The 285595-nt window shown below is 47.1% G+C and overlaps 5 protein-coding genes, 1 long non-coding RNA gene and 1 pseudogene across 11 annotated transcripts; 4 read left to right on the plus strand and 3 right to left on the minus strand.

The window, feature by feature from the left end:
• Nucleotides 1–13232: 13232 nt before the first annotated feature.
• Nucleotides 13233–68811, plus strand: TAF1B (TATA-box binding protein associated factor, RNA polymerase I subunit B). Its single transcript, XM_005908428.3, is given in 16 exon segments — nt 13233–13383; nt 15075–15173; nt 18385–18472; nt 20552–20649; nt 22354–22449; nt 24577–24730; nt 30699–30855; nt 36086–36185; nt 54399–54546; nt 58091–58268; nt 58817–58863; nt 59633–59723; nt 63969–64015; nt 64018–64038; nt 64558–64780; nt 68032–68811. Coding segments are annotated over 16 exon segments (1770 nt in total). The 5' UTR covers nt 13233–13365; the 3' UTR covers nt 68237–68811.
• On the minus strand, nt 49150–50321 carry LOC138989961 (eukaryotic translation initiation factor 1 pseudogene; annotated as a pseudogene).
• A 16766-nt stretch (nt 68812–85577) lies between the features above and the next one.
• Nucleotides 85578–135627, plus strand: GRHL1 (grainyhead like transcription factor 1). Of its 2 annotated transcripts, none has more exons than XM_070379087.1 (16): nt 85578–85751; nt 88858–89044; nt 91648–91718; nt 94417–94804; nt 95862–95938; nt 97343–97499; nt 98220–98331; nt 99298–99392; nt 117704–117862; nt 121750–121837; nt 123106–123245; nt 124311–124348; nt 127275–127366; nt 127703–127788; nt 132202–132266; nt 134039–135627. In XM_070379087.1, the coding sequence occupies exons 1-16, from the start codon at nt 85732–85734 to the stop codon at nt 134151–134153; spliced, it is 1890 nt and encodes a 629-aa protein (XP_070235188.1). In that variant the 5' UTR covers nt 85578–85731; the 3' UTR covers nt 134154–135627. The 2 variants fall into 2 exon arrangements, with proteins under 2 accessions (XP_070235188.1, XP_070235189.1); XM_070379088.1 differs by having other exon boundaries at nt 121750–121801.
• Nucleotides 135628–164204: 28577 nt separating this feature from the next.
• On the plus strand, nt 164205–175912 carry KLF11 (KLF transcription factor 11). 3 transcript variants are annotated; one of them, XM_070379090.1, is made up of 5 exons: nt 164205–164430; nt 165232–165374; nt 166509–166778; nt 168321–169290; nt 173250–175912. In XM_070379090.1, the coding sequence occupies exons 3-5, from the start codon at nt 166518–166520 to the stop codon at nt 173534–173536; spliced, it is 1518 nt and encodes a 505-aa protein (XP_070235191.1). In that variant the 5' UTR covers nt 164205–164430; nt 165232–165374; nt 166509–166517; the 3' UTR covers nt 173537–175912. The 3 variants fall into 3 exon arrangements, with proteins under 3 accessions (XP_070235191.1, XP_070235190.1, XP_070235192.1); XM_070379089.1 differs by lacking the exon at nt 165232–165374 and having other exon boundaries at nt 164206–164430; XM_070379091.1 differs by lacking the exons at nt 164205–164430; nt 165232–165374 and adding an exon at nt 165524–165784.
• CYS1 (cystin 1) lies at nt 171814–197526 on the minus strand. Of its 2 annotated transcripts, none has more exons than XM_070379093.1 (3): nt 197099–197526; nt 184409–184461; nt 171814–172687 (listed from the first exon to the last, which is right to left on the minus strand). In XM_070379093.1, the coding sequence occupies exons 1-3, from the start codon at nt 197414–197416 to the stop codon at nt 172675–172677; spliced, it is 384 nt and encodes a 127-aa protein (XP_070235194.1). In that variant the 5' UTR covers nt 197417–197526; the 3' UTR covers nt 171814–172674. The 2 variants fall into 2 exon arrangements, with proteins under 2 accessions (XP_070235194.1, XP_070235193.1); XM_070379092.1 differs by lacking the exon at nt 171814–172687 and adding an exon at nt 179228–181308 and having other exon boundaries at nt 197099–197468.
• A 3702-nt stretch (nt 197527–201228) lies between these two features.
• Nucleotides 201229–224668, minus strand: LOC138989962 (uncharacterized). Its single transcript, XR_011466150.1, has 4 exons — nt 224553–224668; nt 223716–223806; nt 218021–218215; nt 201229–201372 (listed from the first exon to the last, which is right to left on the minus strand). It is a non-coding gene; the product is annotated as an uncharacterized lncRNA (long non-coding RNA).
• A 2320-nt stretch (nt 224669–226988) lies between these two features.
• RRM2 (ribonucleotide reductase regulatory subunit M2) lies at nt 226989–234392 on the plus strand. Of its 2 annotated transcripts, XM_070379094.1 has the most exons (10): nt 227001–227253; nt 227350–227424; nt 227780–227923; nt 228209–228325; nt 228821–228954; nt 230347–230441; nt 230551–230684; nt 231991–232095; nt 232180–232293; nt 232374–234392. In XM_070379094.1, the coding sequence occupies exons 1-10, from the start codon at nt 227035–227037 to the stop codon at nt 232524–232526; spliced, it is 1290 nt and encodes a 429-aa protein (XP_070235195.1). In that variant the 5' UTR covers nt 227001–227034; the 3' UTR covers nt 232527–234392. The 2 variants fall into 2 exon arrangements, with proteins under 2 accessions (XP_070235196.1, XP_070235195.1); XM_070379095.1 differs by lacking the exon at nt 227780–227923 and having other exon boundaries at nt 226989–227253.
• Nucleotides 234393–285595: the final 51203 nt, after the last annotated feature.

Below are 285595 nucleotides of genomic sequence, written 5' to 3' on the forward strand. Positions count from 1 at the left end.
AACCGTTAAGCCAGACCACCAGGAAAGTCCCCAGCATCCTGTTTTCACCTCACAGTCTCAGTAGGTGTCTTGGTAGAGTCATCGTCTCCACATGCAGACGAGAGACCTGAGACTCAGAGAAGTGACTCGTGTAGGTCACACAGCTGGCAGGTAAGTTTCAGGGCCAAGATTCAGATCTGCACTCCTGATTGCAGAGTCTCTCTGCTCTGTTGCCTCCTAGAAACAGTACTTAGCTATTCCCACACTCAGCAGATCCTCTTAACTAAAATCTAGCTGAGCTGTCCTGGGCTCTAAGCCCTGGGATATTGAGCTCATCCGGGGGCAGGGGGGAGGTGTCAGGAGGAGGTGGTGGAACCAGCTCGGATGCTCAGCTGTGGCCACACCCAGCAGATTGGGGGCCCCAGCCTGGCTGAGTGGTGGTCACATTCCAGAGATTTCCATGGCCAGGTCAGGTGGGAATAATGCAGCCCCTCAGGGTGGCCTCGTGGGGGACCAGTCTGCCCCTCTCATCCACTCTTGGAATTCTCTGCAGCCCACTCTCCTCCTAGTCAATACTTCATTTCCATTCACATGAAAACATGCTGCCATAGTTTACATTTTTACCCCTCTGCACCTTCCTACTCTTCCTTATAGGTCTTTACTGACTGTCAATCCTATTCCTCCGGCTCAACCTTGACCCCACTCCAACTCCACTGTCATCCTTAATGCATTACTAAAGTCTTGTCAACGCTGTTTTGCATCTGGTGAAGCCCTATGCTAAGCTCAGCTCTACACTGAACTCAATGTTGTTCAGTCACTCTTTTGTCCAACTCTTTGACCCCATGGACTGGAGCATGCCAGGCCTCCCTGTCCCTCACCAGCTCCCGGAGCTTTCCTCAAACTCATGTCCATCCAGTCGGTAATGCCATCCAACCATCTCATCCTCAGTCATCCCCTTCTCCTCCTACCTTCAATCTTTCCCAGCATCAGGGTTTTTTCTTTGCATCAGGTGGCCAGAGCGTTGGAGCTTCAGCTTCAGCATCAGTCCTTCCTATGAATATTCAGGGTTGATTTCCTTTAGGATGCACTGGCTTGATCTTCTTGCTGTCCAGGGGACCCTCAAGAGTCTCTTAATAGCATTTGGCATTTCCTCTTTCTTGAAACTCTTCACATGGCCCTGGTCACCACACTTCGCCCGTTTTCCTCCTTCACATCAGCTGCTCCTCCTCTACCCCTTTACTAGGCTGTTCTGCTCTTCCAACCTCCAAATGTCACAGGGCGCACGTCTCAGCCAGGGCTCTCACCTCTCACTCACTCGCTGATCTCACTCCCCAGGAGCTCTCATATAGACCCAGGGTTTTAAATCTCATTTCTACACAATGATGCCCAAATCCAGGTCTCCAGTCAGAACATCTCTGAATTCCAGATTCATCTAGCTGTCATATTTCCTCCTGTATTTCTAATAGACATATTGAACTTAGCATGTCCCCATCTTGGTTTTCACCCCAAAGCTGCTCATAGCCATCTCCGCTTCACCATTCACCTCACGGTGTCATCCTTGATTCCTCCCTTTCTCACAACTGCATCCGATCCATTGTCGCTCCACTTTCAAAGTGTATCTACATCCCACTGTCCACTGTGGCACTCTTAACCAAGTACAGCCCTCTCTGGCCTGGATTCCTGAAACAGCCTCCTGTGGACAGAGACTGTTGCCTGCCATACCAGTAAACAGAGGACGTTGTGGCCACAAAGTCATCAGTACCCCCTCTCCCCATGGTGCACCCTGAGGAGGTTCAGAATGGAGAGAACAGGATACTGGTGCTAGGTAGCTAAGGTACACATCAAAGGAAAGAGGTCAGTGAGCCCAGACTCTTGCATCTTTCCATACATCATAAAAAAATAAAGTGCTAAATTCATTAACTTCAGTTCAGTTCAGCCACTCAGTCATGTCTGACTCTTTGCAACCCCATGGACTACAGCATGCCAGGCCTCCCTGTCCATCACCAACTGCTGGAGCTTACTCAAACTCACGTCCATCGAGTCAGTGATGACATCCAACCATCTCCTTCCCTGTCGTCCCCTTCTCCTCCCACTTTCAATCTTTCCCAGCATCAGGATCTTTTCCAATGAGTCAGTTCTTCACATCAGGCGGCCAAAGTATTGGCATTTCAGCTTCAGTATCAGTCCTTCCAGTGAATATTCAGGACTGATTTTCTTTAGGATGGACTGGTTGGATCTCTTTGCAGTCCAAGGGACTCTCAAGAGTCTTCTCCAACACCACAGTTCAAAAGCATCAATTCTTCAGCGTTCATTAACTTCAGATTCTGGTTTTTCTTTAGTGGAAGTGTTGGTTGCTCAATCATGCCCAATTCTGTATGACACCATGGATCACAGCACGCCAGCCTCCTCTGTCCATGGGATTCTCCAGGCAAGAATACTGGAGTGGGGAACCAGCTTTGATGTCCTGACTACCTGGGATTTTTGTTTGTTTGTTTGTTTTTTTTGCAAAAACTCCTGTATATCCTAGCTCCTCCCTTACCTCTTTGGAGAAGTCCCTCAGAGCTATGTGAGAGGCCATCTCCCAAGCTTATGTCTTCAGTATGTCTGCTGAATCAAGCATAGTTCTCAACTTGTAGGTTGTGCATTTTTTCAGTTGACACTCCCCAGTAGCCATCTTCATAACACGCTTATGCTCTGTGGCAGTTCCCTATACAGAGACTTGAATAACAGCTTATAGCACAAATTAGACCATGTCACTCTTCTGTTCAAAATCCTTCAATGACTTCTCGGCACATTTAGAATTAAATTGAAATACCTTCCATGGCCTCAGAAGAAATATTCAAAATACCCATATTTAACAACTGGTAGGGAAATAAATAGTCATATATATGTTTCTATGCAAATCACAATTTTAAAATACATTCTCTTCTATTTTCTAAATAAACCAAACCATATCTGTTTATATAATCAAACTGCCTACAGATGAGGTAAGTTGAAACACAGAGCATTTGTCAAATCAGTCTGACAATTTCCAAGTCATTTCTGGTTTTCATGTGATCTTTGGTTTAACATGTTCTCACTAATTAGATAATGCCCCTGTCGGAGCTATGATTTGACAGAGTGAGATGCCTCAAACTCTTCCGATAACTTCTCCATTAAATCAGTAGACAAGACACTATGTAACTTGTGGTCTCAAAATAGAGAATTTCTCTTAATAAGACGATATTGTTTGTGCTACTGAATTGTCCCTCAGCTTCTGTTGAACGCAGAGTAATTATATTCAGACATCTTCTGAGCTTTACAATATCATCTGAGGTTCTTACATAGTCAACATCTTATTCCTGGCTAAACCACTGGAATCTACTCTACAGTATTTTATTGTATTTCATGAGGCTGACCTTTTAGAGAGGGTATGTCATGGCGGCCAAAACTGGGTTCTCCACCAGGCTGATGGGTTTTGACTCCTGGCTTGGCTGCTTACAAAAATTTTTATTTTTAAAGATATTTATTTATCTGAACAGAACATTTTACACTTCATTGCATTTTAATTTACAGAGCCATATGTGGCTGCTACCACACTGGCAACCCAGCACCAAACTCTGAGCCTCTGTTTGCCAATCTATAAAATGAGACCTTCAATCCTTACCTCTCAGGAAGTTTGAGGGCTGAAATGAAGTAGATGGAGAGGAAGGAACCGAATGAACTAAAAAACTGATGAAGAGAAGCAAACGATCCCAGTCAGAAAATTTGGTTCATTTCTTTCTCCCTCACTGATAAGTCCTGGTGATGAACTTACTGGGCTGAACTTTCAGTGTAGCGCTGTGTACAGAAATTTTACATCTCTTTGTTTTAGTTTTCTTGTCTGTAAAATGGGGCTGATGGTGATGATAATGTTCAAATGAGTTAAAGTGTTTAGATTGGTTCCTGGCCAAGAAAATGCTAGCTATGCCCTGGCTGTCACTCTCTAAGGAAACCAGGGCTGTCGGTGCCCTTGACCAGAAGGCTCCTGGAAGGTTTTAACAAATGCTTGCCCCCAAATGAAAGTCAAGTTCAGTAAGGATGGTGAGAAGAGGGGCTGCACCCTGGTGTCCTCAAGCCCCTCCTTCCTCCACAGCCCACCCACCCTCCTGTGCAGCCCCAATGTCTGGTTGGTGCCTGTGTGGGGCCCCATTTTTCTGCTCCCCCCAGCTCTCCCTGCTCTCTTTAAGCCAAAGTCTCATGAAGACTGTAAACCCCCCAGACAGGCCCAGGTTCAGTGGGCACTCAGGACCAGGGGTCATAGCTGGCCGGCCAGCCTAAAGCTGATCCACCCAGAGTCAAGATGTTGGAACCACCAGGGATGCCTGGTATAACATGTGGAAGGGGCTGCACGGGTACCCTGGCTGTATGTTAGCCCTGTGAGTCCACAAGAGCTTTAGCAATTGGCAGTCTAGCCTTCCCAGCTCCTGACCCCGATGCAAATAACTCGACCTTTCACCTATTAACCTCCAGCCACACAGGCTTCCTTTTGTTCCTCAAACACACCAAGTTCGGTGGCTTCAGGCCTTGTCACTCTCCCTGGGACACACATTCCTGCAGGGGTGCTCACTGTGTTCCCATCTTGACTCGCCTGGCCCTTCTGAGAGGTTTCCCTCGTGACCCCCAGCTGGGTCACCATAGACCCCTACCTGGCTATATTTTCTAAAGCAGCCGTCCTCTCCCTAAAGTTATATTTTGTATTTGTCAGCTTTCTATCACTCTGCTGTAATACATATGGCTGAAACAATAGGCAACAAATAATCTTGGAAGATAGAGAGAATGCTGAAAATTTAGAAGAAACAAGAATGAGAACAAATCATACAGGCTTGCAATTTAGGCAGTTGAATAAAATATAGATGTTTCTACCAAGTCCCTGATTATGGCAGTCCCTAGACTGTTTCAAAAATGAAATGTGGGTGCTTCGCTGGTGGCTCAGTGGTAAAGAATTCACCTGCCAGAGCAGGAGACATGGGTTCAATCCCTGATCTGGGAAGATCGCACATGGGGTGGAGCAGCTGAGCTCACACTTAACTACTGAGTCTGTAACTCACGAGCCTCAACTACTGAAGCCCAAGCACCTAGAGCCATGCTCTTCAATAAGAGAAGCCACCACAATGAGAAGCCCTCACACGGCACCTAGAGAGCAGCTCCTGCTCAAGGCAGCTAGAGAAAAGCCCGCACGACAATGAAGATTCAGCACAGTCAAAAATAAACAAATATATAAAATTATTTTTAAAAATAAAAGTCCCTTGGACAGCAGGGAGAACAAACCAGTCCATCCTAAAGGAAATCAACCCTGAATATTCATTGGAAGGATTCATGCTGAAGCTGAAGCTCCAATACTTTGACCACTTGATGCAAAGAGATGACTCATTGAAAAAGACCCTGATGCTGGGAAAGATTGTGGGCAGGAGAAGAAGAGGGCGGCAGAGGATGAGATGGCTAGATAGCATCACTGACTCAATGCATGTAAATTTGAACAAAGGAGATAGTGAAGAACAGGGAAACCTGGTGTGCTCCAGTCCATGGGATCACAAAGAGTTGGACACGAGTTAGTGACTGAACAACAAAATTTTTTAAAAATGAAGTGTGAAAAGAATTATTGAACTTCTGACGAGCTGAAAATAGGAAAAGGAGTACATCAAGACTGTATATTGTCACCCTGCTTATTTAACTTCTATGCAGAGTACATCATGAGAAACGCTGGGCTGGAAGAAGCACAAGCTGGAATCAAGATTGCCGAGAAAAATATCAATAACTTCAAATATGCAGATGACACCACCCTTATGGCAGAAAGTGAAGAGGAACTAAAAAGCCTCTTGATGAAAGTGAAAGTGGAGAGTGAAAATGTTGGCTTAAAGCTCAACATTCAGAAAACGAAGTTCATGGCATCTGGTCCCATCACTTCATGGGAAATAGATGGGGAAACAGTGGAAACAGTGTCAGACTTTATTTTTCTGGGCTCCAAAATCACTGCAGATGGTGACTGCAGCCATGAAATTAGAAGACGCTTACTCCTTGGAAGGAAAGTTATGACCAACCTAGATAGCATATTCAAAAGCAGAGACATTACTTTGCCAACAAAGGTCCGTCGAGTCAAGGCTATGGTTTTTCCAGTGGTCATGTATGCATGTGAGAGTTGGACTGTGAAGAAAGCTGAGCACCGAAGAATTGACGCTTTTGAACTGTGGTGTTGGAGAAGACTCTTGAGAGTCCCTTGGACTGCAAGGAGATCCAACCAGTCCATTCTGAAAGAGATCAGCCCTGGGATTTCTTTGGAAGGAATGATGCCAAAGCTGAAACTCCAGTACTTTGGCCACCTCATGCGAAGAGTTGACTCATTGGAAAAGACTCTGATGCTGGGGGGGATTGAGGGCAGGGGAAGGGGACGACAGAGGATGAGATGGCTGGATGGCATCACTGACTCGATGGACGTGAGTCTGAGTGAACTCCGGGAGTTGGTGATGGACAGGGAGGCCTGGCGTGCTGTGATTCATGGGGTCTAGAAGAGTCGGACACGACTGAGCGACTGAACTGAACTGAGGAGCTGCTAACAAGAAGATGCACCAGGGAGCATATATTCTCAACAGTAAATAATTTTTGTTATGAAAGCAATATTTTTGGTAAAATTGTATCCATACAACAAGTGAAGGAGTGGCTGCTGTGACTAGAATGATAAAAAGACTGAGATTAGATTGCCTTCAGTGCTGTGGGCATAACCCATCCATGGCCTCATCCACCAGCAGGAAGTGGCAGCAAATGCTGAAGGCAGGAGTGTGCCCGTCACTGCAGGATGCCATGTGTGTGTTAAGTCACTCAGACGTGTGCAACTCTTTGTGACCACCATGGACTATAGCCCTCCAGGCTCCTCTATCCATGGGATTCTCCAGGCAAGAATACTGGAGTGGGTTGTCATCTCCTTCTCTAGAGGGGATCTTCCTGACCCATGGATTGAACCCACTTCTCTTTTTTGTTCTGCACTGGGAGGTGGGTTCTTTACCTCTAGTGCCACCTGAGAAGCCCAAGGTAGGTTAATGGATCTAGTTAATTTTTTAAACACAAAACTGTTCAGCCGTCACAGGATCACTACTGTAACCTGTAATGGGCTGAATCTCCGTGGAAGTCCTTCATTCCACAGTGATGGTTGTGGATATCTTGTGGCAAAATGCTTAAAAAACCTATCAGACTTACAGATAAGTTATCTTTTTTCCTTTTCACACCAAAATACAAGTGTCAGATTTGGACACGGGATGAAAATGGCTGTCAGTGGTATATTGCCCAGGAGACATTTCTGAAATTGTCAATACACCTAATGGAGTAAATGGGATGTTTTAACCAAATAAGTAGCTGAGTGACTGGGTGTGTTGAGTGGCCTTGTCTTTATATTTAAGATCACAGACATCCAGGGGCCCCTAATGCTGCCTGATAATTTATTAGATTTCTGGTTTAATTCTCCCATTTCCAAGAGATAGTACCTCTGATTCCTCCTCAGACCTTCCATACCCCCGCTCCCTAACCCCACACTCAGCTGATGATGTCCCCTCTCACCAGAAATGATCAGAAAAGCCTTTCTGGGTATTCCCATAGTGAGTGTCTGAGTTGGCTCACACACTCTCAGTTCACAGAAGAATTGTCAATGAGGCCAATCCTTCTGCTTGGCCATCTCTCAGCTCAGGGAGAGCCCCCTGAAATTGTGCCCTCTCTCTTCTGCATCAGCACTTTTCTCTCCCTGAGAGTTCATTTCCATGAGCTTATAAATGTCTTAAAAAAGTGGGCTCTTTGCAGTCCCATGGACTGCAGCACGCCAGGCTCCTCTGTCTTCCACTGTCTCCTGGAGTTCAAACTCATGTCCATTAAGTTGGTGATGCTATCTAACCATCTCATCCTCTACCACCCCCTTCTCCTTTTGCTTTCCAGCTTTTCCAGCATCAGGGTCTTTTCCAGTGAGTTGGCTCTTCCCATCAGGTGGTATCGGAGTTTCAGCTTCAGCATCAGTCCTGGTTTGATCTCCTTGCAGTCCAAGGGGCTCTCAAGAGTCTTCTCCAGCACAGTTCAAAAGCATCAATTCTTCAGCACTCAGCTTTCTTATGGTCCAACTCTCACATCCATACATGACTACTGGAAAAACCATATGTTTGACTATCCAGACCTTCGATGGCAAAGTGGTGTCCCTGCTTTTTGATATGCTGTCTAGGTTTGTCATGGGGCTTCCCAGGTGGTGCTAGTGGTACAGAACCCATCTACCTAATGCAGGAGACACAGATTCAATCCCTGGGTCAGAAAGATCCTCTAGAAGAGGGCACTACAACCTACTCTAGTATTCTTGCCTGGAGAATCCCGTGGACAGAGGATCTGGGCAGGCTTCAATTTATAGGGTCACAAAGAGTCAGATACAACTGAAGCCATTTAGCAGGCACACACTAGGTTTGTCATAGCTTTCCTTCCAAGGAACAAGTGTCTTTTAATTTCATGACTACAGTCACCATCTGCACTGATTCTGGAACCCAAGAAAATAAAATCTGTCACTGTTTTCACTTTTTCCACTTCTTTTGTCATAAAGTGATGAGACTGGATGCCATGATCTTAGTTTTTTTAAATGTTGAGTTTCAAGCCAGGCTGGGTCTTTAGCCATAAACAAAAAGACAAAAAATCCCCAATGCCATGGTGCTCATAGTCTAGTTCAATTACTTAAGAGTCGCTCAGTCGTGTCTGACTCTATGTGGACCCCACGAACCCTACCAGGCTCCTCCATTCATGGGATTTTCCAGGCAAGAGTACTGGAGGGGGTTGCCATTTCCTCCTCCAGGGGATCTTCCTGACCCAGGGATTGAACCCAGGTCTCCTGCATTGCGGGCAGATGCTTTACCATCTGAGCCACCAGGGAAGCCCCTGGTGAACTTTTAGTTCAATAAACAACTGCTATTTAGTTGGATATTCGATTCTGTCCCCTCCCCATTATAATATTTCAACATTTGATATCAGGGCCATAATTAGAGGCTTATAATCAAGCTGTTCATATGACAAGTCTTGGTGCTTTGAACATAGGTAAGAGTCTGAAGTTTCAGAGCCAAGACTGGTAAATGACAGCTGGAGAAGAGCATTTAACTAGCACCATGATAAAATAATAAGACTGAATACTCCACTGCACTGGGTGCCTCTTGAAGGCAGGAACTTGGTCCTGTTTATCTGTCCTTTCCCAATTCCTGGCACAATGCCCTGACACAGTGGTGTTTAATGACTTTGGGAAAGAAATGAATTGACAAGTGAAGAAGGAGTGAGCGAATACAGAGCTACTCCCTTGGTGATCTTAACTACTCTCATGACTTTAAATACCATCTAGGCAGAAAGCACACCCAAGAATATATCTTCAGACCAGAACTTGCCTCTGAATGCTAGACTCCTACATCCAATTGCCTTCTTATCCGACTTGCACGTCTTATAAGCATCTCTAACTTCATATGCCAAAGATCAAATTCCCGATTCCTCCTCTACCTCCTCCCAAACTCTTCCAACCATAGCCTGCCCCTACCCTGTCAAATATATCTTCACTCTTCCAGGTGCTCAGGACAAAAATCTTGAAGTCATACTTGACTCCCTTCTTCCTCTATAGCTGCTTGATGGACTTTTTGTCCATCAAGTTATCCTTATGGTTCCACCTTCAAAATACACATTTCCATGTCTACTTCTCATTGTCTCCCCTGCTTTCACCTGGTTCAAGCAACTAGGATTATTTTAATAGTCTCCTGACTTGCCTCCCAGCTTCTGCCTTTACCCCGCAGTCCATTCTCCTCACAATAGCCAGTGTCGGTTACTTAGTTGTGTCCGACTCTTTGTGACCCCGTGGACTGGAGCCTGGCAGGCTCCTCTGTTCATGGAATTTTCCAGGCAAGAATACTGGAGTGGGTTTCCACTTCCTCCTCCAGGGGATCTTCCTGACCCAGGGATTGAATCTGTGTCTCCTGCATTGCAGGAAGATTCTTTACTGTCTGAGCCACTAGGGAAGCCCCACAATAGACAGACTGATCTTTTAAACACGTCAGATTGTGTAAATCCTCCACCTGCTTATACAGTTTCTCTAAGCCCTTATAACTCGATTTTGCCCCTACCTCATTTTCTACTCTCCCTTTAGTTCACCATTCCAGCCTCTGGCTGACCTCCTTGCTGATCCTGAAATGATACCCGGGACTAGGGCCCTGGTCCTCACTGTTCCCTCTGCTGGGAATGATATTCCCAGCATGGTTCTTACTCCCTTGCCTCATAGGTCACCTTCTCAGTGAGACCTTTCTTGACCACTTCACTTATTTTTTTTAAATTAACTTTTACTGGTATGGTTGCTTTACAGTGTTGTGTTACTTTCTATTGCACAGTGAAGTGAATTAGCTATAGGTATACCACATACGTGTATCCCATCCCTCTTTTTTTTGGATTTCCTTCCCAATTTTGGATTCAGGTCACCACAGAGCACTGAGTAAGGTTCCCTGATCTATACAGTAGGTTCTCATTAGTTATCTATTTACACTTAGACTTAGTATCAATAGTGTATCAATACGTCAACCCCAATCTCCCAATTTGTCCCATCCCTCTTTGTCCCACCCCTTGGTGTTCATACTGTTGACTACTCCACTCATACTGTTGACCACTCCATTTAAAATTGAAACCACATTATGGCTCCCATTCTCCTTTATCTGTTTTATTTTTCCCTCCTTGGCAATCATGCCCATTTAATATACCATATATTTTCCTTATTTATTTTTTCTCTCCCCACTAGATTATAATCTCCATAAAAGAAGGAATTTTTCTTTACTGGGCTCACTACTGAATCCCAAGACTTAAAACAGCACCTGTTTAATGAAATGAATGTGTTCAATGAAGGGAAAACAATGAAACTAAATTTAATAAGTATTTACCATGCGAGGATCCCTTGCAAGGGACTCATGGGTAGTAGCTAATTTTTACAGAGGAGGCACAGAAAAGCTGTGATAAGAAACCCAGGTCTAATTCAACAATGTGTTCTTTCCTCCAGAACCTGGCAACTCTCCTGTGCTGTGAAGTAGGTGGAGAGTCCAGAGGGGTCGGGGTCCAAGCCATGGCACCCGTCCCAGCCCACATACTTAAGAGTGGCCAGGAGAGATCAGCTGTTAGTTCAGTTCAGTTCAGTCACTCAGTCGTGTCTGACTCCTTGCGAACCCATGGACTGCAGCACACCAGGCTTCCCTGTCCATCAACAGTTCCCAGAGCTTACTCAAACTCATGTCCATCGAGTCGGTGATACCATCCAACCATCTCATCCTCTGTCGTCCCCTTCTCCTCCTGCCTTCTATCTTTCCCAGCATCAGGATCTTTTCCAGTGAGTCAGCTCTTCACATCAGGTGGCCAAAGTATTGGAGTTTCAGCTTCAACATCAGTCTTTCCAATGAATATTCGGACTGATTTCCTTTAAGATTGATTGGTTGGATCTCCTTGCAGTCCAGGGGACTCTCAAGAGTCTTCTCTAACACCACAGTTTAAAAGCATCAATTCTTTAGTGCTTAGCTTTCTTTATAGTCTAACTCTCACATCCATACATGACTACTGGAAAAACCATAACCTTGACTAGATGGACCTTTGTTGGCAAAGTAATGTCTCTGCTTTTTAATATGCTGTCTAGAGTGGTCAAAACTTTTCTTCCAAGGAGCAAGTATCTTTTAATTTTAAGGTTGCAGTCACCATCTGCAGTGATTTTAGAGACCCCCAAAATAAAGTCTCCCACTGTTTCCATTGTTTCCCCATCTATTTGCCATGAAGTGATTGAATTGCATGTCATGATCCTAGTTTTCTGAATGCTAAGTTTTAAGTCAACTTTTTCACTCTCCTCTTCCACTTTCATCAAGAGGCACTTTAGTTCTTCTTCACTTTCTGCCATAAAGGTGGTGTCATCTGCATATCTGAGTTTATTGATATTTCTCCCGGCAATCTTGATTCCAGCTTGTGCTTCTTCCAGCCTGGTATTTTGCATGATGTACTCTGAACATCAGTTACATAAGTAGGGTGACAATATACAGCCTTGATGTACTCCTTTCCCAATTTGGAACCAGTTTGTTGTTCCATGTCCAGTTCTAACTGTTGCTTCCTGACCTGCATACAGATTTCTCAAGAGCCAGGTCAGGTGGTCTGGTATTCCCATCTCTTTCAGAATTTTCCACAGTTTGTTGTGATCCACACAGTTAAAGGCCTTGGCATAGTCAATAAAGCAGAAGCAGATGTTTTTCTGGAACTCTCTTGCTTTTTCGATGATCCAGATGATGTTGGCAATTTGATCTCTGGTTCCTTTGCCTTTTCTAAAATCAGTTTCAACATCTGGAAATTGACGGTTCATGTATTGCTGAAGCCTGGCCTGGAGAATTTTGAGCATTACTTTGCTAGCGTGTGAGATGAGTGCAATTATGCGGTAGTTTGAACATTCTTTGGCATTGCCTTTCTTTGGGATTGGAATGAAAACTGACCTTTTCCAGTCCTGTGGCCACTGCTTAGTTTTCCAAACTTGCTGGCATATTGAATGCAGCACTTTCACAGTGTCATCATTTAGGATTTGAAATAGCTCAACTGGAATTCCATCACCTCCACTAGCTTTGTTTGTAGTTATGCTTCCTAGGGCCCACTTGACTTCACATTCCAGGATGTCTGGCTCTAGGTGAGTGATCATACCATCGTGATTATCTGGGTCATGAAGATCTTTTTTGTATAGTTCTTCTGTGTATTCTTGTCACCTCTTCTTAATATCTTCTGCTTCTGTTAGCTCCATACTATTTCTGTCCTTTATTGTGTCCATCTTTGCATGAAATTTTCCCTTGGTATCTCTAATTTTCTTGAAGAGATCGCTATCTTTCCCATTCTATTGTTTTCCTGTATTTGCACTGACCACTGAGGAAGGCTTTCTTACGTCTCCTTGCTATTCTTTGGAACTCTGCATTCAGATGGGTACAGCTTTCCTTTTCTCCTTTGCCTTTAGTTTCTCTTCTTTTCTCAGCTATTTGTAAGGAAGGCCTCCTCAGACAACTGTTTCGCCTTTTCTCATTTCTTTTCATTTTTCGCATTTCCCACCGGCTGTCGGAAGAGACTGAATCCGCTCAGCAGTAGGCGCCGCCCACCTTTTTTTTTTTACTGATTGGCTTCGGTTCCTAGAGTGGGAACGGGATGCTTTCTGGGAGGGGTGCCGGATTAGCGGAGCTTCCTTCCACCGCTCGCAGAGGCTTCCCTGCGGCTGTAGGAGACGGAAATCTAGAGTCAAGAGTCTGGGTTTCCGCCCGGAGGGCTCTTCCCGCCGCTCCCGGAAGCTGCGCTCGCTGCCGGGGTAACGGGTCCCGGGGCTGAAGCGGCTGAGGCGCCGTTATGGACCTGGAGGAGGCGGTAAGAAGTCCGGCTGCTGCGCGACCAGGCGACGGGGCGGGAGGGCCATGAGGCTGAGGAGAAGGCGCCGGAGGACGCCAGCTGGCTGTGGAGGCGCTCTGGTCTCGAAGTGGGGCGGGTCAGAAAGGGATGGAGCTGGCGGGCCGTGGGTACCGGCGTGATGGGGGAGACAGGCTGGAGCTGCTGGCTGGGTGAGGTTGTGAGTGGAGACGGGGTGAGGTGTTGATCGAGGGGGGTGTGTTTTAGGGGTAGGATGAACTTGCGGGTTTTGTGAGGTGGCCGCCCTCGTGGCTCACCTGCTCTAGACTGGACAACCCGCAAGTTCCCTTTGATGCTGGAGGTAGGGCGAGGGAGGCCGGGGGCTGGAACCCGAATGCCCCCCAAGTAACCCCTGTAACCCCAAGTAAGGTCACATCTTCCAGCACCTAGTCTTTGGGAATCCTCGTCTCGGCCTTGCGTAGGGAGGGCCAAATTCGGGTGTGAGGGCACGGCCAAGATTTTACTAGTTACTAGTATAGGGTCCCTGAAAACTTGACCTGCTTTTGAAATCAATTGGCCGTGCGTTTTGTCAGTCTTTGATGAGAGTCCCTTGGACTGCGCGGAGATCCAACCAGTCTATCCTAAACGAAATCAGTCCTGAATATTCATTGGAAGGACTGATGCTAAAGCTGAAACTCCAATACTTTGGCCACCTGATGCAAAGAACTGACTCATTGGAAAAGACCCTGATGCTGGGAAAGATCCAAGGCGGGAGGAGAAGTGGAGGACAGAAGATAAGATGGTTGGATGGCATCACGGACTCAATGGACATGAATTTGAGTAAACTACAAGAGTTGGTGATGGACAGGAAGGCCTGGCTGCTGCAGTCCTTGGGGTTGCAAAGTCAGACACGACTGAGCGACTGAACTGAACTGAACTGAACTGATGGTGTTAGAGGAATATTGGGTAATTAGATCAATAATAATAAGATTTCACACACCAAAGAGCTGAGAATTGATTATTTAGTGCCAGTCTATGTATGTACAGAAGCATCATGGTGATAGAAGGCTTTTCTCATTGTAGGTGCTGATAAATGCCTCTTGAATGATGGTTAGCGGTGTGTAGATGCTGGGTTAATGAAATGAACAACTAGAACTCACCGTGAGCCTGTAGAGTTATGAGTAGGGATCTTGTCTGTTTTGCTCAACGTCACATCTCCAGCACCTAGTTAAGTGTCTAGAGCATACATAGTAGGTACTCCTTGGATTGCTGAATGACCAAATGGAAACTTGAAATAACCCTAATAAAACTCTGGTTCCTTTGTGGTGGGTTATGTGTTCTTAGTGTCCTGGAGGAAGTTCCACACGGTATGCTGTTTAAGTCTTCTCTGTACTTAAATCTCATCATCTTTTTTCCTCACAGCATTTTCAAGTTTTATTTACTCATCTTCCCCCACCCCCCACTTTACCCCTACCACCTTTTTTCTTCCCCTTCCCACACTGCGTGTTTTAGAAACATTTAATAGTTTAATTCCATTTCAAACTGCTCAGACGGAACTGCTCTTCTCCTTGTTTGTAGATAATAGTCTCTTTGGTATGTTTTCTATTTTCAGCGATTCTTTACTGATAGAGTAAAGTTGCAGGGAGGCCTGTAGGTGGAACTGCAGGGTTTAGGCGCCGTGTGTTAAATGTGATGTTCCTTTTCTCCCACAGAGAGAGTTCAGAGAGCGCTGCTCTCAGTGTGCCGCTGTTTCTTGGGGTCTTACTGATGAAGGCAAATATTATTGCACTTCTTGCCACAATGTTACAGAAGTAAGTAACAGGTCTCATTTATGAATTTGCTTGTGCTTTAAAAATTGCAATTTCAGCCTAATATATGGCATAGTACCCCCCCCTCGGCCCCGCCGCACCGCCAAATTGATCTATTTTTTATTACTAAGCAGTGCCCAAATACCAAGAATATAAGTCGTCCTCAAATGGTGACACAAGGGTTAAAGACTTTGTGAATTAGATTTAGGATGAGCTTCTGAAACTATCTTGGGCTATAAATATAATTGTTTTCCTGATTCAGACTGTATGGTATATTTATAAGGGGAAGTAATTAAACTTGCACTTGGAAGATGATAAATTTCTTTTCATTAGTTAGTACTTATTTAAGAGTTTTTAATGTGCCATGATAGCATGGAGGTTTGGAATATACAATGTTAGAGGACTATCCTGAGTACTGGAAATATACATTGTTATCATTATGTCTTTGCACAATGCCTTACACATCATGAGTGTTTTCTTATCCATTCATTCATTTCCTCCTCTTGACAATGTGTGAGACACACTATTATGCCTGTCTACAGGTGGGGCAAGTGGGCCTCATCAGGTGAGTGAGTTTGCCAAAGTCTCATGGCTAGAAAGTGTTAAGGCAGGATTTGAACCTGAGGCTTTTAATTCAAGCCAGCGTTCATTTAATTCCACCACACCTGCCTCTTAGGACAGAGGCTGACATCCTGTCCTGTGGGTCCGTGGTAAATGAGACTGCATTCACACAGGGAGTGCTAGGTCCTCTTCTCGTCACCACAACCCTCAGGACAGAACAACATAACCAAAATAATCCAGAGTGTGGACAGCCTGCTGTTGGGTGGGCTAAACACACCAGGAGTTTTCTCTCCGGAAGAGGGTTTGCTCAAAGTTTACAGAGCCAGGAAGAGCAGATATATTTATTACCTTTGCCCTGTAGTCCTCCGGGATTTTTGAGAAAAGTGGTTAATGTAGCTTGCAACTATCATTGAGACAGTCATTGTTCTTCATTCTGCTTCCCATTTGGTCACCCACAGTATTCATAAAATATGAACTCACTCGATGAAATTGTTGGGGTGATAATATGTTCATTACTTCATTTGTGGTGATGGTTTCATGGATATACATACACACACATCAGATCATACACTTTAAATATACGCAGTTGGGTCCTTTGCTTTGATGTTTGTTGAGGCATTAACAGTTTTTGGTTTTGTACCAGCAGTGCAAATGTAAACACGGTGAAGCAAGATGTGTATAATGGACTGTCATTAGCAGATGAAGACAGCATATACTTTTTTTGGAGAAATTAAACTATTAATACATTAACTAATTGCTTTCTTTTATTTGTCTTTGATAGTGTTTCTATTTATTTCTGTCTGATAAAATCTGCTGCAGTCAGTTTTTAACTTGAAAGATCCTAATACCAGTATTTCCACACTTGAAAGGTACCAGCTTTGTATGGAATAACCTGTCAAGAGTGGAGCATTCTGGACGGTGGGCACCATCTTCCTACAGGCCCAGAACCTATCTCAGTGCCTCCCGTGTGATAGACAGAGCTGTGTGTTGCACAACCTCAGTGGTTCTCTTGGCTTTATGGCACGTTCTTCAGATAGAAAAGGACGTGACTGGTGTGGGCTTGGTGTGCCAATGTTTAAATCCACCTGGTGGGAAATGGCTGGTGAGCTGTGGTTAGACCTACAGAGAGTGAAGGTTGTGGTACAGCTTTCTGTGTTTTTCTGCTCCTTTCATTGCCCCTCAACTTACTCTTGTATGTAATTTTCATTTTCTAGATACCCATCATCTGAAGGAAGGCCTTCTGAATTCATAAAGGAATTAGAATGTTATCTTGATTGATTTTATACAGGAAAAATATTTTCAGATCTTAAATCTGGTCTATGTATAGACATTCTTGCAAGTATTTTATGGGTATTTAATAAAGGTATAAGCTAAGATCGTGTGAGTTTAACAGATTTATATGATCGTAAGAGCAGATTTACTGTAGAAAATGTAGAAATGATGAAGATGAAAGCTACAATCACCAGTGAGCTCAACACACATTTCAGTAGCTTCCATTTAGTCTTTTATATGAGAGACTGTCTGTATATGAGAGGGGCAAGGGGATACGGGTGAGTACCCCCAATCTTGTGTGAATGTGTTAATTAACTGTATAAATAGTCCACAGTATAACCATTCTGTAATTAGTTACAGCTTCAGTCTGGGTATTTAGGTTTTTTTAACTTTTAGATATTTTGCATTTTGTCTGATTCTTATTTTAAGCCTTCCCCCGCCATCCTCCCCACCCCCCACCCCCACCACTCTTTATAAGTTTTACCTTTTTTTGTTGGATAATTGCTCTGGTGTGTGTTCTGAAATGTCTTACGTTCTCAGTGTGGCCAACCCCATCCACCAGAACGGCTTTGAATGTGGTTTCTGTGGAATACAGAGAGAATGTATTCCAAAAATCCTGTTGTTAGAGGCATTTCTTTTATTCTTAATGAAAGTTGAAGATAAATTCCATTCCAAATCTCTAGATTTAGACAAATACATAGGTAGTGTTCGCTCTTGGTTAAAAATCTTCACCTTTCCCCCATCACGTAGGGCTGATGCTTTTATTAATATATTTTGGTTGTGAGAGAACTGGAATCTTAGGTCCCAGCCCTTGAGAGCACTTGGAATTGAAGACTTTGGGGTGAACCGTACTCAGCAATAAGTCATTCTAAAATCTTACAGGTCTGATTAAGAATGAAAGTAGTACTTTTATAATTTTATAAAGCTGTTTTAGAGTATGATTCCAACACATAGAAAAGTAGGATGAAAGTAATCTGTGTGTAGCTCAGGCATTGCTGACTACAATAAATACAGAAATTATTTTAGTTTCAAAGTGGTTTGGGGTGGAGAAAAGGGTGAATAAATTTGACTTTAGGATTGATGTCAAACAATTAAAAACTGATTGAAAATAAAAGGTTATTCGTTTGACAGTAATTTATTTAGTATGTTTAAGACTGTTCTCCACACAGTTTTAGGTACTAAGAAGTTCTGAATCAGAAAATAACATAAAGGCTAACCAGAGTGTCCACTTTATCTAATTATCCCAAAGTGCTATGGTCATTGGTCCTGGCATCCACCGTCTGGTTCATTACACACCCCAGAGCATGCTTGGAAACACAGTCAAGGAGAAGTGAAGTTACCTGTGTGGTCTATTTTAACGGTCTGCCTCTGTTTCCTGCAGAGATCTAGGGAAGTTATAGACACTGGGGCTATTCCTAATACTAAAATACAAGCCATCAACCGGGGACTTAAAAGAAAACGAAAACTTGGTAAGCTCTTTCTTCATATGTGCTTGTATTTTTCAATCGTGTTTTCATTTTCATAATTTGGGTGTGTGCAATTGGAATTCTAAATAGATTCTAATGAAGTTGCCTGAATTTTAAGCCAAAATAGAATTAAAGTCGATAATTATTTTTGGTAAAATTGGAAGCAACTTCTTAAAGCATACCCATTTTTTATTCTGTTTATTATAGATGATTTGATTTTTCAGTGGTGCAACTACTATGCAAAAAATAATATTAGTCAAGGGAGCATATTTCTTTGTATCTGTTGGCATATGTTTCTCTATTCTGTATCTGTAATCTCTCATGATTTTCTGTGTTTTTAAAAAAAATTGCTTCTCTTCTGACATGTTTCAGCTATGGAGTTGTCAGGTTAGGCAAGTTAAATATGATACTCAGCTTTCAGAAATCCATTTCTCACAGTGATTTTGAACACACCCTTTTATAATAGGGAAAATTAATTTCCTTTAAAATAACCTCAGCATGGGTGTGCTTTGAAAGGCAATCTATTTCATTAATCCAGGGAGTACATATAATTAACAGTTATTGAGAAGAATCTGAGGTGAAGTTTAGTTGATGCTTTTTATTTCTGTGACTGATTGCCTAGAGCCAGATGCTCAGGTTTGAAATTAGGCTAAAGATAATGGCGGACTCTTCTACCTAAGGTAGCTTTAAGGATACACACGTGAAATATATAATATATATAAATGTTGGTGAAATAACTGCATGAAATACATTGCTGTTCTTAGATGAATAACAGAGAATGCCTAGATGCCAACTCATGTTCCTGTTTAAACTTTAGTAGTGACTGTTTTTATTAGGCTAAAACCTGGTTAATCTTAATTAAATTTAATTAGAATAAAACCTGATTAATTTGGGCTTGCCATCTAGGTAGTAAAAATTGTATAGTTTAAGCTTAAAGTGCTGAAAGAACATCAGGTGTTTCAAATTAAATGTTGAGAGTCTTATATTCAACCTCTTTGTCCTTACTTTCTTCATGTGTAAAGTAAGAGGGTAATACCATTTATTATAGAGAGTAGGAACCCAGACTCCGAATTTAAGATACAACTGTATTAGTTCGTCAGAACAGGGTGCATGAAGGAGAGAGCACACGTGGCTGGCTATTGCTTGGGGAGTTTAAACTCCCTCACCTTTGCAGGCTTCTTATTTTACTCCTATGCAAACTAAGACCCTTTCCAGAAAGTGAGTTAGTCAGCAGAGGTGGGGAGGCCTTGTGACACTGAGGTTAGGGAGGGGCACAGGAGCCCTGTGACTTTCTGCAGCGGGGAGGGCATCTTGGAGTCATAGCAGCAGACTTCAGAAGCATATTTTTTCAAAGAGTTGCAGTATTTGTCGACCTGGGAGGGGTAAAACTTAAGAGTCTTAACAGATTTGAGCATTTTCTTTTAACTGGTAGTTTTATTTAAGCATGTAGCTTTGTCCATTCCTTCAGAATCTCTTAAGACTGTTTTGAGGTTGCAAGAAAATAACCTATTAATACTTAAAATACATGGTGACTGGACCGAGTTCAATAAATCTTAGTTTCCTTGCTTTCAGTTTCACACTCGTACCTAGAACCGTCTTGATGAAAGGAGAAAGCTGTTGAGCAGTTCGTTTGCTTTGTGTGTTCTTGTTGTACGCCCTTTCCTGCGATCTTGGAGCTTCCCCTCTTTGCTTTAGTTCATTCATTCTCCAAATACTTATTGTTCCCTTTCTATGTGAGGTGGAACAGAGGAGTCGGAGGAGAAACAGTGGCTGAGTGTTGAGTATCCTTTCATTTAGGCTTCTGCTGGGCATTGTTCAGTACATTTATAAAACTTGTTTTCTTTTTTTAATGTGGTGACTAACCATTTTGCTGCCCTTATATTGATATTTCAGAAAAATTAAATTTACTTTAGCATTTGTGTATAGATTTGCCAGATTGGAAGCAAGAGTATAAGAATGGAAACTCTACTCAGGGATATGAAAAAATTCCAGCTGAAGTGTGTGAAACACAATTGTAACTGTGCAGTAGCATTGCATTTAGTAAGAAACTCAGATGTCTGAAGTCTGTCATTTGTCATTTAGAGAAAGGCTGGGATTGGTATGTGTGTGAAGGTTTTCAGCACATACTTTATCAACAAGCAGAAGCCTTACAGAGCCTTGGAGTAGGCCCAGAGTTAAAGGTAAGTCCATTTGAGTTCACATGTTAACCTTTCATTTTGTTGTTTGAAGAACAGTAGGCTTAGAGTGGAATTAATAGTAGGGTTATCAGTAATAGCACTTGGCCTATTAGAAACAATAATTTTTCTGATAATTTTTCTTTAATCCTTTTGCAAGACCAGTAATCCCCAAAATGTGTTCTCTAGGGTGTAAATAAGCAGTACATCCAAAAGAAAGTAAGAAAGGTTTTAGTCTTCAGATAATTAGGAAACGTTAGGTTAAAATAAAACAAACAACTTTGTGCACTTTTTGGTGCCTTTTATGTGTTAATGTGCTGTTTCATTTCCTAGGGGATGCAATGTGCAGTATTCACAATTTGAGAGTAAAATCCTCTGGTGTGTTAGGGGGTGAGATGGGGAGAGTAGCATTCATCAGGACTTCCAGAAAATGCACTTTGTGCAGTGATACATTAAATCAGTGGTTTTCAAACTTGAGTGTGTATCAGAATCAACTTGGAAGGCTTGTTAAAACAGATTGCTTGACCCCATTCCAGAGTTTCTGATAAGCAGGTCTGGAGTAGGGCCCAAGAATCTGCATTTCTAACAAGTTTCCAGGTGACGCTGATGCCGCTGGAGTCAGCTTAGTTGGAGAGAAGTTTCCATGTGTATGTGGAATGAGTGAAAGGACATTGTATAGCACTATGCTCATAAATGAAAACAAGAGCAAAAAGCGAAGGAAGAAAGATCAACTACTGAAGTCACCAAGAGAAGATCGGTAAAGCAGCCTTTGCTATTCAAAGCAATGAGTGTCTGCAGCAGGCAGGCAGAGTGACCCATAGGCCAGTGCATAGCCCAAGTGTGAGCCTTAACCTTGACAGCCATTGCTTAGGTAAGATTGCTGGTAGCCTGCAGGTTTGTGAATCTGGTTTCTCCTGGCATAGGTATCCGATGTATGAGTGTTTTTTAATAAATGGTTTCAGGTAGTTCCACCAAATAGCTTCAGTAGGGTTTACACCTATATAGCTTTCTATTGATACCTACTTCATCAAGATTAATCCTAAAAACAGTTTCTCTGAAATTAACCAATAAGTATGAGTGTTTAGACCTGACCAGCTAAATGGTACAGGAATGGTGTTATGATAACCCAGGCTCCAGAGTCAGAACTGACTCTATATCCTATTCATGGGTCATTTTGGTCATGTTACTCAGTGTGTTCAGTGGTAAAACATGAGCTAATAACTGTTTTGCAGGATTGTGTTAAAGCTTATGGATGCCTTGTGCCTAGTAGGTGATGAATAAATGGAAAAGCTGCTTTGTTTTGTTTTACTTTTGCTTGGACAGAGGGTAGGAGGAGGAAGGGGGTGTCAGTAGGTCACTAAATGCAATAGCAACTTTGCTCCTATCTAGAAGTGTAGTCACACATAAGTGACTTTCTTTCTCTGGATCTTAATTTACTTAACTTGTAAAAAGAAGGGATTTAACTAGGTGATTTTAAGGAACTAGTTCCTTCCTTTCCTAAAATCTAAGATTAGGAAGACTATATTCAGTGCTTCTCATACACCTGATACAGAAATGATAATTCTTTCAAGGAAATTTAAGTAAGAAAGGTAAGAATACATTTAGATGGAAGCAGTATGTAAAGTACAAGAGAATAGAGGTTCTGTGGTCTGGATGTGCCAGTATATTTTCATCAGAACCTGAAGCATTCTTGTTTCTCTTCCACATTAGAATGAAGTTTTGCATAATTTTTGGAAGCGCTACCTTCAGAAGAGCAAGCAGGCATACTGTAAAAACCCAGTTTATACCAGCAGAAGGAAAACTACGGTAAGTCACATGTCTGACAAGTGGGACCAAAAGACATATCTGGTGAGAGATAGAAATGAAGATGAGGTTCAGCCTTACCTGAATTATGGTTTTCAGAGGAGTTTCAGTGAAGAGGTTTCATTTATAGTCCAGAAGGACAGGGTCAGTGATGTAGGCATTGGATTTTTGACTTCTTATTTGACCAGTTGAAACATAAATTTGTGGTTAAGTTTCTAAATAGAAGTTTAAAGGAGTTTCTACCATTGTACTATTAAAAACTGTTTTGCAAATGTTATTCTTTTTGCTTGGAACACCTGCTTGCTTTACCTGGCATTTCAAGATTCAGCTCAGTTGTCATCTGGATCCTTCACCACCCCACCCCTGTCCATCAAAGCAGTTATGTTTTTAGCAGTTTGCTTTTCACTGCTTATTAAATGTGCCATGGATCATTTTGTTTGGAATAGGGGAGGATTCCACTGCTGGGAAATGCAGGTTTGATAAGCTTTGATGTGTTTTATGTGTGGTTCTTACTCTCTAGGACTGTCAAGGGATTCTGACTCTGTTTGACACACATTTGTTAAGAGCTTGGAAACTTGGCCCAGTGTTTACTTGTTTGGTTAGGGTCTCATAGGTTCCACACGCAGAGTTTAGTGAAAGAAATGAGACGTTTAGAAATTGCAGGAATGAAAAGTTTAGAAATAGCAGATGGAGCAGGAATAACGATAGTTCAGTTTTAAGCAGTAAGTTTGAGACAGCTATTGGACATCCAGGAGGAAATGTGGAGTCCTCAGATACACTTCAGTTCCGGGGGAGAGATCTGGACTGGAGATACAAATTTGGAAGTTGTCAGCTCACACTATAATCAAATCTAAAATACCACTGTTTGTAAGATGCACCATTATTTTTAAGTACCCCCAAGAAAAAAGAAAATGCTGCAAATTAAATTGTGCCATGACGCTGACTGTAAGATATTCCTGATTTCAGGGATGTTAAAATATGGAGATGGGGGAGTGCACATTAGAATTGAAAACAGTATACGTAGTAGATGGTATTTAAACTACAAGACCAGATAACATCCCTGAGGAGTAAAGACAGAGAAGAGGACCAAGACTGAGCTCTGAATATTCATTGAAAGGACCCAGATGCTGGGAAAGATTGAGGGCAAAAGGAGAAGGGGCCAACAGAGGATGAGGTGGTTGGATGGCATCAGTGACTCAATGGACATGAGTCTGAGCAAACTCCAGGAAGGACCAGGAAGCTTGGCATGCTGCAGTCCATGGGGTTGCAAAGAGGCGGACACAACTTAGCGACTGAACAACAGTGAGAGGTGGAATCAAGTGCACAGAGGGAGACGTTGCTGTAGATGGGAGCAGGGAAGGGCGCAGAGGCTGACAGAGGGCCGAGCATGTGGTGTGGGAGTTTCCTTAGGATTGCTTCAGTTTTCTCAGTCATCTCCATGTATCAGCCAGCTTTATGGTTCCCTGGCCCCTTGTGGGCTCACCTACCAGAGGGGATGTTCTTGACAGAAGAAACAAGCATTATCCTGTCCCTGGGTTCTTTTTTCTGTCTCATTCTCTGTGAGTTCCTTTAATATGAGCTTTATCTCCTCACAGTGAGATCAAGTTTCTGGCCTACATGACTGAGAGCATGGCTTTTTGACTGTGATCAGCTCCCCAAGTCATGTCAGTTAATGAGGCCTTTAGGTAGCTGGCCAGCTAACCTTTCTAAGAGACATTCTGACTGCTATTTCGGCGATACACTTGTGAAAAATTAAATCATGGTAAGAGATAATGTATGATTGTCAAGCCTTAGTGTGTCTAGAGTCATTATTGACACTTGATGTTTTTATTGGTGTTGATGCTAGAGCTATAGGAGAGGTGTTTACAGAGAGAACTAGGCCTGTTGTGTCTGCCTGTTTCTCTGCTCATGCTTGTTTGGCGTCCTTATCTGAGAAACATGGCTGGGAGCTGCTGAGGAGCACGTGCAGAAGTCTGGCTCTCTTGGTCTCAGGGACCAGGCAGATGACTGCAGGTCTCTAGAGTGGTTCCTTCTCTGGTGTTTCTGATGCTCAAGTATTGTTTACAGTTTGTGGAAATGAATTATGTTGTAATTCGATATAATCATAATTTATATTCTTTTACAAAACAGGTATTAGAAGATAATTTGAGCCATTCAGATTGGGAGAGTGAGCCTGAGCTGCTGAGTGACATGAGCTGTCTATCTTTTGCTGAGAGTGGAGCAGAGTCTCAGCCTGATGTCCGCACTCCAAAGCCTTTCCCCATCATCAAAGCATCACATTCAGGTAAAGATGACAAACTAACACTCTGGCTGTGCATCTTAGAAATAATGTAATGTAGTCCTGTCTCTTCATATTCCAAGGAAGGGAACTTGGCCTAGCAAGGAAGAATGATTTGTTGAATCATATGGCAAGGAGAAAGGTGAACTGAGTGAAATGTTAGGGCAGTTTTTAAAAAGGTACATTGTTTCCACATGAGCTTTTAGGTGTGATTTTTAAAGGGAACTAAACAGTAAGGCTTCCCAGGTGGCTTAGGTGGGAAAGAATCTACCTGTAGAAGACCAGGGTTTGATCTCTGCTGGGTCGGGAAGATCCCTTGGAGAAGGGAATTTCTCCCCACTCCAGGAGCTGTTCTTGAGAATCCCATGGGCGGAGGAGCCTGGCGGGCTACAGTCCATGAGGTGTAAAGAGTCAGACATGACTGAATGACTAACACTTTGACTTTTCAAGCAATAAGTAGATCCAAAAAGGAGGCTAACTCAAGTAAGATAGCTGTGGGCTCAGAGAAAAGTTGTAGCAGAGAACTAATAGAACTTAGCCATGTGGTAAGATAGACAGGAGTCAAAGATAAGCTGCCAGTTTCTCTGTGTACACTAACGCAGGCTGAATCAGATCACCATATTGTGTGTGTGTGTGTGTGTGCACGCATGTATGTCTTACTTTCTGGTTTAATTCCATAATTTAAAATAGATAAGGAGTGTCTTTAAGGTTACAGATACAGACCTTCTCCTCAGAGCATTTATTCATGATTTTAGTTGTTTCTACATTACTTTTAGAAACAAAAACAAAGAAACGTGGTGGAAAACAGAGAAAGATTTTATTATAGATTGTGAAGGTCTTGATGTGTGCTACTAGAGTTGTTTGGGAGACAGCCTGCAAACTTCATGGTGTTAGGAATTGTTGAAGTCTGCATTACGTGTGGTTATGTAAAATTTTCAACAAAACATTTCTAGTATGGACTGCTTCTTTGCAAGCCCCTCACCCTCCAGAGATTAAAAATTCCTTTTATCAGCATATCCATGTTTCTTTTTATTTTTTGTCATTTCCTTTTTTTTCCTTCAGCATATCTGCATTTCTTGATGGACTGCACAATGACATAGTTATCAAATAAGTTACATGTTGTGTCCAAAGAAGTTAGGTCGTAGGATAATTGGGCAGTGTGGCATGTGGGGTTTCCTTTTCCATGCCTCAGGCCACCTGACTCAAAAAATCTCAGAGAACTAGGACTCTGAAACCATCCAAGCCTTTTTAGTAAGACATCATGATTGTTTACCTATGTTAGGGATTTGCATGTTTGTTTCTTAGTAAATGATGATCCTTAGAGCTTTATTTTCATTTTTCTATTAAATGTAACTATTAAAACAACTCATTATTAATGCAAAACTATAAAATTCAGATATTCATGGGAATTCCCTGGCAGTCCAGTGGGTAGAACTTGGCCCTTCCACTGCTGGGGCCCAGGTTTAATCCCTCTTTAGGGAATTAAGATCCTGTAAGCTGTGTGGCCTGGCCAAAAAAAAAAAAAACAGATGTTCATAAAGAAAATAAACTCACGAGTTATTGTACCACCCCAAAATAACCACTATTACTGTATTCTTCTACATTTTAGATTTTTTATTCATATATATATAGAGAGAGAAAGCACGAGTTTTGTTTTCCAAAAATGTGAACTACTTCTTGATTCTTTAAATTTTTTTGATCAAAATTCTACATGCATGTTGATTCAAATAGATTTATAGGACTTGTTATACAAATAAAAATAAATTGCAGTCTACTATCTCCCTCAAATGTCCCGTTTCCCAGAGGCATTCATTTTCAACTTTTTTTAAATGCTGTATCGCTGTATCACATGCTTCTGTTATTACATCTTGATTTCTCGTTTTGCACATGAGTGATTAAATTCCCACTGTGGATGATGAAGCCTTAGCTCTTTCACTCATCCCTCACTGTCCCTCCCAACCCCCTGCCACATAATTACCAGTACACAATTATGAATTTCTCCTTCTCTAGCTTTCCAATATAATTTTTTGCTTGGTCAATTTTTTGGTGCTTAAATTGTAAATGTATATGAATATTCATCAGAGCTGAGTCATATAGCTTACTATGATTACTTTTTCTGTATATGCATTGGTTTTTCCAGAGTTGATAATTTGTTTGCTGCTGCTGCTGCTAAGTTGCTTCATTTGTGTCCGACTCTGTGTGACCTCATAGACGGCAGCCCACCAGGCTGCCCCATCACTGGGATTCTCCAGGCAAGAACACTGGAGTGGGTTGCCATTTCCTTTTCCAATGCATGAAAGTAAAAAGTGAAAGTGAAGTCCCTCAGTCATGTCCGATTGGATTGCCATTTCCTTCTCGAGGGGATCTTCCCGACCCAGGGATCAAATCCATGTCTTCTGCACTGGTGGGCAGATTCTTACCACTGAGCCACCTCGGAAGCCCAGATTACAGATTAGTAATAAATAAATAGAAAGCTTGCCTGGAGAATCCATGGACGGAGGAGCCTGGTGGGCTACAGTCCATGGGGTCACAAAAGAGTCAAATACAACTTAGTGAAACTATGAATCTATAATCTGTTACTAATGTATCTCCACACTTCCCCTCAATTCTGACAATCTCTCAATTCCTTATTCTGTCAATTTCATCTTCCATAATAGATCCTGGAACTTCTGAGCTGCTTTGATCGAGAATGATGTATCTCCAGACCTCTGTCTTGGGGATCTCTTTACCACCATCCCGAGAAGTCTGTCACCTGTCTGTGGTTAAATTTCTCATTTCTTTATCTCACTTCATCTTCTTTCTTGGTACACACCCTCAATTTGTGGAGCATCTTTTCTTATTTTGCTGAGAATATTAATGTTATTTCCCACTGATTTGAAGATTTGACGGTAAAGCGTCTTCCTACAATGCGGGAGACCTGGGTTCAATCCCTGGGTCAGGAAGATCTCCTGGAGAAGGAAATGGCAACCCATTCCAGTATTCTTTCCTGGAAAATCCCATGGATGGAGGAGCCTAGTAGGCTACAGTCCATGGGGTCACAAAGAATCGGACACAACTGAGCGACTTCACTTTCTTTCTTTGCCTTTTTATACTAGAGGGTTTCTTCAAGTGCTTAGCAAGCCTAAGAAGGCTAGTCCTGTTTAAGAATGGAGATTGAAAAGTTGATCGAAAGCTTTCTACCCACAGTAAGTCTTGTCACTTCTGCTCTGGTTTATTTTCTTGATGAACCTCCAGCATTGTCATCTTTAACTCTTTTACCCCTCAGCTGACCAGATTTTCCAGAAACATCTCTGAGGTTTTTTTTTTTTTGGAGGGTATAACCTCAACTGTCCTGGGAAATGGGTGGGAAGAAGGCCTCAGGGGAGGAGAGGGTCTCTGGAGGAGAAACTTCCTATTTTCGGGCAAGATTGGGGAGGAGCAGTCATTTGGCTGCATGGAGCTTGGGAAGGAGTCTGGGTGTATAACTTCTTAGTCAGGCTTCCAAGCAGTCCTCCTGGTGTTGGTCCTATTTCACACACTTTCCAGGGCTACCTGGTTTAACCAACTCCTGAGCCTTCCTTAGAGGTCCCCAGGGAAAATTACATTGATTTCTGCCTTCCCTACTGCTGGCTGTGAATTCAACTTTCTCAGCACTGCTAAGGCAATATTCACCTGTCCATTTGCTTTTCAGCTTTTAACATTTTATTGCTGTTATCTCTTTTTCCATGTTATTTGTTCTTGTATATATATATTTTTAAAATTAAAGTGGGACAAAACAGAAGCTAATGTGTTGTTTTCAATCTGCCATCTTAACTGGAAGTTCCTACATGTTTTTATATATGTAATATATAAAGAAGTTTTTAAAATAATATTTTATAGAAATCTGTGTCCCTGTATATTCTTTTAAAACCGTAGTCATCAGCCTTTAGCATCCACCGGAGGATGGTAGGGATGGAGGGCCGGTGAGCTCAATAATTTGCATCTCTACCGTGTTCTCAGGTGATGCTAATATACCTGGTCCAACAGCTGTACCTGGAGAACAGTCCAGTGCGTTTACACAAAGCATTGTGTACATTGTTATGCACTGTTTTCATTGCATGGAGTTAATTAAATTTCTATTCTAGTCACTTATGTTGTTTTAAATTGTTTTCTTATTATAAACAGTGTTGTCATAACACACCTTGACCCTGAACCTTTGCATGTTTTAAAAATCATTTCACTAAGATGAAATCTTGAAGTAGGGCTGCTAGACCATTGGTCACCAAATATTTATTGGGTTCCTTCTCCACCTGGAGCCTGTTCTGAGCTCTGTGGATGCCATGGTGAGCAATACTGTCTGTCTTCAAGCTCCATAGAGTGTCCTGGGAGGAGCTGGACAATAAATGCACATGTGAAAAAGAATAGGGCAGTTCCTGATAAATGCTATGAAGAAAGGATCTTCAGGATTTAGAAAAGGGGATTTTGAGGGATAAATAGGAGAGTTTTTGCTTAAGAAAACTTGGGAGTCTCTCAGGGTTATTCCTAGTCCCGCTTTTCCATCTACCCTCACTCCTGGCTTTAAACACCAGCTATATCCAACAGCTCTAAAATTCCTATCCTCTCAACTCTAGAATTTTATATTCAGCTGCCTACTCAGCATTTCCATTTGCATGTTTAATAAAGTCTTACACTTAACATGTGCAGGTCTGATATCTTGATTTCTCTGGTCAAGCCTGATCTTCTGCCTCCTTCCTTGTCTTAGTAAGTGACATCTCCATTCTTCTTCTTGCTCAGGCCCCAAAACCTTAGACTTCTACTTGTCTCCCCTTGTTGTCTCATACTTCACATCCAGTCCATCAGCAAGTCTTTCTGACTCTGCCTTCAGAATATGTCCAGGGTCCAGCTGCCCCTCACCATCTACAGGATCTCCACTCCAGCACGAGGACCCATTGCTGCAGACCTGGCATCATGGTCTCCTGTGTGCCGTCCCCTAATTCTATTCTTCATAGCAGCCAGAGTAACCTTTTAAAAATCATAAATGGGATTATATTGCTCTTCTGTTTAAAAGTTTCCCAAAAACTCTTATTATACTTAGTTGAAAATCTGAAAGACAGATCATGGCCAACAAAGCCCTTTAACAGTTTGGTTTCTTATCGTCTACAATTCTCTGTGGTCGTCTCCTGCCGCTCCCCCTCACCCATGGTGCTCTACCACACTGGCTTCCGTGCTGTTCCTTCAGGTTGACTCTGCTGATAGACTCTGTGTTCCTTCCCAGATCCTTGAGCCTTATTCTCTGATTTCAGCCAGGTCTCTGCTCAGGTGTCACCCTCCCCACAGGGCTTCTGGGACTACCCATGTGAAAAAGCACAGGTCTCTTCCCTTCCCATTACTCTGTATGCCCCTACATTGCTGTTTTTCCATGTTGCACTTAACCACTGTCTCTCAGGTTTTTTTTTTTTTTTGGTCATTTACTGTCCCTCACTACTAGTATGTGAGTTTAAGGAGAGATGAGATACTGTACAGTCATTTCCCCAGACCTGGAAGAGAGGCACAGAGTAAGATGGACAAGTATTTGTGGAATGAATGCACCGAGGATGAAATGATGCCGCGGGGGAGGACGCCCGGAGCATGGGAGTGGGAGAGGTGCTGCCTTAGCTATTTGGAGAGCCTGTCGGAGAAGGGGACAAAGGAATGACACGTTTTTGCTTCGCTTAGTAATTGTTTGTCCTTTTATTTATTTGAAAACTTGCTCCTGTTCACTACAAAAAATCCAGAAAAAACAGATCGCTCCTTAGACTCTCCACATACCCCACTCCCACAGAGAACTAGCACGTAACGTTTTGGCCAGTTTTCTTCCAAATCATTACTACCCTTTATTGCCAAGTTGCTCTGTGTAAAGATTCTATCAATAATTTTAAGATATTTAAAATACCTCTTTGGATTTTGCTGTTTTTCTTCTTTTCTTGTCCAAAATAGTTGCTTACGCTTAAAAAAAAATCTCCATTTGTCCCTTAAGAAACGACCTCTGTCTGTTCTGGGTCTCTTGATGGAGTGGAATATTCGTTGCGGAAGGAGAAGGGGGTCATGAAGATGAGTGTACCACGGACGCTAGCCTTCTGCTATCTGTCATTACTTTGGCAGAGAGAGACAATTACTCTTTCAGATCTTTTGAGGTAAGCTGGGCCTCTTACGATGATGCTTTTGCTGATTATCTGTGTGACAGCCTGTGGATATTTTGGATTTTACCAGGAGGCTTCAATTAAGGAAGGGAAAGATTAGGTAGTCTGAATTCTGACTCTGAAATGTAATTCTCCCTGGGCTAAGAATTCATCTCCTGGGTTTCCTTATTTATATAGTGGAAATAATACTATTTATTTTACTTGGGGTATTAGAGAATTTATCATTCAATGTGAATAAAATGCTTTGAAGGTGAAAAGTGACATTTAAGTACCTGCACAGTATTATTAAGTATTTTTCATTTTTAAGAGAGAAGATGAATAGATGACCTTCACATGGCAAATAGTAGTAGTAGTTATACAAAAGCATACCTTGGTGTTGTTAAGAGCTAAAAGGTTGTCTGTGTTTATAAGCTAAAATGGAAAACAAAGCTATTAGAAGAACCTGTTATGTGGATAGTTAGCATGTACAGTTTTCAAGATTATCTGCAGGGTTTTATAGGTAATGAATAAATTATGGTATGGTATGTAAGAATTTCTCATTAAGTAGAAGATGTACCACAGTCATTAATGTGTTCATTTTTCCTTGCTCATTATGTGTTCTAAATAATAACATTTGAGTTTCTCAGTGTGTGGAGTGATTTTCAGAGAATAGATTTGGAACCAGAACCCTGGGTTCGAATCCTGGTTCTATCACTTACCTACTATAGGACCTTGAGTAAGTTATTTAATTTCTTTCTGCCTCTGTTTCCTCATTGGTAAAATGAGGTTACTAATAATATCTGCCTCAGAGAGTTGAAACTACTTTCAGTGCTTAGTACCACATGAAAAGCACATCGTACCTGGTGCATAACAAGAACTCAGTTCTAGTGATTGTTGTTTATGTTTTCTTTATCGTCATCATCATCACTGGCACTAGGCCCTTTGATTAAATAAAGTGCCTCCAGTAAATGAGAATAGTGCCTTTGAATTTGGCCACATCAACCAAATAACAAGGCTTTTCTCAGATGTGATTAACTTGACATGCAGATAGTCCATGATTCAGTGAATTTTACTGTTACGTTAAAACCTCATCTTGTTCTGTCCGCCCTCCTTGGTGATCTCACCCTTCCCCAAGGCTCTAATTACCATCTGTACGATGACGACTCCCAGATCTGGATTTCCAGCCCAGACTTGTCTAGTGAGGGCCAGACCCATATATTCACATAATCGGCTGCCTGCTGGATACTCCTTCATCATCTTTCTCCTCAGTTCATCTCTTCCTCCACTGATTGCCTTCTTCACGAATACCCTGTTTCATCTCATACAGGCACCTGAGACCCATCCTTGGATCTTTCCTCTCTCTGCATGTAGTTTAATCAATATGTCCTCTCGATTGTACTTCCAGAATAACTCTGAGAACCATGTTTCCCCCATTCCCTCTGTCTCTGTCTTCACCTGGATTACTTAGCCACCTCCCAGGTGAATCTTGTGCCTCTCCTGTCCATTTCCTCCTGGTAACCTGAAGGATCTTACAGGAAGGATCGCGTCACTGGGGCTGGATGAAAGCGTAGCTATTCTATACAAGGCAATCTGTAAGTGGGTAACAAAACTCCCCGAGAAATCTAACCAGGAAGAAATAATAGTTACCCAGAAATAATAGAGAAAATTATTTGCCCAAAAATTCTTCTCAGGGAGAATATTTTATGTGGTTGGAGGGATGGGATAAGATCCTACACGTTTGTCTGTCTCTCTTCCCCTCTTCTTCTGCCTCTCTCCTCACCCCTCTGTCTCCCTCCTTTTTCCCTTGCTTTTCCTTGCTTCCCCCTCCAAGGGGAATTGTAAACTGCCTTCAAGAAGATTAGATCTAGTTAGCTGGAGGGCTTTTATTTTGTTCTGTGGGACATGTAAGTTTGAGACCTGGTTTAATTGCTTGAAGGAGTAGAAGAAAGACTTTACCACTCTCTCCTGCTTTTCTTGGAAAAGAGCTCTAAGTCACAGGTTCTCAAAGTGTGGTCCTGACCAGCAGCATCAGCAGCTTCTGGGAATTTGTTAGAAAGGCAAATTCTTGGACCCATTCTAACCTTCTGAGTCAGAAACTCTGGGAACAGGGCCTGGTAATCAATCTCTGTTTTAATAAGCCGTCTGGGGATTCTAAGGGATGCCAAAGTTTGAGAACTATTATTGCTACACCCTGAATAAACTATTTAAAGAACATTGATTTGAAGGGCCTACATTATTAGCCTTTCCACAATACCCATGTATCTTATACTGATCCTGTATATCACTTCTCTGTTAAATCCTTTAGCAGCATCCTCCTTAGATTAATTCATAACCCTTGAGGAGCCTTTAAAGGACCCTGTACTTAATAATTATAATTAAGTAAAAACAGCCAACATATATACATTCCACAAATATTCGTTGAATATCTACTATTGGCAGGTGTTGTTCTAGAGTCCAGACCCTTGAAATACATTTGTGAACCATATAGATAAAGTCCCTGCTCTCCTGAAGTTTAAGACTAGAGGAGAGGACAGATAAGCAAATACATAAATAAGTGAATCAGACAAGGGAATGCTGTTCAGAAGATTTAAATAGGGTGATGTGATAGAGAATGACCAGATGGCTACTTTATTTATTTTTTTAATTTTATTTTTGAACTTTACAATATTGTATTGGTTCTGCCATATATCGAAATGAATCCGCCACAGGCATACACGTGTTCCCCATCCTGAACCCTCCTCCCTCCTCCCTCCCCATACCATCCCTCTGGGTCGTCCCAGTGCACCAGCCCCAAGCATCCAGTATCGTGCATCGAACCTGGACTGGCGACTCGTTTCATATATGATATTATACATATTTCAATGCCATTCTCCCAAATCATCTCACCCTCTCCCTCTCCCACAGAGTCCAAAAGACTGTTCTATACATCAGTGTCTCTTTTGCTGTCTTGTATACAGGGTTATTGTTGCCATCTTTCTAAATTCCATATATATGCGTTAGTATACTGTATTGATGTTTTGCCTTCTGGCTTACTTCACTCTGTATAATAGGCTCCAGTTTCATCCACCTCATTAGAACTGATTCAAATGTATTCTTTTTAATGGCTGAGTAATACTCCATTGTGTATATGTACCACAGCCTTCTTATCCATTCATCTGCTAATGGACATCTAGGTTGCTTCCATGTCCTGGCTATTGTAAACAGTGCTGCGATGAACATTGGGGTACATGTGTCTCTTTCAATTCTGGTTTCCTCAGTGTGTATGCCCAGCAGTGGGATTGCTGGATCATAAGGCAGTTCTATTTCCAGTTTTTTAAGGAATCTCCATACTGTTCTCCATAGTGGCTGTACTAGTTTGCATTCCCACCAACAGTGTAAGAGGTTTCCCTTTTCTCCACATCCTCTCCAGCATTTATTACTTGTAGACTTTTGGATTGCAGCCATTCTGACTGGGGTGAAATGGTACCTCATAGTGGTTTTGATTTGCATTTCTCTGATAATGAGTGATGTTGAGCATCTTTTCATGTGTTTGTTAGCAGATGGCTACTTTAGATGGGTTATTAGGGAAGGCCTCAGTGAGAAGGTGGAATTTAAATTGCACTCTGAATGAAAATAAAACCAGCTGTTGAGTATCAGAAGTACTAGCATTCCAGGTAAAGAGAGTTTGCTAGTGCCAGGCCCTAAAGCGGTTGCAAGCTCTGTATTATCCAGGAGCAGAGGAGGCTGATGTGATGGGATTGCGAATTTGAAGGAGTAGGAGGAAGATGAGGGCAAGGAGATAATAAACAGGACCAGACATAGGTCTTTGTAAACCAAGTTAGGAGTTTGGATTTTTTTTTTTTTAAGTATAATTTATATACAATTCACCCTTTTAAAGTATACAAGTCAGTGGTTTTCAGTATATTCGCAGGGTGTGCAGCCATCACCTCTATTTCCTGGATATATTCATCACTCCAAGAGGAAACCCCATACCCATCAGAAGTTTGCCTTTAAGTGTGATAGTAAGCCACCAAAGAGTTTAACAGGAAAGACATGATCTGATCTGGTTTATGTTTTCAAGATTGTTCAGGCAACTATGAGGAAAGTGGATTCTAGGTAGACACGAGTGGAAGCAGAGAGACTGGGTGGTCTTTTCTATACTTAGAACAAGAAGAGGTAGTGGCTTGGACTAGGGTGGCGGTGATAGAACTAGAATGAAGTGAAGGGGTTCCGGATATGTTTTCTGAGTGGACACAACTTAACTCTAATGCAGTGCTGCTTAAACTGCCTGTAATGAATAACTAGTTTGTTAAATGTCAGTCTGTCACAGATTGAAGCTTTTGGAAAGTAAGATAGTATTATAAGTAGAGATAGTATCTCCAGGGGTCATGACTGGAGTATTGGTTTCTTGGTTAGGAGGGGCGAATGAGACACTGTCAGTCTACCCCACTGCTCTTTTTTTATCCCTGTTTTTCTTTTTACCATTTCCTCCTACCTAACATACTGTATATTTCACTTATTTGTTTTGTCATCTTTATCTTCTCAGTGCAATGTAAACTCCATGGGAACAAGAATATGTTTTTGTTTTGTTCGCTGCTGTGTCTCAAATAGTGTTGGGTATATATTATTGGACTTGAGAAATTTCTGTCCAATGAATGAATGACTTGTAGATAAGTATGTATGAATACTTATTTATATTTATGTGCTAACTTCTTCAAACTCAGTAATTTACTCAAAATAGTTGACCAGTTACTATGTACCAGACATTGAGACAGTGGTAAACAAGTGTTTCTTTAATTGTTCTTCCAGTGACAGGTACTTACCGTGTACTGTCATAGGTACTGGGGACCAAATGGTGGGCAAGGAGGTATTCTAACAAGGAAAACAGAGATCAAAAGGTCTCCCTGAAGAAGTGATTTAAAAGATGAGTAGAAACTAATCACGTCAGAGAAACTAGGGATAGACAGAAGGAATGCCATATCTACAAGCCTGGTAAATTGGCAAATAAGATAAACACACCTTTTAGAAATATTTTATCTATTTGGGCAGAAACAGAAGGGATTATTAGATAATCAACTAAATCTTGTCTCTGCACAAGGGAATAGAAATACAGATATTTTCAGGTTAATTATTCTTAAATCTATTTGAGATATACAGTATACTCAACTGCTTCTTACCTTGTCTTGGAAATATAACATTTTCCCCTCTTTTGTTTACTTTGCCAAATCAGTACATATCTTATATTGAAACTTTTTCAAAAATACAGATTTGTTGAAGAAGAACATATTCCTTACATACATGCTTTTCAGCATTTTCCAGAAGAGATGAAATTATATGGACGTGACAAAGGAATCTTTGCCATAGAGGTAAATTATTTTCTTTTTTACTTTGTAGTCACTTATGAGACATTAGAGTAATTGGTGATTTATATTCGTCTCCTGATTTACTATTTCATGTTGAAGTTTAAAAAAGTCATCCACTTTTTGTTCTATTCAAATATGGAACAGTGATCATATCTTAATAAAGAGTAGAACTATTATTTGTATTTTCTTTTTGTGGTTTCTTCATTGTTTAGGCTGTTCTCAGAATACAGCTTTAGTGTGAGACGTGTGCACTGCCAATAAGTGTACTGTTGAGACGAAATTTCAGAAATATAGAGAACTTGAACTAATTTCAAATTTAAAAAAACAATGTATGTTGTTATTATTTGCTCACTTTGTTGCTGTGGAGGAAAGAACTGAAAGTGACTATGTTAGGGCTTCCCTGGTGGCTCTGATGGTAAAGAATCTCCCTGCAGTGTGGAAGACCCGAGTTCAATCCCTGGGTCAGGAAGATCTCCTGGAGAAGAGAATGACAAACCACTCGAGTATTCTTGCCTGGAGAATCCCATGGACAGAGGAGCCTGGCGGGCTGTAATCCATGTGATTGCAGAGTCAAATACGACTGAGCGCCGGCACTTTTGTTTTGAGAGGCACTATTTTAAGTCCTTTGTTTACATTCGTCCTCCTCTAGCTCTCTTTTCATGTTTCCAGTGGAAGATCTTCTGTTCTTTTAATTATGAGTCTTTATCACTATTTATAGTACTCAAAGGTTATATTCCCTTTGTTCTTCATCAGGTTTTCAGGGTACTAAATATTAATATTAAATATTATCCTGCATTTGCCCACTTAAGGAATTCTTTTCATAGGCTTTCTTAACCTTCACAGGCTTCACGTTGTTTTCAGTTTATTTAAGAGACATTTATGATCCTTACTAAACCTCTGCATGAGTATGGTTCACCATCTTCCCAAATTATACATGTGAGTAAACACCTCAGAGTGAAGTGTTAGTCGCTCAGTCGTGTCCAATTCTTTATGATCCCATGCACTGGAATTCGCCAGACTCTTCTGTCCATGGGATTCTCCAGGCAAGAATATCGGAGTGGGTTGTCATTTCCTTCTCCAGGGGATCTTCCTGACCCAGGGATTGAACCCGGGTCTCCTGCATTGCAGGCAGACTCTTTACTGACTGAGCCACCAGGGAAGCTCAAACCCTTCAGAAGGTAGAATTGTTTGCCAAGATCATTGTACATAGTAGTCTCAAACTCGAAGTACAGCCTTCTGTTCTTTTCCCACCCCCCTCATTATGTTTTGTATTGTATAGTTTCTATGGTGATGTCTTCAAATTCACTGATCTTTACTTCTTGAATTTGTAATCTGCTGTTTTTTTCATTTCAGATTCCATGATTTTCATTTCTAGAAATTCCATTTTAGCCTTATTTTTAATTTTCTCGCTATGTTTATGTTTTCTTTTTCATCCTCCAGTTTATTGACAGTATTTGCAGTAGATGTTTGAAGGTTCTCATCTATGGATTCTGTTACCTCTGAGGCTGTTGACTGGTTTCTCTCCTGATTGTGTGGCATGTTTTCCTGCTTTCCATGCCTGGTGGTTTTGATTGGATGCAGACAGTTTGAATTTTGTGTTGATGGATACTGGATTTTTGTTCTGGTGTATGATTAGGTAGCTTGGATATCAGTTTGATCATTTAAAAGCTTGTTTTCAAGCTTTTTTATGGCTGTTCCAGAGCCTTTATTCTTGGACTAACTTAGCTCCTCCTACTAAGTGATGTCCCTCTGAAAGACTTTACCTAGTGCCCCCACTATTATGAAGCCTCTCCACTCCAGCTGGTGCCTTTTCTGAGCTCTGAGAATTGTCTGGATTCATTGGGGGAAAAGATCCAGTGATTTTTTTTTCTCCCCTGGCCTCAGGTTTTGGTTTTTTTTTTTTAAGCATGCACAGTTTGGTACTCAGCCAAAGACTTGAGAGGACCGCTTTGCAGACCTCCAGAGTTCTCTGTGCATCTGCATCCTCACTCTTACTCTGTCTGCAAATTACAGCCACCCCAGCTTCCAGGAACTCTAATCCCTCTCTAACTCAGCGAGAACACGGGGCTCTGTTTCATTCCCTGCTCCCTGCACTGCTGGTTGCAGACTGCCTCTAGGCAACATCCTGCAGCCATTTGTTTCTCTTTCAGGGCATATCATCCTGTGCTTCCTGTTTTCTAATGCCTGAAATTGTTTCATATATTTTTTCTTAAAAAATTTATTTATTTATTTACTGTATCGGGTCTTAGTTGCAGTAGGCAGGATCTTCGTTGCATCTTGTGGGGTCTTTTGTTGCAGTACATGGACTCTGGTTGGGGCATATGGGCTCAGTAGTGCGTGCAGGCTCTCTAGTTCTGGGCCGAGGCCCCAGAGCGCACGGTCTCAGTTGTTGCGGCACCTGGGCCTTTCAGTGGTGCTGGCTTCGGTAGTTGCAGCGCTCAGGGCATGTGAGATCTTAGTTCCCCAAATAGGAATCAAACCTGCATCCGTACATTGCAAGGCAGATTCTTAACCACTGGGCTACCAGGGGGAAGTCCCCTTATATATTTTTTCCAATTCTCTGTTTATCATGGGAAGTCAATTCCGAAAGTAGTTAGTGCTTTAAGGGCAGAAATAGAAGTGTTCCAAATACTACTTTTTAGACATTTAGAAATAAAGTCAATATTCAGATGCTTTTTAGCTGATTGTTACCTAAACAGTTCTTTCTTGAATGCCTGAAAGTATCCAATTGCTCATTTATTCCTGGATTTTTTTGAAAATTATCATCTCTATTCACAAATATTGTCTAATCTTTGCTTCTGAATTTTCTACCAGCTGGACCATGTTATTGGAGGATCATGTTTATAAACTTTTGTTTATACAAAATTCTCACCCTAATAACAATCTCTTTTGTTGACTAGTTTTAAATTAATCTTGAGTGAGGAGGCAGGAGTAAAAGAGGGTAATGATGTCTTATAGAGATTTTGATAGAAAGTATAAGCTTAAAATAAAATGAGACTATATCTGGATAACAATAACTATTGCACTTTGCCTTTTTCACTTGTATCTTAGAGAGCTTTTTCTTTGGAGGAATTAGCCTCTCTCTCTCTATATATATATATATTTTTTTTTTTTAATTGGAGGATAATTGCTTTACAATGTTGTGTTGCTTTCTGCCATTCAACAGTGTGAATCAGCCGTAAGTACACGTGTCCCTTCTCTCCTGAACCTCCTTCCCACCCCCATCCCACTCCTCTAGGTTGTTGCAGAGCACTGGGTTGAGCTCCCTGTGTTACACCGCAACTTCCCACTAGCTATCTGTTTTACATACAGCAACATATATGTTTCAGTGTTACTGTCTCAATTTGTCCCTCCCTTTCCTTCCCCCACTGTGTCCACAAGTCTGTTCTCTGCCTCTGTGTCTCTCTTCCTGCCCTGCAAAGAGGTTCATCAGCACCATTTTTCTAGATTCCATATATATGCATTAATATACGATATTTTTTTTCTCTTTCTGACTTACTTCACTCTGTTAAAAGGCTCTAGGTTCATTCACCTCACTAGAACTGACTCAAATGTGTTCGTTTTTCTGACTGAGTAATATTCCATTGTATATATGTACCACAACTTCTTTATCCATTCATCTTTTGATGGACATCTAGGTTGCTTCTGTGTCCTAGCTATTGTAAATAGTGCTGCAGTGAACATTGTGGTACATGTTATCTTTTTCAATTACGGTTTTCTCAAAGTATATACTCAGTAGTGGAATTGCTGGGGCATATGGTAGTTTTATTCCTAGTTTTTGAAAGAATCTCCATACTGTTCTCCATAGTGACTGTATCAATTTACATTCCTACCAACAGTGCAGGAGGGTTCCCTTTACTGCACATCCTCTCCAGCATTCATTGTTTGTAGATTTTTTGATTATGGCCATGACCAGTGTGAGGTGATACCTTATTGTAGTTTTGATTTGCATTTCTCTAATAATGAGAGATGTCGAGCACCTTTTCATGCATTTATTGGTCATCTAAATGTCTTCTTTGGAGAAATGTCTGTTTAGGTCTTCTGTCCATTTTCTGATTGGGTTGTTTGTTCTGGTATTGAGCTGCTTGTATATTTTGGAGATTAATCCTTTGTCCATTGATTCATTTGCAGTTATTTTTCCCATTCTGAGGGTTGTCTTTTCATTTTGTTTATGGTTTCTTTTGCTGTGTGAAAGCTTTAGAGTTTAATTAAGTCCCATTTGTTTTTATTTCCATTACTCTAGGAGGTGGGTCATAGAAGATCTTTCTGGGATTTATATCAAAGAGTGTTCTGCCTATATTTTCCTCTAAGAGTTTTATAGTCTCTGATGATTACATTTAGGTCTTTAATCCATTTTTAGTTTATTTTTGTGTATTTAGTTTTATTTTGTGTATAGTTTATTTTCCTAACAAGGAAGTATTCTAATCGGTTGATTCCTTCAGCTCCATTTTACTTTCTCAAGATTGCTTTGGTTGTTCAGACTCTTGTGTTTCCATACAAATTATCAGATTTTTTTGTTCTAGTTTTGTGAAAAACGACATTGGTAATTTGATAGGGACTGCATTGAATCTGTAGATTGCTTTAGGTAGTAAAGTAATTTTAACAATATTGATTCTTCCAATCCAAGAACATGGTATATCTTTAGAGAGCTTTTTTTTTAAAATAAACTTTTATTTGGGAATAGTTTTAGATTTATAAAAAAGCTGCAAAAATAAAAATATATCCTTTACCCAGATTCAAGTGTTATTACTATTTTATCCTACAGTTTTATTCTTTGTGCTGTTCTATCACTGTATCTATCTCTGCAATTCTATTTCTGAATCATTGAGGGTAAGTTACATTTATATGGCACATCATCCCTAAATATTTTAGTGTATATTTTCTAAGAATAGGGATAATCTCTTCAGTTCAGTTGAGTTCAGTCACTCAGTCATGTCCGACTCTTTGTGACCCCGTGGACTGCATCACGCCAGGCCTCCCTGTCTATCACCAGCTCCTGGAATTTACTCAAACTTATGTCCGTTGAGTTGGTGATGCCATTCAACCATCTCATCCTCTGTTGTTCCCTTCTCCTCCTGCTCTCAATCTTTCCCAGCATCAGGGTTTTTTCAAATGAGTCAGTTCTTCACATCAGGTGGCCAGAGTATTGGAGCTTCAGCTTCTGCATCAGTCCTTCCAATGAATATTCAGGACTGATTTCCTTTAGGATGGACTGGTTGGATCTCCTTGCAGTCCAAGGGACTCTCAAGAGTCTTCTCCAACACCACAGTTCAGAAGCATCAGTTCTTCGGTGCTCAGCTTTCTTCACAGTCCAACTCTCACATCCATACATGACCACTGGAAAAACCATAGTTTTGACTAGACGGACCTTTCTTGGCAAAGTAATGTCTCTGCTTTTTAATATGCTGTCCAGGTTGATCATAACTTTCCTTCCAAGGAGCAAGTATCTTTTAGTTTCATGACTGCAGTCACCATCTGCAGTGATTTTGGAGCCCCCAAAAATAAAGTCTGACACTGTTTCCCCATCTATTTGCCATGAAGTGGTGGGACCAGATGCCATGATCTTAGTTTTCTTTTAATCTTTGTATAACTGCAGTTAACTACTAACTTTAACTTTTTATTTTTCTGGAAGCTGCACAGAATAGATATGCCACAATTACCTCACTAGTTGTCTATTGATGGAGATTAGTGTTTAAGGATACAAGGCTAACAGGCTAAAGAAGGCAGCTAGGTGATGAATAAAAAACAAACAAATAGAACTGGAAACAATCTAAATGTCTGTCACCAGAAAAAGGGATAAAATGTGACATAGTCAGACATGGTGTATTAAATAACCTTAGATACAAGCAGCAGGAATGAACCTAACATTCTGTCGAGTGTGAGAGGCAAGTCTTAGGAAACTATGTACAGTATGATGCTATTTTTGTTAAGCTCAAAAAAGAAGTTAAACTAAATATGTAGGTATATTTATATGTTTCCTGTGGTCACGTATGGATGTGAGAGTTGGACTGTGAAGAAGGCTGAGCACTGAAGAATTGATGCTTTTGAACTGTGGTGTTGGAGAAGACTCTTGAGAGTCCCTTGAACTGTAAGGAGATCCAACCAGTCCATTCTGAAGGAGATCAGCCCTGGGATTTCTTTGGAAGGAATGATGCTGAAGCTGAAACTCCAGTACTTTGGCCACCTCATGCGAAGAGTTGATTCATTGGAAAAGACTCTGATGCTGGGAGGTATTGGGGGCAAGAGGAGAAGGGGACGACAGAGGATGAGATGGCTGGATGGCATCACCGACTCGATGGACGTGAGTCTCAGTGAACTCCGGGAGTTCGTGATGGGCAGGGAGGCCTGGCATGCTGCGATTCATGGGGTCGCAGAGTCAGACACAACTGAGCGACTGATCTGCTCTGATATGTATGATAGAACTATTTTTTTAAAAAGTTCATGGTAAGCAAAATTCAGGATAAATAGTTGCCTCTGGAGGGAGAACCACAGAGGGAGTACTAAAGGAGGAGTCCATGGGCAGATGTAGCAGTTGATTTGTTTGTATATTCTTTGCATCCCTAGCTACTCTTTGACAGTAGGAATCATGTAGTACTTCTATTTGTCATCCTTAAGACTTCATGGGCTTCCATGATGGCTCAGTGGTAAAGAATCCACCTGGTAATGCAGGAGATGCAAGAGATGCAAGTTTGGTCCCTGAGTCGGGAAGATCCCCTGGAGTAGGAAATGGCTATCCACTCCAGTATTCTTGCCTGGAGAATTCCATGGACAGAGGAGCCTGGCGAGCTTTAGTTCCCGGGGTCGCAAAGTCAGACATGACTGAGCAGGCGTGTGCGCACACACACACACATAAGACCTCATATATAATACAGTTCTGTATACATGGAAAAGGACTCTGTGTTTGTGGATTAAATGATTTGAAATAGCTGAAAAACAGAATTAAATACTTTAGAGAAGAGTTCAAATAGATTTGTTGGGGATTTTTTTCTACCTGAATAGTAAGCTTTCAGTCTGCTTCTTTTATATTTATTATGTATCAGGAGGCTATTAGTGGCATTTGGCTGAAAAAATAAAAGAGCATTCCACTGATATTTTAGTGGTAAATGCATAAGGGATGTAATTTCTGCTTATAAGTAAGGACATTTACAAACTCAATTTATGGGTGTGTCAGTATCACTCATGAAAACCAGCTTGTGAGATTAATAATCTTATCAGTTCTTCGTACTGCTTACCCATATACCGAAACCAATAGTAAATTACCCTAGTCAGAAAATGTATGTTTGAGGCTACATGGATGACTTTTTTTTAGAAAAATAATACCTGATGTTTGCAGAGTGAAGCCAGTGATTTCATGTGAAGTGTCTGTGACTTAGTTTGATCCTGTGTCAGTACCCAGTGTGCTCAGCCCAGGCCTCCCCCAAACTCTGCTTCCCAGGAGAAGGAATGAGAACCAAGTTTTGTACTTGCCTAAGGAAAACTGAGTAATGACAAAGGTTGTGCTGTGCTTAGTCGCTCAGTCGTGCCTGACTCTTTGCGACCCTGTGGACTGTAGCCCACCAGGCTCCTCTGTCCATGGAATTCTCCAGGCAAGAATACTAGAGTGGGTTGCCATGCCCTTCTCCAGGAGATCTTCCCAACCCAGGGATCGAACCCAGCTCTCTTGCATTGCAGGTGGATTCTTTACCGACTGAGCCACCAGGGAAGCCCAGTGACAAAGGTTAGCCTGCTGCAAAAATAATCATGTAACCCTGCCAAGATCAAATGGAAATTATTTGGGGATTGTCTGCTCTTCTGGATACCAGCTTTTAATATGCTTCAGTACAGATAGGTGAATTTAAATGTAGGTATTCCACAATAAGCAGAATGTTTGGAGGACAGATGCATTTTAAGAAGGAGAACTTCGGTAGGTTTTTCCCAACTCTGATCCTGAGGCCAAACCAAGTGACCCTCTCCTGTTCAGTTGGTCATCGGTTCATAAATTTGTTTTTGTTCATAAGGTTTATCTTGGTCTGGGCAAGTCGACAGCATGTTTCTAAAATGGTCTTATCCCCACGACCAAGACTATATTTCACGTAAAGTAATGTATTCACCATAGGCTTTCAGAAGACTAGATTTTAAATATAAAAAAGTATATTTCTTGTTACTTCTAATAGATTTACAACAATTAAGTTAATTCTAGCAGACCAGAAATGCGAATTGAACTGTTTTCTGAATCATAATGCGTGTGGAATTCATTTTATCCTTCCTCCATAAGTAATATATTACAGTGCTTTGTCATCTCTTCTGACATAGTTTTATTCTTTATTAATTTCCCTTTGCCATAGAAAGCCTTATTTTAGGTTTGGGTTAACAGGTGCATGTAGCATTAGCTTTTTCTCAGCTGAATTTTTGCTTCGAAACAACAATAAGTAAGGGTGTGGCACTGTGCTTTTTTTTTTAATAGCAAAGCAGGAAGTTCACCTCTGACAGGGTATTGTAATCAGGTTTATCACAAGAGCCTGCTGTTGTGTAACAGAAACTCTAGCTTGTCCTTACCTGTCTTCAGGCATTGCTTCATGAAGGAAAATAAACTCAGCGGAATATTTGTGAAATTCAATAAAATGCTTTCCCAAGCACGCCATTTTTAATACATGCTAGAGCAATTGATTATACCCTTGTGGTCTTTTAAAAAACATATTCACCTTGGGATTTCTTAATATTGTAATTAAATGGATCTATAGCCCTCTAGAAGCCCTATGTGTCATATTTACTATACGTTTTAGACACATCCTCCACTGTGGCTACTAATAGTACATACTCCCTCCCCCATCTCCCCTACATTTTTCAAGAAAAGTGGAGAAGGTTTGGGATGCCTTCAGATGACTGTTTATTTAGTTGACAGGCAGCTTTTCTTCATTGTACGCTTTGCGTTTGCTCACAAAAGTGCATTCACTATTCCATAGTATGTTGAAACTTTTAAATGGAAACAGCTTTTCGTTAACAAAGGAAGCATTTTCTTCCCTCCCTTCATGTCTTAGCTTTCTCTAATAAGTCTTGGCTTCTTCAGCAGCTGTACCTCCACCAGAAATGACAAAAGGTGCGATTGTTCTAGGAGATGGTGATGAAGATAATGCCAGGGGAGTTTTGTGTGTGTGGGCTGCTTGGGACTGTTTTTCTTCTGTGTTTGGTTTTGTTTTGTTTTTGTTATTCCAGAAAGTTGAGCACACCTTAAAAAAAAGAAACCAAAGGGAGGAGGGAAAAAAAGGCTTTAAAGACCCTTGAACCTTCATCCTGTGTGAACTATTTCTTTCCATTAAATTGTTCTGTTAATATTCAGGTGGGCCCAACAACAACAAATCTGACAAAACTCACTTTACAACATAGGGGAGTGGAATCCAGAGTAGAGAGTATTGATGTGGTTTGTTTCTTCTTCCAAGCGGGCCATGGGTTTGTCTTTCTGCCATTACTCTGACTTGAGTCGAGTTCAGAAGAGGAAAACAGGTGTGAAAATTAAGTTTTAGAATTTCCAACCATCTCCTTTTTCTGAGTTGTGATTCCCAACTCCTGGGAGGTAAACTGTTCCATTATCTTTATTTTTTAATTTGAAGATAACCTCCTCCTCTTTCTTTTTGCCTCTGTCTCTTCTGCTGCTTTATTTTTGAGTCAAATTTCTGAAGTGTGGTGCTGATATGAAGCTTCATTTATTTCTAGCAAAAATCTTTCAGTTCATCTGGTAGAATAAACTAAAAATGTATTCTTTTTCAGAGACATCATCTTTGTATAGAGTACCAGATAAGCAAATTGCTGCTTAAGCCAAATTTGGGCCTAAACAGACTTTTCTCTTACAGGTGGAATTTATTCTGCCAATAACTTTGTGGAGCTACTTGTGTATTTTCAGCCTTGTTTTTTTTTTTTAAATCTTTATGTGTTTTAAACCCACAGACCAATTTCTAAACAGTTAGTATGTAACATACTTATTATTCTACCATGGTCCTCGACAGTGATTCTAAGGCCTCTCAAGAATTAGTCATTTCGTCATCCCTCACTAGACTCAGCAAGAAGCAATAAAGAGGAACCTGGAAATCCATTCTGAAGTACATCTCCAGCTTTGTGAATGTTGATGAACAACATTCTGATCTCCTCTCTGAATGAGTGAAAAGAAAAGATGCAATGCTGGTTCAGCCAAACCCACTGAGTGGCACTTTGCCATGATGATTCATTTTGCCTCAGAGCAATCTTACGCCCTTTGTGAAACTAGGTCCCTGATGGTTTAAGGAAGAAAAAGACTCCTTCAGAGCTATCAGTCACTCTCTGAGCCCCTCTAGATGACTGTCTCGATGGATCAAGCTTTAATACACTCTGAGTCTTGAAACTTTACTCCATATTTTTTCACCATCTTCCTCTGTAGGCCGCATGTCGCTCTTGGGATTGTTTGTGCAACCTCTGTTAGAGTAATCATCTAGCAGGTTTGAAATCTACCTGAGGGAAACTGAGACGAGTGTAATGATAACAGGTGTTCTCAGGTTCCCTCACTCCCACTCCCTTCCAGGATTACTACTGCTAGGCAGCGTGAATAGAAACCAGCTGACATGCTCTTTTGTTCCTGGCTTTCTGCAGCATCTTAGCCATCGCTGGAATGTGTGGGTGCAGTTCTCTCATCAGGCTTGTGAACTAAAACCATCTGAGGGTCTCTTCCAGGCTCCAGGAAGAAGGAGAGGAGAGCCACTTCATTTTATTTTATTATTATTTTGCACAAGAATATTGTGGAGAGTTTGTTTAAACTACAGGTTCTTTTAGACCTAGTATTAGGGCTGGATTTATGAAGTCTGGTGTGGGATTGAGGACTTTTAAATCAGCGTCTTGCAAGTGGTTCTGATAGAAATGTGCTCTGAGCAATACGGACTAGTCTTTTCATCTCTGCCTCTGTCTATTTTATGTTATTGTATCATGTTCCACACAAAAAAAATTAGAGGTAAAAGTAGACTAATTAGGGGATAACCAAAGACCAATATAAAACAAAGTACTGTTATACCTAAACTCCTTTGTTTTTCTGGGCTCCAAAATCAATGCAGATGGTGATTGCAGCCATGAAATTAAAAGACGCTTACTCCTTGGAAGGAGGGTTATGACCAACCTAGACAGCACATTCAAAAGCAGAGATATTACTTTGCCAACAAAGGTCTGTCTAGTCACGGCTGTGGTTTTTCCAGTGGTCATGTATGGATGTGAGAGCTGGACTATAAGGAAAGCTGAACACAGAAGAATTGATGTGTTTGAACTGTGGTGTTGGAGAAGACTCTTGAGAGTCCCATGGACTGCAAGGAAATCAGACCAGTCCATCCTAAAGGAAATCAGTCCTGAGTATTCATTGGAAGGACTGATGTTGATGCTGAAGCTCCAGTACTTTGGCCACCTGATGCAAAAAGCTGACTCATTGGAAAAGACCCTGATGTTGGGAAAGACTGAAGGCAAAAGGAGAAGAGGGCAGCAGAGGATGAGATGGCTGGATGGCATCACCAACTCAATGCACATGAGTTTGGGTGAATTCCGGAGTTGGTGATGGACAGGGAGGCCTGGCGTGCTGCAATTCATGGGGTCGCAAAGAGTTGGACACGACTGAGCGACTGATAAACTGAACTGAAACATGCAAAGTTTTAGACAGTATTCTAGTAGTCCCCTTATTCTCCTTAACACATTACAGATTCCAAATGAAATATAGCACAAATGCCCAGCAACTTTTATGACATCTTTCCTTTAGGTGTGTTCTATACATGCATACATTTTTCTGAAAGTCAAAATAAGACTATTCTAATACAGTCATTAAATGTTTACTGTAATTATTTTATATCCATGTTTTGGAATCTTGTCAAAATTCCAGCCTGCTTCCGCTCTCCGGGCTAAGGACAATGGCACGAAAACAAAAATGTGATCCTGTGATGACGTTCTCTACAACGGTGCCGTGTCATAGTCCTGCCAGTCTCCTGCCCCAGGTCGGATGCTTTGCTGAGCTGGTGGTGCAGGCCCCTAGAGTGGCCTGGCTTGGTTGGAATAGGGCCAGATGTGTGGGGAGTCCATAGCCAAGCCCTGTAGAGCCAGTTGGGCCACCATTTCACGTGATGTTGGAGGCAGAAGGTAGTGGATGTCAGCGTGGATATTTTGTGTTTGTGTTCAGTCGCTAAGTCGTGTCTGACTCTTTGCAACCCCATGGACTGCAGCACACCAGGCTCCTCTGTCCTTCACTATTTCCCGGAGTTCACTCAAATTCATTTCCATTGAGTCAGTGATGCCATCTAACCATCTCATCCTCTGCTGCCCTCTTCTCCTTTTGCCTTCAGTCTTTCCCAACATCAGGGTCTTTTCCAATGAGTCAGCTTTTTGCATCAGGTGGCCAAAGTATTGGAGCTTCAGCATCAACATCGGTCCTTCCAATGAACACTCAGGACTGATTTCCTTTAGGATGGACTGGTTTGATCTCCTTGCAGTCCAAGGGACTCTCAAGAGTCTTCTCCAACACCACAGTTTGAAAGCATCAATTCTTTTTTGCTTACTAGATTCCTTTTCATTAATGATCTTAAAATTACTTGTCACGAATTTATTATCCATTAAGTTGGTTTTCTGAGATGATTATTTTTCAAAGAGGAACATTCACTGCTCTAGTGTTTGTTTGTTTGCAGGTAAAAGTACTTAATTTCATCTCCTACCTGCATTATTTAAAAGGATTGTCGCTTTAGTCATGTCTGACTCTTCGCAGCTCCATGACTAGAATTCCTGTGTCCATGGAATTGTCCAGGCAAGAATACTGGAGTGGGTTGCCATTTCCTTCTCCAGGGGATCTTCCTGATGCAAGGATTGAACCCCAGTCTCCTGCATTGTAGGCAGAGTCTTTACCTCTTAAGCTACCAGGGAAGCAGGATTAGGGTTACCATAAATCTTGTTAGTAATGTTAATTGTTAACTTGAGAAGATACTTCAAATTCTGGGCAAAATGAAGCAGATATCTAAATGAGTTGATTTTATAAAGATAAAAAGACAGCTTTTCCAAAAGGTCACTGAGAGTATATGTTTTCATTTTTAACTTTTTTTTTTTTTGGATGGGGGGGCTCTTTTCAGTTTATTGCATGTAGGAGTTACGCTAGTCCCAAGTTAAAAGCAAACCCCAAATTATGGTTACATTATACAGGCTGTGAGGTTTTTAAACTCGTGACTAGGGACAGAAGGGAAATTCTACTCATTGCAATGAAATCCTCACTTAAGCTTCAGTAAGCCGAAAGCACTTAAAACCCGTGAACCTTCAGGTGGTCGTCCTTAGCCAGTCCAGTCTCCACCAGGAACTGGCATATGTTCTTGTGCTGGTCACCCTGTAGCTTAATTTCTTCTCCGTATTCTGGATGCTCAATTACAGTACCATTGCACGCAAATTTCTTCTTAAACGTCTTCACTAGTTTCTTTTTATCGTAATCATCAGTGATCTCTTGGACAGTAGTAAGGGTCTTCCTGCCGTTTCTCTGTTGAATTCTTATATGGATATAATCCTCAGTGCCAGCAGGAAGCAGATCATCACCCTCACTTGCATCAGCAAAGGGTCGAAAGAGTGGATGTTCTGGATAGGGGACATAAAGTATGATTCCTTTTCCTCGGTGGAAATGGCCTGCGGAAGGTGGTGGCGGGAGAAAGCGGACGGCGGGACAGAGCCTCCATCGGGAGGCAAGGGGAGGCCGCTGAGTCCCTGGCGGCAGCTCAGTGACTGGGTCATTTTTTCCTTTTTAAATTTACAGATTAAAATAGAGTTGTTAATAGTATTTTCATATACAAATAGAATTACTCTACCTGAGCATTTAGAAACAGACTTAAAAGGCCACATTGCTATTTGGTTAGAAATTTACTTTGTATTCTTCAGCTACAGGTTGATCATATGTTAATAATATAGCATAAACTGAAAGCCTTTTTTCCCTAATAAAACTCAAATTTTTCAGTAGAGTTCAGTTGCTCAGTCGTGTCCGACCCTTTGCGACCCCATGAATTGCAGCACACCAGGCCTCCCTGTCCATCACCAACTCCTGGAGTTTACCCAGACTCATGTCCATCTAGTCAGTGATGCCATCCAGCCATCTCATCCTCCGTTGTCCCCTTCTCCTGCCCCCAAACCCTCCCAGCATCAGGGTCTTTTCCAATGAGTCAACTCTTCGCATGAGGTGGCCAAAGTATTGGAGTTGCAGCTTTAGCATCAGTCCTTCCAAAGAACACCCAGGACTGATCTCCTTTAGGATGGACTGGTTGGATCTCCTTGCAGTCCAAGGGACTCTCAAGAGTCTTCTCCAACACCACAGTTCAAAAGCATCAATTCTTTGGCACTCAGCTTTCTTCACAGTCCAACTTTCACATCCATACATGACCACTGGAAAAACCATAGCCTTGACCAGACAGACCTTTGTTGGCAAAGTAACGTCTCTGCTTTTGAATATGCTATCTAGGTTGGTCATAACCCCCCTTCCAAGGAGCAAGCATCTTTTGATTTCAAGGCTGCAGTCACCATCTGCAGTGATTTTGGAGCCCAGAAAAATAAAGTCTGACACAGTTTCCACTGTTTCCCCATCTATTTCCCATGAAGTGATGAGACCAGATGCCATGATCTTCGTTTTCTGAATGTTGAGCTTTAAGCCAACTTTTTTACTCTCCTCTTTCACTTTCATCAAGAGGCTTTTTAGTTCCTCTTCACTTTCTGCCACAAGGGTGGTATCATCTGCATATCTGAGGTTATTGATATTTCTCCTGGCAATCTTGATTCCAGCCTGTGCTTCTTCCAGCCCAGCGTTTCTCATGATGTACTCTGCTTGGAAGTTAAATAAGCAGGGTGACAATATACAGCCTTGACATACTCCTTTTCCTATTTGGAACCAGTCTATTGTTCCAAGTCCAGTTCTAACTGTTGCTTCCTGACCTGCATATAGGTTTCGCAAGAGGCATGTCAGGTGGTCTGGTATTCCCATCTCTTTCAGAATTTTCCACAGTTGATTGTGATCCCCACAGTCAAAGGCTTTGGCATAGTCAATAAAGCAGAAATAGATGTTTTTCTGGAATTCTCTTGCTTTTTCTATGATCCAGCGGATGTTGGCAATTTGATCTCTGGTTCCTCTGCCTTTTCTAAAACCAGCTTGAACATCTGGAAGTTCATGGTTCACGTATTGCTGAAGCCTGGCTTGGAGAATTTTGAGCATTACTTTACTAGCGTGTGAGATGAGTGCAATTTTGCGGTAGTTTGAGCATTCTTTGTCATTGCCTTTCTTTGGGATTGGAATGAAAACTGACCTTTTCCAGTCCTGTGTCCACTGCTGAGTTTTCCAAACTTGCTGGCATATTGAGTGCAGCACTTTCACAGCATCATCTTCCAGGATTTGAAATAGCTCAACTGGAATTCCATCACTTCCACTAGCTTTGTTCATAGTGATGCTTTCTAAGGCCCACTTGACTTCACATTCCAGGATGTCTGGCTCTAGGTCAGTGATCACACCATCGTGATTATCTTGGTTGTGAAGATCTTTTTTGTACAGTTCTTCTGTGTATTCTTGTCACCTCTTAATATCTTCTGCTTCTGTTAGGTCCATACCATTTCTGTCCTTTACTGAGCCCAGCTTTGCATGAAATGTTCCCTTGGTATCTTTAATTTTCTTGAAGAGATCTCTAGTCTTTCCCATTCTGTTGTTTTCCTCTATGTCTTTGCATTGATCGCTGAGGAAGGCTTTCTTATCTCTCCTTGCTATTCTTTGGAACTCTGCATTCAGATGGGTATATCTTTCCTTTTCTCCTTTGCTTTTCGCTTCTCTTCTTTTCACAGCTATTTGTAAGGCCTCCCCAGACAACCATTTTGCTTTTTTGCATTTCTTTTCCATGGGGATGGTCTTGATCCCTGTCTCCTGTACAGTGTCATGGACCTCTGTCCATAGTTCATCAGGCACTCTATCAGATCTAGTCCCTTAAATCTATTTCTCACTTCCACTGTATAGTCATAAGGAATTAAAAGTTTAGATACTGAAATACTGGTATCAAAATAAATACAATACAAAGAAGGTTGTAACCTCAGGCAAAGTAAAATTGGACATAGTTATAAATTCTGGAAATTTACAGTTTGTTTTCTGTAAGTAAGTCAAGTCGCTCAGTCATGTCTGACTCTGCGACCCCATGGACTATGGCCTGCCAGGCTCTTCTGTTCATGGGATTTTCCAGGTAAGAGTACTGGAGTGGGTTGCCATTTCCTTCTCCAGGGGATCTTCCCAACCCAGGGTTCGAACCCAGGTCTCCAGCATTGCAGGCAGATGCTGTACCATCTGAGCCAGTACCATTATAATGTATTCCCTTGTGCTTTATAATTGCATGTAAGCTGAACATACCAAAGTAACATTGAACAGAGAAGTATTCGTCCCTTCACTTGGTTCCCAAACACCTTCACACGTTTAGAAAATGGGCAAGACATGACAGAGCAATATTATTGGTACAAATTGTTGGGAAACAGATTTTCACTTAGAATAAGGAAGAACTTTGTAATGATTAAATGCATTACAAATTGAATAGACTACCTTCAGGAAAGGTATTGAGTTCCCATCACTGGAGATTTAAAAGAAGAGCTAGACATACAGCTGCTAGGGGGTGTTGTAAATTTAGACCAGATACCTTTAAAGGTCTTGCCAACTCTGAATTTGCTGGTTGGATGATTTCTCGTATAGAGTGATGTATGAAGTGATTGTTACACAAAATAGTTTACTGAAGTTTCTCTCTTACCATGTTTTTTTAAGCTAGACATACATATAGAAAAGTGAACATATCACAAATGTACCCAACCTGATGAACTTTCATTACCTGAACCAGCCCCCTAGATCAAGAAACAACGATCTCTGCACCCCAGAAGCTCCATCCAATCCCCACTTCCAGTCTTGATCACCTGCACCCTGAGAGTAATCTCACTCTTGACTTCCAGTCAACTTTAATAAATATTGCCAAACAGGTTTCCAGAATGTTTGTATTCTGGCCTAATTTTAACGAGGTCCAACCATGTCAGAAGGAGAAGGCAATGGCACCCCACTCCAATATTCTTGCCTGGCAAATCCCATGGATGGAGGAGCCTGGTAGCTGCAATCCATGAGGTCGCTAAGAGTCGGACACGACTGAGCGACTTCACTTTCACTTTTCACTTTCATGCATTGGAGAAGGAAATGGCAACCCACTCCAGTGTTCTTGCCTGGAGAATCCCAGGGACAGGAGAGCCAGTTGGGCTGCCGTCTATGGGGTCGCACAGAGTCGGCCACGACTGAAGCGACTTAGCAGCAGCAACCATGTCAGAAATGTTAGTTTTTCTGAAATCCCATAGATCTTTAAAAAAAAAATCTTAGTTGTAGCACTCAACAGCTATCTTATCCTATAGTTATTTTTGAACACTGACCTCCTTTTCTAGAGTATATATTCCTTGAAGAGATCACTTTATTCATCTTTATATTTCCCGAAGTATCTTACATAGAATAGACTCTAAATTTAATATTTTTATGTGAATGGATAAGTAAATGAGGAAAAATTATATGTAGTATCAATGAGAAGAATGTTTAGAAATTGCAGAAATATAAATAGCATACCAAATTAACTACAAGGCTGCTCTTAAAATGAACAGAATTAATTTATTAATATTGGCTCATACATTTTCCCAAATTCTGTAAGATACTCTTTCTTATAGGCTAACATGTGAGAAAATAGAAAGCTGAATCACACGTTTCTAACTAATAGACTTAAGCCCTGGTGTCATCTCCAACATAGAAGCATGTGAATGTTATGTGACACTGAACTGAATCTGTTAGCTGTGAATTTGAAGGTTGGCGAGAGGGTGCTGGTTAGGGAAGGTGAGAGGGAAGTCCTGCTTTGCTGGGATTATGACAACATCATAATTCCAGTAGGATTGCAGCTTTATCCCAGATTCTTCCATGATTGGCAAGAAGTAATGGTTTCACTATATCATGGGTAAGGCCAGTAAGAATTGTTTGAGCCAGATAGAATTTTAGTGGCTTTTTAATTTATCACTATTACTGTTTAAAACAGCTCAGTGAGGATATTTGGGGTTTATGGGTGTTTCTACTTAATGTTTTTAATCTATACTCCAAGTTTTATTAAGTGAATACATGTTATTTTTAAAATCAGAAAGTAGTTTTAAAAATAATTTATGTTGCAAAAATTGCTACTTTGACTATCTCTTTCATTCCAGTCTTGGCCTAACTATGAAGTTATCTTTAAAAAAATAATTGAAGTTGCCACATTTTTAGATTTGCCACGTTTTCCAGACATAACTGAAAACTGCTATCTTCATCCAAACATCTTGTGTATGAAATACTTGATGGAGGTCAATCTCCCTGGTAAGTGTGAGGTATATATGGTGAGTAAGCCTTGACTTATTGAATTATTATGAAAAATGTATTGAATCCCCTCAATCAGAGACTATTAGAGTCACCTGACAGGGTCCACAGTAACATGAAGGTTAATTTCAAAATTCTTTCTTAAAATGTTTTGGACCATTTAAAATGGTTAAAAGGACACTCTTCAGAAGTAATGAGTTCTATTTTGGATGAAAGGGATAAGCTTGAGAGATAATGTTTGGTTTTTGCTGAATACAAGTAACACATGATTCAGTATGTATTATTAATTACTTAGGAACCTCCGCCAAAAAAGGGCAGCACTCCTCCATTTGCATGAAGCATAATTATTAAAGAATTCTAATTTTTAAAATCCCAGAAGTTAATCTACAGTGATATTTTTATTGTTTAGTAACATATTGCTGTTTCCAGTCCCTAAAGCAAATGGAGATGAAGGTCTGGTAGGATGCAAAGGCAGCCTCACTAGCCCTTCTTCACAATACACCAAGACACAGGTCACCCCAGCGGAATTCGCCGATGGAATCTATTCCTGAATTTCTTGCTAAACTAGAAATGTGAGAAATGCAGGGTTTCTATTCTTAACAGAAAATACAAACATGGCGTGACTATATTATTGCTTATGCAATATAAAAAAATGTGATTGAATATATTTTTAATAGGAAAGGAAAAGACATGTTGTATGAAAAAAACAATATACAAAGCTGCACATATAATTTTAGCTATAAAAATAAACATAAATTGGAGTAACATATATACACAAATGTAAATATTAAGTCTTATAAAATATTTTTTAAAGAGGAAAAAATACACTTCTCAAAATGTATCATTTATTAAGCTAAGGAATGTATGTCTCTTACTGTAACTTCAGAAGTCACTGGTTCTTTGATTAAGATTCCAGAATTTGGGAAGTCTGATTGCTGCACTTTAGCAAGTTACATATATTGGTTTATTGTTTTGGATTTTGGTTTTTTGATTTACTTTTGGAGTGGTTTTTTTCAAAATATGGCAAGTTCCTGTGTTCTGTTTATATACTCCAAAATCCTAAGCTCATAATGGGGAACACTAAGATATGGAAAGAATGCAAGGAATTTCCAAAATATAACTGGCTCAGGCTGGGTTATGGCAAGTGTTTAGCTCACGTAGTTGCTATTGGACAGAAATGATGGTGGCAGTGTTTTCTGACCAGTGTGTGTAACTTAGTAGTATTTCTCACCCAACTCTTCCTGAAAGTAACAAGTAGAATTAAAACCACTATAATATACAGAGAGAGACTGCTATCATCTGATGTTTTAAAGTGCTGTTTTAGAGACCATTTTAAAAAGAGCCAGGTTAGAGAAATTTTACTTCTCACAAAGTGTTCAATAGAAATAATTTGGAATATAGATAAAAAACTATACACAAGTGTTATTGACCTTATTTTTAATACTGAGAAATCAGAAATAAATATCCAACGGAAAGGTAATGTTTAAGTAAATATTTTGTATATTAAGTGGAACCGTGTGCATCTTTTAAAATCATGTTTGTGAAGAGTATATAAAAGCATGGGAAATGTTTATGTCATAATAGAAAAGGAAATAGGCCAAATTATAAATTATATATAATATAATCATAGCTATATAGTTAAAATATTCGTGAAAATATTGGAAATAAATTTACCCAAATATTGAAGTGCTATGTCTAAGTTATAGTAATGCATTTTTTTCTTCTTTGCACTTTATGTATCTTATAAATGTCCTATACTGAGTTTGTATTACGTAATAGTGGGAGGAAACAGTAAACAAAATAGATCTACAAACTAAGATGTGGTGGTCCCTTCACCTTAGAAATTACATTCTAAAATGTGACATTGATTGGCCTCCTACCCATGAGATTATAAGAAGACTTCTAGAATATTGCCATTTTCAAAGCTGAAAGTTTACACTCTACAGTTCTCTTGTGCTGTTGATCAAAAAGAAGAGATCTGTGTACTTGGCCCTTTTTCAAAGAGAGGTTTTCGGGTTCCCAGAAAACTAAAGGTGGTTTTAAGCATGCTGGGGCAACGAATGCCCCTCCTCAGTGCCTTTATGTATGACAATGTCGTCTCTGGAACTGAGTAGAAAGCAGCTTCCAGCAAGCATGTCACACACACACACCCTTGCTGAGTAAGCACTGCCTCTTTTGTGGCTCTGACTGAACTCCAAATACATCCCTTAGTTTTGTCCCTCATCCTGGGACTGAGAAGCCGGCCAGAGAGAATTCCTGGCAGCTTTCATAATCATGTCTGTTTAATTTGTGGGGAACCCTGTAAAGTTTCCAAAGTGCCTTCATCTGTATTACCTCATCTGTGAAGGTGGAAAGGGAGGACGGGTAGGTGTGCTCATCTCAGATGAAACGTAGGCAAGCTGAGTGACGCCTGGCTGCTTGACGGCCGAGGCATCACATAGTACTCCAGGTCCCATAATACTCCAGGTCAGAATCTTCGTTTTTCTCTCCTGTCCTGGCTCCCTTCCTCATAATTTCTTCCATTTGCTTTTTATTACTATGTACTTTTAGTATAAGAGAAGCAATTCAAGATATTAATTTTAAATAAATAGGGGAGACATTTTTCAAGAAATACCATTTTTATAGTAATACATTCTATATATAATACTATATAGAGAGACATGTATGTACTGTATGTAATATTATTTGTACTGTTATAAAAGTATTGTATATTACATTAAGAGAATAGAATCAATAGAACATAATGACTGACAGTATATAGGAAATGCAATACAACTTATTATGCTCTTGTAAAGAACAACTGTTCTACTTGAATTTAATCAAAACATAGGTACTTCAGTTAGTAAGTAAAGAAATTTGCTTAGTAATTCAGAGTTTTCAAAGTATAATTCACTTGTCCTGTCTTTTATGTCCTATGTTTATCCTCACCATAACCCACTTTTACAAATGAAGAAACTGAGGTTGAGTGGCTCTAGTCCGGAGTCACAAAGCTCATGATCAGAAGGCCTAAATATATAGGCTGTAGGTGTTCTGGCTCCAAGTCCCAAGTTACTCAGCCTTGAATAACAGATGAGTCTGTGCTGAGCGTGTAATTTCTTTGGGAAAGCAGTGCAGCGGGCGGGATGCACACTGGAAGGCCAGGCGCCCTAGCTTCCCAAGTGAGTACATATTAGAGAAGCCCTTGGTCTTACAGGAAAGTTAGTTTCAGGTAAATGCAAATTGCTGTAGAAACACAGACAAGGAGCGTGGATGAAGCAATAGAAGATGGATGTGTGCCTGTATATTTGGTGCCAAGATATGTGCCATAGATAGCAGGCATTTTGGGAAGTCAGAACAGGAGAAGATAAACCTTGCCAGGATTCGACCATTTGTTTTTCTATACACATTTCATTTTTTGGTTTATTTATACACAAAATGGTATACCTCAGAGTTCTGGCATAGTATCATATTTTAAGATAAAGCTTATCTCATGGATGTATACATTAGTATGGTCTCATTAATCAAAGAATTTAATTTCACATTTTTCTGTTTTGTTCTTCAACAGATGAAATGCATAATGTAACCTGCCTAGTGGTAAAATCAACTGGAATAGGAGAAGTGGATTTTCTAAGATTTGATCCTATAGCTAAAAAGGCAAAAACTGTTAAATATGATGTGCAAGCTGTAGCTGTCATTGTAGTGGCATTGAAACTGCTCTTTTTATTGGATGACAATTTAGAATGGTAAGTGTGTGTACTCTTAGGAGGAAAAAATTGTATGATTTTCCCCTACTAATTCAGAGTAAAGGATTCTATATCCTTTACTCAGTAGAAAGTAGAGACTCTCAGTTGTTACAGAACACTGACTCGTAGCAGCAGTTACTCCTTACCTGATGTTTTGGCTCAGGTATTTGTCAGAGATTTCATTCTCCTTTAGAAAGTTGTTTGGATCGTGTTTTCTTCCATTTTTAGGAAGATACACATGTGTCTCTTTCTCCTGAGTTTTAAATCATCATACACAAATTCTAAAGAGTCACTTAGCACTTCATCTGTGTACCTTTTGGTTTCTGGCACTATGTATCCTCAAAGATTATTTTGGAAAGTGAAAGAATCTTAAAATGCCAACAAAGAGTGGCAGTGTCTTTTTTCCTATTTAAGTGCTTGCTTCTGCATTAAAAGTTGGCATCAGTTTCAAGTACTGTTCTATACTTTTCTTTCGGAAGAATTCAAAATTTAACTGTCTTCAAATGAATGATTTCCAAATAAATTGATTTGTTTATTTGTATCTCCAGGTCTTTGTCTAATATTGCCAAGAAATATAATGAAAAGAACAAAGAAGGTACTTTTTTTGTTTTTAGTCAATCAAGTGATTGTAAAAGGTGAATTAAAAGATACAATAAATATAGAGAAGAAGAAACTTGTACCTTGTATCAGACTGTTTATATGTATAATTATCTAATATATCTTCTATTCTCAAGGAGGTAATAGTCAAATCTAGGATAAACAGACATGTAAAAAGATGGTTTCAATATGTGGAATCTAGAAAAATAGTAAAGATCTTATTTGCAAAGCAAAAATAGAAACACAGCTGTAGAGAAGAAACGTATGATTACCAAAGGGGAAAAGGCAGGGGGATGGGGTGGATTGGGAGATTGGTATTGACATATATCTACACTACTATGTATAAAATAGATCACTAATGAGAACCTACTGTAGAGCTGCGGGAGCTCTGCTCAGTGCTCTGTGGTGACTTTAATTGGAAGAAAGTCCAAAAAAGGGGGATATATGTGTATGTATGGCTGATTCAGTTTGCTGTACAACAGAAACTGACACCACAGTGTAAAGCAGCTATATTCCAATTTTTTTTTTTTAAGGTAGTTTTGGTGTAATAAAGGGCCACAGTATAGGTGAGAGCTCAGAACGGAAGGGAGTGACAGCAGATTGCTCAGGAGTCATACTAGAGCGTGGACATAGTCAGTCCCTCCATAATTTCCAAGGGCTGGCATATAAATGTTTAGTCAGATCAGTAAGTAGAGACTCAAATGAGCAACATGTGTTATAATAATGTGACATATTTGGTTAATAATCATGGATTTCATTTCTTTCAGATAAACCATGGTTTGATTTCAGAAAATGGTACCAAGTTATGAAGAAAGCTATTGATGAGAAAAAACAAAAGTGGGAGGAAGCCAGGGCAAAGTATGTTACCTCTTCTAGCTTTAGATTCACCGACTTTATTTTTCAAGTCTATTGCTTTACATATGAAAACTCGAGTTTCATCAGTTCAGACTCACCAGCATTATGACCCTTTTTTCTAGAATTAACCCCTCTGTCTAAACTTTTTAAAATATTTCTATTAACTATTAGTGAGTGAGTGAAAGTCGCTCAGTTATGTCCAACTTTTTGCAACCCCATGGGCCGTATAGTCCCTGGAATTCTCCAGGCCAGAATACTGGAGTGGGTAACCTTTTCCTTCTCCAGGGGATCTTCCCAAACCAGGAATCAAACCGGGGTCTCCTGCTTTGCAGGCAGATTCTTTACCAACTGAGCTATCAGGGAAGCCCTATAATGTCCTTTTAGGGGCGTCCCTGGTGATCCAGTGGTTAAGATTCCACACTGCCAACGTGAGGGACGCAGGGTCCATCTGTGGTCAGGGAACTAAGATACCACATGCCACACGGTGTGGCCAGAAGATTTAAAAAATAGTAATATTAGTGTCCTCCTCCTGATCCAGAATCCAGTCCAGGGAGCTGTATTGTACCCAGTACTCGTCTTTTCGTAATCTGCATGACTCTTCTCTGCGTTTCTGGTATTCCTGCCTCTTTCGTTTCCCACAGTGGCTCAGTTCCCATCTGCGCTTCCCACTATTACAGAAGACTGCAGACGTCAGCCTGTGTCGTGTATAACTGGACTGTTCCTCCAAAATAAAGTTTCCTATAAAAATCCAAACAAAGCAAAGCAGAAAGAGAGTAGCATGTTTCAGTCAGTCTCACTGTTTGACCTGGAGCTCTCCTCCTCACGTAGGTCCATTGTTGTTGTTTAGTCGCTAAGTTGTGTCCAACTCTTCGTGACCCCCATGGACTGCAGCACGCCAGATTCCTCTGTCCATGGGGTTTCCCAGGCAAGAATACTGGAGTGGGTTGCTGTTTCCTTCTCTAGGGGATCTTCCCGACCCAGGGATCAAATCCGCATCTCCTGAATTGGCAGGCGGTTCTTCACCACTGAGCAACAGGGAAGCCCACCCAGGTCCACCGTGGCAGAGTGGAAAGAGCATAGCATTAGAGACAGTGCAGGGGTGAATCCTGATTGTTTAAAACCAGCTGTTTAACTGCGGCCTCAGTGCACTGAAATGTAGTTAGCTCATAAATTTTCAGAGATACTGTGTTATGTAGTAGAGGGTACATTGCTATAGGTTTCTGATTTGAATGGGTTTTATATCTGTTCTTGGAACTTTGAGTCTCTGTGAAACTTTGAAGAAAAGGTTAACATTTCTGTAGTTTATGTCATTTTGCAACAGTACTCATTTGCTCAAGTCATTTTATATCCCCTGAGAAAAATCAAGATTCCTCAAATTAGTTAAAATGATAACTCCAGTTTCTTCATCAGTAAAGTAAGGCTAATAATGCCTCCTTGATATTCTTAATCAAGAACTAAATTTCAGTGTTTGCAGATAGAATTAGATTATTTCTCCCCTGAATTTAAGAGAGCTTTTAAATCGAGAAACAGACTTCTGGGGATGAATAAAGCGCTGTGGGAGAGAGGATCCTTGCTGAAGAGGGGAGGAGATGGGCAGTTTCTTCCTGTTCAGGTTGGACAGATAGTGAGGGTGAGCTTCTGGCAGCTGTGGGCACCCGGGGAACGGAGGCCTTCCTCTTTTCTGTTGGAGAAGGAATGTCTTTAGTCATTGGCTCTCAGCAGGCACAAGAGTAGCAGCGAGAACACAGGCTGTCCTGAGTTCTTAAGTAATCTTGGAGAACCAGCCATCGGACCTTTCTTTTCTGGTGCCGCTGGGGTGGTCCCGGCCAGTACTGAAAGGCTAGGTATTCAGAGGCCATGCCACTTGGGCATCTCAGGGTTGAACAGGTGCCCATTCGTGAACCCAAACCAGGCACCAACTTACACTTCAGACATACCTGTTAGAGCCCAGATTCTTCCTGCAGTGCCTCAGTCAGCTGTGCATCAAAAGGCTCACTGACTTGTAGCTACTTTAAGGGAGAATTTAGTGACCAAAGAACGTATGTCTAGTTTCAAAGTGGCATTTTCCAGATGGACACCAGGCCTCTGGGAAGAGTTTGTCCAGGGGATCTGTTACCAAGATCCTTCGTAGAGTCTGTGCTTTGGGATGACTGAGATGACTTCTAAGTCACTGCTGACTGCTCTGTGGGCACAGGGCTCCCATGTATGCCCGTCACCTGTTCTGCCCTTCCCCATCTCTGTTGTTGACATAAATTTCTAATTTTTCTCTCTATTCTTCTAGACATCATCTTCCATATTGTCAGGTAAAAGTTGTTAAAGTATTTTCTACAGCACAGCATAGGTCTCTCTATGCATGGGATTGTGAGCAACACTAGTAAACTGTAGTTGAAAACCTAAAAATAGCTTTAGAGAGTGCTTTGACTGCCAGTTTTCATGGAGGAAAATTTAAAAGCATGTGCAGATCTTTGCAGCCTTTTAAGTTAGGCAAAAATTTTCTCAGATATGATACCAAAGCCATGATCCACAAAGGAAAAAAAAAAGACAAGTTAGACTTCATCAAAAGAAAGAACTTCTCTTCTAAAAATACTGTTAAGAAAAGCTACAGGCTAGGAGAAAATATGTTCAAATCACATATCTGATAGAAGGTTTATATCCAGAATATATGATTTGTATCCAATATATGGTTTGTATCCAGAATTATTTTCGTATAATAAGAAAACAACTCAGTTTTTTAAATGGGCCAAAAGTAAGTTCACACAGAAACCTATATATGAATATATAGAGATCTGTATACTTCATTCACAAGAAAACGAATGAAACCTTGTGGCCCAAAACTGGCAACAACCCAGATGCCCTTCAGGTGGTAATGGGTAAACTGTAGCATATCTGTAAAATGAAACACTCTTCAGTACTAGAAAGGAACAGACTTCTGATACATCCAGAAATATGAATGAATCATAAATACATTATGCTAATGAAAGACTCAAAAGGTTACATACGGTCTAATTTCATTTATATGATTTTCTGGAAAAGGCTAAGCTGTAAGAATAGAGAAACAGATTGGTGATTGAGACCAAGTTTAACTGAGGATCAGGGGAGGAGTTGACCTTCAAGAGGCATGGGAGATCTGAGAGTATGGAACTGTTCATGGTGGTGATTATACAACTGTATGTGTTTGTCTAAACTAGTGCAGCTATACACTGAACAGGGTTGGTTTTACTACATGTGAATTATACCTTAATATACAGCAGTGGGGAACCAAATCTCGAGGGAAGACTGGACAGACAGAGCATATAGGACCTTGTGGCTTCCTGGAGAAAAGCCACCTTGTGGCTTCCTGGCTTCGTGCTGGGCCTCTATTGTTTGTAGTTTTGAAAAGAGGTAAACAAAGTAAAGTAAATGCTTAAAGAAGGACTGTCTGACGAGTGTTAATCATTTTTGATGGCCCACCTTTCCCACCTTCTGGGCATATAACCTCAAGGAAGTAATAACACCTCCTTGACTGCAGCGTAATTGCAGCCTGTATGGGCATTTACTATAAATGGATAAGAAAATCTATCTAGATGAGGTAGTCACAAGACGTTTTTAATAGTGGGTTTATCTAGGGAGTGGGATTAAACTGTTTAGGGAACTTCTTTATTATTAAGAGATTTTTTACCTTGAATATATTGTCACTTTTATTATTTGATAAATAACAAAAAGATGTTTGAAAGAATCACAAATGGCAAGCTCTCTGAATATTTAAATGTGGTATGATTTAGTTCACATATAATTTTCAGGAAGACCATAACCTATTCACCGTGATTACACCTCTGCATTAGAAGGCAGGCACTTACTGTTCACTTTGCACAAGTTATCAGAGTCAGAAGTACCACTACCTTATCTGCAGCAGAAGGGTGTTTGGCCAAAGACAAGGAGGAACAGTTTCTTAGGTGGCCTCACTGTATGAGAACAGGCGACATGGGAATTTTATGATGATGGTATAATCAATCATTTCTTCGTGATCTTATGGCATCTGGGAGGTTTTGTGTGGAACTTATCCTTCCATTGACTTCCTGCCTCCTGCAGTGCCACCCTCTTACGTCTAAGTCATGAGTGCTGTAGAGACGCGTGTCAGCAGGTCATTCTAAGTCAGAACTATTATATGAGTATCAGGAATTTCAGATACTGCCATTGAGAAACTTCTCTGAAGTGTGTTGAGGCCCATTTCATCTCCATCCTGGTCTAAATGCGTCTTTATCTTGGCAGGTTTCTGTGGAAAGGTGAAAAGCCACTCTACTACTCAGCCATTGACAGGCGGTAGTGTATAAAAGAAGAGGTGAGTGGGGTTTCGTCTCGTTAACACCAAGTAACAGCCCAGCTGTAGAAAGCTAAGTGTTTTAAATTGAAAAGTGAATGCATAAGTCCTTTTCTCAGTTGTTTAACAAGTGTCCCATTGCACATCCAGAGAAACGTCCTTCTCTGTAGGAAATGTCCATAGAAATCTATTTCAGGAACATTGCAATATTCAAACAGAACTTAAGTTCTTGCCAAAATCTTAAATGCTATATACATCTGTACTCTCAGAACTCTTTATTTGGAGAACTGCGTTTTTTGGTTTTTGGTGTTTTTTTGTGTGTGGTAAAATACACATAACATAAAACTTACCTTTTAGCCTTTTCAAGTAGTTCCTCGCCATCCCTCTTCCAGTGTCAGTTTCCCCTAGTTATGCTCTTATATCACCATGGAGCGTTTATCAAAACTACTAAACCAGCGTTGGTGCGTTACTATCAAGTAAACTACAGACCTCGTCATTTAACATGAGTTTTTATTTCATTTCTTTTCCCTTCATTTCCAGAAATGGTGGTGAGTCTTCAGAAACAGTTCAGCACACTGGTGGATTCAGCACCAAACGTTGAAAAAAAAAAGCCTTCAAGTTTTCAGTTCAACTGGACTGAAGAGGACAGCGAGAGGCCTTGTTTCCATGGGCATAGCCTCCAGGGAGTCCTGCAGCAGAAAGGCCAGTCCCTGACAACCAAGAATTCCCTCTACTGGCTGAGTACACAGAAGTTCTGTAAAAGGTATGCAATGCTCTTAGAAATAATGGGATAAAAACCACCCTGAAACCTCTGGTCTGGCCTGAAGCAGTAGTCTTTTCTCATTAAAAAAAAAAAAGGCCACCTATGATTTAAAGGAGTTGGTCATAATGAGAGGCAGATGGGTTATTGGTTGGACTTTAGAAGATGGTGAGCCACCCAGACCCACACATGGGACAGGAAGTTAGGACCTGATGCGTTAGTACCATCTGCTTTATCTGCCTGCAGTCAGTCCTCGGGGGTTAGTGGGGAACCTACACCTTTGTGCTCTTCACATGGCATGATCAGTGCATTTTTGGATGTTTTTAATGGGTATAATCCTGTAACATAAGACAGTTAGTTACAAATAGACCTTGTTATAATCAGAGATGAAACAACCAAGACTTTTTTCTCTACATGAGTTATAAGGCTAAGCAATACACTCTATGCATCAAGCATGGTTATCACCATGGTTTTGTGTACCAAAATCGTCTGTCAAATTACCTTGCCTATTTAGTCCATAGCCTAAAACCACATAGTAAGCAAAAAAGGGTCCAGCTAACCAATAAAATGGCTACTGAGTCCGTAACTAACGTATATACACTCTTCTCAGGAGGCCCTTTAGTCCCTCACTCTGCTGGGAGGTGTGTGTCCATCAGGCTGAGTTGTCTGATTTCCAGATTCCTCGCCATCAGAAGATGCAGAGTAGGTGGGAGACTGAGAGGTATCTGCTGCTGAATGTCTTGACAGCAAATATAAGTGGTACCCGTTTGACAAACAATAGAGGAACCAGCCGCAGAAGCAGACAAAAGAACTCAAATTACAGTGGTCTGAAGTTCATTCATGACACACAATAGCTCCACAGGACTAAATAAACTTGACCCTGTATCTGCTTTAGCATGTCCCCAAATTATGTGCATTCTCTTTGGGTTTGTTTTTCTTACCTGTATTTTCTAGTATTTCCACAATAAAAGTGGACAACTTGTCACCATATAATTGTAAAGGCTTTTGAAAATAGGCTGAATGTTCTCTGATTAATAATAACCAAATAATATATAACTCAGTTTTAAAAGATGTCTATCCAAAATGGTTAAAATGAAATCTTTTGATCCTTAACAGAGCAGATCTTCAGCTATATGGAGAATTTTGTTATGCAGGAGGACTCAGTTTTGAGGGTTCAGAAGAGACAAGCATTGTACTGGGAAATAATTTTGAGAACACTCAGGCCTTGAGAACTAAGCAGAGAAAGGCTGTGAGAGCCCTTCAGATCATGAGGGTATTTATCCTTCTTGTCTGAGGCGGAGCTAACAATCTGGATGAATTTAAATGATTGTATGTTAAATTTGGTTTTATCACTTAAAACTTTAGGAAAATTTAAATTTTCCGAGTTTATGATAAGGGAAGTGAGTGAAGTGAAGTAGCTCAGTCATGTCCGACTCTTTGCGACCCCATGGACTGTAGCCTACCAGGCTCTTCCCCCCATGGGATTCTCCAGGCAAGAGTACTGGAGTGGGTTGCCATTTCCTCCTTAAAAGATACTGTTGTTGATTCAACTTAGAAATAAAAAGTCCTACTGTACACCTTTTCTTATCTTTTTGTTGTAAAAATAAAACTTTCTTTATGGTCCCTAGGCAAGGGAAACAATATTTTTACCCTTTTTGTGATAATATTTTGTCTGAAAGAATCTTTCTTCATAGAGCTAAAATTAAAAATTAGAAAAGAAGAAAAGAGGGCACCTTATTTGTGAGAATTCATATAAATGGCTTATACTCTGTTTCCATTAAACTAATCAATGCACAAACATTTGAGGCTTTTAAATTTCCTACTAGTGAACATAGTTGGGTATTGGCTTTTTTGTATATTATTAAAATAGATTTTAAGTGAAAATTTAAAAATCAGTTTTAAAGGAGTATAGGGAAAGTGAACATTTTTGAGCCCTTACTTTGTGCCAGCTATTGGATAAGTGCTTAATATATATTCTCATTCAATCCTCTTTTCCATCTTATGAGGTAGTTATTTTTTTCTGTTTTGCAGATGAAAGAACCAAGAGTAGTTATCCATAGTCACATCTGATGGGTGTCTGAGCTCTATGGTGCAAATGCAAGCATTCTTTCAGGAATTTAGGGCCATATTTGTTAACATAAATCATTGTCTAAATGCTTATACCATCTATATATTGTTCACTTGTTTAAAACTATTTATTATGGAAAACTTCAAGTATATTCAAAGGTAGAGAGCACAGTATAATTAACGCCCCCTACCCATAGTCACCCTCACATTAACAACTTTCCACGTGGCTAGACTTGTTTTCCCCATACCCTAGCCAGCTCACTGCTTTACCCCTCTACTCCCAGATTATTTGGAAGCAAGTCCCAAACTTCATAATTTTCTTAAAGCCAGAATACTATTAATCTGACATTAAAAACTAGTAGTAATTCCTTAATCTCATCAAACATGCAGTCAATGTCTAGATTTTCCTGATTGTCAACAGTAAGTTTTTAAATAACTCAGAATCCACATAAAGTCTTTACATTGCCGCTGGTAGAGATAGCCCTTAAATGCTTTAGTTCATAAATTCCCCCTTTATCTCTTTTATTTCCCCCTTGCAGTTTACTTATTGAGTAATCCAGGTCATGTGTCCTGTACAATTTCCTGTAGTCTAGATTTTGCTGATTACGGCCCATGACACCTTTTAACGTGTTCCCCTTTCCCCCTGCTTCCACGTTGGTGTAGGCAGAGATTGGCAGAGTTACTTAGCAGTTTTCATTAGTGTTTTAGAGATTGGATCAGATTCAGGTTCTACTTATTACTTTAAAATAAGCAAAATTGCTTCATTAACTCTTCCTTCTATAATACAGAATTGCAACATACATTATTAAGCCTGGTATCCTATTTTGGTTGGGAGCTGGGGATTATTTTGCTGGTATGTTTTCAGTATGTCCAGAATCTCTCCCTGTGTGCTTTTGTTTGCCTTGACAGTGGTAAGAGGGGGGGCCCACCTGGAGTGGAGGAGGAGCTGTGAGAACTGGCTATGGACTACCTGTGTCCCACGCCTGATGGCCACAGACAGTGCTAACATTTTTTTCCTTTATAAAATGTAGGATTCCTTCCAGGTTGTTCGTTTCCTTCTAGCTCAGAGTACTATCTTAAGTCTAACCATATACAGTTTTTAGGTTATTTGGGGGATATTCAAGGGACCAGTGCATACCTTTCTAAATGGCTCTTTAAACATGGTGTCTTTTTTCTTCCCCTTCTAGCCATTGTAAGCATGTGACAACCTACGAAGAATCCAATTTTTCTCTGAGTTACCAGTTTATACTAAATCTCTTCTCCTTCTTGCTGAGAATAAAGACTTCCTTTCTCCATGAAGAAGTGAGCTTAATAGAAAAGAGACTTTTTAAAGCAAAATATAATAAAACAAACAAGAAATCTTCAAGATCCAGGAAAACAAGAAAATATTGAAAGAAATGAAGTGGAAACTTGCCAGGGAAAATATTTTAATAATGAAAGTAATGTCATTGTAATATAAAATTCTAGAGAATGGTGAAAAATAGAGTTTTATTACGTACACGTATATACATACAAATACCTATATCAAACAAAAATGTATGTTGGAAAACAGGTGAAATTTATTTGAATTTATTTTTAAATTATGAATGTTCTCGTTAAAATGTTAAGTAAATGGTATCCAGGAATTTGTATTCTTTGTATTTTAAAAAAACACTTATTTATTTATTTGGCTGCACCGGGTCTCAGTTGCAGCATGTGGGATCTTTAGTCGTGGCATGCAAACTCTTAGTTGTGGCATGTGGGATCTAGTTCCCCAGCCAGGGATGGAACCTGGGTCCCTGAATTGGAAGCTCAGAGTCTTAACCATTGGACCAGCAGGGAAGTTGCTTCATTGTATTTTAAAGCTAAATTTTCTTTTTAAACTAGGTCACGTCCTTACTCTTTACACCCCAAAGTAAATCCCAGGTGGATCAAAGATCTAAACGTTATAATCTTTTGTATATACATGTATAAAGTCTTAGAAGAAAACAACTGTGAATGCTGTGATGATCTTGGAATGGGGAAGGACTTTCTAAGATGTCTCAAAACCAGAAAGCAAAAGGAAAAGATTAATAATATGACTACAAAGTCAAAGGCAACTGAAAAGCTGGGAAAATACCATTATAGTGTACAGTGAACAAAGGGATAAGTCCTTTAATATATCAATAGTGCTTGCAAAGTAATAGGAAAAAGATGGCTGAACAAAGGATATGAAAAGCTAGCTTTCTGAAAAAACAAAAGACAAAGGCCAAGCTAAAAACAGGGTAGTCAGTGTCACTCATATTAAATGCAAGTTACAGAGATGTTTCCCGCATATTAGGTAGGCAAAGATTATACAGGTGTCTAATACCTGGTGTGGATATTGGAAAAAGGCATTCTGATTTCATCATTCGTTTATTTGTGCAATCAATACTTACTGAGCAACTTCTGTGTTCCAGACACACGCTAGACCCTGGAGGTACAGTACTGAACAAGGCAGGGACAGATAGTATACAAATAAATAATATTGGGCGCAATGAAGTGCAGTGAGGAAAAGGTAGGGTAAGGGATGTGTGATCAGGTGGTCCCTTTAGTTCAAAGTAGATGAGAAGGACGGTCTGGAAGTGACATTTGAGCTGAAACCAGCCTGTGTGAAATGCAGTCGAGGGGGCAGGCCGTGTGGCCATCCAGGGGGAGATCATTTCAGGCACAGGACACGGTACTCGGCGTCTACCCGGGAAAAATCAAAGCATCTTTCCACACAAAGACTTATACACAAATATTCACAGCAACTTTATCTGAGATTGCTAACAGATAAACAGCCCAAATGGCCATCAACAGGTGAATGGATGTGGTATATCCATACAAGGGAATACCACTTAGCTGTAAAAAGAAACAAACTATTGAAATAAGTCACAACACCAGCTAGAGAGAGGGGCAAGAGATTGAGGGGGCTATAGAAGAAACATGTCTTTATAAGACTTAAAAAATTGCCTTCCAAAGACCTGAACCGGAAAATTATTTGTATATGAGCTTTATGGAATCAACACCATGATCTGAAGTGCTGTAGTACTTGAGCGGAGTAAAGAGCTCAATTTGCTAACAAGCCCTCCAGGGTGATTCTGATACACAGTAGAGCAACAACCACTGCCCTCAGGGCCATCCACACAGCGCCCAGCTCCACCTGCGCCCTCCATATCTTCGCCGGGAGCAGGGGGGTACTTCTGGAGCCCTTCAACCCTCGGGGACCCTCAGGGCTGAGCAGCCATTTCTTCTGTGCTGGTATCACCTCACTCGTGTTGACACAGGGCACCCTGTAGGTGGTCTCTTCAGGCCTTCTCTGCCTAAACACTTGGCTCAGCTATTTCTAAACGACAAAGGAATATGATTAGGAAATAAGCAGAAGCGGGCACAGTGCCACAATGGTTGTACGAACAGCACCCAATAGGAGCATAGAAGGGGAAGAGACACCGCTGGGTGGAGGACGACCTTTGTTCCCCAGCAGGCTGCCCCTCAGGAATCAAATTTTTTCAAACTGATTGCCCATTCAGGGGAAGTGATAAATTATTTTGCCACTAGAGTGACTTATAGTTGTTGATTTGGATGGACTCTCTATTATGAACAAATCTTACTTAGTTTTTAAATTAAATCAGCACTGCAGTGAAACAATTTTATAATTTAGGTCACCATGGTAGCTCAGTTGTAGCTCATGGTAGCTCACTCGTGGCTCAGTTGGTAAAGAGTCTGCTTGCAATGCAGGAGACCTGGGTTTGTTTCTTGATTTGGGAAGATCCCCTGGAGAAGTGGCAACCCACTCCAGTATTCTTGCCTGCAGAATCTCACAGACAGAGGAGCCTGCCAGACTCCTGAGCAACTGAGCACATATACCTCAAAGGAAGTATGGGAGAATCAAGTGGGATTTCACATGGTCTCAGATCTGGAAAACATTGTAATAGTGTGAAATCAGAGACTTCTAGGAGATGAAAATAGAATACACCAGATATTTCTGGGAAAAAAAGAGTCCTGAAATCATTTTCTGTCTTTGAATGATCAGTCTAAGCTGATGGTCATGTAAATAGAGCACACATGTGCTGAAAATGCTAAAAATTTCACGTTTTTAGTTGCAGATCATCAAAACGTGAAAAGCACAGCTATGTAACATATTAAATGTGCATCTGCCTATCTACTTATTGAACACTTTAATATTTCTCATTTAATATATCTAGATAAGTATCTGCTATAACTATAGCAACAAAGTTTTGCTCATTGTAGACTAAAGTAAGAAATCTGTATGCAGGTCAGGAAGCAACAGTTAGAACTGGACAAGGAACTACAGACTGGTTCCAAATCGGGAAAAGGAATATGTCGAGGCTGTATATTGTCACCTGCTTATTTAACTTATATGCAGAGTACATCATGAGAAACGCTGAGCTGGATGAAGCACAAGCTGGAATCAAGATTTCCAGGAGAAATATCAATAACCTCAGATATGCAGATGACACCCTTATGGCAGAAAGCAAAGAAGAACTAAAGGGCCTCTTGATGAAAGTGAAAGAGGAGAGTGAAAAAGTTGGCTTAAAACTCAACATTCAGAAAACAGATCATGTCATCTGGTGGAAACAGTGACAGACTTTATTTTGGGGGGCTCCAAAATCACTGCAGATGGTGATTGCAGCCATGATATTAAAAGACACTTGCTCCTTGGAAGGAAAGTTATGACCAACCTAGACAGCATATTCAAAAGCAGAGACATTACTTTGCCAACAAAGGTCCGTCTGCTGCTGCTGCTAAGTCACTTCAGTCGTTTCCGACTCTGTGCAACCCCATAGATAGCCTCCCACCAGGCTCCCCCGGCCCTGGGATTCTCCAGGCAAGAACACTGGAGTGGGTTGCCATTTCCTTCTCCAATGCATGAAAGTGAAAAGTGAAAGTGAAGTCGCTCAGTCGTGTCTGACTCTTCGAAACCCCATGGACTGCAGCCTACCAGGCTCCTCCATCCATGGGATTTTTCAGGCAAGAGTACTGTCTAGTCAAGGCTATGGTTTTTCCAGTGGTCATGTTTGGATGTGAGATTTGGTCTATAAAGAAAACTGCTTTGATGCTTTTGAACTGTTGTGTTGGAGAAGACTCTTGAGAGTCCCTTGAACTGCAAGGAGATCCAACCAGTCCATCCTAAAGGAAATCAGTCCTGAATATTCATTGAAGGGACTGATGCTGAAGCTGAAACTCCAATACTTCGGCCACCTGATGCAAGCATCACCAACTCAACAGACAGGAGTTTGAGTAAATTCTGGGAGTTGGTGATGGACAGGGAGGCCTGGCGTGCTGCAGTCCTAGGGGTCGCAAAGAGTTGGACATGAATGAGCAACTGAACTGACTAAAGTAAAAACTTTAACCTTGTTAAACATGTATCTTAAAAAATTTAAATCTGGTGAAAATACAACGAGCGTGTGTTCCTACTAGAATACAGAACATCGGCCCAAACTGTTCATTAGTCTACAGGGAGAGCTCATACATTTTGAACATAGTTTTGTTAGTTCAGGTTCTTGTTTTTTTTTTTTTTTTTTTTTTCAATCTTTCCCCTGCCAAAAAAAAAAAAAAAATGCAGGTTTCTTTAGTCAGTTTGAGATTCTGTTAGACTTAAAAGCAACAGGAATGTCTCCTTCCTGCCAGCCCTGCCTGCCGTGGCTCCTCTTGCAACAGATCAATCATCATTGTCATGGGGAAATAATGATGGCTCAGCGGGGAGCCATGCAGTGGGGAGCCATGGGTTCCTTATCCCACTGAAGCATGGCTCTTCCCTCCGGCCTAAAAGCAGCAGACCTGTCACTGACACTCCGAAGTGGCACTTCTACAGCCCAAAGGAGGGAGGCCTAGCACTGACGGACAGAGTATCTGTAGTTCTTTGTTATCTCTTTGGGTGCCCCCCTCCCCATATTGGCACAAAGCCACCTAAGGAAATTAAAAAAAAAAAAAAAAAAAACTAATTCAGTCCTGGATTGACAAAGGAAGCTATACTGCTCAGAAGGAAAGAAGGACCATTATTTCTGAGTCTCAAAGAAAACCTCGAGCAGAATCTCCAGTGTGGCAGCTATAAAAAGTTCTGCGAGTTATTATGTGTTATTGTGTTAGTCACTCAGTCGTGTCCGACTATTATGTATTATTGTGTTAGTCACTCAGTCGTGTTCGACTCTTCGACCCCATGGACTGCGTAGCCTGCCAGGCTTGTCTGTCCATGGCATTCTCCAGGCAAGACTACTGGAGCAGGTAGCCCTGAGAGTTCTTCCCAACCCAGGGATCGAACCCAGGTCTCCTGCCTTGCAGGCAGATTCTGTACCATCTGAGCCTCCAGGGAAGCCCCTATTATATACTGCAGGTAGTTTAAAATGTTTTAAAATGTATGTTTTTATCTTGAGTAGGTAGCTGGCAACTTTTTTTTGCTGGCAACTTTGTAAAATTTAAAATGCCTCTGCAATCTTGAAAGCTCAGTGAATTCACAGTATCAAGTCTCACAGAATGTTTCACGGAGCTCCCTTGTTTGGGGCCCTTGTGAAGTATTTAAGCATGAAGTGACTTTAGTGCCAGACTTGCCTGATAATATGCTATGACTTGAGAAGAACTTACAAAAGAGGCCTTTTATTGACTATAAATTAAGAACCTGCTATTTCAGCTCACTTGGCCTTTTGCCCTCTGCAACAATGATTTCCTTCTGGAACAATTAGTACACGTTTTATGGATATTTGAGTTGAACAGGGTGACTCACAAATATTCCCAAAGAAATTTTAAGTTAGAATACCACTTAAATGTAATTATCTCTGTGTCACCATTGTTGTCCATGTTAATTCAGATGAAGCGATTAAGTTAAACATTACCTAAAATGAAGATGGTGGTCTCTGAATTTTAAAACGTCCAAGGTTAAAGTAGGAAAAATGTGTTCTTTACCATGTGAAAGGATCAGAAAAATATTATAAAATATGTTTACTTATTTTCACCTTTCCCTCCTTAAAAACTCACACTTGAATTAACAGCCTCCCTGGAAAGGTCTCTGCTTGGGGTCCCAGCTGCCCTAAGCAGTCACCCTACTGGGGCCCGAAGGCAGGGACCTCCTCTCCCACCCCCCATCCAGCCACCCCAAACACAGTGTGTTCCTGCCAAGCCCTCTCCACGCCCATCTAGACACACTTTCTTTCTCAAAGCACAGCCCAGGGATCCGAATCTGCTCAGGCCAGGGCTCCTGCAGACCAGACCGGGGGCTCCCCTGCCTGCCCCCTCCTCACCACTGCCTGCCAATCAGAATTGGGGGGTTGGCCTCAGAGTCTGCATTTCATCACCCGCCACTCCACTGCCCATCCCCAGGCACAGAGGGTAGGGACTACCCCCCACCACCCGCCTCCCACCTCCCTGACCTCAACCATCTTCACCCTCCCTCTGTCTGAAAAGGCGTCAACAGGAGCGCCTTTCCTATGATGCCTCTGCACCCACAGCACCTCCTATATTTGGCATTTATTGCCGCCTGATTCTGCGTGTGTGCTGCTGTCCTGACTAGGCTTTATTGTCCTTTGAGGCTGGGGCCATTTCTCACGGCTCCATACAGAACCCTACTTCCAATATTTGTTTAATAAATGTCTTCGATGAAAGTAATGATGCTGTTTTTTAAAAAGGGAAATTACAAAAAGCATCCTGCGTTCTTAGCAGTTTACCACAGTGCAATGATCACCACCTAATGAATGAACTTAGTTGTCTGCCTTCCAGACGCTGGTTGTGAATCAAACTCAAGGACTTTTAAGACAGAAGGGGGAAAAATGGACATAGCTTTTGCCCAAGTGTACTTGTGGCCTCACCCAGTAACTCTATGATGCTCAAACGTGCTAGGCACCATCCTCAGCACTTGACACAAATCACCTCTTTCAATCCTTTCATCTCATCTCAGATGACGTGGTGCTATGATTGATCTTACAAATAAGGATGTTGAGACATTCTGATCCCAGGCAGCCTAGCTCCAGAATCTGTAGGCTTTGCCAGCTTGCAGCACTGTGTCTCCGAGAGCTGGTGATGTCAGTGTGGAATCTAAGGAACCCCACTGCTGCCCAGAAGGAGACAACATTAGCCTGAGTGAGTGGAGTGCACCCTCACGGACACTCACTCCAAACCTCCACCCCAACCCTACCTGTACTCTCCGCTCCTCATCTCTCAATTGCTAGCTCCATTCAACTAACCAGTAAGCTATAAGTCGTCCCCCCTGACTGTCACCCCCAACATCTCATCCATCACTCATCTCTGGCAGTTCCACCACCAAGTACCTCTCTGGCCTGTTTCCCGTCTTCCATGACACAGTGACTGCCCAGGTCAGGCCCTCATCGCCTCCCTTTTGTGCGTGTGTTAGTTACTCGGTTCTGTCCGACTCTTTGCCACCCCACGAACATAGTAGCCTGCCGGGCTTCTATGTCCATGGGATTCTCCAGGCAGGAATACTGGAGTGGATTGTCATTCCCTTCTCCAGAGGGTCTTCCCGACCCAGTGATCAAACCCTGGTCTCCTGCATCGTAGGCAGATTCTTCACCATTTGAGCTACAGGAAAGTCTCAAAACCTCTCAACTTTACAATTACTCATTCCTCTGCCAACCGTTATTTTCCAAAAGTAGACCAAGTAACACTTTGAGGCTCAAAACCCTTTGATGGCTTCCTGCTGCCTGCAAGCCGACGGCTTGGCCTGGGGTCCATTAGACTGCGGCTCCTACACAACCAGCCCTGCCGCGTGCCCTGCCCCTGCTCCCTGCATCGAGGACAAGGGGCTCCTGGGTGAGCCGTGACCCTCGCACTCAGTACCTTTGCCCCTGCTGTATGCTGTCTCAGGAGCTTCCTCCCTCGTCTCAGGAGGATGTTTATTTGTCTGTGATGACCCTGCTCAATTGCCACCTCCTCCACTTTCCCCGCCTCAGCTCCTGGCAGGATCCATCCTTCCCAACTCAGAGAGATTTGTTTCTTGTTAGGGTATTTATACCATTTGTGCTAAGGTGCCCGGGTCTCTAGATTGAGCTATTTGACCACGAGACTGTGAGTAAGGGCTGGGGGAAGACATTTGAGAACTTGTGTGAAGAACAGAGTTGACAAAGATAAAAGCAACATGCGAAAGAAAAAGCATATTTAGGAGATTTCACACACCTAATTGGTGACAATGAGGTTTAAACAGTTAATTTCCACTTCCCACCAGAGCTCGTCAGAAACTTTGCAGGACTTTTCCTCTACGCATTTTCGAGGAGATGCCTGCACATCGGTTTTGCTTTACTAAGGACTGTATGTCAACTAAGAAGCGTTTTTTGGTGCTTTGCCTGGTCCTCCCTCTACTTGTCAGCAGCCCTCTGGTTTCATATATCTGAATTAGCATCCCCATCCTCTGATTCCCACTATGGCCTCAGAGTAGAGTCTTATGGATTCTTTGTGATGCTTTGAGGAACCTTTATTAAAAGCATTAAAGGATACCTAAGCAAGTAATCCTCAGCTATTTCCCAGTCTCCAAGTAATACAGTCATAGTGATGCCCATGATGATTTCAGACCAAACGCACGTCAGTTATGAAACTCCAGGACCTGCTTCTACTTCTTCTTCTCTCTTGATGCTTGTCACAAAGTTCTCCTGGCTTTCTTTCCCTTCTCTTTTCAACCTCTACATCTTCCGTTCTCTAATTATCACCAAAGATGTAACTCAAAATTCCAGAGACTGGAATGGATAGGGTCATGGCTTAGAGAAGATACACAGAAGTGAGTGTATCTACACATAAAAACAGAGTTCATGAACTGTCAACTTTGGGCAAGCGACTTAATCACATTCCCAGTTTCCTACCTGTATGTGAGATAATTCTCTTACAATAAAATTGGAGGACCCTAGAGCCTATTATTCAGAGTGAAGTAAGTCAGAAAGAGAAAGATAAATATCGTACACTAATGCAAATATATGCAATCTACAAAGATGGTACTGATGAAATTGCATGCAGGGCAGCAAAGGAGAAACAGACATAGAGAACAGACCTCTATGGACACCGGGCGATGGGAGGAGAGGGTGAGATGTATGGAGAGAGTAACATGGAAACTTACATCACCATATGTAAAATAGATAGCCAATGGGAATTTGCTGTATGTCTCAGGGAACTCAAACAGGGGCTCTGTGACAATCTAAAGGGTTGGATGGAGAGGGAGATAGGGGAGAGGTTCGGGAGGGAGGGGACATGGTGTACCTATGGCTGATTCTTGTCGATGTTTGACAGAAAACAAAATTTTGTAAGGCAATTAAACTTCAATTAAAAAATAAATTAAAAAAAATTTGATGAGATGCGATAACACCTTTAAATGGATCTTAGCTGAGGGTGTTTTACCACTCGAACCCTTTTCTTCAAAGAGGAGAATATGCAGATGTGAGCCAGCAGGCAGAGTCAGGGCCTCCCAGTTCCCCTGATCAGGGCGTTTTCATGAAATGACAGGAAGCATCGTGGCTCCACCTTGCACAGCGTTAGTCACAGGCCAGAGGTTTCCTGGGGGTGAAGGCCAGTGTTCCTAAGCTGAGAGCTCTCTGACAGCTCTGTTGCAACTATTGAGCCTTCACTGGAATGATTGATCTACAGTGAAGCCATGAGAAAAGAATGTGAGCTATCTGGGTTCAAGTTGCCAGAAAGAGGGTGACACCCAGCTTGACATGGCTCTTTGGCCTCTATTAGAAACGCGTCTGCATCAAGTACCAGGTGCCTTACGAGACTCACCTGAGACTGCAGCTGTCCTGGCCCGACAGGTGGGGAGGCAGGGAAGGGGCAGAGACTCCAGGAGCAAGTGATGCCACTGAGAACATTTAAGAAGAGAGGGCACGAAGACCAAACCACGGAGAGAGTCCTCAGGGTCGGCATGTTCTCTAAGCTTGCGAATTAACTATGCTTGTTTAGTCACTAAGTCATGTCTGACTCTTTGCCACCCCATAGACTGTAGCCCACCAGGCTTCTCTGTCCATGGGCTTCTCCAGGCAAGAATACTGGCGTGGGCTGCCATTTCCTTCTTCTTCCTTAGAGAACGAGCAAACACCATCTCCCAAGACAGATGTCATCACAAGAAACCCCAGCCATGACTCTACCACATTTGTTCAAGTGTCCAGGCTGCTCAACCGTGGGGGCACAGGAGAAACACCAAGCGTCATGCAGAGATACGTGTCAGCAGCACCAAAGCCTGGGGAGAAAGTGTGGGATTTGGAAACAAGATGCCTGACTTCATACCCCAAATTCACTGGCTGTGAGACTTTGAAAATGTTGTTTGATTTCTCTGGACCTTGTTTCTCCATCTATAAGATGGGCGTAGTCCTGTCTCACAGGGTTGCTTTAAGAATCAAATGACTCAGGTACTCTTTGAATACCAAACGCCTCCAGAAGGTTACTGTCATTACCATCCTGAATAACAACAATCGTTCATCCTCTGTGTGTGTGTATGCTTAGTTCCTCAGTCATGTCCAACTCTTGTGACGCAATAGACTGTAGCCTGCCAGGCTTCTCTGTCCAGGGCATTCTCCAGTCAAGAATACTTGAGTGGGTTGCCATTTCCTTCTCCAGGGGATCCCGACCCAAGAAACGAACCCGGGTCTCCTCCATTGCAGGCAGACTCTTTACTGACTGAGCTACAAGGGAAGTACCTCTATAATACACTTATCCCCACACTAGATGATGAGGGATTTTTAAAAATATTATATATAGTTTCTGTTCCTTAAGCAGTTTATAATACAGTTGGGAAAATGGGGAGATGGAAGATTTAATATTTATTGAGTTCTAAAAGATCTGTTGGGGCTTCCTAGGTGGTAAAGAGTCCTCCTGCCAATGTAGGAAGCGTGAGTTTGATCCCTGGGTTGGGATGATCCCCTGGAGAAGGAGATCGTGAAACATAACAAACCAATCAGCCCTGGGCGATAGGGGTCATTAGCCCGTATTCTCCAGGGGTTCCATAATTTCCCAAGTCACAGAGCTGGGAGACAAGGGTGGAGATGTCACACTCTCCTTTCCACGCCCCGTTTGTCCAGAGTGGATGACTTTCATCTCACAGGAGGCACTGGCAAACAGGGCAAGACACAATGGCTCTGGTGAACTGGCTGGTACAGATTCCTGGAGTCAGGCATGGAGGCTGTGCCCTTGTCTTGCAGCTACTTCAGCTGCCCCTTCAATAGGGGCTGCCTCACCAGGGTATGTGACGAGCCTGCCTGTGATGAGCCCTGTGAATGCTTGGTCAGGCTACTGCTAGATTGAACAGCCAACAAACAAGCACTTGGAGGGCCTGGACAGGGCTCAGGCCCTGCTGGTCTCTAGAGAAGATGGAAGCTGACAGTCCAGGGTCTTTGAGCCAGGCATCGCGTGAGATTCTTTAATTGCATTGAGTTTTTTTAACTCCTCAAAACTTGATATTGTTTTCCTGATTTTGCAGATTAGAAAATTGGGGACTGGCAGTGAGGTAGACTGCTTAAGGTAAGAACAGGAGGCAGATCTGAACTTGGAATCCAGATCTGATGGACTCGAAATCATCCCCTCAAACTCTTGCAAAGCTGAATTACTTAAAAGGTGGGGATGTTTCTGATGAGTGTTTAATGAAGGGTAGCTGAGGAGCTGGGGGAGAAATTTGTATGGGAGGGAAAGGGGTCCTGGAGGAGATGACATTGGAGGTTGGCCTTGAAAGAAGAACAGGGACAGGAAGAGATGAGGTGGAGAGAAGGAAGAGCACAGGCAACCAGGGGCCTGAAACTGCCGGACGCTTTCAGGGGACTCTGTGATGGGGTCCAGGGTGCAGGGCGCTCTTAACTGGGACACACATTTGTGACTGTGTGTTGGGGAACTTGAATGCCAGGCTTAGGAGCTTGGACTGCCATCTGTAAACTGTGCACAGCTAAGATCAGAACTATTCTTAGCAACTGCTGTTAGAATCAGGAGACACTGAAGCTAGAAGGGACCAGATGCCCCATCCAATCTCGTTCTTTCCCAGAGGCCCAGAGAGAAGTGACTCCACTGAACTCACCCAGCAGGTCAGTAGGACCTGGGCTAGTACCTAGACCTGTGACATTCCCAATCCACCTTCCAGTCTGTCTCTCCACTTCTACGGGGCTATTAGAACCCAGGGGTCTCCTACGGGAGCACGGCCCCAAATTCATTTCCTATTCTGAAGCTCAAGACTTGGGAAGCTACCTCAAAGATCTTAAAAAAAATGACCCTATCCTTGACCTTAAAATGTCATTGCCAAACAGTTGAAAGGACACTAAACCTCACTTGTGATTTTTTAAAATGCAAATTAAAAAAAAAAAAGTGAGATACTAGTTTTCATCTAAAGGCTAGCAAAGTCTGAGCATGCTCCCGTCTGGGGAGGTGGCACTTTAGGTAGTCCCAGTCCTGTTGGTAGCAGTCCAACAGGGTCGGCCTTTTGGAAAACAGTTGGGTAAGATCTATACAGGTTGGAACTGTGCACGCCTTTTTCACAGCACCTCCAATTCTGGGGATTTATTCTATGTCTGTACTTGACCAAGTGTGCAGAGTGTGTAGATAGAGGGATGTATATTACAGAATGTAATTGTGGAAGACTGGAGATAAAAACACTAATTGCTTGCAGGTAGGGTCTAGTTATCATATATCAATACAAAGAAATAATCTGCAGCCATTTTTTTTTTCAGAGAGAGGGAGCTTTATTGAAACATTTAATACTGTGCTATTTCAAGTAAAGAACTTCACATTTTGCATAGAATTTAATTACACCTTAATTCATAGGCAAGTTGTGTCTGACTCTTGCTACTGCATGGACTGTAGGCCCACCAGGCTCCTCTGCCCATGGCATTTCCCAGGCAAGAATACTGGAGTGGGTTGCCATTTCCTTCTTCAGGGGATCTTCCCAAACTAGAGATCGAACTCTGATCTTCTGCACTCAGGTGGGTCTCCTGCATTGCAGGTGGATTCTTTAATGACTGAGCCACCAGGGAAGCTGATACACAGTCTCAATAGTACATATATATATATGTGTGTCAATCGCCATCTCCCAATTCAACCGACCCCACAACAGTCATTTTTAAAAATACAGGTGATGTATAGGTGCTGACATGGAAAACGTGTGAGACTCTATAGTAAGTGACAGTGAGTAAACTGAAGAGGGCCGTACACAGTATGGACTCCATTGTATAAGAAAATATACCATATGTAGATTACTTGCGGATACACAGGAAATATCTGGAAAGTTATAGGAAAACTGGAAGCAGTGGTTATCTCTTGTGGGGAGGGACAGGATGGAAGAGGGAGCAGCTCTGTGCTCTAAACCCTCTGTATTGCTTACATCTCCTTCTTTTTAAACTATAAATACATATTATTTTTATAATTCAAGAATAGTAGAAAAAATTTAAATAAAAAAGATATTTTCAACAGCTTACAAATACAGGGTTTTTTTTACATTTAAAACAATTATTTATTTTTAATTGAAGGATAATCACTTGACAATATCGCATTGGTTTCTGCCATGCATCAACAGGAATCAGTCATAGGTACACATATGTCCCCTCCCTCTTGAACCTCCCTGCCCCTCCCCCACCCATTCCTACCCCACTAGATTGTTACAGAGCCCCGGTTTGAGCTCCCTGAGTCACACAGCAAATTCCAAATAGCTATACAGATGTGGATTTTAACTTCCATTTTAGAGAGCACTTAAAGACAAATGAAATAAGCTGGTATTCAGATTTACAAAATAGACCCAATGTTTTTTATTAATACATTGATTTTCTAATAACCTCTGGCCTTTACTGTTCTTTTTTCTGGTTTTTGTGGTTTGGTGTTTATTCATTCATCCCATATTGATCTTGTGCCTATTACATATCAGACTGTGGTGTTGGAGGAGACTCTTGAGAGTTCCTTGGACTGCAAGGAGATACAACCAGTCCATCCTAAAGGAAGTCAGTCCTGAATATTCATTGGAAGGACTGATGCTGAAGCTGAAACTCCACTACTTTGGCCACCTGATGTGAAGAATTGACTCATTTGAAAAGACCCTGATGATGGGAAAGATTGAAGGCGGGAGGAGAAGGGGATGACAGAGGATGAGATGGTTGAATGGCATCATCGACTCAATGGACATGAGTTTGAGTAAACTCTGGGAGTTGGTGATGGACAAGGAGGCCTGGCATGCTGCAGTCCATGGGGTTGCAAAGAGTCGGACACTACTGAGCGACTGAACTGAACTGATGTATCAGACAGGGGAATGGGAGCATGAGACTGTGCATCTCCTGCAATAGGAGGGTCATTTAAACCAGTCGCAGATGTGGTACTGATGGGAGGAGGCTGAGGAGCAGAATGGATGCCTGCAGAGGAACATTGTCTCTTCGGGGATCACTTCATGGACATCTTCTGTGTGGATAGCAGGAGGCTGGGGACAGGAAAATGGAAGCAGTACAGTCCCCACTCTCTCTTGAAAAGCTCCCACTATGGTGGAGACAGATATAAGCAAAGAGTCAAGTGTTACAGACAGAAAGTAGTAAGTGTGGTAACGGGGTGATGCTTAAGTACTGTGTGTGCATGTGGGACACAACCCAGCCCAGAAGGCCATGGAGGCCACCGGAAGGGAGGGCAGGGAGTCCAAGCCCGGCTTGGAGGGTGGAGTGGACTCTCCCAAGCAGCAAGATGAGGAGTAGGGGCTGGGGGGTGGGGGTGGGGTGGGGGAGGTTCCCAGAGGAGAGGACCACAACGGAGCAGAGTTGCAGAAGGGCAGGCAAGCTGATCAGACACACTCCATGCAAAGGCATTGGGACTTATATTCTGAGTGTAATAAGGTGATGTGATCTAAAATCTGTGCTTTGTATGGGTCCCTCTGGCCATATCTGGAGATGGATCAGAGGAAGAAGGGGGAAAGACTACACACAGAGACACTGTTTCTCCAGTTGAGTCTCGTCTGCAGCACAAGTCTGTGGAGCTGCACCATACCTGGGAACCACCTGTACTATTACTTAATTTGTTTTTAAAGTTAGCCCACTTTAAAAAAAATAAAATTTCTTTAAACAAGTTAGTGAGTAAGAAAAAAGAAGAGACTCTCTGGCTTTAGCATGGTACTCAGGGCTAGAGGACAGAAGCTGGCAATGGCAGAAAAGTGAAAGGGTGAAGATGAAGTCGCTTCAGTCACGTCTGACTCTTTGCAACCCCATGAACCCTACGTAGCCTGCCAGGCTGCTCTGTCCATGGGATTTTCCAGGCAAGGATACTGGAGTGGGTTGTCATTTCCTTCTCCAGGGGATCTTCCCGATCCACGGACTGAGCCCAGGGCTCTGGCACTGCAGGCAGACTCTTTACTGTCTGAGCCACCAGGAAGGAGACAGTGAGAAGTGTCTGTGGCTGCTGTTTAGGCCCCAAGAGACCTAGAGACCGGGGAGCAGGAAGATGGTGGGAGTAGATGAGGGGCTAGGGCTAAGCAGAGGTCCTGATGGCCTCCATGTTGCTAAATCCTCATCTTCCTTGACATCCTGGCAGCATGTGACCTGTTCTTTTCTCTCCACGGCCATGGTGATTCACCCCATCTCCAGGCTCTCAACACCATCTTTGTACTGATGGTTCCCAGATGTCTTTTCAACACAGACATCTCCCTGCGACTCCAGACTCATATCCAATCATCTCCTGATACATCTACTTAGTTGTCCAATAAAAGCCTTGAAATGAACATGTTCAAAATGAAACTCCTGACCTCTCCTAGACCTCCTCTGCCTGCAGTCTTCCCCATCTCAGCGATGGCTGAGCATTCTTCTCAGTTTTTGGCTGCCAACCTTGTAGTCCTTGACTCTCTTTTTTTTTCCTCACACTTCATATCTGGTTTTTAGGAAATCTTGTTGGTTTTATCTCCAGCATTTGACCGTTTCTCACCACTCTACCCCACCACCCTAAGCCAAGCAACTATTTTCTTTGGCCTGGTCTCCCTGCTCCCAGATCTGTCCCCTACCACCCAACAGCCAGCTTCATCACTTTAAAACAACAAAGGCAAAACAACACGTGCCTTTGTTATTATTATTCAGTCGCTCAGTCCTGTCTGACTCTTTGCAACCCCACAGACAACAGCACACCAGGCTTCGCTGTCCTTCAACATCCCCCAGAGCTTGGTCAGACTCATGTCCCTTGAGTCACGTGCCTGCCATACTCCAACCCTTTCAATGCTTCCCCACCTCACTCAGTAAAACCCAAGTCTGCAAAAAGGCCCACAAGGCCCGCAGTGTTCCCTGTCCTCATCTCCCCTGTCCTTCAGCACTCCAGCCCTTCAGTGTGGGGTTACTGAACACACCAGGTGTTCCCAACTTCTGCGATGCCATGCCTCCACCTGGACCACCCCTCCCCACTTCCTGAAGGCTTCACCTCCTTCAAGTCTTCAAATGGATCCCACCCTCTGCTCCCAGCTGCTGCCTCTACTTTCCCTCCCACATAGCTTCCTAACCTATCAGTACAATTAATTAATTTTGCTATGGCCTAGTACCCCCAAGTCGGATGCTGGAAGAAGGCAGGGAATATTGTCCCCTGTGTTCACTGCAGGTATCCCCAGCAGCTAGAGCAGTGCCTGGCATAGAGGCCCGTCTCTCAATAAATACTTGTGGAAGGAAGGGCAGACCCTGGAGAAGGGAGCTTCCACTTGGAAAGGCCAGCTGGGGCCAGGAGTAGGCAGGGGTGGAAATGCACAGAAGCTGGCCGGGGAGAGGAGTGACAGAGGAGTGATGAGACTTGGGGGTGCTGGGAGGCGCGGCAGTGGTGGGGGATAAGAACGCAGGGTGGCCGGGGACGTCCAGATGCAGTTCCCAGAGGGCTAAAGAGGTGGGCAGGGATGGAAGTTCGAGTCTGGTGGGGGCGTCCGGAGTTGGGGGTGGGCGCCCACAGAAGAGGGGGAGGAAAAGGCACTTAGGAGGGGGGCGGCTGGAGTGATGCTGGGGCTGCCACTCGGCGGACACTCATCCCACCCTGGCCGCGCGGGGGCGGGAGAGAAGCGCCGTCTTAGGAGGTCGTGGCAGTTTTGTGGCGACTGTCATATAGCGAACAATCTAAAGTGGATGAACGGGGCGGAGGGGGGTGGGGGTGTGGCGGTTCTAAAGCCGGACAGCTTCGGGCGGCGGCGGAGGGTAAGGTGAGGAGGGACACGTTTGCGCTTCCTCGGGTAAAAGGCAGAGGAGCCTCGTAAGGAAGGAGGACGCGCTCGGAGAGGTGAGAGGGGCGAGAGGGTGCAGGGCCCCGGTTCCACCGGCCCCAGGCCGGGAGATGCCCGAGGCGGCCGAGCAGCGGACCGCGGGGGGCCGTGAGGATGCAGCCGCTGGGTGGGGAGGGGAGGCTCCATCACTGGAGCGGCGGTGGGCTTGGAAGAGCGCCCAGGGCCCCGGGAAGGCGGCGCCGGGACCCGGCCAGTCCGGCGGTTGCTGCGGCCGAGCACGGTGGCCGCGGGGCACAGCGGGGACGCAGCTCCCGGCTTCCTCAGCCGCGGGCGCGCCAGGGACCGTCGATCGGCAGCAAGTGCGCGCCCGCGGGCCTCGCGGCTTGGCTGGAGTCTGGGACGGAGCTGGGCCCTGGAGCGCCGGGCGCGCAGCACGGACGCGGCCACGCGGAGCGGCCGGGCCCCGCCCCGCCCCCCCCCCGGGGCCCATCGGCCCCGCCCCGCGGCCCGGCCCGCTGGCCAATCAGACCGCGGCACCCGCCCCCCGCGGCTCCGAGGCCCCTCCCCGTGCCGGCGCCGCCAGCCAATGGGAGGCCGAGGCGGGGCGCCCTGTGCGCGCTGCCGGTGCCCGGCCGGCTCCGAGCGAGAAAAGCCGACCCAACCCGTCCGGGCCGCTGCTCCGGACCCGCCGCCGCCGCAGCCGCCGCCGCCTCCTCCCCCCCGGATCGGGTGTACTGTCCCAACCCGAAAGTCCAGTTCTGCGGCCCGGCAGCGGCGAGCGAGCGCGATGACACAGGAGTACGACAAGTGAGTGAGGGCGCCGGCGTACGCGAGGCCGGCCGTGCCGCCGGGGCCGCTGCTGCCTGCCTGCCCGTCCGGCCGGTCGGCCGCACCTGCCGCGAGGCCGGGCGGGGGGCGCGGGGCCGGGCGGCGGGAGGGGGCGCGCAGCTAGCTGTCCGCGGCCTGGGCTTCTCCGCACCCCCGCCCTGCCTTTGTTCCTCCAAAGCCCCCCCGCCCAGGGGGAGACCCCTGCCTTGGGGGGTGCGGCCCTGCGCTACGGAGTGGAACCCCCCACCCCGCCCGCAGCTTCGGGGTCCTGGTCTGGGGTGGGTAGGGGGCCAACCCCCCGGGCGCGCCCCGATTCTGCTCTCCGGGGGAGGGGGGCGCGGAGGCCTCGCCTCCCACCCCCCACCCCCACCCCCCCTAAGCCGGGCGGCTTTGCTCTTTGGGACGCACTCCGCGGCTGCAAAAGGGGAGCCTTCTCAGGTAATCAAGTCTCTCGTCGCTCAACCGTGTCGTTCGGCCGCCTGCTAGAACCTCGGAACCGAGAGATCTAGGGAAAAGTTGAAGTGCTCGGGTGTCCTGGCATTTTCTTTTTTTTTTTTCCCCTGGCTGACTGTGTGAGTGAGAAAATTGCTGTAGGAGTTCTTTTGCCGCTTGCATCATTGGTGGTAATTACAGATTGCTGTAATTAAAAATGCTCAGAAATATCAAGAAGGATGAGACTTTGAAGTCAGAGTGGTAAACTAGGAAGCTTTGTACTTAACTAATAATGCTTTCTAGAGCTCGTGATTGAAGAAATGTTTTCATAAACTATAAGGCGGTAACGTAAGCCGTTAACATTAGGAGACACCGGGCCAGGGACGCTTCTGTAGCTCCTTTGCAGCTTTTCTGTAAATATAAAATTGTTCAGAAAAAAATGCAAGTAAGTCGCACCCAACCAATCAGGTATATTTGAGATCAGTGAATCCAGGGCACAGCAGTACTTCTCCCAGTTTTGTAATTATTTACTGAGAATCATTTTGTGTAAGGGTGCTCTTTTTCTGGAGGAGAGGTTTAGATAGTATTATATATGGAACAGCTTAAGTGGAATAACTTAAATTAACCTTGTGTTGTACAGTATGCAGATAAATTGTTGCTTGAAAATATATAATTCAAGGAGAGGGCAGTGATGAGCCTTTAGGGACTGTCATGAGGAAGTAGACTAAAAAAGGCTGCTGGTTTCGTGTTTATTTCTTGACTTATAGTTTAGATAAGGCATATTTCCAGAGCTAAAATTTTGGCCTGAGGCACAGTTTGGAAATAGTTTAAGACACCTTCAGGGTGATCACACACAAAATCATTTGCAAAGAAATATTTATTTTCTGTTACTTGTGCAGATTTGGGATGAGGTTAGGAGAAGAAGAGAAGCTTAAGAACTAGCATTAGGGGAACTGAGTGAGCCAAGTGCTGTTATAATCTTCTGGAAGTAGCTATTATACTATTAATATTACAGCTTAGCAAGATCCCAGAGACTCACCCTGGGGTACCACTGGCTCGGCAGCTCTTATTCTCTCCTCCTGGTGGCACAAGGAATGCTCTTTTGTATATTCTTAATTTTTTTTTAAATTTGAGATTTGTAGGAAGTCTTCATTTTTAAACCAACCATGCACTTTGAACAACCCATTGTGTTTGTTTTGAGTTAAAATAGTATACCACCTTCAAGATTTCTTTTCCTACCAAATGTGCACTCCTTGAAATAAGATTTAATTTTGACTGAGGATGAATTAAGTTGTTGGATTCCCTCCCCCGCTCCTTTTTCAGAATCTCTGTTTTTAAAGGGCCTAGGTGACTGCCAAACCCTAACCTTGTTGATTACTTGAGAAGATAATCAGTCTTTCTACATTCACTTTTAGAGTAGGTAGGTCACCTTTCGGCAATTTACATATTTCATTTGTGTGTTGCAATGAGAATAGCTCCTTTAATTTGCTTGTTAGAATGGTGATGATTCGGAGTAGGTCTGAATATTTAAACTTTTTTTTCCCAAAGAAAAAAAGTGCTTGATTTTGCTGGAGGTAGTTTTCCACTTTTTTCTTTTTATTGACTTACTAAACAGAGCCAACTGAACAGTTGTTGAGGCTGTTTACATTTCAGGTTTTTGGAATCAGTCATGTTTGCTTTACTCTTTTAAGTTAAATCTTCTATAAGACTCTACTAAAGTTCTCCGTTGATGTTCTGGATTTTTCCCACCAAACTACAGCATTAATGTGAAGCAGTTCTTGCCCTGTGTGAAAAACCAGGAAAGATTTTTGAGGACAGATTCCCCAACCTCTTTCCTTAAAAAAAAAAATCTCTTTTTGTCCAGCAGCTTCATTTATTATTGTAGCTTCTTAAGTGTTTATCTCTAAGATAAACAGTGAACTCCCATGCCAGAAAATTGTGTCTCCTTATTGGTTTACAGTCCCCTTCGGCCACATTCCATGCTCAATCTGCCGGTAATCAGTAGAATATTCTAACTTTCTCATATACCCCCGAGGATTAAACCAAGTTATCCCTTCTTCCTTCCATCCCCACCTTCTCTCCCCCTTGTTGGTAGTTTGAGGCATGGCATCACCGGGAGAGAGAGGGAAATAGCAGTACAGCAGCCTGAGGATGGAACCGGATGTACTGTTGAAGAGGGGACAGTCCTGAGTTGCCTGTGTTTGAGGAGAGTGCGTGTTCTCCTTGGCCTTGCTTTGTCCTTGGGTTTGTTTATGTAAAGCGTTTGAATAGCTTCACATTTTCTTGGAGTGAGTTTTTGACTTTTGGTTTTAGTGGGTTTTCTGTGTGTGTCACTTAGTGTGTCCAGGGTTCCACGTGAAGGTTAACTGCAGGTTCCCTGGCTGCCTAAATATTGTACATCTTCCTGGGTGATCCATTGGGCTACATTTAAGTGGGTTGTCTTCTCACTGTGTCTTAACTTACTTTACTAATGACGAAATGATGAAACAGTGGACTCTTTTATTGCAAAATCATGAATTGGCTGTTTGCTTTTTCAAAAATTAGCTTATGATGATTTGCAATAGAAGATGTGATTTTACACACACACACACACACATACACATATATATATATATTGTTTTTTTCTTTTCTTTTAAAAAAAATCTCTCCCAAGCAAACGGCCAGTCTTGGTTCTTCAGAATGAAGCACTTTATTCACAGCGGCGTTCCTATACTAGTGAGGATGAAGCCTGGAAGTCTTTCCTGGAAAACCCGCTCACTGCAGCAACCAAAGCGATGATGAGTATCAATGGCGATGAGGACAGTGCCGCCGCACTGGGCTTGCTCTATGACTACTACAAGGTGGGTTTGCGTGCTCTTCAGAACCCCGTAACTACTGTGCAAGGTGCACTTGATCCAGCAGGGTAAAAAACAGTAATTTGCTGGTAGACTGTAATGCAAGTTGCTTCTGTAGTGACTATAAATAGTTTAATGAGTGCTTTGACGTGCTGTGGTTCAAAGCTGAAAATCTACAATCACAGAATCAAAAGGTTGTTTCTAAAATGTATGCAGTAGCCAACTGTTCTGGCTCTATCTGAAAGGTGGAGCTACCACGAAAGAAGAAATTTACTGTGTCTTAATGAGGTTGATCATTTCTTCAGAGGTAGCTCTTAGCTCCATCAAGAGTGGACAGGGGTTCCCTTTGCCTGTGCACTAACCCTTTCTTCCTAGGTAGTCAGCGTGGTTTCCTTTCCCCTGAATGGTATTGAAGGGCATCTGATTGATTTGATTGTGAGATTTCATGGGAAAAAAAAAAAAAACCCTCATATTTTCTAGTTTAAGGTTCAGGATGTGTTTTATTGTCTGTTCCTTGAGGTTTGGATTAGTTTTAATTCAGTGCAGTCTGTCCTCTGCCTGAAGCTTTACCTGGTGTTTGTGTCTGGATTGACACCCCTGGTCTGTGTCGACATCATTATCCCAGTGATACCAGGTACCACCTACTGATTACCTGTACTGTGCTAGACCTGTTACCAGAATGCATGTTGTTTCTGATCCCTCCAGGAACCCTGCAAGTCCTGTGCCATTATCCCCATTCTGCGGGTGATAAAAAATAAGGTTCTCAGGTCACATGACTAGTATGTGCAGCCAGGACTTGGGTTGTGCCAGGCCCCCTCTTCCGTATGCCATTCTGCTTCCTGGGGGCGAGGCTTTGCTTGCTGTGTTCACTCTGGCATTCTTTTTAACCGATAACCCACATGCAGGGATGGCTATATATTACAGTTTATTTTCACCATCTTTTTGTCTTTAAAACGTCCACACGTATAGAAAACTTAAAATAACAAGATAGCTAACTCTCAGATTCACCAGTTTCCAGCTCTTTGTTACGTTCTCACAGTGTATTCTTTTCGGAATACAAGAAATGCAGAGGGTAAAAAGCAAGGAAGATAGCTTGATTATCAAAACTGGGTGGGGAGGGGGAACCTAAACCAAAGCTCTATTTTCTGATGTAAGGCCATGTATCCAGCTTGTGTTTGAAGGAATGAGGTAAGGTGTTTTTTTTTCCCCCTTAGATATGAATGGAAACTTGCATAGTAACCAAGGATGCTAGAAGAAACTTTGCCTGGGAAGTATAGCCACAAAGGGTTCCTTTGAAGTAGAACTTACATATCTGTTCTTCTTGTGGCTTGTTTTATTGACTCAGTATAGAAACTGTAAGTTCCTAAGTATTAATTATGAAGTTTGAAGTTAGATATTTTAAACTGAAACTTTCTAGAATGGGAGGAAACCAAGTCTAGTGCCAGAAAAACCTGTGTAGTAACACTAGTTGCAGTGATTGTATGTGCGTGTGTTTTAAATAAAGGGTCCTGAAAGTATTATACATCTTCAGTTCAGTTCAGTTCAGTCAGTCACTCAGTCGTGTCTGACTCTTTGCGACCCCATGAATCACAGCACACCAGGCCTCCCTGTCCATCACCAACTCCCGGAGTTCACTCAGACTCATGTCCATAGAGTCAGTGATGCCATCCAGGAGAAGATAAATCCTCATGTCTGCCCATCAAGGGTGGCAGTCTTAGTAGTACTATATGTCAGCCTTCTTGCAACAGATGTGGGGTTATTTATTTTCCTTTTTTAAATCAACTGACTTGTTTCAATTGTTTGAATGTACCCCTCAGTCATTTTTCCATAATAACCTTGGTAAAGCTTAAAAACCACGTTGTTACTACCAGAAACAATAATTCATTCTGTCTTTAAGGGTAAAATAAGAATGGAGGAATAGAATTTCTACTTTCACGTGGTTTCAAACGTCTTATTGTTTTTGGAGTGTGTATTGCAGATAAGTTTCAGTTGGGTTGATGTCTACAGGACACCCACTAAAGTTGGCCTGCTCTCATCTGTGCAGAGAAGCAGGCTTGAAAAAGGAATAGACCCAACAGAGTCCGCTTTGTCCTTTGAGTGACAGACATTGTGAATCCCAGCATCTCTGACGAAATGTATCATTTGGAGCCACCGTTTGGATCTTGGAGTGAACTGTTAATGGGGCTGATGCCTTTGATTTTGCATTTGATCTGAAGGGAAGGGTAGCAGAGAAGAGCAGGGAGAACCCTGAAAGAGCCTGGTTGTATTTTCAGTAGCTTCTTCTCTGTCATGTTACATAGATAAATGGGTAAAACCCAACCAGAGGTATTTCTCTTAAGAGATGAAACCCACGCTCCATGACAAAGTAAATTTGTGATGTTCTGAGTTTCTTTGCCAACTGAATAGAAGCTGGTTTTTGCATATCAACCCAGTGACCAGATTGTAGACTCCTTGAGAGCAGACACTGTCTTATTCATTGTGTGTCCTGGAGCCGGGGCTCGGTAGGCAGTCCATAGTCACCTGAAGGGTTGCACTTACTGAAAAGCAGGGACTGTGTCTCTGCTTCGGGAGTGAGAACGAAACTGTGGTGTTGTGTGTTGATGTCTCAGGTTCCGCGTGAGAGAAGGTCATCAGCAGCAAAGGCAGATGTTGAGCACACCGAGCCAGACCATAGCAAAAGGTAAGGTTTAAGACAGAGCGTGAGACAGTACACTGCAAAGTCCCGGTTTCTGTGAAAGTTAAAGCAAGAGCTTGTTTAGGTGAACAGGAACTAGAGGAAGACACAGGTAAGTTGGACTCTTTATGTCTGAACACAGATTTCATTACTGATCTGCCCCTTACTCTGATTCTGTTACTGAGAAGTCACCAGTTTCTGTAGAAGTTCCCTTTTCTTGAAAACAAAAACGACAACTTTCTCCTCATCCAAAGGGATTTTTTTTTTTTTTTTTACTAACAACATGACTGCACTGTTTGCTTATTTGTCTTTTAGGTTCTCTTAAGAACAGTGTGGCTTAAGGCAATGGCAGGGGTCCATTTAAAAAAGTCATCACCAATGACCTGAAATAACTATCCATGTGAAACTTAATAGAGTATGTTCAGCTGTATTCCAAATGCCTATTGAGGTTATTTTTGAAATATTTTAAGTTAAAACTTTCAGAAAATTAAGGCTTGACTTTATAGACCTGGGAAAGAAGCTAAATATATCTTTTAAATTGTCCTGAGCTCTATTAGTAATACAAGAATGAAACATTTTTGAAGAAAAAATGATCACTTGGAATCCCACTCTGCTGACAGTTTATTTGTTTACTGTTTGGGCAGGGAGGTGCATTTTATGTGGTTGTGGTTGTATTCACAGGTAGGATTTTCTTCTACTTAATATGTTCCATAAGTTTTTTCTACATTACTGTTTTAGTCTTCATAATTTGGAAAAGGGCTTATAGCTTTTATTTTTTACTTTTTGTTACAGGCACTTTCAAACATAACAAAAGTAGAGAAGTAGCATAAGCCAATAGGTACTCAGCTTCAACTGTTTCAGCTTAATTCCTGCCGCTTGATCCTTGTTGCTGCTGTTGTTGTTCAGCCCCTAAGTCATGTCCGACTCTTATGACCCCACGGACTGCAACGCACCAGACTCCCCTGTCCTTCATTGTCTCCGGGAGTTTGCTCAAATTAAGGTCCATTGAGTCAGTGACGCTATTTAACCATTTCATCCTCTTTTGCCCCCTTCTCCTCCTGCCCTCAATCTTTCCCAGCATCAGTGTCTTTTCCAGTGAGTTAGCACTTTCCACCAGGTAGTCAAAGTATTGGAGCTTCAGCTTCAGCATCAGTTCTTCCAATGAATATTTAGAGTTGATCTCCTTTAGGATTGACTGGTATCTGTTTGATCTACTCTTCCCTTTCTCCAACTTTCTAATTAGTTAATATTTAAATTTTATTTATTTTGCTGGAGTATTTTAAATCAAACCCTAGCTATCCTCAGTATCAGGGCTGTATCTGATTTTTGCTGTTACAAAGCCTTAATGAACAACTTTCTAGATAGCTTTTTCTTTTTTCTCCTTTTTCTCTAAAGAAATTTCTTTAAAATAGTCATGGAAGTGAATTTATGGTTTTAAGTTTGAATATTTTATTGATCTTGAAATCTGCCAAATTACCAAATTTTTTCCTTGTATCAGTCTGTATGATTTGAGGGAACTTTGAAAATTTATGAATTTTACCCTAAACTAAATATCATCTTATATTGCCCAGGATATTTGTTGAGCCAAAAGTAACTCTATGTTGATGTGTATGACGGTTCAATACAATCACGGGGTGAGGGATGGTGTTGGTGAAAGTGAAAGTGTTAGTTGCTCAGTCCATGTTCGACTCTTTGTGAACCCATGGACTGTAGCCCACCAGACTCCTCTGTCCGTGGAATTCTCCAGGCCAGAATGCTGGAGTGGGTAGTCATTCCTTTCTCCAGTGGATCTTCCCCACCCAGAGATTGAACCCAGGTCTCCCGCATTGCAGGCAGATTCTTTACAAGCGCTGAGCCATCCTGGAAGCCCCCCAGGAAAAGTGCCGGCGGTGGGCCCCCGTGTGCCAGGCATCACTGTGCCCTCTTCAGTGTTCTCCTTTCATCCTCATCACAACCTTGTGAGGATAGGTGCCATCATTACCCTCATTTATAGATGAGCATGTGGTTACTAAGAGATCTCGAATCTACCTTATCTGACTCTGGCATCTATACTTTAACCACCAGCCTATACTGCTCCAGTTAATCACGAGTATAGCTTCAGACTGCTAGTAAAATGTGCCAATTTTATGGGGGTTATTGGAAATAAAATATAGTAGAGGAAAGCTCCGGAGAAGGCAAAGGCACCCCACTCCAGTACTCTTGCCTGGAAAATCCCATGGACGGAGGAGCCTGGTGGGCTGCAGTCCATGGGGTCCCTAAGAGTCGGACACGACTGAGAGATTTCACTTTCACTTTTCACTTTCATGCATTGGAGGAGGAAATGGCAACCCACTCCAGTGTTCTTGCCTGGAGAATCCCAGGGACCAGGGAGCCTGGTAGGCTGCCCTCTATGGAGTCGCACAGAGTCGGACATGACTGAAGCGACTGAGCAGCAGCAGCAGCAGCAGCAGCAGCAGAGGAAAGCTCTGAGTTCTCAGCATTCCAAATGAAGTTTTACTCAGTGCTTTGACTTGTAACTGTAGAGGGCTTTTTCCTTTCTCTTGTGATGAGTTATCATGCCATTGCCTATTCATTTGGTTTCTACCAAGTGTGTTATTATTATTATTGCCCAGGACCCAACAGCCCAGTGCCTTTCGGAAAGTTAAAATTGTCCCAGGAATTGTCTCAGCTCTGAGTTTGAAAACACGCTTCTCTCTCCTTAAAGAAATGTACCAAACGTGACGGAGCAGCCCCTCATCTCTGCTGGCGAGAACAGGGTGCAGGTGCTGAAGAACGTGCCGTTCAACATCGTCCTTCCCCACGGCAACCAGCTGGGCATCGACAAGAGAGGACACCCGACGGCCCCCGACACCACGGTCACCGTCTCCATCTCGGCAATGCCCACCCACGCCATCAAGACAGAGAGCCAGCCCCACGGCTTCACTGTGGGCATCCCCCCAGCAGTGTATCACCCCGAGCCCACGGAGCGCGTGGTGGTTTTCGACCGGAACCTGAATGCTGACCAGTTCGGCTCCGGCGCTCAACCTCCAAATGCGCAAAGGCGCACACCAGACTCTACCTTCTCAGAGACCTTCAAGGAAGGCGTTCAGGAGGTACAGGAAACGCAGGCATCTTTCTAAGACGCTGTGTGTTTGTTTAAGTATTGGGTTCCACCTCTTCCTTGTTATATAAGCTTGAAACTCAGCCTGAAGTGAGTGGATTGGGAACAAAAGAGGTTTCTCTCTCTCTCTTTTTTTTTTTTTTAAGAGAAAAGGTCCACGGGTATAATTTGTAAACTAAACCTATAAAACCAGAAATTATTATCAAGGGCACATGGCTAATCTTACCAGCAGCTGAGTTAACAATTATGATTTCAACCAAGCGCTTTGCTGGAGAGTAAGAAGGAAAGCCACATACATATTCTTCCACAGACAACAGTCACAGCCTCACAGTCTGTTTTCAGCTTTGGTCCTCAACCAAAACAAGCTCCCCACAACCGGTCTTAGTATAAAAGGAGTTATCATATATTTGCCTTGTATTTCTTGGTTGGCAGTATTGTCCGGGAGCAGGTAGATCTCAATGACAAATGCACTGTGTGACATTTACCCATCACTTCCAATACTTCTGAGGGTTTCGGGGTGATGCACATGTCACTCAGGTCAAAGTGAGGGACTGAGGACGTTTGGAACTGTGTTTAATGACTCATGGGGTGGCGGAGAGTCCCTCCCCGCTTACGGAGTGAATAGAACAGAAGCCTTTCCTGAGAAAGCACCTCACTCCAGCCAGCCACGGTGCCAACCTGATACTGTTGTCTGAACTTGGTTCAGTGGCGGAGTTGACTCCTAAGGGTCATGAGATCTGGGGTACAGACCCCAGAGTTTGGGCAGAAGTAGGATGTGTGGGAAAGGTGGGAGAAGAGAGAAGGAAGCGCTTTGTGAGACCACCTACATAGATTATCTTAGTTTGATCAAGTGGTGTATAAAATGGACATTTTTTTCTTTCTAATTTTCTCTTTAAATTTTTTGTAGAGTTAAAATTTTTGTCTTAGACGAGTTCTAAAAGAGTGGTGGGTTGCCTTAAGCCACAGACTCTGATGCTGTACCTGACGTCGGTCTTCAGTGAGCCTGATCACCAGTTACATCCTTGTGGCTTATCACATTGGTATTTCAGGTTTTCTTCCCCTCGGATCTCAGTCTGCGGATGCCTGGCATGAATTCAGAGGACTATGTTTTTGACAGTGTTTCTGGGTAATAGTTGTCTTTCAATTTGACTTTTAACTTGCAACTTGTGCAACTTAACTCTTTTTATTAATTTGATCTTGAAAAATCAGAGGTGGCTTTTGGCGGCTTTCATCTCTACCTTCCTGCAGTTAGTGTGGTGACATCTTTGCTGGAGGACCTTTGCTTTGTTTTAGTGCATTCAGTTTTGATCTCTGAACTGTGTTTCTCGTTTCCCTGATTCTTGGTGTTGGTGCTTTTCCTTCCTTTAGTTTCTTTATGTGATGTAGTGGAGTGGAATCTCAGAGAAGACATGAAAGGATTAAATCAGATCTGAGGTCCGTTCTGTTTCCAAAAGTATATGATCCTGTGATAATTTAGGAATAGCATCAAGTGGATAAAGGCTTTTGTATTTTTATTAGTCTTACTAATTATAAGCCAACTGTTTACTGGACTGACAACCTCTTTTATGCATCACAGAATTACATCGCACTCTGCAAATATGAATATTTTCAACATTATATATAAACATCTTCAGGTTTCTTAGGAGTCTAGGAGTTCATTTTGTAATTTCATTTTATGCATTTTTATATGTGCTGTATTTTAAAATAAAAGTTTTATTTAAAAGTCTAGGATTTTACGGGAATCTGTAAGGCACAACTGCATCAAGGTCCAGAAGTCACAAACTCCGGTCCCTTCAGGACCTGAGATGCAGGGGTCAGTAAGCTTTTTCTTTGAAGGATCAGATAACAAGTATTTCAGGCAATGTTGGCCATACGGCCTCTGTTGAAACTGCCCAGCTCTGCCCAGCTCTGGGCTGTCGCACAGAAGCAGTCATAATGCAGAATCAAAGGGCATGGCCACGTTCCAGTAAAACTTTATTTATAAAGATAGGGGTAATGTGCCAACCCCTGGCCTGACAAGGTTATTAAACAACTTTAGGGGGATGTATAGGTGGGGCTAGAAGATAATAGAAATGTAGAGGACCATGGAGGACATTTAAATTATAGGTAAAACAACAAAAAAGTGCTATGCGGCCAAGTCAGTTTTCGTCAGAGGCCTGCCAGCCTCCCGTTCGCAGCCCTTGCTGGGTAGGCACTGGGCTGGCAGTGTGTCCTGCGAGATCTCCTTCCAGAGTGCTTGGCACTCATTCGTAGCTTTAGTATCCTTAGCCTCCAGACCTCTAGTTTGTTAACATGGCTTCGTAGGTTTTCTAGAGGTGGTCTGTAGTCCCACATCTGGGAGGCTCTCTGGGCCGCTTGAGGTGATTTGGGGAAGAGCAGCGAATGCTGGGGGTGACTTGACACTGTCCGTTGGGATGTTTCACCTGCGGTGTGCATGCGTCCACCCCGCAGCGTCTCACATCTGAGCTCAAGCATAGGGGAAGCTTCCAGGGGGGTGGATTAGAGGTCTGTGACTTTTATTGTATTCTAGGAACAACTTTGAATACACCCTGGAAGCCTCCAAATCGCTCCGACAGAAGCCAGGAGACAGCACCATGACATACCTGAACAAAGGCCAGTTCTACCCCGTCACACTCAAGGAAGTGAGCGGCAGCGAGGCCGTCCACCATCCCATCGGCAAAGTCCGAGTGAGTCCTGCTCTGGGCCGGTTGGAGCTCTTTATTGCCAGGTCCGAGGTGGATCTCAATTAAGATCCCCATGGTGGAGACTCCGTGCTCCCACTATGGGGAGATTGGGATCCATCCCTGCTCGGGGAACGGGGATCCTGCATGCTGCACGGGGTGGCCAAAAAATTAAATACATTTAAAAAATAATGAAATTGCATTTTCATTTCAAAATAATGAAATTTCTTTTCAAAAAGTTTCAATTTCAAAATAATGAAAATTGTTTAATTAAAAAAATATTTATTATTTTAAATGTTTTATTTTGTATTAGGGTATAGCCAAATAAAAATGTTGTGGTGAAAACAAAACAGTGTTGTATAAGTTTCAGGTGAACAGTGCAGGAACTCAGCCATATATATATGCATGTATCCATTCTTCCCAAAAACCCCGTCCCATCCAGGCTGACACATAACACTGAGCAGAATTCCAGTAGGTCTTCGTTGGTTTTCCATTTTAAATAGAGCAGTGTGTACATGACCTTCCCAAACTCCGCCACTATCTGTCCCCTCTTCCACCCTGGCACCCAGGAGTTCGTTTTCTAAGTCTACGAGTCTCTTTCTGTTTTGTAAATTCATTTGTATCATAAAATTGCCATCTCAATTCACTGCAAAATCAAAAAACTAGGTTTTCTGAAAGATACTCAGCCCGTAGTGTCTGTATCTGATAATGTTTCCTCTCTCCCAGAGTGTGATCATGGTGGTTTTTGCTGAGGACAAGAGCAGAGAAGACCAGCTGAGGCACTGGAAGTACTGGCACTCGCGGCAGCACACGGCGAAACAAAGGTGTATTGACATAGGTAAGGAGCCCCGGAGCCGCTTCCATTCCCAGAGGCGCTCGCATCCAGATTTTTCTAAATCCAGTTATTTTTGGCAGTGATCAGCTTCCTGCCGAACACATTTGAATTTTTCTGCCAGCCACTGCTCCGTTCCAAACTCTGTCCTTGGCCTCCTGGAATCGGTGCTCTTAACGTTACTTCCTTCATGAGGACAGGTGCCCTGTGCAGAGGCTTCCATGTGACACTGGGGCCCAGAGCTGCGGAGCCCGGCTCACGGAAGAGCGTCTTGCTTTCCAGCCTACAGATGTGTTTTGAGGGATGATGTCTTCTTTAAGTCATTCTGAATTTTTTGGAGATAATTGTAAGGTGGAGGAAAAGAATCAACAAGTAAAAGAAAATACTGCTGTTGTGCAGTAACACAACTAGTCTTCCTGTTGCATGCTGAACTGCATTGCAAGTCTCTTCTGTCTGTAAATACACCCAAGGGTTCATCATCACTCGCATGCAGCAGCAGACCCATGCACGCCGTATTTTGTCAAGTAGCTTAGTGAAAACCCTGTTCTTGACGTGAGTGTGACCTTCATGTGAAAGCACTGTCTAGGTCACAGAACAGCTCTTAATCTTTGAGTTACTTCTTTTCTTTGCCTTTGGTAGTATTCATGTTCTCTTTCAGAAGTATAAAAAGAATCGAGTTCCAGTCTTGATTCTCTGGACTAGTTCTGTGGCCTTGGGACAGATATTTAAACTTTTTAGACCTAAATGTCCTAATTTTGACATAACAGGATAAAATTAAATACATCTAAGTTTACCTCTGTGAAAAAGATTCTGTTATTCTTTTTCTACCTTCTTTGAACTTCTTTCAACCCAAAAAATATTAATTTAAATTATCCAGCAATGATTATATGAAAAGCTGAACCTTACAGTGAACTCTATAATCTCACGTTGGAAACTGGAAATCATAACTTCTGTCTCTCATCCCTCACCCAGCTGACTACAAAGAAAGCTTCAACACCATCAGCAACATTGAGGAGATCGCTTATAATGCCATTTCTTTCACTTGGGACATTAACGATGAAGCAAAGGTAGGTGACCAGCTCTTGGAGGAGCGGGAGGGGCTTAGTGATTTGACAGCTGTTTGTTTTTTTTTTGGCGCAGTTTTTGTTGTTTTCACTCTTTCACTTCGGAGGAGGGAGAACAGGCAGGGCTAGGAAGGCAGGTCACAGCTGTGGTCCTGAGGGGCTCGGAGCAGGACAGCCCCCCTCCTTGGCCTGTCCCTGCGTCCTGTTCCTTAGCCAGCTGGGTCTCACTTTCTCCCTTTTCATTCGTGCACATTTTCTGGAAGCACAGCATCTTCCCAGATGTCCCTCTCCCCTTTTCTGTTCTTTCTTCCTCCCCAAAATACAGTCTTGGTGGACACTCTGTGTCCCGGGTAGCAGGGCCCTGATGGGGCCGGCAGCCACCATCCAGCCTCAGTTTGGACTCCTCAGTCTGGGCATTGCTTTCTCCTTTGTGAAGTGGAGTTAATCCATTTCTGCTCCCTCCTCCAGGCATGTTCTAAGGGTTGTCGGAACAGGACCTTGAAGCTGGGGGACCTACAGGTTGTCATCAGAAGGTTCTGTCTCATGTTGATACCTTGCGAAGGCAACTGTTACTTACAGTTCTTCTTTCTTGGGCTTTGACAAGTGAAGAACTGCCTCTAATTCAGATGGTCATTTGGAAGTTTTAGTACCTTTTAAGAAAAACTAAGTATATTTTAAAGTCATTCCTGCCCTTCCCACAGCCTTCTTTTCTTTTAGTATAAAATACTAGTACTCATTGGAAAAGACCCTGACATTGGGAAAGATTGAAGGCAGGAGGAGAAGGGGACGACAGAGGATGAGATGGTTGGATGGCATCACAAACTCGATGGACGTGAGTTTGAGCAAGCTTTGGGAGATGGTGATGGACAGGGAACCCTAATGTGCTGCAGTCCATGGGGTTGCAAAGTGTTGGATGCAACTGAGCAACTGAACTGAACAGCGTTCCACTATTTCTCTTCGTTGCATTAAAGTTTGGGAGCTCAGGTAACACAGTAGAAACATATGAATATGGGGCAGTTGTTAAAGTAAGATTGATCTTAATATTTGTGGCAGTAGTAGGAATACTTTTCTCTATCAAGGTCCATGTTTGAAGTTATCCTCACCTTCCTGTCCTTTCTCAACTTCTCTTTTATTTATTCAACAAGAATTTTAGCAGTTGCGGAGTAAGACACTATATTAAGTGCTAAATATCGTAGAGTTTAATTTTTCCCGCCTGATTGCTTGTAAAAAATTCTCTGACTGGATTCTTGAGAACAGTTTTAAGTTTGTACTATAATTGCTTTCCTTTCTTATTGTCTAAAGCAAAAGTGCATCTTTAAGAGTGCAAGGTATAGTCAGTGGAGTCCCCCAGTCTGTTAGGAAGCTTAAGTTCTTGTAGTTGCCCCAAGGTTTTCCTGCTGACCACCTCCAGCCTATGCAAAAGTCTGCAGGCTGCTTATCCCAGAGTTTGGAACAAACACCGCAGAGAAGCTAGTAGAAGGAAAAGTGAACTTTCCACTTTGTATAGTTGTTGTTGCAGTTATTCTGAAGTGAAATGCCTTAAATAGGGCTCGCTGTGCAAGCAGCCTGTAAGAAGAGTGGGCCCTGTGTCCCTGCCCACCTGCCCCTGGGCGCTTCTGTCCTTGAACCAGGCAAGTCTGTCCTGATCACCATGAGGGGCTGTGGGGAAATTGTGGAGGAGCTGATCAAGCACCCCTAAGTCCTGAACTCACTTTTCTGACTTATCTGTGATCTCGGGTTGGTCCCTTGATTCACCGGCTCAGTTTCCCCCCTGTTCCCCTTGGAGAATGAAAACCTCACGGTGGCCAGCTCTGTTGGGGTGTCATCAGGACTCAACAGGCGCTTGTCGGGTGCGTGGAGACCGTGATGGAAAGGCCCTGCGTGTGGGCAGGGCGGCTTGTTTGTTCCATGTGTCACTCTTCAGGGTGGGAGTAATGAAAGCCCAGCTGACGGGCGGGGATCATGGCTGGTTTCATTCTGAAGGCCTTCAGCATGTTTGCATTAAAGAGAAATAGTGTCGGAGGCGTGTCCCTAAGTAGTCTTAATAGCGTTGTTAATTGATGTAGGTAAATTCAGTTTCATTTCCCCTTCCAGACCCCCACGCGGACTTGATTTTTTTTCAGCCTTTGCCAGCTCCTGGATGGTGCTGGTGTCGTTTCTTAATGAGGCTGCTGCCTTTTGAAGCGGTATCGGGCATCAGTTTCAAGCGTTTGTTGGAATGGAGTCCGTAGATGTTTTGCTTCCCCTGGCCAAGTTGATGTTTTCTGTCTTTACACTTACAGTAATGGATGCCCCAGGGTAACTAGTGTGAACAGATGGACACGCAGAATCCTGTACAGGTGGCTTTTTTTGAATTTCAGTTTCTGAAATCATCCCACTTTCTTGTCTGATTTAGAATGTGTTTGTTGATTCTTAATTCCAGTTCATTCTCCGCCACAAACATAGGGTTTCTTAGAGACATGTGGCATTCCTTTCTTCCCCCACTTAAAAAAAATAAAAGATACCTAACATATATCCTTTTTGCCACACCAGGAGAAGTAAGACCAGAGTTCTAGCCCAGGGTCAACACGAGCGTCTTCTCTGTAGATTGCACTGCTCTTCAGGGGTGATTGTTTTTCGGACTCATCCGGTTTAATCTTGAGCACCTTGACTTAGGTTCTAGTTTGGGGAAAGCCCTGTCTAAGTTAGACTCATCTTCTCCAGTTCCTGTCTATACTCCATTTACCAGCATAAGCATGTACTTGCTATTACCATGGAAATGCAAAGAAATTATGAAACTTACATTTAAAAAAAAGTTTATTAGACTTCAAAGCATCAGGGGAAAAGGAAGTTGCTTGGAAAAGCAGAAATGTCTTAGAAACAAGCCCCCGTGGCAGCCCTGGGCTCTCCCATGTCTAGACCCAGTTCGTTCATTTTTCTGTACTCCACACAAAATTAGGTCTGTTTGGGTAGCCATGCATCTTCTCAAGAGTCAGGAGTACCCAGACAAATTAAAGTTCGTCTGGCATTCACACTTCATTGGGAAATGACTTCATCAGATTTCTTCCTTCCTGATTTATGACTGAGATCATATGCTTGAGGTGATTCTGGTAGGGAGAAGCGGTTGCCTGCAAAACATTAAAACAGGGTGCTCTGGTGGAGTTTAGAATTTGTCAGGTAGGAGGACTCTGGTCCCTGGAGGATTAGGAGATTGTTGCGGGGGTCAGGGGGAGATGTAAAGGAAGGTGGGAGGAAGATAAACACAGACTTGGGCTCTGTAAAGATTTCATCCAAAGCCAGCTGTGCCCCTTGCCCCCAGTTGCAAGAATTCGTAACTTTATCCTCCAAATATCCAGCTACCTGCTGTGCCCATGGCCCAGTGCTCTGTCCTGGCTGAAAACACTGGTGTTGTAGTTCAGGTGTATTGTGGGTTAAATAGGCTTTTGTGGCCTGAGATCCTAAATATAGCATCATGTTTCTAAGGAAATGAAACTTCACCAATGAACTTTGGAGACACAGATAACTTACTGGCTGGGGTTGTCTGTTCTGCACCAGTTTCCGTGTTTCCAGTCAAGTGAGTCGTTCTGGATAGCCTTCACGTCCTGGAACAAGGTTCAGTTTTTTGCTTGGACTATAGATCTAAGAGTTTACAAGAGCATTGAGATTTGGATAGTGATATGAAGTAAGGGCCTCTCAAAGCCTGAAGATCTAAAATAAATAGAGGAAAAAAGAAGTTAGGGGGAGAGAATTAACTTGTCTGAACGTCAGTTTTAGGCCTGGCACCATGCTGAGGGGCTTTCCCTGTGTTGGCACCTAGCGGGCAGTACCACCTGCCCAGTACTCAGGAAAAGGCGCTCAGTCCTCCAGGTGGGAAGACGTTTGCTGCTTGTCATCCAGGTGAGATCACCCAAGGAGGCAGGCATCTCCACCTTGAAATGGACAGAAAGTGATCCTGCCAGGGGGAGACATCTAGAAGTGTCAGCCCTAATTACTAATAGCAAGGCATTGTGGGTTCACTAATGCAGATTGCCTTGGCAAGAAGAGCACTTTTGCTACAAGGGAACAGTTTATACTGATTGTTGGATGAGTGGTGTCTGCCTCCAGAGGAGTGGAAATTATAAACCGAAAATCCCCCGTATGGAATCAAGTGACACTGGACAGCCAGTTCTGAGGGAGCCTGGCATCCAGCGGAGCCCCGCTCGCAGGAAGGGGTTGTGCTAGTGGGACAGGACATACTTGGTTATAGTTAACTGGACAGTGTAGGAGGTGGGAAGGAAAGCAGGGGCCGCTGCAAACAGAGCTCAGGGTCGCTTTGATCGTCTGTACATGCTCTGAGCTCCTGAGTATGGAGCATACCTTTTAAAGATGTGATGAAACTCCAGGGAGGTGGAATATGTCACATGTTTTTTTCTAGAGGTGACTTCTAAATCCTTACTGCCAGGTGGGTTGAGTGCTGCTGCCAATCACACAATTTCGTCTTCTAAACACTAACAGTGAAGAGTTTGCCGTCAGACATGCGCTCAGCTCCTAATGGAGTGAGCACCGTCAGAGGAGGAGTAGGTGTGGAGTCTGGATTCTGCCTTCGTGGCTTAAAACCACCTGAAGACTCGGAAGAGTCCATCCTGTGGGCCGTGCTTCCTGATGTCTTCATTGGACCCGCAGGAGGAGGCACTCGGGGTCAGGTGGGAGGAAGGCTCTTGCGGTGGATGGAGCTGCGCTTCCTCTCCTCGTGGCAGGATCTCATCTCTGGGAGGGGGTGGTCAGAGCCCGTTTCAACACGCCATTTGTCTCTTCCTGGTTCAGTTCCCTTGCCTGGTTCACCTTCAGGGCAGGGCCAGGGCCCACAGAGAAGAGACAGGACCAGATCAGAGCATCCTCTCCCTCGTGGGAGAGAGAGCGCTGTGTGCTTTGAATTCTAACGTGCCAGCTCTCAGGAGAAACGCCAAGGCCTTCTGCCGGGTTGTCCTTCTGAGCCAAATGTGTTCTGTGTCACTGAGAGGCTCATGTTACAAAGTAAAGAGGATTGGAGTAGAACACAGAGCCCACCAGGAGCACTGAGAGCCTGGGTTGGGCTGGAGCATGGCGGTCTTTCCCTTTGTTCCCTGTCTCAGCAGAGGGCTACATCATTCCTGCCGCAGGATGACAGAGGGGTGGACCCGTGCTGGTGACTTGAACTTAAGGCTTTCTGTGTGTGCTTGTGAGATGCAGGTTTATGAGTATAATAACAGTTTGTTGTTTCATCTAAGCATAATATTTGGAATTCATCATGAGAATAGTCTTTAGTTTGTTTGGACTGAGCCTTCTGCTTGCATTTAGAGGGATTCCATCCTGGTGAAGCACCCAGCAAGCGCTCCAGTAAAAGAAGGTGTTGCCACCCTGGTTGCATTAAGCATGGGGCAGGTTTGGTTTGTTTCTCAACTTTAAATTTCCAGTGTGAATGGGAGGGAGGCGGGAGAGGTGAGTCAGACATCTTACTTGCGATTGCAATTAAGTGTAGGCGTGAAATTTCAAACAAAAGTGTATCTTCCCTGGCCTAAATACTGGAGGAAGCCAGGAAGCATTGTTACTTTTAAAATGAACGTACGAGACTTTCAGAGTCCAGCCAAACGCGGGCTGGACTCTCCAAGCGTCCTGTCCTTAGACCCTAGAGAACTCAAGGGAACCCGGGAGCTTCTGAGCTGACCCTCTTTCCACTCCATGCAGTTGGAAAGTATGTGTTTATTAAAGTGAAAGGTAAAAAATGTTGGTGCCAGAAAGTCACTCTCCTCTACAGGGAATGAATAGTCTTTGAGCTGTGGTTTGATCAGAACTGAAAGTGATGAGAAATTTTTCTGGAATGGAAATGTGTGGGGACTTTGCAGTTGGAAAGCTGACTCTGAAGAAACCGCCCTGGATCTGACTACGAGGGAGGTTTCTGTTTTTAGAGCGAGGGTTGTTGTGCTTGGGCTGGAAACATTTCACGTGTTACCCTAGTGTCTGGGCAGGAGGTTGGCCCCGTGGTGAGACTGAATGCGCCAATTCCCGGTGGGCCTCCCGAACCTGCAGGTCGCAAAAGCGCACGTTCATCGCTGCACACGCCTGCGGGCGAGGCCAGGCCGTGATGGTTTTGGTTGGACGAGGGAGACACTTGGCAGCTGAAGAAAGCCTCGGTTTGGTAGTGAAGCCTGCATCTTGTGAAACGGGTTTGAGGCACTATGTCAGCCACTATGAAAAGTGCTGTCACTTGAACTTGTTTTTCAGTCTCTCTGGAGCAGGGCGGGTCAGAGTTTCCCCCTCCCTCCGCCCTGCCACGGTCTAGTGAGCTCGTCTCTCAAGCTTTATTCTCTGACGCTTTGTCACCTTAACCCGCCTGCTCCTGGGTCCTTCCTGGAAATTCCATCTTGAGTGGTTTTCTGAGTCTGTCATTTCAGCCAGAGAGGGTTGACTCTGCCCGGACGTTATTAGTCATAACTGAATTTACCTGGAATAGAGATCTGGGGACAGTGTAGGACTTGGGAGTTAAGATTTTCTTTCTTTTTTTTTTTTTTTTAACAAGGCAGGTCTTCTTCATGTGAGACTCCAAATCTGGTAGTAAAAATAAGTGGACTCTATATTAATTACCCAGTTAGGCACTTTTTCTTTCGCTTTTTTTAAAAAAAAGTTCCAGTGTCTAATTTGAAATTTTGACTGGAAGTCAGTTTGCTGGCCAAGCCTGCCCTTGTGACCATCTGCTCCCGGTCCTATACTCTGTACTAGAGATGCTGGTGTGTCCGTGTTTGCCTTGCTTCACACCTGCATCCAGATCTTCGAATTTCAAACAACCATTCTGTTTATTTGGGACAACAGGAGCCAAGCCTCTGTATCTGCCAAGTGTCCTTAGGTTCACCAGGCCCTGCTTGTAGGACGTGACAGAGGGAAGACGGTGCCTCCAGGAAGTTTTTCTCTCTCCTTCTCTTTCTTTGTCTTTGGGACTTCTCCCGGCTCTCTGCAATCTATTGCAGAGACCAAAGCTGACGTGTGGGCGGCGTGGGAAGGCAGCGCTGTGGCCGCAGTTGGGGCGATGACTAGACCCTTATGTTGTCTTTGGGGAGACGCCCCACGTTGCTGGCAGAAGATTGCAAGTCAGTGCTTTGCTCTCTCCACACCCCTCCCCTTGCCACCCAGCCTTCCTGTTCTTTCTCTCCTCTCCTGATGGCCGTCTGATCGTCTAAGAAAGAACACACTCACACACTGGTCGCATGTTTGAAGGCTCTTGTTTCATGCCGATGTTAATTCTGTAGTGGGACTTTTTACTCCCCGCATGTCATCAGAAGAGTGGGGAGGTGTGACTTTCCTGGGATTAGCCGATGAATCAGTGGTGGAGCTGGACTCTGCGTCTCTGCCTCTGACTCAGCCTCTGACACCTTCTGGGGTGTAATTAATTAATTAGGCCTGTGCATCGGGAGTAAGCAGGGGAGAAGCTAGGCTCCTGCAGAACTAAGATAATCAGAGTTTGTTTGGTTTGGGTCTCCCCCCACCACAGTTGTGGGAGAGGGAATGTTGAAGATTAAGTGTCTGCTGTAGAATACTCAATAGATGTTCCTGTCTGATTAGACTTGGACCTTGATTCCTTCCTTTAAACTGTTTCTTACTCCATTGGTTTCAGCTGGCGTAACTTCCCTATACACATATTGGAAAAATGGGGAATTTGTTATCTTGAAGTAGTGGTATTAGATTTGGGGTAAGAATAAACCTGTGCTGTTGATCTCACATTGTAATTTAATTTGTCAGGAGGTTTCTAACTAAGAAAAGCGACTTAGAGATATTTTCAAGTGATTTTTTTTTGGACTGATATGGAAATGAGTTAAATGAAAGCTTGTTCTAGGATTCCTACTTTCAACTTAACAGACCAGTTACATCCCAGGAATGAGATTATGAATATGATCTCTTTGACTAAGTTGAATTTAATACTAGAATGAGTTGAATTTAATACTAGAATGAGTTAAAGCAGTAATGACTCCCAGAGGCAGCTGGGACAATACCCACGAGGGCTGCCACTGCCTAACGGGGCCGAGGCATAACTAAGTCTCTGAGTACAGGAAATCACCTAGAAATTGGGCGTAGAAGCCCTGTTTGATTTGGAATATAGGAACCCTTGATTTCATGCCTCCTGATCAAAGAAGAACCTTCTGCTCGCAGCCCCTTGAGGGTCACTCTTTCCCCTGTTTCCTGCTGCAATACACAGTTTTTCCGTTGGGAACTTCTTCGGGCTTTCTGTGTTCATTGTGTTGCTGTGATTTCAAGAGCACAGATGTGTGCAGAAGGCGTGGGTCCTGGCTCTGGCTTTGTCATCTGTGTCCCGTGTGCCTGACTCTTCAGAGCCTGAGCCACAACTGGACTCTGTGTCTCTCTTGCGTTAAGGTGCTGAGTAGCCAGCTTCTGAGCCAGGTGATGCTCACGTTCAAGGTAGACGTTTCTGGGGAGTGCAACAAGGAGAAGTGCATTCTTGGAATATAAAACATTTTATGGTTATCAGCTTTCTGAAGCATCTTCCATAGTTAAATCAGCCCATTTTTCTTTTTTTCTTTTCCTTCTTCTATTAGATCGCTTTTCTTTTCTTGTGTTTATTTACCAGGCAGTTAGAACTCCATCGAACTGTCTGAATGTGCACTTAATTCACAGTGACCCACATGGAATTCTGATCAGGCATGCTCTCAGCCGTGCAGGCTGATGCTTTTCCAAAATTCTTGTCGTGTACAGTCTTATTTCAAAGATGAAAGCACCATTCTCCCTTGACAAATTGTTTCTGTCATTATCGATCCCTTTAACTCATTTCTAATAGCCTTCCAGGAAATTCTATGCAAGACAGTTAATCTGTTGCTACTGTGTGGACGGTATGTTCCATTCAGCACATTATTCATTGTGCTTTTCTTTCTAGGATCACTCTGAGGGAGTGAAAAGCAGTACAAGCAGAAAGCCTGTCCTCAAAAGAGGGGACACTTTCTATGTGATGTACAGGTCATAAGTGAGGTTTAAAGAGTGCTCCCAGGGTTTCCAGGTTAAGGGGGTCCCTTCAGCTAAGGGAGGCGAAGGCTTTATAGAAGAGACGGCACCGGCTCTGTGCTTTGAGAGATGGTGGCTGCGGAGTGTTTTTGCAAAGGCCGTCTGATGGGACCTTTCTTCTCCCTTATTCCTGCCCCCAGAGTAGCTCCTGTGAATCTCAGAGGCACCTGCAGCAGCTCAGTCTGCAGAGGTACTCTGGTGTATTGTAGCATGGGAAACAGCACCAGGACTTAGCTGCTACGATGCTCGAATCTTGTAAGAAAGTCGTAGACATTACCACACTGTCAGTATGACATGAAGCTACATGTGAAGGGATAACATGCCTAATTATCACATCCCACTGTTAGGTACCTGCAGTTGCTGTGAAGGAAAGATGTCACTGTACATAATACTTTAAAGTGTAAAAGTAAATCAGTACAGTAGACAGTCACCTCATGGCTTACTCTGTGGGTTTACCTCTGCCCTAGAACTTTCCATATCTGTCCCTTTCTCTGTGTCAGTGAGCCTCGAAACTCCATAATCTTTTTCCAGATTGAGGGGTATATGTAGTCAGTTGTTCATTTTACAGTTATCTATATCTGGTGTGTATGGTAAACTGCTTGATGTCCTGGATTCTAAAGATGACCTCAGTGTTCACATGTGCTTGGAAAAAAGATGTGAAGTGAATAACCTGTGAACTTGGGCAGCAAGTTACCTAACCTCGAAAAAGTCTCATCTGTGCACTGGGGGCAGAAGAGAGCCAGTTTCAGATATTGTTTTGAGGGCCAAAGAGTCAGGTACATTGTCAGAGTACAGCAAATGTAACTCACATATCATAGCAGCATGTAGTTTTGTTTGGCTGGACTTTAGGAATCTGGGGGTCATCCATTCAGTGAATGTTTTTTTTTCTTATTGGCCAGGCACTGCCAGGGTGCTTTGGGAGTGTAAAGCTGAGTGGAACATGGCCCAGTTCTCTGGAAATTCAGAATTTAGTGAAGGTTTCTACTCTAGTATGTGCAGTCATAGAAGTAAACACAAAAGAGTAGAAGTTACCTTAGAATAGGAAGATGAGAGAAGGTTCCCTTAGGCGATGCTTGTGATAGCATATTCAAAAGCAGAGACAATACTTTACCAACAAAGGTCCGTCTGGTCAAGGCTATGGTTTTTCCTGTGGTCATGTATGGATGTGAGAGTTGGACTGTGAAGAAGGCTGAGCGCCGAAGAATTGATGCTTTTGAACTGTGGTGTTGGAGAAGACTCTTGAGAGTCCCTTGGACTGCAAGGAGATCCAACCAGTCCATTCTGAAGGAGATGAGCCCTGGGCTTTCTTTGGAAGGAATGATGCCAAAGCTGAAACTCCAGTACTCTGGCCACCTCATGCGAAGAGTTGACTCATTGGAAAAGACTCTGATGCTGGGAGGGATTGGGGGCAGGAGGAGAAGGGGACGACAGAGGATGAGATGGCTGGATGGCATCACTGACTCGATGAACATGAGTCTGAGTGAACTCCGGGAGTTGGTGATGGACAGGGAGGCCTGGTGTGCTGTGATTCATGGGGTCGCAAAGAGTCGGACACGACTGAGCGACTGAACTGAACTGAACTGAACTGAGTGAGTCCTAAAGAACAGTTAAGAATGAGCCAAGTGTTCAGAGCCCAGAATGAGCCTGTGATATGAGTGAGTACAGAGCTCAAATCTGACACCCAAGACGAGTGAGGGGTGGGGTGAGGAGGTGAGTCCAGACTCTGAAGGCCCCGTCCTGCCCGAGTGAAGACCTTGGACGTCACCCTGTAAGCAAGCTGTCTCAAACCCTTGGGGGTCTATGGACCAAGGAGATCAGGGTTGGAGTTTCTTTGCGTTTTCAATTCAGTGATAAGACTTTTTAAATTCACAGATATACTCGGGTGGCCAGCTGCTGCCAGGAGGTTTCATCGCTAGTGTTTGTGCTTAGGTATTAAGTTAGAGCCAGACACAGGCCAGGTGAGTTCCTGGGGGTGCTATGTGGTCAAACATTATGCATTCAGCAGTTTGAATAGAGCAGTAATTTCTCAGACTAGGATTGGATATGTTCTTAGGGGGCAAGGAACTTTTTTTTCCTCTTTCAAAAAGGATGCATGTGTTATTCACATTTGAGAAACATGCTGTAGGTGGTAAGAAACACAGCTGGACAGGTGGGTTGCATCACAGGCAGCTTTTGACTGCCGAGGAATTTAGTCTATCACATAGGCAGAGGTGAGTGATTGAACGCCGTTGAGTAAGAATAAATGATTAAGGTTCTGTAGTGATCCCGGTGTTTGGTGGTTGCCTAATGTCAAGGAAGCAGGCTCTCTCTTTTCATTTCCTGATTTGTGGCCATTTTATTGTTTAGACAGTCCTCTCCTAGGGGTTGGAAGAAAGGTGGGTTAATTTATGTAAATTTATATTAGTGTTTTTTTTTTTTTTTTGTGTGCTTTTGTCTGTTCTGGGGGCAGGATACTGTTATGTGTATTTAAAGTTTTGTTAGGATTTGAAACTTGTTAAATTAAGATTTGGAGCTAATAGGTGGATTTTTTATCTACCTATGGTTTTTCTGTCTCTCATTAACAGTTTTTAATTCAGCACCAGTTAGGAGAAATGCAAAAAATATACTAAACACCGGGAAAAAAATTGTTTTTAATGGATCACACATAATCCCTGCATCAAGGGGCTTAGAGCAGCGGTCCCCGGCCTCTTTGGCACCAGGGGCCGGTTCTGCGGAAGACAGGTTTTCCACGGACAGGGTGGGGAGGACGGTTTTGGGATGATTCAGGCACATGAGACTTACTGTGCACATTCTCTCTATTGAGATTATATCAGCTCCATCTCAGATCGTCGAGCAGTAGGGGACCCTTGGCTTGCAGCACTCACAGGGTGACGCAGTGACCAGGGATTCGGTAGAGGTGGCGTGTTCGGTGCTCTTGTTCTTTCCTTTCCCTGACCTCAGTGATGGGTGCAGAGGCCCTTGGCCTGAAATAGGCCACAGGAGTCTGGGGAGGCTACTCAACTACCACGTGATAGATACTAAAATGGAGCTGCGATTGTCTGGGGGTGGCTAGGGAAACGCATCTCAGAGAAGTCCTTTCAGTTGTTACTAGGTCTTTAGTCATAAGAGAGATGCCAGTAGAGAATGAAATAAAGGTTATCATAAATTGGGTGAGTGAAAGTCGCTCAATCGTGTCCGACTCTTTTCGACCCCATGGACTATACAGTCCGTGGAATTCTCCAGGCCAGAATACTAGAGTGGGTAGCTTTTCCCTTCTCCAGGGTATCTTCCCAACCCAGGGATTGAACCCAGGTCTCCTGTATTGCAGGCAGCTTCTTTACCAGCTGAGCCACAAAAATAAGGACCCCCACAAAGTGTGTATAAAAAGTCTTGTGAAGGAGGTACGGTACTCGAATAGTGTTTTGTTTTTTAGAGCTGGCATAGGAGGGCTTGGGAACTCAGGTCGGTTCCTTCAGGCTCTTTCTCTAAGCTCTTCAGTTGTCCCCGTCACCGAGGTGATGTCACGTGGCTCCTCAACTCTCACCTCTCACTTATGAGCGTTGCTTTGATACTTTATCATAATGTAAAAATTGGAGCCCTTAAAATGAAAAGTTTATTCCTTAAAAAAAAAGTTTAATTAAGAAAACTTGATCCAAACTGTCATAAGGGTGGTTCAGAATGTTCTCAGTGAATCTAAAGGTTCACATTTTGAAATTTTTCTTTCCTTTCATTGAGAAAACCATACTATGAAAGTCAGAGGACATGATTTTCACCAGTGTAGCAGCAAGGTCATTGTCATACAATAATGTGTAAAATTTCACCTAAATCAGTGGGGAAAAAAATTAAAACTGTATTATCTGGCTCTCAGTTTCTTTCCTTGTATGTGAAGAATAGGGAGTGAGTATGACTGTTGTGGTAGATTTTTGATAAGAAACAGCCTTTTTGTTAATGAAAATTAACCTAATATAATATATTTAAGTTAATTGGTCTCATCACTCAGCTTTTGACTAAACTGCTTATAATTTTTGTAACTTTCACGTTATGAATTCTAATTACTTTGTTAGTGCTTTCTTTCTGTGAATTAGGTAGATGAACAATATTTCTAGAACTTCTCCCTGCAAATGAAATTCACTTGTTTAAGCTCACACATCTGACTACTCCCTTTAGACTAGAGAGTAAGTTTTCTGGAATTATGTCTTGGTTGGTGGTATAGATGACGAAGCCCCTGAAGAGCAGGCAAGTTGGGAATTTATAGAATCTGTTCTTAGCCACGTTCTCTCCACCTGCTGGAACGTGAGCTGCTTCTGAGCACACTGGTTCCCTCTGTCTTCCTCCTCTCTTTCTTTCCATGAGGGGTGGCCATGGGCATGGCAGCTGGCTGGAGACCTGTCTTGTGTGGCTGCCGTAATGCTTCCTGGGAAAGTCATCATAAACTAGCTCAGGGTCTGGTTGCTTATTGGTTCTGTGCTTGTCAACATTTGGAGTGAAAAAAAACCTATACAAGTTACTTCTTCGATAATGCAATTCTTTATTCTCTTGTTTTCATTTTCAAACTGAGTTTTGAGGACAAGATTAAATCTTTTGAAAAATTCTAAGTACATGAAAACAAAATTAGATTTTTTGAAAAGTTCTAAGTTCGTGAATTCTCAGCCAGTAATGAGGAACTGTCTTAGAAAAATGGGCTGGACATTGAAAGAGGAATCTTGCCGAGCATCTTCCACCTGTTTAGCAGGGTTGTGTGTGTGTGTGTGTGTGTGTGTGTGTGTGTGATGGAGGGGAGGGTTAAGGTTTTTTTTTTTCTCTAGTGATTTTGGATGGGGACATTGATTCCTCATCTTTTGAGATTTATGTTCCAATTATTTGAATAAAATTTAACTTTTCCTCCAAATCAGTGGTAAAGAAATACGAAAACAGAGAAAGCGTCATTATTTGAGTTCTTAAAGATCTTTATGTCATTCTGAAGAAGGAAGATTGTGCATTATTCAGCCTACTCTCAGATTCCAGATATAAGACTTTTTAAAGTGTGTGTGTATCTGTGTGTGTCTGTGTGCATGCACACATACTTGTGTTTTATAGAGGAGGGATTGGATGTGTAATAGTTCATCTTTCTATCTCTTTCCCACCTTCTTTAGCGGATATTGGAGTTTTTCTGTAATCTCATTATAGAAAGTATTTCTGTACACAGTGAGAATGGTCTGAACGTTCTCTTATCCAGACGTGGGTGACTTGGCCTGTTGTCCAAGGGCAAGTCAAGGCCAAGCCGCCAGGTAGAACCAGCCCCTGGGTTGACGCGGGTGAGGAACAGAACACCCCCGTCTTGTTGCCGCCCTGGGACCCGGGGCAGAGCTGGGTCTTGTGTTGTACATTTGCCATCTCCCTGTCATGGGTGCCACTGATAAAAGTCTGTCACCTTCCTAAATAAAGATTCCGGGACACCGCGCTTCTCCTTCAGGACTTGGTGGAGTCCCCTCTGCGAGCCTGGGCTGCGTTGATAGAGGTGGGGGTCCACGGGAGAGGTCACACTGGTGAGACGTCCCCAGCGCCTGCCTTCTCAGGGGGCCACTTGTGTGGAAAGTGGAAACGCTGAGTCACAAAAAGGGCCTGACACTTCCTCACTGTTCCCACATCGTGGCGATGTGAAGGTCAGTTACGTCCCAGCGGCTTGGAGACTGCCCCTCAGGCTCTGGCCATCCAGCGGGCTGTTCATGTGAGTAGTTTTTTCAAGATACCACCACCCTTCTCTGCTCACGTGTTGTTTGTGGTGGCGGCTTTAGCACCATCACTGCAGAGCTGGGTGGTTGCATTTGGCCCATGAAGGCGAAACTCTTATTAGACCCTCTGCAGAAAAAGTTATCCCACTCCTGGTTTAGAAGAATACTTGAGAACTCCTTCATGCATCTCGGTTGTGTTTATTCACTCCTCTCTCTACATTTTCTTTCTCTTGTTAAAAACCTGCGTGCCGAGCATGTGCTGTGTCCCAGCCCCAGGAGCAGAAAGGCTGGTCTCTGTCCTCCTTGGGGACGACCAGCAGTCAGCCTGACACCCCCATCCAGACACACAGCTCATCCCCACGCCATCAGCCCCTGTGAAAACCAAACGTCACGCGAGGAATAAACTTAAGAAGTACAGTCTGACAGACACTCTTCTCTGGTCTGTTTGTCTTCTAAACTAGGAATTCTTGAGGATTTGCATGACCTTCTTGAATAGTAAGGTTGAGCAGATGCTTTAATCATTATCTTTCCATTGATTAAATGAATATTATTATTTGATAGGACTGTATCTCTGTAAAAAATTTTTTTAATATAAAAATGCCTGATGGGATGCATATAAACACATGTAAGCACATCTGAACTTCTTAAAGAAAGGAAATCATACATTGCAACTTGTTTTACTAACCTCAGAGTTTTGGATCCAAAGGAGCTCTTTTATGGCTCAAAGTGTGTAAGTTTGTAAACAGTAATTACTTGACAGCAGTGGTTTTGACTTGGCCAAATCACAAGAATGACCAGAGAGGACCTGAAACTGTCCTCAAGCCCAGAACCCACCCCGGGCCGGTAGGAGCAGGAGCAGCAGGGGCAGCCGCACGGTCTCCGGTACAGGCTGACGGCCCGGACTTCCAGGCGAGTCAGGGTGATCAGCGCTCACACTTCCAGGCAGGCTGATATTCTGGCCACACTTTGAGAACCACTGTTGCACAAGATTCTGAATTTTATACAAGTAGTTAGTATGATTGCTTTAAGTGGCAGCCTTACATGGTGCTCTTTTAAGAGTATGATACGTAAAAGTTGATTGATCAACATACTACACAAAACTGTTGTTACTAGACCTGCAGAGTAGGAATGTAGGGTTCATCGTCTTTCAATGTAAATACCAACCTGGCACTGCAGTTACAAGTCACCTGGGGTGGTCTCAACAACCCTGCGCTTGACCAGTGGACCCTGGCCCACGTCACAGCACAGTTAGTGACGGAGCTGGGACCGAAACTGGATGCTTTGATTTTCAGACCAAAGCCTTTCCTGTTGACCACATTACTGCTTGCTAGGACGCACATACGGCCTCTTGCCCCCTTGTCAGCCTTTGGTTGAGGCTTAGACACGGCATGCATGTCCCCCTCAGGGCTGGTGTGTCCCCCTCAGGGCCAGTGTGTCCCCCTCAGTGCTGGCTGTCCCTGTGACTGTCCGGCGTGTTCCCGAGCCGCCCTTGTCTTTCTCCTGCGGGCCTTTAGCCCACTGACTCTGAACTTTGTGTTCCTGGACCAGACACTGCACATGCGGTTCACCTTTTACTGGTATGTCTGCGTGTCTGTCGAGACAAGGTGGCATTTTTTAATGCTGAGTTAGGGATGCTGTCCACTGTCTCTGATCCCATGTAGAAAACTATCAGGTTTGGAAAGAGTTGGTGTTAGAAGAGCGTATGCAAGAAAGTTATCGCAAGTGGTCGTGAACGGCAGGGAGAGTGGTGTCTCTCTGAAGGCTCCGTGTTTATAGTGACCCTGGGATTTGGCGCCTGCTTACTTCTGCTCTGAATAGAAACTTGATGCTGGGAAGCCAGGGGAGGTTAGGTTTTAGGTTGGATTACCGTGAAATCCTCTTGTAAAGGGAATATCACTTTGGAGCAAAGACTTCCTGGAATTGTGGAGGGTAAAGTGCAGTTTTCCCAGGCAGCTGTTTTTGAGTTAGGAATTGAGCCTTGCGGCCTAGAGTGATAAGAGAAAAGCTTAGATTTTCTACCAAGTTGTAAAATAAAAAATGTGACCGTTCGGTTACTGTATGTGCTCTGTTGTTTGCATGAACTGTTGTCTTTCTGTCTGCAATTCTGTTTGTCCTTCTTTCATCTATTCCATAGACTAACTTTTTAAGTTGGACTTACAGAATGTATATGAAATGTTTTTTAAAAAAAAAAACATATGAAAAGGTATAAAGTCAAAGCCTTGAGTTTGTGTAGATCTGAAATTCACATGTGCTACTTTTGCCTGTGTATCTAGATGTATGTATTTAAAAACTTAGAGCCATTTGCTCATATGCTGAAGATTAGGTAAACGGAAAGAAAAAAGATAGGCAAGGTAAGGCAGTACTAGATCAGAAACTGTGCCAAGTATTAAGAAAAGTGCCAACAGCTCTTGGAACTCTGCTTGATGTTCTGTGGCAGACCGGATGGGAAGGGGCTTGAGGGAGAGTGGACACATGCATACGTGTGGCTCAGTCCCTTCACTGTCCACCTGCAACTCACAACATTGTTAATCAGCTAGACCCAGCATAAAATAAAAGGTTTCTATTTTAAAAGGTGCCAAATGGAGAAAATGGACCTAGCCTACTGAGTATTTACTATCTAGTTTGGGGCTTCCCTGATAGCTCAGTTGGTCAAGAATCTGCCTCCAATGTGGGATACCCCCGTTCGATTCCTAGGTTGGGAAGATCCCCTGGAGAAGGGAAAGGCTACCCACTCCAGTATTCTGGCCTGGAGAATTCCAGGGACTATATGGCCCATCGGGTTGCAAAGAGTCGGACACGACTGAGCGACTTTGGCTCACTCACTAATAGTGCACCACTGTGGTAGGTCTGTGTTTAGTTGTTAGGGCTGCTGGGTTGTCACCTCATGGACTGGCCAGAATCTAGAATAAGGGTCTGGGGCCTTCGAAATGTGCCAGGCTGTTTAACAAACTGTAGTTCCAGTAATACCCACCATGTGGTGCTTATGCATCAGAAATAAATTCTAAAATAAAAGCATTGACTGGGAGCTCAAACACCAGTGGACCGGGTATGGGGAGGTTAGAATCCAGACTCACAGGTACGGGGGCCGGGGGCGGGCGGTGCGCCCTGAGCATGTTCATGCTTGTGTACAGGATTAACCTGAGTCTCTCTAAGTGACAGCCTTCAGTGCCACTTCAACCATGTGACTCACTGAGTTCATAAACTCCAGGATGGTGGAACATAGGTTTTACAGGTTATCCTAGGAGACGGTATAGACACAAATGCAGGCAGAATCCCCAAAGAGTTTGCAGCAGGCTCTCAAAAAGCTGCAAAGAGCACCTGTGCCCCTTGGAACTTTTAAAGATGACATCAAGAAAGACAACCAGCCTCATCCACCTTCCGATTATTAAATAAGTGTTCTGGGAGGAGAATTGACAGGGGACAGAGCTGTCATTCCTATGGCCAAAAGTGATTTTAAATTAACCCCTTATTACCTCTTAAAAAAAATCTTCTTTTAAATGAGAAGACAAGCTCTCGTTTCAAACATAATCTGAATCATTTCCATGGTGTTAGTATTTTTACCAGCTGTGCAATGGGTTACTGTCGGTGCCTGTTGCTTACAGGATCTTTTTCTTCCGTTTGCAGGTTTTCATCTCTGTGAACTGCTTGAGCACAGACTTCTCTTCTCAGAAGGGTGTGAAGGGGTTGCCTCTGAACATCCAGATTGACACCTATAGCTATAACAACCGCAGCAACAAGCCTGTGCATCGGGCATACTGCCAGATAAAGGTCTTCTGTGACAAGGTAAGGCCATCGACTGGATGTGGACACTTAGAATCCACCCTTCCTCATAGGAAAAGACCAGGGCCTTTCTTATACTTAAGTCCAGTAAGGATGTACTTTGAACTGTGGTGTTAGAGAAGTGGTGATGTTTTTGAACTGTGGTGTTGGAGAAGACTCTTGAGAGTCCCTGGATTGCAAGGAGATCCAATCAGTCCATCCTAAAGGAAATCAGTGCTGAATATTCATTGGAAGGGCTGATGCTGATGCTGAAACTCCAGTACTTTGGCCACCTGATGGGAAGAACTGACTCATTGGAAAAGACCCTGAAGCTGGGAAAGATTGAAGGCAGGAGGAGAAGGAGACAACAGAAGATGAGATGGTTGGATATCATCACCGACTCAATGGACATGAGTTTGAGCAAGCTCCGGGAGTTAGTGATGGATAGGGAAGCCTGGCGTGCTGCAATCCATGGGGTTGCAAAGAGTCAGACACTACTGAGCAACTAACAGAACTGAAGCAGATATTGCTGATCACATAATATAGCTGATCTTAAATTAGCAGTTCATGTTTTAGCCATGCAAAACCACATTACACAGGGGAGAAAACTACTATCCTTTTGACTGAAAAACCAGAAGGGTCGATAAGCACGTTCTTTCGGGCGTGCCTGATAGGGTGGGACGCAGGGACAGTGCGCCCAGTCCTGGGTGTGCCCTCAGCTCGCAGGGACCTGTGGGCAGTGGCCTGGAGTTGGAGCTCTTTCTGAGCTCTGTGTCCGCGGACTCCCAGTCTGCGCCGTCATTGGCACACCTCCCTCCAGGCTGTTCAGCAGGTTGTTCAGCAGCTCACTAAGGAAGGGGAAGATGAGCTTCAGATTCTTGCTGACAGCAGCAGGTCAGCAGGTGGGTGGGAAGCGAGAGCACGGGCCCTCATGATGTCAGTGTCATTCCTTTTCTCTGCTGTGATGCCTTGTTTTCTGGAGAAGAAATGGGCACTTTTGCCGGGTGCAGCGCTCAGCTGGATTAAATTCAGAAAGAAGCTGGCAGGCCCTGGTGCCCTGGGGATTGGAGACAGTGGTGTCCTCCAGAACGGGGCAGAACTGTCCACTGAACTAAGAGTGAAGATGACTCTGACTTTTCCCACTCAGAAATACCAGGTTGCATTTTTTTTTCTTGAAAATCTCCTCTTTTCATCGTGTTTGAACCTCTGTGTTATGAAGATTTTTTTAGAAAGTGCTAAGAACCCGGAAGTGAATTTGCCATCAGAGGCCTGGTGTCCTGACTTGTGCTTTGGGTGCACGGAGCACTGTGTCGGCTCCAGGGGGTGAGCCTGAGACCTTCTAGGTCCAGAGGGCAGGTCCAGTGATGTTGAGTACCTGCCATTTGCCTCGTCATGCTGTTATCAGTTGTATTAGTCTTCTGTTGTTGCTGTTGACAAATGACCACAAAACTTAGTGGCTTGAAACGACACGTGTCTGTCTTCTTCCAGTTCTGTAGGTCAGGGAGTCTGACCCAAGTCTTACTGGGCAAAAGTGAAGGTGCCAGAAGCCTGATTCCATCTTCAGTCTCTCGTGGAGAACCCGTTCCCCTGCCTTTCCGCTGTCTAGGGCTGCCTGCAGTCCTTGGCTCATGGCCCCGCCACCTTGCGAGCCATCCTGCCCCCTCCTCCTCTGGCTCCTCCGTGTGGACACTTGTGACTCTCCCGGTCTTGCAGTCAGCCCAGCCTCCTCCTCTTGCTGTGGAAGCGATGGAGGCCCAGGCTCTGGGCATCAGATGTGGGTGTCTCTTAGGGGGCTCATTCCTCCTCCGTTTCCCCCCGCCTGCCCCCCGCTTTCTCACATGCTGCATCTTAACCGGGGGTAAGTCACATCTGCTCTGGAGCAGAGGTCTCTGACCCTGACTCAGATTTTCTTCCTTCATGCCACATTCTTCTTAGAGCCAAAAGAAAAATGATCATTATGTCCATGTCCTTTTTCTAAAAATTCTAGGGAGAGGTTAAAGTTTTATCCATTTAATTAAAAATTTTTTTTCACATGTGCTCACATCTTTCCCTGTGCCTTGGCCACACTGCTACAGTCCCGCCTATGTAGTTTTAGTCTCTGGAAGATCAGTTTGGATCTATTTTATGTCTTCCAAGACTCTGCTTACCACGTTCAGTTTTTCCCACAGGCTCTTTGAGCACATGGACTGTGGCTTCAGTAGCCTAGCCATGGATTCCCGTGTCAGTTCTGGGTTGTTGCGGTGGTTTCATCCTCCTCCTCACTCGGGGTTTCCTGGCTCCTGGGATCTTACAGGACACCAAAGGCTGTGACCTTGACGTTGCTGGCTGTCGGGTGTGCCTGTCAGCCATGAGTCTTCCTGAGCCTTGTCCTGAGATCTGGCAAACCTCCTTGGAAACAGTTGCAAATTCCAGGTCTTCTGTTGGATCTTCCAGGTCTGCTAGGCGGGTCTGGGGGCTTCCCTGGTGGCCCAGTGGTAAAGAACCCTCCTGCTAATGCAGGAGACGCAGGTTCAACCTCTGGGTCGGGAAGATCCCCCTGGAGAAGGAAATGGCAACCCACTCCAGTATTCTTGCCTGGGAAATCCCACAGACAGGGGAGCCTGGCAGGCTACTGTCCGTGGGGTTGCAAAGACTTTGATATGGAGTTATTTTTAGACTCTCAGAGGGAACTGAGCAAGACACAGACCAACCCCAGATGGTAACAGCAAGGAGCCTGGTGACCTTCGCCTCTTCTTCTCCAGCAGGGACGTAGTGTTTGCATCAGCTAGCAGTGGTGGTGGGAAAGTTTGTGTGTGTTGATACATTAGTGATGTATCGATAAATGTAGAAGGTGGTTTTTCATTCCATATTTTAAAATGTTTTATTGTATAATCGTGCCGAATCAACTGGATGATTTTTATTGCCACTGTTTGCTATCAGGGAATGTATTTACTGAAGAATAAATAACCAGTTCTTTAACCAAAAAAAACGTGCTATTCACTCAGTTGTGTCTGACTCTGCAACCCCATAGATTGTTGCTTGCTTGGCTCCTCTGTCCGTGGGATTCTCCAGGCAAAAATCACTAGAGTGGATTGCCACTACCTTCTCCAGGGGATCTTCCCAACCCAGCAATCGAACCCAGATCTCCTGCATTGCAGGCAGATTCTTTACCGTGGAGCTACCAGGGAATGTGAATAATTTTGTAAACAAATCTGTACCATCTAGAAATAAATGCAAGTAGGTCAAGCAAAATAGCTAACGAATAATTTTGTTTCCATTTTGCTTGCTTGCTCAATTTCAGGTTGCGTTGGTTCCTGATGTACTTGTGGGTCCAGTCGTGCAGCCCTGCTGTTCTTTGTGTAGTTCTGTGTGTATATCCTCTTTGTAGGCCTGGGAGTAAAGTTTTTCTTTTAAGTGACTGCAGATTTCTAGCTAAATATTTGCTCTTATGAGTCATAGTTGGTTGGATCTATCACTTAGTCAATGCCAAGACTTTGGACAGAATCACAGTTTTCAGTAACCACATTGGCCGTACAGGACGGTATACTCAAAGTGGGACCAGCTTGTATTTTTTTCTCTCATTTTCTTGTTATTAGACGGCAAGAAAAGTCACTTGTGTCTTTGAAGCCAGTGTGCAGTACATTAGCTGATTTTCTTGGCTTCCATTTGACCTGGCCTCATCCATTGTTGAAGGGAATTCTGCGCTCTCAGTTTTTTAAACAAGGGTTTTCCTGTGATTTTTTTTCTAGTTTAAAAATAGTTTTAAGAAAGGGCTTTTTTAGAGGAAACTACCGTAATAAGCTCCAGAAGTATAATAAGCAGTGCAGTTCATCTCCAAAGAGGAGGTATTTTCCCACTGAAGGTCAGGATAAGAGCTAAACATTTTAAGAGGGTCAGTAAACAGAGCCACGTCTTGTCTTCTCTCCACCCAGGGAGCCGAACGGAAGATCAGAGATGAAGAACGAAAACAAAGCAAAAGAAAAGGCAAGTGCACTGACCCCAGCTCCCAGTTGAACGCCTGTAAGTAGAAGTGTTTCTGCCAAGTGTTTTAGACCTTTTCGTTCCAACAGTAACTCAAGTTTGTAAACAGAAGCTAGCGTAGTGGGTATTTTCTTCTTACTGCTGTGAAGTGATAGCTTTGCTTCCTTTAACTAGGAAGCAAAGACCGACGAGGGTCTAAACTAAGTCATGCTCAGGAAGCTCCAGGAAGGAGTCCTGAGTTTTTCCAGAGTTCAGACGATTTGGCCCTCAGTTCTGGTTCAGGTTGCTGGCTCCCGTTCCTGACAAATAACACACGTTCCACCTGAATAGCTGATGATGAGATTGGAACTGGCCTAGATTTTTAAGAGTAATAGTAACACCCTTTGGAATTCAGGTTGTCTTAATTTGAAATAGCATGGTGTTCTTCTGTCAGATATTCTTAACATTTGCAGAATCTATAGGGCTTCTGTTTGGACGTTGTACTGGGAAAGCTTTTTTTTTTTTTTTTTTTAATATGGCCAGCATTCATATTCACAGAATCCCGTAGCTCTCAGCTAAAAAGAAGGAAAAGAGCACGCACTCTGCACACCTGGAGCTGGGGCATATGCTCTGTGCAGCTGGAGCTCAGACGGCCGCACCTGCTGTCTGCATGGTTGCCGCCCAGCAGATGTGGCCTGAGCATTCCCATCCGGGCTCTGCTGCTGGTCTCACAGTGCTGCTCAGGAGATGTCCCTTCAGAGAGCCGCTCAGCGGCTCGGAAAGCTCATCACTAAGCACCTCAGGGCCGGGGGCTGGGGGACGGTGGAGTCTGTAATTCAGTAAATAAAGAATTAGACAGTCACGTTGTCTCTCCGCCTCCCTGGGGTTCGGTTCTGAAGATGAAGGTCTGGAGTTGAGGTGCCTGTTCTGAGGTCAAGAGTACACTGCTGTCAGAACAGATTACCTAATGAGGAGAGCCAGGGTGAAACTACCTGTAAATTATGTTTATACAATCGTTAAGTTTTAGCCTTTCAGGCAGAAACAATCACATACTTTGTCTCTGTTCTGGATCTTTCTCTGTGTGTGTGTGTCTTTGTGTTTAAACGTGGCTTTTTCTCTCCCGCCTTTGGTAAGATGTGCGATTGATTTTAGTGCAAATACAAACACATTAAGTGTAATTTCTCGCACTTCAGGCAGCGTGACCTGTATCTGCTGTTCTGCTATAATTTAAGTCTCTTAAGGAAGATGCTCTGTAGCCTGCCTGCAGTCTGGGAATGGAAGCTGTTGACTGTGGTGTCCTCGTGTTATTTTGTTTTTTTTTTTTTCAGTTTCCGACGTCAAAGTGCCGCTTCTTCCCTCTCACAAGCGCATGGACATCACGGTTTTCAAGCCCTTCATTGATCTCGACACGCAGCCTGTCCTCTTCATCCCCGATGTGCACTTTGCCAGCCTTCAGCGGGGTGCTCACGTAGGTAACCCAGATCCCAGGGTGGCTGCTAGGAGGCGACAGGCCCCAGAAGGAGAGTCTTTGGCAAACAGAAGCCAGAGCTTGGTGAGGTCTGCTCAGGATTAGGGATCAGCTCTTTGGAGTGTCTGGTTTGGGCGACGTGACGTTCTCACGGTTAGGTGTGTGTAAGCATCATTGCTGTGGATCCGCAGCCCCAGACCTGCCGACTTAATTCTGTATGGATGTTATCTGTTGGTGTCTTCGCTCTTTAAAAGACACTGGAATGATAACATGTGGAGTTGAGTCTGTGATCTTGTGAATTTCACTTCCATGGGTCTGGACAGGAGGGAAAAGCCAGAGGAACACCAGGAGTGGGAGCCTTAATAGGATGAAGGATGTCTGAGCACTCTCCTCGCAGTTTCAGTTAGGGGACCGTCACTGGCACATGGTTGGTCGTGTCTCGGCCACTAATCTGAAATTTATCAAAGCTGCAGGCACACTCTACTTGGAGCAGAAGCTCAGTGGAGGTTGGACTCGGGCGGAGTGGAGCATGCCCTCCACCTGAGTTCAGGTAGATGCCCCAGAGACGTATGCCAGGAGCTTTGTACACAGATTCCGACAGACAGATGTTTTTGCAGAGTTCTTCAGGAAGGGCACTGCCAGGGTATTCAGTTTCTCATGAGTCTCGGGTGAGCGGGGTTCAGTAATCTTGTGCTGTAAAGGGCCCAAGAATAAACATTTTAGGCTTTTTGGGGTTGAAGGCTCTCTGTTGTGACTTGTGTCTGCTGTTGCGGGGCCAAAATCACCTTAAGCACTGCGCCAGGAATGGGCGTGGCCGTGCACCAGTAAATACTGTATTTACATAAATGGGCGTCAGGCCAGACTCAGTTCATGGGCTGCAGTTTGCCAGCTCCTGAACTGGAGGAGTTCAAGACATCTTTAAGAATCTGGTCATTGAATAAGGCTAACGGATTTTGTGTGAGATTTACATTCCAAATTACTTTCGTTTTAGGAATAATTTGTTTAAGGTCTGAAATATTTTAGCATATGCTTGAAAAACAATCTTTTTTTTTCCCTTGGTCTTAGGTCCTTCCCATTGCCTCAGAAGAATTGGAGGGTGAAGGGTAAGGTTTATGTTTTGTTTTACTAAACTTTTTATTTTGAAACATTCTCAAACCTCTAGAATAATTACAGTACAAAGAACTCACTTTTTCCTGAGCCACTGGCGAGTAAGTTGCTGGCAGTGACCCAGCGCCCCTGAGTCCTTGGTGGTGGTGGTTGTTAGTTGCTCAGTCGTGTCCGACTCTTTGTGACCCCATGGACTGCAGCTCGCCAGGCCTCCCTGTCCATCACCAACTCCCGGAGCTTGCTCAAACTCATGTCCATTGAGTCAGTGATGCCATCCAACCATCTCATCCTCTGTCGTCCCCTTCTCCTCCTGCCTTCAATCTTTTCCCAGCATCAGGGTCTTTTCCGGTGAGTCAGTTCTTTGAATCCGGTGGCCAAAGTGTTGGAGCTTCAGCTTCAGCATCAGTCCTTTCAATGAACATTCAGGACTGATTTCCTTTAGGATAGACTGGTTTGATCTCCTTGCAGTCCAAGGGACTCTCAAGAGTCTTCTCCAACACCACAGTTCAAAAAGCATCAATTCTTTGGTGCTCAGCTTTCCTTATAGTCCAACTCTCATATCCATACATGACTGGAAAATCCATAGCTTTGACTAGGCAGACCTTTGTAGGCAAAAATGATGTCTCTGCTTTTCAATACTCTGTCTAGGTTTGTATGTTTCCACAAATGAGGATGTTCCCCTGCATAACACAGTCAGAATGTTGACATCAAGGCCTTAGCATGGTACCAGCCAGTCCAGGCTTTGCTAATTGTTCCAAAAACATACTTTATGGCAGAAAAGGGTCCCTTTCAGTCTCACACAGGGTCTTTTGCTGTCCTGGCTCCTGAATCTCCTTCCACTGGGAACAGCCTCCGCCTTTCCTTGGCTTTCCTGAGCTAATGCTTCTGCAGGTCACACTCCCGCCATTTTGTAGGCTATCCCTCTGTCTGGACCTGTCCGTGGTTTCCTCTTGGGGTGGATGATGCATCTGGGCGGGACTGGCACAGACGAGGCCCTGCTCTCAGCGTGTCTTGTCGGGGACACGTGTTTTCAGGGCACCCCTGCTGGTGATGTTCGCTCTGGTCACTTGATTCAGGCAGGCTCTGCCAGGCTTCTCTGCTGTGTAGTGAAACTCTTTCTCCTCTTGTAGGTGTTTTGAGGGGAGGTGCTTTGTAAACATCTCACTCCTTGTCAAGCTTTTAATTTCTCATTTGCATTATATCAGCATGGGCTTGTGGTTTCCCATTGTATTTAATACGCTGTGATTCGTCATCGTCATTTACTCTGCTCACGTGGTCCCAGAGCCAGCGGGGTCCCTCTCACTTGCTCCTGGATCTCTCCGGCTCAACCCTTCTGCCCTCACTGCTCCAGCACTTCCTCACCTTCAGGCATGGCATCTACCAGGCACTTGTTTTTCCGCCCTACTCCGGCCCCGAAATCAGCCTCTGCTCTAAGAAACCCAGATTCCTTGTGGAGATCGAGCTTCGGAAAGCCGGAGGAGGCCCCTGGGTGTGCTGGTTGCTGTGATGGTGTCAATGCCCCCTGCTCCCAGGGGTACCCTTCTCAGCCTCGCCGGCAGCCCTCCCGCCCAGCACTCCACCAGGCGAGGGTCTGGTCACCTTCTGTGAGCCATCCTGGCTCCCCACACCCACCCAAATGGGCCACGGGCCTCGCGGAAGGCAGGCTTTCCGCAGCCTCTCTAACTCGTGTTCTCAGACCTGAGTCCTGCAAGTGCTTTCATTGGAGACCTGTTCTGTGCTGGAAGCTGAGACAGCATGTTAAGGTCCAGCTGCTATTCTTAAAGTGATGGTTCGGCTCAGAAGCTCGCACTTACTTCATTTTCAGTTTTTTGGGTTTGTTTTTTTTTTTTCATTATTTTCTTGCTCACTCACTGAACCTCACAACAGTGAGCTCACTGTGACTTGTGCCTTTGATAGCCAGTCCCACCGGTCTCTCACTTCTTTCTTCATGAAAGTCACTCATTGTGTCCGACTCTTTGTGACCCCATGGACTGTAGTTCATGCAATTCTCCAAACCAGAATACTGGAGTGGGTAGCCTTTCCCTTCCCCAGGGGATCTTCCCAACCCAGGGATTGAACCCAGGTCTCCCGCACTGAGGGTGGATTCTTTACCAGCTGAGCCACCAGGGAAGCCCAAGAATACTGGAGTGGGTAGCCTATCCCTGCTCCAGGGGATCTTCCCAACCCAGGAATTGAACCAGGGTCTCCTGCATTGCAGGCGGATTCTTTACCAACTGAGCTATCAGGGAAGCCCTTCTTTCTTCATATGCAACTGGAAATATTTCCCCTCCCTTTGTATTTCCGCTGACACTGCTGTATTTTTTCTGATCCTCTGGGGTTTGGTGCTGTGGTTGTCTCCAGAGTCTTCCCATTTGTCTTCTGCTCGTGGATCCTGGTGTCCGCTCCAGTCTCTGCCACACCCTGATCACTGCAACATAAAAGTCTTAAGCCTCCCGAGAGCTGAGTGATTGAGGTTTTCTGGATTCAATTCATCTTCCTCGGGACTCTCTGTCTCAGCCAGTGTGGCTGAGCGTTTTCCCGCTCACACACCCTCCCTCTTTTGACGTGCTCTCTCCTCTGTTAACCACCTTCACACGCATCTCACATCCCACCTCCTTCATAAGTTTTTTTTTCCTGAAGAGAAACCCCCTTCCCGAGAGGGCAGCTGGAGCCATGTGAGAGCAGCAGGGTGTCCTGCAGGCTTCTGAGTGTGTGGCCCCCTCTGCCATTCAGTCACACGAGCCCGGCTCAGTCAGCTTCTTCCCTTGAGCCCCAGATTTTCATCCACAAAATAGGCCTGGCCCATTTTAAAACGAAGGGCGTTTTAAATGTAAAATCCAGTGGTAACACCTGGAAACTCCTTTTGTTTCTGCAAGTGATTGAAAGTGAAGTCACTAATTGCCCACCTTGGATCACCTGCAGGTCCAGCTTGAAGAGGGGGCCGTACAGCGCGGAAGACGACTTTGTGATCCCGCCTCCTGCTAAGCTGACCCGGGTAGAAGAACCAAAGAGAGGTGCGTTGGTTTACGTTTCGTAGTGGGAGTTTTCAGTGGGAAGTGAGCTCTGAATCCAGCCAAAGCATGAATTCCTCAAACAGACCTCATCAGTGTTGACTTCCCTTGAGTGTTCCTCCATCAGAGCAGCTCCTCCTGGCTTGAGCTGGGACTTCCAGCAGAGTTAAAAAGAAGCTGAAAGCTGTGTTCCTTGAGACAGAGTTTATATTGGTTCATGTTTGCCGTCCTTAATGTGGACCTCTCTTTTTATTTTTCCCAATACCCACAATCCGTTTCCTTGTTTTGCTCCTATCAATGAATTACACTTTTCCCTCCTTCTTCCCCACTGGGGATCAGTGCTGCTCTACGTGCGGAAGGAGTCAGAAGAAGTCTTCGATGCCCTGATGCTCAAGACTCCATCCTTGAAAGGCCTGATGGAAGCTGTAAGTAGTAGGAACTTCGTAATCCTCTTACTTGCACAGAATTCGATCAGAACAAATTTTACCAGCCCGTCCGGGTTCCTTGGTGGTGCTGAAGCCTGTCCTGAGTCCCAGCACCTTGTCTGTGGCCGAGGCACGTGCCACGTTTCACCCTGACCCACCCTCGCCTCCCCCCGCCCCAGAACTTAGTCTTCGGCAGTTGCAGGGCTGTGCCTACCTCACACCACTGTGCCCAGCGCACCCATTGGTAGGTAGTAATCACCCACCAGCGTCTAGTCCACTGAACTGAGTGGATTTGTAACGACCCTTGGAATGGTTTAACTTTCCTGTGCTTGGTTAAAAAGAGATTGCCACTTAACAGACTACTTAGAAGCCAACAAAAAATTATTTCTATCAAAATCTTAAAAACTTGACACACGAAACAGTGGCTCCTTCATCGGCCTTTGGAACTCCTTTTTTTTTTTTTTTGAACTCCTGATCTTGGGGAATGACTGAATTCGTGTCAAGATCTTACCTGAAGCCAAATTGTGAAAAGGCAGAATTGTGACCAGAGGTGACCACAGCCAGGTGATTTAAAGTGAAGTCACTAGCTGCACACTTCTGATCACCTGCATGTCTAGCTTGAGAAGGGGCCCATACAACTTCAATGGCTCGGAGATCCTTTTGCCGCAGCATCTCAGCAAATGGCCCAAGAGCACACTGACCCCAGCCTGCCCTTGGGGACATCATAGAGACACGAGAAGGGTGCCAGGCTGATCCCTGTTTTGGCTTTGCCCCAGAGTGAAATTTGAGGGATCAGCACTGTGTCTTGATATGTATCCACCTCGGGCCCCTATAAATCATTGTAATCTTTGAGCTCAAAGTGAGTCCATAACTCAGCTGGAAGCAGGTTTCCCCTGACTACTGCTGAATGTAGAATTCATTTGACAAACGTTTGTGAAGGGTCTACTTTGTGCCAGGCACTGTTCTTGGCACTGGAGATACAGGAGTACGTGACCCAGTGCTGAATGGAGTTTACGTTCTGGTTAGGAAGATGGCTACAGTGAAATCGGCAGAGGCCACCGTGTAATTTGCCAGGTAGCACTGATGGATGCGGGGAGAAATATCAGTCACCTCAGGTATGCAAATGACACCACCCTCGTGGCGGAAAGCGAAGAAGAACTAAAGAGACTCTTGATGAAAGTGAAAGACGAGAGTGAAAAAGTTGGCTTAAAGCTCAACATTCAGAAAACTACGATCATGGCATCTGGTCCCATCATTTCATGGCAAATAGATAGGGAAACAGTGGAAACAGTGAGAGACTTTATTTTTTGAGGCTCCAAAATCACTGTGGTGACGGCAGCCATGAAATTAAAAGATGCTTGCTCCTTGGAAGAAAAGTTATGACTAACCTAGACAGCATATTGAAAAGCAGAGACATTACTTTGCCAACAAAGCTCCATCTAGTCAAGGCTATGGTTTTTCCAGCGATCATGTATGGATGTGAGAGTTGGACTATAAAGAAAGGTGAGTGTCAAAGAATTGATGCTTTTGAACTGTGATGTTGGAGAAGACTCTTGAGAGTCCCTTGGACTGCAAGGAGATCCAACCAGTCCATCCTGCAGGAAATCAGTCCTGAATATTCTTTGGAAGGGCTGGTGCAGAAGCTGAAATTCCAATACTTTGGCTACCTTATGCAAAGAACGGACTCATTTGAAAAGACCCTGAAGCTGGGAAAGATTGAAGGCAGGAGGAGAAGGGGACGACAGAGGATGAGATGATTGGATGGCATCACCAACTCGACGGGCATGAGTTTGAGTAAGTTTCGGGAGTTGGTGATGGATAGGGAAGCCTGGTGTGCCGCAATCCATGGGAATCACAAAGAGTCAGACACGACTGAGCGACTGAACTGAATTGAACTGTTGGATGCTACGGGGAGAACTAAGGCAGTGCAGGGGATGGCAGCCAGGGGGTGCTGTCGCTCAGTCTCTGGGAACCGGGTGTCACCGCGGCTCCTCCCCTGCACCTCAGCCAGCGGCGCCCAGTACCACCTGTCGCCCTCTGCTCTGGGTCATTCAGCTTCCTGTGACTTCTCCCTGTTCCTCCGGCTTCCTTGTCTCCTGACAGCCCTTCCTCACTTCTTGACGATGGAGAGAGAGGAGAGTGTGGAAAAGACTGGGACTCGCTATGCCAAATATAATTCATTCACAGCGCTTAAAGAGTTCATCCCAGCCTCCCATCTCCTGGGCTGGGGGTTTCATAAACACAGTGAGCATCCAGTGGTACAGAAAAGAGGTGAACGTGTATGCTGGCAGCTGGGATGTGGTTCGATGTGTACAGTATATCTTTGTTAGATTGAAAGTGATCTGCAGGCCGGTCTTCTGAGGCCCCGATTTCAGGGCCGCGCAGAGCCGTGCTCTTCAGATCGAGGGTGGGCAGGGCAGTGACCCCTGGGTGGGAGCGGTCTGGATAGTTCCTCAGGTAACAGTGTCTGACCTAGATTGAATCAGCCCCTGGTCCTTGGAGTAGCTGTCCCCTCCCTGTGCAGACCGCTCCGTGCCTGAGAGGAAACCTCCAGAGCTCACTGCACCGTGTGGACCCCACGCCCCTGGTCAGGAGGTGGGGGGGCCGGGAGTGGGGCCCGCGGCCACGCCTCAGCCAGAGACCACTGCCCTCCGGAGAGGCTCTGCCCCCGGCGAGGATGTGCCTTCTGAGCTGGGGAATCAAACAGTTCCTTCCTTCCGGTGAGTCTGTATCTGAAATGAACTCCTGCTTTGTGCTGGACATGCCTTAATCCCACGACAGTCGTGGGGTATGTGAGGTGAGGGTCTCTCTTTCCTGTTGAGAGGAGGCCGAGGGTTAGAACAGTCACCTGCCAGTGGAAACTGAGTCAGAACTGACGCCGTTTAGGCGTGTCTCACTCCAGAGTGAGGCCTTTGTGCGTTGAGTAAAGTGCCTAGACAGGATGCTTGTCAACACTCATGGAGCCTGCAGCTCGGAGAGGGGCCCATGTGGACGTCAGCATGCTTGGAGCTCACAGCTCAGAGGGACCCACGTGGATGTCAACATGCATGGAGCCTACAGCTCGGAGAGGGGCCCACGTGGACATCAACATGCATGGAGCACACAGCTCAGAGACGGGCCCACATGGATGTCAACACGCATGGGGCTCCCAGCTCAGAGAGGGGCCCACGTGGACATCAGCACTTGGAGCACACAGCTCAGAGAGGGGCCAACGTGAATGTCAACATGCATGGAGCTTCCAGTTCAGAGAGGGGCCCATGTGGACGTCAGCACGCTTGAAGCACACAGCTCAGAGAGGAACACACATGGATATCAACATGCGTGGAGCTCCCAGCTCAGAGAGGGGCCCACGTGGACGTCAACACGCATGGAGCCTGCAGTTCGGAGGGGGCCCACATGGATGTCAACATGCATGGAGCCTGCAGTTCGGAGAGGGGCCCACATGGATGTCAACACGCATGGAGCTCCCAGCTCAGAGAGGGGCCCACATGGATGTCAACATGCATGGAGCTCCCAGCTCAGAGAGGGGCCCACGTGGATGTCAACACGCATGGAGCTCCCAGCTCAGAGAGGGGCCCACGTGGATGTCAACACGCATGGAGCTCCCAGCTCAGAGAGGGGCCCACATGGATGTCAACACGCATGGGGCTCCCAGCTCAGAGAGGGGCCCACGTGGACATCAGCACTTGGAGCACACAGCTCAGAGAGGGGCCAACGTGAATGTCAACATGCATGGAGCTTTCAGTTCAGAGAGGGGCCCATGTGGACGTCAGCACGCTTGAAGCACACAGCTCAGAGAGGAACACACATGGATGTCAACATGCGTGGAGCTCCCAGCTCAGAGAGGGGCCCACGTGGACGTCAACACGCATGGAGCCTGCAGTTCGGAGAGGGGTCCACATGGATGTCAACATGCATGGAGCTCCCAGCTCAGAGAGGGGCCCATGTGGACGTCAACACGCATGGAGCCTGCAGTTCGGAGAGGGGCCCACATGGATGTCAACATGCATGGAGCGCTCAGCTCAGAGAGGTGGATGGAGGACTTTAGTTTTCTTGCTGCAGCAGCGTTCGCTCCTCAGACAGGACAAGTGCAGCACTTGGATTTTGGGTGGAGAGAGCAGCTCTGTACTTTCTCTGTAAACCTAACACTGCTCTGTAAGGTATTAATTTCAAAACACCATGGCCATATAATAGAGTTGTGACACCTGTGACTTTGGGAAGCAACAGACCCCTGATTCCAGCTCTCTCCAAAGGTGGGTAGCCCCCGCTCCCCAGGACAGATAGGCCCTCGTCTTTGTGTGTGCAGATGTGAGAAACAGAAAGCTAAGTGTCTATACCACTGTATGAATGTATTTGTTTTGTCAAGTCATGAACACACAACTTTGTAATATTATTTTTGTTTTGTTCTTTTAGATCTCTGACAAATATGATGTTCCCCAAGAAAAGATTGGGAAAATCTTCAAGAAGTGTAAAAAAGGGTGAGTGCTGACTGGCAGCCTTAGAGCCTCTGAGTGATGTCAGTGTCATAGAGCAGCCCCTCTGAGTGATGTCAGTGTCATAGAACAACCCCTCTGAGTGATGTCAGTGTTATAGCACAGCCCCTCTGAGTGATGTCAGTGTCATAGAACAACCCCTCTGAGTGATGTCAGTGTTATAGCACAGCCCCTCTGAGTGATGTCAGTGTCATAGAGCAGCCCCTCTGAGTGATGTCAGTGTTATAGCACAGCCCCTCTGAGTGATGTCAGTGTCATAGAACAACCCCTCTGAGTGATGTCAGTGTTATAGCACAGCCCCTCTCAGTGATGTCAGTGTTATAGCACAGCCCCTCTGAGTGATGTCAGTGTCATAGAACAACCCCTCTGAGTGATGTCAGTGTTATAGCACAGCCCCTCTGAGTGATGTCACTGTCATAGAGCAGGCCATCTGAGTGATGTCAGTGTTTTAGAACAACCTCTCTGAGTGATGTCAGTGTCATAGAACAAACCCTCTGAGTGATGTCAGTGTTATAGAACAACCCCTCTGAGTGGTGTCAGTGTCATAGAACAACCCTTCTGAGTGATGTCAGTGTTACAGCACAGCCCCTCTCAGTGATGTCAGTTTCATAGAACAGCCTCTCTGAGTAATGTCAGTGTCATAGAAAATTACTTTCATCCACCTGAATTTGTGCCCAGTCAAGAACCAGTTATAGAAATATCAATCAAAAATACAGTTTTTCATACTAGATTATCCACATAAAGTTGATTTATTTTTCTAGGGCATCTTTGTGGATTTTTTCCGAGTAGAACCTTTGCTTCTCCCATGCTTGGCAGCAGTGCAGTGGCTCCAAATTCCAGAGCGCATGATAAAATTTTCCAAGGCTGACAACAGTCGCTGCCCCATTTATTGAGCCCCCATCATGAGTCGGGTGCTGGACCAGGCACACGTGTGTTACTTAATTCTCATGTTACCATTACTCTAAGACAGGGGTTACTACTCAGTTTCTGGATGAGGCAGCCGAGCCCCAGAGAGCCTAGGAAGCTTTTCCAGGATCGAGGTCAGCTTAGTGCCAAGGCCAAGCTTCAGGTTCTGTTTTGACCAACATCAAAGCCTTTGCTCCATCTCCCTCCACCCTCCTGCCCTGAGTCATGTTTTCAATCATGGAATGTTGCTTCTTTGTTCAGAAGTTAATATTTTTAGAACTGTACTTAAGTGTCAGTACTGTTTGGCATGGGTAAGCAGGGTACAGAGTAAGCATTTTTTGGCTTAATTCTAAAGCACGTGGAATGTCCCTGATGGGCCTAGTGGGAAGGGTTGGCCTTGATAGTAGATTGGCTAAACTTTGAGGGTAACTTACTGGGGAAAATAGTCGTCAGGGAGCTGTGGCTTCCATCGCGTAGGTTGACTTGACTGATGTGCCTTCTGTAGCTGGACCATGTGCTGCTTCTGTAGACGTACTTTGTTCACTGTAATAAGTACTGTTTATTGAATGATTACTGCACACTGAAATAATAACTCAGCTACCGTGTTTTCTTTATCGTACACCCTGCATGTGAAGTGCTTTACCCAAGCTCCTCATTTCATCCCTACAACAACCGTGTAAGATTGACCCTACTATTATACCCATTTCACAGATGAGGAAAGTGAGGCATAGGGAGTGTAACTAGTTCGCCTCACGTGGCACAGCTAGCAACTGGCAGCGCTAGCTGTGGAGTTTGGGTGTGACTGCAGAGTGGGCAGGAGTGAGCAGGCCTGTCTCGTCTCCCTTTTCCAGGATCCTGGTGAACATGGATGACAATATCGTGAAGCATTACTCCAACGAAGACACCTTCCAGCTGCAGATGGAAGAGTCCGGGGGATCGTTCAAGCTCACCCTCACTGAGATCTGAGGACGCCCCGCCCACGACTCCCAGCAAGCTCAGCGAAGCTGTCACCTGGGCCTTTGGGGTTGGCAGGCCACAGGTTTGCCAGTCGGCCACTTTCCAAATGTGGGTGGATGTCAGTGGAAGTTGGAGGTGGTGCTGCTTTTGGCTTGGAGATAGCATTGAATGTATTGCATTGACGTTTTTCAGATGACCCCAGAAAGCATATTTGAATTTTCTGCTATAAATACTTAGGATTAAAAGTGGAAACTTTGTTCCAAGATTTGCTAGGTTACCTGGGAACCTTTAGGATATCTGCTACATTATTTATGGAACTGTCTCTTCAGCACGGTGCAGGTCAGACTCGGTGTGACTCTGACCGCCTCAGGTCATGGGCACGGTGCCCCCACCAGACAGGGGCGCCCTCTCTCCTCGGCCTCTCATTCCCCAGTACGTGTTTACTCCAACAGGGCAGGTTACCGAAATCTTCCTTTGCGACTGTCTTGAACATATCAACTGCCTCTATTATGAAGAACGCGAACGGTGACAGTGCGCCTCCGTCAGGCTAAAGCTGCGTGTGTGTAAGTGCAATACGTCTTGAAGGCCTGTGTCTGTAAATGTGTACATACCTGTCTTATATAAATAGATAATATATATGTGTGGTGTCTGTACATACAGTGAAGAGACGCGATGAGGTCTACCCTAAGGACTTTCTTGAGAGGATAAGTTATTTCAGACCACGTACACCCAGCAGGTAGCATGCTGTGCTTAGTGAATCCCACTCACAAGCTTTCTCTGGGTTTTCCCAAACACAGCCACCATTCTGTAGCATAGCAAAACCTCAGATGACAGAGATGCTGCACGCTCTTGAGAAGGTTGTTATTTGGAAATCTGCACTGTTTAACAAATGAAGTAAAGGAAAAAGCACTACCGCAGCTCACGTCTGCTGTGTCTGCTAGCATCAGTCAGGCGTCCCCGGCCACGGGCGTAAACACGGTGATCATGGCACATACTGTCGTCACCGTGAACCAGGAGATGCAACTCGGGACGGAGTACTTCCAGATCTCTGCGCTACAGGAAGTGACTTCTGTTTTATCACGTTTCAGAACCTCCAGGCTTTGATTGTCTTGTATGCTAACAGTTCTAAAAAGCATTCATGAGTTTATGAGACTGTATTACTATGGGGAACATTTTTATACGTGTTTAAATATATAAAAATACTAAAGAGTGTAATTTTGTAACGGAAATAAAAATCGCAGGTATCTTTAGGTTCAGGGAAGTAGAATAGGCTATTTGTATACATAGGATTGATAGTTACATTCTTCCATTAAAATATTCTAATGAAGTATGTGAACTTAATTGCTGGCTTTCTAAGATAAGATGTTATGGGACACGGGTCATATAACAATATTTTGTATTTTGTTTTATGAAATTGATTTTGTCTTAATTGTATAATTGAAGATGTATTTTAAACCAAAGGGATTAAATTTTATATGTCTATTTCGTAATACGTCCTTTCCTGTTATTCAGCTTGGCTTTTCCTTTCATTAGTCAGTAAAAGCAGAATCTCAGATCTTAAAAAGTAGAGCTAAAAAGAATCACTTTCATGTTTTCTCCTTGTTTCCCAGCATGTAACTTGGGAAAACTCTCTTCCTTCCTCTTAGTCTCACCTTAGAGGGTCTAAAATGATCTGAGTAATTGTTAACCGAGGGGGCCCCAACTGAGTTTTTAACTACTACCAAAACTTAACCACCAAAGCTTAAGGTAAATGCTTTCAGACCTGAAATCCCAGAGTTCTTAGTTTAAAGCTTAACAGAAAATGTTTGGTTTAAAAATCTACCAGGGACTTCCCTGGTGGTCCAGTGGTTGGGACTCTGCGCTCTCACTGCAGAGGGCCCAGGTTCCATTCCTGATCAGGGAAGTAAGAACCTGTAAGCTGTGTAGCTTGGCCAAAAAAAAGGAACAAAAATCTACCAGTAATGTTTCAGATCATCAGAATTTCTAAATCAAACGGCTGTTGTTAAGTACCCGCCGGTAATCCAGGGCCAAAATGTGATAGACACTGAAGTATATTTCTAGTGAACACATGATCGCAGAAATGAAGTAACTCCCAGGGAGGTTTCCTGCAATGGCTGTGGACCTCTCGCTCTAATCCTGGGGCCGCAGGTCAGAACACCTGAGGGGGAGACCCCGTGCATGGTCCCCTGAGGCCCCAGAGCCTGTGGGGTGGGGCCTTTGTGGCCTGGCCCAGGGGACCCTTCTGGACTCTGCTGCCCTGTCCCCTCACACTTCCTGCCTTCCCTCCGTCTTTGTTTCTTTCTACCTTGGTCACTTACCTTTTGCCTTTTGTCTCAGAGCTTGGCTTTGCCCTGGAGGCGAGGGGCTTCTCCTGTCTCCCCAGTGGAGAGCCCAGGTCCCCTGACCCTGCACACACACACACACACACCGCACCTTGTGACCCTAACCTGCCTGCCGCCCTCCCCAGCCTCTTGTCTCCCTGGATCGCTGGCAGCCTGCCCGGTGCTCAGGTGCTCAGTCAATGATCCTGCAATGATGGGGTGACAAGCTGGTGCCCTTGACAAGCCCCGCCCCTTGCAGGACATCAGCAGTGAGACGGGTTAGAAGTCAGAAGCTCAGAAGTGAGCGTGGCTGGACCTGGCCCCATGGCGCACAGTGGGGATCATCTGCCTAACCTGGCGGCAGCCAGGAAAACAGTTCCTGAGCCGGGGCCCTGGAGCAGGGGTGTCAAGGAGCCAACTGGACGTCATGGGGGCAGAGTCGCAGGGGGTGCATGCAGCCCGCAGGTGCAGAGGGCGGGGTCACCACGCCTGCTTCCGCCGACCAGGTGTGCACTCGTTCAAGGTCAGTGTCCTCTGTCCACCCTGTGGAGCTGGTGTATCACTGTCATCCGGTGTCAGCAACATCTGTGTCTCACCTGCAGACACTGCCACCAGCGTACAAGCACGGGCTGGTGGGCGGTGTGGTCAGGCCTTGAGCCCACACCTTGGCTGCCCCAAGGGCGTCACAGCAGGTGTGCACCAACAGGCCACAGTCCCTTCTCTGCTCCGCTCATTTCTGTCTCATACACACACCCTCGATCCTGAACTCCTTTAGCCATCATCCCCCTTCAAATCTTTTAGCCAAATTTTAGAAAATTTTACAAATGTAACACATGCCAAGAAAAAAATCACATGCCATGAGAAGGAACAAGGAGAGCTCCACGAGAGTGTCTCTCTGAGAGGTGAGTTTTCTGACACCCAGTCCGATGCCCCAGAGAGAACCAGCCATCTGTTTCTCCAAGGCCACACCAGAATCCTCCAGGCAAACTCAGGTGCACTGTGCATATTGTCTTGCAGGTAGGGTCATACTATTCTTTGCAGATGTTTTCATTTATCACTATTCTTTAGACATGAGTTCTTTTTAGTGACTGCACTGTATTCCATTGTAGAAATGACCACCGTCTAATCAGTACCCAGGGCTTCCCTGGTGGCTCAAATGGTAAAGAATCTGCCTTCAGTGCAGGAGATGTGGGTTCGATCCCTGGGTCGGGAAGATTCTCTAGAGGAGATTCCAGTATTCTTGCCTGGAGAATCCCATGGACAGAGGAGCCTAGTGGGCTACAGTCCATGGGGTCACATAGACGACTGAGTAACTGAACAACACATCAGTACCTACTGGTAGACATTTAGACCAAGATTTTGCTATTACAAACATTGCTGCAAAAAATGTGGACAGGTCTGTCCTTCCATACCTGTGAAGTGGAACTGCACAGTGAGTTCTTAGCAGAGGAGTACCGAGTCAGAGATAGTGGTCAGTAAACTTTATGTAGAGACTGTGAAACTGCTATCCAGAGAGAACCAGTTTCATTCCTGCCCACTGAGTGTGAGTCTGTCTCTCGACGTCTCAGTGCTTTGATTCTTGTGTCTGTTGGAGGGCAGTTGAGCGTAACTTCTTGTTTGGGGGCTGTTTGTTCTCTGTTTACCTCCTTGAAAGACTAGTCTGTTTATTGTCCCGTTTCCTCATTTCTTACACTCTCAGCCCGGGGCAGCCTGACTTCTGTCCCTGCCACACCGTGCAGTGAGCTCTGCCAGATGCTGGGTGGTCTCCTTTAATCCTCCCAGGGCCAGTGAGTGGGGTGTAGCCCCATTTCACAGCTGAGGCCCAGGAGAGCACACTGCTGGGGAAAGAAGCAGTGTGTCCACCTCCAGACCTCTAGTTCTCTCCACTTTCATGTGCTGTGTCCACTGCAAACGCTCCAGCCAAGGTCGTGGATGACCTAGCTGCTCGTCTTCTCTCTCTCTCTCTCTCGGACATTTGACCGTAAAGAAAACCTTCTCAATTTCTTTGGCTTTTGTGATGGGTATATCAGCTAGAAAGTTTTGGTTGCAAAATCAGAAACGACAAGCTGGTTCAACAATAAAGGAAATGTGTTGCTCTCCTAACGCTGAAGCTGAAGGTGGCCCAGGACCTTGATGTTACCAGCAGCCTAATTTCTTGCCTCCTTTGGGGGCTCCATCCTAAGTTTTACTCTCCCTGTGTGGTCTCGAGATGACTGCCAGCAATTCCTAAATCCGTGTGTCTCCTGGTTCAAGTCCAGAGGCATAGGACTCCCAGCAAATGTCCTAAAATTCATTTGGATCAGAATATCTCAGTTTACCCATCCACTGGTGAACCGTCATCAGATCCCCCCAAAAAAGTCTCCTCCCCTCAACCACACAGCTTGGAAAATTGAAATCAGGGCTTTGGGGAGACTGGAGAGGGGACACGGGTCAGAGAAAGAATAAGACACACTTACCAGGCAGCATCCTCTGATTCTCCTATGTCTGGCTGACCCTCTCTGACCCTACACCTGCCCAGGAAGTGCTGCTATTCTCATCTCTCCAACCTCAGATTCTAATGTCTTGAGCATAGACTATTCCCAGATTTCTTTCTCCAATCCAAACTGTCCCTTTAGCTCCAAATCCAAACCATATTGGACATTCTCTGCCTGGCTCATACCCCAAACTGAGCTCCTCTCCTCGTCATGGTTCCTGTTGTGCGTGGCACCCAAGCTGGAAACCAGGGTCACCTTTGACTCTGCCACCTCTCTCATCCCAGCGTCCACTCCAGACCTTTGGGCCTGGCTTGTCTTCTTCCACTTCTCCACTGTTGAAATAGCTTCCTGCCCACCTGTATGTAGCCCGCCCACCCCTCAGCCACTCTTCAACCCACAGGCTCTCTCCACAGTGCAGAGTTGTCACGATAAACCACAGATGGCTTGTCCAGACTGGCTCGTGAGTCCACGCTATCTGCATATCTCCAAGCACATGAGTCCTTACCTGTCCTGTTTCCTGGAGACCTCCTCTCTGCTTTGGCTGAGCATGTTCACCCATTCTCTGAGACTCAGCTCACCCGTCACCAACTCAGAGCTTTCCTTGGCATTCCACTTTCCCTGGTGAAGTATGGACACCCTCCTTTGGCCTCTCCAGCATCCTATGTAGTTACCTGTTGAGATATCTGTCCGTCCTCCTCTCTAGCCCTATTCCAGAGTGCAGGAGGGCAGGGGGCAAGGGACAGGGAGCAGGATAGGGGCACACACCATGCTTTTTTACCCCGCTCTGAAGTCTAGCACTGTGCTTGGCATAAAGAAGTTCACTAGCAAACAGTGATGCTAATTCATGCTTTTAGTTGCCCTGAACAAAAACCTTGAAGTCATCATCAGTTTCCCTTTCTTTCACATCCTGTATCCAGTCTCTTCCCCAAACCCTGTTGTTATATCCTTCAAAGTACATCCAGAATCCAGCCATCTCGCACCACCTCAGCTCTCACCTGTATCTTTGCAGTAGCCCAACTAGACTCATCAGAGCTTCCCAGGTGGTGCTAGTAGTAAAGAACCAGCCTGCCAATGGAGAAGATGTAAGAGATGCAGGTTCGATCCCTAGCTCAGGAAAACCCCTGGAGGAGGGCATGGCAACCCACTCCAGTATCCTTGCCCAGAGAATCCCATGGACAGAGGAGCCTGGTGGGCTACAGTCCATAGGGTCACAGAGTCGGACACGACTGAAACGACTTAGCACAGCACAACACAACTAGACTCATTGTTTCCACCTTCATTTTATTTTCAATCTAGAAGGAAACCAGCCTTCTAAAATATGAATCTAGATTAAGCTTCTCTGGCTTAAAACCCTACAATGGCTCCCTGTCTCACTCAGAGGAAAAGCCAAGGTCCCTAAATGTGGATGGGGTCCATGGCCCTTACCCTCTGACCTCACCTGTCACTGCCCCCCATTCCTCTTCAGCCATCCTGGCCCTCTTGCCAAAGATACTACTCAGCGATGTCTCACAAGGTTACATGTTGTCAGCAGCACACAGATAATAAACCACCAGTTTTCCACTGCTGAAATTCCACCCATCTCCACTGGAGATACCTGACCAATCTCAGTCTCAGGAAGAAAGACCCATTTATGAGCCCGATGGGATGTCATGGCATTAATAAAATGAGTGCAGGCTGAGTGTCACGCTTACCCTTCTCGGCAAATAATTTTTCTCCATAACTGTTAGAAAAGACCATCAGAAGCGCTTTACTTCCAGCTGCCAGGACCAATGTCACACCTTTGCTGCAGAGCTCAGCGGTATCCTGAGTCTCCAGCCCTCAGACAGGTCTAGTTTGAGGGGACCTCGGTCACCTTGCCATTCCACTGATGAAACAGGAATGGCAGGTAATAGCTTCTCCAGTAAACTGGTGAGTACCTGTGTGCAAAGGGGAGAAAACCACAGGAACTCAGCGGGCTGTCTCTAAAATTCCTGGGGGTCCAGTGATCTCGGGCATGTCAAGATACCCCTCCAGGGTGAAGGTCCTCCCCTTTCATACTCCCCGCCCCTCACCGACCCTGCCCCCCAGGCTCCTTCTCTGTTTTTTTTTTAGCACTTGTTGCTTTCTAACCTACCATGGGCTGTGCTCATTTGCTTCAGTAGTGTTCGACCCTGTAGCCTTATTGATCACAGCCTGAGTTGCCTGTGCCCCCCTGTAGCCTCATTGATCACAGCCCCATGGATCATAGCCCACGAGACTCCTCTGTCCATGGGAATTCTCCAGAATACTGGAGTGGGTTACCACACCCTCCTCCAAGGAAGGGATCTTCCTGACCCAGGGATGGAACCTGAGTTGCCTGTGCCTCTTCACTGCAGGCAGATTCTTAAGCACTGAGCCACCGGGGAAGCCCAACATATGGTTAGGTTAGGTAACCTAACCTACCATATATTTCACTTGATTATTATGCTTATTGTTTGTCGTTCACCTCCTTCGCTAGGATATTCCCTCCATCAGAACAAGGGTTTTTTCTGACTTGGTCCCTAATGCGTTCCAAGAGTCTCCAGGAATGCTGGTGCCTTATGGACCCTTGAGCGGGTGTCTTGTATCAGCCACCCTAGATTCATCCTTCACCCCCGCCCAGCTCTCCTCCCCGGGACACACCTGTGGGACCACGCAGCCTATATGGCCAGGGAGGAGAGCCTCAGGCAGGAACCTCAGGGTCGGGGACCGATTTCTGACTCCCCACAGCCACCTCAAGCAGGCTGACCCCCAAGCACGTGGTCTCCTCCACATGCTCTCTCCCTCAGGGATGGGATCGCTTCCTTGTTCCTTCAGGGGTGAGCTGCTACTCACTGCGGGTCACAAACTGTCCCCCTAGGACCCCTTACATTCCATCTTGATAAACAATCCTTTTTTTTTAACTTTTTATTTTACATTGAAGTATAGCCAATTAACAATGTAGTGACAGTTTCAGGTGATTAGCGCAGGGACTCAGTCATACATCTACATGTATCCATTCTCCTCCAAACTCCCCACCCCTCCAGGCTGCCACTGTCTGTCTTTGAATAGCACTATTTTGAATGTGTCACCTGATTCCTCTTGAGACCCCGACTGATACAATGATCAATACACTTCCACTGAATGACTGAATGGCTCCACTGCCGTAAGATAACTGGATCGCAGGCCACGGGACTTTGCGATCCTGACTGTTCTTTCCTTTTTTCCATTTAAAAAATTTTTATTTCATTTATTTGGCTGTGACAGGCCGTACTTACATCATGTAGGCTCCTGTAGATGTAGCAGTTCAGTTCAGTTCAGTTGCTCAGTTGACTCTTTGAGACCCCATGGACTGCAGCAGGCCAGGCCTCCCTATTCATCACCAACTCCCGGAATTTACTCAAACTCATGTCCATTGAGTCGGTGATGCCATCCAAACATCTCATCCTCTGTTGTCCCCTTCTCCTCCTGCCCTCAATCTTTCCGAGCATCAGGGTCTTTTCCAATGAGTCAGCTCTTCACATCAGGTGGCCAAAGTACTGGAGCTTCAGCTTCAGCATCAGTCCTGCCAATGAATATTCAGAACTGATTTCCTTTAGGATGGACTGGTTGGATCTCCTTGCAGTCCAAGGGATTCTCAAGAGTCTTTTCTAACACCACAGTTCAAAAGCATCAATTCTTTGACGCTCAGCTTTCTTTATAGTCCAACTCTCACATCCATACATGACCACTGGAAAAACCGTAGCCTTGACTAGATGGACCTTTGTTGGCAAAGTAATGTCTCTGCTTTTTAATATGCTATCTAGGTTGGTCATAACTTTTCTTCCAAGGAGTAAGCATCTTTTAATTTCATGGCTGCAGTCACCATCTGTAGTGATTTTGGAGCCCCCAAAAATAAAGTCTGCCACTGTTTCCACTGTTTCTCCATCTATTTGCCATGAAGTGATGGGACTGGATGCCATGATCTTTGTTTTCTGAATGTTGAGCTATAAGCCAACTTTTTCACTCTCCTCTTTCATCAAGAGGCTTTTTAGTTCTTCTTCACTTTCTGCCACAAGGGTGGTGTCATCTGCATATCTGAGGCTATTGGTATTTCTCCAAGCAATCTTGATTCCAGCAGTAGTTGTGGCGCTCGGGCTTAATTGCTCCAAGGCATGTGGGAATCTTAGTTCCTCAACCAGAGATCGAACGCGTATCCCCTGCATTGACAGGCAGATTCTTAACCTTGGACGGCCAGGGAAGTCTTCCGACTGTTCCTCCTTTGCATGTTCTCCTGTATGATACTACTGAAGAGGTGCTCCCTCGCGATCTCTAGGATGAAATGCTGAGGAAGGCTAGGCAGGTTTTTTGGAGAGTCATGCATCTGGGGTTGGGGCCTGGGGTGGGGTGTGATTCTTGCAGGGATTAGGAAAGAAAGTTTGACTATCTTTCCCAGAAATGTTCCCAACCAGCATGCCCGTGTTCAGGTTTCATTATGTACTTGAAGGAAGATCATTTCAAGGGTCTGAGTGGATTTTTACTTCTGGCCTCTACTCCTTTCTGTGCGTGGTTCTCCTGTCGCTTTTTATGGGAAATTAAGTCCAGGGCCCCAGGGAGCTGCCTCACACTCACGGGCACACCAGCCCCTGCGATTAGGAGCCTCTGAGGCCAGATAGCAAGTGACACAGACGCTCCTGGTCACGTCTCTCCACTGAAAACACACATACACACCCCACACACACTTACTTAGGGCTTCCCTGGTGGCTCAGATGGTAAAGAATCCGCCTGCAATGCGGGAGACCCAGTGGGTTCTATCCCTGGGTTGGGAAGATCCCCTGGAGAAGAGAAAGGCTACCCACTCCAGTATTCTGGCCTGGAGAACTCCATGGACTACAGTCCATGGGGTTGCAGAGTCCGACATGACTGAGTGACTTTTGCTTCACTTTCACTTATTTTTCAGGAAAAGCATAGAAGATAAAAACTAAAGTAGTACAATTTTTTTTTTTCTTGATTTCTTTTGAGGATTTTCTTCCTTCCTCTCTCTCTCCCCCCTCCCCACTTCCTCCATTCTTTCCTTCCTTCCTTCTTTCTTTCCTTCCTTCCATCCCATATGTTAAGAACGCAACTGCTTGATCAGGGGGTTATAACGTTATAGGAAGAGAAAACTCTTGAGAGTCCAGCTGACCTGCCACCTAAGCAGGAGGAGAGGTCTCTCTCTGGAAATAACCCTCTGCAAGGGCAAGGCATGAACCCTTCTGATCCCAGAAACTCAAAGTTCACCAGGCTGTTTAGCACAGAGACTGCTCTGCCTTGGCCACCTTAAAGGAGGGCAGGAAAGTGGATTTTGCCCCCTGGAATGGATACAGAATCTTTTCCCCAAGATAAATCTATACACAGACCGTAAGTCTTTCACAAAATTTAGCTAAAACTGATCACAGGCCTAAATATAAAATACAAAAAACACTAACATTCCTAGAAGACAACACAGGAGAAAATCTAGATGACTTTGGATATGGTGATGAATTTTTAGGTATGAACCACGAGAAAAATAATTGATCAGCTAGATTTCACTGAATTTTAAAACATTGGCTCTGCAAAAGATAATGTCATGAGAATGAGAAGACAAGTTATTGGCTGGGGAAAAAACAGTTGTGAAAAACATGTCTGATAAAGGACTGTTATCTAAAATACACAGAGAACTTTAAAAACTTAATAATAAGAAAACAAACTTACCAAACTAAGAAACAGGCCAAAGACCTTAACAGACACCTCACCAAAAAAGGACATGTCAACAGCAAATACACATATGAAAAGATGCTTCACATCATCTGACATTAGTCAGTCAGTCAGTTCAGTCGCTCAGTCGTGTCCAACTCTTTGCGACCCCATTAATCACAGCACCCCAGGCCTCCCTGTCCATCACCAACTCCCAGAGTTCACTCAAACTCATGTCCATCAAGTTGCTGATGCCATCCAGCCATCTCATCCTCTGTCATCCCCTTCTCCTCCTGACCCCAATCCCTCCCAGCATCAGGGTCTTTTCCAATGAGTCAACTCTTCTCATGAGGTGGTCAAAGTATTGGAGTTTCAGCTTCAGCATCAGTCCATCAGTCCTTCCAATGAACACCCAGGACGGATCTCCTTTAGGATGGACTGGTTGGATCTCCTTGCAGTCCAAGGGACTCTCAAGAGTCTTCTCCAACACCACAGTTCAAAAGCATCAATTCTTCGGCGCTCAGCCTTCTTCACAGTCCAACTCTCACATCCATACATGACCACTGGAAAAACCATAGGCTTGACTAGACGGACCTTTGTTGTCATCTGACATTAAGGGAGTGCAAATTAAAAACAACCAAGAAATGCCATCACACACCCATGAGAATGCCCAAAATCCAGAAAAACACTGACGGCACCAAATGCCAGCGAGAATGCAGAGCAACAGGAATCCCCAGACGTTGCTGGCAGGGATGCAAAATGGTTCGGCCACTTGGAAAGACAGTTTGGCAGTTTCTGACAAAACCGTACCCTTACCATAGATATGATCCAACAATCGTGCTCCTTGGTATTTACTCAAAAGAGCTGAAAACATATCCACGCAAAGCCCCGAGCCTAGATGTTTATAGCAGCTCTATTCATAACTTCCAAAACTCGGAGCAACCCACATGTCCTTCAGTAGGTGAATGAATAAATCAACTGCGATACATCCAGTCAATGGAGTGTTGCTCAGTGCTAAAAAGCAATGCATTACTAAGGGAAAGGTGTCAATCTGAAAATGCTACGTCACCTATGTGACATTCTGGAAAGAAAAGAAGCAATAGGGACAGTAAAAATAGCAGTGGTTCCCAGGGTTTCTGGGGGATGGATGACAAACCAGAACACGGAGGATGCTTGGGACAGCAAAAGTATTCTGTGTGGTACAGTAATGATGGATACATGTCGACATGCTATTATAGGCTGTTCAAGCCTGTGGAATGCGCATTGCTGAGTGTGAACCGTCATATAGACTCGCAGAGGGACAATGATGTAGCATAGAGGCTTATCTATGGTGACAAATGTCCCACTGATCATGGGGGTGGGGGGTTGGCTGGGCATGCGTGAGCCGGGGGGGCAGGGGGGCCGGCAAATATATGGAAAATCTCTACTTTCCTCTCAGTTTTGCTACAAACCCAAAATTGCTCTTAAAAAATAAAGTCCTAATAAAAAACTTTTGTTCACGCAAAAAATGCACAGACCTGCAGCCAAAGCCAAAGAACGTTCCTCTGGGGCTGTGCTGACCTCCTGTCCTGGGCCCCCACCCTGGGCAGTGTCGGGGGTGACCCTGTCTCCAAGATGGGCACTGCGGGTGGCCTGTGCACCCAGATCTTGGGCTTAGCAGTACAGGTGGTCCAAGTGGACAAAGCCTCTCGGCCTCCTGGGATTTTGAGGCTAAGTCAGCTCTCTGTTGCAGTTCCGGGCCTTCCAGAAAGCCAGATGGTCCCCGAACCTCACCCAGCCATGTCCACGTCCTGCTGGACCAGACAGGGGCAGTGGCCTGCCCAAGCCTGGCAGCCAGCACGGATGGCCCAGTTACCAGGCGCTCACATGGAGCTCTCCACGGCTGTGTGCATGTGGGTTGTGATAAGAGTAGGCAAACATCCTGCAGGCCACAAGGGCTGAAGGCTGCAGCTCCCGAGGGAGAAGGTGCCCCAGGGACAGAGGCTCCCCTCCAGGAGGGTTCCCTGGGGGAGAAGCCGTGGGAGAGGAGGAACCGCCCTTAGGGTCGGTTCTGCCTTTGATTCTCACAGGCAACGCTGTGAGATGGGAGGGCCGGCGTCATCATCCACTTCACAGAGGAACCAACAGGCTCAGAGAGGCTCAGCGGCCAGCCCCCATCACTCAGCAGTGGACACGGCTGGCCAGCCCGCGGCCCTCCCCAGAGCCACAAGGCGCCGGGTGTCTGAAGATGGCTGTGACCCTCCTGACCCTCTACCCTGCTCCCCATAGCTGACTCCTGTTTTCCATTTCTAGTCTCATGGAGTCTGTTCTCCAAGCTGGGTGGGCTCAGCTCAGCAGAAGCGAGCCAGACGCCCCTTCAGTCTGAACCAGCTTCTTCCCTTCCCACTCCCTCTGGGTTGGGTGGGGGCCGTGAGGGGCATCTAGTGCCCCCCCAGCTCTGATTTCCAATGGCAGCCCACAGAGGGTGTGGGGGCCGGCCCACCCCAGGAGGGTGCTATCTGGGGAGACATGATCCTCGCACCTTTACTCTCTAGACAGGGTTTCCTGAAGGTCTGTGATCATATTTGAAATAGCTGAGCGAAAGTCTCCATCTAGTCAGGCCAACGTCTGGGATTCCTCAGTTGATTATATTCGTCGTGTCCGACTCTTTGTGACCCTGTGGACTGCAGCCTGCCAGGCTCCTCTGTCCACGGCATTCTCCAGGCAACAATACTGGAGTGTGCTGCCATTTCCTCCTCTGGGGGATCTCCTGACTAAGGAAGATCCTGTGTCTCCTGCATCTCCTGCATTGGCAGGTGGGTTCTTTACCACGAGTGCCACCTGGGAAGCCTGGGATTCCCCAAAGACAGTTTCTATCGATTGGGTTTGTTTTTTTTGGCCTCTGTATAAGCCATACTTTCTTATTTCTTCTCATGTCTTACAATGTATTTTATTGCTGAAACTGAGCATTTTCGATAATAAAACTTGGTTCCTCAGGCAATCAGCTTCATCTCTTTGCACGCAGTGGCCTGGAAGGGGTGGACAGGCCCATTAGCAGGGAAACAGGGATGGATAGGCCCATTAGTGGGGAAACTCTCGATCTGAGCCCTGACCCACCTCTCTCCTTTCTGTCCCATATCTCCTCCAAGAGTCTCTGCCCTTTGCATGGAGGGACAGACGGTTAGCTCTGAGGGGCCTCACACCCATGGATCCCCTATCGCACTCCCGTCCACCTGACTCTCTGTCCCCAGAAAGCCCTCCAATTGTGAAGCCAGGCCCTGAGGCTGAAGAAGCCTGGGTCAGACACAGCAGCAGCCCCAGGGCCTCCGCCCACCCGCCCGCCAGCACAGCAGATGCAGCCCAGACCTCCTCGAGGTCGCGTGGCCTCCCCTGGGTGGCTGACAGCCAGCCCAGGGCTGGCCTGTGGGTGTCTGGCCCAGCTGGCCGCTGGCCACCTCCGCCCACCGGCCCTGGAGCGAGGCCACCGCCGGCGCGACGCTCTGACCTTTCCCCCACTTCCCGCTCCAGCCTCCAGATGCTTCCAGGTCCCCAAAGCCAACAGGAATTACATGCGGCCAGCCCCTGCCTCCCATTTCAGGCTTGGGCCTGATGGCAGCACGAGTGAGCAGGGAGAGCCGGGTCTCAGGCCTGCAGGGCTTGGACCACTCCATGTTTCCCTCCTCCATCCAGCACCTGCCTGCCATCGTTGGGCTCCTTCAGCCCCTGATGTCCTCCTCCCTCGAGCAACAGTCCTGAGGGTGGGCTCAGTGACCCATGCTCTCACGCTGCCCACGCTGTGGGTGGTCCTTCTCCAGGGATTGCTTGGAGTTCCCTGAACACTCCCAGGCCCAACTCTCAGCTCCTCATCCAGGGTCACAGAGCTACAGGGCTCACCAAATCCTCACGGTCCAGACCCTGTCCCTGAGACAGACAGAGACAGCGCTTCTCTTCCCCTCAGGCCCGTGACCCTTTAGGGATGGGGGGCTTTGCCAGAGAGCCATGACTAGGCGGCAGGGCCGGGTGAAAACGCAGCCCCAGCCACAGCCTGAGATGCGCATGGAGAAACCAAGACAGGGAGAGGTAAGCAGGGGGCAGAGAGACTGAGCCTGGTGACCACAGTCCCCACACCTGCCTGGACCCTGGAGCACAGGGCAGGAGTTGGGGACTCGGGATGGATTTGGTCTCAACTCTCTTATACCTCCATAAAACTGGAAAATATATATATAATTAAACTTAAAGATAGTTGGGAAGGAAAGTCGTTTTTGTTACTGTTTTAAATATTTTATTGAGGAAGACACTATACATATGCAAATGTAGACAGAACAGTGTGGTGAACTCCTATGTAACCATGATCCAGCTACAATAATGCCCATTTGACCAGGGGTCAGCAAGTTACGGCCTAAGAGCCAACTTCAGCCCACTACTTGTTTTTATGAATAAAGTTTTAAGAATAGTTTTTTCAGTCACTCACAAAACCATCAATCCCATTATCCAAATGTGATCACTGATGATGTTCTAGTCAATTTCTGATTTTTGAATTCTCTTTTTATTTTCTCCTAAATCTAGCTCAAGGACTTCTCAGGTGGCTCAGTGGTAAAGAATCCACCTGCCAATGCAGGAGATGCAAATTCAATCTCTGGGTCGGGAAGATCCCCTGGAGAAGGAAATGACAACCCACTCCAGTATTCTTGCCTAGAGAATCCCATGGACAGAGGAGCCTGGCGGGCTACAGTCCATGGGGTCACAAAGAGTTGGACACGCCTGAGCGACTAACACTTTTTTCACTTTTCCAGTTTCTGTGGTGTAAGTATTCTCATGAGGGCTGATCTCAAGCTATGATATGACATCACCAAACGTGGGCTGGAGGGGGTGCGCACACTCAGGGTGCCAGCCGGCTCGGGCCACCATGGCTGTCCTCCTTCTGGCAGGTGACTACCACAGAGGTTGGAGATGAGTGGGCTCCAGGCAGGTGACGTGTGTGGCCAGGAGCACTGTTTTCATAGGTACTCAGAAAGTTCCGGCTCAGCCTTCCCTTAGGAGGTGGAGCCCCCATACCTTGGCATGTATTGTCTGTGTTTGCCGTGCTGCTTTGTTGCTCGTGGGGAAAGAGACTGGACTACGCCCTGCATCAGCTGCGTCTTGTCCTCTGCGGTGCGGAAGCAGGGCCCTCGGCGTGAGAAGTGGGGCTCCTCTTCTCCCACTGTGGGCAGGCAAATGCTTGGGGAGCAGCAGACAGGCTGTGTGTGCGAGGCTGAGGCTGTCTCGAGGCCAGGGTGCCAGGGCTGCCCAGAGGAGGCAGCTCTGAGCACCAGCTGTTAGCCCAGCCCCTGGGCTCCATGAGGCCTGCAGGAGCTAAGGGCACAATCTGTGTGAAGCCCTGGGGATGGGGGAGCCTGCCTTGCCCTTCCAGACCCCCACTGCCCAACATACATGTACACACAGCGGCCTAAAGGGAGAGGGACAAGAGCAGGGAGGCCCGAACCAGGGCAGTGGTCTGGGGGAGGCTGGTGGCACCTGAAAGCCACGGTCACCGAGGCTGAGACTGCCCCTTGCCTCTTGCCACCGGGCCCTCAGCAGCTCTTGGCCTCTGGGTGTGATGGTTAGTCTTCCCTGTCAACTTGGCCAGACTCTCATCACCAGTTAGTCCATCAACGCTAACCTAGAGGGTTGCTGGGAAGGGATTTTGTCCATGTGGTTAATGTCCACAGTCAGGTGGCTTTAAGCAAAGGAGGTTGCCCTCCATAATGTGAGTGAGTCTCTTCCAACCAGCGAAAGGCCTTATAGCAAAGCTGAGGTCACCCTGAAGAAGAAGAAATTCCACCTGTGCCTGCAGTGGTTGGTCCTGCCCAAGAGGGTCCAGCCTGCCACCCATCCTCTGAATTTCTAACTCACCTAACCAGCCCCCACAATTCTGCAAGTCACTTCCTTATAATAAATATCTCTTGTGTTCTCTCTCTCCATATATATATGTAATATTACACAATATATATCATACATGATAATACATATTAATAATAATGTACTGTATGTGGAAATCTCACACTTGTTTTAGTTGCTAAGTTGTGTCGGACTCTTTGCCACCCCGTGGACTGCAGCCCGCCAGGCTCCTCTGTCCATGGGATGCTCCAGGCAAGAGTCCTGGAGTGGATTGCCATTTCCTCCTCCAGCGGATCTCTCCAGATCTGAGATTGAACTCATGTCTCTTACGTCTCTTGCATTGGCAGGCGGGTTCTTTACCACTAGTGCCACCTGGAAAGCCCTTACGTTGGTATACTATTCAGCAGAAAACAAAAAAAGCCCAAAGTATTGTCTGCCTCCCACCCCTACCTCCCACACCAACGCACCCACCACACACACACTCCCCCTTTATGCTTCCTTTTTTCTTTCCTCTTTGAGGCTCAGCTCAAACATGGCCAAGAGGCAGGGTTCTGACCCCAGGATGAAATGCCGGTCTGCCTTGGGCTCCCCACTCCCCACACAGTTCCTCTGGCCCAGCTTCCAATGCCTGGTCACCCCTGTGTCCTCCGGACTGTGAACTCTGGGACACCAGCACAGGCTTACTCTCTAGAACCCTGAGATCAGCTCCGGACTGGCCATCACCAAGAGTCTATTGAAATGAATGAATGAATAACATGTCACTTTCCAGATGGGAGTGGGGGTCATTGAACTCTTTTGTGTCTTTTGAATGAAGAGCAGCATCTCCACGTGAATGGAGCACGATCTTAGGAACAAATACTTCCCAACCGTCTCTCCAGTTTGGACTGACAGAGAATCTGGGGTTCAGCTGATGCTTGCTGGAATCCATAGAGGCTGGCTGGGCTATTTTATCTGTGCTTCTGCCAGTCTACTACCACCATACCAACCAAATCCTCTCCTACCCCAGAAGGGGTAGCCCCAGAGGCTGAGGCCAAAAGGTGCCTGCCTTGCTAACCTCTCCCCAGAGGCTGCAGAGCCCATCAGCCCAGGTGTGTTCTCGGGCAGGGGAAGTAGGCCAGGCCCACCCAGCTGCAGAGGGATTGCCCCAGGGTGGGGCGCTTCCGGCTCTCGGGGTACCAGACAAAGCCCTCGGAGGGCCCTGCGGGACCAGGGGCTTCCAGCGCCCCTTCCCACCTGCCTCCACCCTGAGGAATGCTCTGGGCCTGCGACACCCTCATCCCTCCCTTCCTTCCTGGCCCAGAACTGTGAAGGGAGCCAGGAAGCCGGAGGGCGGGGAGCTTGCATGATCTCCCAGCTTTGCTCTGAGACAGCTGAGGGCCTTCTCTGGCAGTCAAGCAGCTAAGACTCCACACTCCCAGTGCACAGGGTGTGGGTTTGATCCTTGGTTGGGGAACTAAGATCCCACATGCTGCATGGCGCTGCCAAAAGGAATTTGAAACGGCTGAGCAATGAAGTGCGTGTGTGTCCAAAACAGCTCAAAGGCCTAGCTGTGGGATGGGGTGCCCTCCGAGAATGCCCTGGGACCACCCCAGCCTCCCCACCAAGCTGCCCACCGTGGGGGTGCAAGCTCAGTGGCCTCCTGTCCTACACCAGCGTTCTGGGAGCGCCTTCCTCTATCCCCAGGGACTCTGGCCCCTGTCCCTGACAGGGTTTCTGGGGTTCCCATGTCTGGGGTGATGGGTGCTGTCCCAGTGTGGGGATCCCAGCTTCCCCCTCTACCCTAGACATAGAATACAAAGCACCCCCTCTTTCCCAGCATTACAAATGGGTCTGCCATGAGGGGGAGTTTGGGCCCAGCCAAACCAGAGAAATCACCTCTCTGGATGGGGGCTCATCTGACGCCCTGTAAGGGCCATGCTTTGTGAGCATCACCTCTAATTCCTAACACAACCCTGCTAGGAAGGTGTGATTGCTCCCATTTTAGAGTTGAAGAAACTGACCTCCTAAAGACAGTGGTCCCTGCCTAGGGGATCACGAGGACAAAACGTGGGGGAAAGCGTTTGTAAATGTGTGTGTATAAGAGATCATCGCTACAGCCCACATACCCCACTCTTGACTCAAGTGGCCTAAGATCTGGGGTTAGGCCTGGAGATCAGACAAAGCAGAGGCCAAGAAGTCCCTTCTCAGGAGACTCAGGCCTCCCTAGGCCTGTGATCACTGCCCAGGCGGGGGGCCCAGGCCATGGCAAGCCGTCCTCCCACAGGGATGGAGGAGCTATGTCACCTGGCAGACACCATGGCTCCTCAAGTTTCCTCCTGAGCCTGAGAGCTAAGGCGTCCAGGTGCCTGGAGGGCCCGAGCCCTCAGGAAGCCCCATAAAGGAGCCCAGGAGGAAATGAGCAGAGTAGACCACACGCTGGATGCTGTCCGGAAGTGTGAAGGCAGGCAAGGCCCCAGAGGGCGGCTGGCCGGTAAGTTAGGATTTCCTGCTGAGGCTCACTTCCCTGGGGGTTAACTAACCGCTGCACCGGTCAAAGTAATGCAGAGGAGGAACTTGAGTTTCTCTCAGAATCCTTGGTTAGCCAGTGGGGCCACCAGCTTGGTAGACCCCTGAAGTGAGGCCATGCATGACCTTCAGAATGACTCCCTAGCAGGCCACTTTCACAGTTGGCACGTATGCTGGAGTGTGGGTGACAAGCTAAGCCTACCTCTCAAGGACTGTGGTACCTGCTAGCAGCAGACAGCGTGGCCACTTAGGCAAGAGCTTGGGAGGGACACCCTGATGCGGAGGCTGCTGCTCCCTGTGAGGAAGGGCTGCCATGGGCAGTAAGACAGTCTGAAGGCACTGCGGGGTCCTGGGAGGAACCACCCAAGGCTGTGGAGTCAGTGTGGCCCCGAGCCCCCAGAATCTCAGGACTGGACCTGGGGCCCCAGGAGCCAGCCAGCCCACTGTCGGCGGGAATCCACACCCCGATGGATTTCTGCCCTGCCTGGTGTGGGTGCATCTCAAGTTGGGGAGCTCACCCTTCACAGTGCAGTTCCTGCATTTGTTACAATCCTAACACATATTCCCATTCGCTGTAGGAAGGCAGGGGAAGGGGACGACAGAGGACAAGATGGTTGGATGGCATCACCGACTCAACGGACATGAGTTTCAGCAAACTCTGGGCGATGGTAAAGGACAGGGAAGCCTGGCATGCTGCAGTTCAGGGGTCACAAAGAGTCAGACACGACTTAGTGACTGAACAGCAACACCGTTATCACCACTTTCCTTGTGAGCCTCCCTTATCAGTTCAGTTCAGTTCAATTGCTCAGTCGTGTCTCACTGTTTGCCACCCCATGACCTGCAGCACGCCAGGCCTCCCTGTCCATCTCCAACTCCTGGAGTTTGCTCAAACTCATGTCCATTGAGTCAGTGATGCCATCCAACCATCTCATCCTCTGTCGTCCCCTTCTCTTCCTGCCTTCAATCTTTCCCAGTATTACGGTCTTTTCCAATGAGTTAGCTCTTCACATCAGGTGGCCAAAATATTGGAGTTTCAGCTTCAGCATCAGTCCTTCCAATGAATATTCAGGACTGATTTCCTTTAGGATGGACTGGTTGGACACAAGACAGCTTTTCAGTCACCATTTATGAGTAGTGATGTGGCAGGCACCTTTGACGAATAGTTACATAAGCATCATCTCGTGTAATCCCCAGGACATTCCTATAAGTAAATATTTTACCATCCCCATTTTACAGAAGAGCAACCTGGGGTTCAGAGAGGCTAAGCAACCTGCCTAAGGTCACACAGGTACTGAGCTAAGTCCATGAGAGCTAGGAGTGTGTCACACTCATCTCTCCCCAGTGGCTGGCAGAGCATCAGGCTTCAACATGAACTTGCTTGCACTTCAACAGAAACAGCAAAACCCCGAGCCTGCTGTTCCTGCCCCAGGGAGCTGAGCGCAGGGGTCAAGTCCTCCCATCTCCCCGCCCCGGGTCTCTTGAGGCTGTCATGGTGCTGGCCCCAGCAGAGGCAGGGTTCTGGGAGAGAAGGCTCCCACCTCTCAGCGTCCCTGCCCGGCAGGAGGGAGAGAGAAAGGCAGTGAAGACGGCTCGCACACTGAGAGCCCGAGCTAGTGTGTCACTCAGAGCCACGTTGGGGAGGGACCCAAGGGAGCCGGCGGGGATCCGAGAGTGACATGGAGCTGGAAGGGTGTCGGGGCAGGGGCTCCAGGCAAACCAGAGCTCAAGGCATTTTCTAACTCATCCTGGATAAGCAGTTTACTCCTGTCTTGGCCCCGTCCACACGGGCCTGCTGTGAGGTCGGAGCTCTGGGTTCAGGAAAGAGACAGACAGGAAGTGGTAAACACAGCGACTGTCACCAAAGAGATGCATGCAGGACGCTGACGGGGAGGGGCACTGACTACACCTGGGGCCGGGGCTTCATGGGGGAGACGAGGGGCTTCGGGGCAGAGAGGAAGCCATGGGGAGCAGGGAGCATGCCCCCCAGGGGTCTCCTGGTTCCCCAGGAAGAGGCCGGCAGTGGGGCCAGCCCACCTGAGGGATGGGGGCAACACCCCCTGGTGCCACCCTGCTCAGCTCTGAGCTGGGAGCTGACACCTCCTTGAAGGGTTAAAATCCATTCCTATGTTGAGTCACGCCAGCTTGGGACCACTGGGGTGATACAATGCAACTGAGGCTGGGTCTGGTACTCCTGGAGGGCAGGCGTGAGGAGCAGGCATCCGGGCAGGACCCTTGCAGGGCCCACACAAGCCCCCTGCAAGACACTTCTCGACTGGCCATTCTGCCAACGCTCTGAGCTGCTGTCCTGCTGACCCTGCTGCCCGCCTGGGCCAGTGCCAGCATCGCACTGGACCACTGGGGAAGCCAGGCTGGCAGCACACCCATGTACAGGCCGCTGGCCAGGCAGACAGGCTGGGCAGCCATGGGACACTTGGAAGACTGCCTGCCCAGGCCAGCAGGTTCGTTGTGCTGTTGCCTAATGCTGCACTGACCTCCAAGGGCTTTTTTCTCGGGTGGCTGCTCTCAGGACAGTGGCCCTGAGGCATCCATCCAGAGGGCCTCGTACTGTGGTGGGGGGCACTGAGCCCGGAGGGGTGGGTTCTGGTCATCTGAGAGTGATCTGGACGAGTGGTTTCTGTTCTCTGGTCTGTTTCTCTTCCCACAAAATGAGGAGGGTGGACAAGAGGACTGCTTCTCGCAGCTGGGTCCCTGGACCAGTGGCAGCACCCACATCCGGGGACTTATCAGAGATGCTGCTTCTCCGACACCATTGGAGACCTGCTGTATCAGACACACGGGGTGGACCCAGCCCTCTGTGTCGATGCAGCCCCCAGGGCTTTCCGGTGCTGCTCACGTGTGAGATCCACTGGACTGGCTGCTCTCCCCAGGTCTCAGGCCTTATGCCAAGCTTATTTCCACCTTCAGCACCTGCTGCGGAGAAGGCAATGGCACCCCATTCCAGTACTCTTGCCTGGAAAATCCCATGGACAGAGGAGCCTGGTAGGTTGGAGTCCTTGGGGTCGCAAAGAGTCTGACAGGACTGAGCAACTTCACTTTCACTTTTCACTTTCATGCATTGGAGAAGGAAATGGCAACCCACTCCAGTGTTCTTGCCTGGAGAATCCCAGGGACGGAGGAGCCTGGTAGGCTGCCATCTATGGGGCCGCACAGAGTCTGAAGCGACTTAGCAGCAGCAGCAGCAGCAGCACCCGCTGCATGTGCACAGGTGGGCTAGGTTCGTCATCAACACTGAGACGCCACCTCCATTCCCGGGATGGCTACCTCCCCCTTGTCCCTTAATACCAGCTCCGATGACCTCTCTTGCGGAAACGGCCCTCCCACCAGCTCGCAGGCAGAGCTTGTGAGGTCCCCTCTGCCCACCTCCTCACCCACTCCCCCCGGCCCTTGTTTATGGGTCAGTCTTTCCTGCCAAATGGTGGGACCAGAGGACAGGAGTGGGTCTGGTCTCCCCGACGGTCCCCCTGCACCAGGCACACAGCAGAGCCCTCCTTCCTCACAGCTCTGCAGGCTGCCCAGCCCACTCTCTCAAGACCCCACCACCGTCCCCTAAGGGAAGCCTCCAGGGACCCAGTGTGCCCACAGTCCCACCCTGGAGCTCTCCTTTGGCAAATGGGGCAGGTTGTAGACTACGTGGCCACTCTAACCCAGGACCAGGGGCCTGACATACACAGAGCCCAGTTCTCCCTCTTAGGTTTGAAGATGCAATGCATAGAGAGGTGTATCCTGGCCTCTTGGGGACACACAAAGAGAAGACAGAGCACAGCACGAAGGAGTGTGTGTGTGTGTCTGTGTGTGTGCGCGCGTGTGCGCACGAGCACACCCAGAAGGAGCTGACTGTTCCCTTTGTCTGCTGGGAGCCGTGGAGGCCCCCTCCCAAGTCCACTTATTGGACTCACACGTGCTCTTAGGGCCTGTTTCCAGGAGGAGATGGTTGGGAGAAAGAAGCAGGGGCCATGGGTCTGAGACACGGAGCCTGGCTCCACCTGTGCCAGCCGCGGCTGCTTCGCGTCTCTCGTCCTCAGTGTCTGCCCCATTTTATAGATGAAGAAACCAAAGGTGTTAGATGCCTGTTGTCAGGTTGGTGGGTCAGTCATTCAACAGGTGGGAGATTGGTGGGTCAGTGATTCATGAATCATCCACTAGTCAATCATCGATGAGGTCATTTAGCCAACCTGCTTGTGGGTAAAGCGACTGGTCAGTTCATAGCATGTTCTGGTCCTTGTGTGGCTTCCTGCCAGTGGGCTCAGCCCAGGAAGGAAAGCAGGAAGAATGGGCTGGACTCAGGCCTCACAGGCGGCCAGCTCTCCCCTCCCAAGTCCGCTCTCTCCAGCCCTCCCACCCATCCTGCCGCACTGCGGGCAGGGAGAGCAGCCTCCAGACTTGCTTTGTTCCTCTTGGCTCTGCAGCTGGGCTCAGGCCAAAGACTGAAATACTCAAGAGCTGGCAGAGCCTGGGCCAGCCGGTCTGCAACCCAAGGAGGGGATGTTGAGGGTCAGGAGAAAGAAAGAGTGCATGCCCCCAGCTCCTCTGACTCTTCATGGCTGCCAGGCCCAGGGCAGGGAGAAGTGCCAACCATCTGTTTCTGACTAGGCCTTCAAATCAGCTCCTTCCATTTCAACATGAAAAGAGGACCAGCCCTTGTAGAACCATAGTTATCCAAGGTGGAATGGACCTTCGGAAGCATCTAGTCCAGAAATTCCCAGATGTCGGTGTTTCACTGACCATAAAATTTCAGAACAACTTTGAGGGGGCTGCCTTAGGGTTGCCAGTGTTTTGTTCTCACAAATTAGAGTACAATGTACCATCTGCTATCACCAGCTCTTCCTAAAAGACATGACATGTCACAAGAAAAAAAAAACAGATTTAATAATAAAAAAATTAATGATAGTCTGAACAAACGATAGTCCTTAAACTGTACTTGACTATGTGAAAAAAATGCATTCCTTGCACTTATTTTTCTCATTCATAACCAAACAACGAAAACTAACTTGATCACAATTCACGGCTGATTAGAATCAAAGAGCTAATCCAACCTGCCAATTTGGCAGGTCAGAAAACTGAGCCTCAAAGATGACAAAGAAACCTGTCCAGGTGATCCAGCCCTTTAATAGCAGGAGCTAGGACACAACCTCATTCTTTGTCCAGGATCACTCCAGCATCCTGCTTGGATCCTCAGGGCATGAGGCAATCGTTGTCACTCTCACTGGCCGAGTCCCTAACACATTTCCCGAGTCGGCTCCAAACCGTTCTCATCTCACCAGGGCCCCCTTCCCACCAGATGGCTCCCACGTCACCAAGAAGGTAGATTACACGTGGACACCCTGGCCGTGTCTCCTCTGCACCTGGGATGCTGCCCAGCTCCCTGGCCGCCTGCTCTCCCCTCCCCCGACCTCTGATGAAGCGGTCCGTCCTCCCGCCCAGGGCCTGCTTCCCTGTGATGTGCTCCCCCATCCTCCCCACCTCCCCAACCTCCCTCCCTCCCTCTCCGCAGGGTCACTTGTTTTCCTCCGATGAGCCCTTCGCTTCAGCATACAAACATACTCAAGTCCCCGCACTGCCATTGGAAATTCCATCAAAGTTCACACAAAACAGAAACCAAGATGGCTTTTTAAATATAATATCTTGTGTTAGACTGTTAAAAAATTCATTAATTTTTGGTTGTGCTGGGTCTTCTTGGCTGCGCGTGGGCTTGTCTCTAGGTGTGGCTAGCAAGGGCTACTCTTCGTTGCAATAGCAGGCTTCTCATTGTGGTGGCTTCTCTTGTGGAGCGCACAAAGGTGCGCAGGCTTCAGCACTTGCGGCTCAGGGGCTCATCAGTTGTGACTATGGGGCCCTTGAGCATGGGGCTCAGCAGTTGTGACCCATGGGCTGTTGCTTTGCTGCATGTGGGATCTTCCCAGACCAGGGGTGGAACCCCTGCATTGGCCAGCGTTTTCTTAACCACTGTGCCACCAGGGAAGTCCATGATGGCTTTTCAATACATGAAAAACCCTCAAGAAAACTCCACCAAAGAAATGCAATCAACTGTTACGAGTTCTCATTTTTTCGACCTAGCTTGGTAGAAGTCAGGATATTCGAGAAGGCCCATTATTAGTGAAGACATAGGGGAATGTCTTCACAGCTTATTTTTGACAGGGTCAATGGACACAAAAGCATGTTTGCTAGGGCAATTTGACAATTTCCCTCAATTAAAAATTCACCTACCCATACTAGTAAAGGAAAGCTCAAAGTTCTCCAAGCCAGGCTTCAGCAATATGTGAACCATGAACTTCCTGATGTTCAAGCTGATTTTAGAAAAGGCAGAGGAACCAGAGATCAAATTGCCAACATCCGCTGAATCATCAAAAAAGCAAGAGAGTTCCAGAAAAACATCTATTTCTGTTTTATTGACTATGCCAAAACCTTTGACTGTGTGGATCACAATAAACTGTGGAAAATTCTGAAAGAGATGGGAATACCAGACCACCTGACATGCCTCTTGAGAAACTTATATGCAAGTCAGGAAGCAACAGTTAGAACTGGACATGGAACAACAGACTGGTTCCAAATAGGAAAAGGAGTACGTCAAGGCTGTATATTGTCACCCTGCTTATTTAACTTCCAAGCAGAGTACATCATGAGAAACTCTGGGCTAGAAGAAGCACAAGCTGGAATCAAGATTGCCGGAAGTAATATCAATAACTTCAGATATGCAGATGACACCACCCTTATGGCAGAAAGTGAAGAAGAACCAAAGTGCCTCTTGATGAAAATCAAAGAGGAGAGTGAAAAAGTTGGCTTAAAGCTCAACATTCAGAAAACTAAGAACATGGCATCCGGTCCCATCACTTCATGGCAAATAGATGGAGAAACAGTGGAAACAGTGGCAGACTTTACTTTTGGGGGCTTGAAAATCACTGCAGATGGTAATTGCAGCCATGAAATTAAAAGATGCTTACTCCTTGGAAGGAAAGTTATGACCAACCTAGACAGCATATTAAAAATCAAAGACATTACTTTGTCAACAAAGGTCCATCTAGTCAAGGCTATGGTTTTTCCAGTGGTCATGTATGGATGTGAGAGTTGGACTATAAAGAAAGCTGAGAGCAGAAGAATTGATGTTTTTGAACTACGGTGTTGGAGAAGACTCTTGAGAGCCCCTTGGACTGCAATGAGATACAACCAGTCCATCCTAAAGGAGATCAGTCCTGGGTGTTCATTGAAAGGACTGATGTTGAAGCTGAAACCCCAATATTTTGGCCACCTGATGCAAAGAGCTGACTCATTTGAAAAGACCCTGATGTTGGGAAAGATTGAAGGCAGGAGGAGAAGGGGACGACAGAGCATGAGATGGTTAGATGGCATCACCAACTCAATGGACATGAGTTTGGGTAAACTCCGGGAGTTGGTGATGGACAAGGAGGCCTGGCGTGCTGAGGTTCATGGGGTTGCAAAGAATCGGACACGACTGAGCAACTGAACTGAACTGATGTATCAGAATTTTCAAAGCCGCTTTACATAACAGCCCCAGACTGGAAACAATCCTGATGCCCGTGGACAGAAGAACAGGTGGATGGATCATGCTGCATTTTACAGCAAGAAGAATAAATGATCTGAACTACACATAACTCCATGCCAGACCTCAAGGAGAACAAACTGTAATGATTCTCTTGATACAAGTTTCAATACACACAAAGGCAGCCGATGTTAGAAGTCTTGACAGGCATTATCCTGGGTGGACTCAGGGAGGGGGCATCTACGATTCTGCTAACACTTTGTGTCTTTATCTTCATGTAGTGACACACGTGTGTTTGCCTTGTACATCTAAGTTTTTGCACTTTCTGGTATCTAAGCTATACTTTGACGAAATTTATCAAAAGGGGAACAAAAGGGAAAAGGAAAAGAAATGCAAGTGACTTTCCTGGTGGTCCACTGGCTGGGTCAACGCTCCCAATGCAGGGGCCCGGGTCCAATCCTTGGTCAGGGAACTAGATCCCACGAGCCACAGCGAAGAGTTTGCATGCCTCGACTAAAGATCCCGTGTGCTGCAACTAAGACCCAGTGCAGCCAGATAATTATTATTTAAAAAAAGAAATCCAAGGGCATGTTCAGCAGTTTCAATTCTATGAAGTTATTCTTGCATGTAGACAGACAATGCACGGATGATGTCCCGGAAAACTGGAAATAGCCTAAACTCCCTGGTGATTTAAGCAGGAGTGGTTAAATTAAGTACAACACGGCCATATAACAGAATAGTTATTTAACCATGGTAAAGCACAAGGGTGATCTTTGTGTACAGACATACAACAGCCTCCGAGATGCATTGTGAAATCAGCAAGCAAGATTCAGTAGGTGCACAGATCATTATCCTCTGTGTAAAAGTATTTCTGTATATACACAGACTCTGGGAGGACCCACGAGAAGTGGTGGGAGTCTAGCTGGTGGCAACATACTCTACTCTATACAGGAGGCCCAGTCTGCCTACTGGACTGCGCTCTGCCCTAGACAGTTGTGAGGCCTGGTGCCGATGAGGGCTTTGGTGATGGCTCAGAGTGAATGACTTGTGCCTGTCTTCAGTTTATAAGCATGTCAATATCCCACTGACTGTAAGAAGGACCAGAATGTGGGGTCTGGCAGCAACCTCAGCTTGGGGTGTGTGTGTGTGCACGTGCGCGGGTGTGTATACAAAGGCTTCATGGAAAAGCTGTATCTGGGTAGAGGTGGTGGAGAAGGGAGGAGGGACGAGCACAAGACCTGTCTGTCTATCACATGGACACATATAGGAAGGACAATGCCTTATGCCTGCGGAGCCCTGAGCCAGCCTGCTGTCCAGGGAGCAGAAACTAAGCTGCTGGTGAGAGGAGTTGCTACTCTAGATTTCCAGAGGGCTGCCGCCTCCTCCTCTTCTACAGCGACACAGCCAGCCACATGGCCTGGCCACACTGGCAGAGCTGGCATTTGCATCCAGGTCTGACCCCAAAAGCCTGCACTTAGGGGTCAAGAAGGGCTTCACTGAGGAGTCACACTGCAGTCAGAGAGTAAAAGTGGAGAAGGGAAGGGGTGTTCCACGCAGAGGGAATGCCACTTACAAAGCAGAAGAGAGTGACTTCATGTGGTGTGGGGGACACGGGGCTCTGTACTGGGGCTATGGGTCAGGAGGGAAAAGGATTTGGGGAACTGGTTTGAATGGTGCAGGAAGCTCTGGCAGGGGCCTGGTTACCCAGACTCATAGAGTCCCACCTAAGGCATAAGCCTCAGTCCCATAGCTCTTTGGATTCCAAACTGAGGGTTTCATAACATCTCTACTTCTAGAAGATCATTCTGGCAGTGAGATGAGAAGGCAGACTGCAGCGATGATGGGGCAGAGAGACCCATTGGGAAGCAGTGGAATAATTCAGGTGAGAAAAGGAGAAAAGATGGTGGCTTGAACCACAGCAGGAGTAGGCAATGGAGAGAAGTTAAGAGTTCTAGGAATATTTAGGAAGAAGAACACAAAGTAACTGGCAGAAGGAAGCAAGTGTAGGGAAGGGAAGGGTCAAAGGTGACTCTCAGATTTCTGGATGAAGGGATGAGGTACCTGGTGGGTTTCCTTCCAGAGGTGAGAAATCCAGACTGGGGTAAAATGGAAACTCGGTTTCAAGGACATTGAATTAGAGGTGTCCGCAGGATGTCCAAGGGGCGGGGCCTGCGGGGGATGGTGTTGACCTTCATTCACTCATTGAACCAATGGTTACTGTGTGTTTGCAGTGAACCAGGCACCGGAGGTTCACAGTGAATCAGACAAGGTCCCTAACTACTTGGGAGGAGGGTTCCTTCTGGTTGAGAGACAGTTAACAAATAACTAAAGAAACAGAAAAGTTACAGGCCATGAAAGGTACTGGGAATGATCTGAAAAAAATGAAATGGACAGAAGCCGGAGGCCAGCTTATTATCCCACTGCCCAATAGAGCAGGCCTGACAAGGAACAAGCTGGCCAGAGCCCTGGACCCCATCTGCTTGCTTATCCGTACGAGGAGGAGGGCCTGGCGCTCTGGTGGCCTGTTCCTTATGCTCAGGGATTCTCTTGCAAGGAGCCAGTCCCCACAGGGCAGGTTTCCTTTCCTTTCACCTGCTCTCAGCTTTTAGGGTCGAGGTTTCCTGACCGTGGCCTCTGGACCGTGAACTGTGCCAACCCATATCCGAGCTCAGCAAGCATGGGTCACGTGAGTGGATGAAGGGTGCTCTAATGCCTCGCTGCAGGCTGCTGTGGGGTACAAATAAACTCAGCCTGCTCTTTAGGAACTTTGAGCTGCCGAATGGATAAACCACACCCAGAGAGACACAGGAAACAGAAATGCTGGTGGGAGATGCGGAGGCGAACGGGGGCGGCGGGGTTGGGGGGTTTCTAGGGGTCCTTGGCATCTCTCTCATTCAGGCCTGAAGACGTCCCAGAGGGGAGTGATGCTCACACCTGGTCTGGGGAGAATGGGTTTCACCAGATGACTTTTGGGTGGGCATCCGTCTTGCCCTCAATTCCCCACTCTCCCTGAACAACTAAGCGGAAGCTGCAGCCCGGACCTGCCTGGGGACGGGGGCGGGGCGGCGGGGGGGGGCGCGTCCAACAGACACAGGTCTATAAGCTTGGGCTCTGGACATCTGCTGCAAAGAGCAGATGCAGGAAACGTAACCTGGGGCTCAAGAAAGCAAAATCTGGGTAGAGGCCAATAGGTGAGCCGCCTCCACCGTGCGGATTCACTCGGTGGGGACCTGCGCTCTGGCAGGCTGTGGGCAGTGCCCCGCCCCCACCGCCTTTACGCGGAGTCCTTCTCCCTAGCCAGTTCCTTAGGCTCAGGGACTCCCCCGGCCCCAGCTGCCCGGTCGGTTCCCGGGGCCTGGCCGCCCGGCCAGCCGCCACAGCCGTGGCAGTCACATTGCAGCGCAGCGCAGCGCAGCGCAGCGGCGGCACCCGCCGCCGCCCGCCGCCGCCGCCGCCGCCGCCGGGACCTTTCCCCTACTTTCCAGGGCCTCAGGCCCCGCCCCGTCGCCGCGACCAAAACACGTGCCGCGTCCCGCCCTGCCCGATCACGCCGCGGCCAGGCTCTGATCACGCGGCCCGGCGCGGCGCCGATTGGCCGGCGGCGAACTGGCCGGGCGCGGACTGGCTGTCGCCCGAGAGGCCCCGCCCCTCAGGGGCGGGGCGTGTTTTGGTTCGCCTCCGCGCTCCGCCCCCGCGCCGCTCCAGCCCCGGCCCCGGCCCCGCCCCACCCGCACCGCGAGGGCCGCGCCAGGGCAGAGCTGCGCGGGCGGGCGGAGGCGCGCGCTGGCCGCCGGTGCCCCGGGTGGTCGCCGCCGCCGCCCGCCGCGCACGTGCGGCAGCTGCCGAGCCCCCGAGCTCCTGCCTCGCGGGCGCTTTGTTGCCTCCGGGCCACCGGCATCATGCACACGCCGGGCTCCGCGGGCCCGGGCGACGCGCCGCGCGTGGTGAGTGGCCACCCATCGGCGTGAGGGGCGAGGTGGGGACGCGATGCCTTGTGCGGGCCCGGCGAGAGGAGGAGGGCCCCGGGCCTCGCCGCCGCCGCCGCCGCCGCGCGTGCACAGCTAGGAACCCCGGCTGGTTCGGCCGCCGGGAGGGGCGGCGGCCGTGCGAGGCCGCGGCGGGAGGAGCGGGAAGGGGGCGTGTGCCTCGTGCCGCTCCACGCGTAGCTTTGTCCGGCGCTGCCGCAGCGGCCCCGCCCTGCCAGCCCCCAGGTGCGGGACTATTTCCAGCCATGACGTCACTAGGCCCTGTGAGGAGGGGGCCGTTGGGCGGGGCGCGGCCGGCGGGAACGCGAGGCGAGGACTGAGGGGGCCGGCGGAGGGGCGGGGACTGTGGAAACACGGCCCTTGGGCGGTGAAAAGGCCGAGGGGGCGGGGCAAAAGCTGGCGGGAGGGTGGGGGCGGGGCAAAGGCTGGGGGGCGGGGCGCCGATAGGGGTGGGGAAAAGGCCGAGGGGGGGCTGGGTGCCATCGAAGGGGCGGGGACTGTGGGAAAGAGGCCCTAGGGCGGCGAAAAGGCCGAGGGGGCGGGGCGAGGGCTGCGGGGGGCGGGGCGCCGGCGGAGGTGCGGGGACTGTGGGAACGCGGCCCGCGGGCGTTGAGAAGGCCGAGGGGGCGGGGCAACAGCTGGCGGGAAGGTGGAGGCGGGGCGAGGGCTGTGGGAACGCAGGGGCGGGGCAAGTGCTGGCGGGAAGGCAGCACGCGGGGGGGGGCGCCGCGCCTCTACCCCGGGGTGTCTCCGGTCCAGGCCTGAGGGTCGCGTGGAGTTCGCCGGCTGCATCTGGGGCCTAGTCGTCGATCCGCGCGGGCCGCTGAGGAGCCGAGAGAGAGGTCCGGGGGCCCCGCACCGCCCTGTTCCTCCTCGCCAAGCAGGCAGCAGTCCCCACGTCTGTGAGTTCCGAGTTCGCAGCTCCTTTCGAGGAGGCCCGGAGCAGCGGGCAGAAGCGGGGCCAGAGCGGCCTTTGTAAAAAGCAGCAGCATTACCTGGGTTCTGGGGGTCGGGTGGAGGGCAACGTGGGTGGGACAGGTGGGGTATTGAGGCAGACTGACTCGAAACTCCAATATTTTGGCCACCTGATATGAAGAACTGACTCATTGGAAAAGACCCTGATGCTGGGAAAGATTGAAGGCGGGAGGAGAAGGGGACGACAGAGGATGAGATGGTTGGAAGACATCACCAGTGTGATGGATACGAGTTTGAGCAAGCTCCGGGAGTTGGTGATGAACAGGGAGGTCTGGCGTGCTGCAGTCCATGGGGTCGCAAAGAGTCGGACAGGACTGAGCGACTGAACTGACTAGAAGTGTGTATCTTCGTAGATGTAAAGTTTCTTTGGGAACAGATCCGTTCCAGTTGCTTCCCACCCCTCTCTTGCTTAAAAAGACAGGGTGCTGCGCTGGAAGGCCCTCAGGCCTTGGGCTGGTGGCGGATCTTACACTTTCTTCCGTTCCCTGGCTGGCCTGGTGGCCTCAGAAGTGACTTGGTGCCCCCGGCTGTGGGGACCCGGGCCAAACAGCACGGGCTCTCCTGCCCCAAGCTCTGCTGAGCAATGGATGCCCTGCCTGGTGTGGATCCCCCAGGGTTGTCACAGATGCGTCTGTGGGGATACTCTAGTGGCTTCGCTGGCTCAGAAGGGCCGTGCTCTCAACTCAGCCGACCTGAGCCATGGGTGTCTTTTCTTCTCCGCTGGGGACAGTTAGGTACTAGACAGACTCATACCTCTAGAAATAAGTCTTATTATTCATTTTACCCACGGAAAACAGGAACTTAATAACCTTTGTTAAGTATCAGGGTTTTCTGTGAAGCCACTGACCAGCTGAGTTCATTCCTCCTCCTCCTGTTGGCAGAATGCTATCTTGGAGCTTGGTGGTCTTCGGCTGCTCTGTGGGCATCCTTCCTGAAAGCTAGAGTGCATCTGTGTGCTGCCCGTGGCGCTTAGCAGGCTCCCGTGCGTGTCCCATGCTGTCTGTCAGGGTGCACCTCCCTATGTTTCCAGGGGCTGAGTAGCCATCCTATTATGCCTTTAGGTTGACATCATGGACATATGTGAGTCAATCCTGGAGAGGAAACGGCATGACAGCGAGAGGTCCACATGCAGCATCTTGGAGCAGAATGACATGGAAGCTGTGGAGGCTCTTGTTTGCATGAGCTCCTGGGGTCAGAGATCTCAGAAAGCTGACCTGTTGAATATCAGACCCCTCACACCTGTCTCTGACTCAGGGGATGTCACCACGTCAGTGCATGTGGACACGGTCCCATCCGAGCTACCAAAGGACTTCCATTCTCTATCAACTCTGGTAAGAGGGAAGGAGAGGAGCAATTTGTGCAGTGACTGAAGTACTTTCATTAAATGTGCTGACGATATCTTAGGTAGATTTGCCTGATGCTGGCTAGCAAGTTCATGTCCTCCCCCTGTGTGGGTCCAGAGAGTGAAAACTTCCTTTTGCTCTTGAAAATAGCTTTCAACTGATCATAGTTTGTAGCCACGGGGTGAAAATGTCCAGCGACTGAAACTTGCAGATTGATGGGAAAAAGTAAAATGCACTGATTTCCTTGGGAAACTGCAGGGCAGAGCTTTGGTTCCCCCAGATTCCCCAGTCCAAGGGCAGGACCAGCAGCTGCAGCTGGGGAGGGCCTGGGCTCTGGTGCCAGGTGGCCTTTGTTAGCTGGATTGAAATCTGGCCTCTCTGTGGCAGCCAGCTTCTCTCTTGGGTGAGTTGGGTGCAGTCAGGCACTGGTTTTGGTTTTCTTAACTTGCTACAGCTATGAAGTTCCCGGAGAAAACTTACTTGTCAACTTGGAGACATTGAGAGCTGTCAGTTGCCAACAAAACTGAACATTATAATCTGATTGTCCTGGTCTGGGGGCTTGTATTGAAAGGAGTGTGGAAAACCAACTTGGAGGGATGAGAAGGGACTTGTGGGTAGTAGAGAGGATTGTCCAGGTAGTAGGCCTGGCTACCCAGACACGTCTGACCCCAGGGTGAAGTGTCGGAATGCCTTGGGCTCTGCACTCCCCACACAGTTCCTCTGGCCCTGCTGCCAATGCCTGGTCACCCCTGTGTCCACTTTCTTGTCCTTTCCATGTGTGTCCACGTGACACAGGTCTTAGCTTATGCTGGTTCCTTCTTTCTCCTCCACCTCTACCCAGATACCACTTCTCCATCAAGCCTTTCTACACACACACACACCACCCCACACACGCCCCCACCCACCTGGGTTGAGGTACCCTGCCTCATGTTCTCAGAGTTACTTGGCGTTGGAATTTTCCACTCGGAGGCTGAAAATAAGTGGGAATTGTTGGGGCAGGGGAGCTGTTACACAAAGAGAGGCTTGGTTTAGACAGAACCCCCTGGTTGGAACATGGCCTTTTAGGGATCATTCTGTTAGGTTTTACTTTACATTCAGTAGGCACAGGATACATGCGTGATTAATGGATAAGTGTGATGATTTCCACTAGAGTTTTTAAAAGTTTTTTGAGAATCTAAAATTATCATGTAAAGCACTCATCTTGAACATAAATTTTTATCTCTCATTTGTAGTCCTAATATTTAAATTGTCCACTTGAGTAGATGTGTGAGGCCAAGCATGGCACTGGTTTTCTTACAACTGAGCAAATGGATGGCTTTGAGAGAGGGCAGGAAAAGGGGAGGAAGCTAGGAAGTAGAGCGGCTGATACAGCCTTTGTATCCACTGGGTGCTGCTGTGAGCAGACCTCAACCAGTCTTTTCTAGATACTTCTTTGTAAAGGCCTTGGGGAGACAACATGATCAAAGTAAGTTTCTTAAAATTTAACCAGAACAACCTTTTCATGTGGTACTTTTTTTTTTTTTTTTTAAGTGCATGACTCCTCCTCAGAGCCCTGACCTCCTGGAACCATTGACTGGGACAGTTGTTCCTCCCCAAGTAACTGCTTCTAAAGCCCCTGTGGTCATGGCGGTCCCCCAAGCCTCTGCTGGGGCTGCCAGAGTGCTGAACAGGACGGCGGAGGGGGGCCTGCCTGGTCCGAAACCAGAGCTGCTGGAGCCAGCTGCCAGCTTTCCCTGCAGGGCCACGGTGACGGGTATCACTGGCCATGCTGGCGGGAGTCCCACTTCTGCCCACCACTCCTGTCCCACGGCCCAGACTCAAGAACACCAACTTTCAGCTTGCACAGAAGGAGAAGCACAGTTCCTGGGACACGTTGAAACTTTGCAGGACATGCATCTCACAGACAGTTTACTCAGCATGAACTCAGTGTCCTGTCAACCTTGCTTGCACAAGTCCAGTGGCCTGATCCCCACCAACAAAGGCCAGCAGGCAGGGTGGCCCGTTGGAATTCAGACCTGCTCACCAAAGAATTATGATAACGACTTGGCAAGGAAAGCCACCCCTCTGATCTCCGTCCCCATTCCTAGTCCCCCCGTCCTCTGCCAAATGATCCCTGTGACTGGATCCAGTGGCCTGTTACCAGCTGTTCTGAAGCCGCCTCCCCAGGTGTCTGCAGGGCTTGTCAAGCCTGTCTTGCCCCACGCAGCTCCTGCACTCCCGCCTGTGTTCGTGGGAACGTCTGTGCCTCAGGGAACCGTGATGCTGCTTCTGCCCCAGGGGGCCCTCCCCCAGCCCACCACATGCTCAGCCGGCAACATGCCTGTCGGGAACACCAGATTCCTGCCTCTTGCCCCTGCTCCAGTGTTCATTGCATCCAGTCAGAGCTGTGCCCCTCAGGTAGACTTTTCCCGAAGGAGAAACTATGTTTGCCACTTCCCAGGCTGCCGGAAAACCTACTTCAAAAGTTCCCACCTCAAGGCTCATCTTCGAACTCACACAGGTGAGTACTGCAGGGTAGGTAGGGCGTGGGTAGGTCAGATCCTGTGATTAAGAAACACACGTCCAGCCTTCTCTTGGTGGGAGCAAAGCTGGAACCCACTGGAGAAGGTGACCATTTTTCTGTGGTTTTGAAAAGCCTTCATCGTCTTGGGGTGAACGTTAGTACATCTGTCAGTGGTTTTTCTAGAATCTTCTGTTTATAGTGTCGTTCTCTGAACCTGTGATTGATAGGCTTTTAGGGTGAGGCTCACGAACCCTCTTTTTCTTCATGTTGTAGTGGAGGCTTTTCTTTGCATTTTAGAAAATGTCCATTCAGATTCAGTAAACACTCTTATCAGTGCGACTTAGGCTTACTGTGGGGAAAGAGGTCTCCAAAGTGTGGAAAATTCTAGAATATTTGAACTTCAAAGGAATTTCGTTTTTTTATTTTTGGAAATACATAGTTTTAACTCAGAAGTCACAGAAGAAAACTAACTGTAATGACCTAGTGATCTCTCTATAATCCTGTCCATTCCATCCAGAAGGATTTTTGGCAGTGATGGAAATGTTTTCTATCCATTGGGAAGGTAGCTACCACTGACACCCACTTGAAATGTGAACAGTGCGTCTGAGGAACCTAGTTTTACGTTTTCATGGAGTTTGCATTTACATAGCTACATGGCGCTGGTGTGGAGAAGGCAATGGCAACCCACTCCAGTACGCTTGCCTGGAAAATCCCATGGACGGAGGAGCCTGGTAGGCTGCAGTCCATTGAGTCTCAAAGAGTCCGACACGACCGAGCGATTCACTTTCACTTTTCACTTTCATGCATTGCAGAAGGAAATGGCAACCCACTCCAGTGTTCTTGCCCGGAGAATCCCAGGGACGGGGGAGCCTGGTGGGCTGCCATCTATGGGCTTGCACAGAGTCAGACATGACTGAAGCGACTTAGGAGCAGCAGCATGGCACTGGTGGCTACCACGTTGTTTACTTGGGGTGTGAGGTTGCTGGTAGATGGAACTTGTTTGATTTGGCCTGAGTGTCTCGGGTGGCTCTCTTACTCTTTGTGTTAGTGTCAGTTCTGTTCTCAAGGGTCCTGTGGCTAAATAGTCTGTTCGCTAAACTCAGCTTACAAAGGTTCATACACATTCATACATGAAAGCACAGTAACAGGTCATGGGTTCTGCAGTCAAGATGTGTTTCATAAGCGCCCTTGATCATGGAACCCCAGGTGTCTACTGGTGGCCTAGGGGATGGCAGTGAACTGTAGAATACAGCTGAGGAAAAGCTGAACTGAAGGGAGTGGTTATGGTAGTTTACTCTGAGATGCATTTGAGGTAGAGCAGTTTGTAATTAGCACATTAAAACTCTAACCGTGGTAGCTCCCACTTGTGGAATGAAGTTGCATCTGGAACGTAGGCCTTATAGGAGCTCTACCACCCTCCCCGCTGTGGAGGGGCTGTGTGCTTCAGGGATGAGCCGCAAACCTGGTGAAGACCTTGCCTCTCTGGCTTCATCTTCTCTCTGCAGCCCCACGATGCCCCTGTTCACCCTCTGCCCGTCTGTACTTATTGAAAACCCTGTGAGACACGTGTGTACTTACTGAAAACCCTGTAAGAGCCAGTTCTTAAAGTATTTCCTCATCTCTCCTCCTTTCTTTGCCTCTAGTGGTTTGCTGTGTTTTTCACCACGTTCTCACTTTGTGTTTTAGTTACTTGTGTACTTGTCTGATGGAGAAGGCAATGGCACCCCACTCCAGTACTCTTGCCTGGAAACTCCCATGGACGGAGGAGCCTGGTAGGCTGCAGTCCGTGGAGTCGCGAAGAGTCGGACATGACTGAGTGACTTCACTTTCACTTTTCACTTTCACTTTTTCACTTTCATGCATTGGAGAAGGAAATGGCAACCCACTCCAGTGTTCTTGCCTGGAGAATCCTAGGGATGGCGGAGCCTGGTGGGCTGCTGTCTGTGGGGTCACATAGAGTTGGACACGACTGAAGCGACTTAGTAGCAGCAGCAGCATACTTGTCTGATCTCACTGAGTATACACTCAGTGTCTGTCTTAGGAGCCTGACTCTAGTTAAAGTCATGATTGATTATTGGTGCTGCAGGGTTAGCGTGAACAGGTACCTCTAAGGGGCTCCTTGACTTGGCAGCTCTACTTCTCACTGAGACTACTGAGGTGAGCTTCAGATCACATCCAAACACAGATTCCACATCTGGGGATGCAGTGGGATGATGTCTTACTGTTCATTTTGGTCAGCTTCCCTTGGTAGAAATACTGATAGGATGGCATGAAATAAGGTGATCAAGCAAGCTGTCTTCAGGTTTCCCAAAGTTCTTAAGTGTCAGGAACCATAAAGGCTCTGAAGAAACAAATTCTGGTGCTACTTTGTACACACTGAGTTGGAGTTTTCATAAGAAATAGAAACCTTGGGTAAGTTTATGCTGGATAAGATGGTTTTTCACTGTACCAACCTGGAAATGTTTTCCTTAGGATAAGGTAGAGTGGGCAAAGGCTACATTTTTGCTAAGTTGAAAACATGGGACACTTTATAAATCCCACACCAAATGTTGCAGATGTTGTCTCTCTGCAACATCTGGCCACCTGGTACGCTGCCACCAGTGGCGTTTTCCTGGAAACAGGTCACCTTATGCTTTCAACACGGGGTCTTTGAAATCCAAGAAATGCAAGCCCGTAGAGTGGTTCATAAAAACCCACTGGGATGCTGAATTTTCCTGTTAAATCTGCTTTGAAAATACCAAAGATTTAGTTGATGTCTCTTCAGCACTCATTCACTCAGAACCATTTATTCACCACCTATCATACAAAGTGCTGTGCCGGGGGAGCTAAACTGTACATAGATGGATGAACTAGACAAGGTGTAAACCTTCTAGGAGGAAGGTCATGACCGTACGCAACAGCATTTAACAGATCCGTTCACAAAGTTGCACAAGTGGTGTATGATGGTCACAGCCTGGTTGAGGCGAGGGCCTTGGGAGGCAGGAAAGGGCCGGGAGGACTTTGCAGACAGGTGCTCCCTGGCTCCCCTCCGTACCTCTGGGGAGACCCGGTGCAGGTGGGACAGCTGCCAGCTGCTCTGAAATGGAGCGAGTGACAGACGCACGAAGCTTGTGACAACAAGAGGTTAGCTATTAGAATTCTCCCCAGTCTTGTGATTAACCTCATTGTCAGTGTAATAACAGACACGAAGATGGAGTTAATGATGCTGAGAAGTCATGAAGGTCCTGGGAGGGTTTTTTAAAGATCTGCAGCTTCAGAGAGCAAAGGAATTCTTCTTTTACTTACTTTTTTTTTTTTAGGAATTGATTCTTTTCAAGAATCTTGCTCCTACCCCAGGTTCACAGTCAGAGATTTTAATTTGAAAACATGGTATGGCATCCCTTATATGTGGAATCTGAAAAGAAATGATACAGATGAACTTACTTATGAAACAAAGAGACTTACAGACTTAGAAAACGAACTTATGATTGGCAGGGGGATGGGATGGTTAGGGAATTTGGGATGGACATGTACACACTGCTCTGTTGAGAGTGAATGACCACCGAAGTCCTACTGGACAGCACAGGGAACTCTGCTCAGAGTTATGTGGCAGCCTGGATGGGAGGGTGGTTTGGGGGGGAATGGATACACATGTATGAATGGCTGAGTCCCTTCCCTGTTCACCTGAAACTGTCACAGCATTGTTAATCGGCTGCACCCCAATACAAAATAGAAAGTTCAAAAATAACAACAAAGATTAGATTAATTCAACATCCTGGGCCCCTGACACGTTGCGTTTTAGGTGTGCCAGGAAGAAACGCGTCTTGAACGATTTCTTGACCTGCAAATAACCTGTTCCCGGAATAACGGAATATTACTTGCCTCTTAGGTTTTCATGCACAGAATTTTAAAACAACATGATTTAACGTGTCCAGTAAGGTGCTGGGCATTTACGTTTCTGTTTCCTTGCCCCTCAGGAGAGAAGCCTTTCGGCTGCAGCTGGGACGGCTGCGACAAGAAATTTGCCCGTTCAGATGAACTCTCGCGCCACCGCAGAACTCACACCGGGGAGAAGAAGTTCGTGTGCCCAGTGTGCGACCGGCGTTTCATGCGCAGCGACCACCTGACGAAGCACGCCCGGCGCCACATGGCCACCAAGAGGGTTCCCGGCTGGCAGGCGGCGGTCGGCAGGCTCAACAGGGCGGCCTCTGCGGAGGACCCTGGGAGCCCGCTGGAGCCGGAGTGTGCGCCGGCCTCCGCCTGAGAGGGCCACCGGGGGTGGTGGGCGGGAATTTTCCAAAGCCTTTTTTCTTTTCAGGAATCATGGAAGTGATGGTTTTCTCTCCAAAAACAACAGCAACAAAAATCGTCTTGAGAGCTAGGGGAGCTGGTTCTGATGAACGTTCTGTTAACTTGGCTTTTTTTGGTTGGGACCCTGTTCAGTATCTTTTGTAGTTTCAGAAGTTCTTTTAAGGAAATGGAAGAAAATTTGGTAATCTAAATCACCAGCATTCAGACACACAGTTTGGCAATAAATTTTGCAAAATTTGGATTTTTACAACCTTCCTATTCCTGTTTTGTAGGATTGAGACAGGGTACTAATTTTTATACTGCTTTTTATAAAAAAGATACTTATATTGTTGGTTCTCAGATCACTGATTTCTATATAGATGATTTTACAATCTTCTTTTCCATGTTTAACATTTTTATAATAACCCTGCTTTTGGTAAAGTTGGCACATTATTCAGGCAAAAAAAAAAACTTTACAACTTTGCAATCAGGCCTTTTAGATCTACGAGTTAAAATCAGAACTAGTTGAATAGGGGCTCTTAAAGAAAGGGGGGAGCCGAAGAAAACCTTTGCAGGCAGCTTCTTCCTAATACTCTAAAGGGAAATTCCAGACAACAGTTCCTTTTAAGGCTTTATGTAGCCCAAGGAATTAGAATTTTCTTTAAGTAGAACTTAGTCACCTGTGTCTGTGGTGTGACTTGTGAAGATTGTGCCCCAGAGATGAACTTAAAATAATCGGTAGATATCCAGTGAGCAGAGAGCTGCTGTAGAATCTAAGTGTCTGTGGTCAATTCACAGTCTCCTGTCTGTACCTCAGACACCAAGAAAAGATGACATAAGCACTCAGACCCAGCTGCTCTGTCCCTTTGACTTCCTTTGCTGTGGCCTTACCCAAGTGTTTTGTGGGTAGAATCACTTCTTAGAGAAAAAGATGTCCTTAGTGGTTGGAGGAACTTTCCACCTAAGGAAAGCTTATGTGAGGTGAAGTAGCTGTGTGTGCGGTCCAGCTGCCGTGTTCTGATTCCATTGCTTATTAAGTATTAGTGATGGGGAATGTTAGTGACACAGAACAGCAATAATCCTACCCAGCTGTCCGTTCAGTCACTTTGTTGGAAGGGAGTTGTTTTGATCAAACAGAACAGTACTTGGAATGGGGTATTTTGCAATCTGCCCTAGAGAAGAGACCACAGGCCTCACTGAAGCTGTGACCACAGGTCCCAGCGTTGTAGAGACTGCACCCCCATGTCCAGGAGGTCACTGAGACTGCTTCCACTGGGCAGCCTTGGGAACCCAGGCAAGAGAATGTGTGCAAGGAACATGGCAATGTCGCTCTGCCCTTCAAGCCTGGGAATGGTTTTTGTCATGCTGTATGTAATCAGATTCTGTCTTTGCTGCTTATTTATTTGCATTTGCCTTTATTAAAATGATGATAAGGTGAAATATTGAGTAAGTACAATTAGGCTTTGTGTTCAGGTCTTTTTTAGTCTGATAGCCCTCACCCAGTCATTCATTGTATGTCACTTGATACCCATTAAGTTACTCTTTAGTATCAACCGCTGATTGACATACAGGTCTGTAAGTGCTGGCTGTGTTTAGGAGGCTTCCGTGTCTTTGATCACTTTTATATCTAAGTATTCCTACTGGTCGTGAGACATACTACAGTTAAAAGAGAACCAGAATTCAATGTACATAGCTCGTGTTTCCCCACCACCCCGTCCTTCCACTCATGCCCTAGATCAGCATAAACATTTCTATGTGTATGCTGTAAATGGCATTAAATTCGGATATTTTTCATAATTAACACAAAATAATATTGGTCCGAATAAGGTTCTGGTGGATAATATGTCTCTGAGTGTTTGGTTGCTTGTCACCCTGAATGAAGTTCATTCTCTGAACAGTGTTGTTTCTAAAGAATAGATGTGCTAAAAAAAGGAAAAAAGGTTTTGATTTACACTTCCATTTCCTGATGAGACTTTGAAATACCTTCTGTAAACAACATTTTGGGCCCTTTGTTGTTGATGGAAAGATTGTAAGTTGGAAAACAGCTTCACCTGAAAAACGCAACGTGAGAACCAGAGCCTTGCGGGGCGTGTTCAGCATGGGGTCCCTCTGGGCGCCAGGGCGTCGGAGGAGCACACGGGAGGCACGGCCCCTAGAGCACTTTACTGCCCAAGCAGTTTTGCTTGTTCTTTTTTGACTTTGAGCCTTTTAAAGTAGTTTCAATGATAAAATTTTAAATGTTTCAGAATTATGTTTTATGTAACAGACTTTGACATATTATTTAAATGAGTATGTGTGATGTAACTCTTTTCTTTGAATCATATAAAACTCTTTCGATTTGCAAACTGGACCTGTGTCCTGTACTGTGATGTTCCCAGTGCCTGACCACCACCCCTCCTCTTTGTTTTCTGGGGTTCTGTTCGGCCTTCAGGTTCTTTGGAGGATTCTTTCTGAAAGAAATCATGTGAAGAGGCAGTTTCCATGTTGGCTGCTCTGACGTTGGGACTGGTCTTGGCAGAACAGGACCATGAGTGCTGGGTAACCCGTGACCCTTGTCCTCAGGCTCTGTGTATGCCAAGAGTGGGGATAGGAGGCAGCCGCTTCCTGCCCCCCAGCCCCCAGCCCAGGCTTCCAAAGAACATCCAGGAGCCATAGCCTTCACACCTGGTTCTGGAGTCAGTTCAGTTCAGTCGCTCAGTCATGTCTGACTCTGCAACCACATGGACTGCAGCATGCCAGGCCTCCCTGTCCATCACCAACTCCCGGAGTTTCTTCAAACTCATGTCCATTGAGTTGGTGATGCCATCCAACCATCTCATCCTCTGTTGTCCCCTTCTCCTCCTGCATTCAATCTTTCCCAGCGTCAGGGTGTTTTCTAATGAGTCAGTTCTTCGCATCAGGTGGCCAAAGGATTGGAGTTTCAGCTTCAGCATCAGTCCTTCTTCCAGTGAATGTTCAGGACTGATTTCCTTTAGGTTGGACTGGTTGAATCTCCTTGCAGTCCAAGGGACTCTCTCGAGTCTTCTCCCACACCATAGTTCAAAAGCATCAATTATTTGGCACTCAGCTTTCTTCATGGTCCAACTCACATCCATACATGACTACTGGAAAAACCCTATCTTTGACCAGACGGACCTTTGTTGGCAAAGTAATGTGAGTACATTGTCGCTAAGCCACTGTGCCGGGCTGTGTATCAGCACCCCACCAGAGGCAGCCTGGTGGCCTCGGTTCCTGGTCCTCAGGCTCTTCTGTCAGCAGCCCTGCTCAGGGTCGATGGCTCCCCTGCAGGCCACACCACCCTGCTTTCCTCTTAACCTCACTGTCCTTATCTGTCTTCGTTCCTTTCCCTGACCCCTCTTGTATTCTCTTCACAACCTTGGTGATCTTTTCCAGCCTTGTGATTTAGATAAAGATGGTATCTCTACCATAAAGACCCCTGCATTTCTGTCTCTCCTTTACACTTATGCAGCTGGCTTCAAATTCCTATATCCAGCTGTCTGCTTGACACGTGTCTAACCAGCATCCCAACCTATAAATGATCAAACTCCTCGTCTCCCCCTGCCCCGACACTTGCTTTTCTCACAGTTGACCCCGCTGTCTTTAAAAATAATAGGGAATCTATGCTTCTAGCTGTTGAGGTGCAAAACCTTGGAGTACCTGAGACAGGCCTGGGTGGAGATCTGACTCCATCTAGCTGTGTTGTGTTGAGAAAGATACTGGACCTTTAATTTCCTTATTTATAAAGTGAAGACTAGGTAGAGAGAGCAGGGACCTATCTCAGGGTCTGGCAGTTTTATTTTACACATAGAAGAAAAAGCCCTAGTTGTTTACCAAAAGCATTCAGGGCTCCTTGGAGGGTAACGAGCACAGAAATAACAACGGGCTTAGAGTATTCTGTTGCCAGCTGCCATCAAGGGTGTCAGGGACTGCTGAATGGCACAGGGCTCCCACTGGCCAAGTTGTGACAGTTTAAACATGAACGTAATAGTAATAGGAATTTCACACTTCTACCCAAGATGGAGTAACAGGAAAAGCCAAATATACTCTCAACACCCAAAGTAACCAGACAAGATTATCAAATGAGAGTTTTCTAGGAACTAGACCTTAGGTCATGAAAGACAGTGACCCTAAGAGACAGGATGTGGTGCAGGGACAGGAACTCATGAGAGACCCAGCAGAGTCCCCAAACTGAGCAGATGGACCTGCGGGTCCGGGGATGCCAAGGTGACGGGGGTGTGGGGTAGGGTGCCAAGGCAGAGAAACAGCCCAGAAAACCCAGGAGATCTACAGAGGGGGTGTGTCTAGAGGGGAGGAGAACACCTTGACCCCAAAGGCAAATCGTGCACAGGAGTGCGTGTCCATCCTCTGGGCTGAGGAGTCTACTCACATCGCTTCTCAAAGGCCGACCCGACGTGGTTGGATCGGGGCCCATGGTTGGATCGGGGCTGCGTGGAGAGGCACACATGCCCTGGCCCAGACACTGGGCCAGGACAGTGGCTGGGCCTCGGGCTTGGTGTGCTGGGCACCTGACCCCTGGCGGCCCCTGCTTGGTATTGGAACCTGGGGAGATGGCTGTGTGTGTGGATCACAAGAACTGGGACAGGAGGTGCCCAGGTGGTTTTGCTGAGGGACATCCCTACCAGGTGGGGTGGTGGCTTCCCAGGTGGCACGGAGGTAAAGAACCTGCCTGCCAACGCAGAAGACATAGGAAACTTGGGGTCAATCCCTGGGGTGTGGAAGATCCCCTGGAGAAGGGAATGGTAACCCACTCCAGTATTCCTGCCTGGGAAGTCCCATGGACAGAAGAGCCTGGAGGGCTGCAGTCCATGGGGTAGCAAAGAGTTGGACATGACTGAGCGACTGAATAACAACAAGCTTTTCCGGAGCACTGATGAGTGTGTCTCTGCTCACTAGGAACAGAACGTCCTCACTGGTGGAGACCAGATATTGCTACCGGAACCCTGGCGTCTCGTAGAGGGCCGGGCTCAAAGCAGCAGGGGCTCAGAAAATGAGAATGAATGTGGGTTGAACAGACGCTCGTGGGAACTTCCACCCACCCCTGCAAGCTCAGCCCACCCAGAATGGCAGCCCAGTGAGAATCGGACCCGAGACTTTGGCACATCAAGGGGAGTGTCTTGGGAAAAACTTATTTTAGGTGAGGATGGGGAGCCTGAACTGGGCAGGACCCCTTTGAGAAGGCCTGTGGCTGGCACAATGAAGTCCGTGGCTCCCTCCCCAGGAAGAAGGACACGACATTTCTCAGAGCTGGGGCCGGGGCACATTTTCTAAATTCCTGCGCTTGGGAGCCTCTTAGAGGAACCTGCCACCATACAAAGCAGGAGGCACGTCTGTGGCACTGGGACTTTCCCGGACATCCAAGTGTCACTGTCACTTTCAACACAGAGACGTTTTTCTTCCTGCCTCTGTTTCAGCCACATTCCCTGTGTCCATGAGAAGATCCCACGCTCAGCTCCACGGCAGAAAGCTGCAGCTGAGAGGCAACACCGAGCGACCAAGAGAAGGCCCGGAGCAGCGCTGGGCACCCAGGTGGCCCTGTCCGCACACCTACTGTAAGAAGCACTTGTTACCAGGACTGGCACCCTAGTTCCCGCCACCAAGCGTGATCGGCCTCCCTCCCCTGGACACAGGGTGGCAACACCTCAAAGCTGGGACATGCCGCTTTATTCTCAAACACCATCCAGAAGACACATTTTTTCCTGAATTGGGGGAAAAAAAAATATGAAGACCTGAGAACGACCGCTGTGACTTTTCAGCTTTGATGAAGTGTATTCACCCCATCAGTGACATCAAATGTCATGAGGAATTCTTTTCCTTAATGCTTTTGTCTCGTGAAGGGTTTTATGAGGTTTCCACAGGAAAGTACAGGGTGTCAACTTTCTGGCTGAATTAATTCACCAAATGAATGATGTAAAACTAAACATTTACATCGTTAAAGTCAAGGCCTGGTCTGTCTACTAGGGAGAAACAAAATTTTAACTTCAAAAAGAAGTATCTGTATTATTAAGATAATAACAAATGGTTATCATATCGTATCATATCAAAACAAATGGTTTGGGCTTGGATGAGAAATAGCTCTGGTTTGGGGGAGGTTCTGAGCCAACCCTCCAGGGCGTTTGCTGGAAGGCTCCATGGTTCCATTGAAACCTCGAAGTTTAAAATCTCCCTGCCATGAAACATCTGATCAAAGACGCCCTTGCCAAGTCACAGAGGTTTGTGGAAATGCCTGTTTGCCCATTTGGGCAGCAGGCCTGTGGCCTGGGCACGGTGCCAGGTGGCCGTTCCTCGAGCCCCAAGATGCTCCTGCAGGTGACGCCGTGGAGGAATCACCTGTACGCTGGTGGACCAGTTCTGGCTTCGGGAGGCGAATAGGTGCCCTCTACATGCCCTTTTTTACCCATGTCCTGGCCAGCTGCTCCGGAGGGCCTGCCTCCCGGTCTTCTGCCTCCTGGGCTCTTGACAGCCTGCCACCCTGAGCTTTCCGACGGCAGCCACGCTGGGCCCACAGCAGGGGGTCTCCCTTCCGGTCAGGCTGCGGGTCTCCCCCCGGGGTCCTCCTGGTTCACAAGGGGTTGGCTTTCTCATTGGTCTGCTGGGGATGTTCTAAGGCTCTTCTGGCCTCACCGCTGTGATTTTCTTCCTTCTACCCGGTGGGAAGAGCAGGCAGCCCTAAGCAGGTGGGACCAGGGCTCAGTCCCAGCAGGGGAGGCAGTCCCGTGCCCCTGGGGGACCACAGAGACCAGGGACGCCTGGGATTATGTAATCCCAGATGGTCAGAGCAGGGGGGTGGGGGCACACCTCTGGGACTCACTTTCTAGAGAGGGGCACCGAGGTCCAGAGTGGGGAAGTCACTGCAGGTTAGTTCGAGGGCAAGGATCAGAACTGGGGACCCTGGCTCTGGTCCCCCACCTATACACACACACACTGCAGGAGCACAGGCCTCTCTCAGGGGAGGGGGGTGGGCTGTGGCTCCGAGAGGCCTCCAGCACCAGGGGAGGAAGATCCAGCCAGGCCGAAGGCTCGGGCTCATCCCCGCCGCTCTGGGCGCGGCTGGGACCCAGCAGCCTGGGTCTTGCCTGGGAACTGCTGAGACCTGCAGACTCACAGGCCGTGCCCCAGACCCATGGAATCAGAATCTGCAACATCTCCAGGAGACTCATTCGCAGACCCAAGGGTGACTCCCTCCAGCTCGGTAAGGCATACCTCCTGGATGTGCCCTCCAGTGGGAGACCTCCCCGGGGCACTGTGGGACGCGTGTGAGGCCCCAAAGCTGCGGCTCTGAGCCACTCTCAGCTAATGAGCCTCCTCCGGAGCAGGTGGCAAGGGGGCATCAGAAAGGGGAAGTGTTTCAGGATCCAGTAGACCCTTGTAGACAGCTCTCTCCGGCACCCACACCTTCCTTCTGCCTGGGTCTGCATGGCTGACCATCTCTTGCCAGCAAGCATGATGGCCAGCAGCCAGCCACGTTCAGAACTGTCTGAATGTGGATTTGAAGAGGCCAGTTGTGAAAGATCTTGGAACATGCGCCCCCCAGCCCAGTTCCGGTCCGCTGGGGCCGGGTCTGGGAGGAATGGCACATTGGTTGGTTGCTGGGTGACGGTGGGGCTGCTGCCGCACTGTCCTCAGCAGCAGTACTCCCGCTCAATGCTGGCCATCAGCTCCTCCTCAGAGTAGTCATATGTGATGGCCGACTGCCTCTCGGGCTTCTTGTGGCAGCTGCCTGGGGCTCTATGGGTGAGAAACACGGACACGGGAAGCAAGATGTTACCTTCAAACTCCACATCTCTACTGGACAACCGCAGTGGCCATGGATGGAATTCTGATCCATCCTCAAACTCAGACTGAAAACCTCTGCCCTGGGGACACATCCTCAACCTCTTCCATGAGCAGCTCCTGACTCATTCTTCGGTTTCATCTCCTGCTGTGTAACCCAAGACCTTAGCCAGTGAGGAAGCCGGTGCCGGCAGTGCTTCGGGGCGAGGGCCTGGGGGTCGAAAGACCTGGTTTGCATCCCGGCTCTGCCACTTACTAGCTCAGTGACAGTTTTCTCTAAAATAGAACTGCATTCCTAAGTTCATTCTGAGGCATAAATGAGACCATGCGTGGACGGCATGTGACCCTGAATCTTGCACCCTGCAGAGCCCTCAGAAAGGTGAACTGTGTCGAGATCCTCTATCGGCTGACTCATTCTTGTGTCTGCACCCTCTGGGGGTCTCGCAGGAGCTGGCCCTACAGAACAGGATTTGGCGTGGGGTCCTCTGGATCGTGACCAGGCCCCCTACCCACTGGGCAGTGTATTAAGTGACCAAGTCCTGGCTCCTCATCCCACTGCTGGACTCCAGTTCCCACTGGCCTCAACCTGCAGCCCATGCCCTCTCTGGCTTTCTGGACTTTGCTGTGACCCCAGACTCCCCTGAGGAGGGAGGCTGCCAGCAATCCAGACCCTGGGGAGGGCCTGTGTGGCTTCAGAGCCTGTTTCCCGAGGGTCAGCACAGCCCTGACCGCATCTGCAAGACTCTCTCCCCTTCCAGTCACTGTGCCAGGACCTGCCTGGGAGTCACCCAGCCCTGAGCCCAGGGCCTAGGGTGGTGCTCAGCACGCTGTCACCAAAGTCTATTGAGGGAGTGAATGAATGAATGAAGTACTCCTGGTGAAGGACATCCTGGAATGTGCGTGTGAGGGGAAGGCACCCATTTGTTTCAAAATAAGAATAAATAGCTAATTCTTTCAAGGTGGAATTTAATCCTCCTAACGTCCTTGGGTTGATGAAAACTGAAAGTCACTGCCAATTATCTTTACAATCAGTAGAAATAGGCAGCTAGGACCGAGCAGTGTGGGCACCAGGCTGGGCCGGTGTCCTCAGCATCGCCATAGGCATGGGTTTCTGGGTCAGCTGAGCAGAGCTGGCCACTGGTACCTGGTCACTGCAGTGGGACCCGGCACCCAGTCCCACATGGGAGCCCAAGGGGCCGAGTCCCCCTGGAGCTGGTGTGCAAGGCGTGGCCGGTGCTGTCTGCAGAACACGTGAGGGGCAGGGGGCCATCAGGGTGGATGGGTAGGGATGCTCCAATCTGCTAAGGGAGGTTCTGGCCTTGGCGGGGGGCTGAGTCAGCGTACAAGCTCTCACCGCTTCACCTCCAGGGCCATGATGGAGGTCCAGGGCCCACCCAGCATCCTCCTACTCAACAGCAGTGGCCCTGAGGCAGGAAACAGATGGGCCCCCTCCCCATGGTAAAGCAATTGAGATACATTCTCTCTGTTCTGAAACTCCAAGACGAGAATAGCAGGGCAATTAAGGAAGGAGGCTGTACCTTGCACAAACCACATATTTCTCATTCCCAAAGTCAGGAGACCTCCCCAACCATACATGCGTAGAAAAGGCTCCTTGGAGGTCAAAAGAGGAGCAGTGTCAAGGGATGTTCTACCCAGACACCTTTCCGGTAGGATCCTTCTTGGCTAAGAGATACCTGTGCATACATGGGAGGATCCTGAGATACACAAAATATGGACATGAACCAGGCAAATCAGAATGATTGGCCAAAGGAAAATTGGGAGAAAATATCCCATAAAAGTGGGGAAAGGAATGGCAACCCACTCCAGTGTTCTTGCCTGGAGGGTCCCATGGACAGAGGAGCCTGGCAGGCTGCAGTCCAGGGGTCGCAAAGAGTCGGACACGACTGAGTGACTAAACCACCACCACCACCATCCCATAAAAGTAATTTAAACTACCGTGAGAGCGCCGCTCAGCAACTCAGGGACTCTCCCTCTGAGTCTGCCTGTTTCTATCCACGGACTGCACTCTTTTCCCTCCTAATCAATACTTGACTTGCTTCACTATTTTTCATCTTTGTGGATATTTTTCCTGCAAAGCTGAAGGGCCAGGGCCCCTGTCACTGACCACTGGTCTAGTGGCCAGGATCTGGTGCTCTCAATGCCGTGACCCAGCCCATCTCTGGCTGGGAACCCAACCCCCACCCCAATCTGGTGCAGGCCAGGCCACCTACAGCTCTTGGTTTCAGCCCTCCTTCTCCCCCAGACTCTGTTCTAAATGCTACCAGCCTGTGTCCGGGGTCCTGTTCACACCTCCACATCTTGCTTGTGGCTCTAGCCACCTGGCGCGCTCCTGCCCTCCTCGGTGAAACCACTTGTCCTTCAAGCCCTTTAAGCCTCAGCTCCTCCACGAGCCCTCCGGCTGCTTCTGTCCCCTCTTGGACCTCCCTTGAGCCCATCTGAAGAGACCCCACTCTTCAAGGAAAGGTTTGTTAAATAAGGCAAATGTTTGTTAAATAAGGGGAACCAGCAAGGTTCTGGCCCCGCAACCATTTGGAATTGGTAATAAAAATAGCTGTTGAGCCTGCGTTTTCACTGCTTCTCACATCCATGGTCTTGAGCACCACCATCCCCTGCGTCCCAAGGACAAGGGCCATCACGGTGACTCCTTAGAGACGAGAAAGCAAGGGCAGATGGGCTGGGGCCCAGGTCAGCCCAGCCCAGCCTCCAGGTGCAGTGTGCTCCAGGGGCCCGGGGAATCCTCACACAGCCCAGGGTTGTGCCAACACCTGATGGCTGGAGTCCTCAGCTGACACTTCCCAGGGGGTTTAAATGTGTTTTCCTGCTAACACTGTAATAGGATTACTGGGGACCCACCCATCACCCCTCTAGGCTGGAAACTCCTGAAGGCCAGGACCGCGCCTCATTCACGGATGAGCACTGCACAGTTTCTGAGTGAATGAGTGAGGGCAGGAGCAGAGATGCAGGTGCTTGGGGGGTGGCAGAGGAGGGGAGCTGTGATTTCTTGCAGAGATGCACCTCCCTGCCCCATACTTACTCAGAGATACAGCTGCCCTCTGGGTGGTCTTCAGTGCTCCGCTTTGGGGACACCTTGAGAAGGACAAACGGAAGAGGCATCAGAAGGTTGTCCGTGCTGCAGCCTGCCTTTGCACTGGCTTCCTGCTGACACAGAGCTGCCGCGTTCAACCATGGCTAATAAACCAGAGCTGGAAAGTAGAAAGGCTCCCTTACTGTCTAGCTCCAACTGCCTGTTCGGTAGGTGGGAAACAGGCTGGGAGAGGGGAGTGACCTACACAACTCAAAACAAGAGACCCCCCGCCCTCTCCTCCCTGGGAGCTACTGGCCAGCAAGCCCCCACCTCTCACTCTGGGAGTGGAGGTCCTGATGTCCACCCAAGCCCTTGCCTGGCAGCCTGCCCTGCTGCTCTGCTGTACCTTGTCTGTCCGGAGTCAGGAGTGCACAGGCGTCGCTCACGTCTGTCTGCAAACTCTCCCAATGATCTATGCCTGTCCTGTCGCCAGCACCGCCCCGTCTCAATGACCACAGCTTCAAATGAAGCTGGATTGGTCCTGGTTCTTTGCACTTCCAAACGTGTGTGTTGTAGTCAGCTTGTCCCCCTTGGGGCTTTTGTTGGGGTTGAATCAATATACAAATCATTCCAAGCAGACTTGATATCTCTTTTTAAAAATTGGAGTATAATTGCTTTACAATGTGGTGTTGGTTTCTGCTGTACAATGAAGTGAATCCAGTGTAAGTATACATATATCCTCGCCCTCTTGAGCCTCCTTCCCCCCATCCCCCCTCTATGTCATCACAGAGCACCAAGCTGAGCTCCCTGTGCTATACAGCATCTTCCTACTAGCCACCTGTTTTATACATGGTAGTGTACAGATATGGGCTTCCCTGGTGGCTCAGACAATAAAGAATCTGCCTGCAATGCGGGAAACCTGGGTTCGATCCGTGGGTTGAGAAGATCCTCTAGAGGAAGGCATGGCAACCCACTGTAGTATTCTTTCCTGGAGAATCCTATGGACAGAGGAGCCTAGCGGGCAGTCCATGGGGTCGCAAAGAGTCGGACGTGACTGAGCGACTAAGCACAGAAGCACACAGCACAGTGTGTATATATATATTGTCACTTTCTCAAGTCACCCTGCCCTCCCTTCCCCTTCCCCATGTCATAATCTCTATAATAACAAGCCTTCCAGTTTATAAACAGGGAACATCTCTCCATTTGTTTAGGATTTCTTTAATGTCTTTTAAGAAGTCTTAATCATTTTCACTGTAGAAGTCATAGACACCTTTTAAACCAATTTCTAGATACTTGATAATATCTTTTTAAAATAAAATTTTATCTTCTCCCTGCTTGTTTGTGCAGAGATACGATTGAAATACATACATTTCGTGTTCAGCAGTTTTACTAAGCTCTCTTAATTAGCCCTAATAATTTATTTGTAGATTCTTTTGGACTTAATTTCTTCCCACTCACATTATGTGGGAATAATGGCCATTCAGTTTTGTCCCTTTCTGATCCTTCCATATTTTCCCCCAAGCCTTCCTGCACTGGCTGGGACATCCAGTACTACCTTGAAAAGAAGTCATGATAATAGGCATCTCTGCCTTGTTCCTGTAGTGAAAGGGGAAGACTTAAGTATTTCAAATGTAATATTAGTTTTGCTGTGGCTTTTTTCTCAAGCTGTCTTTCATCAGATCCCGGTCTCTCTGTGCTGGTCATTTCTTCAGCTCTGTTTTACAGGGCACTGATCTTCTCTAAATCTCTAATTTCCTGTTCACCCAAACCATCAGAATCTCATTTTGTTTACTGTGTTTTTCATTTCTACAAGTTCTATTTGGTCGTTTTTCAAATATGCTAGGTCAATTTCTATAGGTTCTTCTCCACAAATAAACATGCATGTGTGCTCAGGCGCTTCAGTCGTGTCCGACTCTTTTGCAACCCCACAGACTATAGCCTGCCAGGTTCCTCTATCCATGGGATTCTCCAGGCAAGAATGCTGGAGTGGGTTGTCATGCCCTCCTCAGGGGATCTTCTCAACCCAGGGATGGCACCTGTGTCTCCTGCATCCCCTGCAGTGCAGGTGGATTCTTTAACATTGTTGTTTTTGTTCAATCGCTCCGTTGTGGCCGACTTTTTGTGACCTTATGGACCACAGCTTGCCAGGATTTCCTGTCCTTCACCATCTCCCGGAGTTTGCTCAAAATCATGTCGATCGAGTCAGTGATGCCATCCAACCATCTCATCCTCCTGTCGTCCCCTTCTCCTCCCACCTTCAATCTTTCCCAGCATCAGGGTCTTTTCAAATGAGTCAGTTCTTCTCATCAGGTGGCCAAAGTACTGGAGCTTCAGCTTCAGCATCAGTCCTTCCAATGAATATTCAGGGTTGATTTCCTGTAGGATTTACTGGTTTGGTCTCCCTGCAGTCCGAGGGACTCTCTAGAGTCTTCTCCAACACCACAGCTTGAAAACATCAATGCTTTGGCGCTCAGCCTTCATTATGGTCCAACTCTCCCATCTGTATACAACTACTGGAAAAACCATAGCTTTGACTATACAGACCTTTGTTGGCCAATAACCTTTGGAAATCCAAATAAATAACTGAGGCCCTCACTAACCTATTTTAGTTGTTTTTCTTTCTTCTGATTTTCACTTGGCTCTCTGAAAGTATTAGTTTCTCAGTCATGTCTGACTCTTTGCAACCTCATGGACTGTAGCCCACCAGGCTCCTCTGTCCATGGAATTCTCCAGCAAAGAACACTGGAGTGAGTTGTCATTCCCTCCTTCTCCAGGGGATCTTCCCGACCCAGGGATCGAGTCTGGGTCTTCCACATAGCAGGCAGATTCTTTACCGTCTGAGCCATCAGGAACAACTCTCTGGGTGGTTGATTATTTTTTCTTGTCTGATGTTCATTATCCTTGAAAACCCTTTGTGGGTGTTCTCTGAGGCCTGAGAGGAAGATGCCTTCCTCTGGGGAGGACATCCACTTGCTCTGTTCAGGCACTAGGGGGCACTCTCAGTCTGGGCCCACTTGAAATTAAATCCAGCAAGCTGGAGAAGGCAAAGGTGGGATGATTTGAGAGAATAGCACTGAAACATGTATATTATCATATGTGAAACAGATCACCAGTCCAGATTCGAAGCATGAGACAGGTGCTCAGGGCTGGTGCACTTGGATGACCCTGAGGGATGGGATGGGGAAGGAGGTGGGAGTGGGGTTCAGGATGGAAAATATACGTACACCCATGGCTGATTCATGTGAATGTATGGCAAAAACCACCAAAATATTGTAAAGTTATTAGCCTCCAATTAAAATAAATAAATTAAAAAAATATTTCAGGGAGAAACATCAATAACCTCAAATGTACAGATGATACCACCCTTATGGCAGAAAACGAAGAAGAACTAAAGAGCCTCTTGATGAAAGTAAAAGAGCAGAGTGAAAAAGTTGACTTAAAGCTCAACATTAAGAAAACTAAGATCATGGCATCTGGTCCCATTACTTCATGGCAACTAGGTGGGGAAACAGTGACAGACTTTATCTTTTTGGGCTCCAAAATTACTGCAGATGGTGACTGAAGCCATGAAATTAAAAGATACTTGCTCCTTGGAAGAAAAGTTACGACCAACCTAGATAGCATATTAAAAAGCAGAGACATTACTTTGCCAACAAAGGACTGTCTAGTCAAAGCTATGGTTTTTCCAGTAGTCATGTATGGATGTGAGATTTGGACTATAAAGAAAGCTGAGTGCCGAAGAATTGATGCTTCTGAACTGTGGTGTTGGAGAAGACTCTTGAGAGTCCCTTGGACTGCAAGGAGAGCCAACCAGCCCATCCTAAAGGGAATCAGTTCTGAATATTCATTGGAAGGACTGATGCCGATGCTGAAACTCCAGTACTTTGGCCACCTGATGAGAAGAACTGACTCATTTGAAGAGACCCTGATGCTGGGAAAAATTGAAGGCAGGAGGAGAAGGGAACGACAGAGGATGAGATGGTTGGATGGCATCACCAACTCAATGGACATGAGTTTGAGTAAACTCCGGGAGTTGGTGATGGACAGGGAGGCCTGGCGTGCTGCAGTCCATGGGATCTCAAAGAGTTGGACGGACATGACTGAGCGACTGAACTGCACTGCACGGATTCAGGTATTTTGGACCAGCCAGGTGATGGGAACTGGGGCTGCAGACCTAAGGGATAGCTAGACTATGGCTTCTGTACCCTCCTGCACTGTTCTGTGCTGTGACACTCGCCCTGCAATCCCGTGAGGGTCCTGAACGTACGAGTAAAGGATTTATTCTTAGTCTCTGTTTTCACTGGGCCCTAAACTCTGTCCCCTTTACTGTTGGACATGGTCAGACCCAGAGCTCACGTTCACCTGAGGCAAGCACAGCCCGGTGGGTCACCTGCCTCTCTGGATTCTGCCTTCCTTAGATCCGGGCTGGTAATTCCTCACTGTCTCATGAGCCACTTTATGCTTCAAAGATACTCTTATCACATTAATTATACCCAGAATATTAAACCATCTTCAGCAGAGGGGCTTGTCTGAATAAGCTTCCTTACTGTGTTCCCCAGCATAAGGCACTTGACACTGTGGAATCCAGCCTTTGACCTGTGAAGCTGAGCAAGGCCACAGCCCATCCAGACGTCAGCCTACTTTGTGCAACAGATCCCCCTTGGCACAAGCAGCATCCTAAATACAGACTGCGGCTGTCAAGAACCCAGTCTTCCAGGAGCCCATAGCACATGGGGCGTGTCTCATAAAGATGCAATGTGATGCCACATGATGAATTCTATAGCTGAGTTATAAGGTGCTGGGAGGTGCTGGGAAAGCCTACACTCTGCAACAGGAGGGAAAACCAACTCTGAATGGGAAAAACTCTTTCGAGAAGAATGGAATGAATAACATTTAGCTGGAGTTTTGAAAGATTAGGAGTTTACCAGATGGAAAGGAATAGAAGGGTACTCTGGATAAGGAAAAGCATATGCAAATATGTGGAGTCATCAAAGGCTGTGAATAAGTCTTCATTCATTAACTCCCACGTGCCCTGCTGGGCGCAGGGTTCTATTGCCCATAAAGGATATGATATCCCCACCCAGAGCAGCCCACATGAGGACACAACTGGAGAAAAACCCAGCGCTGTTAACATTAACATCAGTTAATCCTCCCCAACAAGAATATCACTTCTCCTAAAGTTTACAGATCTCTACGCAGGGCACACAATAAACATAAAATAGTTCCTGAATCAGATTCAATGTCACTTTGATGGGTAGTCATAATTGGAGAAGACAATGGCACCCTACTCCAGTACTTTTGCCTGGAAAATCCCATGGATGGAGGAACCTGGTGGGCTGCAGTCCATGGGGTCGCTAAGAGTCAGACACGACTGAGCGACTTCACTTTCACTTTTCACTTTCATGCATTGGAGAAGGAAATGGCAACCCACTCCAGTGTTCTTGCCTGGAGAATCCCAGGGACGGGGGAGCCTGGTGGGCTGCCGTCTATGGGGTCGCACAGAGTCGGACACGACTGAAGCGACTTAGCAGCAGCAGCAGCAGCAGCATAATCCTGAGTTTGTCTATATAGCAGTTGGTGTAAGAGTAAAAATAGCACAATGCAGAAAAGGGTTCAAGGCCCAGTTTTGCCACTTAATCACGATGTGCCTTTGGGTGGACTGTGAGGCTCTATGAACCTCAGTTTACTCATCTGTGTAACAGGTACTTAGCCTTGAGGGCCACAGAGAGAAGACAGATTGTCTGTCTCATCCTTAGTATAATACCTGCAAACACCATGACAAACATCTGACCCAGTGTCCAGCCCAGAGTAGCCTCTGACCTGGCCCAGCGAGAAGAGAACCTGAAGGCATGAGGAGGAGGAGAGCCCAGGGAAGATCTTGTGTTTGAGGCCTGAGAGGTTCAGGACAGCACTTTCTTCCCTAAGAAACTAGTGTTTCTTGGGGATTGTTACCTGAGGTGCTGAATAGAAGCGAGCTGACCCCGGGTATATCTGACCACACAGGCCCCATGGTGTGGTCCATGGTGGCTAATCCGCTACTGTGGGCATCCCATGCCCTGGCTAGAAGAGCCTGTCCTGCCCACCTGGCGGTCTCTCCATGTGGAGTCAGGCTGCACAGCGAAGGTGCACAGACTTGGTCCTGGGATACCTGAGGGGCCACGGGGGCTGCTGGATGCTGGAGATCTGCCAGGTGGAGTCAGTGTTCCCCAAAGATTCCCTTGAAAATTCACCGTGCCTCTGGGGAGTGCAAAGATGAAGAGGAGATGCTTCTCACATCAGCAAGGAATTCACAGTGGGAAGAGGGGGTGATGAACACGAGAGCAAGCAGGGGAAATCACGTGCATGCACACACACACACTTGCACACACACACACATGCTCACCTCTTCTGCCTCCTGAAACAGCCCATTTCATCTCAGGCAGCTCAGACTATCTGAAAATTCTTTTAAATTTCTTTTTAATAAAAAATTAATTGTGGTGCAATACACAGTATCTAAAATGTACGATTTTAACCATTTTTAAGTGTACATTTCAGTACTAGGTGCATTTACATTGTTTTACAACCAACCTCCCAAACTCCTTTCATCTCACAAAACTGAAACCTGTCCCCAGTAAACAACTCTCACCCCACAATCCCCAGCAATCACCATCCTGCTTTCTGTCCTACAAGAGTGACTCCTCTGGACACCCCACCTAAGTGGAAACATGCAATATTTGTCATCTTGTGCCTGGCTCATTTCACTTAGCATAATGTCCTCAAGGCTCATCCATGTTGTAGCCTATGTCAGGACTTACTTCCTTTTTAAGGTGGAGTAATATTCCCCTGTACGTATATACCATGTTTTGTTTATCCATTCATCCATCAAGGGACACTTGGGTGGCTTCTGCCTTTTGGTTATTGTGAATAATGCTCTTATGAATATAAAGCCTCCTACCTTCAGTTCTCTCAGGCACATAAGAAAGCTTTCTTTTACTGACACCAATCTGCCTCCCTGCAGTTTTCAGTCGCTGAGCTTAGTTATAGTCTCAGGGACAACACAGAAGAAAAGTAATACTTTTTACCCAACCATTCTTTAGCAATTTTTTTCATGAAGTCATCCAGTAGGGACCCTAGTTCTTTCTTGCCCATTTCTGCTGGAACCAGCTTTTGTCATCACCAGATGGGGGCTTTTCCTTTCATCACTAGATTTTGTAAGGGTTGTTCAGATATAGTTTCTGCCCTCAGGAGGACAGCTGAGGGACTTCCCTGGAGGTCCAGTGGTTAGAACTCCATGCTTTCACTGATGAGGGCCTGGATTCAATCCCCGGTTGGGCAACTAGGATCCCATAAGCAAAAAAAAAAAAAGGCAACTGAGTGAAAGACTGCTCAGATTGGAATCAAACATTTGCATAATCACCCTATTTCCACTTCCCTGAGCTGTTCTACTCACTATTGAGGGTGACACGCTGCTGGCCAAGCAAGATGGCAATGACGTATGAGGTCCATTGCGTACGAGGACTGGACACCCTGAAGCTGCGCTCAAACGGAAGATCATACTCTTTCTTCTTTAACTTTCCTGACAGTTCAGCTTTGTGTTTTCACTTTTTCACCTGTGTTCCTTTCTGCGCTTGTGGTTTGCAAGTGTGGTTCTTTCTCTTGTTAATCTGTCTGTAACTTGACTTAGATGCAAAACGCCTTAGACACCCTCCCAGCTTGACCCACCCTGGATCTCCCAGAAGATCCAGCTGGTGGAAGCTTCGCAGGAGCTTGGATGAACAGCAAAGACACAGCAGCCCCTGGTGGCCACTCCAGGCCGAGTGCAGACGCAAGCTGCCGCCTCCAGCCAGCTGCCTGCATGCCTGTCCTGGTCAGTAGGACAGACTTCTGTCCAGCCCCAGGGAGGCTATGGCGCCTGGGCTGGGGCCATGGGAACCGGGCTGAGCTCAGGGCGAGCGTGTGACGTGTCATCACTCCGGGTCTTGGGGAGGCTGAATCACACCACACCATGGCAGAATGAGAAGCAGGAAGCATATGTGGAAGAAATGAATAAGATGATTTCTTAAAGCCTCCCATGTCTCTTACAACTAGGGGTTTCGGAAAAAAAGTGAAATATCTATAGAAAATCCAGTGCATATTTTATTTAACAATATGTGGAAATTCCATGGACAGAGGAGCCTTGTGGGCTACAGTCCATGGGGTTGCAAAGAGTTGGACAACACTGAGTGACTAAACCACCACCTTTATATCCTGCTTCTTTTGTTCTTAACATTTAGGTTTTAACAGTTTTATACATGTATATGTACACATATCAATAATATATATAATTAACAGGGGACAAGCTGTAGACATTTAAATAATACAATTTGATAGGTTTTGACACGTGTATAGGACATGGCAACCCACTCCAGTATTCTTGCCTGGAAAATTCCACGGACAGAGGAGCTTTGTGGGCTATAGTCCATGGGGCTACAAAGAGTCAGTTACAACTAAGGGACTGAGTACACACACACTATGATCTTACTGACATAAAAGATACGCACAAAAGAGAGAGAAAACTGGAAGGAACCACATCAAATTGTATCAGTAATATCTGCAGAGTTTATTCGGAAATCTTTATTTCCTTTATATATTTATATACATATTTTTGTTTTGTTTTGTTTTCTCACTTTTCTACAATGAGCAAACATTCTTTTATAATTGTAAAGTGAAGCTAATTATAGGGCTCATCTTTCTATTTAAACCCTTTCATAAGTAAGGTCATTTTAAGGTTTTTTTTTTAATTGGAGAGAACAGCCAAGAACAAAATTTTTCTCATGCACATGTATATTACCTATTCTAAATTCAAAAATAAACACTTAAAAGTAAGCATAACCTTTGCTGGGTTGGACTCATATTCAGTGACTGGGACACATCTTTACAGTCAGGGAAATGGGCGAAGGTTCCTAGATCCAGGGAATGGAGACTTATTTCAGAGAAAAACTGAGCCCCAGAGAAGTTGGGGAACAAGTGAAAATCCCTCCTGATGGCAAATTGGCTCAGTCAAAACTCTAACTGAACTTCCCTGGTGGTTCGGTGGCTAAGTACTGTGCTTTCATTGCAGGGGGCCCGGGTTCCATCCCTGGTTTGGGAACTAGATCTTAACGTGCCACAACTAAGAGGTCACATGCTGCAACTGAAGATCCTGAGTGCTGGAAAGAAATTCTAATATACACAGGGCTCTGCAGAGGGTGTGTTCAGAAAGACTCGGACTGGCTCTTTCCAACTGCATGGCCTTGGCCAAGTTAACTGCCTCTCTGGGGCTTCTCCCCTCCCCTATGACATGAAGTTAGGGGAAAGTGACAGCAATTCGGCAAGGACCTATTCTGACAAGGATTAAGTAAAACACTGGATGTTAGGAGCGGGCTCTCGGAATAGCCTGAGTAAATAGTGTCTGTATTACAACATATTAACGATTTCTGAGCAACTGTAAGTGAACCTCAGAGCCCTCTGTTTAGTAGAAATCAAAATTGGTACAGGACAGGGACCAGACCTCATTCTGGGTCTTTTTCATTTTTGTTCTTCTGCCTCTGCCCCTGGGTGACCAGCAACATGCTTACATGCACAGGCTCATGAAAACGCTCAAAGAAAAGGATGCTGGTGACAGATGTATTAAATAAATAATTGGGAGTCTCACAACTTTTAGTAAAAATGGTATTATCCCTAAGCATATAAACATCTGAATGAACAAGGAGGCTGCCAAAAATAACATTCAGGGCATATTATGAGGGCAAGGTGGAGTACCTTTATCAGACAAAATAAAGGTTCTGATGAGTTTGCATGAGGAACACTCGGCATTACTGAATGTTAAAAAAAAGTCATTTGGTTGTAATTAATAAATGACTATGTATTTTTTTTAAAAAGTCATTTGGTAAAGAAGAATGGGCCAGGCATTAGAGCTGCTGTGAGTAGAGCATTGGAAGTGCTAGACACCTGGAAAATGAAAAAGGCATGGAACATTCCAGATTGTACACCTGGAAAACGAAAAAGGCATACAACATTCCAGGTTGTCTGTTGATGGGACCTGGCAGACTTGCTACAAACTGCTCCCTCCACTTACTGGCAGTGTGGCTTTGGGTATGTGATCATTCTCTAGGACTAAAATGGCTTTGTTTATAAAACAGAAAGCACTATTTACCTATTTATTAATAACTCAGAGTCTTAGAAAATGTGCAGTAGCCAGAGACCCAATTAAAGGGCATAAACTATAAAGCAGAAAGGCTTAGACTCCACACTTGGCCATATGTGCATGCGTGCATGCTAAGTCGCTTCATTTGTGTCCAACTCTTTGCAACCCCATGGACTGTAGCCCACCAGGCTCCTCTGTCCGTGGGACTCTCCAGGCGAGAATACTGCAGTGGGTTGCCATTTCCTTCTCCAGGGTATCTTTCTGACCCAGGGATCGAACCTGAGTCTTTTATGTCTCCTGCATTGGCAGGAGGGTTCTTTACCACACTAACGCCACCTGGGAAGCCCCCACATTTGGCCATACAAGTAGCTAACTTTCTACCTGAGACCTCTAGAGCCAGGATATGAAGCACCTTCAGCCGTTTTACTCAGTCTCCCCAGAACTGAAAAGAATGGATAGGATTCGGGAGCATCTATTCTGCTATAATAATCTAGGACTCCAGGATTTATTCAAGAAATATCTACGGCACAGAAGATATATACTATCCACACACAAAAGAGCAGCACAGCTGGGAACTTCACCTCCTAATGTCTCTTGACTCCATCTCCCCTTCAGCCCTCTAACTGCCCTGCTTCACTCAGGACCTGCTTGTGTGGACCGCTCCAGCAGTCCCGTGAGCCATCTTGCCCCTTGTCTTACTGGGCCCAGTTCATCCTCCCCATGGCTGTTGGCCTAACCTTCCTGAGACACAAAATACCACTCCTCTTAGCCCTTCAAAATACCCACGGTTTTTATGATCAAGTCCAAATGCCTCAACCCGGAACACTCCTAGCATGACATGTCTGGAGCCTGGCATTCATCCTTCCCACCCTCTTCAACTCCACTGTTAGCACCCACACCCTGGGTACCATGTGCCCCAACCACCATTGCTCGCACTCAGGATTCTCTTTGCCCAAATGCTCTTCACTGCTTGTTTGCCCGGCTAGCGCCATAGACCCTTCCAGATCCAGGTCAAGCCCTGTCCTGCTGGGATGCTGATGTGACTTCTCCAGGGGACCGGCTCCTCCTCCAGTGGACTCTCTAGACGGACTGCCCACCAGTGTTCCACTCTGTGGATCTCTCTCGCCCATTACACTGTGAACTTCTTTAGGGCAAAGACTGTGCCATCTGTGTTCATCTCAAGCACCCAGAGTGATGCCCAGCACACAGCAGATGCTCAAACAATACTTGAGAAATGACTGAAAGGGTGAATAAGGCAGCCTCAGCACCCTAGGAGTTTCTAAGATACTCAGCCAATGAGGGTGGGACAGGGGGTGGGATGGGACACTCTCTTTCAGTTTTCATTTTCACTTCTGAAACTTCCAAAGCACTTGAAAACTGAACACAAAGATTGCTTCCATGCCACCTCAGAATTTCCCACGAATTTCTCAACTGTTTATCCCTTTTGAGGGTTATATAACGGAACACTGATGTAATCCTAAAGGAATCTTGTTATATAATTCGCTCCCTCTTGCTGCAGCTCACTTTGGGAGGGTAGCAGGGCATGGGCGGGAGGTGGTCAGGGGAGGAAGACCCTGCACCGTCTAGGTTGGCTCAGTCCTTTCCACATCTCCCCACCTCCATCTCGCCGAGGAGCTTCCCACTTTCTCCTGCTTGGTGGCTGCCCGCAAGACACTTCCCTCCTGTCCCCAACAGTCGTTAAGTGTGGCCTGTGGGACTCCAGGGCAGGGGGCCGTCTTGTACATCCTCCTCAAGCCCGGGAACTGATCCTACTGATCTCCTTCATTCAGTTCTGCCGGAGTGGTGGCTATTGCCAAAAGAGAGTGCTCATTTGTATTGTCTTTTTCTAGAACAGCGGGGATGTTATTACAAGTGTTCTGGAAGAGAGAAGAGGGAAGCCAAAAAGAAATTGCACAGCATCTTAAAAATAGCTAGCAGGGTGCGAGTTGCTTGACAACTCGCGAAGTTGGCAAAGATCCTGACGCGTCTGTTGGGCGCCGGGCTTTGCTACCACTGTTTGGCTACTGGTCCCATTTCCTAGGATTCTTCTCTGACAGTGCCCTGGAGGTTGGCTGAGGGGGGAGGTACCAGAGAGACAAGCATCCCCCTGGCCAGCTCCTACCTAGGTTGGAAGGAGCCACAGTTTAAAAAAAAAAAAAAGTTGACCTCTGGCCAGAAGAAAGCCCAGGAGATGCTTTTCTGCTAAGGGATGTCTGGGTCCCTGCCAACCCCCAAGTTGGAGGCAGTTAAACCAGCACCCAGAGGAGGCAGAGAGACTCAGAGGGGATGTCTGGGAAGGAGAGGCCGTGCGATCAGCAAGAGACCCGGTGGGATTCGGGGACGGCCAGACGGTGGGTGACACAGGGCAACGGGGACAGGGCATCGTGCAAGCCGAGGGAGCCTGGCAGGGACTGGGGCGGTGGGAGGAAGAGGAGCGAGCAGGGAGCGCACGGCGGGACGACGCCAGGGGCTGGGGGACAGGGCGCGGGGTGTGGGCCGGAGGGGAGGGCACCCCCGCCCTGGGCGGGAACGGGCGCCGCGGCCCCCACACTCACCGGGCTCCCGGCGCCGGCTGCGGGTCTGGGCCGCGCCGGGCCCCGCGGGGCCAGCTCCCCGGGGCCCCAGCCCGCCGACTCGGCCAGCAGCTGGTCCAGCAAGCGCAGGGTCTCGTCCCCGCCGTCGGGGGGCGCCGCGGGGCCGGGATCAGTGCCGGCCGCCGCCTCCTGGGCCTCCTCCCGGGCCGCCGCCGCCGGCGCCGAGACCGGCGGCCCAGTCCCGCCCTCCGGGGCTGCCCCGTCGGGCCCCGCCGGCCGGCTGTCGGGGCTGCGCAGACGCCGCAGGGCGCGGCCGCTCCGGCTGCTGCCGCTGCCCATGGCGCGCGGGCGGAGCGGGCCGGCGGCGGGGCGGGAGGAGGCCCGGGGGCGCGCCGCTCGGCCGGGGGCGGGGGGAGGAGATCCCGGGCCCGGGACGCGATTGGGAGCGGGACGGCGGGGCGGGGGCGCGCCGGGCCGGGAAGAGGGGGTGGAGGTGATCCCGGGCCCGGGACGCGATTGGGGGAGGGGATGCGAGCCGAACCGGGAGCGGGAGGTGCGGGGGGCGCGCCGGGCCGGGGCTCGGGGGGTGGAGGTGATCCCAGGTCTGGGACGCAGTTGGGGGCGGGGATGCGAGCCGGGCCGGGGGCGGGGCGAAGCCGCCGGTGCTGGGAGAGCGGGGCCTGATGTCGCGGTGAGGGGACCAGAGCCCGGGACCGGGGGGAACGTGCGAGTAGGCGCGACTGGGGGCCGGGGTGCTGAGCCCGGCCCGGGGCAGGAGGAGGGGCCGGGCTGGGGACGAGATCCCGCGGCGAAGAGGTGGCCGGGGGCGGCTGAGAGCGGGATGCTGGCCGGGGCCTGGTGGTGGGGGCCGAGACCCGGGGAGGTGGTTTGGGGGCTGGTGAGCGCTCTAGGGGAGCCGGCGGCCGGGAGTGGGGACCGAGGGCCGGGTCTGGGGGCACTGGCTGGGGGACGAGGGCACTGGAGCCCGGCATCCTCTCCTCCTCCGACTCCTTCCTCCTCGCCCCTCCCCACCTTGGGTCCTGCGCTTTCTTGCGGGGGTCTGCCCTCCAGTCCCTGGCTCCTGGGGACTAGGGACCCTCCTACTCCCCGCAACCAGTTAAGAACTGAACACCCTGGAGCCCCTACCGGCGCTCGGGCTAACTCGGCCGCGCTTTTTCGTTCCTTTATGGAAAGCACTGCAGAGGCCAACCCGGCTTGCCTGCGGTGATGATGCGCGCGGAGATGACTCCACGGTCCGGTCCAGCCCCAGTGTGGAGCGCATGGGGACGTCACCTGTCCCAGCCTCCTGTTCCTCAAAGATTGAGTTGGGGGAGGGGGGAGGATGGTAAAGATATCTCTGAGGATGGAGTAAGATGACACAGGTGCAGGGCCTCGCACCCTTTCATTTCTGCCCTTCTCCCTCGCGTGCATGGACAGACCTAAGACAGGACAGAAGGAGGGAAAGGAGCGACGCTCTCGGACCGACTACCCCCTCCAGCCTTTCAGCAGGGAGCGGGCAGCAGGAAGTGGTGCCCTGGGTTTCCTGTCCCGCGGCTCCTGCCCCAAAGGCGATCTGGTACCTCATTAGAAACCCTCATCAGAAAGGTAACCACTTTTGAGAAAGAAAACATTTAAAAGGAGACACAGAAAGCATTCTCTCTCCACGCAGGGAAAAAGCCAGTAGGCACTGATCATAATTAATTCTAGCTTTTGGTCACTGGATAGTAAAAAAGAAAGAACAAAAACGTTTATTGTTTTTAAGTGAACCAACCCCAAAAGAAGAACAGCAAACAGGCCAGACGTGTCCAGTTCAAACTGAAACTGATGGTGTAATTGTTGGTTGTGCTTGCATTTAATTTAAGACTTCTTTCTCTCCCTTTGTCACTTATTTAAAAAAAAATCCAACCTCTCCAAAGCAAGACAGCTCCAACATGGTGAGTTTTAACTCCCATCTTGACATTAACCTGAATCCAGATGGGACTGCAGAATAACTGTTAAGATGAATTTTGGCTAACCTTTCTTTTTTTTAAAATGTGCTATCTTAACCATCCAGATGCAGGAGATGGGCTACCTTATCTGGTGTCATTTGGGTGCTCTGAGTCCACAGATGTATCTAGTTTGAAGCTATGGATATAAGTTTTTCTTTAAGAAAACAAATCTCATCTTGAAGTTCTTTAAGCCCAGGGAAAAAAACATTCACAGGGAAAAGAAATTTTTCTTGTACTAAGTTCAACTAAGTTTAATCATTTAAAGGAAAACATGTTTTACTTCTGCCTAAGTAGCGTCTAGTCATGTGACTCATAGTTTAAATATATCCAGAGCTCCCTGTGTTCACCTCCCAGGGCAATTGATTTTTCTGATGGCTCTTAATTCTAACCCTGTTTCCCCAGACTTCTCTGGCTCACTGGGCTTCAGTGAGCATAAGTGCCAAAGCCTGTGTTCTTTCCACTCTGAGAGTGCATTTAAAATCAGCCACATTCTGGGATTGGCTTCCATTTATTCGTGCTTAAAACCCAGATTGATTTTATTAGCACCTTCCCATAACAAGCAAACAGCCTGAATTTTCCCATATGACCAAGGTCACCTAAGATCTTATTTAGAAATAAACAAGAATCTCTTTGTCCCAAAGAGACAAAGGAATATTGGGACATTTAAAATGGGTCTGATCCCTCTTAGGGAAGCATCCCGGCAGCCACAGTCCTCCAGCTAAAGAACTTCTTTTTTTATATATAATTAAATTTATTTATTTTTAATTGAAGGATAATTGCTTTACAACAGCATGTTGGTTTCTGCCAAATATCAACATGAATTAACCATAGGTATACCTATATCCTCTCCTTCTTGAACCTCCCTCCCACCTCCTTCCCCATCCCACCCCTCTAGGTTGTTACAGAGCTCCCATTGGAGTTTCCCAAGTCATACAGCAAATCCCTATTGGCTATCTGTTTTACATATAGTGTATGTTTCCATGTTACTCTCTCCATACATCCCGCCCTCTCCTTCCTCCCCCCAGCCCCCACCCCTACCCCCTGCCGTGTCCAGAAGCCTGTTCTCTAAGTCTGTGTCTCCATGCTGCCCTGCATGTAGGTTCATCAGTCACTATTAAAAGACTTCTTTATGTAGTGACTGGAGTGGTGGCTGGTGAGGGGGTGGAAGATGAGGCTCCGCTTGGGAGCTCCTGGAAAATAAGAACATCCTGCAATGAACAAAGTAAACTTCGGGAGAGAACTGCAGTTCTTGATACTTTCTGCAGGCTGTCCCGACTGATGTTTCTCTTGGCAACGGGACTAGCCTGGCATCTGGACATGAAGGAGGTCCTCCCCTTACTGCAGCCTGGGGACCACCCTCATTGCAGTAGGCTGCCAACACCAGCTCCCTTTTCAAAGCCACACTTAAGTACCCTTCTTCCGGGACTCTCCAGATCTCTTCTCCCTCCTGAGAACCAGTATAATTTCCCACCATTCCTGCCCATCCCAAGCTATTAGATAGGAGAGAGATATTGTGTGGGTGCAGGTCATTATGAATATGCAGAAGGATAATGTTTATATTCAGATGAGAAATGAGACAGTATTTGAAACACAGGCAAGCCAGATTTCAGTTTTGAATGCTTAATCAGTAACTTGAGAGAGCCACAGTGCTATCAATTATTGCTGATACCTTTCCACGGGCAGCATCTCATATAATTGCTATTGTCTTCTTGCAAAGCTCCAAGGTTTTGCATCCTGTTTCATGGCTTCCCCACAGAAAAGGGTAGGAGAAGTAAGGGAGAGTCAACACCATTCATTAAGGACTATTAATGAGTTACAGGACTCTTTTGCAAGATTTACTCAGAAAAAAACATATCTTGCTGGTGAGAGGTTGCTGGGCAGCACCAGCTGGGGAGCCCAGTCTGGCACTTTGTGATGGCCTTGGAGGGGGGGAGGGGAGGGGGAGAGGGGATGTGTGTATAATGATGGCTGCTTTGCATTGTTGTATGGCAGAAACTGACACAACATTGTAAAAAATTTAAAAACATATTTAAAATAAAAAATAGAAAAAAAACATATCTTAAGTCCTCAGAACTGGCATGTTTGCCTCATGATTGCTTTGGCTCATTCTATAACACCGTAAGAGTCTGACCCCCTGCAGTAAAACATGGGTGACTTACATCCTTTTGAACAAAAGGTAGGAAACAGGATTCCTGATGCAGATTGGTCCATTAGTTGACCAGGTCTCACTGCTTCAAGAGACATCTCTGGGCTTCTGGTTCAAAAGGACAGAGCAGGCAGAGTTTGCTTCTCTTGTTCCTTGTTACTCTAAAATTAAGATATTGAAGTTTTAAAAAAGGCAGTTCAGAAAAAGAATAAAAAGGAGGGGAGTTGGGGAAGGAGTTGTAAAAGGGGAGAAGTCCACAAATGAGAGGCCTCACACACTTGTGGCAGATGGAGAGCTGATGTAGAGGGCTGCCAGACGAAACAGGGAGGGAAGTGACAGCCTAAGATATGCTGTCGGGGGCTGGCGGGGAAACGGGGGTCGGCCTTCTGACAGACGAGGCTTGGGACTCCTCCTGTGGACGGTGCATCACCCCCAAACCCCTTCATGTGTGAGGAAAAGGGCCCAGGTGGCCGGCGTGGCTCACTCTGCTTCCGTGTGAGGAAGACTCTTTTCCTGCTGAGCTTTTACCTGGAGTGTGGAGCTGTGGGGTGGGGGGCGGGCGGGTGGGTGTTGGCTGGTCACTCTAGAGTGGGCTCCCCCAGGTTCCGGTGCCCACACCTGCCCACTGAACCATGGTGATGGCTTCTGTTGGAGGACTGTCCTTCCCCGGGGCAGTGGACAGGGCAGGCCCCCTGACTACATAGTTCAGTATCTGCTGGCCTCAGTGTGGCCCAGTCCCCTCTTCTGGCAGAGCCGCCACCCAGAGGCCACAGGCTGACTCTCCTTTCCATGAACTCATAGTTTTGAGTTGGAGATTTGGAGGCCACTCAAAGCACACTCAGATTCCAGGCTTTGGTAGGGTTATTTATCACCCTGACTCACTGGAAAAGACCCTGATGCTGGGAAAGATTGAAGGCGGGAGGAAAAGGGGACAACAGAGGATAAGATGGTTGGATGGCATCACCAACTCGATGGACATGAGTCTGAGCAAACTCCTGGTGTTGGTGAGGGAGAGGGAGGCCTGGCGTGCTGCAGTCCATGGGGTTGCAAAGAGTCGGACACGACTGAGTGACTGAACTGAACTGATCACCCTGAGGAAATTGTGTAGCAGAAAGGGAGGTGGGGAGGGGGCAAGGAAGCCTATGCACATGTGGCCATTAACATGCTCTGCTTATCACAGAAGTCAACCTTTGCAATACCACTGGCTAAAAGGAGGGTGTAACACGGGACTTGCCTGGTAGTCCAGTGGTTAAGAATTGCCTTGCAATGCAGTGGATGTGGGTTCCATCCCTGCTCGGGGACCTAAGATCCCACATGTGCAGGGCAACCATCCCGTGCTACAACTACTGAGCCCATGTGCCCAACGCAAGATCCCACGTGACACAATGAAGACCCAGTGTGTTGTCACTAGACCTGATGCAGCCAGTAAATCAACACACTTTTTAAAGGAGTAACATACTTGAAATGTCCCACTTTAAGCTTAAACGTTGTCACCAAGAATGGCAATTCCGCAATGTGGAAGTTGTCCTATTTGGATGGTCCATTCTGCACAGAAACAGCCTATGGTCCCAGAGAGGTGGAAAAACATACAGTTCCCCACTTTCCACTGGAGACCTGAGAATGAACTAGTGAGTTAACGAGCTGAAGGGACAGAGGTCTCTGCTTAAAGCTCAGGTTAAACATTAAATCTCTTGACTTTTTTGTTCACAGCTCTTTAACTTGTCAAGTGGAGCTGAAGTCCTAGCCTGCTCATAACTGTTCCTGATGAACGCTGGTGAGCTGTTTGCACAAGTCCTCCTGCTGGGAAGGCTCTCAGGAACACAACTTCCTCCTCTAGGCCATTGACTGCCTCTTCCTAAGAGGCTGCCCCAGTGCCCTTCCAGGCTGTAACTCACTGAAGGAGCCTCTCAACAGCCTTCTGAGGTCCTCTGTTTTATGGATGCAAAGCTGAGGCTTAGAAGAGCGGGATACCTAAGTTCTCAAAGCTAGTAAATAGCAGAGCTGGGACTTGAACCCAGGTCTGTCTAGTCCACAAGGTCTTTTCATCATGCTGCTGCTGCTAAGTCACTTCAGTCGTGTCTGACTCTGTGCGACCCCATAGATGGCAGCCCACCAGGCTCCACCGTCCCTGGGATTCTTTCATCATGCTAACTATGCCCAAATAAATGAGAAACCTAGCCGAATAGATAAGTTGACCTCTGAGTAGAAGGAACTACTACTCTGGTACCCAGGGCTACCGTGCAGGGAGGGTGACCAACCATTCCTGCTTGCCTGGGTCTGGGGGTATTTCTGGGTCATGGAATTTTCAAGCAGATGAGTAGATCACCCTCCATGTAGGGTTGCACAGGTTGCTCATGGAACAAAAATACCAGACCAAGCAGCAAGTCAAGGCTGCAATCCAGCCACGTTCCATTTGCCAGGCTGTCCCCTGGGAAGCAGAGTTGCATCCCCCAAGATAAGGGCAACATGGGCTCTACCAAGGCTCCACCAGTTCTTCTGACACTGTTGACCCAGTAGTGATGAAGGTAATGACTTCATTTTAAACTAAGCTTTTACCCTATCTTGCCAAAGAATTTCTCCCAATCCCTGTACACACACGCACACAACATCAAAACACAAAGTCCCAGTCATGTTCTTACAAACTAGTCCAGTCACAGATGGGAAAGGAAGCTGGAGAAATATAGTAGATCTAGAATGCAGTGTCTGGTGGTCTCCAGTACTGCTCTGCAAATGCTTCCTCCTGGATGTAGGAGTGGGATGACTTCCCCTCATGGGACCGGATGGTCCTGGGACAATCTTGTGTGAAAAAAAGTGAGTGTGTCATTTATGGACTGGAGCAGTCAATTCTGCTGAAATAGCCCCTCAAATTCTCTTTTTCCACCGTGGAGATGGACCATGTTCAAGCTGGTGGCAGCTCTGTCAGTGAGCGTTCTGGAGCATCCCGCTCATGATGGATGAGCTAAAGAACTCATCTTGAGTTCTAAGAACTAAATCTTGGCTGTTCCAAGCCAGTTCCACTGGGGCTGTTTCTTCCTGTGACATAATCCAGGCTACTGACAATGATACTCTAAAGTAAAGACATTGACGCTGGGGCTTCCATGGTGGTCCAGTGGCTAAGACTCTGAGCTGCCAGTGCTGAGGGCAGGGGGTTTGTTCCCTGATAAGGGACCTAGATCTCACATACCCCAACTCAAAGGTCCTGCATGCTGCAACAAAGATTGAAGATCCCATGTGCCACAACTAAGACTCAGTGCAGCCAAAAAATAAATATATAATTTTAAAATTAAAGAAAAAATTCCCCCAAATATAAAAGATATTGACACTCAATTCTGTGAATGAGGCAGGCTCCTAGAAAGTAAAAAAGTCAGGTTTGTAGTTGTCACAGACCACTATTTCCTTGGAGACTTAAAACATGAGTATGTTTAATAGTCATTAGTCATATATATATATATATTTAGTAAAAGTTACTTTAATGGTAGTTGTGATGGTTAATCTTATGTGCCAACTTGACAGATCTAAGGGATGCCCAGATAGCTGGCAAAACATTATTTCTGGTTGTGCCTGGGAGGGTGTTTCAAGAAGAGTCGGTGGACTCAATGTAGTCGAGGCCTTCACCAATGCAGTTGAGGGCCCGCAGGGAACAGAAAGTGGGGGAAGGGAAGATTCTCGCTCTCTGCCTGAGCTGGGGCATTGTCTTCTCCTGCTTGTGGACACCAGCCGCCCTCATCCTCAGGCCTTCAGAGCCAGACTCACTGACATCACTGACTTTTCTGGGTCTCCAGCTTGCAGATGGCAGGTTGTGGGGCTTCTCATCCTCTATAACCCTGTGAGCCAATTCCAGTACTGTGTCCTCTTATATACATCTCTTTATGTATTCTTTTGAGCTTCCCAGGTGGCTCAGTGGTAAAGAACCTGCCTGGCAATGCAGGAGACGCAGGAGACATGGGTTCAATCTCTGGGTAGGGAAGATCCCCTGGAAGAGAAAATGGCAACCCACTCCAGCATTCTTGCCTGAAAAATCCCATGGACAGAGAAGCCTGGGGGACTACAGTCCATGGGGCCTCAGAGAGTGGGACGTGACTGAGCACAAGTATCCTGATGGTTCTGTTACTCTGAGAGGCCTGACTAATACAGTAAGTCACATAAAATCCCTGAGTAATAAAAGAGGCAGATTTCCTTTCCTACATTTTCCCCCTCACTTTTTAACATAGCTTTTTATTTTATTAACTAGTGTTTTAAACTACAAAGCATGCATGCTTATGGCAGAGGAAAAAAAGTACAATGAGTGCAGAAAGATAAACGTATAAATAAAGCATGCTCTATACCACAGGCCATCCAGGTCTCCCAAGGTAATCACTGTTAATGGTTTATTGTGTTGGCAACCCACTCCAGTATTCTTGCCTGGAGAATTTTACGGACAGAGGAGCCTGGCAGGCTACATACAGTCCATGGGGTCACAAACAGTTGGACACGATTGAAGTGACTTAGCACGCATGCACATGTATCGTTTTAGTGATTCCTTTCCTGCATTCCTCCCTGGAGGAGGGCATGGCAATCCACTCCAGTATTCTTGCCTAGAAAATTCCATGGACAGAGGAGCCTGGCGGGTTACAGTCGATGGGGTCGCAAAGAGTCGGACATGACTGAGCGACTACACTTCCTACATTTGTTAAAAGGTTAACACCTCTAGTGTATGAAGGTTTGCTTCAAAGACCATTTGTCAAAAAAAAAAAAAAAGTTTCTCTGGTGCGCCAGTGGTTAGGACTCTGTTTTCACTGCGGAGGGCACAGGTTCAAGACTTGTAGATCATTTGTCTTATGAAGCCTGAAATATGTCCATCTGGCCCTTTACACAAACTGCGTGGAGCCCTGGTTTAGTTGAAAGTGCTCTGAGTTTCGTCCCAGATGATAGGGTTTATTCATGAAAGAAAAGGAAGTTAATATTAACCACCTACAGTTTTTAGTAACTTATTTCTGCCTTCATACCTAACTCAGCGTGCTCACTTGGGGCCCCAGGTGAGATTGTCGAGTTATGAAATCCAAAGGAAAAGGTTCTTGTAGACAAATAAGCCCTCTTAATATTTAAATTCCTTCTTGTGTATGAACCAGAAACGAGATCTGAAAGTCACCTCTCTTTTTATACTTCTAGATTTTATTTTTTCTCTACGGATAAAATGTTATCAGCATTTCCTTCCTGTCCTTTCTCTTATTTAGATACAAATAAAAAGTCTTTCTGAGTTTTTGCAAGTATCAACCCTAGGAATATATTGAGTTATTTTTAATCTACTCAGGAATACTTATCCAAATATGTTTTGATTATTTAAACTGAAAGCAAACTTACACCAAAATGAAATCACCAGAAAAGAAACTCAATCTGTTTCTAGTATATATCTCACAGAAATGCAGTTTGACTCAACTCTATAAGCACTTGTAAAGCTTTTACCATGTGATAAACTTGGGGAACATATAAATAAATGATTCATAGTCCCTGGCTTCAGGAACTCAGAGACCAGTGAGGGAGACAGCTGTGTTCAAAAATTAAAATAGAGAAATGTGACATAACAGGTATAAATACTGAGGAAAGACAAGGTAAATGAGTTAATAAGTCTAGGAGAGGTCAATAAAGCATCATGGAGAAAACACTAGAGCTGGGTGTTAAAAGGAGGAGAGTTTCCAAAATGCAGAGGAGAAAGGATCAAGATGTGGAAGGACATATGGATGCTCCCTATGCTGGAGGGTGAGGAGGGAAATGAGAGTTGGTGCCCTCTGGTCCAATGCCCTCCTGGTCCTTAGCTTACTGCTATAGTGGGGAAGGCAGCACCCTAATTTTTTAAAAAGAATCCTGCGTTTGGTACAAAATGAAATCCTAAATTAAATGATGGCTTCTCCAGCCCCAGACCATCACCCCCTCCCGGGACAGACAGATGTCATTCTGCCACTTGGAGCACGCGGTCCTCCACGCGTGGCAGCCGCGGCGAGAAGGAGCACACAGCAAAGGCTGGGGTGTGGGGTCGGCCCTGAGGGAGCCTCGGATAGGGCATGCTCAGAACAGAGTCCTGAAGAAGGAAAAGTGGCTCCTGCGGGGTCCCCAGGCAAAGATTTCAGAGCTATTGTTTACTGAGAGCTAAGATGCCCTGGCACTCTGTGAGCTTCTGATGGTTTGACCCTTGGGAGCATCACGGGGTAGAGTCTGTGGTCCTCCATTTGATGGATGGGGCACTGAGGCTCAGAAAGCCCAAGACACTTGCCCACAGTCACACAGTCAATCTGTGCTGGAGCCTCCGGTGGTCTTGCTACAAATCCCTACCGGCCCCCAACACCTGTCCTAACACTGAGCCCAGGTACCTGGGCCCTGGCTGTCCCTCCGTTACCAACGAGCCACCCTAACTAGCAGAGCAGCAGACGGTGACATAAATGGCTTTGGTGACAGTTTTAAAGCATGTGCTCCTTTAGGCTCCATGAGGAGCCTCTTTCCTAGACCAGGGAGTATCAGCATCTTCCAGACCCTGGGGAGATCCCAGTCCATCTTTCAGCTTTGACCTGGCGGCACCATACCCTCTCCAGCACTGCCCCACCCCAAGGAAAGCTTCATCTGACTGTGCCTGGAGCAGCCACGACCACCACTGTGACATCATGCCTCTCTAGGTCCAAGCAAGAGCTGAACACCAGCTGCTCTGAAAGCAAACTTTGGTTGCCATGGTAACTGGGCCATCAGCCTCTTCCTGATTTTAACAGTGCCAGCAACACCACTGTGTCTCAGCTCCAAAAGGCGCCCGCAGCAGCTCACTGTCTGACTGGGCACAGTTGGGGCGGAACTCCTGTGGTCGGGGTGAGATGAGGTGAGGGGAGTGAGGAGGGTGGGGGCCAAGGGGGAGTTTGCAGAAGGGCCTCTCCTTACTGGCTGTCTTGTTCTTCAGCCCCAGGGAAAATTTCAGAGTCAGTGCTTTGATCCTGACCGAGGGGCCCTCCCTTTCCTTAACCATCTGTGTTTTGTTGGGGAAACACAAGGGGTGGGGGGATGTTTCTCTGCCTCTTAGACCCAGCTCTGTGGATCGGAAGTGGCCGTGGTGACCAGGGGGTTTGGTGGTCCTCGGCTGTGAGGTGGGGATCAGGGTGGCGGCCCGGGGAAGGGAGACACCAAGCTTGGGTTGCTCCTCTCTTGGTGGGGATGGGCTCCCTGGGTGGTTGACCAGAGCTCCACCCTGGCCCCAGACTCCTGCCCAGACCTGGGGCCCAAGGAGAAAGGACAGAGGTGCCAGGCAACTGCCAAGGAGACAGAGAAATCATCTCGAGTTGAAGGAGAAATCCTAAATTAAAGGAGACGTGACAGAAAACTCAGGGAGGGACCCTGTATCATCAAAGTGGCAGTACAGTAGGGCACAGGGAACTCTGCTCAGTGTTATGTGGCAGCCTGGGGGGAAGGGGAGTGTGAGGGAGAAGGGATACATGTGTTAGGCTGGTAGAATGGGAAGAAGGAGTACAGAATAGCGGTGGCTAAAAGACAAAGAGAGGGAAAAGCCCCCCAAAAATAGAAAAAGGAAGGTCCGAGGACCCGAGTGAGAACCTCAGGTGAAACACACAGCCCTCCTGGCTAGCCCAGTTTACATAGGGCAGGCTCAGGGGAAGGAGAAAAAAACATATAAAAAGAGGAGCCAAAATTGAACTGCTCTCTTCTTTTGGGTCGGCCTGCCCTCACGCCTCAAGGACGTATTTTCCTTTGCTTGCCAAATAAAACTGAGCTGTAACGAGCCGTAACACTGGTCTGCCGCTTCAAACTTCTGCTGTGGCGAGACAGAACCAAGGAAATTACACACTCCTGACACATGTACATGTATGGCTGAGTCCTTTTGCTGTCCACCTGAAACGATTACAATATTGTTAATCGGCTATCCTCCTATGTAAAGTAAAAAGTTGAAAAAAAAAAGGCAGTAGGGGGAAAACTCTGGAAATCTGTGTAAAGTCTGCAGTGTAGTTAGTGGTGTTGCACCAAAGTTGATGTCTTATTTTTAAACTTTTCTGTGGTTATGCCACATGTTAACAGTAGGGGGAGCTGGCTGCAGTATAGAAACTGTACAGTTCATCTCTTCCATAAGCCTGAAATTATTTCAAAATAAAAAGTTTCTAAAATTGTGTATTTTTCTTCATGGAAATAAAAGGAGGTTCTGGCTTCAGTATCTTGGCACACTGTAAAATAATTTTGTCATACTGCCTATGTGTTTGCCCCTCTAATTCTGGCACAGTCATGCCATCCAGACCACTGGGCAAAGGTCTAGAGAGACCATGGACAGCAGAGACGAGAACTGGCCTCTTCTTTAAAAAAAAAAAAAAAAATACAACTTTTGATTTTGTATTGGGGTATAGCCAGTTAACAATGTTGTGATAGTTTCAGGTGGACAGTAAAGGGATTCAGCCAAACATATACACGTATCCATTTTCCCCCAAACTTCCCTCCTCATCTGGGCTGCCACATAACATTGAGCAGGGTTCCCTGTGCTATACAGTAGGTCCTTCTTGGTTGTCCAGTTAAAATATAGCAGTGTGTACATGTCCATCCCAAACTCTCTAACTATCCCTTCCCCCTAGCAACCGTAAGTTCGGAGAACTGGCCTCTTCTTAATGCTACAGCATCATTCTAAAGTCCCTATTATTCCAGTTACTCAGTTACTTGGGGGTCCTTCTTGACTCCTCTTCTCTTACAACCCCCCTTTAAGCCACCAGCAATTCCCTTAGTTCTGCCTTCTGACTCCATATCTAGAATCTGGCCCCTTCTCACCACCTCCATTGCCGTCTCTCACCTTTCTCCAGCCTCCCTGGACTCCTTGCTCATCCTCAGCCATGCCAAACACACACATCTCAGGGCCTTATGCACTGATTGTGTCTGCCTCACCTTTCCAGAAAGCTGTACAGCTCATATCTGTCCGTATCTCACCCCCCGCAATGTCCCCTCGCATTTCATTATCACAAGGAAGCTTATTCTAAATTAAATCTCCCCTCCTACACTTCAGACCCTCTTTATTTGGCTCTATTTTCTTTCCATAGCCCATTCTCCTTCTAACATACAATTTGATATACTTATTAATTATGTTGATACTTTGCTTCTGCTTTTCTCCTGCTAGAATACAAGCTCCCAGGGCCAGGATTTTTTCTGTGTTGTCCCTGATGGTGACCCCAGCATCTAGAATAGTGGTTGGCCCTTGGTAACTATTTGCTGAGTCAGTGACTAGTGGGAGAGAAGTCACTCTTTCTCTCCAGGGACAAGCAGGGGCAAACTGTTCACAGAACTGTTCTGTTGTAGGTGTTTGTTTCTCCAGAACAGAAATATGTCACATGCACGTGGTTCTGCCAAGCCCAACCCAGAAATGGGGTCTGTTCTCAAGTGTCAGCTTTATGGGGCAGTGGCACCTTGGAAGTGGAGACACTCGGGTGTGACTCTGACACCATCTCTGTAGCTTAATCTCATGGTGCCTCAGTCTCTTCATGCATCAAATGGGGATTAATAGTACTTGCCTCATCAAGCTGCTGTGAGGAGTGAATAAAATTAAATGTGGTCATGCATGTCAAGCCATCAGCACAAAACAGTGTCTAGCCCATAACAAGCACTCAAAGAATGTGAGCTCAGATGCATTTGTAAAAGGTGACTGTTTAAAACAGCGTCTAGCCCATAACAAGCACTCAAAGAATGTGAGCTCAGATGCATTTGTAAAAGGTGACTGTTTAAAATCCAAAATACATTTTGCAAGAGAATGAATAGAAAAAGCTAATTATTCCTTAGAGCTCATGAGAAGAGTTTGGTAATTGAACTGAGGATGTATAATCAGCCTAAGGCTGATCCCAGTTCTGTGAACATTCATTGGGGACACGCTGGCCAGTGCAGCCATGACAGGCAGTTCTTACTTCTTAACCACTGCACAACTTGGTTTTGCCTGCTGGCTCCAGACTCATTTTATCAATAGGATCAGAAAGCAAAGTAGGGCAGAACTCAAAGAACCTTCAGCAATGCATGCATGCGTGCGAAGTCACTTCAGTTGTGTTCGACTCTTTGTGAACCTCGTGGACTCTAGCCCTCCAGGCTCCTCTGTCCATAGGGCTCTCCAGGCAAGAATACTGGAGTGGGTTGCCATGCCCTCCTCCGGGGGATCTTCCCTACCCAGGGATCAAACCAGCGTTCCCTATGCCTCCTGCACTGGCAAGCAGGTTCTCTACCCCTAGCACCACCAAGGAAGCTTACCCTTAGCAACGACAGTCTAAAGGCCACCCTTCAGCATGATCAAGCTGAGGCCTGGAGAGGGTGCAAATGCCATGCCCAGGGTCACACAGCTGGCATGCACCTCACACTGCTTCCCTCCTCCAAGCTCCACGTCCTGCTGTAAGGACTGAATGAAGCCCGTGGATGAAGCATCTTAACCAGGTGCCTGTTACACTGAGCACACAGCTTCCCAGCGTCACCAGCTGGTGAGGGAGAGGAATTCAATACAGGTCTGTCTGCTTCCAGAATCATCTCTTTGATGCTCTTGATGTCAACCACATTAATAACTGATGAAGAATTGATGCTTTTGAACTGTGATGTTGGAGAAGACTCTTGAGAGTCCCTTGGACAGTAAGGAGATCCAACCAGTCCATTCTGAAGGAGATCAGCCCTGGGATTTCTTTGGAAGGAATGATGCTAAAGCTGAAACTCCAGTACTTTGGCCACCTGATGAGAAGAGCTGACTCATTGGAAAAGACTCTGATGCTGGGAGGGACTGGGGGCAGGAGGAGAAGGGGACAACAGAGGATGAGATGGCTAGATGGTATCACTGACTCGATAGACGTGAGTCTGAGTGAGCTCCTGGAGTTGGTGATGGGCAGGGAGGCCTGGCGTGCTGCGATTCATGGGGTCGCAAAGAGTCAGACACAACTGAGCTACTGAACTGAACCGATAGTGAAAGTGAAAGTCGCTCAGTCGTGTCCGACTCTTTGCGACCCCACGGACTACACAGTTCATGGAATTCTCCAGGCCAGAATACTAGAGTCGGTAGCCTTTCCCTTCTCCAGGGAATCTTCCCAACCCAGGGATCGAACCCAGGTCTCCTGCATTGTAGACAGATTCTTTACCAGCTGAGCCACCAGGGAAGCCCAACAATACTGGAATGGGTAGCCTATCCCTTCTCCAGAGGATCTTCCCGACCTGGGAATCGAACTGGGGTCTCCTGCATTGCAGAGGGATTCTTTACCAATTGAGCTATCAGGGAAGCCCTTAACTGACTCCGCATGGACTAAAATGTCTCCTTTGTAACATGTCCTGGTGTCCTCCATACAATGAATGACTATACCACGTCTCTCGGCCTCGGCACATGGGGCCTGGGCTTCCTTCTTCCATGTCTTATTCTGTCATGTGTCGCCTCACAGTCGCGCTCACAGCTTCTGGAGAGCAGCAAGGCTGCCTTCTGTTTGGTTCCCAGCCTTGAGCGGAAAAAACTTGTTTGCGTCCCAAAGGCCAAGCACGCCCCCTGCTGACCACTAGTGGGATACTTTCTCCAGGACAAGAATCCCAGTTGGAGCTGCGTAAGGCAAATAGATGGGGAGAAAATGCAAACAGTGGCGGATTTTATTTTGGGGGGCTCCAAAATCACTGCGGACGGTGACTGCAGCCATGAAATTAAAAGACGCTTGCTCCTTGGAAGAAAATTTATGACAAACCTAGACAGCATAATGAAAAGCAGAGACATTACTTTGCCAACAAAGGTCTGTCTAGTCAAAGCTATGGTTTTTCCAATAGTCATGTATGGATGTGAGAGTTGGAATATAAAGAAAGCTGAGCACAGAAGAATTGATGCTTTTGAACTGTGGTTCTGGAGAAGACTCTTGAGAGTTCCTTGGACAGCAAGGAGATCCAACCAGTCAATCCTACAGGAAATCAACCCTGAATAGTCATTGGAAGGACTGATGCTGAAGTTCCAATACTTTGGCCACCTGATGTGAACAGCCAACTCATCGGAAAAGACGCTGATGCTGGGAAAGATTGAAGGTGGGAGGAGAAGGGGGCAACAGAGCATGAGGTGGTTGGATGGCATCATCGACTCAACGGACATGAGTTTAAGTAAACTCCGAGAGATGGTGATGGACAGGGAAGCCTGGCATGCTGCAGTCCATGGGGTCACAAAGAGTCAGACATGACTTAGGGACTGAAGAACAACAATAAGGGGGCTCCCAGAACCTCCACATGGGAGAGGTGGAGGGGCTGTCACCTGCCCCTAAACTGAGGGAGTGGGAGTGGCTATGGACCTTGACTGATGCCCTTTGGAAAACCACTGTTTGGAATGAGTTGTATGTTAAATCTCATGAGCCTTGAGGGCCTTGTAAGGACTTGCACTTCTGCTCTTCGTGGGATGAGACAGGTGAAGACAAAGGGCATCAGGATCAGCACAGAATGTGGGACCCTGACATCCTGGCCCCCGTCCGCACTATCTCCATGACCTTATCCTCATCCTTCTACTTCGTGGGACATTTTCTGGCCCCTTTGGGTTATGTCTACCCACCCTAAGTATGATTCTGCAGGTTTCTGAAAATGTGCATCGGTCAGGCCCAGTCACCACCTGTCTAATCTTCCCCCTGCTGCCTGGGGCTGAGCCTAGATAAGTCTCCCATCAGGCGCAAGCAGAGAGAGGAGAGCAATGCCTCCCCGGTCTCCTCGGGCAACGTGGCAGTGGGCCTTTTGGGTGAGGGGTACGGGGCGGGGGCCTTGGAAACTCCTGGAGCAAATTCAAAAGCATAGTAAGAGCTACCATTTTCTGAGGATCGCAGCACGTCAGCCACTGTGTCAGACCTGCCGTGGATCCTCACTTAAGCCTCACAACATCCTACTGCAGTGCGGATACCCATTTCACAGATGAGGGAGGTAAAGCGCGATGGAAAAGCAGCTTGTCCAGTTACACAGCCAGGAGGTGGCAGGGAGGATCTGCCTTCGGGTGTCTGGCTCCAAAGGCCCCTGCCGTTTCCATGTCCACCTCACATGAATCTGGTCTCTTGTCAACATTTTTCACTGAATGGTGTCATGTGATATGCAACAGATAATAGTATCAATTTTGTTCCAGACTCTACATGGTCCACTTATTAAAATACTCCTATAAAAGTTAATGCTGGAAATGTACATAAAAACCACAACTTTTTTTAAAAAATATTTGTCTATTTGTCTGTGATAGGTCTTAGCTGTGACATTCAGGAGGCGGCATGTGGGATCCTATTCTCCAACCAGGGATCTAACTCAAGCCCGTATATTGGGAGCTCAGAGTCCCAGCCACTGGACCACCAGGGAAGTCCCTCTTTTTTAAAAAAACATGAAATAATGTGTTGGTGAGGAGATACAGAAATTGGAACCCTTATGCACTCTTGGTGGGAATATAAAATGATGCAGCCACTGTGGAAAACAATATGGCAGTTGTTCAAAAAATTAGATTATTCTCTGTACTTGAGAACACTTTTTTTTTTTGGCTGTGTGACACATGGGTTCTCAGTTCCCCTACCAGGGATAGAACGTGTGCCCCTTGCATCAGAAGCTGGGAGTCTTAACCACTGGACTGCCAGGGAAGTCCCCTGAAAGACCTTTTTTTTTAAAGAGGAAGAAAAACATGCCACGTCTTCTGATTGCAATGCCAAAGAATGTTCAAACTACTGCAGTAAAAACTGAGAGTGGAAACTAAAAGATATCCCAAACTGAAATCAAACCAACATGGATAATTAACAGTTTTGACCTTCTAAGCAACTCAGATCAACGTGTTCAAATAGGCATGTAGCATTGATGAGACAATGCTACAGGCCTATTAGAACACCTGAAATAAAAAAACACTGGTGATACCACGTGCTCGTGAGGAAGGGGAGTGATCGGGGTTCTCCTTCGTTGCTGGTGAGGATGCAAATGAGGGCACAACCACCGTGCAAGACAGTCTGTCAGTTTCTTGTAAAGGTTAGCATCCCCTCAGCGTGTGATGCAGCTGTGACACCTCCGTGTAGTCATCCTAGAGAAATAAAAACGTGTGTTCACACCAAAACCTGTGTGCACACATTCCTAACAGCTTCATCTGTTCTCAGCAAAGCCTGGAGAAAACCCCGAGGTCCTGTACCAGGTGGCGCATCTGCACCATGGACACCTCTCAGCCACAAAAAGGAACAAACTTCTGATCCACTCGGCAAACTGGGTCATCTCAAGGGCACTATGCTGAGTGGAAAAACCCTGTCTCAAAGGGTACTCACTGGGATTCCACTTATATGATGTTTTCTAAGTGACAGAGTTGTGAGGAAGGAGGCCAGACCAGTGGTTGCCAGGAGTCGGGGGTTGGGGAGGGTGTAACTGTTAAAGACTAGGTCTTCCCTGGTGGTGCAGTGGATAAGAATCCCAAACTGAAATCAAACCAACATGGATAATTAACATTTTTGACCTGCTAAGTAACTCAGATCAGTGTGTTCAAATAGGCATGTAGCATTGATGAGACAATGCTACAGGCTTATTAGAACAGCTGAAATAATAAAACACTGGTGAGACCACGTGCCAATGCAGGGCACACGGCTCTGATCCCTGGTCCGGGAAGACTCCACGTGCTGTGGAGCAACTGAGCCCCTGTGCCACTCCGACTGGGTTCACGCGTTGCGAGTGCTGAAGCCCGCGTGCCCAGAGCCCATGTTCTGCAACAAGAGAAACCACTGCCATGAAAGCCCACACGCCGAAACCAAGAGTAGTCCCCGCTCGCTGCAACTAGAAAAAGCCTGCGGGCAATGAAGACTGAGTGCAACCAAAAATAAATAAATAAATTATATATGGTTTTAAAAAGACAACTATTAAGGAGTAGCCCAGGGAGTTTCCTTCTGGTGACAGAACAGTTCTGCATCCTGGTTTGGTGATGCTTACTCAAATCTACACATGCGATAATATTTCCAAGAATCATGTACATACACACACACACGAATGCATGTAGTAACTGGTAAAATGTGCACGTAGTAACTGGTGAAATTATCAAATAAAGTTGATAATTTACTTAACAGGATTGCACCAGTGCCAGCTTCCTGGTTTTAACAACGCACGATGGTTGTGTAAGGTGTGACGGGAACTTGGGTGAAATATACAAGAACCCTGTTCTAATTTTGCAGTTTCTTGTGTGTCTCGAAATCTTTCAAAATAAAAACTTATCATTTAGTAAAAAAAGATGTAAATGAAAAATGATGAAATAAAACTGCAACATATATTACAGAAAAAAGAGGTGCCATTCAAAATGTATAGAGCTCCTATAAATCACCATGAAAATAAATAGCTCAATCAATATGTGGACAAATATCAGGAAGTTCAGAGAAGAAATATAAATGTTCATATGTTTACATTCAACCTCACTAATAATCAAATACATTCAGATTAAGACAAGGAAATCTGAGTTTCCATCCATAAAGACTGATGGATACAGAGGAAGAGCCGTTCCCAGGCACTGCCAGTGAGAGTAAGGATTGGCCAACAGTCTAACCTGCAACTTGGTGGCACCTATCCAAATTTTAAATGTTTACCTCACTGGATCCAGTAATTCTGCTTCTAGGAAACACAAAGATATATGTTGCAGCATCATTTATAATAGTAAAAAACTGGAGATGGCTTGCATACTTGTTACAGGGGGCTGGTTAGACAAACTGCAATAATGGAAACTACTACTCACTGGTTGCTTTCAATGTTCCAGGAACTTTCCTGAGTATTTTACATGTAGTAACTCAGTTTAAGCCTCACAACCATCCTATGAGGTAGGTTCTAAACACTGTTATTATACCTGTTTTACCACTGGGGAGACGGGCCAGTGAGGAGCTGATGACGGAAGCATGACGTCTACTCAAGAAAGACAAAGAAGTTCTTAACTCTCCCTCACTTTTCCTTTGATTATAAAACTGTAGCGCAGTAAGTTCTTGGGGGTGTGGCATCCCTTTGCCCACCCGACTGTAAACCTTACAAGCATCTTATTCTGATAAGCCACTTCTTATCTATCACTTTGCCTTCCACTGAATTCTTTTCTGCTCTGAGACATAAAGAATTGGGATACAGGAGCTCTTTGGAGCCCCTGAAATGACATCAAATGGTTTCAAAAATCATTCTGCTCCTGGAGTAGGAAATGACCACCCACTCCAGTCTTCTGCCTGGAAAATCCCTTGGACAGAGGAGCCTGGGGTAGGGGGCTACAGTCCATGGGGGTTGCAAAGAGTTGGACATGACTAAGCACGCACAACTTGGAGATGCTGAGATAGGCAGGATCAGTCTTCCTAACTCCTTGAGATAGAAATCTGAGATCTAGGGAAATTCTGTAACTTTCCCAGGATCACATAGCTGTGATGTGTCCCCACCAATCCTGACTCTAGAGCCTATGCTGTTTTTTTATATCAGCATTTCCTAAATTATGTTTTGTTCCATGAAATACATGTTTTCGTAAGCAAAAAACAAAACAAAACAAAACAAAATTCATTGTGCTCTACACATACACAGTGCTGTATGTCAACTATATCTCAATGAAACTGGAAGAAAAAAAGCATACATAGGAACTGCACAGCCTGGGGCGCCGCCCTTAGCCCCCACACCCCAGCCAGGGGACGTGTGTCTTGCAAAGCTCTTCCTCTGGCTGGGGCTCCTTTGTCCTTCGAGGTGAAGGTGAAGCTTCCAGGAGGATGCAGAAGGTGCTGACTTATGTAGGGGGACCACCCTCTCCAGAGCTCTCCAAGGCCGGCTCTACCTGGGGAGGTGATACCCTTCCCAGGTGAACAAAGTAAACTAACTTCAAAAGAAAAACAACAAACTGGATTTTCGTGCACGTACCTGCTCAGTCATGTCCAACTCTTTGCGACCCGATAGACAGTAGCCTGCCAGGCTCTTCTGTCCATGAGATTTCTCAGGCAAGAATACTGGAGCCGGTTGTCATTTCCTTCTCCAGGGGATCTTGCCAGCCCAGGGATCAAACCAGATCTCCTGCATCTACTGCCATTGGCAGGCAATTCTTTACCACTGAGCCACCTGGAATGGAAGTCATACCATCAACACTGGAGATTAGAAGGAAAAGATCAAGAATTTAAACATAAGCCTACAGAAATCTGTGGATTTGGGATTTTAAGAAACACATTGTTTTTGAGATGCTAATATTTGTGCCACATGGTGGAAATGACATCCCCTGCAACCACTTTAACTTACCACGAAGATGTTTAAAGATCAACTTATATGCATACAAAGGAGCATGCTACTTTTCAATGTCAGTTTTTAGGGGCTACCCCAGCAAAAAGAAAAGCCCTGGTCTCAGCCTTGCGCTGTGCTGGCTGCCTGATCCTACCTGGATGACTGATGCCCTGAATCTGCTTGTCTGGAATTTACGGTTCCACCAGGCTGTGGGGGCAAGAACTGCCTGAATTCTTCTTCCCTCTTTGGTGTGGTTAAAGGCCCACATCAAAGGCTCCAACTGCTTGCGGCAAGGAGGGGTGGGGCTCTTCCTGTTTAACCATTTCCTGCCCAATTCTGGTGAGCTGTACATAAATTAATTTCAAAATTTTAACTAAAAGGTAGGCCAGGGCTTCCCAAGTGGTCCAGTGGTTAAGAATTTGCCAGCCAATGCAGGGGACATGGGTTCGATCCCTGGTCCGGGAAGATCCCACATGCCATGAGGATAACTAACCCTCGAGCCACAACTACTGAAGCTGGTGCCCTAGAACCTGTGCTCTGTAAGGAGAGAAGCCACTGCTCCAAGGAGCCTGCCTGCCACAGCTAGAGAGTAGCCCCTGCTGGACGCAACTAGAGAAAACCTGTGGGCAGCATTTCTTCCAAGAAGAGACATTCTCTTTAGCAAATGCTAGTTCTCTTCAAACAGTGAAAAGGTGAATTTCAAAGATGTCCTCCTTCTCATTAAATAGGAGAAAATCTGGGCTTTTGAGTGGGCTTCCCAGGTGGTACTAGTGGTAAAGAATCCACCTGCCAATGCAGGAGACTCAAGAGACATGGGTTCAGTCCTTGGGTGGGGAAGATCCCTTGCAGCAGGAAACAGCAACCCACTCCAGTATTCTTACCTGGGAAATTCCATGGACAGAGGAGCCTGGCAGGCTACAGTCCATGGGGCTGCAAAGAGTTAGACACGAAGGAGCACAAAATTTTTCCTGGGCTTTTGACCCAAGCCGCCCCATGTATCTCTTTGTTCTTTGGCATCAAGGCTGTGCTTGAATTTGGTCCAGTGCAAGGTTCTTGCAGGCTGGAAGTGCTTCTTGGTGTAGCTGGGATGCACAGTCTAGGTTCAAGATCTCTATGCCATGATGCCTCTTCTTCCTCATTCTTTTCATTCAACCATTGTGTGCCCACTTATGGGCAGTGCCTTCTTCATCCCCATCCCCATGCTCAATGTGATGACCTAGGAGGGCACAGCAGACAATGACAAGCTGAGGAGTGATGGGGCAGCCCCATAACACAGACATCAGGCCTGCAGAGAGCAGTCAAGTTGCTGCCCAGACCAGGCACACACTGTAGCTGGGGTGTCCAGAGGTGACACCCTTTAGCATGGATGTCATCAGACCTGGCTAGTTAGGACAGGCCTCAGGTCAGAATGTCAAAGGATGGATGCTTTCATGAGAGTAAGAATTGGGAGAGGAGGCATAGGGGCTTTGTGGAGTTGAGACACTTGGGCCTGTTTCCCTCTTCCTAATGAGTTACCCCTTTGTTTCCTTGGAGGAAACCTGGTCCCCACTTGTGATGGCCGGCAGGTGCAGCAGGGCTCTCTGGCTTGGGTGACAGGGGCTGCTTCTGCTTCACTCATCGGCATGAGGAATACTGTGGTGGTGACGGGGAGGAGACAAAAAAGATGGGGACAGAGGAGCTGGAATAGCAAATCCAGGGCTGTGGTTACCCGACGACCCAGAGACGCACTGAACTAGGAACCTAAGAAAAACACCCTGGAGTTATTTGAGTTTTGTGTTCCAAGGAGCTAAGAGTGGTCGGCGAGACTGGCTAAATGGCAAGGATTGAACTAAATATCTTATCCCATTTAGTCCTTAGGTTCACCCTGTGGTGTAGAAATCATCACACCCACTTTATCAGTAGAGCAGCAGGCTCAGAAATGTCAAGTGATTGGTCCAAGGTCATCGAATAAATAAGAAGTGACACAAATTCAGACCTGAATCCAGCGCTGGGCCCTTTATTCCACTATACTGATCTGGTCTAAAAGCACCTGAACTTCCAGGAAGTCAATCGTCAGGGTTTTGCTGGGTGGATTCTCCTGGGCTTTTCTTCTCTCCCTCTTGAAGTTGTTATTTAGCTAAGATGGTGGGCGGTGGCCTAGGATATTTTATCTCTTTGCTGGAGCTGACCCTGCTTTCCCCCCTCCCCTCCCCAGCCCCTTTATTGTTTACTCCCTAAGTCATGTCTGACTCTTCTGCAACCCCATGGACTGTAGCCCACCAGGCTCCTCTGTCCACAGGATTTTCTAGGCAAAAATAGTGGAGTGGGTTGCCATTTTCATCTTCAGGGGATATTTCCAACCCAGGGATTGAACTGAGTCTTCTGTATTGGCAGGAGGATTCTTCACCACTGAGCCATCAGGGAAGCAAGCCCCCAGCCCCCTACACGCTCACTAAAACCAGGAATCGCATCCTATTTGCTTAGGTTGCTCTCAGTCGACCAGCTCAGAGTAACATTAAGCTGGCTGCACCCCCATCCTCCAAAACACACACACATACACACACCCACACCATTGTACTTAGAAAAAAGTCAATATGATGGCCTCTTTATCCAGGGAAGAAGGCTATTAGAGAAGAAATTATTCAGTAATAAGCTGACAGTAAGCTGAATTGGGGAGAGAAATAAACTAACCTTAGACCTGCACAATCATGGTCTGACATTCTTATTTTTCTTTCTTTTTCAAGTCAGTCTTTCAGACATAGCCTGGAAGGGGCAAACCCACAGCCTTTGGGAGAGGGGCTTGACCTGGGCCCAGGAAGACCAGAGCAGGGCTCTGGAGACAGGAGAGCAAGGAAAGGCCCAGCCTGGAGGAGGGAGGATAATATGGGGTCCCCCCGGCGTAAGATAGAGGGGTGCATTTTCAAAGGAGATAGATATATGGAGGGGGACGTCCCTTGGCAAGTTTTCTGGCATTAGGCAGAGAGACTGGAGGGCAGAGGGAGGTGGACCCAACCCCACCCCTCAGCCCACTGTCTTGCTCTCGAAATTTCACAGCCCACAGTCATGCCTGGAATGGAGTATTCCATCTTCCTGCTTCCCAACGATGTGTTTTCAACAGAGGAGTCTGAGCATCCAGAAGGTCTGAAGGGGGCGGTGCCAAGTTTAGGAAGAGGAAGGAGGTGCTCTAGAGTCACATATGTAGCTCGGCTTAGAGGAGGGTTGACTTGCTTCCTAGCAGTTGGGAAACAAAAGAACTCCATGGAGGGCAGGGCCCGATGGACTGCAGAAAGGAAGTCTTATCAACAAACTGTGGGATACCCACACAGGGGAATATTGTCCAGCCTTAAAAAGGAATGAAGGTCTGACACAGGCTATAACATGACTGAATGCTGAAGATATTATGTTACAAGTCATAGGGTGTAATGCATATCTAGTTAATAATACTGTATTGCATATTTGAATATTGCTAAGAGAGTAGATCCTAAAAGTCCTCAACCCAAGAAAAAAAATTGTAACTATGTAGGGAAATAGATGGGGAAACAATGGAAACACTGACAGACTTTATTTTGGGGGGCCCCAAAATCACTGCAGATGGGTGACTGCAGCCATGAAATTAAAAGACGCTTGCTCCTTGAAAGAAAAGTTATGACCAACCTAGACAGCATATTAAAAAGCAGAGACATTACTTTGCCAACAAAGGTCCATCTAGTCAAAGCTATGGTTTTTCCAGTAGTCATGTATAGATGTGAGAGTTGGACCATAAAGAAAGCTGAGTGACGAAGAATTGATGCTTTTGAACTGTAGTGTTGGAGAAGACTCTTGACAGTCCCTTGGATTGCAAGGAGATCCAACCAGTCCGTCCTAAAGGAAATCAGTCCTCAATATTCATTGGAAGGACTGATGTTGAAGCTGAAACTCCAATACTTTGGCCACCTGATGCGAAGAACTGACTAATTAGAAAAGACTCTGATGCTGGGAAAGATTGAAGGTGGGAGGAGAAGGGGACGACAGAGGATGAGATGGTGGGATAGCATCACTGACTCGATGGACATGAGTCTGACTGAGCTCTGGGAGTTGGTGATGGACAGGGAGGCCTGGTGTGCTCTGGTCCATGGGGTTGCAGAGATGGACACGACTGAGCAACTGAACTGAACTGAACTGATGGTGACAGACGTTAACTAGCTTACTGTGGAGATCGTTTTGCAATGCATACAAATACTAAATCATCATGTTGTGCACCTGAAACTAATATAACATTATATGTTAACTGTACCTCAATTTTAAAAATCTGTAAAATATGGCAATACCTAAGACTATTTTCTCTCATTAAAAAAAAGAATAAAGAAGACATTACACTAAATCAAATAAGCTAGACACAAAAGGACAAATATCGTAAGAATGCATTCACATGAGGCACTTATATTCATATAGAAAGTAGAATTTTTTAAAAATAATTTATATTTGGCTGCACTGGGTCTTTGTTGCTTTGTGAGGGCTTTCTCTAATTGCAGCAATTGTGGTGAGTGGGTTTCTCATTGCAGCGGCTTCTCTTGTTGGGAACAAGAGCTCTAGGGTGCACAGGGCTTCAGCAGTTGTGGTGCATGGGCTTAGTTGCTCTGTGGCATGTGGGATCTTCTTGAACCAGGGATTGAACCCGTGGCTCCTGCACTGGCAGGCAGACTTCCATCCACCACACCACCAGGGAAGTCCAGAAAGTAGAATGGTTTTTCACAAGAGATTGCTGGGAGGGAGGAATGGGGAGCTAGTGTTTAATGAGATGATAAAAAGTTCTGGAGATGGATGGTGACAATGTTTGCATAATGCTGTAAATGTGCACTTCAAAATGGTTCAAATAGTGAATTTTAGCTTATATATATTTTACCACATGCAAAAAAAGATAAATTAATCTAATAAAACCTTTAGATCTTTCAGTTTAAATACAGGGATTAGCAGAACAAGTTAAATGGTAATGTGAAGACACGTGAGAGAAATGCAGAATGTGGGACAGTCTACAAGAAAACCAGCCTGGACTTTTGAAAAGTTTGCGCCATGGGGGGAAAAGGTGGAGGAGTTCTTCGAATCAAAAGAGACTAAAAAGACACAATAACCAATTGTAATGCATGCGTTTAATAGGATCCTGCACCAAAAATGAACAAACCAAATAAAGAGACTTATGGACTAGATAGGAAGTGATATACAGAATTGATGTTAGTTTTCTTAGGTCTGAATATGGTATTGTGGTTATGTTAGAAAATGTGGATACTTTTAGGAGCTACATGCTGCAGTATGCTGAAATATCTAGGCGTGAAGTGTCATATCTACAACACACATCAAATGATCCAGAAAAAAACAAAGTGTCACATACCTGTAGACCAGGATGGAGCAGATAGGTCAAAAGGGAAACAACAGTTGAACCCTAGATGATGGGTGAACACTGTAGACTTCTTCCCATTCTTCTGTATGTTGAAAACATTAAAAATATATATATATATATTTATCTGGCTGTGTGGGGTCTTGGATGCGGCATGTGGTATCTACTTCCCTGACCAGGGATTGAACCCAGGACCTCTACATTGGGAGCCTGGAGTCTTAGCCACTGGACTATGAGGGAAGTCCCTGTAGAATACACTCCTTAAATAAAATAAATCATTTATTATTATTTTATGTTTTGGCTGTACTAGGTCTTGGTTGCTGTGCGGGGGCTTTCTCTAGTTGCTGGGAGCAGGGGCTTCTCATTGCCACTGCTTCTCTTGTTCTAGAGCTCTGGGTTCCAGGGTACCTGTCCTCTGTAGCTGTGGCCCGAAGGCTCTGTTGTTCCAAGGCATGTGGGATCTTCCTGGACCAGGGATGGAACCCGAGTCCCCTGCATTGGCAGGCAGATTCGTATCCACTGGGCCACCACCAGGGAAGTCCCTGTTGAAAATACTGTTAATAAAAAGTTGGGAGAGAAAAGCTGCAGCTGTGCAGTGAAAGGAGCTGTGTGACCTTGGGCAGTCTCCTTGCCTCTTGGGCCTTAGTCTCAACCTAAGAACAGGGCTGAAAACACCTACTTTCCCACTGTCTCTGGATTAAAGTGTAAATCGCCTGGTCCAGCGGCTATAGGGTCATCGTCATTAGTATTATTATGACAGTCTCCAGCACGATGTCAGGTATTTATGGAGGCATGAGCGGCATCGGGAAACTCGAGCTCCCTGAAACTCACTTGAGCTCCCTAGGTGAGCCGACGCTTAGAAATGCTGCCTAGGGGTGGAGCGAGCGAGAGGCCGGGTAGATGTCGCTACGCTGCATCTCACACGCCTCCAGGCGGTAAAAAAGTGCGACTCCTGGGGGGCGTGGCCACTGGGGGGGCGGACGGCGGAAGCGGGCTGAGGCTTCCGGTGGCCACGGTGGCATCGCAAAGCTATGAATGAGCGGCCTCCCGGAAGTTGGGGGCGGAGCTTCCGCGTGCTGACCAGTCGCAGAGTAGCTGTCAAAACGGGCGCGGAAGGGAAAAGGGTGAAGATCCCAGGCGAATCTCAGAGCTTGGCGGCTGCCGGGAGCATCCTCTCTTCCGGGGACTGGGCCTGACCTGGTCCCGCCAGGGCCCTTTGCCTCTACAGTACCCAGGCAAAGAGACGGACAGGGCCACTGCAGACCAGAACCTTGACCCGGCTGTGCGACCCCTCGGCGGGGCCACGTAGCCTTCGGCCCTTGCTTCCTCCTTTGTAAAGTGAGAGCAGTAAAAACCCGATGTAGGGGGAAGTCGGGACAAGCCGGAATGACTCAGAGGTGGGAGGAGGGGACGGTGAGGAAGGCGGCTTACCGCCCCCCACCCCCACCACTGCCTCGTGGCTGTTCAACCGAAAATGAAGTCACAGCTTCTGGCTCTCAGAGTGATCCTTTATGGTACCCGTGCACAGACTATATAGCAGGAGCTTGTAAAAAAGCACATGGTGCCTGGGGCAGCAACCAAAGGGTGCAGGTCGGATATGGATTACCCGAAATCGGAATGTAAGTCAGGTATCAGAGGATACCAAGGACTCCTCGATAGTTTTGTTAGTTTTATGGCTGATAAAGCTATGATCACATCTGTCAATAAAAATACCCATTTTCTGGAGGTACATGCCGACGGGGAAATTGACAATGTCTGTGAGTTGCTTTCAAACACATGATTGGGACCAAAGTTTTAGTTGTTGCTTTGTGTAAGAGATATGATGGTCGCTGATCTTTCTTCTCAGGCTTAGAGAATACTTTAAACACAGTATACAGTATTCTAAGAAATAGACCTCTGTGGGGAGGGTATCTTCCCTACCCCCACCTCTTTAAAGTATTATATCTAGAAAAGACATTGTACAAAGTTCAAGCCTCACTCAGTGACAGCCCTGAGTGTGTGTGCTGTTAGAGCTTATCCTGGTTAATCATTTCTTTCCTGGTGTTTTGCCACATGCAGGGCAAAAATCTATGGCAAATTTGAAAGGCCAAGTGTAAAGTAAAATTAAAATGTTACTAAGTTTATGTCTCCACCATCACCCCGATGGAGGTTCTCAACCTCCTCTTCAAGCTCTTTGAGGCCCAATAAGCAGTAAATGGGCTTATTTGGGCTTCCCTGGTGGCTCAGACTTAAAACGTCTGCCTGCAGTGCGGGAGACCGCTGTTCGGTCGGGAGACCGGGGTTCAGTCCCTGGGTTGGGAATATCCCCTAGAGAAGGAAATGGCAACCCACTCCAGTACTCTTGCCTGGAAAATCCCATGGACGGAGGAGCCTGGTGGGCTACAGTCCATGGGGTCGCAAAGAGTCGGACACGACTGAGCGACTTCACTTTTAAAGCAGTAAATGAAGTCATAGTTATTCAATCATTCTCTGAACTTTTTCTCTGAATCTTCGCTCAGTTTGCAATTTTTAAAACACTGTCTACGTTGAGGACGAGATTTCAGGGGGAAACTTCACCAAAGACCCTCTCTCTCTGTTATCAGCTTGAAGGTTTACAATGGACTTCGTATTGCTCATGAATTACCTCATTTAGTCTTCTCATTTTATTAGAAAGCCCACAGCTTAGATATGGCTGCAAGCCCATTTCACCAGGGAGGGGACAACAGATGACGTGTCCAAGGGACACAGCCATTGCACCCCGGGGGCCCTGTAGTTCCGCGGCTCTAACCATTAGGCGGTCACCAACCGGTCAGCCCCCTCCTTTGCCGGACCTCAGAGACCTGGCACCCCCACCCGGGTACACACATGTATCCAGATCGCCACAGCCACATCTCCCTCGCAGCCAGGGGCGTTTTACGGGCCTCCGTACCAAGCTCATCTGCAAAAACCATTTATGCGGAACCGAGAGCCCGCGTAACCGAGAGCCTGGGTTCCAGAGAGGTCCTCAGAGAGGTGGGGCTCCGCGGGGGTGGGGAATTCGCTCCCGCTCGCGGGCTGGCGGGCTCCAATCGCATTGCTTCATTCAATCCCAAACCGTCCTGGGGACGCGCGAAAGAGCCTGCGCGCCCGCTAAGGCGCACGGAACGCGCAGGGGCTGCAGCCTTTGTGCGACGAGGCCCTCGGGGAGGCGGGCGGAAGCTCCCGTGGCCGCCCAGAGGCCTGGGAGGGGCAGGTGCCGGAGGGTCCCGGTAGGGCAAGGACTAGGGGCCAGGCTGTGCTCCCGCGCTACGCTTGAATCTCTGTGGGGTGGGCGGGGCCATCCGGGATCCAGCCAATGGGGGAAGTGGCTCCGCCCACCGGGCCGGCTCCCGGAGCTTTAAATATTCCCCTGCGGGGCCGTACAGGGGCTCTCGGGACTCGCGCGCAGCTTCAACTCACTGACCATTTTGCCACCATGCTCTCCTTCCGCGTCCCGCTCGCCACCATCGCTGACCCGCAGCAGCAGCAGCTCTCGCCCCTGAAGGGGCTCAGCTTAGCGGACAAGGAGAACACTGTGAGCGGGCGGGGGTCGGGGGTCGGGGGCAGGGCGGCGGGGTCCTGTGGGTGGCTAGGGGCGCGGGCAGGCTTCTGACCACGCGCCTCCCTGCAGCCCCCTTCCCTCAGCGGGACCCGCGTGCTGGCCAGCAAGACCGCGAGGAGGATCTTCCAGGAGCCCTCCGAGCCGGTAAGTAGGTGGGCTGCGGCGGGGGCGCCGGGCGAGGGGGCGCTGCAGGCAAGGCGGTGCGGGCGGAGCCTGCTTGGCGCCAAAGCCTCATTGTCTGCTCTCAAACCCTACCCACCTCTCCCGGGCCCGCGCTGCTTTCCCGCCAAAGTCTGTTCCCTCTCCAGCACCTCTGCACATCTGGACATTTCCTATTTCTCTATACTCCTATAGAATCCAAGTATGACAACCGACTTACATTCAGCCCCATGAAATTTCTGATCGTTGGAGGTATTCTGCTTGAAAAAAGAAAATGACAGTTTCATGGTTCGCCCTATACTTAACATTTTTTTTTCCCTTACTTTTTCTCTCCCAAAAGAACCCTAAGCTATCTGCCCCCAGTGTGGAGGACGAACCACTTCTGAGAGAAAACCCCCGCCGCTTTGTCATCTTTCCTATCGAATACCATGATATTTGGCAGATGTATAAGAAAGCTGAGGCTTCCTTTTGGACAGCTGAGGAGGTAATCAGATGCAGCAACTAGGAGACTTAAAAGACCCTTTGCCCATTGCCTCTCTAGAGGAAGACCCCAGCCGGGCCGGCTATAACATGTTTGAAATATGCTTTGCTGTCCTCCCTGTCCCTCTTTGGAATGGTTGTTCACTCAGGACGTGAAATGTTCAAATTGGCAGAATGTGTGAGAAGTATATAAATCAGGTGGTGCTAGTAGACTTATTAAAGTTGAACACTTAGGCGTATGTGTGAGGGTCCTGCCGGCTTGAACCCTTTGTGAACTTCTGTATTTCAGGTGGACCTTTCCAAGGACATTCAGCACTGGGAAGCCCTGAAGTCTGAGGAGAGATATTTTATTTCCCATGTGCTGGCTTTCTTTGCAGCAAGTGATGGCATAGTAAATGAAAACTTGGTGAGTTCCCCCCCGTCCCCCTCCCCCCAGAAAAAGTACGTTTATTCAAGATTTACCAGAGAACTAACAATTCTCTTTTTTGTCTTTTAAAATTTTGCACGCTGAATGGGTATCTCTCTCTCTCTCTCTCTCTGTAAACCAGGGTTTATATTCTGTGGCATTTTCTGTTCTATAGCGTACTTTGCAGTTATTTCTTCCTTATGGTATTTTTTTCCCCCAACTGTAGAGAAACAATGTTAAGATCATATTAAGTGATAGTAATAGATCCAGAACCCTAGTAACTATCTGTTTGCTCTCCTTTTTGTGGCTTTGCTGTTTTTTTTAATAACTGGTTGCATATATGTCTTGAGTACATCCTCCTTGCAATGAATGAAAATGAATTACTATGTTTAGCTTGTAATGATACAAAAAAGGAAGTGTGAGGCAATCAGTGTTCATTGACTGAATTGCTGCTGGTAGATTTTCCTTAAACTGATCTTTGTGTTTTACCACTAGGTGGAGCGGTTTAGCCAAGAAGTTCAGATTACCGAGGCCCGTTGTTTCTATGGCTTCCAAATTGCCATGGAAAACATACATTCTGAAATGTATAGTCTCCTCATTGACACTTACATTAAAGATTCCAAAGAAAGGTGAGTATTTGGGTGGTGATATGCCAACATATTTAGGATTACTAGTTGTTACTTTTTGAAATCGTATAGGGATAGAAAAATGACTCTAAAATGAGCAAGTCAAAGAAATTCCTAGCACCCATGGTCATGTCTGCTCTTAAGAACAGGCCTAAATGCACTTTACTGCTGCTGCTGCTGCTAAGTCGCTTCAGTCGTGTCCGACTCTGTGCGACCCCATAGACGGACTTTACTAGTCAATTGCTAAAAACAGTTATAAGGTTACTCCATCCTTTTAGAGCTGGAAACATACTAATGAACATCCAGTCTAATGCCTTCTGAAAAAACATTCCAAGAGTCTGTCTGATGAGCTAAAACTTAGGTTTGATAGTTTTCACGTCTGGCAAATCTGTCAACCTACAGTGTAAGGCTGGCTCAAGGTGGAGTGGGTGGAGGATGCAAAGTTGAAGATAAACCCAGCCTCTTAAGGGGCTTGCAACATAATATAGAAAATAAGACCTAGGAATATAAGTGGAGGAATTACATAATAAATAGCACCATGAACCATGAAATTAATTCAGGCACACAGCAATTTTCCTGAAATGATAGTATATATTGGGGGATAACAGAGAAGAAATGTAAGTAGCTTAGGGCCTATTTTACATTGTTAGGATTGACTGGAGAGGAGGGGAGCACTAGAAATAGGCATTTGAGTAGTCTAGATACTAAGGTCAGCTTCAGGACAAGAACCTGTGTAGAACAGAAGTGGTGAAGCTGAGGAGTAGCCTTTTGTAGATGATGTGGAAGAAAGTGAAGAGGGAAAATGAGTGGTGACTTGAAAGGCCAGCAGGATGGAGGGAACTCTTTGCGGGGGTGGGGGATGGGGTTGTAAAACGATTTGAACATGTTTGCAGGTAGAAATGAAAAAAGAAAATAAAGGTAGGGCATGATTGGAATAGATTACCAGAAGGGAGGGATCAGAAAGGCCTGATGGTTGAGCTTTGAAAGCTAGGGAGAGGCAAGACCCAGGTTGACAAGCAAAGAGAATAAAAGGAGCCCAAGGTCTGAGGAAAACAAGCTCACTGGGACAGGCTGGGGAATCTCTGGACTCCCAAAGTAGGCACAGGGAGGAAGAGGGTATGACCTGAACTTGAAATAATGAAACCAGTCAATGCTCTTGATCTAACAGACTGAGGTTGTGGGCCTCAGTATGAACTAATGAATACCTAAATTTTATTAACATAAACCAAATGGATTTTGGATATTTTTTCTAAAACATTGGAGGGAAAAGCAAGCTAGTAAAAAGAAAACATTTCAGTTTGAATCCCAAATTAGTCTTGGTCCCAGTGCTCTTACCTAGAAGCTGATACTAGAAGTCTTTGCTAGAATGACTGATCATCTGTGTGTGCCTACCAGGGAATTTCTCTTCAACGCCATTGAGACCATGCCTTGTGTGAAGAAGAAGGCAGATTGGGCCTTGCGCTGGATTGGGGACAAAGCAGCTACATATGGTAAGGGACCTTGGCCCTACTTACCCCTGAGCTTCATTTTCTAAGTGATGTTACTGGTTTGTTCCTATGAACACAGGCAAATACAGAAATATTTTTTTTTTAACTGTAGGAGAACGTGTGGTAGCCTTTGCTGCAGTGGAAGGCATCTTCTTTTCCGGTTCTTTTGCGTCGATATTCTGGCTCAAGAAACGAGGACTGATGCCTGGCCTCACGTTTTCCAATGAACTTATTAGCAGAGACGAGGTGGGTCTAATTCAGATAATAGGCTGACCTGCACCCCAAACACCTACAACCCCATGTTCACTGAAGGGAACCCAAGATGTGAGATTGCCTTAAATGCACATTTAACATGTGGGTTCAACCATAGGCATCTTGGCAGAGAATGAAATAATTTGCTGAAATTATTTTACTCATATTCTCAGTATACATAGGTATTTCCCTATGTATGGAACTTTTTCCTAGGGGAAGTAATATTATTTCTACCTGTGTGTGATCCTTCTGTACTTCAGAATTAGTTGGCTAACATCTCTGAATCCATTCAGGTCCAGTATGTCTTTGAATGCACTTGGATTAAAATGCCAAAAAGAAAAGTTTAGTGCCCAGATGTTCTGTTTAACTCCCATCAGCGTTGTCTGGGTGTGTGTGTTCTCAGTCATGTCTGACTCTGTGACCCTGTGGACTGTGTAGCCCGCCAGGCTTCTCCATGAAATTTTGCAGGCAAGAGATACTAGAGTTGCCATTCCCTTCTCCAGGGGATCTTCCTAACCCAGGATCGAACCTGCATCTCCTGCATTGGCAGGTGAATTCTTTACCATTGAGCTTACCAGGGAAACCACTCCCATCAACATTACTTGGGATTTAATGCACTGAGACTTGCAGACTTGATTCACTTGAAATTGCATTACTATTACTGATTTCCCAGACATTAGGTTATAAATCTAACAACTAACCAGCCTATTCAGAGTTTTGCCTTTTCTGCTGGAAGTAGTGGTGGTGAATGTTAAAGCTCAGGGCTGTAGGAAGGAAGAATGCTGAGAAAAATTTCCTCCCACTCCTTGGCAACCACAGAGTGAGGACCAGACCTGTCTTGCTGTCCTCTAGGGGCAGCACTGGGGCCCAGCGTGGGGCCTGAGCCTGCCTTAGTGACAAAGCATTTGAGTCATCTTCCCCTTGACATTTGAAATGCTTTAGTCTGACCACACAGGATGTCTAACAAGAATGCCAGCCTAACAGTTTCTTCTTCCACGTTAATGATAGAAGTCTACTGCTCTGTTGCTGCTGCTACTGCTGCTAAGTCGCTTCAGTCGTGTCCGATAGACAGCAGCCCACCAGGCTCCCCCGTCCCTGGGATTCTCCAGGCAAGAACACTGGAGTGGATTGCCATTTCCTTCTCCAATGCGTGAAAGTGAAATCGCTCAGTCAGGTCCGACTCTTAGCGACCCCATAGACGGCAGCCCACCAGGCTCCTCTGTCCATGGGATTTTCCAGGCAAGAGTACTGGAGTGTGGTGCCACTGCTCTGTTGGTGACTTTAAACCTTTTTCTTCTAGGGTTTGCATTGTGACTTTGCCTGCCTGATGTTCAAACACCTGTTGCACAAACCTTCGGAACAGAGAGTAAAAGAAATAATCGTCAATGCAGTTAGGATAGAACAGGTGGGTAACACAGGGAGGCCTTGTGCTTGCTAGAAGACCTCTTAATGCTTCAGTTTTATTGAGAAGCTGTGCTCTGGCCCCTAGGAGTTCCTCACGGAGGCCCTGCCTGTGAAGCTCATTGGGATGAATTGCTCTTTGATGAAGCAGTACATTGAGTTCGTGGCAGATAGACTTATGCTGGAGCTGGGCTTTAGCAAGGTAAAGTATTTTGTGGGTAGCCCTCTGGTTCTTTCTGAAACCGGTGTTCTGTGCTTATGTTTTGCTATGAACCTTTTCAGGTTTTCAGAGTAGAAAATCCATTTGACTTTATGGAAAATATTTCACTGGAGGGGAAGACTAACTTCTTTGAGAAGAGAGTAGGCGAGTATCAGAGGATGGGAGTGATGTCAAGTCCGACAGAGAATTCCTTTACCTTGGATGCCGACTTCTAAGTGACCTGAAGACGTGCTCTTACTTTGCTGATTATTTTTTTTTCCTTCTCATCAAAAAAGAAAGAAATCAGCTACTTGAACCATATCAACGAGCTACACCATGAATTGTCCATCATGTTCACTAATGGCATCTTTAGCACCGTGTAGCTACCTCAAAATCAATCCTGTTAATGCTAGTGGGGTCACCTCGATGGAAAGTAGTCAGAAGCTACTCGGGTTCTTGAAAGATCTTGCCCGTGTTTGGCTTTTGCAAGCAGGCTAGCTGAACAGGACTTACTTTGGGTCTTAACAGCTGCTTTCTTGGCCTCCAAGTGTAGGGACTCCAGGGAGTTTGATCCGGAAAGATTAAAGATTAACCACCACAAGGCTGTAGGAAGACATCAGACTCACTGCTTCTGAGCAGATTTTAAAGTTTACTTATGATTTGTATATAAAACTGGCACTTTACATACAAATAAACAAAGTTTGAACTGTCAGGGTAAAGGCTTGATTTTACCTAAATTTGTTGGTTTCTGCACCAAATATAAAAGTATTCTATTTACCAGTAGTGGCAGCCAATTCAAGATTTACTAGGTGACCAGAGCAGGTTAAGCCTATGTAAACTAAGCATGTTATTTTTCTTCTTTCCTTGAATGAATTGAATTGAAGCGCTTTTTGACTCAATCCTTTGCACGCCTAGGTATTAATATCAGCCAGGTGGTGCCCTCCAGAACACAGGTCGGTGTCCTGTTCTAGAGCCCAGGTTGAGTATCTCAGGATAAGAGATGAGAGATCTCTAGGAACTAAAGTTCAGATCCAGGCTCACTGTAGGTAACCTGGGTGTGCGGGAGGGGCTGTATCATTTATTTAGTTTCTCAGATTGTATGTTCCTCAACTTCAAGTTAGTATGAAAGATCCTTGAAGAGTCTTCTTAGCAGGGATCCAAGATATAATATTAACATTGTAAGTTGGTTTTGAAATCACCCTTGAACGAAAGGACCCACCTATATAAGATCTTTCTCCTATTAAGTGGTAAAGGCAGGACTGAAATGGCCCCTCTTAAAAGTTGAGTGTTTATTCTGATTTTGTGAAATTTGTAAGTAGGTACTGTTGACTTAACCGTTTATACTTTTAAGTTAGAGAAGTTTTCTACTATCTATGTTTTTTTAATATTGTATCTGTAGTTTATACTTTGAAATAATTACCCAGTATTATTTTCCAGTTCATAATTGAGTAGTTAACCATTCAGTGCAATGACTTCTAGGATTTGCTTAAACCTTAGCATCATCTGCTGGATTCTTAAACTGCAGTAGAAAGCTAGTGTTATGTGAATAATTAATACATGTTCCACTCAAATATTAACTTAATTGGTATATTTAATAGGTTTGAGTCAATCTGCCTTTTTATTCCTTCCTCCCTCCAAAAAAGGCAAGATGTAACATGGAAGGAAATAAGTGACACCTGTCAATCTTGTGGCTGTTTAACACATTGTGTTTCGTGTTGGCTGACCACTGCCCCCCCCATTGTCAGTTTTCTTCATTGTATAAATGGTAAAATAGTCGATTTAAAATTTTCTGTGATATGGGATCCTTCTCTATTTTTTAAATTATTGTTGTGAAGTTAGTCTAGATTATATGGTCCTTAAACTTAGGCAACACAAAAATAGACGCTTTAGCTGGCATGGTCAGGTACAGGTGGAAGTTGGAAGCAAATTTTAGGATTCTACCTCCCCTTAGCTGTGTGATACAAGCATTAACTTCCACCAACTAGGATCCGGTTTCTTCATCCGTTTAAAGGGAAACATTTTTTTGTCTAAAACGTCTCAAAATCCGGATATTGAGTACTGCACAAGTGTTCAGTGATTTCAATAAAACTGTTCTTGTGTCAGTTCCTTGGTAACATTTGTGTTTCAATCCAGGAAGAAAAAACTAGAAAGTATTTCATAAATATTGTGTAGGGGTTCATGTGCTTTCTGCAGTTCTGGGGCTTTGTCGTGGCTGTTCTAGCACAAGGTGTGGGAAACCGGTTCACTTGAAAGGTGATGCCCCAAAGCATCTGACGGGTTTGTAAAACCAGGAGCAAGGGAGTTGAACTTGGCTCACAGCCTCAGGCGAGCCACCTCTCGGGGGCTGAGTCTCCTGGCCCCCATCAGACTGTCCCACTTTTACAGACATTTACTGTCTGTAAATGCCCTTTCCCGGGGCAATCTCACTTCCCTTCACCTGTGCGTCCTTAAACTAACGAATTACTCATTGTGTCCCCACTGGTGATACACAGTCATTCATTGAGCAAACTGCAGGCTCCCCGCCAGGCACTGTTCGGATGTCAGAGGCGGGGCAGAGGACAAAGCCGCCCTGTGAGGTTTGGGTTTACCCCTCAGGAGGAAGCTGGGTGCCTAAGTAAAGCCCAGTTAGATGAGAATGCAGTTCTGGAGCCAAACCAGGGGAGACAGCCATGGGGATGCTGGTGGAGGGGAGCATTTAGGAGTGTGGAGACACTGCTTTCCCTGGTGGAGGCGGGGTTGGGATGAGTCTTTCCAACTGCTTTTTTTCTGCTTCATTGCACTGAGATTCCTTCCCTGTACTCCTATGAAGAATGTTCACTTAGAAGGCACAGATTTTAGCCACTTCCTGTCTTGGAGCTTGGGCTTCCCTCGAAGCTCGATGGTAAAGACTCTGCCTGCCGATGCAGAAGACGCAGACTCAGTCCCTGGGTGGGGAATCCCATGGACAGGAGCCTGGTGAGATATAGACCACAGAGCCACAAGAGACAACTATCTCATCACACAGCCTCCAAGGATTACGCCCTTGGAGTGGCTGGTGGATGCCATTGAATTTGTGCTGGCATTTGGAGTGGGTAGAAGTGTGTTCTATGTCCTGGAGAGGTCTCAGTGGAGAGCTTTGCCTTTTATCCCCAAAACACCATCAGATACTTCCAGGCAGCTGTGCTCTAAGGACCATCAACTATTAGCCTCCAAGCAGGCAGCCCAAGGTCATGTTTTTTCTTGTGATCCACCTATGCTGGCTGCTCCAGCCCTCAGGTACACCCCTCATTGAGTTTACCTTGGGAGAATCTGAAACATTTGACATTGGGATGGACTTTATATGGTTCAAACCAGTGGTTTTCAACGCTGGTGGGCATTATAATCACCCATGGGCTTTAAAAAGCCTGGTAACCTGGATCCCACTTTTCGGTTTCACTGGATGTGCTTTCTGATTGGGGTCCAGATGTACTGAGCCCCAGCACTTATGTAGGAGATTCATTTAATCACTCCTGATCCCTCGGGTTCTGTTCTCGGTGTGGCCCATCCTGGCTGCCGTAACAGTGGTGGGAGCCTCCCCTTGCCTACCAGGCATTGCCTGGCCTGTAATAAAGCCTGAGGACTGGCTTCTTGCAGAGATGGTATTTATAAGTGTCCTTTGGCCAGGGAGGGGCTTCCCTGATAGCTCAGTTGTAAAGAATCTGCCTGCAATGTGGGAGACCTGGGTTTGATTCCTGGGTCAGGAAGACAGGCTGGAGAAGGGGTAGGGTAGCCACTCCAGTATTCTTGGCCTTCCCTCATGGCTCAGCTGGTAAAGAATCCGCCTGCAATGCCAGAGACCTGGGTTCGATCCCTGGGTCAGGAAGATCCCCTGGAGAAGGGAAAGGCTACCCACTCCAGTATTCTGGCCTGGAGAATTACACGGACTGTACAGTCCATGGGGTCGCAGAGAGTCGGACACGACTGAGCAACTTTCACTTTCTCTTTCTGGCCAGGGAGTTGTTCAGTAGGATTAAGATCCTGATAATGTCTTAACTGCCGAGCAAGACAATCCCAGCTCCTCAGTGAATGACCACAGCTTTGAGGCACACAATTGCATGGCTTGGCCCATTCAGACCAGCAAAGACTGCTTGGACCCTATCCACCCCATCCCCTTCTGTAGAGGGGGCTCCCCCGCCTGGTGTACTCTCGGCACAGCCATTCCCTGGAGTGGATTCAGTAACCACAACCGCCTTGTTCAGTTGTGTCCGATCCCATGGACTGCAGCACACTGGGCTTCCCTGGCCTTCACTAGCTCTCGGAGTTTGCTTAAAATTCATGTCCATGAGTTTTAGGTCAATGATGCCTTCCAACCATCTCATCCTCTGTCACCCTCTTCTCCTGCCTTCAGTCTCCAGCATCAGTGTCTTTTCCAGTGAGTTGGCTCTTTGCATCAGGTGGCCATAGTATTGGAACTTCAGCTTCAGCGTCAGACTTTCCAATGAATATTCAAGATTGATTTCCTTTAGGATCTACTGGTTTGATCTTGCTGTCCAAGGGACTCTCAAAAGTTTCCTCCAACACTGTAGTTTGAAAGCAACAATTCCTCAGCGCACAGCCTTTATGGCCCAACGCTCACATCTGTACACGACTACTGGACAAACCATAGTTTGCCTCTAAAGATTAAAGTGTGGCTCCAGCACGATGGCGCCTGAAAACCCTCCTGCTTCAGACACTTCCCAGTGATAAAAATTAAATGGCTGCTGACTTCCTAGGAAAGGGAGATTCTCAGAGGCTGGGAACAAAACAGTGACCCTGGGAGACTGCTTGGAAGAGCCCTGTTGGTTTCTTTAAGGAACCAACAATTTCTCTTGTTGGTTCCTTAGAGAAATCAGAGTAAAGGACCAAACACCCTTGGGTTAGCTGGGAGGGGTTGATTGGCACTAGGGGGAGTTAGAACCAAAACATCTGCACAAAGCAAAGCTGAAATAGAAATAGAGTCTAATAATCCCACTAGCCCTGGGGAGAGGATGAGGGTGTTGATCTTTCTGGACTTTGAAAAAGGCAAAACCCTAGGTAGGCCTGCTCCTCTCGGATTTGTGGTCTAGAAACTTGTGGGAGATGCATACCCCCAACCCAGCTGTGTGTGGTTCCCACATAACAGAACATACAAGGAAGGGCTTCCCTGGTGGTCCAGTGGTTAAGAGTCCACCTTCCAATACAGGGACGTGAGTTCGATCCCTGGTCTGGGGAACTAAGATCCCATATGTGTCAGGGCAACTAAACCTGTGTGCCACAGCTAGAGGGAAACGGGTACTGCAATTAAGACCCGATGGAGTCAAATAAAATAAAGTTAAATAAAATACTTTTTATTTTATTTATTTTTTTTATTCTTCCAATTTTATTTTATTTTTAAACTTTACATAATTGTATTAGTTTTGCCAAATATCAAAATGAATCCGCCACAGGTATACATATGTTCCCCATCCCGAACCCAATAAAATACTTTTTAAAAAACCATTCAAAGAAACAAGCCACATGACTGTAGGAAAAGTGGATATAAAAATCTCAAGAATGTGGATTAATAAGATAATAATAAGTACTCTTGCCTGGAGAATCCCTTGTACAGAGGAGCCTGGTGAGCTACAGTCCATGGGGTTGCAGAGTTGGACACACCTGAGTGACTGACACACACATGTGATCAAAGGAAAAAGTGAATCAAACCGCAAAGAACAGAACTATAAAGAAATAACAGGCCGATTTTAAAAGAACCAGCTAGAATTTCTAAGAATACAACATTACTGGGATTCAAGCTCTTAGAGCTTTAAAAAATAGCCTGTTTAGAACGATTAGACATGGCTGATGAATTAGTGACCCTCAGGGACCCTCAGGGATGTAGCTGTAAGGAATTACCTGGAAGCAGGTGGGAAGTTGGGAGGGATAGGAGACATGGAGGGCAGGATGGAAGGACACCTTATTTCAAAAGGGAGTTCATACAGTGGGCAATGTTGAGGTAGTCATGTAACTTCCCGGAGTTGACTTGTCCTCATAATCAGAGTCCAAGGATGCCCATCCTCCCACGTCCAGATGGTACCATCAGAGCAGGGTTCTGGGGCCAGTGTAGGCTGGCCAGGTGTGACCCATCACTGCTCGTGATGTGAGCAGGGCAAGTTTTGCAATTTGGCCACACTCACCTGGGGACAAGCCAGGTGAGGGGTTGAGGCCAGGCCTGTAGCAGGGGACTGCTCCTGCACACAGGCCCATGTGGAGACAGCAGGGCCCTCCAAGTTTGGGGGTTGGAGCTGAGTCTTCCTGGGTGTGGCCCTTGACCTGAGAGTTCAAGCTCTGCCTGAGGCTTCCTGTGACCCAGAGAAGGCCTCTAACTCTGCACCCTCTGAATCGGGTTGTGATGTGGTGGGTGGTGCTGCTGTCCCTCCTGGCTCTGCAAGATGGAATCTGCTTTAGGAGTGGGTAGAGCCTTGGAAGGCTGGTTACCCCCTCCTCCCACCAGAGGCCACTGACCACCCTTGTTGCTCACAGTCAAAGTCCCGTGACCACAGTCACCGTGGTCTGATGGCTTGAAAGGAGGATCTGGTTACTGCCAGCCAGAGCCAGGCTTAGGGCTTGCATTTGGTTTGGGCAACGGAGGCCCTGTTTTTCCCCCAGGCCTTGGGGTTTAGGGTACAGAGGGTTTGGGGCTGCTGCAGCCACCTTTCAACCATTAAGCAGGCCTGTATTGACACTGCATCGCACACACGGGAAAAGAGAGCTGATTTTCAAAGAAACAGAGTATTCATGACTTCACTTTCTGGATCCAGCCATGCCTGAAGTCCACACCCAAAATATTCCCTTAAGTAAGCCAATGAGTTTACAACAGCCCTGAGTTCCTGTGATCCACAATCACCCTGGGGCAGGGAGAATTAGATCCATTTTACAGATATAGCCCTGAGGCACAGGGAGGTCACCAGTCTTGCTGGGAAGCACATAGATAAACAGTGGCTGACCAGGACTGGAACTCATGTGTCCTGGCCGCATGGCCACACTCCGTCCCTTTACCCCTTGGGAGTGATTGTTCTCCTTTATGAGGGACAGGCACCCAGGCCACCATGCTGGTCCCAAGAAGCACTTCTGGAGCCGTTCCTGCTGCTCAGGGACCTTGTCCAGCGGCCCGTGTCCTCGTCCTGCCTTCCCTGTGTACCTGGTGCGGTGGGCGGGCTGCACTCCGTCACTGTGGGCCTGTGGCCCGCCTCCCTGTTCGTAAATCAGAGGAAGTCATCACCGGCCCAGGCTTTGGAGCCACTCTTGGCTGCCTTCTTCCTGAGTCCCGCAAATAAGCTCCCAGTGAAGGACCAGGAAGGTTGAATCCCAGGTTTAGTAATGGGAGCAGTGACCGCTCTCAGGGGGTGGAAAATGGGAAGTTTCCAGTTGCTTTCAGAAGGTGCCTAGAAGCCTGGCTGCCTGTGTGGGGTCTCGCTGTGCCTCCCCTTGGGGTGGAGAGCCTCTCCTGTGGGACCCCAGGGAGCCCCCCCAACGATGCGCTCCTGCTTGGGAAGGCCTGCAGGTGGGTACCGGGGGCCTCCCTCCTGCCAAGCCCGCTTCTGTCACTGCAGGGACAGCAGCAGCAAAGACTGGATTTAGAAACTGTCACTGTGAGAATTAGGCGACTCTGGTCCTGGTGTGTTTTTCAAACAGCTTTATGGAGATACAATTTCAGTGGTTTTTAGGATAGTCACAGAGTTGGATAACACAACCCACTTTAGAAAGAGGCCTCGTCCCCCATCAGCAGCCCCTCTCCACTTCCCCTCCACCCCAGCCCCCCGGGGAACCAGTGATCAGCAGTTCTGTCTCCTTAGGTTTGATGTGACATGGTTTTGAGACGCTCGGTAAACAGAAGTTATTAATGGGAGAGTCACTGGATTTTATTTCTAAGACACATCACTTAGAGTGTTAGAGGCAGCAAGGAGGGGATGCGTCTGCCTTGCAGAGAGAGATTTGATTTATATTTCAGAAAGCCCTTTTTCCCTTGGCACTTTAGAAAAACATTTTGCATTAAAAAAAGATTCCTGACATTGCCCGGAAGGGGACTTGGCTGACTGAAATGCTGGGCAGGCTGGCGGACCTTCATTGCATCCCTCCCTGCTTCATCAAGCATTAACCGAGCCCTCCTCCCTCTGCTGAGGGAGGGAAGTCCTGAAGGTCAGGGGTCAGAACACCAGGCCCTGGGGCCAAGTCTGGTCCAATGCCTATTTTTTTACAGACTCTGAGCTAAAAATGTTTAAAAATGTATCAAAAGAATAAAATTTCATGATATGTGGAAATCTACATTTCAGCACCCACTGAATGCTTCTTCCGGCACAGGGCCACATGGCTTGTTTATGTGTTGCGACAGAGGTTGTGCTGTGTGTGGAGCTGAGATGTTTTCTCTCTGGCCCTTTCTAAATAGTGTTTGATGACCTCTGAGTGAGGCAGGGCCTTGCTCTTGAGGGATCCACGATCAAGTCAGGAAACGGGAAAGTGGTAGATGGTCAGTAGTGGTCAGCTTGAGCCAGCAAGTACCCACTCGGGAGTCGGTTAGTACATTTTCAGGAATTTTTTGAGTGTATTCACTTGCTAGGGCCACCACAACAAAGCACCCTGGACTGGATGGCTTGCACACAGACGTTTGCTTTCTCACAGTTTTGGAGGCTGGAAGTCCAAGATCTGGTTCTTGGCAGGTTTGGTTTCTCCTGAGATCTCTCTCCTTTGCTGGCAAATGACTACCTTCTGACCGTGTGGTCCCGTGGTTGTCCCTCGATCTATGCATGTGTTATTCTCTTCTTAAAAGGACACCAGTCAGATTGGATCAGGGTCCACCCTCATGATCTCATGTAGCCCTCATTACTTCTGAGGTAATGGGGATTGGGACTCCAGCATATGAGTTTTGGGAGAGGGGGCTCAATTCAACCCATAGCACTGAGCATTGTTAATTACAGCCATTATTAAAAATTATTGTTGTTGTTGTTCTGTTGCTAAGTCACAGCCAACTCTTTGCAACCCCATGGACTGCAGCATGCCAGGTTTCTCTGTCTTCCACGATCTCCTGGAGTTTGCTCAAACTCATGTCCATTGAGTTGGTGATGCCATCCAACCATCTCATCCTCTGTCACACCCTTCTCCTTCTGCCTTCAGTCTTTCCCAGCATCAGGGTCTTTTCCAATGAGTCAGCTCTTCACATCATGTAGCCCAAGTATTGGAGCTTCAGCTTCAGCATCAGTCTATCCAATGAATATTCAAGGTTGATTTCCTTTAGGATTGACTGGTTTGATCGCCTTGCTGTCCAAGGGATTCTCAAGAGTCTTCTCCAGCATCACAGTTCGACCTTTGTTGGCAAAGTAACGTCTCTACTTTTTAACGCACTGTCTAGGTTTGTCATAGCTTTTCTTCCAAGGAGAAAGCCTCTTTTAATTTCATGGCTGCAGTCACCATCTGCAGTGATTTTGGAGCCCAAGAAAATAAAATCTGCCACTGTTTCCACTTTTTCTCCATCTATTTGCCGTGAAGGGATGGGACCAGATGATATGATCTTAGTTTTTTTAATGTTGAGTTTTCAGCCAGCTTTGTCACTCTCCTCTTTCACCTTGGTCAAGAGGCTCTTTAGTTTCTCTTTGCTTTCTGGCATTACAGTGGTATCATCTGCATATCTGAGGTTGTTGCCGGCAATCTTGATTCCATTGTGATTCATCCAGCCCAGCATTTTGAATGATACATTCTGCATATGGGGGCTTCCCAGGAGGTGCTAGTGATAAAGATCCTGCCTGCCAGTGCAGGAGGCATAAGAGACTCAGGTTCAATCCCAGGGTCAGGAAGATCCCCTGGAGGAGGTCATGGCAACCACTCCAGTATTCTTGCCTGGAGCATCCTGTGGACAGAGGAGCCTGGCGGGCTACAGTCCATAGGGTCGCAGAGTTGGTACAATTGAAGTGACTTAGCATGTACTCACGCTCTCTGCCCATAAGTAAGCAGGGTGACAATATACAGCCTTGACATACTTTTTTCTCAATTTTGAACCAGTCCGTTGTTCCATGTTTGGTTCTAACTGTTGCTTCTTAATATGCATACAGGTTACTCAGGAGGCAGGTAAGGTGGTCTGGTATTCCCATCTCTAAGAATTTTCCACAGTTGGTTTTGATTCACATAGTCAAAGGCTTTAGCATAGTCAGTGAAGCAGAAGTATGTGTTTTTCTGGAATTTCCTTGTCTTTTCTATCATCCAGTGGATGATTACAATTTGGTTTCTGGTCCCTCTGCCCTTTCTAAATCCAGCTTGAACATCTGGAAGTTCATGGTTCACGTACTATTGAAGCCTAGCTTGAAGGATTTTGAGTATTACCTTGCTAGTTTGTGAAATGAGCACAATTGTGTGGTCGTTTGAGCATTCTTTGGCATTGCCTTTCAGATTGGAATGAAAACAGACCTTTTCCAGTCCTGTGGCCACTGCTGAGTTTTCCCAATTTGCTGGCATATTGAGTGCAGCACTTTAACAGTATCATCTTTCAGAATTTGAAATAGCTCAGCTGGAATTCCATCACCTCTACTAGCTTTGTTCGTAGTGATGCTAACTAAGTCCCACTTGACTTCACACTCCAGGATGTCTGACTCTAGATGAGTGACCACACCATTGTGATTATCTGGATCATTAAGACCTTTTTTTGTACAGTTCTTCTGTGTATTCTTGCCACTTTTTCTTAATTTCTTCTGCTTCTGTTAGGTCCTTGCCATTTCTGTCCTTTATTGTGCCCATCTTTACAAAAAAGTTTCCCTTAGTATCTGCAATTTTCTTGAAGGGATCTCTCATCTTTTGCACCCTATTGTTTTCTCTGTTTCTTTGCATTGTTCCCTTAAGAAGGCTTTCTTATCTCTCCTTGCAATTCTTTGGAACTCTGCATTCCAATGGGCATATCTTTCCCTTTCTCCTTTGCCTTTTGTGTCTCTTCTTTTCTCGGCTATTCGTAAGCCTCCTCAGACAGCCACTTTGCCCTCTTGCCTTTCTACTAAAAATTAAATTACATAAACTTGCAATTAAATAAATTATATTAAAGAGAAGCATGATCAATATTCAAGTCTATCTTAATACATGTTACTATCATTTTCCATGCGTCTCGGGCCCTCTACTTCTGTTGCATATTACTGGGCATCTCTTTCCAATTCCATGACCAGTGACATCACTTTGGTAGCTCAGAATCAGCTTTTGGTATTTACACCATGGAAACTGATACATGCTGCAATTCAGGGTCCCCTCCCATAGAGCCAGCTGTGCCCTCTGCTGGCACAGCAATGACAAAGGACGCTAAACGCCGAGGCGGCGGTCACCCCAGGCCTTGTGTGGGTCTGGGGGTCGGGGGTGATGGCAGAGGTGGTGCGTGAACCACCTGGTGGGAGAGAAGAGAGGAGTCTGAAGGGGTGGGGCAGGCCCTGGAGCGCCAGGCTAAGGGGGTCTACTTGCCCCAGCGGACAGGTCACGGGAAGCCATGGAAAGATATGGAGCCAGCCGGAGGGGGACACACCAGGGTGGCGAGGGGGTTGCTGTCTGTTGGTGGGTTTCTGGTTGTGCCTGTGAGTGAAGTGTGGACGCGGGGCTCCGTGACTTGCTTCCTCTGTGTCCTCTGCAGGTGGAAGTCCTCCACGGACGCCAGCTGACGGGCTACATCCTCCCAATCTCTTATCAGGGGACTCAGCCTTCCATCTCCAAGTCGAGCTGGAGCTGGAAATTGCCTAAATGTCAAGCAGAAGGGGAATGGTTAAAATAAATCACGGGGTATGGACCCAGTGGAGTACTAACTAGTCATTACACATGGTAAATATGAAGGCTGTGTTGCAATGCGGGAAGCTGGTTCCAGAGTAACGGGAGATGAAAGAGCTGAACAGAAAATTATATGTGCCTGGTGGTTACAGTGACATAAGTGATCTAGAAATATGGGTCCATCTGGATAAAGACAGGGTATCACAAATGGAGAAGTGAAATCAGAGTGGTGGGAGGGAGAGCCGTTTGGCTTTCTATTCTGCGTTTCTGCTTTAGTTTTCGATTGAAGAGCAGTTGCAGCAAGGAAGGGCCGCATCTACCAGGCGGATGGCCGTTCTGGCCCCCAAGGAGCTCAGGGCAGAGGGCCCAGCCCCGGAGCTGTGGCGGGAAGTGCTGGCCATGTGGAGGCTGAGGACCCCAGGTTGCCGCTTGCTGGGCTGCGTTGGTGACTCCTGTGTGTACCCTCTCCTCTGCTATGGCCTCTTGATGCTGCTCAGAAGGTTCTGGATCTGGTTGGGACCCGGGAGCCTGCTGCTTCTGTCACAAGGGCTGGCTGGGGGAGGGTTGGGGATGCTCTGAAGCCTCTTTCAGTTGAGAGAACTGAGCCCGGCTAAGTCCCACTCCGCCTACTAGGTCACAAGCAGGTGGGCTTCCCCGGTGGCTTAGTGGTAAAAAATCTGCCTGCAATGCAGGAGAGACAGGTTCAACCCCTGGGTCAGGAAGATCCCCTGGAGGAGGAAACGTCAACCCACTCCAGTATTCTTGCCTGGAGAATCCCCATGGACAGAGGGGCCTGGTGGGCTAGAGTCCATGGGGTTGCAAATGACTTAGCACACGCGCAAGCAGGAGCTGGACAGGCAGGTGAGAAGGTGGGGCTGGAGTTCAAGGAGGAGGCCTGACTAAGCTGGAGACAGCCCTTTGGGGGGCTTTGATGGGTAGGTAGGATCTGAAGTCAGGAAGCAGGTATAGACGAGGGATGAGGAGGCTGAGGGCTGCCGCATGAGGCTGGAAAAGAGGGTGAAGGAGGAGGGCAGCCGGGGCGGCCAGGGGACGCTGGGGGAGGGGTTGCAGGAGGCAGGTTGCAGGAGGAGGGGTGTGGCTTGCAGAGGGCAGGGGGACACGCCAGGTCCCCAGGGCAGAGGAGCAGGTGACTGCAGGCCCTGAAGGCCTGCACCTCCTCCCTGGGGTGCTTTCTTGCTCCCCCCTCTCTGTGGGTGCCCCTGACTATTGCTGGGAGCAGCACTGAGTCTGTCCCCCCACAGGGCACCTCTGCCCCGACCTGGCCCAGGCCCAGCCCTCCGGGTCCCACCAGCCTCTGCTATTCGATGTGTGGTCAGCAGGGCCGCGTGGCTTGTGGACACTGTGGATCTCCACGCGTTTTCCCCTTGCCCCGTGGGCCCCTGCTTGTCTGGAGACTCAAGAATCTGCATTCCTAGGAAGCGAGCAGTTTGGGCCTGAGTGGTCTCACCTGGGGCAGGAGGGCTGCGGGGAGGACAGGGAGGGTGGGCAGGGTTGGCCTTCCTGACCCGTCAGCCAGCGCTGCCAGGGCACCAGACAGGGGTTGGGTCAGGGCTTGGGCCCCCAGGAAGTTTCCCAGGCCCTGGGCTGGGTTTCTTTGTCCTTCCTGGATCTTGTCCTTGGAGGGGCGACATCCCTTCCTGTCCACCGGCTCACTTCTCCCTGCTCTGCCCATCTGGTCCTCTGCAGTTTCCACCAACTTCCCCGTGCCCCCATCCCTGCCTCAGTTTTCCCCGCGGTCTGGCTTCTTCCCCACCTCACCCCCGACACTATGTCCCCGAGACACTGGGCCTTTGCTTTCTTTTCCCTAACGTTGATACGTCGCGTCGCTCAGCTGGTGAAGAATCCGCCCACAATGCAGGAGACCTGGGTTCAATTCCTGGGTCAGCAAGAGATACTGGAGAAGGGATAGGCCACTCACTCCAGTATTCTTGGGCTTCCCTAGTAGGCTCAGCTGGTAAAGAATCCGCCTGCAATGCGGGAGACCTGGCTTCCATCCCTGGGTTGGGAAGATCCCCTGGAGAAGGGAACGGCTCCCCACTCCAGTATTCCGGCCTGGAGAATTCCATGGACTGTATAGTCCATGGGGTCTCAAAGAGTCGGACACGACTGAACGACTTTCACGCACTATTCCAAGCACTTTTTATATACTGACTCACTCGCTTCTCACAACATCCCTTTACAAGTGAGGGAATGGAGGCCCAGAAAGGTTAAGTCACTTCCCAAAGGTCAGTTCAGTTAGTCATAACTTTCTTTCCAAGGAGTAAGCATCTTTTAATTTTATGGGTGCAGTCACCGTCTGCAGTGGTTTTGGAGCCCCCAGAAATAAAGTCTGCCACTGTTTCTGCTGTTTCCCCATCTATTTGCCATAAAGTGATGGGACTGGATCCCAAGATCCTAGTTTTCTGAATGCTGAGCTTCAAGACAGCTTTTTCCTGAAGGTCGCACAACCAGTAAGGTGAGGAGCTGGCATTTGAGCCCGGGGCAGCCCAGCGCGGGGGCTCTGAACTTTCAAGTCTGTCGTGTGCTGCCCCCTTGTCTGCCCCCTTGTGGGCCCTTCAATTCTAACCTGTGTCCTCTGGGCTCTGCTCTGGGGGCCCCTCCTCGGTGCCCTTTGCCTCCCACACCCTACCCCTCCCTGTCTCTCTTGCAGGGTTTTTCCCCAGGCCGTCTGCACGCCTGTCTGTGGAGTCGTAACTCTCACCTCAATGCAGGTTCTCGAGTTCCAGACCTAACATGCAAGTAGACATCTCTGCTTGGGCGTTCCACTGCCACTCCCCAAGTTACATCCCCAGGATGCTCACCATCTGCAGCTTCCTCACTCGACGAACTCCCAACTCTCCAGGTCAGAGATCCAAGCTGCTGGAGCGGCTCTTCCTGCTGTGGCCAGGAGGGGGAGCCTTCCCCCCGACTGCACCCTCGTCCGCACCGCACCGTCCTGGGCAATCAGTCCCAGAGGCTCCCAGGCAGCCCCTCCTAGTGGAGATCCCAGCCATCCCTCCTGGGTTATGGTGGCACTCATGCTCACGGTTCCCCCACTCTCAGTTCAGTTCAGTTCAGTCACTCAGTCGTGTCCGACACTTTGCGACCCCATGAACTCCAGGCCTCCTTGTCCATCACCAGCTCCTGGGGTCTACCCAAACCCATGCCCATTGAGTTGGTGATGCCATCCAACCATCTCATCCTCTGTCGTCCCCTTCTCCTCCCGCCTTCAATCTTTCCCAGCATTAGGGTCTTTTCAAATGAGTCAGTTCTTTGCATCAGGTGGCCAAAGTACTGGATCTTCAGCTTTAACATCTGTCCTTCCAATGAATATTTAGAACTGATTTCCTTTAGGATGGGCTGGTTTGATCTCCTTGCAGTCCAAGGGACTCTCAAGAGTCTTATCCAACACTACAGTTCAGAAGCATCAATTCTTTGGCGCTCAGCTTTCTTTATAGTCCAAATTGCACATCCATCCATGACTACTGGAAAAACCATAGCTTTGACTAGACACACCTTTGTTGGCAAAGTAATGTCTCTGCTTTTTAATACACTGTTTAGGTTGGTCATAACTTCTCTTCCAAGGAGTAAGCATCTTTTTATTTCATGGCTGCAGTCACCATCTGGAGTGATTTTGGAGCCGCCCAAAAAATAGTCTTCCCCTGCTGTGCCCTCCTCCAGTCCATTTTCCACGTAGCCTCCAGGTGATCTGTTAGAAAGCTGATCAAAGGATGGGCCTCCCTCACCCTCGCACTGCCGGAGTCCAGGCACCCACTGGCTTCACCCCATCTGACCAGCACTGAGCCTCAGGGCTTCTGGACCTCAGCACCTGTCCAGCAGGTCACTTTCCCATGGTGCTACTCCGACACCGTGGGGCTGGGCTCGGGGTCGCCTCTGTGTGCCTCTGTGTGCCTGTAGCTCTGAGTGTTTATAATACAGAATGGTACCTGTCTGTCCCTTTCTTGACCCCCCCTCCAATCCCTCGGGTAGTGAGTACCCTGAGGGCAGGGATGGGGGCCATGTGCCCTGGTACCACCAGACATCATCGGGCACAGGTCTGGCGTTCTGGATTCTCTTGAATGTTTGTTGAATGAATGAATGAGACAGTGAGTGACTGACCTGGGGGAACTGCTGTCTGTGACTCAGTAACGAGTTGGGGAGCACACACACGGTAGGGGTTAAGTGAGATAATGGTTGGGTCTCTTTCTCCGCACCGTCCCTCCTCATGAACGCTGAGTGCTAAGTCACTTCAGTCGTGTCCAACTCTGTTCGACCCCTTAGACTGTAGCCCACCAGGCTCCTTGGTCCATGGGATTCTGCAGGCCAGAATACTGGAGTGGGTTGCCAGACCTTCTTCCAGAGGATCTTCCCGACCGAGGGATCGAACCCACGTCTCTTGTCTCTTGCATTGGCAGGTGGGTTCTGTACCACTAGCGCCACTTGGGAAGCCCGTCTCCCCGCTTACCCTCAGGGCTAACCTGCATCCTCAGATGCTGTAGATGTCTCTGCCTTCCCTCCCCTGCACTCACAGGGCCTTCTGGAGACTGTCCTGTGAGCAGAGCTTCAAGCCTTTAGAGCCAGGGACCTGAACTTCCTTCCGCAGGTGTCTTCAAGCTCCTTGGCCATGCACCCTTCTGAGGACTCAGAATGCAGACCAGGCAGCGCTCGAGACCTCGGGTTCAGGGGTCAGTGGTCAGTGGCTAACGTTCAATTTCTTTTTTAGAATAAATTTATTTATTGTTAGTTGTGCTGGTCTTCGTGGCTGTGGGGGCTTTTCTCTAGGACTGGTGAGCAGGGACTACTCTTTAGTTGCCGCCAGGGGCTTCTCGTCGAGGTGGCTTCTCTCGTGGAGCCGGGGGGCGGTAGGATGCTCGGGCTTCAGTAGTTGCAAAACGCAGGTGGGTTCAGTCGTCGCGGTTCCCGGGCTCTGGAGCGCAGGCTCAGTAGCGCACGTGGGATCTTCCCAGACCAGGGATCCAACCCGTGTCCCCTGTGTCGGCAGGTAGATTCCTGTCCACTGTACCACCGGGGAAGTCCTCAGTTTATTTCTTTTTCAGCTTCTCTTGGAACCTGGGCTTGTCCAGATGTTCACGTGATATGGTGGCAACTGGGCTTTAGGAAGCTGCTGGCAGAGTAGCATTTGGCATCCCTCTGGTTCTAGAGGTTTCCAGAGCCTTGGGGCAGGGCTCCAGCTGCAGAGAGCTGCCTGCCTTCCTATTTTTAATATCCAGTGAAGTGGAAGGCACTCAGTCGTGTCCAACTCTTTGTGACCCCTGGACTATACAGTCCATGGAATTCTCCAGGCCAGAATACTGGAGTGGGTAGCCTATCCCTTCTCCAGGGGATCTTCTCAACCCAGGGATCGAACCCAGGTCTCCCACATTGCAGGCGGATTCTTTACCAACTGAGCCACAAGAGAAGCCCTTTTAATAGCCAGTTCTGGAGAAGGAAAAATACTCCAGTATTCTTGCCTGAAGAATCCCATGGACGAAGGAGCCTGGTGGGCTACAGTCCACAGGGTCGCAAAGAGTCGGACACGACTGAGTGACTTCACTTCACTTCATTTTCAGTTCAGTTCAGTCGCTCAGTCGTGTCCGACTCTTTAGGACCCCATGAATTGCAGCACCCCAGGCCTCCCTGTCCATCACCAGCTCCCGGAGTTCACTCAAACTCACGTCCATCGAGTTGGTGATGCCATCCAGCCATCTCATCCTCTGTCATCCCCTTCTCCTCCTGACCCCAATCCCTCCCAGCATCAGAGTCTTTTCCAATGAGTCAACTCTTCACATGAGGTGGCCAATGTACTGGAGTTTCAGCTTTAGTATCATTCTTTCCAAAGAATACCCAGGACTGACCTCCCACTGGTTGGATCTCCTTGCAGTCCAAGGGACTGTCAAGAGTCTTCTCCAACACCACAGTTCAAAAGCATCAATTCTTTGGTGCTCAGCTTTCTTCACCGTCCAACTCTCACATCCATACATGACCACAGGAAAAACCATAGCCTTGACTAGACAGACCTTTGTTGGCAAAGTAATGTCTCTGCTTTTGAATATGCTATCTAGGTTGGTCATAACTTTCCTTCCAAGGAGTAAGCGTCTTTTAATTTCATGGCTGCAATCACCATCTGCAGTGATTTTGGAGCCCAAAAAAACAAAGTCTGACACTGTTTCCACTGTTTCCCCATCTATTTCCCATGAAGTGATGGGACCAGATGCCATGATCTCATCTCACACGCTAGTAAAGTAACGCTCAAAATTCTCCAAGCCAGGCTTCAGCAATACATGAACCATGAACTTCCAGATGTTCAAGCTGGTTTTAGAAAAGGCGGAGGAACCAGAGATCAAATTGCCAACATCCGCTGGATCATTGAAAAAGCAAGAGAGTTCCAGAAAAACATCTATTTCTGCTTTATTGACTATGTCAAAGCCTTTGTGTGGATCACAATAAACTGTGGAAAATTCTGAAAGAGATGGGAATCCCAGACCACCTGACCTGCCTCTTGAGAAACCTGTATGCAGGTCAGGAAGCAACAGTTAGAATTGGACATGGAACAACAGACTGGTTCCAAATAGGAAAAGGAGTACGTCAAGGCTGTATATTGTCACTCTGCTTATTTAACTTATATGCAGAGTACATCATGAGAAACGCTGGGCTGGAAGAAGCACAAGCTGGAATCAAGATTGCCAGGAGAAATATCAATAACCTCAGATATGCAGATGACACCACCCCTATGTCAGAAAGTGAAGAGAAACTAAAAAGCCTCTTGCTGAAAGTGAAAGAGGAGAGTAAAAAAGTTGGCTTAAAGCTAACATTCAGAAAACTAAGATCATGGCATCTGGTCCTATCACTTCAAGTCATGGAGAAATTTTAAGGTCTCTACTTCTTTTGGGGAGCTTCCCTGGTGGCTCAATGGTAAGGAATCGGCCTGCAATGCAGGAGACCCAGGTTTGATCCCTGGGTCAGGAAGATTCCCTGGAGGAGGAAATGGCAACCCACTCCAGTATTCTTACCTGGGAAATCCCATGGATGGAGGAGCCTGGTGGGCTACAGTCCATGAGGTTGTAAAAGTTGGACATGACAGTGACTAAACCATTGCCACCATCACCACTTTGTTTTGAATAGAAAGCTTCCAGAAATATTCATATCTTTGCTTCTGTAGAATCCAGAAAGTGGTCTTAGCCCAGAGGAGGTCAGCTGGTGGACTGGGATCACCTAGGAGATGACTTACGACATCATGCCCTGCTCACTAGATCCTGCCCTTGAGTCCTCTGGGGGTGAGGGCTGGGCAGCCTGGATACCCCTGCTCTCTAGTGGGGATGGGGGTGGGATGAGGGTCTCGGGAGCTTTTGATGTCATCCTGAGGAATCTGAACTCTGTCCCTAAACCCACTGAATTCTAGCTGGGGAGTGACACGCTCAGGTGTGCATTTCAGAAAGTTCAAGGGTCATGGACGAGAGCCACATCTTTCAGTCTTCTGCTCATTTCACAGAGGCCTGGTGTCCACCCCACAGGCAGGGTGTCCTGGCATCAGCCATCACTCTTGCCACACCTGATACATTCCAGTGTTTTCTATCCTATTCTCTCTGATCTGTTTTTCTGACAGTGCTGTTTGCAACCCTCCCCATTGATTTCCTGTCTCCCTGGAAGTTTTTAATCTGCAGTTTGAACAGCAATGGATTGGAGAGAGGGAGATGGGAGTAGGAGGCAGGGTGGAGGCTGCTGTCATGGTCTAGCCTGAGGGGACGTGGGTCGGGGCCCTGATCAAACAGAGCAAAGGTTCCGCGCTGCAGGCTTTGGCCCCCCCCAGGGCATTCTCAGCTCCCTCGGGTGATGTGGGGCAGCTCCTGAAACAACAAGAAGGGCCTTGTGATTGGGCTGAGTATGGGATCCAGAAGATGTGGTTTCATAACTCAGACAGGCTGCGTGGTGTCTGAAAGTCATTTCATTAAATGTCGAGTGGAATCAAAATAGAAATTACATCTTTGGGACAAAGCCCATTGAGCCAGGAGCCAGGCATTCTGAATTGGAACCAGAATAGTCTCCTGGAGGCTGGGACTGGGGGTCCATAGCAGCCGTAACTGCAGGCCAGCGTCTCCCCCAGGGGCTTCTGTGACTCCCCAGCTGTGGCAGGTGGTCCTGGAGCCCAGCTGCCTTGCAGGAATTGGAGGCTGCCCGGGGGGGGCCAATGATGCCAGCTTGCCTTGTCGTATGCTCTTAAGGCACCTGTGCTGAGCTGAAAGTTACCTGTGTTATTGCTGATCCCCTCCCATCATCTGGGATGCTTCTTCCATTTGAGAACACCGAGGCTCAGGGAGGGCAAGGTATTGGCCTGAGGTCACCCAGCTCATAAAGGCAGAAGGGGTTTGAACTCCAGGGTGGCTCCCACGCCCACCTTCCTTTCTATGTCCCTGGCTGCCTCTCTCCACTTGCTCCTGGCTTTTGCAACTGGGCTTCCCTTGTGGCTCAGCTGGTAAAGAATCTGCCTGTAAGACGGGAGACCTGGGTTTGATCCCTGGGTTCAGAAGATCCCCTGGAGGAGGGATAGGCTACCCACTCCAGTATTCTGGCCTGGAGAATTCCATGGACGAGTCCATGGGGCTGCAAAGAGTTGGACAGGACTGAGCGGCTTCTTTCATTTTGCAACTAGATGAAATCCGAGCTTCTGGGGGAAGGACCTGGGCGTGTTTAAAGCTCCCTGGCAGACCTGATGTGCGGTAAGGGTTGGGGACCACTGCTCTAGAGGGTGGGGAGGGGAGTGAGTGGACTCTGTGTCTACTCTCTGCCGGGTGGTCCATTCAGCTGGTGCACGGGGTGGATCCTCTGCTGGGGGCCTGGCAGCCCAGACCCTGCTGTCTTGTGAGCTTGTCCATCCCACCTCCTGCCCCCATCCTCCCATGCCCACTCCCAGGTGTGTTCATCCCCTCCCCCTCAGATGGGCCAGCTTTGGAGGGCTGGAGAGCTGGGGTGGCAGAGGGGTGGAGCAGGCCCTGAGGTGCCTGGTGAGCCCAGAGGGGAGGGCGGAGGGGAGGGCAGAGCTTTGTGCCCATTGGTGCAGGAAGGACATTCCTGGGCCTTGCTTTTCTAACCCTGTTATGTTCACTTTGGTTTGTATTCTTTCCTTCCACATAGGTTGATTTTGTTCTTTTTCTTACTTCCAGCTTTGGATTTATAATTATTTCCTTTTTTTTTGTTGTTGTTCTGCTAATTTAAATATAAGTTTTTAAGAGCATGGGTTTTCCTATGAGGACTGTTTTAGCTGAATCCTGTGGGGTCTGGTTTCAGGTGTTTTATTATTATCGCTACGTATTCTGCAGTTTGAGTGTGGGCATCTTCTTCGACTCATGAGTTAGCAGAATTTTTCTCCTTCAAGATGGTAGCTCCCCTGCTCCTCGCCCTCCCGCCCAGGTTTTGTCGTAAACTTTTATTGCACTGCGATTAGAGAATGTTTATGTTATTTCTGCTTTTTGGAAATTGAGATGTTCTTGTTAGTTTGGAGTGATTTTCTTTTTTCTGGTTTTCCTTGGCTTTATTAAGTACTATTGACATACAATAAGCTGGACATATTTAATGCGTACTGTATATTAAGCTTGGACATATGTAACTCCCAGGAGGGCTTCTCATGTGGTGCTAGCAGTAAAGAACCCAAAAGCCAGTGCAGGAGACATAAGAGACAGGGCTTCAATCCCTGGATTGGGAAGATCCCCTGGAGAAGGGAATGTCAATCCACTTTAGTATTCTCCATGAACTGACTCATTTGAAAAGACCCTCATGCTGGGAAAGATTGAAGGCAGGAGGAGAAGGGGACGACAGAGGATGAGATAGTTGGATGGCATCACCGACTCAATGGACATGAGTTTGAGCAAGCTCCAGGAGTTGGTGACGGACAGGGAAGCCTGGTGTGCTGCAGTCCATGGGGTCGCAAAGAGTCAGACATGACTGAGTGGCTGAACTGAATGGATTCTCCATGGGAGAATCCCATGGACAGAGGAGTCGAGAGGGCTACAGCCCATGGTGTCGTAAAGAGTCAGACACTTCTGAAGGGACTTTGCACGCACACACGCACGCACGCACACACACCCCCAGGAAACCATCCCCACAGCCCAGCTAGTTACCATCTCCATCTCCCAGCCCCAGTTTCCTCTCGCCCTTTTGTAATGTGCCCCTCAGGCTCCTTCTTACCCTCACCTCACCCTGTCCCCAGGCAGTCACTGACCTGCTTTCTGTCACTATAGGTTAGTTTGCATTTTCTAGAAATGTATTCAAGTAGAACATGATAGTGATTTCTTTTCTAACTGGCTTCTCTCACTTACCATAATTATTTTGAAATTTACCCAGTTGTGTACAATGAGGGTTCGTTCTTTTTTATTGCTGTGTGGTATTCCATTGTGTGGCTATACCACATGTATTTATTTATCCGCCTCTTGATGGATTTTTGCGTTTCCGTTTTGGGGCTGTTATGACGAAAGCTGCTACAAGCATTCATGTAGAAGTTTTCCATGAATGTACGCTTTCATTCCTCTCGGGCAGATAACTCAGATACAGAAGTGGCTGGTGATCTAGTAGGTGTATTGTTAACTTTCAAGAAGTGGCCAAGCTGTTTTCCAAATTGACTCTCCCTTTCCCTGTCAAAGAGCACAGGGAGCAATGTGAGAACTCTAGCGGACAATTAGAGCTAGTGGCTAGTCTTTAATTTTAACCATCCTAAGTGGGGGTCAAGTGTATCTGCCATAGTTTTAATGTATGTTTCACTAATGACTGACAACTTTGCACATCTTTGCTAATTGTCTATTCAAATCCCTTGTCTTACTAAGTTTTAAAGGTTCTTTACATTCTAGACACCAGTCCTTTGTCAGATATATGGTTTGTGGATTTTTTCCTCCAATCTGTGCCTCCCCTTTTCATTAAACAGTGTCTTAAAAATAAAAGATTTTAAATTTTGGTGATGTTGAACTTCTTTTTTTCTTTTATAGTTTGTATTTTGTGTCTTGTTTAAAAAGTGCTTCCCAGTTCTAAGATCATGAGGATTTTCTGTTTTCTTCCAGAAACTTGATCTTTACATATAGGCTTATGATCCATTTTTTAGTTAAATTTTGAATATGGTATAAGATAGGGTTTTTTGTTTTGTTCTGTTTTTGCATACGGCTTTCTTTGAGATGGGGCTTCCCAGGTGGCACCATGGTAAAGAATCTGCCTGCCAGTGGAGGAGACACAGGAGATGTGTGTTCAATCCCTGGGTCGGTAAGATCCCCTGGAGAAGGGAATGGCAACCCACTCCAGTATTCTCGCCTGGAGAATCCCATGGACAGAGGAGCCTGGCAGGCTACAGTCCATGGGGTCGCAAAGAGTTGGACATGACTGAGCACGCATGCACTCATTTTTGAGACAGTTTTTGAAAGGATATTCCTGTTCCTCGGCTGTATTTGAGCTGCAAGGCCCCATTCCATGCTGGGGTTTCTTTAATTGGTAAGTTTACATTCTCCAAATGGGTGGAGTTTGGTGAAAATGGTAAGATAAACTGCAGAGAAATAAATAAGCTAAATATTTGGCATATCTGAGTGTCATGTGTTAAATTGCAACCTGGCCATGTGAGACTTCCTGGGCTGGGTTTTCTTCTCTCCGAGTCTTTGTTCTGTAGCAGAAGGAATTCAGTCCCTCGGTCGTTCCATCCATCCAGCCGGTCAGCCGTGAGTCAACCCAGAGGAGTGGAGGGACATGGGCTGGAACTGGGCTGAGCTGGGTGTGTCTCCAGCTCATGTCCTTATTCCCTGGCCTCAGTTTCCTTACTGAAAAGCGAGAGTCGTGCAGAATATCTTGTCTCCCACCCCGCGCTGTGGTTGGCTTCTGGAGTTTTCCTCCACTTCTTCTGATTCCCTCCCCTCTTTTGTTTTAGTCCAAGGTGTTTTCTTTCTGCCTCAATGCCTCTGATTTTCAGTTGACTGGCAGCAGCCCGGGAAACAGGAGCCACTGGGCCTTCCCTGGGTGACGCCTCCCTCTTCTTTCCAGTCCTCCCCAGGGCATAGGTTTCCTCTAGGACACCACAGAGTCCTCCGAGTCAGAGTGCCCCCAGCTGGGGGAGTGACGCTGAGCCAGGGTTACATGGCCCTCCGCTGTGCCCCCAGTGTTGTTTAGTCACTAAGTCATGTCCAACTCTTTGAGGTCCCATGGACTGTAGCCCTCCAGGTGCCTCTGCTCATGGAATTTCCCAGGCAAGAATACTGGGATGGGTTGCCATTTCCATCTCCAGGGAATCTTCCCAACCCAGGGATTGAACCCATGTCTCCTGCATTGGCAGGCGGGTTCTTTCCTGCTCGCCACCAGGGAAGTGTACTGTGCCCCCAGGGAGGTGTAATTATGCCATCACATTTTCACTGGCCCTGTTTTAAGAATGAGAAGGCTTCGGTCCAGAGAGGTTGTTCAACTTGTAGAAAGTCACACAGGTCATCTTCTAAACCAGACCATCTGAATCCAAAGTCCCTGTCCCACCTCGCTGTCCAAGGACTGGATTCCACTGGCTAAGGTCTGCCTGGGAAGAGCCCTGAGGGCACCCTAAGGAGCTCATCTAAACCTTGGAAGGATAGCTACTCTCAAAGCTAAATTCAAGTCAGTCTGTTATGGGACAGACTTCACAATCTTAGAGGGGAACAGCTCGCAGGCCTGAAAGACCTAAAGGAAGCTGAGTGAGCGCTGTGAGCGAAGAAAGCGGCAGGCTCTGCTGCACGCTCCTTGGCGGTGGGTGTCCAGCTGTGCTTCTTCAGACGAGGCACATCTGGGTCGTCTGGAGGGCTGGCAGACAGCCCCCATCCCCCCACCCCAGGTCTGTTTGACTCCTGAGAAATGCTCACCTCCTGGAAAAGAGAAAGGAACCTCACCAGTTCATTCATCCACTCATTCAGTCGTGTTTACTGAGCCTTGACTCTTCTGGGTTCTGGACACAAGGATGGAATGAAGGGAGGGCAGTTGCTGAGCTCAGCCCATTGCTTGGGCTAGGACTTTCTCCCCCAAAGCCCCAGGGCGAGGAGCTACAATGAAAAAGAGACAGTGGTCTCAGCAGAAAGTGGAACCAGAGCTTCAGCAACTTAGAGGGCCTAGAAGCCCTCTCCGTTTCAGGGAGCAGGAGAGGAGAGCAGAGCAGGGACCAGGTGAAGGCGCTGTGCCTGGTGCCCTGGGACCTCCCAGGCCCTGAGACCCTATCCAGAGAGAGGACAAGGAGGACTGCATCTGGGAGAAAGTAGCCCAATCCTTGACACACCTCAGTTGTTCATTGTCCGTTAAAAAATAAAACAAAACAAAACATGGCTTCTGGTTCATACATCAGTTACGTGAGTCTGGCTAATTCTGATTCTGGCACAGCAGTGAGTAGGGTCGGTCGAGGGGTAAGTGCCATCTTGAGAGACTCCTGAAGGCCAGCCAACCCATTTCAGCCACCAGTGACTTAGCAAGCAAGAGATCGTGGCCTGGTTCAAGCACAGAGACTGAAGCCCAGTAGTGAAAAACCAGATGAATTCCTGTCACCCCAGGCTCTTGGTCAGCTTTTCCTCAGCCTTTGCAGCCTGGAGTAGGGCCAGGGTCCTGGTGTGAGCTGGAGAGAGACCCCGCGTTATGTCATCTGTCCCTCCTGTGGACTAATAATTGTGCTGCTGGGCACCGGGCGCCTCCTCCCTCCGCTCCCAGGCTTCTCTTCCACTGCTTCGGGAGCACGGACATGCTGTACACAGCGTGCTTCCCTGAGCCCGGAGAGAAGCGGAGAGGAGACTCCCACCCAGTTCTTGCCCTTGAGGCCCTTGGGGTCTGGAGGAAGTGGAGGGGTCTCCTGTGGGAGGCGGGAGAGTTTGTTAGCCTTGCCCTGGGCTCACCTGTCTGCCTGCTGTCTTTGGGTTTCCTCAGTCCAGAGAATGGTCACTGCAGGCAGATTTCCATGAATTCCATAAATTTGATATTCAGTCTGTTCTGCAACGAGGTTCTGGGTTATGTGATTTTTGGAGGTTTTGACAGAATGCGTAAGGAGCTGGATTAAATTAAAACAAAATTGCCGTCGCTGAGTTAATGACTGTGACAATACGATTCACCGCCAAATTAATGCATTATTAGGTCTCATCATTATACTAATAATCTTCGCACAGCAGTACAAAAACAACAATTGTTTGGGGAGGGGTGACTCATAACATGGGAGAACAGTTTTGGACAAGTCTCAGAACTTCCTTCTGTGATCTGAGGAGGGAGAGAGGCACTAAGGTTTCTGAAGTGCCTGCTGTGTGCTAGGATCGGGAAGATCAAAGAGACAGTCCTGCTCTGGGGGAGCACCCAGCTCCCATGGTGGGGACAGCCATGAGTGACTGTAAAGTGGTGTGGCCTTGAAAGGAAAAGGACCATATGGAAGGCTTCCTGGAGGCGGCAGCATTGAGGTGAGCCTGGGAAGACAGTAGCATCTGTCTTGTCCCCTCCTCACCTCCTTTTTCTCTGCAGCGGGCTGCAGTCTGGCTTTTGTCCCCTCTTCACCTCTGAAATGCTCTCATCAGGTGACCTTCACATTGTGAGACCCAAACATGGGCCCTCAGTCCGTCCCCATCTTCCCTGACTCCCAGAGCAAGTGCTCCGAGGGGTTTCCACTGCCTCCAAGGTTTCCACCAGCATTGCTGGCCCCCTTCTCTGTCTCCTCTGCTGGGTCCTCTGACCTCTGAACACCTGCAGGCCTCAGACTGAGCCTTTTTCTCCTCTGTCTCCTGCCTCCCAGCTCCCCTGATGTCCTGGACACTCACTGTCCAGTCCTGACCCCTCTGATCATCACACACAGGCATCTCACAGTCTATAACAGCGCCACCCTGCAGTGTCTAATACACGTTTTTAAAACCAGGTTTCACGTTACAGAAAAATGCACCTGCATAATTGCCTTTCCACAAAGTGAATGCATTGAGATATCAGCTCCAGAATTAGGAAAGAGCTTGAGGAAGCCCCTCCCAGGCCCTGTGGCCCCACCACACAGGCGTGGCCAGGTTCCAACTCTTATCACCTGAGGTGGGTCTCCCCTGGCCTGGTGCTGAACATGAGCGGAATCATAAGACATCTGCTCTGGCATCTGGCTTTTTCGGCTCAGTGTCACATGTGTGGGACTCATCCACGTTTCCATGTGGCCGCGGTCCATCCTTTTTGTTGCTGTAGGGAGTATCCCACCATATGAATGCATCACAATTTATTCATTCTACTTTTGATTGGCATTTTTGTTGTTTCCATTTTTAGAATTATGAATAATCCTGGGAGAGGAATTGATGCTCAGTCTTACTCCTTACTCTGCAGGAGTAAGAACTAGCTTGACGTGGTGGGGTGGGGGTGAAGGGGACATGCACGAATTCTAATGGAACTTGTAATGCCCTTGCCTTATGGAGGGCCTGCTGTCGGCATCTCAGTGCCATTGCTGGCCCTTTTATTTTAAATAAGAGGTTGCATGAATTAATAAAGAGGTAAATGAATGAACACATGAATGCATTTCAAAAAAGAACATTCCTCCTCCTCCTAAGTCGCTTCAGTCGTGTCCGACTCTGTGCGACCCCATAGACGGCAGCCCACCAGGCTCCCCAGTCCCTGGGATTCTCCAGGCAAGAACACTGGAGTGGGTTGCCATTTCCTTCTCCAATGCATGAAAGTGAACAGTGAAAGTGAAGTCGCTCAGTCGTGTCTGACTCTTAGCAACCCCATGGACTGCAGCCTACCAGGCTCCTCCATCCATGGGATTTTCCAGGCAAGAGTACTGGAGTGGGGTGCCATTGCCTTTTCCAAAAAGAACATTATTGCGTGTCAAATATTGTGCTGGCCATTTTTGTAAATATTATTGTATTTAAGCCTTGGAGATGGGGTGACTCCCTTGACTTTATAGAAGAAAAAAAGATTCAAGGACCAGGACATCCAGATCATTTAACTTCTGGACTCAGTTTCCGCATCTGTGAAATGGCAACAGTAGGTCTCAGTGGGTGGTTGGGAGAACAGTTGCATGATCTACATAAAGCAGTCAGCACAACCCTGGCACAGACAAGCCCTTAAGAAACTCTGGCTCATCCTCTTTATGTTTCAAGGTCATGTAGCTTGTAAGTGGCTGACCCAGGATTTGAACCTGTGAACCCGACATCATCTCACTACATCATTTCTACCCCTGGGGATATGGGAGTGTCAAGGAGGGGTCGTGGTTGTATCTTTCCAGCCCCAGCCTGTCCTTTTCTCTCTTGAACTCTGGGATGTGAGGGGGGCTTGTGCCTGAGCCACCTCTGTGTCTCCCCCTACCCTCCTCACTGCACATAATCGGGCAATGATTAAGCAGATTGGTTTAGACTCTGCCCTGGGATCTGACGCCCTCCCACCTCCAAACTTCCTTATCCGGAGAATGAAAATAGCATGCAATCGTGGGCTGTCCTCACTAATTTCATTTTCTGTGTCCGGAGTAATAGGGCCTCTTGAACTCTCAGGCTGATTTAAATTCGAATAACAACTAGCCTAGCGTGTGACCGGAGCTCTGAGCTCTCTGCCCTGAGCTTGGCCAGCTGCTCCCGGCAGAGGGCGTGGCAGGTACTTCCGGCCTCCCAAGCTGAGGCCACGTGGACCCACCCTGGGCACGCCCTACTCCTTCACCTCTAGAGGACCTGCTAATGATTAGAACAGTGCCCCATAAAAAGTGGTGCCCCTGGGGCTGGCAGGGCCTTAGCCCTCTGGATGGAACTCTCTTGGCTTCTTCCATTAATTTGTCATTTATATTGCACTCTTTGGCCGAGAGACAGATGTCAGTTTCAAATGGGGATCAAGTCTGGTCCTGCTTTTAGTCACAGCTGGTGCTAAGAGGTAAGAGGGGGCGGGTGACATTTTCAAAGGGGTCTGTAGCTCCGAATAAGATGGCACCGCTTCTCCGGTGAGCGGAGATGCCCTTGGTTCAAGCTTGAGTGGTAGAAGAGCTATGAACAGTGGTCACCACATGCTCCCTGGGTGTCTCTTGCTTAGTCCTGAAGGACCCCGGTGGGGGGGTGGCTACAGCAACTCCCAAGGGACCCAAGGGGCCACAGCAATACCCAAGGGACCTCAGGGGGTCCCTGCAAACTCCCAAGGGACCCCAGGGTGGAGGGGCCACTGAAACTCCCAAGGGACCCCGAGGTGGGGGGCCGGCAAGCAACTCCCAAGGGACCCCGGGGGGGGCCACTGCAACTCCCAAGGGACCCCAAGGGGCCACTGCACTCCCAAGGGACCCCAAGGGGCCACTGCAACTCCCTAGGGACCCCAAGGGGCCACTGCAACTCCCAAGGGATCCCAGGGAGGGAGGGGGGGCCAAGCAACTCCCAAGGGACTACTGCAACTCCCAAGGGACCCCAGGGTGTCACAGCAACACCCAAGGGAGCCCAGGGGGCCACAGTGACACCCAGGGGACCCCAGGGGCCACGGCATCTCCTCTTCCTTGCTCCCTGCCCTTCAGCATCAGGGATGCACTCCGAGTTCCTTGTTTTTTCCTTCCCCTTGGCTGGCAGTGTTTGCGTAGGGTCTGCTCCTCTGATTCTCACAAGATTGGGGCTGCCCTCCTTGAGGCTCTTCTCCCTTTCAGTCCCACTCACAACCCTGTGTCCTCTGTGCTGGAGATCCTGAGATGGGAGGCAGGGTCTTTTCATGAGGACCTCACGGATAGGTGGGCACGCAATGATGTTTTCCAAATCAGGATGCTACTAGTGCAGGCAGGAAAAAAGGAAAAAACAGTTCCAGGAAGCATGAGATTTAGGGATCACCGGACTGAAACAGTTCATCAGGCTTCCTTCCTGCAGGACTGCTCAGAGACTTTACTGCTTTAGGAGAAGAATACGATGTGATATTTCCCAAACACATGAGGGCATGACACTCCTTGCACACACGCAGGGGTGTGAAGAGGTGAAGGACTCGCCCAGGTACACAGTTCACTGAGGAGCTGAGTGACCGCCAGGGGTCCCTCACCTGTACTGGTCTCTCCCAAGCTCCAGAGTCTCCAAAGCTGTTGGTTAGTGAGATGGTCTGGAACCACCTGTCAATTGCATGGGCTCTCCGAGTCACTCAAGATGCTGTCTCGTTAGGACAGCAGGTACAGCGTTGGGAGTTTGCAGTGTCGGATAGCTGATGGGAGCCCTGGTCCAGGGAGCAGGGGATGCAGGAGCAGTCTTGGCTCTGCCGTTTATTGGCTGAGTTGAACCAGTTCCTTCTGGATCTTGGTTTCTCCACATGGAGATAAAGGACCCCCTCTCTGTCCCCATGCAAAGTACTGGAGTTTCCTCGACCCGTTGACAATCTGAGGCAGGTGCCAGTGTGATGGGAAAAACGATTTTCTTTAGTTGGCTGGAAGCTTTTGCTTTTTTCTGGCCAAGATGACTGCGCATCTCAAACCAGCTGTATGGTCAGCGCGAGGCAAGCACACCTGCAGGGAGATTGGGTTCCGAGTGGGGGCTCAGCCTGGACTGGCCTCATGACCTTGGGCAGGACGTCTCTCCTCTCTGACCCTGGGTCCTCCGTCATGACAATGAGGCGATTGGCCTTGCAGCTCCAGCATTGCATGACCGGGTTTCTCCAAAAGTGAAAGTCGCTTGGTTGTGTCCAACTCTTTGCGACTCCATAGACTCTACAGTCCATGGAATTCTCCAGGCCAGAATACTGGAGTGGGTAGCCTTTCCCTTCTCTAGCGGATCTTCCCTACCCAGGAATTGAACCTCCTGCATTGGTATCTCCTGCATAGCAGGCGGATTCTTTACCAACTGAGCTATCAGGGGTTTTCCAGGCCCTAATGGCCTGTGGCCGCAGCTGGCCAGGCCTGACCAGGGAGGGGGCCCTGAGGGCACCGCCATTCCCATGGCACGTCCCAGAGGCAAGTGCGCTCGGCCGGCTGCTCCCAGGAACAGCTGCTGATGGGGCGGGCAAGAGACGGGGTCTTGGTGGGGGCGGGCTAGCGGGCCCTGCTCTGCTGCAAGCATGGCTCTGGGGTCCAGTGCTCATCAGCTAAGCAGGTAATTATGTGTGCTCTTTGTTCCTTGCACAAAGGAGCTCTCAGAGAACTTCCGAGAGGCCCCGCTTCCTGGCTGATTTTATTTTATTTTTTTCAGAGTTGGAGTGTGAAAGCCAGGCTGAACCTGCCTAATTGTGCCTGCGAAGGCTATTCAGAGAGACCGTTCTTGGAAGGAAATCAGGACGATTAGCTCTTGGCTGCGGCGAGAGGGGAAGCGAGCTAATCATGGTGAATGACAGCCTGTTCCCAGGAGAACCAAAGGGCACAGAACTGGGAGAAAAGACAGCAAAAAAAAGCGGGGCGTCTGCTGGGCCTGCCTTTGAGGGGTGGGTGGCTGGGTTCAGCCATCAGGCGGGAGCAGAGAGCTCCCGGGCTGGACCAGGGAGGACTGTGCACGCTCAGGCTGCAGGGGTGGGTGGTGTGACCTTGGGCCAGTAACCGAGGGTCTCAGTGGGGTCTCGGTTTCCCTGAGTCTGAAGAATGAAGGCTGTGCAAAAGGACCGGCTGGAGTCATCCATCCCAGAAACGACAGATGGGAGCCGAGGGGTCCAGAGCAGATGGTGCTGGAAGGGCCGGAGGAGAGGGCTCCTGTAGCCAGGCACGGCCCCGGTCCTCTGGCCATTTCTTGGCCATAGCTGCACCTTCCTCCTCCCCCTCCCAGTTTTCTGCCTGGACTGGAAGAAAGTTTTTAATTTTTTTTTTCCCCCAATAGTTACTTATTTGGCTAAGTCTTAGTTGCAGCATTCAGGATCTTTAGTTTCAGCACGTGGGATCTAGTTCCCTGACCAGGGATTGAACCCCCGGGCCCCCTGTGTTGGGAGCGGAGAGTCTTAGCCGCTGGACCACCAGGGAAGCCCTGAAAATTTCTAATTCTAATCGTAATTCGAGTGCCTTGTTGGGCTTCCAGTTCAGAGAGGTGGCAGTTCAAATCTCAGCTGTGCCTCCTCTTAGCTCGGTGGCATTGGGGATGCTCCCTAACCTCTCCCAAGCCTTTTCTTAGCTAGGCACATTGTGGTACACAGTGGCCTGGCTCCCGGTGGGTCATGAATGCTTGTTATCACTGCTACAGCATCTGGAAACTAGGGTCCACGCAAGCTCATTCTCCCCATAGTGGAAGCTTGGGTGAGTGTGTGGCTATTTAGATAGCATTTTCAAAATAGAAGAGGTGCCTTCCTACCTTTTTTGAATGGAGTCCAGGGTGCATATTTCATTTTTTATGTCCTTTTAAAGAGAAGCAGGGACTTCCCTGGCGGTCCAGTGGCTAAGACTCCATGCTCCCAGTGCAGGGGGCCTGGGTTCAATCCCTAGTCAGGGAACTAGATTCCACATGCCTCAACTAAGACCCGGCCAATACAGCCAATAAAAAAAAAATATTAAAAATAAATAAAGTGAAGCAAACAAGTGTTAGGGCCTCAGCCTTGAGGTTGTTGCCTGAGCCTGCATCAGGGCTCCACCTCTCAGCGGCTGTGTGATAATCACTTTGATCCCCAGTTTCCTTATTTCTCACTCGATATAATGATCACATCCACTTCATAGGTAAGTGATGGGAACTACTATACTCAGCGCAGGGACTGGCACTTTGTAAGTGCTCAACAGAGTTTACTGTCGTCATCCTTATTATGTGGCGGCTCAGGGTCACGCTGAGCCACACGTGTGCCAGCAGGCCACAGGGGGATGACTCTGTTCTCACACGGCTGAATGAGAGAGTCAGGGCTCAGGTTCAACCAGTGCTCACAGCAAGGCTGCCAGGCTGACATCTGTGCTATTGGTCTGTGCTGGACCATGTCAGTTGTTAACTATTGTGAATACCTACACCTGGATAGAAGAGACAGACCCTCTTCCTCCAGTGCAGAAACTGAGGGGATAGGTGTGCGTGTGGCTAGCAAACCGGCCCTAGAGGAGACCCAGGTCTGCTGTGAGGAGCCCAGGGCCCTGCAGGGGTCTCCCAGCCCCCGTAGCCCCTCCCCTGGTCCCCAGGGGTGAGAATGCAGCTGCTACACCAGCCTCGGCTTTTTCAGTACTCACGTGGGAACAGGCTACCCAGGCCATGAGAGGAATCTTCCTTGTCTTATTCCTTTATCCTTTGGCTGTCCCTCGAACTAAAGGCTTTGCATTCTCCACATTCAGAAGACAGTCACTCTATTCTTTTGGTTATCTTTACATATATTTATTTATTTGCCTGCATCTGGTCTTAGCTGTGGCACTTGGGGTCTTATCTTCACTGCAGCATGTGGGATTCAGTTCCCTGATCAGGGATCGAACCCCACTTCCCTGCAGTGGGAGCCCAGAGTCTTAGCCATCAGACTCCCAGGGAAGTGTCATCTTTTGATTATCTTAATCTCGACATCGGGCTTCCCTAGTGGCTCAGATGGTAAAGAGTCTGTCTGCAATGCTGCAGACATAGGTTCAATCCTAGGTCTTCCCTGGGTCGGGAGGATCCCCTGGAGAAGGAAATAGCAACCCACTCTTGTGTTCTTGCCTGGAAAATTCCACGGACAGAGGCTTCTGGTGGGCTTTAGTCCATGGGGTCATAAAGAGTCAGACACGACTGAGCAACTAACTTTAACTTTTTAATCTTGACACTTAAGGACATTTTGGAGCCGCCACACGTGTTTCCCACTGAGCACCTTCGTGGAATCCTGAGCGATGAAGTTTCCAGAGGATGCCATGGCTGAGAGCAGCGGTGGCCCCTGAGGACACGTGGCCAGGTAGCTGATGTCCCCAGGACCCCTCTCCGTGCGGGGAGGAGGCTGGGCGAAGCTAACTGGGCTGCCAGCACCACAGGGGACCCGCTGTTCCTGACCCCAGCCGCTCCTTTTGGACATGAGAGAGTAGAGTAACGCCTACATGATATAAAATGGTTTGAAACAAGCTCTGTAAATAGCATCGTGCCAACAGGTGCTCAGGGTTATATGACTAGCATCCTCTCCTGAGTGACCTGAGGTAGGAGTGGAGCCAAAACACGGTGGATGAAGGAGGTGAAGAGGTCAGGGAGGATTCTCCCCCGGAAGAGACTGGAAAGGACACGCAACTGATTGGACTCGGGGTTCGGCTGGGTCCCTGTTCACTGCGGGTGTGTGTCGTGTGCCTTGTGGCTCCCTGGGGCTTCTCTGTCCACTTTGCTGAGCTTGAGTACAGCGGCCCTCCCACAGCCACGGTGTCTGAAGGTGGAAAGGGCGGTGGGAGGCGCAGAGGGAGTTTGCCGGTGGGCTGGCTGGCCTGGCGGTCCGTCTGCCCATGGGGCCGAGTGGGAGGGTGGCCTGGGGCAGACGGAGCCCTGCTGGCGGACCTCTGTCCATCGGCCTCCCCCTGGCCCTCTCCGCTGCCTACCTGCTGGGAACACAAAATTCCATCCTAACCTAGATAGCATATTAAAAAGCAGAGACATCACTTTGCCAATAAAGTGATGGCAAGTCAAGGCTATGGTTTTTCCAGTGATCATGTATGGATGTGAGAGTTGGACTGTGAAGAAAGCTAAGCGCCGAAGAATTGATGCTTTTGAACTGTGGTGTTGGAAAAGACTCTTGAGAGTCCCTTGGACTGCAAGGAGATCCAACCAGTCCATCCTAAAGGAGATCAGTCCTGGGTGTTCATTGGAAGGACTGATGTTGAAGCTGAAACTCCAGTGCCACCTGATGTGAAGAGCTGACTCATTTGAAAAGACCCTGATGCTGGGAAAGATTGAGGGCAGGCGGAGAAGGGGATGACAGAGGGTGAGATGGTTGGATGGCATCACTGACTCGATGGACATGGGTTTGGGTGAACTCCGGGAGTTGGTGATGGACAGGGAGGCCTGGTGTGCTGCAGTTCATGGGGTTGCAAAGAGTCGGACACAACTGAGTGACTGAACTGAACTGAGCGCCTTTTCAATAAAGCCTTAAAGATGACAAGCCCCATTTCCTGAGTAGAGCAGAGAGCAGTTATTTTACACTTCATCTAATTGATTAGAATGACTCTGAATTAACCAGGCCTTGCAGACCCGAGGGCAGGATAGAGAGCCAGGCGGACGGAGTGGCTCGCCCAGGGGGTGGGGGTGACGGTGGCGGGGGACGGGGGCTGGGAGGCTCCTTGGATCCCCGTTTCGGGCTGCAGTCCATCTCCTAGATCCTGCACTCCTTCCCTTGGATCAACCGCCCCCATACCCCAGCTTCTTGCCAACCTGGCGATGTATGTCAGCCGCTGGCTCCTAGCAGCCTCTGTCCTCCCTGGACCCCCGCAGCCTGTGACCAGGGCTTCTGTCTTGGGGTAGGCAAGGGTCAAGGGCTGTGGCAAGTGGGTGAAATGTTTGGTCTCCACTAATCCTCCAATCTGCCCCAAGATGAAAACGATTATTTATGATCCCATTTTACAGCTGGAGAAACTGAAGCCTGCTGGGCAGTGCTGGGGCCTCAGGCTGGCTTTGTTGACTCTGGAGCCCAAGCATGTTCGCCGCCCTATGGGGCCGGGAAAGGCACCCCCCAAGCCCCGGAGCCGTGTGCTGCACCCTGCAGTGTTTGAACACTCCACCAGGGGGACTCGGTCAGGAGGAGCCGGTGCGCCCACCATCTCTCCTGGGGCAAGCCTTTCCCACCTGTGAGGCCTGGAGGGTCCACTCGCCCTGTAAAGACTCGAGTGTGTCTCTCACAGAGCGCCCCTCCCTTTGCTGGGGCGGATGTCAGTGGGAATGAGAGCTTGTGCCTTCAAGAGCTGGATGTACAATTCTGTCCGAGGCATGTGTGTTGACACCTGTCACAGAAGCCTGCCCCAGCCTCTCTCGAGCCGGGCTCAGATGCTACCTCCCCTGTGAGGTCTCTGTGCTCTCTGGCCTTGCCTTCAGCTCCCCTGGAGTATCTCTCAGCTGTGACCTTGGTTGCCAGGACGTCCCTCCACTATGCCTTTCGCCGCTGAGTCTTACTTGCCTTGGTTTCCCCAATCCACCGCCTGTTAGACACCCGGCAAATGGTTGTTAGAGGAAGCAGTGGGCAGATTAAGGCATGAATTAGCAAGTGGGTGAGAAAGGAATGAGAGCCTGTGAGCGGATCCCCTACGTGTGTTGGGAGGAGGCATCCCTAGGCATCGCGCCCTCCCCTCCTGGACCTCACTGCTCAGCTTCCAGAGACACCTTTTGGCCCTGCAGGCTTTGAGGATGTACAGATACCTCCTCTGTACCCAGGCCCAGAAAGGAAGTGCTCATGTCCTGCACAGGTGAGAGCAAGCCTGGGCAGGCCAGGGTCTGGAGTTCCTCCCAAGGTGGGCACCCTCCTGGGCAGTGCCAGGTGGGTATATGTCTGTGGGCTTGCTTTCAGGGGACTCTCGGGGCTCGAAGGTGATGATCCTGTCTTGCTGATCTCCACTGATGGGCCATGCCTTGTCCTGGGTGGGTGTGGGCCCAAGACAGAGCAGCCGTGAAGGTCCTCTTTCCCTTGGGTCTCCTGCCTCTGTCTCTGCCCCTCTCCTCTCTGGGCCAGGAGGAACTGGAGGCAAAACGGGAGCTGAGCGCCGGGGCAGGAGGACTGGGGAGCGAGGCAGGGTGTCCATGGAGTCAAGGCTGCAGCCAGAGTCTTCCTGCAAGGATCAGAGACCGGGTCCCCAGACCAGAGCAGCTGGAGCCTGGTTGTCCATTACAGGGGATGGCAGGGGACAAGAGAAGCCAGGCTGGCTGGACTGAGATGGGAGAGATGGGCTCGGGGCCAGTGTCCCCGGCTCCAGGAGCAGTGTGCTCCCAGTGTAGTTCATGGCCCTTGTTTATGGCCTGCCCAGTCCCATTTTCCAAATTGAAGATGACTGCGGCTGTTTTGATTTTTCTTCCCACGCAAGGCCCTGTCTCTGTCTCCTTGCATTTGCTAAGCACTTTGGCCAAACATCTGCTTGCCCAGAGGAACTGTCTCCAGGGCTTTCTTGGAGACAGCTCCCAAAGTGACACATCAAATTGTCGGGAGGAAAAACTTTCATTCTATAGATCTGGCTTCAGAGGAGGGGGCCCTGTGACTTTAACTGACAAGGGGACAGATGAACAAGAGAAAAGATTCACATACAGATGCGAGCACAAAAGATGTGGCTTAATAACTGGAGACGGGGTCGTACACCTAACAGTACGGGGAGGGGAGGGACAGAAAGAAAAAATAAGTTTATTTAGGGAAGACCTACAGGCTTTAAGAGATAAGACAGCTTGATGTCTTACCAGTTTGTTTATACAAGTGGTCCTGTGTCTTCTCCTGGAGGGAATCCCCACTCCGCCAGGGAGGAGATTTATGGCAGCTCCCCTGCCAGAAGCATCTGTCTTTAGTCTGATGATAGAAACTCCCAAAAGTCTTCTTTCTGTACCTGTTTATTTATCTATTTCATTCATCAGTAAGCAGTCAGCCTTTTACGCCCTGGCTACTGGATTCTTTTTATAATTTCTGAGGTTGGAGCCCCCTTTTTAGGTACAGTTATACACATGTGGTAGAGAAGGCAATGGCACCCTACTCCAATACTTTTGCCTGAAAAATCCCATGGGTGGAGGAGCCTGGTAGGCTGCAGTCCATGGGGTCGCAAAGAGTTGGACACGACTGAGCGACTTCACTTTCACTTTTCACTTTCATGCATTGGAGAAGGAAATAGCACCCCACTCCAGTGTTCTTGCCTGGAGAATCCCAGGGATGGCAGAGCCTGGTGGGCTGCCGTCTATGGCGTCGAACAGAGTCGGACACGACTGAAGTGACTTAGCAGCAGCATACACATGTCGGCTTTGCAGGTGGCACGGTGGTAAAGAATCCATCTGTCAACATAGGAGACAGGGTTTCGATTGGGAAGATCCACTGGAGGAGGAAATGGCAACCCACTCCAATATTCTTGCCTGGAGAATCCCATGGACAGAGGAGCCTGGAGGGCTAATAGTCCATGGGGTCGCCAAGAGTCGGACATGACTGAGTGACTACTCACGCACATACATACACGTGGGACAGGAGGGAAAGACGTGTTGGATTAACTACTGGTTCCAGAACTGCTGTTAGGAAAGGGACTGTCTTTGTTCCCAAGGATGCCCTCATATGCCCTGTTGAGGCCTAGTTGTCCTTGGCACCAACTCAACAGAGAAGATGGAAAGATGCTCTGTATGAGACAAGTGTGCATTCTGAGGCAGAGACAGTAAAAGATGAGAAGGCGAGCGTGGTGCGGGGTTGGGGGCCGGGGGGACGCTTGGAGGAGACCAAGGCCCTCCCAGCAGAGGGCCTTCTGAGACTGGCAGGGCCTGCTGCTACTTGGAGGTTTGCCAGCATGAGAACAAAAAAGAAAGGCCCTGCTCAGTCGTGTCTGACTCTTTGCAACCACACGGACTGTACCCTGCCAGGTTCCTCTGTCCATGGGATTCTCCAGGTGAGAATGCTGGAGTGGGCTGCCATTCCCTTCTCCAGCGGATCTTCCAGACTCAGGGATTGAACCTACATCTTCTGCATTGCAGGTGGGTCCTTGACCACTGAGCCACCAGGGAACAGTGCCCTTTCCAGAATCCTCTTGAAGACCATTGGCTCCTGAAGGCTGTGTAAATAAACTGGAAGTTCAGGTTCTCTGAGCTGTGTTTCACACCTGGATCCCTGAAGTGTGGAAGCAGGATCCTGGAGGCCCCAGGGGGTCTGAAGTCTTGAAGCGAATTTGACTTCAGGACCAAGGAGAGATGGGAGTCAGGTTTTCCCAGCTCCCGAGGGCCCAAGTGGCCTTGGCTGACACCCAGTTCACCGAACTTGGGTCCTGCCCCCTTCCCACTGAGAGTAACCCAAAGTGAGTGAACCCAGGGGAGCAGCTTCAGTCCTGCCTTGCAGGCGGCCTGCCCAGCGCTCTCCCACTGGACAGGGGAACCCACCTACTCCTCCTGCCACTAAGGCCCCTCAGGAGAGCGCCCTGCATGTCCCAGGCTCAGATGAATTCCATTCCTAGAGGGAATTTGTCCTGGAGGGACGGGGTGAGGATGCAATCAGGAAAGGTTAATTTTGAATTCATGCTGGATCTGCTTCTGTGATTTTAACCCTCATCTTTATTTTTTTTCTTTCTTTTTAAAATTAATTTATTTATTATAATTGGAGGCTAATTCCTTTACAATATTGTGGTGGTTTTTGCCATACACTGACATGAATCAGCCTTGGGTGTACATGTGTCCCCCCGTCCCGAACCCCCTCCCTCCTCCCTCCTCATTCCATCCCCCTGGGTTGTCCCAGTGCACCAGCTTTGAGTGCCCCGTTTCATGCATCGAACTTGGACTGGTCATCTATTTCACATATGCTAATATACATGTTTCAATGCTATTCTCTCAAATCATCCCATCCTCGCCTTCTCCCACAGAGTCCAAAAGTCTGTTCTTTATATCTGTGTCTCTTTTGCTGTCTCACATATAGGGTCGTTGTTACCATCTTTTCAGATTTCATATATATGCATTAATATACTGTATTGGTATTTTGCTTTCTGACTTACTTCACTCTGTATAATAGGCTCCAGTCTCATCCACCTCATTAGAACTGACTCAAATGCATTCTTCCTAATAGCTGAGTAATATTCCCTTGCATATATGTACCACAGCTTTCTTATCCATTCGTCTGCCAATGGACATCTAGGTTGCTTCCATGTCCTGGCTATTGTAAACAGTGCTGCAATGAAAATTGGGGTACACGTGTCTCTTTCAATTCTGGTTTCCTCGGTGTGTATGCCCAGCAGTGGGATGGCTGGGTCATATGGCAGTTCTAGTTCCAGTTTTTTAAGGAATCTCCACACTGTTCTCCATAGTGGCTGTACTAGTTTGCATTCCCACCAACAGTGTAAGAGGGTTGCTTTTTCTCCACACCCTCTCCAGCATTTATTGTTTGTAGACTTTTTGATAGCGGCCATTCTGACTGGCGTGAGATGGTACCTAATTGTGGCTTTGATTTGCATTTCTCTGATAATGAGTGATGTTGAGCATCTTTTCATGTGTTTGTTAGCCATCTGTATGTCTCCTTTGAAGAAATGTCGGTTTAGTTCTTTGGCCTATTTTTTGATTGGGTCGTTTATTTTTCTGGTATTGAGCTGCATGAGCTGCTTGTGTATTTTTGAGATTCTTTGTCAGTTGTTTCATTTGCTATTATTTTCTCCCATTCTGAAGGCTGTCTTTTCACCTTATAGTTTCCTTCATTGTGCAAAAGCTTTTACATTTAATTAGGTCCCATTTGTTTATTTTTGCTTTTATTTCCATTACTCTGGGAGGTGGGTCATAGAGGTTCTTGCTGTGATTTATGTCAGAGAGTGTTCTGCCTATGTTTTCCTCTAGGAGTTTTATAGTTTCTGGTCTTACATTTAGATCTTTAATCCATTTTGAGTTTATTTTTGTGTATGGTGCTAGAAAGTGTTCTAGTTTCATTCTTTTACAGGTGATTTTAACCCTCATCTTGCTGCTTTTGTTATTGTAGGCAGACATAATGGCCTGCCTCGGGAAGATAACCCGACCCCAGCAGTAACCCTGTATGCCCCCCCTTTGAAGGATGGTAAGGAAGTGAAACTAACACATCCCCGTGTCTGAGGCTCGCCACCCTAGGGGACGTGTGCAAGGACTGAATAGGCTTTTTACTTTGTTCCCTCACCTGCCATCTCTGATCCATAAAAAAAACCCAACAAGATGGTTATTTTGAGGCACTAGCCTGCCATCTTCTTGGTCAGCCGAATAAAGTCCCTTCCTTGTCTTAACACCTCGTCTCGGATTTATTGGCCTGTCATGCAGTAAGCAGAGCAAACCTGGACTCGGTAACAAGGTCTGCCTTTCTCTGCAGGCTTCCGGCTCTCAGGAGGGCTCAGGAAAGCCCAGACTCCCCATCTAGGAGCTCTTGTGCCTGCTGGGACCCCTTGTCACCCCTCCAATCTTCCAGAATGACCCATTTGCAGCTTTCCCAACTATCTGTCACCTTTCCTCCTTGGCTGGAACTGGGAATTTGTTGTTAAGGCTGAGCAGGTGGCTGAGACACAGAGCATGAATATATCATGAGCGGGGAGTCGGCCGGTAGATCACGGTAACACATGCCTCCCTCCCGAGAAGGGGTCCTGTGGCCAGGCTGCTGAACAATCCTGTGACTGGCTCTGATCTCAGCTGGTGGGGGGACCAGGCAGGGTGTTGTCAGTTTGGTTTCCCTGTCTGGGGGCTGTGTGTGTGTGGCTGGGGGAGATGCCCGGCGAAGTCTAGGTGGCTGATCAGCCCAGCTTCCCTTGGTGGCTGCAGTCAGTTTGGGCCTGTATAGGGGACAGACACAGGCCCCACTGCGAGGTGGGTCATTTAAGGCCTGGGCCTCCCTCTCCCCTCCCGGCTCCTTCCCTCTAACCTCCCTTCCTACTGGAAGGAATTGTGAGGCTCCCACAAGCCTCTGAGCAGCAGAGAGAGTGTGAGACTCAGGCTCCACACCCTCCCAGACTTGGGCCCTTGAAAGCCCGGGAGATGAACGCCTGATTAGAAATCAGATGCTGTTCTAAAAAGCCAGTGCAAAGTGGGAGGCCTGGAGAGACAGCATCCATTAAAGAGCCCGCAAACCAGGGGCTGTACCTCGGGGCCACAGGCTGCTCTGAGAAGCAGGCCAGGCCTAGGCTTGGTGGGGGGCGGGAGAGGTCACCCCCAGGGCACTGTCTGCCCTGAGCAGACAGCACCCACATCGGGGACAGGAGGGAGGGTGGGGCTTCCAGGCCATCAAGACCCAACCCTTCCATGGCTCACATGCAGCTTGATTGGCCTCCTGCACAGAGAACCTCAGTCCCCAGGGCTGTGGAAGGCATTGTTGTTCAGTTGCTTGGTCATGTCTGACTCTTTGTAACCCCATGGACTGCAGCACGCCAGGCTTCCCTGTCCTTCACCATCTCCCAGAGTTGGCTCAAACTCATGTCCATTGAGTCGGTGATGCTATCCAACCATCTCATGCTCTGGAAATAAAGGGAAGAGTAAAAACCAACCCTCTCATGGAGCTTCATGGAAAAGTAGGGAAGATGCTCCAGAGGGAGGAAAGAAACTGGCTTCTGGGTGGCTCTGAATGGGGAAGCTGTGATCCATGTCCTGGGTGGCCTCTGAGGTCTTGCTTCTAGTCCAGCCCCCAAACCTCTCTTGCCGGGTTAGGGCATTTCTGTAAATGCTGTTAAAGAGGAGCCTGTCTGTGAAGAGGGCAGGGGCTGGGCAGGCTGCTGGGCACGGGCTGGCACCCCGGTTGTTCAGATGTGGGCTGTGACGCTGGACAGGCCTGAGCAGAAGGGTAGCGGGAGCCACGGAGGAGCGGTCCTGGGCCTCGTGTCAGGACCAGTGCAGTGATGTCCTGGGTCCCTGGAGGAGTGTTCTCCTCACCTGGGCCTCAGAGCAGGTCAGCCAGTCAGCTGGTCAGAGGCAAGAGTGGTCATGGACACTTCCCCAGGGCCACCATCACTCAACTAGTTTTTCTCATTAAAAAAAAAAAAATAAGTGTCGCCTGTGGCTGGATGAAGCACAAACTGGAATCAAGATTGCTGGGAGAAAAATAAATAACTTAAGATATGCAGATGACACCACCCTTATGGCGGAAAGTGAAGAAGAACTAAAAAGCCTCTTGATGAAAGTGAAAGAAGAGGGTGAAAAAATTGGCTTAATGCTCAGCATTCAGAAAACTAAGATCATGGCGTCTGGTCCCATCACTTCATGGCAAATAGATGGGGAAACAGTGGAAACAGTGTCAGACTTTGTTTTTCTGGGCTCCAAAATCACTGCAGATGGTAACTGCAGCCATGGAATTAAAAGACGCTTGCTTCTTGGAAGGAAAGTTATGACCAACCTAGACAGCATATTAAAAAGCAGAGACATCACTTTGCCAACAAAGGTCCGTCTGGTCAAGGCTATGGTTTTTCCAGTAGTCATGTATGGATGTGAGAGTTGGACTATAAAGAAAGCTGAGTGCTGAAGAATTGATGCTTTTGAACTGTGGTGTTGGAGAAGACTCTTGAGAGTCCCTTGGACTGCAAGGAGATCCAACCAGTCCATCCTCAAGGAAATCAGTCCTGAATATTCATTGGAAGGACTGATGGTGAAGCTGAAACTCCAATACTTTGGCCACCTGATGCGAAGAACTGACTCATTGGAAAAGGCCCTAAATCTAGGAAAGATTCACGGTAGGAGGAGAAGGGAATGACAGAGCATGAGATGGTTGGATGGCATCACTGACTCAATGGACATGAGTTTGAGTAAACTCTGGGAGTTGGTGATGAACAGGGAGGCCTGGTGTGCTGTAGTCCATGGGGTCACAAAAAGTTGGACACGACTGAGCGACTGAACTGAACTGAACTGTGTCAGACTTCAACTGGACACAGACTCTTGGTAGCAAACAAAACAGACAAAAGTTCTGGCCCTGAGGACTTTGGATGAAAGGAAAGTGCAGCAGGCTGTGAGGGTGTCCCCAGCCTGGTGGGACCTGGGAGGATTGGGAGAAAGTTCTGCTGCAGGGTGTTCACTGCCTTGGAAGGAAACCTGGAGGAGGGCTGGGGGTGGCAGGGGGAGTGGGGGCCACACCCCTCCAGATGGGGTGCCCCCATCTGCCAAGGCCTAGAGAGGCAGCACAGCTCCTTCGAGGAATTATAATGTAGTTTATTTATTCATTTTAAAAAGTATTTATTTGGCTGCCCAGGTCTTAGTTGTCGGGCAAGCGGGATCTAGTTCCCCGACCAGGGATCGAACCCGGGCCCCCTGTCTTGGGAGCGTGGAATCTTAGCCGTTGGACTACCAGGGAAGTCCCTATTCATGTGTCTGAGCATGACTATATTGAGAGAGGGGCAAGGTGCATTAACAAGGCCTGAGTTCTAGAGTCAGGTGAACCTGGGTTAGAAGCTGATCGGACACTTGCTGGCTGTGTTAGCCTTGGACAAGTTTGCGTACAGCCTCTTGGCTCAGAGTTGGGGAGCCGATCTATCCCCCACACCACTCTCGGGGACGAGAGGTGATGGAGCTGAGGCCGGCACCATGCTGGCCCCCGCGGGGGCCTCCCCAAGCGTCTCCAGCCTCAGGGCAACCAGGCTGGCCACAGCAGGAGAGGAGGGCTTTCTCTCCACCCTCTGCTCGGCAATGACCGATGGGAACACAGCGCAGCTCGGAGCTTGAGGAAGACACAGCGAGCATCCTTCTGTTTTTAGTTCAATTCTATGAGCAGGATGCTCCCAGGGCTGATAGATTTTTCCAGTAATGAAATTGTAAAAAGAATTAAGTTATGCCTCTCAAGCTTTAAAGGACAACCAGTGACTTTTCCCCAGGCCTCCGGCCAGCCCAGTGGATGCTCGTTCCCCATGCTGTGGTCAAGACCCTCACTTCTTTCTTCTGAGCCTCTGGCATGGCCTCTAGAATGTCCTCCTGCTGTGGGGAGACCCTGGGGTGTTTGCTTCATGAACACACCTGGGACTGGAGACATAGCTTGCCAGATGAAACGTGGAGCCCTTGGCTCAAACATGCTTAAGGGTTTCAAGATGGCAACAGCAGAGCGTTAAAGCAGGTGCAGAGCCCTTCTGGCTGCCTGGGTTTAAAGCCAGCTCTGCCACTTACTAGAGTTATGTCCTGAGTCTGGTGATTTCAACTCTCTGTGCTCAGTTTCCTCATCTGTGAAATGGGGAGAACAGTAGCAGCAGCCCCTCCCCCTCCAGGGCCACGGAGAGAGCCACCTGGACTCTGGGGGTGTAGCTGAGTGTGGCTCCGATTCTTTCTCCCCTTCTCTCTCCCTCTCCTTTGATCCCCTTCCTTTACTTCCTTGCTTTTCTCTGGGATCCCCTTCTCCCCACTGCATCCCCAACAGGCTCTACAGTGGCTGATGCTGAGCTGTCCTTGCTGCCAAAACTGGTCTTCGGGTCAGCCTATCACTTGGGTCCTTCCCTCGGTGCACTGGGCGGCCCTTCTCCATGGTCCACTCTGAAGCCCATGCCCAACCTTCTTCCTTTGGGCAGAGGCCACACCTAGTGCAGACCCCTCCCTGGAGACAGCAGCCCCTCTCAGCACCGCTGCACTCAGGCTGTGGGGCACCTTGGAGTTTCACCTGGAATCTCAGGTAGAGAAGGAGAGCAAGGCTGGGAGGAGATGGAGATGCCTGACATCTCCGTGGGAGGAGGGAGATGTACATACAGAGGAAAATATGCCCATAATCCAAATATAAACAGAAAACCCTGCTAGCATGGCATTGTGCGGCTTTCTGTTCCTTTATTGAGGCAGAAGTGCTTTTTCTCTTATTTAAAGATCTTTATTGAAGAGGAGTGCATGGCACCTCACTCCAGTATTCCTGCCTGGAGAATCTCACGGACAGAGGAGCCTGGCGGGCTACCGTCCATGGGGTCACAAACAGTTGGAGACAACTGAAGCAACTTAGTATGCATACCGTAGCACGGAAGTATAACACGCTGGTACAGTAGGACATCCATAGCGTCTACCCACCTCATTCAGATTTCCCCAGTTTTGTTTGTATTTGCGTGTGTGTGTATTTAGTTCTATGTACTTTTATCACCTGGGTATGTCAGTGGCTCCAGCACCTTCGATGGTTCTAATGGCACAAGGTTCCCTCCAGCCGTTCTTTCTTAGCCCCACCCAATCCCCACCCCCACCTCTCTGACAACCATGACTCTGTTCTCCATCTTTCCTCTTGTGTCATCACGGCTGGAGGTAAATGGACCGAAGCAGTGTGTAACCCTCTGGGATCAGCTTTTTGCGCTTAGTGTGGCTTTCTGGAACTCCGCCAGGTGGCTGCGTCCGACGAGTGTTGGTGGCACAGATCTGCTGGGTGAGCTTACCATTCACCCTTTAAAGGGCCTCTGGTTATTTCCAGTGTTTGCCTGTTGCAAATAGAGCTTGTCTGGACATCCGGGTGCCAATTTTTGTGTGAATATAAATTCACACAGGAGTACAGTCACTGGGTGGGATGGCAGTCCCCTCTTGACTATTTTTAGAGGAGCCCAAGGTCATAGGTGACTGCTGATAACGTATTTTAATGCGAACTTTTCCTGTGACCTGGAAGACTTTCTTATGAGCCCTCTGGTGTGTGCGTGCATGCTAGGTCACTTCAGTTGTGTCCGACTTTGTGCAACCCTATTGACTGCAGCCCGCCAGGCTCCTCTGTCCATGGGATTCTCCAGGCAAGAATACTGGAGTGGGTTGCCATTCCCTTCTCCAAGGGGACCGCTCCTAATTCTTTGTGTTGGAGATTAGAGCCCCCCTCGGTCTAACCCAGGTCTGGAGATATCCCTTCAGGCAAGGGAGGTGCTTCACTCCACCAGCCTCCCCCCAAGAGGGTCCCCATTGCTGATCTTCCTTGGGCAGAGGACACAATGGATTAATTTTCTTTTTCTCCAGAGGCAGGACCTGGGAATTTGCAGGCTAACACATCCAACTCCAGACTCACCTAGTTCTCTTTATCTGGGAAACACTGTGTGTGTCACCTCTTGTATGGATGGAGTCCTTCAAGAAAGTGAACAGAGTCTGGTAAGGACTTTCTTCTGGGAGAACTGACTTCATCTGTTGAAAACTTGCTCACTTGTCTCCAGCAGAAAATGTCTCAGTGGAGACATGAGACATGAGAATGTCTCAGCCTTAGAGAATTATGATTAAATCATTCTCTTAACCCTAGAGACAGGCTGAATAAGACCATTGCATTTTCAACTCCTGCGAGACATTCGTAACCAAATGGTTAATAAGAAAATTTCCAAGTCATTCATTATTTACCCTGGCTGCATAATGCATGAAACCCATGAGCCAGACCCATTTGTATTTTCAACACTGGCCTCAAATGTCAGCCCAGTGCCTCACAGAGCACACCATCCCCCAAGGATGAATTTGGCCCTCTGGTTTGGCCCTTCCTCCCCTCAAGCTGGATTTTATGGGGAAGTGACCAACTGAGGTCTTGAAGCCTCTTGCATCCTGCCCACTATGCTGTTAGCCTGCATGGTTCTCCTTGCTCTACTAAATCCTAATCTTAGAGGCTTAACCCGGAAGTCCTTCTTCCACAACTCCTCCTAGACAGGAAGTGGTGCTCCATCTACCGTCTTCCTGGAGCATTTAGGGGCTCTGATAGAACATGTGGGACTACCAATACCACTATGACAATAGCTATTATGATTTATTTAGTTTCTAATACCTGCCAGACCTAGACACATTAGTGCATTGAATTCTCATAATAGCTGGTGAGGCAGATATTATATTTCTCCTTTTTTAAGACGAGGAAGCAGGCTTGGAGAGGTTAACTCACTCACCCAAAGACACATAACTCGTAAGAGGCAGAGTTGCGATTGCCTGCAGGAACTGTCATTCTTCTCAATCATTCCCTGCAGGAGTCTCTTCATTTGTTCAGTCTTTTCAGAAAACCAACTTCAGGTTTTGTTGATTCTGTTTCTTAGTTTGTGTTTTTGTTTCATTTATTCCTTCTACTTTCTTTGGATTTATTTTTCTGTTCCTTTTGTAATTTCTGGGGATGGATCTGAGTTCATTACTTTTCAATCCTTCTGCCTTTCTGCATTTAAGGCTAGGAATTTCCCTCTGAGTGCTGCTGTAGTTGCATTATACATGTTTTGAGCTGCAGGAGTTTATTATTTCATTCAAAATATTTTCTAATTTTCAGTGTGATCTCGAGTTAAGATTGTCCTCGCATTTGATGGACATCACGCCTCGCTCTTCATGAGATCTTTTTTCAGCATCGAATCACTCATTTTCACTTCAGTCCCTCCCTCTGGATTTATGGTTCAGGTTTTTTCCCAGTCCCACTGCAAGAGCGACTCCACCCCTATAGGTATGTGTTGGTGGGCTCAGGTTACATGCCTCTGTGCCACCTGCAACTTCTTCCCCACCCTGAGGTCATGATGACAACTAGGTGAGCAGGGTTATTAAATACTATGGAGTCTGTTTTAATCTACCACAAAAATAGCAGTTCATAAGTTTGGTGCTTTGACCATAATTGGTCATACATTTTGACCAAGGTCCACTTAATTTGAGAAGATCAAGCAGCTCACCACCTATGCATTCCTGTTTTCCAGGGACAAAAGGAAGTGGTGATAACAACGAACTGGAGGGAACTGTATGAATTACCTGGTCTTTATGACAGAAGATTTAATTTCACATAACCACTCAGAAAAAAAAAAGTGATAGAAAGTGAAGAGGAACTAAAGAGCCTCTTGATGAAAGTGAAAGATGAGAGTCAAAAAGCTGGCTTAAAACTCAGCATTCAAAAAACTAAGATCATGGTATCCGATCCCATCACTTCATGACAAATAGGAGGGGAAAAAGTGGAAGCAGTGACAGACTTTATTTTCTTAGGCTCCAAAATCACTTTGGACGATGACTGCAGCCGTGAAATTAAAAGATGCTTGCTCCTTGGAACGAAAACTATGGCAAATCTAGACAGCATATTAATAAAGCAAGACATCACTTTGCCAACAAAGATTCATATAGTCAAAGCTATGGTTTTTCCAGTAGTCATGTGTGGATGTGAGAGCTGGACCATAAAGAAGGCTGAGCACTGAAGAATTGATGCTTTTGAACTGTGGTGTTGGAGAAGACTCTTGAGAGTCCCTTGGACTGCAAGGAGATCAAACCATTCCATTCTAAAGAAAATCAACCCTGAATATTCTTTGGAAGGACTGATGCTGAAGCCGAAGCCCAATACTTTGGCCACCTGATATGAAAAGCCGATTTGTTGGAAAAGACCGTGATGCTGAGAAAGATTAAAGGCAGGAGGAGAAGAGGGCAGCAGAGGATGAGATGGTTGGATGGCATCATTGACTCAATGGATGTAAATTTGAGCAAACTCTGGGAGATGGTGAAGGACAGGGAATCCTGGCATGCTGCAGTCTGTGGGGTCGCAAAAAGTCAGACACGACTGAATGACTGAACAACAGCCAGTAAACGCAGGATCTTTCAAAAGTGGGGGAGGTCTGTGTTTTGAGTACAGTAGGCAGAAACAGGTGCAGTATCAGCCCCCCACCACCTTGTCATTCCGTGTATGGGCCCAAGGATTTCAGGTCCTGCAGGCGCCCTGGGGCTGGAAGGGCTAACGTGGCCTCTGGCTGTGACCCCTGGAAGTTGGAGGAGTACAGGCAGGCATCCAGGCAGCATTGGCTGTGGCAGATCCCTTGGGCCGAGGGTCTCCTGGCCCCCACCCTCCCTGGGTAAGCCACTTCCCTTGTTTCACAGGCAGAGAAGGACCTTGGTTCTCACTGGCTGCTTGACTCAGAGAAGCAGGACTCTTCCTATTGGTGCCGCTACCTTTTCTGGCTCAGACAACATTTAGTATCATCAGGAATGCAAACCTTCTTGCAATCGGGTCTCGCTGACCGGCACAGGCTTGGGGTTTTGCTATTTTAATCACAGGACTTGCAGTTCATAAACAGCCTCCACTTTCCTCATCTCCTTAAGCTGGGCAATCACAATAAGCTTAAACTTATTTCCCTTCTGTCATTCCTCTTTACCAACAGTTCCATAACCAGCTTGCCCAGGCTGATCAGGACTGTCCTGGTTTTAGCCCCAAAAGTCCAGCATCATGGGAAATCCTCTGGCTGGGCCAACTGTGACAGCTGGTCACCCACCGGGGAGGCTCACACTTGGGAGTATTCTGCTCCTCCTGTGACCTGAGACCAGCGTGGGTGAAAGGCACCCAGACAGAAGGGCTAAGTCGAAAGGAGGTTTGGGGGGGCTTCCCTGGTGGTACAGTGGATGAGAATCTGCCTGCCAATGCAGTGGACACAGGTTTGATCCCTGGTCTGGGAAGATCCCATATGCCACAGAGCAGCTGAGCCCGTGTGCCGCAACTTCTGAACCTTTGCTCTCAGATCAGTTCAGTCTCTCAGTCGTGTCTGACTCTGCAACCCCATGGACTGCAGCACACCAGGCCTCCCTGTCCATCACCAACTCCCGGAGCTTGCTCAAACTCATGTCCATTGAGTTGGTGAGAAGAAACAGCAATGAGAAACCCATGCACCACAGTGAAGAGTAGCCCTGCTCACCATGACTAAAGAAAGCTCTCACGCAGCAAGGAAGACCCAACACAGCCAAAAATATATGAACTGATTTTTTAAAAAAAGGAAGGAGGTTTCATCTTGCGGCATCAGCCTGGCGAGAGCTGAAACCTCCGTATAGCCCCTCCTGGCCTCCCATTTCTCTCCATGACTCTGTGCAGTGGGCTGGGGAAGGGCTGGAGGGGAGCCCTGAGCTCTCCCAAGGGTCTCCCAGAACACACCATCAGCCCTGTAAGCGCAACCGTCCCTGCAACAAGATTAACATGGGGAACACCACCTCCCAGGGCAGGGAGGGGCTTAGTGACCATCTCAGGCTCCCACTTCCTTTATAGATGTGAAAACTAAGCCAGGAAAGGAGGGGACGTTCCCAGGTAATATTAATGGAACTCAGTTTTGCTTCATAGCATTTGTGGGTGTGAGAACTGCACAGGTCTCCAGACAGGAGCCCAGGGTCAGCCATGTCTCTGCCATGAGAACCAGCCTTGGAGCAGCCAGTGTACCCCCAAGGGGCTCACCAAAACCCAGAGGACAAACGGCCAAGTCGTCAAGCTTAATGTTTGTAGCAAATCGGCCAGGACAGGGTGGATTTAGAAGGTTCCTGTGATGTTTCGTTTGACCAATTTTTATTTTTCTTTTGTGCTAGTATTTTAAGAAGTATTTTGGAGGAAAGACAGAGGAGAATCAGTATGCAGCTGCTGAATATGGCTTCTGACTCCTGGTTGGAGGCAGTGGGGGGCGGGGAGGGGAGACGGAGAGAGAGAAGGCAGGAGACTGAGAGCAGAGAGCGAGGGCAGACGGAGAGAGAGACGAAGGGAGAGACAGAGAGACGGGAAAAACTGGGGAGGGGCAAAGAAGGAGAAGCTGAGAAGGGACAGTTGCCAGCATATATGTTACTAATCTACTCTTATAAAGAAAACTAGATACGAAAATCTATTCATTAAAAAAATCTGGACTATATTGACTACATACTGTTAAAAGGATTTTTTATTTTTTTAAGCATGGGGTAAATTTCAAACACATACTCCAATAGAGAGTATGGTGCGGTGAGCCCCATGCCCCACTTGCTCTTCGACGGGGCTCAGTGATGACTAGGGCTTCTCTGGTGGCTCAGAAGGTTAAGTGTCTGCCTACAATGTCGGAGACCCGGGTTCAGTCCCTGGGTTGGAAAGATCCCCTGAAGAAGGAAACAGCAACCCACTCCAGTATTCTTGCCTGGAAAATCCCATGGACGGAGAAGCCTGGTAGACTATGGTCCGAAGTGTTGCAAAGAGTCAGACACGACTGAACGACTTCACTTTCTCTTTTGGTGGTGACTGGTCCTGCCCCTTCCATCCTCTTCTCTCCCAAATCTGGGTCACCGTGAAGCCATTCCAGAGCTATCATTTTATCTGTGAATATGATTGACGGTATTCTAGAATAGTCTGGATACATTAAAAAAAAAATACCCTTGAATATTTTCTCGAGGATGAGAAATTCCTGCAAATACAACTTTCCAGGTCCCAGATCCTCCCTTTTTTTTTGGCTTTCAACCTCGTCTCTCTGTCCCTTTGTCTTTCCTGTGCTCCCCAGCCTCCCCTAACCTGCCTTCCTCCACCCTGACCCTGTCTCGTCTTCTGGGGAGCAGGCAGCCCGGCTGACTCTCCCGCCATCCTGTCTTCAGTGAAGTTCCCTTGAGCTGAAGCAGTGGGCACTGGACATAGACAAGTCCAGCACAGCCTGACCGTTGTTATGAAGTCAAGAAGAGCTGGCCTAACCTTGGCCCAAATCTTCATAACCTTACATGTAAAAGCCCCACAATTAAAAACACAACAAGCTGATGAAAGTAATAAACACAAGCAAATATAGACACAGCGAACAAGCGAGGGGTTATCAGTGGGAAGAGGGAAAGGGGCGCTACGGAGAGGTAGAGGATTACGAATACAAACTATTAGGTATAAACTTCAAGGATATATTGTACTACATAGAGAATACAGCCGATTTTTCATAATAGCTATAAATGTACTATAACCTTTAAAAATGGTGAATCACTGTATTTTACACCTGTAGCTTATAACGTATAGCAACTATACTTGCATAAAAAACTAAATTTAAAAATCCTATTTTTATGAATCACTGTACAGGTGTAAGCGGTTAGAATGGATGACTGAATTGGTCTTTTGATGCATTGACCAGAGCTGTGCGATCTCAGACAGGTCACTTCACCTCTCCAGGAGCCTCAGTTTCCTTATCTGTAAAGTGGGGATGTTGGACCATAATGATGGTTTTCCAACTGGTTTTGGAAGCAGAGTCTTTTCTCTGTTTCTAACTAAAGTCTCCATGAACCCCAATATGTACGACAGTTATAGGGGGTCAGGGCCCATGGCGCAGGCAGAGATCAGGCTGCCTGGTCCACCTTGACCCTCTGTGCCTCAGTGGCTCACCTGCCCAACAGGTCTGATGACAGTTGAGAGGTGGCTGAGACATTTCCTGGGGTCAGACGTGGGACTCCTCATGGGGCTGGCTCAGTGAACACCAGCCTTCAGTTTTATTCCTGTGACCTGGATGAGGCAGGATGGGGTCAGGGGTCTTGGCTGTTTCGGCCACTACCCCTCTCTCACCTTGGTCCTCTCCCACCTCCACAGGGGTTTGGGAAAACCTCAGTGCTCCGTGTTCTCAGGTCCAGCGAGGCTGTGCTCTGACACCAGGTCAGGCGGGTCCAATGCCCACAACTCAGCCCCTGGCCCCCAGAGCCCCCCAAGGAGAGCTTGGAAGAGGTCAGTGCGGTGCTAGGTGGCAGGGTCACCCCTGGGGGGATCTTTGCCCAGTTCAGTGGTGCCCCCCAACCTTGGATGGCCCATGCCCTGAAGGCTCCCAACCCAGGAGTGACCCAGAGGCTCAGAGAATCACCGGCCCCTGCTTCCCACTGCGGCCTCCTCCCTTCCAGGAAGGGTCCAGGAGAATGAGCAGCTCTCAGGTTAATTATAACTATGGACAACTGCAGCTCGGTTGTCATAGAAACCCGTTGCTCCCGGCTCTGTCTGTGGGACCGCCGCTCCTTGACCTGACAGCCGTGGCGGGGATGACACCATCCCCCTCCTTGCAGTCTCCACAAGCTTCGGAGGGAGTTTGGAGGAGAGGGTAAAATGCAGCCCCAGAGTCTTCTCAATCTCAGTCATTCCGAACCAGCAGGAAACAACAGAGAGAAAGGCTCTCTGCATCTGGATCTGCGTCTGGGGAGACAAGGGTGCCCTGAGGGTGTGTCTGTGCATCCCGGGTCGCAGGGGTGGAGGGTCACCAAGACAGCCGGAAAGGCAGGGGCTCTGGCCCCTGTGTATCTGTGTCACCCCGGGTGAGTCACTTCACCTCTCTGAGCCGGATTTCTCTCTATAAAATGGGATGGTATCGCCTACCTCCTCAGTTTGTCCGGAAGATTAAAGGGGCTGATGCCCGGGCCACAACACCCGGGCTTGACAAATGTCAGCCCCCTTCCGTCTTCATCGCTAGCCCGGCTCCGTGAGGACATTCGGGGATGGAGAAGGGGGAGGGGGGACCCCTGCTCCGTGCCTCTGACCTTTTGGCTCATCACTTCCTGCTGGACCTGTTCTCAAAGTGGGATTGCCAGAGCCACTGGGAAGCTGGAGGGGTGCGGGGCCCAGCTGGCCCAGA

This window comes from Bos mutus, chromosome 11 (genome assembly GCF_027580195.1).
Source record: "Bos mutus isolate GX-2022 chromosome 11, NWIPB_WYAK_1.1, whole genome shotgun sequence".
NCBI lineage: Eukaryota > Metazoa > Chordata > Mammalia > Artiodactyla > Bovidae > Bos > Bos mutus.

What these genes read in the sequence shown, in the direction of transcription:
- CYS1 (XM_070379092.1), bottom strand. Translation starts at nt 197,416, where the DNA reads ATGGGCAGCGGCAGCAGCCGGAGCGGCCGCGCCCTGCGGCGTCTGCGC. An exon ending in CAGCCGGCGCCGGGAGCCCG is followed by an intron (nt 184,462 to 197,098) that starts GTGAGTGTGGGG and finishes GTCCTTCTCAAG; the next exon opens with GTGTCCCCAAAGCGGAGCAC. An exon ending in GAGGGCAGCTGTATCTCTGA is followed by an intron (nt 181,309 to 184,408) that starts GTAAGTATGGGG and finishes TCTCACCCATAG; the next exon opens with AGCCCCAGGCAGCTGCCACA.
- KLF11 (XM_070379089.1), top strand. Translation starts at nt 164,386, where the DNA reads ATGCACACGCCGGGCTCCGCGGGCCCGGGCGACGCGCCGCGCGTG. An exon ending in CGGGCGACGCGCCGCGCGTG is followed by an intron (nt 164,431 to 166,508) that starts GTGAGTGGCCAC and finishes TTATGCCTTTAG; the next exon opens with GTTGACATCATGGACATATG. An exon ending in TCATCTTCGAACTCACACAG is followed by an intron (nt 169,291 to 173,249) that starts GTGAGTACTGCA and finishes CTTGCCCCTCAG; the next exon opens with GAGAGAAGCCTTTCGGCTGC.
- RRM2 (XM_070379094.1), top strand. Translation starts at nt 227,035, where the DNA reads ATGGGGGAAGTGGCTCCGCCCACCGGGCCGGCTCCCGGAGCTTTAAAT. An exon ending in TCCAGGAGCCCTCCGAGCCG is followed by an intron (nt 227,425 to 227,779) that starts GTAAGTAGGTGG and finishes CTCTCCCAAAAG; the next exon opens with AACCCTAAGCTATCTGCCCC. An exon ending in ATGCAGTTAGGATAGAACAG is followed by an intron (nt 232,096 to 232,179) that starts GTGGGTAACACA and finishes TCTGGCCCCTAG; the next exon opens with GAGTTCCTCACGGAGGCCCT.
- GRHL1 (XM_070379087.1), top strand. Translation starts at nt 85,732, where the DNA reads ATGACACAGGAGTACGACAA. An exon ending in ACATTAACGATGAAGCAAAG is followed by an intron (nt 99,393 to 117,703) that starts GTAGGTGACCAG and finishes TTCCGTTTGCAG; the next exon opens with GTTTTCATCTCTGTGAACTG. An exon ending in GGTAGAAGAACCAAAGAGAG is followed by an intron (nt 127,367 to 127,702) that starts GTGCGTTGGTTT and finishes ACTGGGGATCAG; the next exon opens with TGCTGCTCTACGTGCGGAAG.